We start from the raw sequence: 287,616 nt of genomic DNA, 5'->3' as shown, positions 1-287,616 counted from the left end.
GTTTTGGGGTCGCCCCCGGCCACCAGGGGGTGGTATTATCAGCTCCCTGCCATGAGGACCAAAGAGAAGCGCTTTCCTCGACCCATTGACAAACACAAGAAATCAACACACAAAATACTGAAACATAGAAATAAAAAGGAGAAGTGGCGTTCGATCCTAATGTATACTGGCAGTTAGCAATTCGGCTACTCCGGGAAAGTGTTTAAAGTCAGTTAGCCCACTAGCATTAGCCATCAAACATTACAAATGATAAATGATACAGATGTTTTCAGCTGTTGTCCACATAAGGTGAGGTCGAAGCCTCGTTAGAAATCCTTAATGAATGTACAGACCTTTGGAGATGTTACTTTAGATACAAATTAGCACAGAAAAGTGTCCTCTGAGCTAAATGCTAACTCTAATTCAGTCAAGTTTCCGCTTTCACATCTAGTGTATGATCAACTAAAGATGTTGATGATAAAGGAACCACAGAAATCATATAAATGCCATGCTATTCATTTGTATGGGGACAGAACATTCCATTCAAATGGGTCCGGGATTCGTCAGCTAACAAAATGTGCACATTTGGAACAGGCTTAAATAGCTAAAGGCATTTCTAGGAAAGCTATGAACTGAAACTCATACAAACATATTCATTTCTCTTTGGAAACGTAAGATATCGATGCCCAAAAGTATGCAGGATATATTCACTTTAAATGATGAAAACATTACGATACTTTTAGCACTCAAACTGCTTTCACAACAAAGTAAGAGTATCATGTTCCAAAAATGTTATCTTTTAAGTAATAAGATGTTTTTGTCGACACGGGTCACTCTCACTAATCCAAGTGTTCTGTTTGTACTGGAAGCTATAACAGATTCATATTCAAAAGTACTTCAAAAAGACATATCAAAGCACACAAATACAAAGGCATACACCTAAGCGGATCATTAAAAAGATGCCAAGTAGTTTTGTAACACTCGGTAGAATGAAATAGGAGACCTGAGAATTGACATTGTTTAATCAACACTAAGGGTGAGAGAGATGATGAAATGTGGAACAAAACAAATACAAGTATCAGAACATGTTAGTATGTGCTCGCTCCTGTCGGCTTTTCCAAACTGGGACTTTTCCCCGGCCACATTTGTGTCAAAACAACCTAAAGAAACGCAGGATGATCCCCTTTTTAACAGACAATTTCCCTTCCACGATTTCTTTTGTAACCCCGATCAAACTTTGACTTGATATTTGGACAGTCATTTCTCGGCCCATCAATTTTCTAAAATCAAGAACTTTCAGATTTACCTTGGGATTGAACTCTTTCGTACGAGTCCATCTGGTGCTTTCCCCCCGTCCAAAGCAACGGAAACCTCTCACGATGGATACGGGACGTGTTTACTTGATTTCCACAGAACCTTTTCACGGAGCTTCTCGACATGTTGGAAAAGTGACTTTCTGTAGCTCCTGACACCAATCAGTGCATGTGGAGCTTTAAATCCACCTCATGGATGACTTTCTATTTTTATGTGCGAACTTTCCTGTCGGACTTCTTGCGTACCAAAAACTCTCAGACACAAACTATACGGAGGGACTTTGGAGGCTATGTTTGGATGAGTGGACCACAATCTTTCTGAGCAAAGTGTCCTTGCGTCGCCCTTCCTAAAAGCGCTGGGACTGACCAGAAGGGGGCGATGACTCTTTCAGTTGATGCTTTTCTTTTGTATTTTTCCGTTGTATGTTTTTGCGTCTTGTACAATTGGAGCATTCCGGAGGAGCGGGGGAGCCATTCGGACACAGAGTACGCACTGTCCAAGCTTTCTGTCGTTGCGCTGCACATGAGAATATTGACAAAAGCATTTCGTGATGATCGACTGTACATGTGTCAGACACTGTTTTTTTTTAATGAGGCGTATGTTTGTAAAATAAAAACTTGAATTACATTTCACACGTTCGGCCTCATTTATTCAGGGATTCCACGGTTGGCGAGTGGTGTTAGCCAGTTAGCCTGTTTGGCTAGCCACCTGACTCACCCCATGTTCTACACAGGAGCACCGCTCTGGAGCTCTGGAGCTCTGGAGCTCTGGAGCTACCAGTCACTCTCCAACCAGTCACATCCAGCTTTGACAAAAAATAAGCTACACACAGGCTACAGCAGGGGGGCCCAAACTTTTTGTCTCCGAGCTCCAAAATGAAAAAGTGCCTGTGAGTCGCGGGCCAAACACGGCGATGTCAAGCACGAAAAACACATATAACTGCAAATTATAAAGATACTTTATTTTGTGTGTCAGTTCAGCATCAATTCTTTTATAAGTCAGTTTTTAACATACACTGTTGTTGACGTCAATAACCTTTGCAATAAAAGTTGGAAAACTGTGAAAGTTGATGCTACAACGCTCTGTAGTTAATAAATACCAAGACACCACAACAGTGTTTCCTTAAAGGGGGGGGGGTATTATGCAAAATCGACTTTTTCAAGTTTTACATCATGTTATTCTGTCACTCCCTCATTAAAAACATGGCTGAAGTGTTGCCTTGGCACATTCACGTATTTCTGAGTAATCTGTAAAAACTCTGATGGCGGCCATTTTAGGGATAGGTTTGCCTGAGTCCTCCTAGGAACGCCCCCACCTCCTGGAGACGCCTCCGAGCTTTCGTCACCAGCCGAGTAACCAACCACTGCTCCTCAGCAGAACCCCCTCCCCACTGATGCCACAGACAGCGTGTGGAGGGGGCGTGTCCGAAAGGCTCAGAGGTTCTTAAAGAGACAGAGGCCTATTTCAAGACATTCACTACAGCCATTTTGAGAGAGACATTTTATACAAGGCAGTTATTCTAATTTACTGCATTTACAGACCAACAGAAGGTTTGTCATCATTGTAGTGTGATATAGACTGGTGCTATGGGACTGAAAAAAGCAGAATAACTTTAACTTTGCAAAAGGAGTGAAACAGCGCCCCCAATTTGACGCTGGTGGTCAAAAAGTGTACTGCATCCATATTTACCATTGCGAATGAATGGAAGAGAGTTAGTATTAACCACACGCAGTGCAAAAGTAGGTCACTCTCTGGCGGGCCAACAGAATTGTTTCAGCGGGCTAAATTTGGCCCGCGGGCCCCACTTTGGGCACTCCTGTAGCCTTCTGACTACCAGGAGAAATATGATCCAATCACATATTTTTTTTAAATCCTCCAAACTGTATTAGAAGACTGAAATGTTAAATTTTAAGATGCTCACTGAAGTGGACATCGGACAAGTGAAACTGACCCTTGATGGCAAATCAATGATAAAACCAAAAGATCAAGAACGACTTTAACACAGTAGTGATGGCCAAAAAACTTGCGCGCTCCAGAGCCTGTATCGCTCTTCCTGAAGCAGATGCTTTGGAACACTGGTGGAACTTTGGAACACAACATCTGGTCACGTGACTGTCTCGAACACTGATTAATTCTGTGAGTGACGAATCTTGTCTTAAAGAGACGCAAGTTGGCCATTTTATACTCACTACTGCCACCGCCGTATAGTCCCTTTAAAGCGGGTCATCAGCTCAGAGCGTCTCACTGTGCTGCCTTTAGCGGCAAGGCGCTAAACAACAGATGTTTTCTCGCCCATATAGTGATGTCAATCATTAGTAAATGTGCTATATATTATCCATTTAACTGCGTTCATGTGGAGAAAGAGGCTGTGAGCCAGAATACATGTTATATGTTATGTATTTTCTTATTCGTTACAAAGTCCTGCTTTTGAACAGACACTAAAGCTGATCAGGCGAGGGAAACGAAGGAGCTCCATCTACAGCAAATAGTGCCAAAATGAGCTTTGACTGAATGAAGTGAAAAGATCACGCATTGATGTCCTGCCTTTAGCAGCAGAGCCGCAGGTGACTGAGGCCCCGCCCACTGGAGCTCCGCCCACAGACCCACGTTACAAAGACAATGACTCTTATCAGCCTATGATTGATTTGATCAAACCTCAATATCAGGCTGCAAATAATAAAACCGTGATAATAAAGTTTGTCCACAAGAGGTCAGTGTTCAAACAGAATGAAACAGCTCAGGCACTTTTTTGCAGGAAAGTGTTACAAGGCTTCACTCGCCCGTCACTAACAAACAGAACTGTCCATCATCACTTTTGTTTTTGTTTGTTTATTTGGAAAGACACTTCACAAAGCTTTTCCTCTTCATGGAAACACAAAATGTACTCTGTGCACTAAGTGTGTTTTGCTCTTGTAAAACCCTGATGCATGTGTGCCGTCCTCCATAGTGTCTCAGAGCGTCATTTGTCTGGGGTCTTTCACAATGGAGGAAATAACTACAAACGTCCACTACAGAAACACTGAAACACTGAAATACTGAAATACTATGCTAAAGTACAGCTAAAATACGTCATGTATTAATGCGTTTTTAAGAGAAAACATGCCATGTTGTTAAGTATCCGGGTTATTGCATATTTTAGTTTTCTAGTTTTGGGGATATTGTGTTTATATGTCACAGAGAAATGAGGGAACTCAAATCCCCTTTCCAGCGGAGGATTGTGGGTAATTCAGTCCCTTTACCAGGACCAGGGAGCACTGGAGGAAGGTTTGGAGCCCGGACTTGTAGAGTGGAGCTGATGGAGGGAAAGTTCCTTCAGACGGCTCTGTGTGGTGCGTCTGGAGGAAACCACCGCTCATAAATCCACATTACATAAATCCACATTACATAAATCCACATTACATAAATCCACATTACATAAATCCACATTACATAAATCCACATTACAATGCTTCTTTTCCTCCAAATAATCGTTCTTTCATGGTTAAAATTGTCCTTGTCTCCTTTTGAGCTCTTCGGACTCGCCACCATGTTTGTTCATGATCGATGCACCATAGACAATGACATCCCGGTTATAGACTCATAGTTCCTCAAGCACCTTCCATGAAGACACAGCTCTGGTCCAGCTTCATAGTGGAAGATTTTGTGTGTGAATAAGCATTTCATTCACACACCTCCTCCCAGGCTTTGTGATGGATGTAATTCCCAGCCTCTTTTCCTCCAAAGTGAATTATGTGGCTTTCTGGAAGGGGACCGCCGTAGTGGAGTATGCTGCATGTGGAAAGGTGTCCAAGTATTTATGTCATTAAATTTACCATCATTTCCAGATTATAAGCCGCTACTTTTTCCCCACGCTTTGAACCCTGCAGTTTATACAACGATCCGGCTAATTTATAGATTTTCTCGCACAAAGAGAAAAGACCTATATTTCCAGTGGCTGATGTCGCTTCAGCTGCGGCTTATACTATTACTATAATACTATTATTTTTTAGATATAAATTATTATTACGCTCCCATTTTCTAAACCATGAGCCAGAGGAACATAATATTCTATTGCCTGTAGAGTTCGGGAATGTGACGTCATATCGCTAAGCACTATGGGATTAGCAGCAATTATAAACTAATGGAGATTTTAGAAGTTAAAATACTGGAGTTATTGTTCACATTAAAACACTTGGACACCACAGTGAGTTAAAAGTTTTTTACCAGCAGTAACTCACTCACTCCACTTTATAAACTGTTTTTAGCTAATGTTAGTCAATGGAAATGTATGTCAACAGCTGCAAAGATGGCCGATCTCCATGGTAACTGTAGACTTTCCCGAACTCTATTTATTTATTTATTTCATTTTACATGAGGGCAAAGTCATAAAGGTAAAAGAAAACACATTTTTTTACACTATGTATTTAAGATGACCCCGCTTTCTTTAGTTTGACCATTTTCGTGATGTTTATAGTTTCACTTCCTTTTTGGACACGAACAGGAAGTGACATAGAGGGAAACAGAAACTGTTGCCGTGCCGTTATGCTTATACATTTGTGGTGACTTCACAGCTCTACTTCCGGGTCCCGAGATGTGCGAGAAACTAGAAAAAACTCTTTAATGCCACAATCAATATTTGTGAAACTCTACAGAGAGTTACTGAACATACTTATTTATCAGGCCCATCAGCCAAAAATGCTGAACCTACTGCAAAAAAAATTGTATGTACCAAAATACCTACATCCGGGTTAGCAGAGATAAGTGCTAACAGCGCAGCAGCTACGCTAATCCGCTAAGTAGTGACTTCTTAGCAGTAGGTGCGGCATTTTTGGCTGATGAGTCTGAGAAATACGTAAGTTCAGTAACTCTCTGTTGAGTTTCAGAAATATTAATGATTGTTTTTCAGAGTATTTTTTTCTTGCATATTTCTCAGTCTGATACCCAGAAACAGAAGTCGTGACGTCACACTTAACAAACGTGTAGCTTTGTTATACCATGGTGCGTTCATGTGCACTGGGGAGCTCGTTTTCCCAAGATGTGACCTCATTGTCCCAGTTGGTTTGTGTTCATGTGGTTTTTCTGTGGGAAAGTGGGGATTTGGATGTTGTCAAATATAAACGGTCTTTTATCATTGATTAGCGCTTCGCTGAGCTAGTCATTTAAATGTGTTGCTAGCATCTCAAAAGCTTAACGTTAGTTTGTTAGTTTTGAAAAATATCACGTAAATTCACTTTTTCCGAGCATTGATGTCGGGCATTTCACTCGCAGTTTTATGGATGACGAGGATGACGAGTATCAGTGTTAAAAAAAGCTCACATGAGACGATAAAAGAACAAACCAGCTGATTTTCCGCAGTCAGGTGTGGAAGTCGGGGAGCTCGTTTTGACCCGAGTTCCCCAGTTGAGCGAGCGTTCATTCCCCAACTGGGGAAGTCGGTCGCCCGAGTTCCCGAGGACCACATGAACGCACCACATGTGTACTTCCAGGTCTAAAGGCGAGAGCTCTGTAGACACAAACAGCAAACTGCTGAAATAAAAACAGATAAAACAAGGCCAAAAACAGTGTTCACCTCATTAGAAGAAGATAGCACTCCAGGAGATATGAGAAGATATGTTTTATATTAAAAAAAAAGCCGTCAGTGTGGATGGAAAAACTAATTGGATAAATAATGCCAGAAAAGCATTACTAAAGAAAATCCAGAGGAAAAGTAATATTTCTGTATGATGTTTACAAAGAGCCTGTAGTCGACACTACAGCAGGTTACAATAGGTGAAATCTCATTATAATGAATAGATCTAAAGCTCAGATGGACCCAGAGCGATGACATCATCACTGAACAAACCCATAGGAAATGAGTCAAACTGCTCTGGAACTTTACCTCTGTCTCTGTCTAAAGTAGCTAAATGAAGAAAAATAATAATCTTAATTTGCTGCTTCACTGAAATAAAATGATTATTCTAACTTACAACATCCATCTAAATAAGTCTTGAATGCACTTTAAGTAAAAGGGGAAATGTGCCTACATTTGTTGTTTCTGTTTCGTGAACATTTTGACCAGCGTTTCTCAACTGGTTTGGCCTCGACCCAAACACGACTTCCACTTGTAAAATATAATGTCAAGTATTGCGTTGATCAAGCATTAAATACGCCAAAAAATTCTGAAATTATGAGTAAAAACAACAAACCCGAAAACAGTCAGTAAACCTCTTACTCCCAGCTGAACCGAGAACATTTTCTCCAGCTCGGCTTTACCCAAATCTTAAAAGCTTAAAAAAGCATCAAAACAGTGATGAAAATGAGGCCGAAAACACAAATTGCAGCGCCAAAAACGTGCCGGAAAAGCAACAATAATACGACAAAAAAGTGACAAAGGCGAAACAAAAACACAACAAAGCAATGAGAAAAAAACGATGAAAAAGTCACAAAAAAGACAAAACCATCCATCCATCCATCCATTTTCTTCCGCTTTATCCGGGGCCGGGTCGCGGGGGCAGCAGTCTCAGCAGAGATGCCCAAACTTCCCGATCCACACACACTTCCTCCAGCTGTTCTGGGGGGACCCCGAGGCGACACCAGGCCAGCTCGGAGACATAGTCCCACCACCGTGTCCTGGGTCTTCCACGAGGCCTTGTCCCACTAGGACATGCCTGGAACACCTCCCGCGGGAGGCGACCAGGAGGCATCCGAAACAGATGCCCGAGCCACCTCAGCTGGCTCCTTTCGACGTGGAGGAGCAGCGACTCTACTCCGAGCTCCTCCCGGGTAGCTGAGCTCCTCACCCGATCTCGGAGGGTGCGCCCAGCCACCCTGCGAAGGAAACTCATTTCGGCCGCTTGTATTCGCGATCTTGTCCTTTCGGTCATTACCCAAATCTCATGACCATAGGTGAGGGTGGGAACGTAGATCGATCGGTAAATCGAGAGCTTTGCCCTCCGACTCAGCTCCCTCTTCACCACGACAGACCGATACAGCGACCGCATCACTGCTGACGCTGCACCGATCCGTCTGTCGATCTCACGCTCCATCCGTCCCTCACTCGTGAACAAGACCCCGAGATACTTGAACTCCTCCACTTGAGGTAAGGACTCCCCACCGACCTGGAGAGGGGAAACCACCTTTTTCCGGTGGAGGACCATGGCCTCGGATTTGGAGGTGCTGATCCTCATCCCGGCCGCTACACACTCGGCTGCAAACCGCCCCAGTGCGTGCTGAAGGTCCCGGTTTGTTGAAGCCAACAGAACAACATCATCTGCAAACAGCAGAGATGAGACTCTGAGGCTCCCAAACCGGACACCCTCCGGCCCCTGGCTGCGCCGAGAAATTCTGTCCATAAAAGTAATGAACAGAACCGGTGACAAAACCATTACAAAAAAAAACATAACAAAAAAGAGCAACAAAAACATGCTGGAAAAGCCTCAAAAACGCAGACAAAAACACAATAAAAATGTGGTGACGACGTGACAACAAAGCTACAATAACTTTTGTAGATCTTAGCTTTCAAATGAGGCTTTGTTGTGACCCACTGAAAACGGTTTCCTCACAATAATCGTGACTCAAAAACCTCCCTGGTCTCTCAGATCACATTAGTGTTTCAAGTGTTACGATCCTCTCCGTCACTCCGGCGTGTGCAGGGCGTGTCCGGTGTGTCATGTGACTCACAGGTACGCAGTGTGAGTGCGAGCAGGGCGCGGCCGTCGCCTCAGGGTGCTCTTTTACACCCCGTCATCCTGTCTGCGGTCTGGCTGAGGCGCGCTTCATCCTCCTCCTGAGCCAAGCCTGTAGCCCCGGGCTACACCTGGTTTAGACTCGCTCTGTTTGTGAGGCAACTTGGTTTGCTATGGTTTCATGTTCACACTTGGTTCAGACCTGGTATAACCTCAGTATAATCTCTGTATAATCTCACTATAATCTCAGTATAACCTCAGTATAACCTCAGTATAATCTCAGTATAACCTCAGTATAACCTCAGTATAACCTCAGTATAACCTCAGTATAATCTCAGTATAACCTCAGTATAACCTCAGTATAATCTCAGTATAATCTCAGTATAATCTCAGTATAACCTCAGTATAATCTCAGTATAATCTCAGTATAACCTCAGTATAATCTCAGTATAATCTCAGTATAACCTCAGTATAATCTCAGTATAACCTCAGTATAACCTCAGTATAATCTCAGTATAACCTCAGTATAATCTCAGAAAAACCTCAGTATAACCTCAGTATAATCTCAGTATAACCTCAGTATAATCTCAGAAAAACCTCAGTATAACCTCAGTATAATCTCAGTATAATCTCAGTATAACCTCAGTATAATCTCAGAAAAACCTCAGTATAACCTCAGTATAATCTCAGTATAATCTCAGTATAATCTCAGAAAAACCTCAGTATAACCTCAGTATAATCTCAGTATAATCTCAGTATAACCTCAGTATAATCTCAGTATAACCTCAGTATAATCTCAGTATAACCTCAGTATAATCTCAGTATAATCTCAGTATAACCTCAGTATAATCTCAGTATAATCTCAGTATAACCTCAGTATAATCTCAGTATAATCTCAGTATAACCTCAGTATAATCTCAGTATAATCTCAGTATAACCTCAGTATAACCTCAGTATAATCTCAGTATAACCTCAGTATAACCTCAGTATAATCTCAGTATAACCTCAGTATAATCTCAGTATAATCTCAGTATAACCTCAGTATAATCTCAGTATAATCTCAGTATAACCTCAGTATAATCTCAGTATAATCTCAGTATAACCTCAGTATAATCTCAGTATAATCTCAGTATAATCTCAGTAAAACCTCAGTATAATCCCAGTATAACCTCAGTATAATCCCAGTATAACCTCAGTATAATCTCAGTATAACCTCAGTATAATCTCAGTATAATCTCAGTATAACCTCAGTATAACCTCAGTATAATCCCAGTATAACCTCAGTATAATCCCAGTATAACCTCAGTATAATCTCAGTATAACCTCAGTATAGCCTCAGAATAATCTCAGTATAAAATCAGTATAATCTCAGTATAAAAGCAGTATAATCTCAGTATAAAATCAGTATAATCTCAGTATAACCTCAGAATAATCTCTGTATGATCTGTGGACACACATATATATGTAGTAATTACACATCAAAGATTGAGAACAGCTTTGGGAGTTCTAGTGTTATATAAGGAGTATAAATGAATGACTCAAGGGGACAAAAAGGTCCAGAACTGGTCTATGATTAAGGGGTGTACCTTAAAGGGAAGTCTAGGTATAACGTTTCCTCATTTCAAACAACATTCCCAATATTATGTGCATTCACATCTGTTTTGTTCAGAAAAGAGGTTTTCTGGTGAGAGGCTTCGTCAGCAGAGAAAACCTCCCAAACAGCTGATCCCGGAGTGTCCTAGAGACCACTGTGATGGAAAGTAAAGGCGCCATGCTGACCACTCATGCAGCCGCTGGGTCACAGAGAGGTCAAATACGCACAAATATAAACTTTCTTTCTGGATGAAAAGCTACATAATGCACCTTTAAAGTATGCGTGGTATTGTGGCAGAAATGAATCAATCAAATCACTCCGAAATGTATTTTTTTATGACACTTGGAAGACCAGAGTGCTGCACTGAAAGACAGAACAATTTAAAAACACAAAATCATGACATCATCAGGACGTGAAATGACAGGAAATGACACTGAAGCCACGTTTCTGACCTTTTAACCTCTAAACTGATGGAATTTTTTACCCAAACCTAAAAGCTTCTTGACTGGAGAGCAACAGCAACGCCTCATTGGAAAGCTGAGACCTACAAAACTGATCCTTTTTCAATGGCATTTTCGGGCTTTTTTTGTCAATCTTTTGTTGCTTCTTTGTCACTTATTCCTTTTCGTTGAGGACGTTTTTAGATTAGAGGTTAAAGGCATGTGGTCTTAAACGTTGGATCAGCTGCATCCGTTGAATTGTTTTTGTCTCACTCCCATTTCTTCTTGTTGCATATTGAAGCTCTACTTTGAACCTTGCTAAGATCCAACAAAGCGAAATGTGATTTTTTGATAGGGACTGTGTTTATGACTTTTCTGAGGGTAAGGGTTAACTGTGCGAGGTGTGACTCACTCTGCAGCCGCACAAACACTGGCTCCTGTCAGGACTCGCCTCGGGGAGCGGAGCCGCTCTTAAAGACAGCGATATCCCAGAGGAGGCTCATTTTGGATCTCTGTCCCGGAGACTTGACCTGATCTTCACCTGAACCATGAGAGTGTGTTTAGCCTCGCTCGCCGCAGTGCTGGCCCTGGTCTGCAGCGTACAGGCCACCTACTATAAATGTGAGTACTTTCATTTCACCGCCTTTCACTCAGACCACACTCTTCACTTTCCATGGAGATGCTGCTGTTTTTGCAGTAACAGCACCAGCTTTTTGGAGCTTTGGACGAGACATTGGGAGATTTTTTGCGTGTTAAATGAAACTGGAAGGCCTGTCTAATCGATTGTATTCATTTTTGTTTTGCCATCTGTTGTGCTCAGTAGAATGTGGTGATTGTGAAGCCAGTTCATTCATCATTTATAAACCATTTACCAAACGTTCCTTCTAATTTGTTAAACATTTATAAGACTGTACGTGTTGCCGCAGTAGTGGGGAATGATAAGAGTCAGGGAAATGGTTTGGCTTGTTGTCTAATAGGTCATGGTTTGAGTATTAATTTACAAATGTTTATAGAGCGTGTGCGCTTAAAGGAATAGGCCACCGTTTTTACATACTAAGATATGTTCTTACCTCACTTTAGTCGAGTTAATATATCCCCGTCTGGTCTTTGTCCGTGCGCTCACACATACGCAGCCTCTCCCACATGTTATATAGCTCCAAAAAAGCTCACGATAGAAGCTACCAAGCTCTTCCACGTGTTCCCTATTTAAATAAAGTTACGTGAAGTGTTTTCATGCCAAGTATATTTACACAGAAATGTAACATGTCGATTTTATAAGCAAATAAAAAGGGGGACTATATTGTGAGGCGTAATGATACGAGGAGCACAGCGTCCGCGTAGTAACTCCTAAAGACTTCCCCGCTCACTTCCGTCAATAACCTTTAGGAGTTACTGCGCGGACGTTTTACTCCTCGTATCAATACGCCTCACAATATAGTCCCCCTTTTTATCTGCTTATAAAATCGACATGCTACATTTCTGTGTAAATATACTTCGCATGAAAACACTTCACGTAACTTTATTTAAATAGGGAACACGTGGAAGAGCTTGGTAGCTTCTATCGTGAGCTTTTTCGGAGCTATGTGACATGTGGGAGAGGCTGCGTATGTGCTCCGTTTGCCTGGCAGAGCGCACGGACAAAGACCAGACGGGGATATATTAACACGTCTAAAGTGAGGTAAGAACATATCTCAGTATGTAAAAACGGTGGCCTATTCCTTTAAAGGAACAGGCCACGGTTTTTCCATACTGTGATATGTTCTTACCTGAGGTCAGGGGCGGACTGGCCATAGGTCCATTCTGGAGGAGCACAGAAGGGCTGCTGGCTGGAGGGCCATCAGCCTGTGAGGGGGTGCTGCTACATGGCCTTGCAATTGCACAGCGAAGCAGCAAAAAAATTAAAAAATCTCTATTCTATTTGTTTAACAGCTCTGTTGTTCATTGGTGACACAGCAATTGCGTAATAAAAATCAGGCCTATTATAAATTGATGTCATAATATGTCTTTGTGGACGCGTGTGTGTACTCTAACTTGGGCCGGGCTGGTCCGAGTCCAGGGCCGTTTTTTAGTCCCAGTCCGCCCCTGCCTGAGCTTAGACGAGTTGATATGTACCTGTCTGGTCTTTGTGCCTGTGGAAGAGCTTGGCCGCTTCTAACTTCACCCCTGTTTGGAGCTATAGGAATACATTGGGAGAGGCCAAATGCAAAAAACATCTTTGGTCTTTTTGCGTGACTGAGGGCACACAGTTCTTCCATACTGTGATATGTTCTTACCTGAGTTTAGACGAGTTGATACGTACCTGTCTGGTCTTTGTGCCCGTGGAAGAGCCTGGTCGCTTGTTACTTCATCCCATTTGGTGCCCTCAGTCATGCAAAACGACCAAAGATGTTGTTCGCATTTGGCCTCTCCCAGTATATTGCAATGGCTCCAAATGGGATGAAGTAAGAAGTGACCAAGCTCTTCCACGGGCACAAAGACCTGACAGGTACGTATCAACTCGTCTAAGCTCAGGTAAGAACAGATCACAGTATGTAAAACGGTGGCCTGTTCCTTTAAAAATATGCCATCTTTTATCACAGTGACAAAGTCTGTTATCCTGCTCTATTAACCCTTGTGTTCCATTGGGGAATTTCATGCCACTTTTTGTCAATTTTCACTTTTAAAACCTTAACCTTTTAAGATGAGAAACCTTGATTGATGGCTTACATTTCCATATAACGGTGTCAAAATCTTTGATTCGCCTTTGATTCACGCTCTGGAAAGGTACTGCCCTCATGTCCCATTAGCGGCTTTCCCACTGTTTTGAAATCGAAGTAGCCTTGAGCCTTGAACTCATCCCGCTCGCCCCGTTCAGAGATGCACTTGGAGGAGAAAGGCGTGTGTTCTGACCTGCGTGTTGAGCAAACCTGTCCCCTCACGCAGAGGCAGGACAATGACTGGAATACTGTGCCCTGGAGGCAGCATGAGCCAGAGCCACCGTCTCTGAGTAACTGTCTGCCTGATAATAATCACCAAAGTGTTTGCCCGCAACACATTCCTCCGGCCCCACCCCAAAACAGCCCCACCCAGCCTGCAGCCATCCACACCACGGCCCCCGCCTGCCTCTGCATGTCCTGCCACTCCCACCACAAACAGAACAGAGACGGACGAGCCAAGGGGAGAGAATGACATAACCATTGTCCATCTTAAATGCTTTCTTTATTAAGCTTGTATAGGGTTTGCAACGAAACTGAAATTTCACTGGGCCACATCGAACATTCAAATAAAGAGTATAACGTGGCACATTTGCAGGCTCAAGCAAACACACACTTGTAGGATGCTTGGAGGGATTTAGAAAAGGCAGTACAACTACAAAAAAAGAGTCGAGTCACTCAGTGGGTTACACGATGAAAGGAAAAATGAATTTCCCAAACTCATGTAAACTCGGGAAATTTGATTGAAGGGTGTGCGTGATCCCACTTTCCCCCTGAGTTGATCTGTGGCCTGCCTGGGCCGGATTGGAGCAGCATGTAACTGCAAAGCATTGGATTAGAACAAAGTAACTGTGCATGCTGTTCCTTCCCCCGGAAACTAACTGCCAGGCCGCCCAACGCAAAACAACAACACAACAACACAACAATAACATTGTGTTTGCTACTTCTCATGGACTCCTGCTGTTGACAGGATCATTTTAGTGGCTTTATCAGCGCTACCGTGAGACAGAAGACTCCCATCGGAGCTGCTACGTTAGCGCTGATCGATCATATGGAAAAAAGACTTGTTTTTGTGAAATAAATGACGATCAAAAAGTTGTGAAAAGTCACATCTGGACACTTCATATGTATTATTTAGTTTCTTTCGTAACCCGACACTTCTCTCCCGCTCTCTGTAGCGCGTTTGACAAATCAGAGTGGCTTTCCATGGAAAGATTGAAACATTTGAGATTTTAACATTTCTCTGAGTTTTTAAATGGTTAAAATCGGTCCCAGGACGGCTGAGAAACATCCTGTTAAAGTCTTCAATCCGAGAACCAGGCTGTTTAAATGCACACGCCATAAAAGGAGATCGACAATAAAACTGTCAACAATGTTGTTGTTGAAAATTTACTTGAAACAAATATATTTAGGCATTTTCCTCTTCACATAACGTTAGTGTCAGTCCAGAGAGGAGGAGAGGAGTTACCAGAAAGGAGAGAGTTAAACACCCCGTTATCTCCTAATCTAGAAAAAAAAAATCTGTGATTTTGATAGAAAATTTAGCCTCTGTTTAGCTTAGATTTCTCAGGATCTGAGGCACGTAGATTTAAACTGTTTTCACCTAAAGGGGTTAGAGTCTCGTCTTTCAAACGAGCCACAGCATGTGTCCATAGCTATAACATAGAATACGCTGTGGTGCTACAAATATCATGAAAAATGGTCTGGATTGTTGGCACTCTACAGCTAAATCCCTAAAACAGTCTGGCACTCAATGTGTTAATATATACCCTTAACAGAGACCCGTAGCACGTCGTAGCAGTATCATACTATGCTAGCCTTTAGCTAGCCGCTTGTTAGGACTGGATTGGGGACAGGCGCTAGGATTAGGTTACTAACTAACTCTTTCTACACTTTGTCAAGATCACTATAGACACTTTTTATGTATCGACTTTTCAACCCTATTTCTATTGTGTGATTTTCATTGAAGGCATTAAACTATGAACAGATACGCAAAGCAGTCATAAGAGCAAAAGGTGGTGATTTTGAAGAATCTATTTAAATGTCTTCTGTTTAAAACATACTTACATGTGTGTTCATCTACAATGTAAATAGTCTTGAAATGAAAGAAAAGCCAACACATAAAAAAGTGTTTGTTCTTTTGTGTGGTGTATGTAATGTGATGAGCCAATATGTATATGTATGTAACATGTATGTATATAATGCCTTTCTAATCTACCTCCATGCTGTTTCCGCCCCAGCCGCTCTCCGCTGTGAGTGTAACGGCCGTTCCCGTTACTGCCTGCACGACGCCTTGGGTCTGCGCTGCGTGGACTGTGAGGGCAATACCGAGGGCCGCCAGTGTGAGCGCTGTCGAGCAGGGTTTTACTTCCAGGACAACCAGAGGGCGTGTTCTCCCTGTCTGTGCCACCCCACAGGTGAGAGAAATACCCCCCAGGACCACAAGACATGTTTAAATATGGCTGTCACATTTTACAGTTGCATTAGTAGAGCAACTTTTTGAAGAAATTGTTTTTTTACAACAGCCTACCTAACTGCCATGCTAAACACCGAACAGCTCCACAGTGAAGAAGGCTTCATTCAGATTCATAAGAAAGTTCAATATTAATCTCAAAAAGTTAAAAAAGTTATGGCTAAACATTCATGCAGCATTACTACCGCATGTACACTACTAATTACACTGTTTTTCTCTTGTTTGAAGATGCCAATGCAAATCACAGCGGCTAATAGCTTGCTAGCATTTTGGTATAACACTTTATTATATCGACTTTGCCACGTTTTAAGTTGTTGTTATTTGTTGGGAAGTACACACTGAGGTAGTAGTGATCCCTGCTGCACCGTTTGACAGATATGAGGGAGAAAGTACTGGTTCCCTTTGGAGTTTGACATTTGTTTACATTAGCGAGTGCAATAGCTAGTCACATGACAGCTAATTCAATAGTAGCGAGTGAATCATGCAATGTAAAGCACTTTTGTGTGTCAATCATAGCGGGATATAAAACAGACTATTATATTTTGTCCAGAATTACTTCACTACAGAAATTGTTTGAGCGCTTAACTACTATTGTTGCAGAATTACTTTTATCATACTTGAATACTTTTTATTGTGGATTCAACTCAGTTGAGCATTTGAACCTTATGGTCAGAGTAAAACATTTACAGTAAAGAGTCTGAGCATTCGTCATCATAATATTGTTTGACTCTATGCGTGTCCTGAAGCCTTTTGTAATGCGTCCATTTCCCACAGGAGCCGTGAGCGCCCAGTGTAACAGCAGGGGGCGCTGTAGCTGTAAAGCGGGCTTCACTGGAGCGAAGTGTGACCTCTGTGAAGATGGACAGAAGATCGGACCGGAGGGATGTACTCGCAGGTGAGTGGACAAATGAACATCAACATAAAGAATTTAAAAAAACTTTAGTAGGGGTTCCTTGGTAGTTCCTATACAGGTTTTAGTAGGGGTTCTTTAGCAGTTTGTGTACAGATTCTAGAACCCAAAGAACCCCAACTGAAACCAGTACAGGAACTATCAAAGAACATCTTCTATGGTAGTTCCTGTACTGGTTTTAGTTGGGGTTCTTTGGTAGTTCGTGTACAGGTTGTAGAACCCCAACTAAACCAGAGAACCCCAGCTGAAACCAGTGCAAGAACTATCAAAGAACCCCTTCTATGGTAGTTCCTGTACTGGTTTTAGTTGGGGTTCTTTGGTAGTTCCTGTGTAAAATGTATCTATTCATTTAAGAGCCGTACACATCTTTTGTGTGTTTTTTCTTTGCAGTCGCCAGCTCAGACAGGATTCTGGGAGTTGGAGTACGCCTTGCTTCTGCTTCGGCCACAGCTCTGAATGTTCCGCACAGTCTAACTACTACGTCCACAACATCACCTCCACCTTCTCTAACGGTACTCACTCCACACTTCAGATGTAGTTTGTCCTGCTTCAGCCCGGTTCACAGCTGACTCTGCCGCTGCAGGTCCGGATGGGTGGAGAGCCGCCACTCTGGATGGAGAAACACCCCGGAACGTCCACTTTCGCTGGTCACCCACGTACAAGGACATAGAAGTCATCTCCTCCAACAGCCTCCCAGTCTATATGTACGCCCCAGGTGAGAACACAGGAAACCACGCAGACTCGGGTTTGGGCAGCATCTCACACATTCCAAATCTCAGTTTCGGCTTTGTTGCCTTTTCTGAAGTATTACACCAATTATACCAACGTACGACCTGGGCGTAATTCCCAATGTGGGCTAAAGTCACCTGTCTTTTGCCGCAGCCCGTTTCCTTGGCGACCAGCTGCACAGTTATGGGCAGAACTTGACCTTCTCTCTGCGTTTGGACCGAGGCGTGAGACAACCGTCAATCACAGACATCATCCTGGAGGGGGCGGGCCATAGGGTGTCCACTTCCTTAGGAGACCTGAGACACAGCGTCCCCTGTGGACAGAAGCGGTCCTACACCTTCAGGTAAGAGTCATCTGGACTAACACCTCACAGTTCTGTTATCAATCCCTTTTACTCTCTGGTTTTAACCGTGGGATCTGTGGGGCTCATTTTTCCTTCTGAATGAGAAAACGTAAATGCAGCATAGGTCGTGTTAAATGTGTAAATTTGTGAATGAATCAATGTTACTTGCTATCAACAAAATCCATTTTCTATTTTTGAACATGCTAAGTTAATGGGGAGAGCCTCCTGACTGGCCAATGCTTCCTGGAGTAATACAGTAGGGACAGCGCTGAAGCTCGGTCTAAAGTCTAAAGCTCTGACTGACTGTGGTGTGTTTGCAGACTGGACGAGAGCCAGTGGAGTCCTCAGCTCAGCTCCTTCACCTTCCAGAAACTACTGCAGAACCTGACGGCCATCAAGATCAGAGCCACCTTCGGACACAGCGGTACAGCATATGCTTTTACTCCTCAAACAAGCAAACAAAAATCGACTGTCTCACTCTTTTACACATTTATTGCTGCTGATTTGAGAGTTTAATAATATATTAGTTGATATGGTGTATTATGGAACTATTTATGAGGGGAAAAAAGATATTTGTACATAATTGACCTTTTTGTGACCCAATTGCATGTATGTTTGGTTAGCATAGTGCTTTTTATTTCCATCACAGAGGCCTCTATGACGCTCCAGGACCAATTGTTTTGTTGGTTTTCTGGTGAGAGGCTCTGTCAGCAGTGAAAACCTACCAGAAACTCTAAAACAAATAGAGCATCATAGAGGCCACTGTGATGGAAAGTAAAGACACCGTGGTAACCATGTTTACAGCCACTGGGTCACTAAAAGGTCAACAATGTATTAAAGGTTCCATGTTCCACTTTAAAGCATCACAGAATGCGTGGATTATGGAGTAACACTTACCAAAGCGTTTTAGTGACATTAAGCTGCACTTTTTTTTACAAACACTTTGTACACACAAAGTGCAGCTGTGCATTTCTTAAGTCCTTAATCGTGAACCACACTCATCCCGGTCATTTCAGACCTCAAAGTGCCTTCACTTCAAAGTCATCTGCTATATATATTTTTTTTAATCAATTCAACAAATTTCTTCTTGTGAATCATATGAAAAATGCCTTTGTGTGAATAGATTGATCATGGAAGCGATAATATAATTTTGAAATGTGACAGTGAATGATATAGAATTCCGTGTGATAATCGCTGTGCTGAGTTTACAGCGCTGAATAGGTTTTATTATTAAGTATCTGTATCCTGCAATTTTAGCCATACCAAAGTAAAGTATAGGCATTTATATTGTACCTCTACCACTATGGAGCACATTTTTTGGTGAGAAATAAAAGTATTTTCTGGGGGTATTTTGCAAACCCGGAAGACAAGACTCAGATTCAGTTAACTCCGCCCCCTCACTCTGAGCGGATCTGCCCATGTATTATTAGCAGTAAAATAAATATAAATATCACAGCAATAAGTGAAGTTACTTCACGATGCAGTTATAAGGAGTTGACACAGCTTCAGAAATGGCTAACACACACGCTAACACACACGCTAACACACACGCTAACACACACGCTAACACACACGCTAGCACACACGCTAACACACACGCTAACACACACGCTAACACACACGCTAACACACACGCTAACACACGCTAACACACACGCTAACACACACGCTAACACACACGCTAACACACACGCTAACACACACGCTAACACACACGCTAACACACACGCTAACACACACGCTAACACACAAGCAAACACGCGTTTTGACTCACCACTGCTCTGTCCCGGCCTCTCCATCACATTGGGGACTCGCGTTGGTTATAAAAGTTAATCCACTTTGAGAAGATTCACAAACATCCACCAGAGACAGTCACAGAAAAACAATATTTTGGTGAAAGTCGCTGAATCCTGGACGCGTTTTTCTCCATGACATTATCGCTAGGTAAGAAAAAAGAACAGGCGTGTCCAGAATAGTTTAGGACGAGCTCCTTCTTCACTGCTCTTCCTGTTTGAAACTATGACGTAAAAAACGTCAGAGTGTCACAACTCAGTGGTTTTCCAGCAGAGGGCGGAGCAGCTGCTCAGAGCAGGATTCAGGAGGATTGCTGAGAACTGTGTGAATGAAGCCACAAACCACTCTGGGGGTGTTTTTAATAAGGAAATAGCATAACAACATGGATAAAAGCCCTTTAAAAATGATAGGACAGCACCATCTGCTGGCCATAAGGCCTTACAGCCAGAGGTGGGTAGAGCAAAATATCTCTCTCAAGTGAAATAATTGTACTCATGCACAAGTTAAAAATAGAGACGTAACTAAATACAAAAAAGTACTTGGAGAAAATGCTACTTGAGTACCGTGAGTACTGATTAACTTGTTTGAGTCTTGTCCAGTCTGATTTATGTTTCAGTTGTGACATGAATCATAAGAAACAAAACATGTAATGATATGAAAATCCAATATTTCCCTCCACGAGACACAAAAAGATATTTTAGGTCGAAATTAAGTTTTAAATTTACTCACAGCGGCACATTCTTTTTACTGAAGTAAGAGTAAAGATACTTCATTACAATGTTGAGAGGAAGTTGCACCTCAGCTGAACCCGCCCTGAGTACTGTTTCTGTTGTATGAAGTCTGATCTGACCGTATCTCGCCCCTCAGGTCGTGGGTACCTGGATAACGTCTCCCTGGTGTCCGCTCGCCCTGATGTGGGCACAGTCCCGGCCGGGTGGGTCAGGAGCTGCCGGTGCCCCGCCGGTCTGGAGGGGCCCCAGTGTGAGCGCTGTGTCCATGGATACAGGCGCTCTGAGCCCGGCCGCGGGGCCTTCAGCCAGTGTGAGCCGTGCCAGTGTCCAAAGGGCAGCTGCGACGCCCTCACCGGAGAGTGCCTGTCCTCTGATGACGACAGCCAGGGCTGCCAACACGGATACTCAGGTACTGGGCTGACCTTGAACTCCCGCTGACCCGCTTTAGTCCTGGTCCAGCCCTGTAATGGCTCTATTGTTGGCCGCTCTCGTGTCTCTTATGGCGCTGATGTTTCTCCAGGTCCTAACTGCGCAGACTGTTCTGAAGGATTCTATCGTGAGACGGTTCGAGGAGACGGCTTCCTCGCTCCATGTGAACGTGAGTGTTATGGCAATCTTTGAGGGTCATTTGCCATAGTAAGCAGCCTGGGCTGTAGCCTTAGCTTGGCATGTGCTTTGTAGTAAAAACAAATGGAATGTCCAGACTTACAGGATAACGGAGAAGTTTTGGTTTAATCTGGTCCAAGTTCCACAAGTTCACATATAGACAGAGGTCCACAGTTCCACAGTTTTCACAGCAGTCAAAAAACTGTTGGGCCTAAAACCCAGGCCGGCTTCCACACCACAAGGGTTCCCCCACCTGTCCATTTAAAGAACTGCAAGGCTACCTGGCCCCACCCAAACACACAAAACATAAATATAGCTGTTGCCTACAAAACAAAATAACTTAGGAATAGCCATTTTAGCAATTTTAAAGGAAACTAAAACGGCCCTCACAGGAGAGCGCTTGTTAACAGCCTGATGTCGGTGTCTCCTCAGCGTGTGCCTGTGACAAACACGGCTCCGTCTCCGCCCAGTGCGATGCCTCTGGAACGTGTCGCTGTAAAACGGGCTTCGAGGGACAAAAGTGTGACCGGGGCACGTGCCCGTCCTGCTTCAGCCCGGTCACAGCTCAGGTACGTGCAGCACAGTGAGTGAGTGAACCTCGGAGAACTGTAGATGGTAACAGATGTGTCTGTGTCTGCCTCCCAGTTGGGCCTGTTCTCAGTGAGACTCTTGGAGCTGGAGCAGCTCCTCTTGCGTCCGGTCGACACCGGGGACATGGAGGCCGCTCTGAAGGCCGCGCAGAGGGAGCTGGACAACCTGCAGGAGCAACACCAGGACGCCACAGGTAACATTCAAATCAGAGAGGGCGTAAGGGAGGCGAAGGAAGAAGAGGGCAGGGAGAGGAGTGATTGTGAGGAGAGAGGGGGTCAGGGGCTGAATTATTCATTATGGGCCTGATTTAACAAGCGTGTGCACATGTGTAGTGTTTGATTTAAAATGGCATATGCTCACTTTAAGCCATATGTCTCACCTAGCCTTTGCAATTATCCAAACTTAAACTTGTCACTCAAAGTATATCCCCTTTGAGTTCTACACAAACTTCTATCTTCTATCTACGTATTTGCTCTAGAACTATCAGAAGTTTTTGGCTAATTTTCCAGACACAAACATTACACTGCGTTCCAAATTATTATGCAAATTGGATTTTTGTGTCAAAAAGGTAAAAAAAAAAGCAATAATAATGAAACTCATGGATGGTATCGTGTCTTGGGGCTCTATGAATCACTGACATAAATCTCAGAGACCTGGGATGATTAGTTTTCGGGTTAAGCCCAGTTAAGGAAAAACTACTGAAAAAGGGTGTTCCACTTTATTATGCAGATCATCATTTTCAAGCAATATGGTAAAGAAAAAGGGACTTTCTGCTGATGAAAAGCATGAAATAGTTGAATGCCTTGGTCTAGGTATGAAAACCTTCGATATTTCATGAAAGGTTAAGTGTAATCATCGTACTGATAAGAGATTTGTGGATGATTCAGAGCACACTCCGTTTTGTGCCGATAAAGGCACAATATGGACGGTTTCTGCCAGACAAACACATCAGATTAGGAGAACAGATGCTACAAAGCAGCATATAGGTATTTGAAGCTGCTGGTGCCTCTGGAGTCCCCCAAACATCAAGGTGTCGGACCCTCCAGAGGCTGCAGTTGTGCATAATCCTTCTATCCGGGCCTCCCCTAAACTGTTAATTGAAGCTGATGAACAGAAACGGCTGCAGTGGCTCAGAAATACATGAGGACTCATTTTCAAACAGTCTTGTTCACTGATGAGCGCCGTGTAGCCCTGGATGGTCAGATGGATGGAGTAGTGAATGGTTGGTGAATGACCACAATGTCCCAACAAGGCTGTGACGTCAGTAAGGAGGTGGCGGAGTCATGTTTTGGGCCAGAATCATGGTGAGAGAGCTGGTCGGCCCCATTAGGCCCTTTTAGGCTCCCTGAAGGTGTGAAAATGACCTTTGAAAAATATGTGGAGTTTCTGACTGACCACTGTCTTCTATGCTACAAAAAGAAGAGCCGTGTTTTCCCGAACAAAATCCTCTTCATGCATGACAACGCACCATGTCATACTGCAAAGAATACCTCTGCATCACTGGCTGCTATGGGCATAAAAGGAGAGAAACTCATGATGTGGACCCCCTCCTCCCCTGACCTCAACCCTGTTGAGAACATTTGGAGCCTCAACAAAAAAAAACTTCTATGAGGGTGGGAGGCAGTTTTCCTCCAAACGGCAGCTCTGGGAGGCTATTCTAACATCCTGCAAAGAAATCCAAGCAGAAACTGTCCAAAAACTTACAATTTTAATGGATTTAAGAATTTTGAAGCTGCTCTCACACAAGGGCTCCTTTGGTAAAATATAACTTGACCTGTTAATATTTTTTTGATTGAAATAGCTTTTGATTTCAGTAAATATGACCTCCTAATGCTACAAATACAACAAATGACAATTTTCAGTTAATTACAAGCTTTAAAATGTATTGAAACGATGAGTTGCATAATAACTTGGAACAGTGGATTTTGAGGTTTTTACTATATTTATTTTTGAAAAAAATACTGTTATCACTAGGACATTTTTTCCACCACATTTAAATGATCCTCTACCAGTTAAAGACTTAAAAATTATGCTGACTCTCATTTGAGTTGACAATTTAGAAAATCTTAGAAAAATGTCATTTGCATAATAATTTGGAACGCAGTGTACACTTAAACATACATCGTTTCAACTTCTGCTACTACATAAATGTACATCTATGGGGTCCTAAATGAGTTTACAAAGCGTTACAGTACAATGTTTGACACTTAAATAGCCGTTCACATGATAAGCCTGACAGCCTCGACCGAAATGCCTTTCCCGTAGATGCGGAGAGGCGTCTGCAGAAGCGACTGTCCCCTCTGGGCTCCGAGCAGCTGATTCTGGGTCAGGAGGTGGACGACACGGCCCAGGCCTGTAGCAAGGTCCACAGCTCCAAGGACAAGTACACAGAGAAGGTGGACGCCACAGACGACCTGATCCAGGACATGAGGAGGCTCCTGAAGCAGGCCCAGCGCAGCCTCCAGTCGGCGGTGAGGAGACACCACATACACATGCGTCATCTGGACCACGAAAAATATTGGTTGTGTTGTTAAGTTTTTAAAGTTCTGGCATCTTCGCCCCACTTTCTTTTGTCAGTTCCTGATCACCTACCATGTCATCAAACCTACTCATATTTTGCATACACATATTATACCCATAGACTTATTGTGGCCTACTTCTTCTTGAAACTGTGAGGCAGTTAAAGTGCTTGTTTTCCTCCACAGTATTTTGAAAAATAACCCATGACCCACATACTTGGGCGTATGAATGAATTGTAACTATCTTGTTCTGACCTCCAGGAGCTGCCCCAGGCTGACTCTCCCGCAGACGCACCCACAGACACCAGCCCCTTCTCCCCGCTGCTTCAGAAGGCCTTGGACCTGCTCCAGAAGTGAGTGCCTCGTCGTTTTGTTCTTCTTCCACTTTCGTTCTCTTTAGTCAGAAGTAACATCTTTGTCTGGTTTAGTCCGAGTTGTGATGAAAGCTTTTACGAACGGCCAGTTGAAAAGTCCTCATTCCCTCTCCAGGCACCAGTCGGACGCGGCCTCCGTAGACGCCCAGGCAGGTGAGGCTCTGAGGGACTCGGAGCTTAGCGCAACCCTGGCCCAGCCCATGGTGGAGCGAGAAAAACAGGTCCACAAGATCACGGATGACCTCGGGGACATGTGAGTACACAGATAGTGTGGGGACTAAGACACGGGCCTGAGGGTCGGCAGTTAAGACCCAATTCCTAGAGTGCAGAGTGTGACTGAGTGATTGACCTTGGTTTATGTAGCCAGTAAAGTCCCACTGAGAATCAGCCATGCAGAGCAGACTTCACACAGAAGCCTCGGACTGTCCTGCTGCAAGACGAGAGAGCACTGCTGACCGCTGTCGGTTAGGGTTTAATCAGGCCTTTTGTAATAGCCATAACAATGTCATAAAACGCCATCGAGTCCTTCCAAGAACCAGAAGGTACAACCAAGCTTCCTGCTGCTCGGAGAATAGACTTGAAGGGAGAAATGTAGGCTGTTTCACTTTATTCATGCAGGTTTTGAGTCATACTGCTCACTTTGGTCATTTTTTCTTGTGCAGCTGAAGTGCTCCGATCAGTTTCCTGGATTTTACTGCTGCAAACAGAGTGTCCTCTGCATTTCCAGAGCACACTGTCACCTATCACTACATGACAATAGTGGCTATGCCTTGTCATTGTCATTGGTAATTTCCTTTTCTGCCAACAGGGAGCGCTCCAAACTACATGAGATGCCTAAAAGAGTAGAGTTCAGTCCAACTTCCAATTATAGAATGCAAAAAATGAATTTTGATGTATAATTTGTATACATTTTTTTTCATTCAAAAGTGACATCCAAAACAAGCCAATTACAGTATGAATGAAACGGAGCAGAGGAGAACATCTTAATATCTGCCCCTTTTGTTACTTCTCATTTTACATGTTTTCAACTGTTTTAGAACATTTTTGCAATACAGAATCTGAAAGTGACATCCCATTTTTCTTTTGTCAATTTTCCACTAAATCAGATGCATTTTTATATTGGGGTTGCTTCATTTTTAGTAGCTTTTGTGAACCAAAATATCTGCACAAATGCAGCTGATGTTCCAACCAGTCCCAATCTGCCCCTAATAGAGGACAGACAGGCTGCAGGACCAAGACATTATGAAGACAATACCCTTCAATGGGTAAAAATCAGCTCACACCAAATGTGTTGTTTTCCAGTGTAATTCACATTCATTGATTTATTTCCCTCCTAAAATAAACTTGGTGGTTCTGAACTTGTACAGTTCTGTGACACACTTTTGGTTCCCACCGCTGTAACACATCCTTCTGGGGCCACAGCTGGTAGAGCGAGTCGTCCTATAACTGAGAGGCCCAGCATCTGTGTCTGCGTACATTGGTGTGTGAACGAGAGTGTGAATGAGTGAGTGGGTCCTTGATGTAAAGCGCCTTGAGCATAAATCGAGACCATTCACCTTTCTTTTGTTTTGCATAGTAATTGTGCTCTACAAATAAACGTTCCCATTGTGCCAGGCTGAAGCGGATATCTACCGAAGTGAAGGACATGGAGGCACAGGCGCCTCAGGTCACCTCCACCGCCAAAGACCAGAGCAAGATGGCCGCCCGCCTGCTGCAGGACATACTGACGGCAGAGAATGGCCTGCCCGCGCCTCTGAAGGTAGGCAGAATAGTCATTCTGAATTCGTCGCCCTGACTAGGGCTGAGTACCGTTAAACGAAACCAGCAGGGTATCGAAAAAAAATGAGCGAAAAGGTATTATTCGGGTATCAGCATTGAAAACCAAGTATCGTTCAAGTACTGGTACGCCGCCCTGGTCCTGACCATGTCCTGACCATTTCTCTGTGTCGTCTCTAGGCCGAGGCTGAAGGAATGTTGTCCAGGTTAAACGGTCTGAAAGCAGCAGCCGATGGAAACCTCAAGGAGCTGGATGATCTTAAAGCCGCGGTAGAACCGGAGCAGACCAGCGCGATGGGTTTGCTGGCCAAAGGGAAGACAGCGCAGGGGGTAAGAGGACTCCTCAAACCGCGGATCCGTCCGCCGTGTGCACTCATACTGACCGCTGCGTGATTACAGGCTTTTGACAAGCTGGTGGGCAGAGTGGACCAGGCCAAGTCCGACACTGAAGACGCTCTGAGGAGGATCGGGAGCAACACGGATGACTTAGAAGATGCCCTCAGTACACTGAAAGGTACGCAAGACCTTTCACAATCTTCACTTGACACAGCCTGCTAAAGCAACTCTTTGAGCTGCCTGGAGTAGAATCTTTCTCGCTCACGTAAACATTATCATTCAAAAGTTTAGGATCACTTTTTTTTTACTAGATTTGGGTAAAGCCGAACTAGAAAAAATGTCCTTGGTTAAGGCAGGTGGCAAGATGTTAAAATGTACTTTAAAAAAAAAAAAGAAAAGCACAGTTTTTTTCAACAAAGATAGCATTAAATGAATCAGAAATAAAGTCTAGACATGGTTAATGTTGTGAATGCCTGATTAGAGAAGCTATAGAACTGGCCTGGGTGACCCCAAACTTTGGAACAGTAGTGTACCTTCTTCTACTCCTGAGTCTGGAGGTGTCCCGAGCCACTTTTAAACACCCTAAACCACTGGACACGTACTGAGCAGTTCCGCGCTCCAATTCCATTACAGCGCCATCGATTTGTTAGCATGTTGTAGACTAAAATTCGAGGCTCGCACATAACAAAAGACTTTTTTTAATGTCTCAGCGGAGAAATCCCCTTGCACTATATGGCTGCTGATACAGTAGGCCTGCATAATAGACTAATCAATTCTTTCATAAATCAGTGCTTTGTAAACAAGCAGCAACCTCCCTCTCTCTTGGTACAGCAGCCTTTTTTTGTGTTTTTTGTAGTTTCTGTGTTCCACATTCTTATGCTAGATACTTTTATATCTTTGCTGTGTTTTTGTTGAGGTTCAGTGGATTTTTTTTACTGCAATGAGTCATCAAGGGCCAAGTTATTTAAAAGTAAATATCTTATGAGCTAAAGACATTTGAGACCTACAAAGTCTTCTTCTAAAACACTGAAGAGAGCAGTGGAGTCACAAGAGACGCTACAAGAAACAAAAAAGGGACAAAGGAGTCATGCAAAGTACTGTATGTACACTGCTCATATGTTAATATTATATTAATATACATGCGTTTCCAATGACATCACGCATAGTTCCGGAGGCCATTTTGAAGTAGCATTATGCAGGCTAAACTAACTCATCGAAGAGGAAACAGAAAACCTTTCTCTGTGATTTTTACAGTTTGTCATGTCAACAGAGTCTCAGTCTGAGTCAGTGTTTAAGCTGCTCAAGACGTTAGCATGCTACCGGTTAGCAACTGTTAACCATTGATTCAATCAACTGCAAATGGCTTCAACATGATGAACACATGTGTGGCTCACATCTGGAGAACAGCTCAGCTCTGAGCCCTGGCACAAGCTGTAGCAAGGTTTAGAGTGTGTTCAGGGTTTTCTCTTGGAGAGGTCGGAGCTGAGCTGTTGAAGCTAAATGCTAACCGGTAGAATGCTAGCATCTTAAATACTGACTCACTGGTTTCATCACATGAAAATGTTTTTACTGTTATCTTCTTGAGCAATGATTACGAGTTCATTAAAATGTCACTGTCTTTCATTTTCATAGTAGAGTAGAGATATTGTTACATGTGGTAGTACTAGATAATGCTACTTCGGTATTCAAAATGGCCGCCTTAACAACAAAGGTCACATGACTGAAAGGCATGAATAGGAGGGGTATAAACAGCACCAGATAGCATTAGTGGTGAGATTGTGTAACTGCAGCACCTTTGTCATTAGTAACACAGTATTAAATGTGTATAAATAATAAGACTTCACATATGTTGTCTTCTATCGGGGCACTGGGCACACACGCTCTCTAGATTGGTCTGTTTGGAGATTTCTCTCCCACATTGATGTTTGTCTCCCTTTCCACAGGGTTCGATGAGCAGATGGACCGGGCCAAGGCGCTGTCGGACGCCGCCATTCGTCGACTGCCTGCCATTAACGCCACCATCCGATCGGCGAACGGAGACAATGCGGCGGCCCGGGGTCTGGTGGGCGGCATCTCGGAGCAGCTGCGTCAGGCAGAGGACATGAGCGACCAGCTCCAGGACGCCGTGGGTGACCTGCAGGTGAGGCCACCTCACAACAGATCTAAGTGGCCGATTCTGGTTTCAGTAACCCGCTTTTGTCAGACAGCCTTATTCAGACATTCCTAAAGTCTGGAGCGTTGTGGCGCATTATCAGTCCGAAAAACACCTACTCACCTTATGGAAAATAATTGTTTTAAAGTTTAAAACAACATGAAAAAGAACTAACACCAAATTCTGCAAGATAAATACTTTAAAGCAGTTTTTAGCAAACACGTGTACATAGCCTGTCAAACTCTTTTTCCAAGATTCAATTCACCCGATGCAAAACTACTGCAGCCATTGTGATTTGCCAGTCACCACTTTTATTATTATTATTTGTTATTATTTCCAATATGTGACCTTCCATGAAGCCCTTCAGGAAAATATTTGACCTTCCAAGAATCATCAAACCGAGATCAAGATCCAGTCAGGGCTGAAATGGGTCAAAAGGGTCTTCTCCTAAGTGGTGCTAGGCTAGTGCTAGGCTAGTGCGGAGTGATCTGCTAGGTTAGCGGATCTACAGTACGTTTAATTAGCACCAATAGAATATTTTCAAGCCCAAGGACCCATTCTTCTGCCTTTTAGCTAAGCTTCATCAAACTGAACGCATGAACCCTGGTTCTATTTGGCTTTCACTTGGTTGTGATCAGAGCTGTGTGGCTGTTGTCTAGGGCTTATGGAGAACTGTCCCTCCCACCGATGGACTCCTGGACCGGGCCACCCTCCTCCGCTCCCAGGCTGAAAAGCTCCGTGATGGCTCCTCCTCCACGGCCGCAGAGGTGACCAGCGAGCTCGGCCAGGCCAAAGATCTGAAGCAACAGGCCACGCAGGTAACATGTCTAGAAGGTCCTTTAGAAGGATGTCTCATACAGAAAGTGGAAGGTCTAACTGATCGTGGCTGTCACAGGGGGCCAAGGACGCACAGGCTGCTCTGGACAACACCCAGAAGACCAGAGACGCCGTGAGGAACACGCTACGGGACGTCAACAACATGATCAACGGCCTCAGTGAGTACATGTGCTTGTGTTGAAGTGATTGTGGAAAGTGCGCTTCATGTCCTGTAGGGTCCTGGTCCAATGGGCTACATGCGACTGTGTGACTTCTGACTGGACACTGCCCTTCATCTTCTCAGACAGCCAGTTACTCGCAGGTTAAAAAACATTACGTAGGATGTAACCACTGCCCTGGATGGACCGACTGTGTTTGTTAGTCTGGGTTTTTGTCTTGAAGCTAACGCCTCCAGGGATGGGCGCAATCAATCGTGACGTGGCACCGCACCTCGCTCTGGTGAGATAGGCCCTTTAGAAATCACATCTAACGTAATCTTTTCACACGTCATCCAGTGACTGTCCATCAGTAACTCGCTGTCTGCCACGTTATGTTTAAAAGTGTATTCATTTCAGAATGATAATACGTTTCACTGACTGATTGTCAGTGCAATGTTTCACAAGTGAGGAATTTTCTTTGATGCAGTGGTGCAACGTTGGAGAACATGTGTGTGAGACCCTGATAATGCCTCAAAAAAAATAATGGCAAAAAAAAAAGGCAGATCTTTCTATCCAGGAAGAGTCATTTGGCAGTCAGTACGGTAACAAACAAACATAAGAGCTTGCCTATGTTCAGGAGCCCAGTCGTCCGTGTGTTGCTGTAAAGGTGCCTGTACTGATAAAAGTGACCTTTATTTTCTGTTTATTGTGGTTTAACTTATATTTACTTAAAGGAAATAGTGTTTAGTCATAGTAGGTTATGAGATGATACACTCGACATGAACCCTGGTGTCTTTGCTCAGATGGCTCGGAGCCCGTGGACACTTCCCGGCTGAAGGAGCTTGAGGACTCCCTGGAGGCCGCTCAGAAGAATGTCTACCTCAGCCTGAGGCCCCGGCTGGAGCAGCTGCAGGAGACGGAGAAGGCGCACAGACACTACCTGAGGAGACTGGACCAGGACGTGTCCACCATCCTGAGGGACATCCAGAACATTGAGGACATCCTGAGAACGGTGCCCCCGGGCTGTTACAACACTGCCCCGCTGGAGGAGGCCTGAAAAGCCTATTTCTATCTGAAAACACTAAATGGAAAAAAAAAACTTGCAATACATTTGTTCCTCATATTTATGTCGCTAATGCACTGGAAAAGTCACCTGCCACTCCCAGAGGCTTGGGGTTGCCAGATCCCATGGCTCAATAGGAGAAGACTGAAAGCCTATGTCTATGTTTAGTATTGTTATTGTGTCTAAAAGTGAAGTGTTAATGTTTATACAATGTTTTTACACATACCTTCCACTTATGTTATTACCTGAACCTCTGTGCAGCTCCCCGTGAGTGCAAACTGCTGCCCCCTAGAGGCTGTGCACTTTAAGTACATCCAACAGTTCTTCCCCCCCCTTGCCTTATTTATTCATCATGTTGTTGTTTTTTGACACATTTAACGGAGATTGTAATAAAAGTTATACTTTTCTACTCAAACTTCATTTTATTGAGACAATGCATGATTTACAACCAGTGCAAACAGAGCTTTCGTAAAGAGAATATGACAAAGACATTTATAAACAGGCTTTACGGAACTAGCCTGGAAATCTCATTCAGTTCAACGCATGAGCCATGACTCTTCTGTTCGGCACAAGCCTTCAAAAACTGCCCCGGGCAAGTCTCCAAAAACAATGAACTGACAACTCGTTTTTTCTTTATTGTGTGTGTGTGTGTATGAGTTATTTACATGACATTATTCTCTATAACCTCCATTACTGCATTTAAAGGTCCTATATCAAGCTATGCTAATTTTAGGACACCTTAGCCTTGGCATTTTCTAACTTAATATTTAACAGTACAGAAGAAGGTCATTCAGTGCTGTTTTTACAATCCGCAGCAAAAGACTTGACTTTGGCAACAGTGGGAAGAATGTGAAGCCAAGTATATTTTTATTAAGGTGATAAATATTAGAGAGGGAAAAAAGTATTTGCAAAATGTAAGACCTTTAAATGTTTTTCCCTCCAAACTACAACATTTTGAAGTTGGCTGATACAAAACACCTATAACTAACTCGTGTAAAAGCCGTAAATCTTCTCTGAACTTTCTCCCCCCCACACACAAAAAAAAAAGCGAAAACCCCCACAGACATTCATTCGTGTAGTTTACAATCTGGTGATCTGTACAGGAGTGGTCTTTACATGGATATGATGACGTTATATATCCGTAAAATAGCTTTGAGCACAATCACCATGCCAGAGGTGTCCGACTATGCATGCATCTACTGGGACGAGCACGGGAGGGGCGGGTGTCTGAGTGACGGGGGTTTGAGAGTACCACGGCCCAAGTCCGAGCGCTTTGGAGGCAGATGTTTAGTCCTACATTCATAAGGAGGAGACTGGAAGTACTACGGGGTGACCACCTGGCAATGAGCAAACACACTGTGGAGCATTGGTGGGGCTGGGATGAGGAAATAAAGCGGACGAAGGCGTGAAAAGGCCTGAAAACATTCGCTTGTGCATTGATATTTCAAGTCTGAAATTGATTGATTGATTTGAATTGAATTGGAATTACAGTCTTTGTAAAGGTAAGACAGTAAGGGGTGGAAGGGGATTTCGAATTGGCCTGGAGCACCCACTGCAGGCCGGAGTAGGACTGACACGTACAAAATACGAGCTTTCATTTTTAGCTGATGCCATGCTAGCAAATCAAGGGTAATGAACACACTTTGGGAGTTATTTATCAAAGACAGGTGTTAAATAGCGCCAGCTGGAAAAATAAAATATGCTTTTTTTGTGGGCACGCTGCACCTAATCAAACATTTGTATTACAGTAAAGGGGCCACAAATCCAATATATAAGTAACAAAATGCTGGGTGAGTAAAGAACGCACAAATGACTGTGCTGCCGCTCCACTTTTGCACATGCTACTCGTTTTGCACACGAGCAAACGCTTGGTAAATGACCCACAAGTCCTTTCTTTCTGCTACTGAAGAAACTTCCAAGTAAACGGGCTCATGCAAACTTTCGTGAATGAAGCGAAAAACTACTCTAGGTCTGTGTTTTGGTCAAGAGAACGACATTGTAACACATTTAAAAGCTCAGGAGAAAAATACATTTTGCGTGTGTCCCCTCTAAAGCTTTGATCGTTCATTTTGAACTTACCAGTAAGACCTGCAGGATATGAATCAAGGTAGCAATTTTAAAACTGTCCAAAGAAAATCTCCCGGTGTCTCCATGGTGTTTATTATATTGATGTTGTTCTATGTAAATTCATCATTTTTATTGAGCGTAGAGTGCCGGGGCAAAACCTTTTTCATTGCTTTTGGTAATTTTGTACTTAATGCATATGACAATAGACTTGAACCTTCATTTACAAGCCGTACACTGTAGCTTTGACACCTACAGACATGAAATGCAAATGATTCTTGAATTAGTTTCACAGTTAGGATCTTTTTTTTTTTTTAAATGTGCTGTGAACGGAATATCATGGTGGATGTACTGTTTCTATAATAGCCCCACCCCCATAAGAATGAGCAAAATATTACAATCCAATGTTGACTACTTCTTTATGCAGCATAAACCACTTCCTGTTCTAAGCAGTAGGAGGGAGAGAGGGGAAACGGCCAAAGTGGCTGCAGTAGCACCGGTGGTCACCCTCAGAGCAGCTCGGCGTACAATCGCAGTAACGCCGTGACAGACTTTTGAAACAGGACCTACTGTAGCTCCTATGCCCTTGCTGGATCAGTGCTACATGGAGGCAGTAAACCCCTCAAGTATTTTGGGTCGTTAAAGTAATGGAGAGGAGAGAGGGAGGGACTTCGTTGGGAGGAGCTGATTGGAAACGGGGCGGCAGAGTTGAGGGGTTGGGTGTCGTTGTGAGGTGGGCGGGGCTTGCGAGAACAGGGGGGTCTCATCCCGAGGCGTTGATGTACAGCTGGCTCTGCAGGATGTAGTCGATGACGGGCTGACACAGGTAGTCCACCACGTGCCCGTCCCCGTGCTGCAGGGCCAGTCTGGAAGCACAAACAATCACTCAATGTTAAGCTGACGTCAATCCCCTTCTTTCCAAATTAACAAAAAAACAACAACTAGCATAGTTTAGCATTATGACAGAAGTTTACCAAAGATCGTAAACTGACAAACTTCTGACCGACCTGCTCTGATGCAGCTGAAATCCTCATCAAATGTCCAATATCTAAACTGTCATGTCTTTTTCCGCCTTATGATTATAAAGGCGGCACCGGGAGACGTTCGAGGGTTGTGAGAAAAAAATCTGCACTGTAAAATTTGTTCTAAATGGTAGTATTATATTCAAACTGCAAAAAAACATAAACATAAACAAGTCTCAAAATGTTTGCCTTGCTACATATCTTATTTATGCTGAGAACATGTACATTTACAAGCACTCATGTCAAAATGATTATAGTTCATTTTTATGTCGTTTTTTTGTAATGTAAAGTTTTTTTTACAAGGACAAAGATGCAAATGTTAAAACAAAAGAGACATTAGTATGAACGAGTCATCTTTTCTTAAAAAAAATAGATTAAAAAAATCGGGAACTTAAAATCGGAAGTCGAATCAGAACTAGAGTGAATCGTTACAGCACTAAAATTGCATCTTTCTGACAGGGGAAAAAAAAATGTATAAACTCTCAGCCTTTATTTCTTGTTCTGCTGGAGTGCCACAAGACTTGATACTTGGACCGATCTTATTTGAAGGTAGAGCCGCATAATCTGTGAGTTTACTTCTTTTTTTACTCTTTCAGTCTTTTCTGCTGTTCTCTTGCACCAATATAAATGCCAAAATTATACCAAATAAATCAATGTTTTCAGGGATTCTATTACTATTACTGGCAAAGCCCCACTAGAATGCACCTGATCTATGGAAAGTCCCTATATTGAGCATCCCAATCTGTGTCCAGTGGTACCTGCTTTTGGTGGAGCTGACCACAGCCATGGGGTGAGTGCCTGCGTCGTTCACCACTATGATATTGTCCTGGACAGAGCATACAAGTCAACATTAAGTGAAAACATCCACTATAAAGAGTGTCTGAAGTCCAGGTGCCGTGAGACGGGACAGACCTTGTACTTGCGCAGGATGGACGAGTGGTTCATGATGCGTTCGGTGTCGGCTCCGTCTCGAGGAACCACCACGATGCCGAAATCTCCCACGATCACCTCCATCTGAAATGCACCGCACTCAGTCAGCATAGGTCACCCAACCCATGACTATCCGACATGTCGTTAAAAGACATTCCTTTAATAGGTGGGGATGAAGTATGAATATGTAGTGGTCTCCCATAGGCTGTGTACATGTATTTGTGTGTGTGGAAGGGTGTAAACAGGGGTGAAAGTAGCTTTTCTTTCTTCCTGTAACCAACCAACCAACCAACCAACCAACCAACCATCCATCCATCCATCCATCCAACCATCCATCCATCCATCCATCCATCCATCCATCCATCCATCCATCCAACCAACCAACCAACCATCCATCCATCCATCCATCCATCCATCCATCCATCCATCCATCCATCCATCCATCCATCCATCCAACCATCCAATCAACCATGGTTTGGATACTTTACTTTACTTATTTTACATTTTTCAAAAACCTGGATCAACATGCCATTTGTGAATGCGTTCCACAACTGAAGAAAGAGATCCAAGAGAGCAGGTGACGGCGGACACTGAGCAGATCTGTTTGTTTCTCCTTCTTCACCTTCAAGTGAACAGTGTTCCGCGAAAGAAAATGAGAAAAGTCAGCAGAGCCTGGTTTAGCGGAGTCTGATTCAAATGTGTCAACTGCCCGTCACCGTACAGCAGAAAGTTCAGGGATCAGAGCGCAGATCAGACCCAATCTGTCCTCTATACATTGCATTTAAATGGCTAAACTTCAAGGTGTTTGAGGACACAGTCTAATAATAGAATGGGGCTACAGTTTTGTGCTTAAGGGGAGAGAGAGCTCCTCTTCTCCCTCCCTGTCAGCTCACTTCACCCCTGGGTGTGAGTGTCCTTACGTCACTGTCCTCCCACTGGTCATTGATGTTGATGTATGTGCATGTATGTGAGTGTGGAAAAACAGTGGCATTTACAAAGGGCTCACGACAGGTGTCCTTAAGTCACTGTAATTTAGGTAGGAAGGGTTTAATGGATATGTAACAGAAAGTATCCTTACATCACTGTCCTTCCAAAGACCCGGGATGCAGAAGGACTCCAGCAGGTCACTCCCACATAGGAGCAGGATCCGCAGCTCTGTCACAAGATACAGGCCAAAAGCAGTGTATTAACAAACTACAGAAGCCCACTATATCAAAGATGAAAAGACAGAGTGTGGTTCGTTACATCTGCACAGTATCTAGGTTGATACTTAACTAACTAATAATCTAACTAAGCTTTTGGGCTAAAGAGTTTATTGTGGGTAATGTTATTCATATGTCCCTGCATAGTTATTAAAGGTATTATACTTTTCTTTGTTTTTCTAAACCTCTCAATCATCTCTTTTGCAGCCTTGCATAATAACATCATCTGACTGTGAAAAACAAAAAACAAAATTGGGTCCCGTCCACTCGTAGGCAGCAAAGAGAGCCACAGAGAGCACTTCTGCAGTGCTGGTTCTTATAAAACATACAATGTTTTTCACCTTCTTAAAGGAAATGGAAGTTGTCCTTTTTTTACTCGCTACTGCCACCTCAGGTCTTACATGTAACTGCAGTCTCTATATTAAGCTCATGCATGACGATGGAGACTTTTTAGTGACAGTGCAGGCTTATAGCGGAAGGGAATAGGTCTGGGCTCATTCTACACATTAGGACATGGCTGGCACAGTCACACCACTCCTTACACTGACTCCCAGTCCATGCAAGGGTTCATTTTAAACTCTTCATGTTTGTTTTTAAATCAATTCATGGACTTGCACCTTCCTATTTATGTGAACTGCACATCAGCCCAGTAGAGGCCGCAGGACACCTGCTGGTGTGAAGCGCTATACAAATAAAGGTTTGATGAAATGTGATTGATTGATTGATTGATTGATTGATTGATTGATTGATTGATTGATTGATTGATTGATTGATTGATTGATTGATTGATTGATTGATTGATTAGGGAGTGGAAAATACATAATTTTAACATTTTGTAATTCCATCTAGTCTTTGATTGATGCAATTTGACAATTAAATGTAAAAAAACATTGTTCATTTTTCTTACAATTAACACACAAAATTGAGTAGACTGAAGAGTCCTGATTGGTCACTGCTGAATGAAGGAGGGGGCAATTTTAGGTGGCCCTCAGGCTTCTTGCTAATTTGACACACATCAGTGTGAAGAAAATGTACATTTTACTGGAAGTTCATAATTCTACATAATTATACCCTCAAAAATAAACGTTTTATTATTGGAATGAGGTGGTTTTAAGTTCCCAAGCCTAAATATACTGTAGGTGTGGGGCATGAAACTCTGCTTATTACACCCAGTTGAAATGTTCACTGCATTGGCCACCACACATGCAAACTTCAATATGCGGCTCTCAGTGGACAAAGTTTGGGCACCTCTGGTCTAGACAGAGCCGTGTGTAGACACGTCCAATAAAGCAAACACTCACCGATCTCCTCATAGCGGACGGCAGTGCCCAGGTTGGCATTCTCATCTAAAAGGAAGAACATGATGCCAGTTTAAACTGAAGGTCCACCAGGGGGCAGTGGACACACAGAGAATACATGCACGGCACATACTCGTACATCCGTACTTACCTACGAAGGTGAAGCGATCCATCTGAGGACGCACGCAGCACATTTTGCCCAGATTTTCGCTGATTTTACCCCAGAGTTTGACTGCGCAGGACGGAAACATGTGTCAGAGACAGTTTGTAACACTCAGGCTTGTATCCATAGAAAACATTGATCATGCGTCAGTATGGTTAGATCTGAAATACTGTCAAATCAATATCTACTAAATGCCCACATAAGGTGCATAAATCACTGAGGTGCTGAGGGTTTGGGCTGATGGTTGAGGAAACACATCCAGACGAGGAAAGAACATGCCTCTTTCACACCAGGTGGGGGGGTTGGAACCTGGGACCTGATTGCCGGGATGTGGCAGTCGGCTGTACTCACTGGCTGTGGGCCTGTGGTTCATGTTGCCGTGGTTCTGGTAAATGGCCGTGGTCTGGCTCTGCGGCTGAGACAGCTGACTGATCACAGGAGTGGACGAGGGCGTGTTGATGTTGGACAGGATGCACCCGGTTACTCTCTGTTGAACACAGGGCGGTTATGGACAATGGAAGTCGATGTTATGTTATAGTAGTGCAGTATTCACAAGAGGTTCAGAAAGTACTCAGACATCTCCAGTCATTGCTGTTTTGTTATGCAGCATTCAGATACTGTCAGAATGTCCTCCCGAGCCCCTAACTCCGGATTTACTGTGCCACATTGTGTAGTACACAACAAGTGACGCTGGCACCTGTAGTCACGTGACCAGCGGTGAGGAGAAAGCTTGAGCTTAATGTCCAAAGCGTGTCCAAATTGCCAGCAGAGTGAGTGACAACATCTACTATAATGTTGGCTTCGGTAAAAGTTTTTTGGACAAATATTACTCAGAAAAGCTTTATTTAACAGTTAACAGCTTGGATTATAGCTTTTGTACCTGACAGGGAGCTATTAATTATCAAACAGCTCAAGCTAATGGTCAGTAGCCGTTAGCAACTTTTCATTATAGCAGGTTCCCTTTTCCACTGGTCAGGGCTGGACTGGCAGAAAAAAATGTCCCAGGACTTTTGGGTCAAGACTGGCCCTCTAAAAATGTCCTATTCAATGCAAGAGTTGACCATTAGCAATACCGGTCGTCAATGGAACTTGCAGTTTCTATTGTGGGCCGGTGTACAGGCCTGTTCACTCATCTGGTCTGACCGGACCAAAAGTACATTGGCCCATCAGGAAAATACCCGGTGCTCCCAATGGCCAGTCCAGCCCTGCCACTGATGGACTTTCATGAAGGCTCAAAATCAGTGCTGGCAATACTTAAGTCCCTTATGTCCGAGTCTGGGGTGTCCACATTCTCATCAAAGGAAGTGTTTTTTTCTTTCACTATTTTTCAGCCAAATGTCAGCATGAACGAGTGTCGGTTAGCCCATGCTGCTAGCTTAACGCTACAGGAGGAGCCACCCTCACTTAGTCCATCACTGTTCTACTAGGACTCTGACAGTACAGAGCCGCTGATGATGCTGTGTGTCTGACCTTCATGAGGTCACGGTGATGCTCCAGCACGCTGCAGGTGGTCTGCCATGTGTCCTGGTAACACTCCCACGGGTCCACCCTGACGCACAGGCACACAAACGTTTGCTCTGTTCAAATACTGAGGTCAACAATAACAAACAGAGTTACCGAAATGTTTCACTAACCATTAACTAAATTTACGTCCATACAGTGAAGTATAATGAATGATCATATCAGTAGCAATGAGGAGGCTATTAGCAATCCACTATGGACATGAAGCATCCACACTACCAATGGCTGATTGCCTTTTTCAATCTATTATCAATATTCAGAGACAAACAGGAGGTACCTGATCCAGTCTGAGGACTGCACAGCCATCTGACACATGGTCAGGCGATGTCTGCTGGTCACCAGGCCCTGCAACAACATTACACTTCAGACTCTGACTTCAGCACTGGCAGAAATCAGGGGATATAAGCTGAACCGTGTCTAAATGTTGAGAACAGCTATTTGAGAAGAGTGTAATACAAAGGGGAATAAAAGAGCTTGCATCATTTTGGAATGATGCAAACATATACTGACAGAAGCAAGGCTTTCAAAGTGCGTTATCGGCCTAAAATGTTAAACTTGACAGGATTGGATATTTTGATGATTGCAAAGGAAATGACAGAGCGTCAGATGAGCGAGTGAAAAAGCAATGCTGCTGCAGAGGTATAGCGCTGACGGTTTCCTGTGAGTTTGTATAATTGATGAAGAGCAGGAGAAAGTAGGACGAGAGGCGGCTCCACTGAACAGACAGTCCTCACTTTCATATAGTCTGCATGTTCTGTTCAAACTTATGCGTAGAGGCACATTTAGCTCATAGTACTAGACCTAAAGTACAGTAAAGCAGGGAAGCACAGTGGCAGAGTGGTTAGCACTATCACCACACAGCAATGGCCCTTTTACTGAGCTGACTGTCTAATGTAGCTTCAGTGAAGATCATTTCTCTCATTTTGTTTACAGTATTTTTCATTCACTCTCCGCACTTGTTTGTGTTAACGGTGGAGCCACAGCTGGACTAAACACGGTGAGAACTAGGGATGCACAGATTCGATGCTGGTATCGGATATCTGAGCCGATACCCGATTTCAGGTGCAAATATCCAACACTGAACTGATACCAGTGTTGGCTCTCTCTCTCTCTCTAAAACTCAACTTTCACCGACTAAATATGGGCATGCTGTCTGTCATTCTGAAGGGCAGAACCTGGAAAATTCAATCGCTTAGTTGGTTTTAACCTAAAGCTAGCATTTAGCATTTAAGCTAGTATTTTGGCAGATACTCAAACCCCCAGTATCGGTATCGGAAACTAAAAAGCTGGATCTCTAGTAAGAGGTCTCCTGCTGTTCCCAGAGTCCGGACTAAACACCTCAGGGAGATGTCTCCTGCTGATCCCATTGGTCACTTTGTTGCAGTAACTGTTGTTTTGTGTATATAGTGTTTGAAACGAAATGTGCCTTAAATTAATTTGCCAAAGTGTATAAAGTTTCTGTCTTTACGCTGTGGGGCTAAGATCCAGCTGCAGCTCGTCCTGATTATCACTCACATACTGTATCACTTTTGTAGATTCATTTCCTCTCTCTGTACACAGTGTAATACCCAGGGTTTACCCGGCGTTAGAAGTTGTAGAGAGTGTGGTACTCACTGGTTTGCCATAGGAGTCGTGCACTGGGGAGATGATTCCTCCGATCACGATGTAGCGCCCGGTTTTGTGCAGGTACTCTCTGGCCTTTTCTAAAACACACAAAGAAAACATTCAACAGGGACACAGATGATTCACTTCCAAAACAGCAACGTCTTTTCTGGATCATGCTTTATTCATGCCTTTCCTGATCGCATCATAGTATTATCTATGAAATAATGTGTACGGAAAACACAGAATCCCTTTTAAATATCACCAAAAAAAAAGAGTTGCCAGCAATTAGGGGAAAAGGGTTTGTGCTAGAGGCAATTTGAGTCCTGAAATGATCAAAGTCCAATTGCACCTGATGACATCAGCAGATTGAACAGAGCTTTTTGACTTTTAGCAGAATATTGACCCTTTGACTTGATTTGTTAAAGCGTTCTCCACTGGAGTATCCGCCTTTAACCAATCACGACACGCTGCAGCCTCAGACATATTTCAAATAATTATGAGTTATGCCCTATATTAGGCTTTCTCACAAATAATATAATGAATATGTTGATTTTCCCCTAAACTCAATTGGGTTGTTCAGTGTGACATCACACACGATACTGAAGCTACTTCCTGGTCCAAACTGTACAAGCTCCGTAGAGAAACAGCAGCTTTATCATGATCTCCTGCTGAAATAACAAAACATTAAAATAACATACAAATAAATGTAACTATTTCTCCAGTCAAATTGAATATTACATTTAAAATAAGCCTTCAATGTGTATGGGAAAAATAATCATTTGATAATGAATGTAATAAAAGAAAATCCAGAGTAAGTGTAATATTTCTGTGTGATCAGATTAAAAAAAAAAAAGCTAAAGGTAAAGGTAAAAATCTGAATGAGATTTCAGTTCCATTGTGATGCTGTGATGACATCATCACAGCATTCAGCTTCCTGCCTCCAATGTTTCTGTACCAGGTCCAGTATCTGCTTCTTCTCAGAGATCACACTTCATTATGATTGCTTTAATTCACTTGTCACAAGCTCAGAACAAGCTGAAGGCTGATCGATCAGAGCAGCGGGGGGAAAGATGGGGGTCGGTCTGGGTACCATTAAAGTAAGGTATTTATTTATTTCATTACAAACAATGAAAGAGGGAGCAAGTTAATTATGATATTGTTGTGGTCGAAAGTCCTTTTTAACTTTCCAAACACATTTCTAACATCCCAGTTCCTCACAGGGACACATGTACAGGCAAGTTTCACAACCTGCAGGGTCACAAGACACTAGAGGAGCAAAAGAAATCACTCTACCACTAGAAATAAAATCAGATATATGGCCATTAATGAGCACACGCTTATCGTTCCATACATGAAAGCTAAACAATATATTTTGAACTCAGTATTCATCATTTTTATAATTACTTTTCTTATATGTCTATGTAATACTGTCTCAACTTGTGTGTGATTTAAAATCTGACCTTATGGAATGCCGAATGTAACAAGTGAATTCCTCCGCTGTGAGATCAATAAAGGATTATCTTATCTGAAAATGTAGGTCCTCAATTATATAATAATAATAAACATAATGATAATTGATTAGATGTTTTTGTTTAAAAGAAAAAAACAATAAATGTGGTCTTTCCTGGACGAGTCTGTAAACAGACGCTGCGGTCAAAGTGAAAACTGCAGCGAACTCATCAGCAAAAACAAACTCCACACTTCCAGCCTCACAGGGCAAAATCCCCATGTCACCGCTCAAAACAAATCCACAGGGTCTAAATAGCGATCGATTTAAACTCCCCTTCCCCTGTGTGTGTCCTGGTCCTCGAGACTCGGGTGTTTCTGTTTTACCCTTTAGACCAGTTAACACAACTTTATATCTGATTTTACGTCTTTGTGCCGCATGCTGGCCTATCCTCCTGGATTAAAACGCACCATGCGATTATCGTGATCGATCTTTATTAAAATCTCGATTAGATAAAAATGTGATTCATTGCCCAGCCCTGGAAGCACGAGTGTGAACCGCTGTACCACCGTGCCGCCTTTCTTCTCCTTCACTTGAAAGCTTAATTATCCTTTAATTCAAAGCTCTGAAAAAAGACAAATCCTCATTTCAATGTTTTTTTTCAATGGACTCTGGAGGAGGTGAGGGACAGGAGGGTTTTAGCCAAGCTCACCTCCATCATGGACACCTCCCACCCACTGCACAGGACTGTCCCCACTGCTGTCAGATTGTACAATAAGACTAAAGTAACATGTGCAGAACATGCAATAATCCCAGTATTTAAATCACTTTTCTGCATCACTTTATCAACCACTTGCACTATGATGTAAACCTGCACTGCTAACACTGACTACAGTTTTTGTCATAGTCTGTTTACTTTATTATTTACGGTTTATACTTTTTGTCCCCACAAAGACACCACTAGTTACTATTTTAATTGCTTTTTTCTCACATTTCCTGCCTATTTGCACACCCTGGGTGTTTCTGAGAGCTGAATGTAACAAGTAAATTTCTCCATTGTGAGATCAATAAAGGCTATCGTATCTTATCTTTTGACTGGATGAAAACATGTCCCAGCAGGAGAATCAGAACGTTAAACTTGATGTTCAATAACAACATCAAGTCACCGCCCCGAGTATGACGAGCAGTCCCGGCCTCCTCTACACATCCACACAGCCACACAGCCACACAGTACTACCTTCTTCTCCACTGGCCTGTGCTGGTCCAGCTGTAACCCACTTCTCGCTGTGCATAGAGCATATATTTGTGGGTGCGTCACACGTCGGTGCACTGAGGTCTGTTTCAGTACTTAATGTTACCTTAATAGTCCTGGTTTGGCTGTCTGCACATGAAAAGCACCTTTAAAGGGATATCTCAGGATTTTTGACATAGGGCCTCATTTCCTCATGTTGTTGATTTATGGAGATATTTTTTTCTTAAATTCATGCAATTCTTATATTTGAAGAGGTTTGTGGCGCTAGGCTAGCGCATGTCTATGGTATCAGCTAGCCTGCATTAAAGACAGTGTGACCCGCTCCACAGAGCACCTGAGGCAAACACCAGACTAACCATATACATGTCTGTGTTAATAGAATCATTATAACTATTTTGCATTTAAAACACCTTATAGCTTCGTGGTTGTATAAGCTATGCAGCGGCGGAGTGATCTGCGAGAACATAGTCCCTCAAAATGCGGTCATTCATGTGATGCAGGTCAGTTATATTTCAAACATGATTCTATGGACACAGACATGTATACGGTTAGTCTGGTGTTATAGGTGATTTGCCTCAGGTGCTCTGTGGAGCGGCTCACACTGTTTTTAATGCAGGCTAGCTGATACCATAGAAATGCACTAGCCTAGCGCCACTAGCTCTTCAAATATAAGAACTGCATGAATTTAAGAAAAAAAATATCTCCAGAAATCAACAACACTTTGGATAACTAGGAAATGAGGCCCTATGTCAAAAATCCTGAAGTATCCCTTTAAGCTAAAAAAAAAATCCACAACATATAGTTTAGACTTGGCAGCGATCTTGCCTCACAGCATGAATGTATCGGGTTGGATTCCCCGTATGCCTAGCTCTGTATTTTGTCGATCTGCTTTACTTACTGTATTTATTCTTTCTTTCTTCTTTTTCTTTAGATCTTCCTGGTTTAGTCTTACATTAGTTACTGTATTAGTTACAGTGACACTGACCCCATATTGTTTATGATTTATTTGTTTAAGGCCTGGTCTAATCCTGCGTTTTCCCCTACAGTTATAGACAAATTTGATCACAAGTTAAACCGTTTTGTCGTGGCCTATTAGATCATTTCTGATGCAAGTGATGAAAGCCCTGGTAAGGAATCGGCTGCTGTCCCCACATGGATCATCCTACGCTGTTCCAAACATCTTAGGCCTGAAACCCTAACCCTTTTATGAAATCATTACATGTTGAAACATCTATCCAACAGCAGCCACATCACAGTGTCTTCTCCTGCGTTAGGCCTGTTCTGGTCCAGCTGTAACCCACTTCTAGTAGGGCGTAGAGCCTATATTTGTGGGTGCGTCACGCGTATACGCACCGAGGCCTATATAAAATCATATCCAAGACGTCTGATTGAACGTCACCATCGCATACGGTGCCTTTCGGTAACGTGTGACACACCTATGAGCCCCATCAAAGACGTGCGTCCCACTGAACGGCAAAATGAGGGCAGAGACTTCGCCTTTTATGCGTAAACACCGCCGCCCTTACCGACAGTGACAGAAAAGGCCGTGTAAAAAACGCAAACGCGCCTGTGTTCAGTGAAATGCGCCTAAAATATGTCTCTGAAACCAAAAGGCGTTGATGTGATGGACGGTCCTACCGAACATGTGGATGTGGCCTTTGGTGATGGGGTTGAAGCTGCCGCACGAGAGCAGGATGACGTGCGTCTTGGCGCTCTCCGTCATGGTTTTCGGTGGAGGGTTCGGTTCCGTGTTGTTGTTGGCGTCGTCGTTACCAGCTGCGCGTCCTGTTGTTGTTGTTGTTGTCGTTGTCCTCGTTGTCGGTGGTGCTGATGGGGCAGAGGCTGAGAGGAGACTGGACTGAGGAGGGGAGGCTGCAGTGGCGCTTTGGAGACGGAGGGGGCGCGGCGCACAGGCCTTAAAGACACAGCGCACCGCCACACTGGGGAAACATTAACCCCTTACCTTCAGTTCGCCTTTACCCAAATCTAGAAGCTTCTCCCTTGGACTTTGCAGCCTACAGGCCAGAGTATCGCCTCATTTGAAAGCTAAGACCTACAAAACGGATCTAAACTGATCTTTTCCCCAAGTGCATTGTTTGCCAATCATTGCGTATTTGTCACTTTTGTTGCATTTTCATCCTTGTTTTCTTCTCTTTTTTGTCACTTTCTTGTCATTCTTTTGTTGCATTTTCATCCTCGTTTTCTTCTCTTTTTTGTCACTTTCTTGTCATTCTTTTGTTGCATTTTCATCCTTGTTTTCTTCTCTTTTTTGTCACTTTCTTGTCATTCTTTTGTTGCATTTTCATCCTTGTTTTCCTCTCTTTTTTGTCACTTTCTTGTCATTCTTTTGTTGCATTTTCATCCTTGTTTTCTTCTCTTTTTTGTCACTTCCTTGTCATTCTTTTGTTGCATTTTCATCCTCGTTTTCTTCTCTTTTTTGTCACTTTCTTGTCATTCTTTTGTTGCATTTTCATCCTTGTTTTCTTCTCTTTTTTGTCACTTTCTTGTCATTCTTTTGTTGCATTTTCATCCTTGTTTTCCTCTCTTTTTTGTCACTTTCTTGTCATTCTTTTGTTGCATTTTCATCCTTGTTTTCCTCTCTTTTTTGTCACTTTCTTGTCATTCTTTTGTTGCATTTTCATCCTCGTTTTCTTCTCTTTTTTGTCACTTTCTTGTCATTCTTTTGTTGCATTTTCATCCTTGTTTTCTTCTCTTTTTTGTCACTTTCTTGTCATTCTTTTGTTGCATTTTCATCCTCGTTTTCTTCTCTTTTTTGTCACTTTCTTGTCATTCTTTTGTTGCATTTTCATCCTTGTTTTCCTCTCTTTTTTGTCACTTCCTTGTCATTCTTTTGTTGCATTTTCATCCTCGTTTTCTTCTCTTTTTTGTCACTTTCTTGTCATTCTTTTGTTGCATTTTCATCCTTGTTTTCTTCTCTTTTTTGTCACTTTCTTGTCATTCTTTTGTTGCATTTTCATCCTCGTTTTCTTCTCTTTTTTGTCACTTTCTTGTCATTCTTTTGTTGCATTTTCATCCTTGTTTTCTTCTCTTTTTTGTCACTTTCTTGTCATTCTTTTGTTGCATTTTCATCCTCGTTTTCTTCTCTTTTTTGTCACTTCCTTGTCATTCTTTTGTTGCATTTTCATCCTCGTTTTCTTCTCTTTTTTGTCACTTCCTTGTCATTCTTTTGTTGCATTTTCATCCTCGTTTTCTTCTCTTTTTTGTCACTTTCTTGTCATTCTTTTGTTGCATTTTCATCCTCGTTTTCTTCTCTTTTTTGTCACTTCCTTGTCATTCTTTTGTTGCATTTTCATCCTCGTTTTCTTCTCTTTTTTGTCACTTTCTTGTCATTCTTTTGTTGCATTTTCATCCTTGTTTTCTTCTCTTTTTTGTCACTTTCTTGTCATTCTTTTGTTGCATTTTCATCCTTGTTTTCTTCTCTTTTTTGTCACTTTCTTGTCATTCTTTTGTTGCATTTTCATCCTTGTTTTCTTCTCTTTTTTGTCACTTTCTTGTCATTCTTTTGTTGCATTTTCATCCTCGTTTTCTTCTCTTTTTTGTCACTTTCTTGTCATTCTTTTGTTGCATTTTCATCCTTGTTTTCGTCTCATTTTCGTTGCTTTTCTGTCACGTTTGGGGTCGCTATTTTGTTCCTCTTTTGTAGCTTTTTTGTCTTGTCTTTGTCGCTATTTTGACGCTTTTCTCAAGAAGCTTTTAGATTTGGGTAAAGTCAAACAATGTCGCCAAAACCTCCAAGTTCACATGACCCACACTCAGGTTGTACGGTGAGTGCTCTCCGCGTTGGGACAGTCACCCCTGCTTCCCCCATCAAGGACTCCAACACCGCCTCCTCCCCACTCCCTGCTGAGGCCACTTGATCAAAGGCCACCACAGATCCACCTGACCTCTCCATCCATAAGGAGGATGTGCACAGGCAATTTCTCAAACTAAACCCACGGAAATAAGCCGCCGGGCTGGATGGTGTCTCCCCTCCACCCTGAGACACCGCATGGAGCTGGCCACGTGCTGTCCTGCTTCAAAATGTCCACCATCATCCCTGTTCCCAAGAAACCAAGGGTCACAGGACTTAATGACTACAGACCAGTGGCGCTGATTCTGTGGTCATGAAGTCTTTTGAGCGCATGGTTCTGCCCCACCTCAAGGACATCACTGCCCCCCTCCTGGACCTGCGTCAGGTTGCCTACAGAGCCAACAGGTCTGTGGATGACAGTCAGTCTAGCCCTCCACTTCATCCTCAAGCACCTGGACTCCTCAGGAACCTACATCAGGATCCTGTTTGTGGACTTCAGCTCTGCCTTCAACAACATCCTCCTTGGACTACGAAACAAGCTCTACCAGCTCAGCGTGCCCGACTCCCTCTGCAGGTGGATCACTGACTTCCTGACGGACCAGAGACAGCATGTTTGGCTGGGGAAGATTGTCTCGTACATTCGGACTACAAACACTGGAAGTCCTCAGGGCTGTGTACTTTCCCCCGGCTCTTCTCCCTGTAACTGCTGCTCCTCCAGTCACCAGTCCGTTAAACTGATCAAGTTTGTGGACGACACCACCCTCATCAGGCTCACATCCCCAATTCCCTTGTGATGGGCAGAGAAGCTCAAAATTTGCACTTACAAAATAAGAGAAATACATTTAAAACATAATAATACAAACAAACAAACAAACAAACAAACAAAGGCCTGTTGACAGGTCTGAGGCCAGGGCCCCTACTCCTCAGCATGCACCCTTCGGTCTGAGGCCAGGGCCCCCACTCCTCAGAGCACACCCTTCGGTCACTGGCCAGTCTCCTGAAGGTTCCAGAGTCTCATTTTAAAACCTGAGATCTGGCATTACAAGCAGTGTAGCCCAGACTCTGTATTTGCCTCTCTCTGGACTCTTAAAACACAATTGAGGACTTTAATTTTCAGAAAACTTTTCAGTTGACAGATTTTTCTGTTTTGTTGGGCTATTTATTTTGTGTGTTTTCTTAGATTGTTTTTACTTCACCCATGTTATGTACAGCACTTTGTGATTTCTATCTGTGAAAAGCATTTCAGTAAACTTTACTTACTTTACTAACATACTACATTGATCTAAGAAATACTAAAACATTTTGAAGAAGAAGAAGTCTTGTCAGGTTTTTCATCTAGTCCATATTCACACATTTGCTTGCTTGAATTTGTTTTTGTAATACTTGGAAATGGTTCCCATATCAAACAAAAATCGTCTACCTTCCCTTTTAGTTCTTCTTAGTTTTTCCAATGGAACATGCTTCATTACATCATGTCACAAATTAATACAAGTTGGAGTTCTTTTTTTTCAATCCAGTTTAGTAGGATCAGTCTTATAGATAGCACTGAAACAAATTTAACAACAGTTTTCGGCTTGTTAATAAGATTAGCCGTTACTGGAACCAGGGGCGTCGGACTGGGGGGGTAAAGGGTACTGAGTACCCAGGGCCCAGAGCAGGGCAGGCCCTCAAAAATGCTGCAAAAAGTGTTCTGTATTGTACTTTCTAAGTTTCCTCATAATTGATACTATAAGAACTGAACAACCGGGTAAAATACAATGGTTGATACACAGAATTTTGCACAAGCAATAATGATGGATAATATCTCAGGGCCCTGACACCCTTTAAAAATGTGCCAAATGGTTCAGCCCACACACCGGTGTTCAGCACCAGCTTCAGCTCAGCAGTGACTTTGATGAGGTGGACTCTGTAATGTAATGACACAGAGCTATGAAAGACAGATGTTAGTCTGGCCTCGCTCTAATGTGCTTTTATTCAACACTAGCCTGTTCTAGCGGAGCTGAGAGGAAACTTTCTGTCATAAATGACACTTAAACATGAGGTGAGGCGAGTCGTGCCTCTGCCTGCGCTGAGTCAGAGACGGAGACAGAGCTCCTTCTCTTCTCGTTGTAGCCTCTGATGTTTCTCTTTCCTTATATGTATTGTAATTGTCTTCCATCAGGCCAATACAGTGACAAAAGCCACAGGTCACGCACGCCGTTTTCGCTGAATTAATGATGGTAATTAGCCGCTCACATTTGGATTCATGCATTACAAATGCGCTTTGGAGACGAGTCAGCCTGGTTCTAGTGAAAGGTGGAGCTCGTGCCATTTAGTTTATTCCAGCGTAACTTTATGCAACAACAACTTACTGACTATACACTTAAAGGCTTCAAATATGGTGAGACTAAATCAGACTGAGGCCCTTGAGTTTTTTGTTCAGGCCTGTGGCCACAGAGACATCATATAGCATCATATTTTTTTTGTAAAATAGCATTTTAATGCCTATTTTAAAGTCACACATGTGTTATTCTCAGCACAAATATCCTCTGTCCCTAGTGCAGTCCTCCTGTTTCATGAGGTCTGCTAATAATCATTATGCTCTACCTAAAACCAGCCATTTCAAGATTAAAGGTTATTCAATTTCTGTAACTGAAGCCAAATCAGATGCAATTACAAGTCAAACATTGACAAACAAACAAACAAACAAACAAACAAACCATGAACTAAGAACCCATTGTATAGGACAGTGGTTCTTAACCTTTTGGAGCCGCGACCCCCATTATAACAGTAAAAGGGGTTCGTGACCCCCCGCCCGGGTCACACCGTGAGAAATTGGAACATTAGCCGACATAATTCTTAAAAAACAAAGAAAAAAACAAATGGTTAAAATAAAACTCATCAAATTACAAACATATAATGGCACTCTGGTAAAATAGCACACACATGCGACAATAAAATATTATAATATACGCTTAAAAAAGTATGTATATTTTATCTACATGATCTGGCGACCCCCCAAATTTGTCTCGCGACCCCCTTGGGGGTCCCGACCCCCAGGTTGAGAACCACTGGTATAGGATATGTGTTTGTATATGAAGCACTTTTTTGGCCAACCCATTTTTTCCCTTAGTTAAGGTATATTTAATAAAGTTATAATAGTATATAAATGAACTGTACTGTCAAACCACTAAACCACTGTTTTGTGGTCAAAGAACATAGAATATGAAATGTGAATTTCATATGGGGGGTCCACCAAGATAGTTTGTACCCAGGGCCCACAATTTGGTGCTACGCCCCTGACTGGAAGTACTCCAAAAAGTGCAAGCACAGGGTCAGGGTGTAACTGTCTTCCACAAACATCAGACATCAATTAAAACATTTAAGTCCAGTAAGTTGTGATGTTAGGACAGTTCCAAAACGTGTGAGTGAGTGAAGCCAGTTGAGATAATGTTCTTAACTTAGCTTAGACGAGTTGATCCAATCCAACTTTATTGTACATTTCATAAACGGGGTTGAAGCTAGAAGCGACCAAGCTCTGCCACGTTTTCCCTATTTAAATACAAGTATGTGAGCGGTTACGAGATCCTAGTATAGTTACACAAAATTAAACATGTCAATTTTCTAAGCAGATAAAAAGGGGTTCTATATTTCAAGGCGTAATAATAGGCCGACCTTAGGAGCACTTGGACATCCGCGCAGTGAAGTCGAAGTGCTCCTAAGGTGTTATTACGGGGAAACGTGGACGAGCTTGGTCGCTTCTAACTTCACCTCCGCTTGGGTCCATATGGAGAGGAGGAGAGGCTAAATGCTAACAACATGTTCGGTGTTTTGGCGTGACTGAGCTAAACTAAGGTAAGAACATATCTCAGTATGTGTTAAGTGTAATCGGGGTGAACACTGGAATATCTTGCCATTTCAAAGGTTTTCTAATTTGATGCCAAATTTAACAGTATGAGAGACTACAAGACTTTTGACTTTGGGAGGAGTAGTCTTTAAGGATGAATACATCAAGGCTTGTAACAAGATAGTAGGACAACTCTATGATCCTTCATCTCAACCCAGTCAGCTCCCTCTGCGCTGCACCAGAAGGACAAAGATCGGATACTACACGAACAGTAGTAGAATCTGAAGAGAGGCAATCCCATTACAAGTTCCTTTGGTCTTTGTTAAAAAACGTTTGCTTTATCCTAGGAGTCTTTTTGTTCCAAATGAATTGTGAAATTAAACTGTCCAGTTTTGTCAAAAAGGTTTAGTAATAATAAAAACAAAAGGTTTACACTGAAATAAAAATAAAGAATTTGGTAGAACATTCATTCTTACTATGTTAATTCTTCCCGCTATGGAAGGGTACCCCATTTGTCCAATTTCTGTTTTGTTTGTTCGTACATTGTAGAGAAATTGTGTTTGAAAAGACTCTGTGTAAAGACAGTTAATCCCTAGATACTTAGAAAATAAGTTGATATAAGAAATGGATAAGAGCTAGATATGGTAGATTAGGTATCATATCTTAGATTGCTGGGCTGAATGGCTGATCAAAAAAAGAACACTTTTAGAGAAACGGACAAAATAACAGGAAATAAGAGTATTTTTTAGTGAGGAGGAGATGAGGTCAGTGGGTAACAGTTAAAACAACGGTGCTCTTCAGGATCAAGTGGAGTGAATCCATAAACTTGAGAAAAGAAAAAGAGGGGATCCGAGGCACTCCACTTAGTAAAAATCCTTCGGCAAGTCCCGGTACAATGCCTTGGATCCCCTCTTTTTCTTTTCTTAAGAGATAGATATAATTTTTACACAAAAAAGGACTGTAGGCTTACTCATGAAACTTTATTAGAAGTAGCCCACAATTTCTTCAATAAGATGATTATTAATATCTGCCCTGATAATTAATCTCTGCAGAGAACCACAAAGCAGTACAACGTTTGAGAGTCACAGCCTAGTCTATACTATCTTATAAATACTTGAATAGTTGTGACAAAGTAAGAGAATGATGTGCCCTGTGCCCGCCTCCTGCTGTTGTTGTGTCAGCTGTGCTCCCAGGCCCCGCCCCCTCCGCTCTCGCACAGACAGGAACAACATGGCGGCCACTGATGCTTTAGCGCCTCACCTCCATTAGCCTCCTCTACGGGCAATGCTCTAAAACCAGGCCCGGCGAGATGAACCTCTGCGCCCAGTACTTACGGTGAGCCTTCAACACGACCCGTTCTCCCGGATCAAAGCAGCGATAACCTCGGCAAAATGTTAGAAAACCACCGTGCGCCCGCGTTGTTTTGTTCCGATGCTAAAGCTAACGCTAAGTGCTAATATCAACAAATCATTGCTGCCGCGTCTCCGTATTCATTTTATATACGTGTTACCGGCATCCAGCTTTGTTATAATGCTCTCCCATTACCGGCACAACCCAGCATACGTGTTACACATCCATGATTGTGGTATTTTAGCACGAAGCAGCCTTTACTGTGTCACGCTTCAACACTGTCGACGACGGTCCTGCTACGTTAATTCATTGCTAAATGTCAAACACTTGTTTATTTGCCGTATTCTAGAAAAAGGCAAAACATCTTGTAGCGTATTTCATTGCAGCTGGGGATGGAGTACCTTCCATTCTGGTATTATGTGTGATGAAATGTCACTATCCCATTGAACCTGTAGTCTGTAGTCGTAGCCAGTTTCTCTTTCTTTTGCTATCAAATGGAAACCGCTGGACTCTTTATTTCACGGCTGTAACACATATATAGTGTGTTGAAGTTTAATGTTATGATGAAATGTCACCGTGTTGTCCCGTTGAACCTCTATGGAGACATTAATTGTGTGTTTTTGTGTCGCCCGGAGCAGACAGGCAGAGGCCCTGAAGGCTGACATGACAGGTGAGTGTCGTGACGCACGTCACATGACCGGACAGGTTCACGGAGTTACGAAAACTCTGAAATGTATGTGTTTTTAAATCTGAAATGTTCCATTTTAAGGAGTAGGCCGCCGGTTTTACATACTGAGATATGTTCTTGCCTGAGCTAAGTTTTTGTTGTACCTGTCTGGTCTTCACCTGTGCCTTCAATAACGTAAACACAGCGCAGACGGCGTTAGCATTTAGCCTCTCCTGCTCTCCACTATCGCTCCAAACCAGGTCAAGATAGAAGCTACGAAGCTCTTCCACGTTTTCCCTATTTAAATATGGAGGAACTATATTATAAGGCGCAATAATACCAGGAGTAGTTCGAAATCCACCCAGTAATATTTTCACTTTATAGTGCGGACGCCGAACTGCTCCTGGTATTATTATTACGCCTTACAATATAGTTCCTCTTTTTATCCGCTTAGAAAATCCACATTGTTTAATTTTGTGTAATTATACTTTATAGTGTGACACTTCACGTAACCATATTTAAATAGGGATTACATGGAAGAGCTTGGTAGCTTCTATCTTCACCTCGTTTGGAGCAATAGTGGAGAGCAGGAGAGGCTAAATGCTAACGCCGTCTGCGCTGTGTTTATGTGATAGAAGGCACGGGTGAAGACCAGACAGGTCCTAAAGAACCCGTCTAAGATAAGAACATATCTCAGTTTGTAAAAACAGTGGCCTTTTCCTTTAATAGGTTTTTACAACATGATAATGAAGGATTTTATGTTGGAACTAAATTATGTTGGAACTATTCACCCCTCTCCGCTCAGGCAGGAGGCTACGGTCCATTCAGACCCATACCTCCCGCCACAAGAATAGTTTTTAGTTCATAGTTCATACTCATGAATGATAACAAAACCCAATAACTAATAACCAATAGTATCAGACTCATGAACGAAATAACCTGTTCCAGCCGTTTGCACTGCTCTATAGTGTGTTTGCCCGTCACCCTTCGGACATGATGGCGATACTCACCCATATACTTATCTATCAAAACCAACAGTACGGCGAAGTTTGAAACAGCAAAATGGTTAATTAGTGTCGCGTTCTCGGCCGTCACAATAGATGAGACAGAGAAACTACTTTGCAGTGTTACGTTAAGCCAGAGAAGTGCAGAATAAGGGAGAGCAGACAGAACAATCATCTAAAAAAGGAGATTATGTGTTGTGAGCCTCAATTAGAATTTTGAAGGAAAAAGTCTGGATAACATCCTTATTTTATAGCTGGTTTGTGGATTTTACATTTAGTTTACAGGGTTAAGCCTATGTGTAAAAAGTTTACATCACATTTTCGATTAGCAAGGTTAATTCCAACATGACCTCTAGAGGTGGGAAATATAACGCAAAAAAACTACACACATTTCTAAGAGTGTTAATTGTTAAAAGAGCATGATATCAAATATTGATGAGAAAAGTGTGATTCACTTACGGGAGGCAAGATTGCAGATCGCCACTGAACAAACTGGCCTCCGTTTGGAACTTCAGTTTGTTAATAAAACGTTGGGGTTTTCTTCGCATTCAGTCTTTCGTTGTACGACTGGTCAACTGTGTGAGTTTTGGAGTCTGATCTCGAGTGTTTATCATGAAACCTTGCGTTTTTGTCCCAAATTGATATTCTGTCTCGTTAATTGGCGTGAGCTGTATCTCCAGCATGGCGGCACATCCGGGTCTGAACGGGTTTGTGACGTTTGTGAAAACGCCCTATTGCACTATGTGATCTACTGCTAACACTTAATGCACCTGCACATCTGTGAATACACTCATGCTGTTATTCTATGTCAAATTGTCGTCTTTATCATAGTTTAAATGTAATCTTCTTCATGCGTGCCCTTGTGTTATAGTTATTATTTATTTATCTAAGTTATGCCAGCCGTATTCCCCGGGAAAGGTGCTATATGCCAGCTGCATATAACAACAATTCACAACGGTAGCAGTAACAATAGCATTAGCTCGCGCACAGACATGCAGTATCACATACTGTTCAACATCATGAACCAGTAGACTACAGGCAAACATACTTTGGCAGCAGGCAGGTGTCCCAAAACCTGCAGGAGGATCAAAACTGTTATTAAGCTTGATCCTCGAGTTACCATTCGAGCTGGCAGGATTGTTTTTTGTCATGATGCTATGTGTACAATAAGCTGTTTTGTTTTATCTTTCTTGGATTTGAGTTACCTGCCTAAATAATTGAGAACGTTTTATTGTTTTAATGTGTATAATACAATAGGATTAATACTGTGATGCAGTAGTAGTCAGGATAAGATATGACATAGTGGTGAAATTCACTTGTCACAGCAGCTCTTAAAGGTCCAATCAGGCTTTTACAGCTACAGCCTGGAGCTTTGTTGTTGTATAAATCAAAATAATGTCTGTGGTATGACAAAGTTGTACTTGTTACCCAAAATTTCCTAATTCTACACAATTCTTTCTGACCTCCATAACAAACATGTTGGTGTGCTTTAAGCTGTGAAATGAAGCCCATGGAACAGGAAAAGTAAAGCCTCTCTCTCTGGTGCTCAGACTCTAAGCTGGGCGTGGCGGAGGTGTGGACGTCACGGCAGGCCTTGCAGGATGTGTATCAGAAGATGCTGGTCACGGACCTGGAGTACGCTCTGGACAAGAAGGTGGAGCAGGACCTGTGAGTTGAAACTCCTGTTGTTCCATGTGACCGTTCACTCAGCTGCGCCCTATTGGTGATGCTTTCTAATGCTGCATTTCAAGCCTTCCATCCAAAATATCAAACATGCATTGAAATAATGTTTCATTTGTGCAGTGATGTGCTCTCATTGTGTGGTACAGTTTGCGTCAGTAGCAACAGTGGCTTTGCTGTGGTGAGGCTCACATCAGCACCTGAACTCAAACCTCAGCGAAGGAATTGTTTTATTGCGACAGTTCCTTGTTAAGAGTCCGTAAATTAAGACTGCGTTGGAAATTGAGCCAACTATAGACTGCAGTGTGTTGGACTTGCAGTGTAGGATGTTAATGATGAAGGAAGGAATGCAGCGTGGCCAGAGCCAAATGGCCTGATATCTTTTAATATGCATCTTCAAAGAGTGCTGATAATCAGGCCCCATAAGTATAAGCTCAAATTGCATTGAATTTTCAGCTCCAGCTCACTGCCTTTCGCTTGGTGGCGGCGCCGCCCGGCTCCTCCTGCAGCCCGGAGCTGCTGCAGATTCATGACTGCACATTTACAGCAGCAGATATACGCTCTTCCCGGCCGACTTCTGCACTGTTTTAGCTGTAAAATACGAAGAGTGTAGAGGCGTAACCCCGCAACAGTACTCCAGCGAAACAACGCTGTGCAGGTGCTGTCCGAAGGAACAGTTTTTCAACTTCATCAAAGTCACTTCTACATTTTCACTGCAACAGAATGACGAAAAGACGAGGAAATGCGAAGCGCTGACCCCTAAAACAATGTATTATCTTTGTATTTCTGATAAAATAAAGACGATTGTAGCGCTATGAACAAGAGAGGTTTTACATTGATGAAATGAGCGACGCAGCTCATGTTTTTTTTACCACTGGACGCACAAAAGTTGAATCTGTCACTGACACGGATTTCTCTCATGTCAGAGACACGCCTCTGGACGGTCAATGCTCTAGATTCAGTGAAATATTCATGATGTCAAAAAAAAGAAAAATACTAAGGAAGCAGGGAGCAGAGACAGACCTGCTCAGATGATGAAACTGTAAAAACCCTGAGACCCAAACCCAAAGTGACTCAAACTCATTATTTGATTCATAATTATACACTTGTATATTTGTTGGTAGAGTTAATACATTTTGGGCAGAACTGTTGCATTGATTTCTTGTCACAAAATAAAGTGCAAATATATCTACATAATTATCCGTGTCATAATCGGTTATCAGTATCGGGACATGTGAAATGATCAGTTATCATTATCGTGCATCACTACATTAAAGCATCTCAAACGTTTAAAATGATTATGCAGTTTATTTATACTGTCAGTAAAATGAGTAAAACAATGTATTATTTGTGTATTCTATTTCACAGTGATGGCATTAAAAATGTATTAAACAAGTCTTGTGAACACAGCCTGACTCCATTACATAAAAACCGACATGACTAATGGATTGTTCTTTTTTTGTATGTTTGTAGGTGGAACCATGCTTTCAAGAACCAGATCACCACCTTACAGAGCCAGGCCAAGAACCGAGCCAACCCCAACCGCAGCGAGGTGCAGGCCAACCTGTCCCTGTTTCTAGAGGCGGCCAGCGGCTTCTACACACAGGTCGGTCCAACAGCCCCACCCTGCGGAGCCCGTCAGTCAGCCTTCAGCCTAACGCGTCTGTTTGCCTATGTCCAGTTGCTGCAGGAGTTGTGCACCGTGTTCCACGTGGACCTCCCCTGTCGCGTGCGCTCCTCTCAGCTGGGCATCCTCAGTGTGAAACAGAGCAGCAGCGCCATCGTGAAGCCTCAGCCCAGCTCCTGCTTCTACATCTGTCAGCACTGCCTCGTTCACCTGGGGGATATCGGTACGGACTGTGCTGGCTCACGCTGCATTCATCAACACGGCCCCCAGTACATTTATGATCAAAGTATATTCCCCACATAAAGGGGAAGAGCCGAGAACAGCTGACTTTATGAAACTGGTCGTCTCGCCCCTGCTACAAAATAGATAGATCTTTTTTACCTTTGTACAAAATACAACATTCTTTACCCATTCATACAATTAAGTGTCATCAATAATCAAATAAATATAAGTCAGTTTAAAGTAACTTCTTTTGCACAATAAATACAAATGAGAAACAACTCGAATAAAGTTTTAAGAGTTAGATATCAAGTAGCCTTAATAATTTATACTTACTTTTGTCATCATTATTATGGCCCATCTTTGGCATCTTTAACTTCCTAGGTCCTACAAGTTATAAAGAAAATCAGCAGCATCGAGCTTAAAAACTTTATCACAATGTTGATAAATGTTTGAATGCTCAATTATTAATACTAATCCAGATAAAAACAGCGCTTGTGCTGGCCTTGCCGACCTGAAAAGGTGTGAGCGCATGTGCTTAACAATCCAAGAAGCTGCTCAGACTTCAGCTCACGATGGTCGAGGACTGATGTGGTTCCTCGTAGGACATTTTGGGGCTTGTCAAGGATATCATACTACATAAATATGTAGTCTTGGCCTTTTCCTTTCAATAACGATTAATTGTGCTGTCCAAGTTACAGTATAAACAATTTGAGCTTTTATTAATTCATTTGTGTCTTAATTTTTTGGCCAATGTACTCTGTGTATAACGTTAGAATCAAGTGAACCGTAGCACCACAGCCAAGAATTGATTTCAGGTTCTTACCTCGTCGGCACTTGCTACAAGATATGAAGAATATGCTTTAATATGCACAGAAGTGTCAGTTTAATGCTAACAAGTCTTTTCAGAGCCACATGTATTTTATTTGTGGTTTCCGCTAGTTGCAGTGTAAGCAGATAAACTGAGCGGAGCACTTAAATAATTAGAAACATGCACGAATAATCAATTAGTGTAATGCAGCTTTAGGCATTTGAGCGAGCAGCTTGGCTAAGTTAGCATTTGATCTGTTCAAAAACAACATCCATCCATGAGGCAAAGGGACAAAACGGCTCAGAAACATTTCAAGACTTTTATCTTCACGGAAATTCCACCCCGGTCTCTGCTTCTGAGACGAGTCGGAAACGGTGCAAGTGTTTGAGCGAAGGAGAAGAGTGAGCAAGGACGGGCCAAGTCTCTCGAAATAAATAAATTCTGTTGAGAGATTAAATATGTGTTTTGTCTGTTAATAGTTGAATGAGATGAGCTGTGTCCATGCAGTGCTTTATTCAAGTGCTTTATTCCACTGCTTTGTTTCCAGCGCGTTACCGGAACCAGACGAGCCAGGCAGAGTCGTACTACAGACACGCCGCTCAGCTGGTGCCCTCCAATGGTGAGTCTAAATCTGCTCCCATACTTCAGAGGGTTCAGTAGGCAATGATCTTAACAGTAGCCAACTGTCTCTGTGTGTGCCTGTCTCTTTCAGGTCAGCCCTACAACCAGCTGGCCATCCTCGCCTCTTCTAAAGGAGACCACCTCACCACCATCTTCTACTACTGCCGCAGCATCGCAGTCAAGTTCCCCTTCCCCGCGGCCTCCACCAACCTGCAGAAAGCTCTGTCCAAGGCCCTGGAGAGGTCTTTTATTTACCGCGCTCTTTTACACTCACTTCCTGACACGTTTGCTAACCAGGTCTGCCTTGTGTCTCTGCAGTCGGGAGGAGGGGAAAACCAAATGGAGTCTGTCAGAATTCATCAAAACCTTCATCAAGTTTCACGGCCATGTTTATCTGAACAAAAGTGTGGACAAGCTGGACGCACTGAGGGAGCGGCTTGAGGAGCAGTTTCAGGTGTGATTGGACACTTTCAAATATACAGGATTTAAAACTTGGGGGGGAAAAATAGTGCATTGTAATTGAAGGAAAATTGCTTTTGGATATTTCAAATCTGATTAGGCTGTTTTCACTCCACATAATTCTCCTCTTGTGTTCCTGTTGGTTCAGCGGCTGATGCTGCAGAAGGCCTTTAACTCCCAGCAGCTGGTCCACCTGACAGTCATCAACCTGTTTGAGCTGCACCACCTCCAGGAACTGAGTGAGGGCGAGCCCAGCCCGGGCTCTGAGCAGCAGAGCGGCTGGACTCAACTGCTCAGCCTCTTCAGTAAGGACTATACACACACACTCCGCAAAGGGGACACACAGACACTTCCACAACTCACTGTAATTGGTGAATTATTTTTTGCGAGTGTTCTCCTTTAAGAACTTTGTGTTTCATTTCAGAGTAAAAAATAGACCAAACTCACCGTGTACGATGTTTATTTGATTACTTTTTGTCGACTTGCGTTTCAGATTTTGTCTTAAATCACTTCCAACATGGCCCCGCTCATTCCCGCTCTTATCCATTCACAAATGGTGCGTTCCAGGCAACTGGTAACTGTCAAATGTCCAGCCTCCCACCAAATGCCTTGAAACTGCGCTCGAAATGGTACATCACGTAAACTCGGAGATGTCCAAACTGCTCCGATTCAGATATGAGATGAAGACTGCAATGGCGACCCCTGGTGGAGGAGTAGGGCTAATGATAATACTGAAACAACATCACTGCACTAGTCAGTATAACCTTATGTAGCATGTTTTGAATTATATCTAGTGTGGAGAAACAGTCACGTAGCGCTCATGTCCTATTAGCTAACTGTTGTAGCATTAGCCGTATTGTTTACATCGGAGTTTAGTCTGCTTGACAGCTCTGAGGTTGTACGTCGTAATTTTCTTTTTTTTTTTTTTATTTGACAAATATGTAGGCTATACATATATAGCAAACAAATATATAAAGAAAAATGAAAAAGGAGAAAAAGTACATTTCAGGGAATCAACAATTAATAGTAATAGAAACAAGAATAGAGAGAAAAAAAAATTATAATAAAAATAATAATAATAATAAAAAATAAAATAAAATAAAAAATAATAAAAACACACGCAAAGACACATATTTTTTTAATATTTTTTTTAAGTGTGAGCAGTCCTCTCATCTAGAGAAATTTGGAGTCCATTAAAGTAGTTCAAAATAGGGGTCCAGGCCTCAAAAAATTGCTGGATGGTTCCTTTTAAGGTAAATCTTATTTTTTCGAGTTTCAAAAAATACATTGTCTCTCTAACCCATCTAGTAAAGCTTGGTGGAGATTGTTGTTTCCAGGAAAGCAGGATGCTTCGCCTTGCAATGAGAGTGGTAAAAGCAATAGCATCGCGTGCATTACTTGTTAGGGGGCAAGAAGATGGAGTAATTCCAAATATAGCACTCATAGGGTTAGGGCTTATGCTTTGCTTAAAGATTTTAGTGTATGCATCAAAAATGTTAGACCAAAAAACGGAAAGTGCAGGGCATGACCAAAACATGTGTATGTGATCTGCTGGTTGCCCTTTGCAGCGAGGACAGGAGGGGTCTGCATCAGGATATATGTCTGCCAGCTTGGCATTGGTGAGGTGAGCTCTTAAGACCACTTTTAACTGTATCAGACCATGGCGTGCACAAATTGAGGATTTATATATACGTCTAAGAATGGCGTCCCAAGTTGCATCATCAATTGTCAAACCCAGGTCGGTTTCCCAACGTTTTTTGACTTCTTCAAGAGAGGTGGGGCAGATGCCATGTATTAATCTGTACAGAGAGGAAATTAATTTCTTCTTTGCAGGTGAAAGTGAGAGAATATCGTCCAGAGTGTTGTTATCTGGTAAATTTGGGAAGGATGGGAATTTTTTTTGGACAAAGTTCTTAATTTGCAGATATCTGAAGAAATTAGATTTGGAAAGATCAAATGTCTCACTTAGTTCAGAGAATGAGGAAAATTTTCCCTCTGAGAACAGATAGAATACAGATTTAATGCCTTTTGTACGCCACAATTGGAAAGACGAATCCAAGGAGGCAGGTGGGAAATTATGGTTTCCCCAGATTGGAGCATGTATTGAAGTATTTTCCAGGCCAAAATGCCTCCTAAACTGAGTCCATATCTTGATAGTTTGATTGACAATTAGGTTTGGCTGTTTGGCTGGAGAGGCCAATGCAGCAGACACTATTGATCCTAGGTGCAGGTGGCTGGTTGTGTATTCTATGGTCACCCATGATTCGCATTGATCTTTGTCAAAATTAACCCAGTGAAGAACTTTTTGTATATTGCAGGCCCAATAATAATAAATAAAGTTTGGAAGTGCCAACCCTGCATTATTTTTGGGCCTCTGAAGAGCAGTTCTTTTTATTCTGTGTGACCCGCCTCTCCAAATAAAGGTGCCTATAAGCTTGTCAAGTAAATTAAAGAAAGATTTTTTTATAAAAATGGGGATATTTTGAAAAAGATAAGTAAACTTGGGTAATACGACCATTTTAATTGTACTGACTCTTCCTGCAACAGATAAGGGAAGGTCTTTCCATCGATCAAGGTCAGATTTACATTTCTCCATAAGGACAGTGAAATTTTTTGTAAAAAGTGAAGACAAATTACGTGTCACTTCCACACCGAGATATTTAAAAGAGGCTTGGGCAATTTTAAATGGAAATTTGTCAAAAGAGCATGCAGTCCCCTGTTTCAATGGGAATAGAAGACTCTTGCTAAAGTTAATCTTGTATCCCGAAAGCTTCCCAAATTGATTGAGTAAGCTGATAATAACAGGAAGAGAGAGTTGTGGGTCAGATACATAAAGCAGAAGATCGTCTGCGTACAGAGACAACTTATGATATAGCCCCCCCCGCTCTATGCCTCGGAAGTTATCGGCCTGTCTAAGGGCAATGGCTAGTGGCTCTATAGCAACTGCAAAAAGGAGTGGGGACAATGGACATCCCTGGCGTGTGCCTCTTCCAAGGGAGAAGTATTGAGATTGCTGTCCGTTGGTTATAACTGTTGCAACAGGGTTGGAGTAGAGTAGCTTTATCCATGAGATAAAGCCGTCTCCAAAGCCAAACTTCCGGAGTGTAAGAAATAAAAATTCCCACTCCACCCGGTCAAAAGCTTTCTCAGCATCGAGAGATAAGATTGATTCGGTGCTTGGACCGGGTGGAGTATAGACTATGTTAAGTAATCTTCTTACATTGGCTGTGGAACTTCTCCCCTTAACAAAGCCTGTCTGGTCAGCTGAGACAATTTGAGGCAAAACCTTTTCCAATCTACAGGCTAGAATTTTTGCCAAAATTTTATAATCCACATTTAGCAATGAGATTGGACGGTAGGAACTACAATGAAGTGGATTTTTATCTTTTTTTAGCAAGACTGTAATTGCAGCCTGGCATAATGTTGGAGGGAGAGTGCCCATTGATAATGATTCATTAAAAAGTGCCTGTAAAAGAGGAGAAAGTATATCCGCAAATTTCTTGTAAAATTCTGCTCCAAATCCATCAGGGCCTGGTGTTTTGTTTGTCTGCAGCAATTTAATTGCTTCTTTGATTTCAATTATGGAGATGTTAGAATCAAGTGCAGACAAGTTTTCATGAGGAACGTTGGGAAAAGTCAGTTCATCAAGAAAAATATTTTTTTGGGATGAATCACTTTGATTTTCAGATGTGTACAGTGTTGTGTAAAACTGTTTAAAAGCATTGTTTATTTCTTTGTGATTTATAACCGTTTCCCCAGCACTGTCTTGTATTTTAGTGATTAGACGAGAAGCTGAGTTTTGCCGAATTTGATGAGCTAGGAGTTTACTCGCCTTTTCCCCATATTCATAGCTGTTATGACGTGCTTTTAGTAGTAACTGTGTGGCTTGATCTGTAGACAGTAAATCATACTCTGTCTGCAGCCGCAATTTTTCTTTAAACAGAGATGGCAATGGAGAAGTTGAATATTGCTCATCAATTTCCGCAATTGAGCAAGTTAAATCGTGAAGCCTTGTGTTTTTGACCCTATTTAATTTTGAACAATATGCAATTATTTGTCCGCGCAAATATGCCTTGAGAGTTTCCCACAAAAGTGAATGACTGGTGTCTGGGGAGCTATTAGTGTCAAGAAAGAAGTCTATTTCTGTACCCAAAACTTTGTTAAAATCCTCATCTGCCAGAAGAAGAGTGTTAAATCTCCAGTTGCGTTTGGGTCTAGGGCAGTCCGGAAGTTCTAAAACAAAGGAGACAGCAGCATGGTCTGATACAGTTATACTGTGATATGTGCACGAGTGGGTATTTTCCAGTAATTTATTGTCCACCAAAAAGTAGTCTATGCGCGTATATGTGTGATGAACATTGGAAAAAAACGAGAATATTTTCTTTTTTTGGAAATGAAATCTCCATATGTCAGATAGCCCCGATTGGTTCATATAGTCTTTAACAGCTTTCGCACTTTTAAACGGGGCCTGTGGCTTATTGGAAGATCTATCAAGGTGGGGATCAAGAGCACAATTGAAGTCACCCCCTACTATAATGTTGTAATTGTTATAATTAGGCAAAATAGAGAAAAGCTTTGTAAAAAAGTCATTGTTATCCCAGTTTGGAGCATATAATGATAATAAAATAACAGGAGTATAAAATATGTGACCCCGAACAATTACATAGCGCCCTGCTGTATCCGATATTATTTCTTCCGACTGAAAGGGTACATCTTTATGCACCAATATTGCAGCACCTCTGGCTTTAGCATTGAAATTTGAATGGAACACCTGACCAACCCAGTGTCTTTTGAGTAGTTTTGACTGACCCTGTTTAAGATGCGTTTCCTGGAGAAAAGCGACATCCGTTTTTAAATGCCTAAGGTAGTTGTCTATTTTTTGCCTTTTAACTGTATTATTGACACCCTTCACATTTAGAGAGACAAAAGTGATATTATGATTATTGCTTTGTCTATTCATTCCAGCCATGTAGAGATTATGGGTAAGAACATATCAGAGGCTTGGAATCGTGGTTGTATTGAACTGGTAAAAGGGCGTGGAGGACTAAATATAGGGACGAGGACAAGTGTAAAAATGATAAAACATAAAAAATAAAAAATAAAAGCAACAAAAAACAACAACAAAAAAAAACATTAAAAAAACAAAAAAAAAACAAAAACAAAAACGTATTGACATGAAAAAGATTCAAAAAAACTCTTCTGTAGTGAAACCCACTAACAACTTAACTTCTTCTCAAACTCTGTTGTGAACATGAACAATAAAAATATATACTATAACAATCATCAAACAGGTAAAATAACCTTATAGATTTTCCTCGGTGCTTGGTGGAGATAAACTTAGTCCACACTAAAATCAGACGCAGAATAATTACCTTGGATACATCGACCAAGCGGTGCTTATTTGCGTGGGACAGGCGCTCTTTGAGTCTTTACAATAACAACATGCTTACCGGGCTACATCTGCGCCGAGGCGGGGCATTCTGCACGAGACACATCAGTACAGGACAGCCACACTGACAAAAGTTTATGATGGCTCCTCTTCAACGCCGGCAAGGAAGGACTTCGCTTCTTCTGGAGTGGAGAAAGTTGTTTTCTGTCCATGTCTGTCCGTGACTTGAAGCGAAGCAGGAAAATACATCCTGTACGTATATCCTGCGGCTCTGAGCTGGGACTTGACCACGGAGAACGCAGCCCTCTTTTTGGACACCTCTGGGCTGTAGTCGGGGAAAATATGGATCTCTGTTCCACGATAGATGAGTCGACCTTTCTCTCGGGCAAGCTTCAGGATAAGCTCCTTATTCTGGTAGTGATGAATCCGAGCGATGAACGGCCGGGGCGCGTCCGCGCTACGTCTACGAACATTGATGCGGTGAGCCCGGTCTATGGCCAACGGAGTGGGGAATGCGTCTGGACCGAATACTTCTTTAAGACACTCGGCAAGAAATGTGGATGGACGTGGACCTTCAGATTTCTCAGGTAAATTGGTTATGCGGATATTATTGCGTCTTGAGCGGTTTTCAAGGTCGTCGGTCTTAAGCTTGAGTTCTTCGTTGTCCCTTTTTAGCGAGGCGCACGTATACTCCAGCTCCATTAGTCGACCTTGCATATCATTCATGGACGTTTCAATCTCTTGAATTGTCTTGTCATGGCTGTCAATCCGCGCTCGATCAGCAGAAAACTGTGCCAGCAAAGTTGAGATGATCCGTTCTTCGGATTTGAGCAGCATTGCCTCCATGTCGGTTCGGGTCAATGGCGGCGGCTGCAGCTCCTGGTTGCTAGCAGCACATGTTGTCTTTTGGCTAAAAAGAGGATTTTCTTCTCCCTCCGTCTCCTCTGAGGTTTGGGGGCTCTTCGGTTTTGTTCTCCCCATGATAGCTAATTTGTTGGGTAAGGTTACACCACGTTTGGTAAATATTAGAGTGTATTTCTGAAGGATTTTAACAGAGCTCTCCCGGTTGCTGCTTACTCCGCCATTGCTCAGACCGGAAGTGAACGTCGTAATTTTCAAGTGGGAAAAATACTAGTTACCAGTTGGCTGGAATGCACCAAACTACCGACATGTTTGGTATCCACGTGATGCACAAGATCCCCCCGACGACATACAGAGATGGCCATTTCCTTCGCTCTCCAGAGATGTACATCAGATGTTTTTTTCCCTTGTCACCAGCAGTACCTTTGCTTAATTTTGTTGCAGGTGCCTCTAAATGTTTTGTTCCCTGCTAATTCCATGGATAGCGATGTTAAAACTGACTTTCTTCTCACTGAAATGAAACTATAAGTTCTCCTGTGTTGTTCACCAGTGTCCTTCCTTGGGGCCATGTGCAGCAGAGCCATCCTGAACCTGTCTGAGAGTGAGGAGCAGACGGGCGAGTGTCCGTTACCCGCCATCAAAGTATCCCTGGACTGGCTCCGACTGCGGCCCAGCGTCTTCCACGAGACCGCCGTCCATCAGCGCAAACAGTCAGTGCACTGCACACTTCACCATCTTTACAGGGATCTAGACTCCAGATGTTCCCCTTAGACTTTCCTCACAGGGTGCCAACGTGTAGGTGTAGTGTCATTTCTGTTCATGTGAAAAATGAAGCGCGGGGAAGATGAAAAGGCATGAGGTTACACATGAGACATTCCCATAACTCAGGTTTTATTTTCATCTTGCACATTTTTGGTGCCTTAACCTTCCATCCCGGTGGCCTCTATGATGCTTCAGAATCAAAATAATAACTGATCCTGATGCGAGGCCACTGAGGCCACCAGGATGGTAAGTAAAGGTGCAGTGCTGAGCACCCAAGCAGCCGCTGGGTCGCCGAAAGGTCAAATACACATTGATATTAGGGCTCATATCGTCTCATATCATTTTATTTAGCGCTACAATGTTCAATTTTGTTTTTTTACCTGGAATCCCAATTACAGTACCATTCTCTATGCTTTTGCTATCTGAGCAATCCGCATTATCCTCATGATACAAAGATGAGGCCACTCAAACATGCACTAATGGCTCATTACATAGCTCCCAAATATATTTGGATGAGGGAACGACATTGCAACATGGCAAAAATAAAAGTAACTTTTAACAAGAGAAAAATCTAGCATGGAGTCAGCTTCTGTTTCAGTTTCCCAGGATGACGAGCTGTCTCTGTTGTTGCAGTGTGTGGCCGTGGCTGGTGTCGTTGCTGAATGGCTTTCAACCCAAAGAAGATGATGTTTCTTGTTCCTCGGGTACGAACCTTTCAAACAAAAGCTTAACCTCAAGAGGAGTAGCTGGAGGTGCTCACCAGATATAGGGCGTAGCTGTAAATGTGCAAGAAAAGAAATCTGAGGCCTTATTTTAAGGTTTACTTAAAAATATAGCTCACAAAGCATTGTAACATTATAAGTTGACCTAAGATTGGGCAGAGATTTCTCCTTGGATGTACTGAATCCAGCGAAATGGATAAAAGACAGGACTATATATTGTTCTATATGACCGGAACTGCTCTATGAAATGCCCTTGAGCTGCCTGAAGGTCCTGAAATACTCTTGTGGTGTTCATGTCTAATATCCAAGTGTTTCTGTCATCTACAGCGGTGCCTCTGCCGGAGGAGTTTGAGCTGCAAGGCTTCCTGGCTCTGAGACCTGCTCTACGAACACTGGACTTCACTAAAGGCCATCAGGGGGCGCTCCGCACCAGACACCAGCGCCTGGTGTGCCTGGGCAAATGGGTTGCAGACACACAGCCTCTGTAAGATCAGTGGGGCTTTGCATAATAATGACTTTTCTTATCTTCTTTTAAACAGAGGTGCACGGAACAATCAGTCACTGGCCTGATCGACCTGATCAACTCACAAACTCAGGGAGGGATTTGATTGGCCAAAACAACATGCACCATTAAACTATAAACTACATAAAAAAAGGACTTAACACTAACTTTATGGAGCCACAACAGAAATTGCGTTGTCACAGTAGTAAAACAATATGCTGTAAAACAAAACTGCTTTGTATAAATATTATTAATATTTATATTATTGGTTGCAATAAAGCAGTACAATGTACAGATTTGTAGCCAGCATGTAATGTTCAAATCGTAATATAAATTTGGAAAAGCCAGGTTTTTTCTTAGCTAAATTATTTTATCATAATATTGAGTTAAAGCTATGTGATCCTGATTAGTGCACTTCTGCTTTTAAAATATGATGTGTTTGTCGCCTAACCCAGTGGTAACCAGGTGATTAAGATTGATTGATATACTATTGTATGTATTGTCCGTGCGTCCAGGCTGATGCAGTGTCGCGTGTCCGAAGACGGCCTGCTTACCTTCGTCACTGACCTCCCCGAGCTGCCCATCGATGAGCCGCAGGAGCGAGAGGTGCTCCAAGAGTCCTCCAACAGCGAACAGAGCCCCAACGACTCAGGCAGCGCTAAGTCTAACATCTCTGTGGCCAAGGGCCCCACCAGTGTGTCCATCAAAGAGAACCTGAAGCCCCGTGAGCCCAGCCGAGACTCCCCCCGCACCCCTCACCCCAAAGAGCCAGTGAAGGAGCGCTTCACCAAAGGGAGCGCCGCCACCACCAAAACCGACAGCAAGTGGGATGGCAAGAAGAAGAGCGAGGTCAAGAAGAGCTTACAGGAGAAGATTTCTGACATCAGCAAACCAGTAATGCTCTCTTTTGTTCTGGGAGTCATTGATAACATGACACAATATTCAATATGACCTTAAAAGTCTATCTACGTCAGGGGCCACCAACCTTTTTTCACCTGAGGGCTACTTCAGGAGCATTAAGTTGTTTGAAAAATCGTTCGAAATATCTTGATTTTAAGCTCGTACTAGTCACAAGAACAGAAATAAAAAATTAAGTGTTTTACACCTTAGAAAAAGTCTCAAGGGCTACTGGACATGCCCCAAAGGGCACCTGGGTGCCCACGGGCACCACGTTGGTGAACCCTGATCTACGTTTATCTCGTTATCTGCATCGTTGTTTAGGCCACAGGGTTCAAAGTGTGTGGGAAAAAGTCGAGGCTTCCAGTCCGGAAATGACAGTAATGTCAGTGACTGATTTGAAGTGGTCATCGTGCATATTTTCCAGTGTATGCCTGTATGTTTTGTGGACAAGCTTTGGGGCCCCCCTGGCATGGCTCTGAGGACCCCACAGCTGTCGCACATATATGTCCTCCGCGGTGTGGGTTTGAGTTTCAGCTCTGACACTTTGCTGAATGTCTCTAGTTCATTCTGGTTCAGCCACAGATTAAACCTCCTGTTCTTGTAGGTGACAGACATTCAGTTGCACTGTGGTGACGTCCTTGTGTAAAAACGCTTTCCAGTCTCTGCAGAGTTGTCATGGTAACACATTGTTGCGTCTTAGGTGAAAGTACAGACCGAGCTGAGGAAGACTCCGGTGTCTGAGGTGAAGAAGAGCCCAGCGACTCCCACACAGACCACCTCCACCTCTCAGTTTGTGCCCATCCACCACCCGGGGGCCTTCCCCCCGCTGGGCAGCTGCACAGGTATGTTTCAGCACTCACACACTCACACACGCTTTAATCACTATCAGGACTATAATGATGTGTTACCAATTATTCATTCACCTTATACTCTGGTAGTGAACTACTGTTGTAGCCACAGCTGCCCCAGGGCTAGACAGACAGAAGTGAGGCTGTCATCATCAGCAACCACTCAGACAACCACACTCTCATTCAATCTGGCCTATTGTACATGTTTTTAGTGGTAGGGGTAATCAGAGTACCCGGAGGAAACCTGCGCAGGCACGGGGAGAACATGCAAACTGCTCACAGAATCGAACCTGCAACCTTCTGGCTATGAAGCACAAGTGCTCACCGTTCCGTAGAGAAGCTAGTAGTACAGTCAGGTGTTTTTGAATGTGAGTGAATGTGAGTTGAGTGTAAAGTTACACTTTAAATATCCAAATCGCTCATTTCCCTCATTCCTTTGTTAGATGGATCTTCTGAAATGATCCTGATTGCGTTCTTAACAGCGCTGTATTTGGGCTTTCTAAATGTCTTCCTGCTCCGTGTTTAAAGCCTGTGCTGTACTGGTGTATTGACTCTAGTGTTCATCTTTGAAACATTTGTCATTGTAATGATTGTGTCTCCTCCAGGCTTCCCTCCCTCTGCCTACATGCTGACTCCTCCTGTGCCCTTCCACGGGCTGCAGGGGTTTGCCTTCTCCCCTGGGCCTGTGTCTGTCCCGGGACACTTCCTTCCTCAGGCCCCCCCTCAGCCCAGTAAGTCCTCTCACCCGCCCCACACCCAGCAGCGCTCTCCTCCTCAGGGCTCGCCAGCCTCAGCGGGTCAGCCCCAGGTGCCTGGAGCCCCGACTGTGAACCAGCAGCAGGCTCTGCAGCAGCAAGCTCTGCAGCAGCAGGCTCTGCAACAACAAGCTCTGCAGCAACAGGCTCAGCACCAGCAGGCTCAGCACCAAGCCCCCCAGCAGGTTGCCCTGGGTAAAAGCCCCCCTCATCAGCTGGGAATACCGCAGGTACGTCCGAACACTGCAGTGGTGTGTGTTTTTACTGGGAGCTTCACCTACTACCGAGCTCAGATTTTCTGCAGGAGCCCAACCTGAACACAACTTGAGTTTAGAGAATTCTCAAAATCTGCTGTAAACCATGTTCTAACTAGGTTACCTGGTCAACAAGAAACCTGGTAATAGTGTCTTTTATGACCTAAGAGCTAAGATGAAGCTTCTGTGACTAGAAGCAAAATTTCCCCAACTTTAGCAAAACCCAGTCCAGTTGATGATTCAACCTTTTCTTCTACAAACCAGGAATAGTATTTTGCTTAATTCGAGCAGGTTTGAGTGATCCTGTTTATTGACCTTTATTTAACCAGGATTGTCCCACTGAGATTAAGAATCTCTTTTTCTACTGCTGAAGTGCTCCCATCTGCATTTCCTAGATTGAGCTGTTTAACAGATGGGGCTGTGTTAATTATCCTGCCAGAAATCTATCGGCATACGTTTTGTGGTTACCACGGTAAATTCTTCCTGTTGCCAACAGAGGGCACGGCAAACAACACACAAGATTGTTAAAAACGTAGTCATTGTTCAGAAATGTCTTTTCCATATACACCTTAAAGCAGTACTAAGTAACTTGTTTACCTTAAAGGGGCTAGATGCAAGTTGGTCATTTTATACTCACTACTGCCACCTTAGGTCTTGCGCATAACTGCAGCTTCTATATTAAGCTCATGCATGACGGCACTTCAGACCCGAAGTAACAACTTTTTGAGTGTGGTCAGTGAGGAGAGGGCTGACCTCTCCTGGTGGACCCTGTGGTCAGTGAGGAGAGGGCTGACCTCTCCAGGTGGACCCTGTGGTCAGTGAGGAGAGGGCTGACCTCTCCAGGTGGACCCTGTGGTCAGTGAGGAGAGGGCTGACCTCTCCAGGTGGACCCTGTGGTCAGTGAGGAGAGGGCTGACCTCTCCAGGTGGACCCTGTGGTCAGTGAGGAGAGGGCTGACCTCTCCAGGTGGTTTCTGCTGATCAGAGATGTTAACGTTGGCAAATTTACTAAAATGAACGTGTCCAAAGAGACTTGCAACTATTCAATATTGCCAATCCATTTGTAAGCTTTTAGTCGCCCACTGAAGCCAGAACAAATCTGATACCATTTTGTTTTGTATGGTATAGGGTGGCATATTGTGTTTGCTATGTTTCTATAAATAGTCAATACAAGTTTAAAATCCATATTTATAAAATCGAAAATGCAATTTTATTTTGTCCTTTTTGAATATAATTCAAATAGAAGACAGTATCTTCTGATGAACAGAGCCTTTTGGAATTTCACATTATGTACAAATCCTTTACTTCTATGTCCACTCTGTGGTGAAACTGAAGCCATTAGGAGAACTACAGTTCTAAAACAAGATGAAAGTTTAGTGTTGAATTAATATAGTTGTCCATCAAATGCACTTCAAAAAAGTGGATTGTTTGGGTTCATTAATCATAGAATCTACTTGTTCTGTTAAAAAGTGCCCACAAACCACGCCTTCCATCATGGCCCCGTCACCTTTGTGTGTTTGCATGTTGCATGCACTGCTTTAATTACAAAACTGTGAAATATCAAGTGGTTAATGAGCCACAATTCTGGACGATATGTCCATGTAATCAAGCATTTTTCAGAGGGAATAAAAGATTCTTTAGAAATAATGACAATAAACAATACCTTGAGAACTGCTTTCAGTATTGTATGGTTTATAAATTGTGTAACGATTCCTTTCTCATTATTGTCCAGTTCTTGCAGGAGCAGCAGTCCCCTCTGTGGAGCCAGGGCTCGGGGCCTAAACTGCCTCTGCCCATGAAGCAGCCTCAGCAGCAGCCCCAGCCGCCGCAGCAGCAGTCCCTCTTCATGTCCCCAGACAACAGTCTCAAACAGTTCGACCCTCCGCAGCCCTCCATGCCCGGTTTAGACAAGAAGTTCCCCCCCAGCGTCAGCCTGCCTCCAGAGAGACTGTGGGAGTACTCCAACCCCGCTGTGATGGAGCGTCTTAGGAGGGAGAGGGAGCAGGAGGTGCCCACAGGGCGACCCCTCTTCCAGGTAGGCCTGTCACGATATTAGCGATGTACATCGTCATCGTCCTCATTCTGGTCAAATCTTTACTGACAAAAACTCTATGGTGTGTTAAATTAAGCCTGCTTAGAATTACATGTGTTCATTCAGAAAATACATGCAAAATGAGTTAAGTTATAGGGTACATTTGTCCTTTTCAAAATAGCCTCTCCTGTCCCTTTTGGATCTGTCTGTTTGTCAAACCGCTGCAGCACTTTTCTAACCACTGGTTTTTGAACAGTGCAGAATGGAAACCTGTCTGAACGAGGGCAGCATTAGATTATGATTTTGGCCAAAAAAACAAATTGCGATTATTATTTTTTTGACAAATATTGCAATTCGTTTTATCTGTTCCAGCTGAACCTGAGATCAGAGGCTCCACAATGCTGATCAATGATCTGATTAATGATCTATCACTCACATGCCAGAGACAGATACAAACAGATACACCCTCTTGAGGTTCGGTTATTTCAGCAGTCAAAACCTCGTCCTTACAGCTCTAGTCTGTACTGACTAATGTTTTCAGTCTGGGACGATCGCACTTCACTTTTGACTGATGGCTAAAGTCACAAACTGTTTTAGGGAGGGCTGTCCTCTCGCTAACATTAGTGCTGATACACTGACTGGGGCTGTGGTTTAGGTTTTTGCATCTCCAGGCTTTGTGGCAGTTCTCACACGCGCTGGACGAACCTCCTCACTTTCGTTGTTCTCTCAGCGGAGGTGCTGAGTGGGGGGTTTAAAATGTGGGCGTCGGGGAAGCCCTGTCGCCCTGTAGCACGCTGCTTTGTTTACACCCCGCCTCTCTCCGTAAGCAGCACAGATCAATAAATGATCTGGATACATGCGCCGATATGGCCAATGTGTTCAATGCTGCCTGCCCTTTAAGAAGGTGGGATTGTGGGTAATTAGTGTGACGATGTTTTTGTGAGGTCTGGTTTTACCCACAGGTTAACTCACCCAGCACTGTGATAGCGTTCATTCTTCTGCTCTTCTGACACTGGCCCGATCCACATGAGACAAAAAAACACCACAAACTTCACTGTCTTTTATGTCAGCAGAACTGTGTCCCCGCAAATCAGGTCGGGTCACAAAATCATCCTTAGATCGCGGGTCAGGGAGGGTCAAAAGATCCCGTGCACAATGCGCATGTATCAGTGTATGGTATTGTATATTGGCTTTTTCAAATGCTTCTTAGCTCCTTCCTGCTTTTCTTAGTCTTTGCTTGGCTTGTCTCTGCCTCACTTTTTTTTTTCCTCACTCTTGCTTTCTCTCTGTCCTCCCTGTCCCTGTCTGCTGTGTTTCCTGGCGGCCCCCGTGGGGCGTAGGACCCTAAGTCGTCTCCTCTGCTGCCTCCTGACCTGTTAAAGACTCTGGCAGACTTTGGGGAGGATGAGGGTTTGGGCTTCCCCAAAGCGCCGTCTCTCTTCCACGCCTTGGCCTCTCCTCTCAGCTCCGCTCCCGGATCAAACCTCTTCGTATGTAGCTCTCTCTTTTACCCCCGGTACAGCTGCCCGACTGTACGCACAGGCTCTGCTCTGTCAAACATGTGAAGAGTGAACCTACCATTCAAGTCCAGTTTCATTTTCTAATCAACATCAAAGGCCCTTAGTAGTGGAGCACAAATGACACGGCAGGTGAAAGTACTGATACTTCACGCAGTCGTCAAAGTGGAGACTTTTTAATAGTTACCCCGTATGATGCTTACTTTATGGCGTTTTTTCACTAGCGAGGCGGAGATAACCAGGAAGTAGCAAGTACAACGCTTCGCATTTATTCACAAATATTGACATATTTTGGTGCCCGAGATGATGCTATAATCCAAGTATGGTCTTGGAGAAATGTGTCACGCATGCACACACATTACTGAAGGTCTGATTTTTGTTCCACTCCTGAAACATAATAACCAGGAGTCCTTGAGACTCCAAGGTTTTTTTCAGAGGGATTTTTAAATATCTAATTCCCAGCCGGATTTATTCAGCTTTGAACCCCCCCAAAAAAACCAAGACAAAAGTTTTTCACTTCATGATTCGAAGACTAATCAAGATCCACAATCCCGGGTCTAGCCATTAATTTTGGCCATTTTAATGCACGAAATGTCAGGAAGTAGAAAGCACAAAATGACATATTTATATCAGTAATGTTCACCAAAAGTTTCTCTAAATTATTACTTTTTTCCCAATTCACCTGCAGCGTCTTGCCTTAAATGAATCAAACTTCTTTTTTATATGTCACGTGAAGCTTTTGTCACTTCCAGATTTATTCACAGTGAAAGAGTAACTAAATGTTTTACTCCAGGGTACTTTGACTTCAAAATAATATTAGTCAAGAACAAGTAAAAAGTACTGTAAGATAAGACGTCTCCAAAAAGTACTGTTCTCCTCTGCATATTGGCCTACTCCTGTTCACTCACGACAACCCTTGAGGGAAAAGCGAGTGTGTACAGACTGGAGTGAAGTCTAGGGATGAATGTAGAACGTGTCGCGTGAACATGAGCAGCAGGCTGATGGCTTTTTCTGTCTCGTCTTTGTGACCTTCAGAGTCGGACGGAGGCTGGAATGGAAAGCATGAACCAGGTTCCCTCTCTGCTGCAGAGCTTCCCCATGCAGGTCTGACCACGTCTGCTTTCTGATGTAGCACGAGCTAGTCACGCCGGGGTCAGCTTTCTGTCTGACATGTTGATCTCCAGTGTTATCAGTGTTACAAATGACCTTATCCAGAGTTTTCCACTGGCAACTCTTATCCAGCCCAGTGCCAGGTCAACCCGTGTAGATGAGTCCCTCCACTGGCCAGACCAGAGTCAAACAGGGTCAAAGCACTGAACTAATACTAACGCGACGTGATCTGACTGCTGCTCTCTTATACGTGCCTCTCAGTCATGTGACTTTTGTAGTTATGGCGGCGATTTTGAATACCAAAGTAGAATTATGTGGTACTACAACTTGTAACAATCTCTCTACTCGGGATGAAAATGAAAGACTACTGATTGACAGTGGCATTTTTATGTACTCGTAATCCTTGCTCATGAAGATAAACACGGCCCCAGAGACGCACGTTCATGTGAAGAAACCAGTGAGTCAGTAGTTAGCATGCATTCGTTTAGCATTTAGCTAACCGAATATATGCTATCAACCATTGACAGTTGATTGAAACAACTGTCAATTTGCTGCCAGTTGCTAACTGGTAGCATGCTAACGTCTTGAGCAGCTTAAACACTGACTCAGACTGAGACTCTGTTGACATGACAAACTGTAAAAATCACAGAGAAAGGTTTTCTTTTTCCTTTTTGATAATTTAGTCTGAGGAGTGAAGCAGATCCTTGTTAAAGCCTGCTGTAGCTTGACAGACAGCGCTGCTACATCACATTTGCTGGTTATATCACATAAACGTATGCACAGTGTTTTCTTCTTGAGCAATGATTATGAGTACATAAAAATGCCGCTGTCAATCAGTTGTCTTTCATTTTCATCCTGAGTAGAGATATTGTTGCAGGTTGTAGTACTGGATAATGCTACTTCGGTATTCAAAATGGCCGCCAGAGGAGAGAGGACCGCCCTCACCGAAACATGCAGGTTATTCACCTTATTCCGCACCGCCCACTTTTGACATTTTTTGCGTTGTCCAGACACTTCCGTTGTACAGACACTTCCGTTGTCCAGACACTTCCGTTGTACAGACACTTCTGGTCGAGCGCAAAGCCCGTTCATTCACGAGGGAAAATATTCTCCGCTCAAATCTGATGTTTAGTCGATTGATTTGTGTAAAATGGCCAATGTTCATTTGCACCAACATGTCAACACTGCACCGTTTCTCAGCGCGGCGGAAAAACGTCTTTGTTTTCGTGTAGTGACTGATATTATGTGGATCTCCAGCCCTATGTTAACAGATAGGAGAAAATGGGCGGGCACAATTCATGGCGGCGCAAACTTCCGGAATAAGGTGAAAACAGAGTTAATATTTCTCAACATCATACCGCTGTTGGAAAAGGTGAATTTGCCTTTATCCGCTGTTAGCATAACACTCTCGTCTCGGGGACTGCAGATGGAAATTAGCTCCAAGAGCTAAAGTCTGGTACAAAGCATCTTTTCAGATGCTGATTAATGCTCCTGTACATGTCCCTGTCAAATAAATAAAATAAAGTAACACTCGCATGTAGCTAACTTTCAAAGTTTGTCTTTTAGCTGCTTCTTTCCTCTAGTTTTTACCTTGGCACCTAAGAACAATTCCATAAGGCAGTATTTGTCCGGTGTTCTCATCACAAAACTTTTCCTAGCTGTTCTGTTGTTCCTTCCGTCAGTCGTAGTTGTGGCTCAGTAGAATCAAGGGATGTTAGGTGACTTAGGTCTAACTTGCCACCATGGCTGTGTAGATGTCGAGCCCTGATGGGCGGTCCTATGGAGGAACACGAATGTGCCTACACAATAAACAGCAATTAAAGTGGCTAAAATAAAAGCAGGAAAGTCGGGGGGCGTGGGGTGAACACCATGGACAATTACCATATTTTCCTAGCGTTAATGAAAACAGAAAAAACTAGAGGGAAGAAGCAGCTAAGACAAACTATAAAGGATAAGCTAATGGGGCTAATGTTATACTAACACAGCTAGTGCTATCACAGGGCAAAATTCCCTCTCAAGGCCTCAGAACGATGTGAAAACCCCCTTGCAAACGAGATGTCATCTCAAGGGGTTTTCCAATGATAATTTAAAATTGGAAACATGTTGAAATTTAAATTTGAAATAATTCAGAGGGCTGTCTTCTCTCTCTGACTCATCAAGGGCCTGAGGCTGACCATAAAAGCAAAAACAAAACAACGGTAGATGGACACTGTAAGATAGTCTGATGTCAGAATGCTTTCCAGGTCACAAGAATATCAATTCCATACTAAATGTACACTGTTTTTTCTTTTTTGAACAGCTGAACCAGAACAGCATGTTCAGCCAGTCCTGCGGGAAGAGCCTGCCTCCAAACTCCAAACCTGAAGCTCCACTCATGCCCCAGGAACATCCCATTTACTCCCTGTTTGAAACACCCTGGTCTCCTTCTCTTCCAGCCAGCTCGGGTAAGCGCTGAACTTATTACATCGAGATAACGGATTGTTAAATGAAAATAGAAGCAGATATGATGATCATTTTCATTGTTTTGCAGACCACTCGACTCCGGCCAGCCAGTCCCCTCACTCATCCAACCCCAGCAGCCTGCCCTCATCTCCCCCCACTCACAACCACAACAACCAGCCCTTCTCCAACTTCGGACCCATCGGCACCTTAGACAGCAGAGAGCGCCGCCTGGTGGACCGCTGGAAGACAGACAAAAAAGGTCAGGTACCAACAGTTAGGGGAAAAACTATTGTCAAAACTTATTAGAAATAAAATAGTATGGAATGTTGGAAGACAGAGTTGTAAATGTTTTCTCAAGTCTAAAGCTGGGTGTTTGATGGATTGTGTTCTTTGTTCTTAGGCCCTGGCAGTGGCTTTGGCCTGGACTACCTGCCCAGCGCCCCCTCTTCTGAGTCCAGTTGGCCTCAGAACAGCTGGACCAGCCAGGAGTCTCCCATGGAGGAGTCCACAGTGCTCCCAGACAGCCTGAAGGTAACGCCTCCCAGCTCGCTGTGCTTAGAGAGGACCTACAACTAGGGATGTGTGTTTTCTTTAACCAATAGTCGGAGCATCAGTTAACTGTTTCATCCCCACACTGAAATTGAGCCCTTTGCTAAAGTGAACTATCATCCAGGCGGCGGGTTTAAGGAAGGGCTGGTTGTGATCCATGCACAACCCACGGCACATTTCACTTCTGGTGCTTTCGACACTTTGTTTATGACTTACCGAAGTTATGTCCAAAAGCACGAGTTGACACTTTGCATGAGACCCCTTCTATTTAAAGTTAGGCCCCTAACATCAGTGACCGCAACATCATAAAATCTGACCATTTACATACAAGCCTGTTTTTTCCCGAGAAGTTCTACATACTGAATGGCTGCAACACCAACATTTCAACATAACTCAGTAAGAGGTGACATTGTATAGTTAGTATTTTTGGTCTTAGAAATCAACATCAACGACATCCTTCCTTTTAATTAACAGGAAGCACAGCAAAAGGATCAGCCAAAAATATTTATTTTGTAAAATGCACCAGAATGCAGAAAATCACATCTGAATCCATACAAATCTCTCTGGGGAGGACCCCCGATACCCCCTCTTCAGATTGTAGATTTCGTCATTGTACCCCGTACATCTAACTCTGTTCTACCATCACTTTCAGACCATTCTATGAATTGCTTTTTGATTGCTTGTAAAAACACTTATTAGACACATTGCTTGAACTGAAGAAGCTCATGATTGTGTATGCTCTGCTGGTGTTTGCAGTCTGTGTGTTTTCACTGGTGTGAATTGCATTGATATCAAATGTACTGTTTAAGTTTGTATTTGTAGTGACCGTTACCTGTTTGTTTGTGTCCAGTCGTTCTGGTCGAGCTCCATGATGCAGCCGGGCCCCTCCGCTCTGGAGCAGCTCCTCCTGCAGCAGCAGCAGCAGAAGCAGAAGCAGCAGCGTGCCCACGCCGCCATGGGCAGCATGGGTAACATGGGTAACATGGGCAGCATGGGCCACATGGGCCACATGGGTAACATGGGCCACATGGGCCACATGGGCTCTATGAACCCGCCACACTGAGCCCCCACGGCTGCAGCAGCGGCTCATCTACACCCATGTCCACAGGAGGAGACTCGGTGGATTGCTAACACCAGGCTGCTTTCAGAGCACACCCGCTCACGGCCCATTACAGGGAGACGTCCCTAGAAGCATCCTCGGAGGAGTTCCACAGCGGCAAGTCCTGGCCTCAGGCACACGCTACATGGAAGACGGAGGATTTTAACACAAGCGGGAAGGAATTCTGCAAGTTACCTTCAACCATGCAAACTTTTGAGCTTTGGAATAATTTTGGACTTGTATTCCGAAATTATTAGGCAAAAATAAAAAGAGGGTTATGGGTATATTACCATTAAGATTGTATCATACTTTTAGCCAAGTTTTTTCTCTTGTATCAAACTATTAAGTTCTCCAAGTATTGAACTAGAGCAGTAGAGCAGAAAAACTCCAGGCTTGTATCATTACAGCAGAAAAGGACTTCTGAGCTGACGGGTGAGGAGGGAGAAGATCCGACGAGGACCCAGCCGCCGCATTACAATAAGACGATTCAGCGCGGCTTCAGCAAAGACAGACATTTTTATGGAAGAATCAAACCGTACAATTTTATCCTGAAAAGTGATTGGACCCTTTGGGGGGATTGTGGGGAAGTGGTATCCCAGTGATGTTTTGTAAAATAGTTTCTAGTTTTGAAAAAGTAATTGTGTTGGCGCGGTAGGTTGATGCGTTGAGGTCTGGGCAGCGACGCCGGCTCCTGTGAAACATGAATGTAGCACATCGGTCAAAGTGAGAAGGAGACAGAGTCCGTAGCAGCGACGTGGACCTGTGACCTGCGCATACTGTGTTCTATCCAGCTTTACTCTGGCTTTTCAAAAGTACTTATCCACGCGTAATCACTTCTAATAATGTACATTTATGGAACAGGAGAAAATGCACTTCCGCCCCATTGTCCAAGAACACCATACGCCAAAAACATCACGGCCGCTGTCCAATTGCAAGACACGCTTTGTAGTACATGCAGTTTGAGTACTTTTAAAAAACACAAGAGGTGTGTGTGAGCGTCATCAGGCGGGGCAGGATCACACGTGTAAATGAAACAAAATGCTATTCCAGGGATGTTTTTTGACGAGGGAACAACTTTCTGACACGGTTAAGTCAAACGTTGATTTTTGCTGCATATGGGACCTTTAAAGTGGACATAACCTGCATAACTTCGGCTTAGGAGCCTGCGTTTTGGGCACTTCAGCGTTGATCACGTCACTTCAGATCATCTCCGTATGGAAAGGAGAGTTCTCCCCAGGGCTTTGATTAAACATGCTAAAAACAGTACGCGAGACTCCGTTTTGTTTTTTTCCAACCCAACGGCATGCTAGCAAATCACGGCGTGGTTTGAGTGCAGAACGGCTCCATCGGACACTTTCGGATTGGATCTAGGGCGCATCGGATGATCCGGGAAACGCAGAACGGAGCGTTTTGGCAAGTAGAAAAAGAAACGGCCAAGCTAGCCAGGTCGGTTTTGTTTTTTTATGAAGGAACAACATAACCGTTAGCTCCACTAGAGTCGACCTCACGCGTGATCTCGGGAGGCAATCTACTGCGTCGTCATTGGTTTCACGCTCTGCTGTGTCATTGTTTGGATCTACTATTTGTTTTATTTCTTCACACATGAGGGCAGGTATACTGAAATGTACACTACCGTAAGCACATTTAAAGACCTACGTTAAGTGGATCCTGGTCCAAACCATGGATCGCATCATCATTTAGGATCGGCGATCGTCGATACCTTTATTTATTTGTAAGTGTCTATGTATTGACGAGGGAGTTCCCTGAGCACATTTAACAGGCGAGCGGGGACTGGGGTACGAACACAAGAAACATATACACTCAGAGGACGTTTGCCGAGCTCTGAACTAAAAAGTGAGCGGTTTTTTTTTTTAAACCTAAAACCCCATGAAGTCGGAAGATTTTCCATTTCAGAGGACATGATTTCGCCCGGATAAAATCGCAAATATCAATTTCGTTGGTTGATCCTGCAGCCGCACTGTCATTCTTTTCTTCCTATTTGTAATGGATGATCTTTTTCTTGGATAGCATTAGAAAACCGCGCGGGGATGGGCACCACCAGTGATTTTTTTTATTTGCGATTTGACGGCGAGTACTATTCAAGCATCCAGTATCGTGATGTCGAGCTGATGCTACAGCGTTTGCCGAGGCCCACAATCGCGAAAGGAAAGACCGATCCTAAAAAGGAACAAAAGGAATCATTTACAGACATCAAGTCCAAAAGGGCCTGCAGTGAAAATAACCCATTTGGCCCTTGGATGTTGGACATTTGGACATACTTGTTTACATTTGATCTAGAGATTCCTCTTTTTTTAAAATCCCATATTGTTGATTCTTCGGCTTTTCCAAATACATTCGGATACTCTGGCATTTGATTTGATTTTTTTTTACATTTTCTAACAGGAGAAAGTAGTCTGACCATAGTTTCCGAGCACAAACTCAACTGCTGGCGGTTAGCGAGACGCCCAGTGGGATCGCAGCGAGTCTGTTGACAGGATTTCTCCAAATGGCCCCGTTTTCGTTGAGGGAACCACATTTAGTTTGGTAGAATATGGGCTCTTAACCGACGGCGTGAGGAGCGAACTATCATCTCAGCAGCAGAACCGTGACCAGTTCCTTTTTCCAAACGGAGTTGTCGTAGTGCGCTTGGAGAGCTTCTTTAGTCCTGCTTTAAATCGTCCACTGTGATAAAAAGATTTCTGAACTTTAAGTGGACTTAGCTTCCGCCCATCGTTGTGCTCGTGCTGTTCCTTGTGTGCATTGTGTTTGGATCTAATGCTTTTTTAAGGCGAAAGGAGGGAGGGGGGGGGTGGACCTGTCGGAGAAACGCACTTAGTTATTCTGTGTTTTGTGTTTGTCGCATCAGCCTTCAATAAAATCTCTCCTGACTTTCTCGTGATGCTTTTTTTCCCCCTTTCTTTATTAAACTGATGCCCAACAGTTTGTGATTGAGACTTAATAACCTCTTACCTCCCGCCTCAACTGAGTGAGTTTACCCAATTCTAAAAGCCTCTCGACTGGAGCTTACAGCCCACAGGCCAGTGTGACGCCTCATTTGAAAGCTAAGACCTACAAAGCTTTTTTTTTTGTCGTGTTGGTCACGTTTTTGTCTTTTTATTGTGTTTTTGTCGTTTTTGGTTGTTTTCTCTTTAATCTGGAACAGGGGCGTCAAACATACGGCCCAATCCCTGCCCTGTAGAGCATACATTCCAGAGTATGTAACAAAATAAAAGTTAGTCTCTAGCCCATTCCTGTGCGGAGATATGCATTTTTAAAGAATAACCAGAATGCTCATTCTCGCCACTAGGGGGCACTGAATTAAAAAAAAAGGAAAGAGTTCCACACGTGTCCAGCAGAGGGCACTGACATAAGAGCTCAGGATATGAACAACACATTATAGTCATGTGGTAAATGGACAGTCTGCCCCAGGGCGGCTGTGGCTTCAATAACAGCTGAACACCACTGAGTGTGGAGTGAATGAATAATGACTACTACTGTATGTAGTACTTTGAGGAACTTGTGACACAGGCTTGTAAAGTGCAATACAAGTGTGAGCTGCTGTTTTTAATGAAGCTACAGTAGAGCTGGGGCTTTAACCAAATCACAGTTCACAGTATCTGTGATATGATCATCTATTTGGAAAAATGTATCTATTATATGCGGCCCACGACCCACCATGGGAGCTGGATTTTGGCCCGTGACCCAAAATGAGTTTGACACCTCTGATCTAGAAGCTTTTAGATTTAGGTAATGCCTAACCAGGTGGGGGTTAAGAGGTTAACCAGAACGGCTTAGAGTTTATATGTCTTTGCAAACAGTTCCTGATGACACCAGCAGGGGGCGTCTGCTCTGGGCCTCGGGCAGTGCATAATCATTCTGAAGTTTCATAGAGGAACCCCATAGAGTAGGACAAGTACACAAATATACAGTTAAGGAAGTGATCACTTTATTACTGTAGTAAATTATTTTTTTAGCTCACATGCCCCAGGATGTTCTGACTTCATGAAGAGAAATGAAGGCCTTAAATGTCTGCGTCAAATCTAAATTCATTGGAAAAAAACAACATTGCTCGACTCAGGTTCATCAGAAACGCAGAAGTGATGGTGCAAAACACATGAAACAGTATTAATGCTACAATTATTTACTCAAAAGAATTTTCAAATTTCCCTTCATTTTAATTCATTTTACTAAATATTTGCTAATGTTGAGAAAACATATGCACACATGCTTTAATTACATTATTATATATCATATATTTATTTTAAAGCGACAAAAGCAAGACTAAAAAAGCTTTCAAATGAGGCGAGATTATGAACATTACATTTAACTTGCTGCTGTCTGTATAAACCCTGTAAATAAATACTTCACTTAAAAATATCTTGCATTTATAGGTGTAAGATTGTATAAACAGACATTTCAATCCAAAAATGAGGGATTAAATGTGGCCTCGAGACCAAAACATCTATAAATAATGATCTCATAGCACCAAGTTATTCTTTCTTTCTTTCTTTCTTTCTTTCTTTCTTTCTTTCTTTCTTTCTTTCTTTCTTTCTTTCTTTCTTTCTTTCTTTCTTTCTTTCTTTCTTTCTTTCTTTCTTTCTTTCTTTCTTTCTTTCTTTCTTTCTTTCTTTCTTTCTTTCTTTCTTTCTTTCTTTCTTTCTTTCTTTCTTTCTTTCTTTCTTTCTTTCTTTCTTTCTTTCTTTCTTTCTTTCTTTCTTTCTTTCTTTCTTTCTTTCTTTCTTTCTTTCTTTCTTTCTTTTAATCTATGTTTTAATGTAAAACTATGCATTTATTTGTGACAGATATTTTCCTCATTGAAAAATCCCTCATTAATGTTCAAACAAACATGAGCCTTTGCTGTGAGCGGCTCATCTCGCCTAAGACACGACTGTAACTTCACCAGGAGTGGGTGCGTCTCCAGCTCGTTTCCATGGAGACGTCAACTAAAATCTGCAGATTTGGAGATTTACAGTAAATATATAAATACATAGATCCAAATCCATTCTTTGATTAGCCACTGCAGAAATAACATTTCCTGTGTTGAGCTGGTCAGTAGGAGCATGTTTTGTGTTGATGGCGACAGTATTGTCCAAAAGTGTGCCTTTAATGCAGAACTTAAAGATGTACAGTACGGTTCCCTTCAGGGACAAGACTCCCCTGAAAAAGATTCTGAATCTCAGGGACTTTCCCAGTGAAATAAAGATGAAAAAAGGCAATAAAAAACTATAAGTCTCTTATTAAATCTATATCAAGAAAGAAAATAAAGGCAGAAATAAAGCTGAACTAATGAATACGAAGGTGCTTTTATTTTGGCGTGCTGGACCGAAACAGGAAGTCACTTCTTGGGCGGCATTGTTTTGATTTGAACTTATGCACAGTCGATTCCTGTCAGCAGCTTCAAAATTCAAATACAAATAACTTTTGTGCCCAACATTTCCTTCATTTATTTGCTGCTTCACTGAAATAAAATGAATAAAACTGATGTTGTGCTTCTAAACAAGTCATATTTTCAAAAGCTTTAAAACCTGTCATGCACTTAAAGGAACAGTTCACCGTGTGTCCATACTCAGATATGTTCTTACCTGAGCTTAGACGAGTTGATGTGTACCTGTCTGGTCTTTAAGTGTGCCCTCAGTCACGCAAAAAGACCAAAGATGTTGTTAGCATTTGGCCTCTCCCATAGCTCCACACAGGGGTGAAGTTAGAAGTGACCGCGCTCTTCCACGTATCCAACATCCTGCAAAGAAATCCAAGCAGAAACTGTCCAAAAACTCACAAGTTTAATGGATTTAAGAATTTTGAAGCTGCTCAAAGAAGGTCCTATGGTAAAATATAACTTGACCTGTTAAGATGTTTTTTTTAAAATTGAAATAGCTTTTGATTTCAGTAAATATGACCTCCTAATGCTGCAAATTCAACAAATGACCATTTTCAGTTAATTACAAGCTTTAAAATGTATTGAAACGATTGCATAATCATTTGGAACAGTGGATTTTGAGTTTTTTACTATATTTAGTAAAGACGCACACGTGTTTTGTCACACGCACACATGTTTGGATCATCGATATCCTGCCCCCCCTTGTGCTCGAACATGGTGTTCGTTATGGACAGACCGGGACCAGATAACATGTCTCACAACCTGAAGGAACCAGCTGTCACAGTAAACAGCTGCTTCATTAAAATGTGCATGTGTTGTTGTTTGCAAATACAAATACTATTGTGGCTCTTCTTTGGTTTAAAATCGATCCATTTGTAAAATTGTGATGAATTACATTTGTGAAATTAGATTAATCACAGATCGTTTTTTTCTCCTAGAACTATATTCATCATTAATACTTGGCCGACATAAAACACTCATTTAACTCATTCAGCAGATATTCACAGTTTGATCATTCTCGCTCGCCCAAGGCTTTAACATTTCTGCACATGCTCCATCAGTCACTTTTAACACACATCTGAACATGTAGAGAATCATAAAGTAGAGTATAAGGACAAAATAAAATGATTTTGTTGAAATAGAATCATTTATATAATACCTCTTTGATGCATACGTAGCTCTCTGTTGCTTTTGTTACATAAAAGTCGTTCATGTAAAGGGTTGGAGACCCCGGGCTCATATGTCAGTTTGGAGAAAGCCCTCATGCAAGGCTCCATGGGGCAAACGAGATGGCTGCACCCTGAGCTGGAATACTGGGAATGACTCTGAAGAAGTGTCTTGTTATGGCCTGAGACAGGACGAGCTGCAGACGCCGAGTGGATCCGGTCACCAGGGGTCAGAGTCCACCTGGTCTAAACATTTGAATCGTAATGAACTCATGATTAATGCACTAATTAAAGCTGGACATGATTTGTCCTGTTCAAACTGTGGCATTTTTAGTTTCTAGCTCTCACAATCCCGCCTGCACATCTGAATTGTTCAAGCACATGAATCATATGCATGTTTCACAGGTGTTTACAGCACCCTCTGGTGGCAAGAACACATTTACTCTACAACACCAAAAAGTCAGGTGCCCCCGCTTTTAAGGTGCATTATGAAACTTTTACATGAAAAAAAAAAAGAAGTTGTATGTTATGTGCGTATTTAACCTTGTAGTGACCCGTGCTGCTGTGTGAGTGGTCCGCATGGCGCTCACACACTGGTCTCTAGGACTCCAGGATCTGTTATGTGGAAGGTTTTCGCTGCTGACGGAGCCGCTCGTGAGAAAACCTACAAAACAACTGATCCTGGAGCGTCGTAGAGACCACCGTGATGGAAAGTGAAGGCACCGAAAAAGTTGCTCTGTGCATTTTCTCCAGTTCGGCTTGACCCAAATCTAAAAGCTTCTCGACTGGAGAGTAACAGTGTAATGCCTCATTTGAAAGCTAAGGCCTACAAACTGATCGTAACTTCTTTTGTGTCACTTTTGTCTTGTTTTTGTAGTTTTTTTTGTCATGTTTTTGTTACTTTTTCAGTTTTTGTGTTTCCGCAGCTTTTTTGTGTCGGTTTCGTCACATCTTTGTCGCTCTTTTGTTGCTTCTTTGTTGTGTTTTCATCCTTGTTTTCGTTGAAGAAGCTTTTAGATTTGGGTAAAGCCACAACTGGGGAACATGTGTTGTGTGCTACACCAAAGTGCCCCTGGTCCTGTTCACATGTAAATCCGCTCTTGATGGATGAGCCGAATCAAACTTTCCCCAAACTTCCGTGCGCGCTCCCGTGCGTGTGTGTCCTGCTGCTGCGCGCGCCTGACCAGTGTGGCACTTTCCCACGGACAGGAACACGAGTGTCGTCCGCTCTCCGGGCTAGCACTTTCCTCGGCTCCTTTTTCCACCTTTCCCCACACTTTCCCACCACAAACCCCCCCAGGAGAGCTCCGCCTCGCCGTGCCCGCTCCCGCCCCGACTTCCACCGCTTTCAAAGTTACAAAGAGCGGAATATGTGCGAGAGCGAGCCCGGTTAGCGACGCCGAAGCTCCGGGGCTACTTTTAGCTTCTTAAAGGGGCAGCCCCGCCGGCCCGAGGACCAGCGGACACTTTTCTTTTGTTTTTTGTCGCCGATTATGGACACGGACTCGGCGGCGGGGGACAGGGAGTCCCTCCGAGGGGACCCGTTAGTGGACCGGCTGCTGGAGGACACCGTCTGCCAGCAACAAGGGTGGCTCCGAGTGCACGGTGAGTCCCGGGTCGGTCAGGGGGAGCTCCTGTGCGCAGACCGGACACCGACGTTGGAGCGGGTTTGGCACGGGTCAGGGCCGAGTCTGGGTTAAGTCCGGCTTTAGCTCGTGTTTGGCCCTCGGCTGGACTGTGTGGACCTACTTTTGTTGTTTTGATGTAACTCCTGGTGTTGCCCAAAGCACTAACGACTACTATCTGTACTACTGCTCCTTTAAATGCTACAATTATACCTCCGACACTATTACTGCTGCTGCTACATAAACAACTACTACTGTTACTACTACTTAAACTACTACTACAACTGGTACACCAGGATTTATGGCTCTTCCCTGACTCTTTATGGCTCTTCACACTGACCTGTGCTCAATGGTGACCTGTCATATTTAAGTCCTTTCTGCTGACCAACATCACACACATGTTTGACTATTGTCTATTAGACCATAGTTCATATGAGCTGGAGGAGAGGACTTTGAACTTTGTAACAGTTTGTGTTTCATGTGAATTGGCCCAGGGATTACAGAGAAATTAGCAATAAACATGGGGGTAGAAACCGTTACCATAGTTACTGCCATGGAGTTTTCAGCTGCTCCGCCTCTATAGACTCTAGGATCTTAAGAATGTTGTGGTGTCACGTGAACAAGACCTAGATAAAGAATCACACAAGAATCATTCCTTGAGTTGTTCAAAAGATTCAGGCCTAAATAAATATGAAAATAAACGATTAATCCGTCCGTCCGCTTTATCCGGGGCCGGGTCGCGGGGGCAGCAGTCTCAGCAGAGATGCCCAAACTTCCCGATCCACACACACCTCCTCCAGCTGTTCTGGGGGGACCCCGAGGCCACACCAGGCCAGCTCGGAGACATAGTCCCACCAGCGTGTCCTGGGTCTTCCACGAGGCCTTGTCCCACTAGGACATGCCTGGAACACCTCCCGCGGGAGGCGACCAGGAGGCATCCGAAACAGATGCCCGAGCCACCTCAGCTGCTCCTTTCGACGTGAAGGAGCAGCGACTCTACTCCGAGCTCCTCCCGGGTAACTGAGCTCCTCACCCGATCTCGAAGGGTGCGCCCAGCCACCCTGCGAAGGAAACTCATTTCGGCTTAAGTGGCGCTAAAGGTCACGTGGTGAGGACTCGCTGATGGAGTAAACTTAAAGGGGCTGGAAGCAAGTTCGCCATTTTATACTCACTACTGCCACCTCAGGCCATATGTGTAACTGCACCTTCTATATTAAGCTCGTGCATGACGGCAATTCGGGCCGAAGTGACACATTTCTGAGCGACAGTGCAGGATTTTAGAGGCAGTTGTGGTGAACAGGTCTGAGCTCATTCTACACATTAGGACATGGCTGGAACATGTAGGGGGAGGAAAATACTTAATTTGAACATTTTTAAACTCCTTATAGTCCCTTTAAAGTTGCATTATGCGGCTTTTATACGGGACCCAGCTGCCTTTATTGTGCTGTTATTTTCCATCAGTGTTCTCTCTGATGCTCCACGATCACTTGTTTTCAGAGTTTCTGGTAGATTTTCTCACCAGGACACCAAAAGTATTGTTCCTGGAGCGCTGTAGAGTGTGATGGAACGTAGAGGCTAACCACTCATACAGCCATCGGGGTCACTGAAAGGTCAAAGGTCAGTTACGCACAAATATGAAGCTGTTTTTTTTTTTTTAAATGACTGTTCGTAGGACGCTTCAAAAAAGTCACTGCAATTGAACTTGCGTTTGCTCAAAGCTGCACAAGTTGGCGTGAACATTTGAAAGCTAAGAACCTCCAGGTTTCAGCCACTGAGCTGTAATGCCTGGAGGCTCTGATTGGTCGGGGACAGGAGCTGCGATCAGGGCTGAACGATTCATCGCATTTGCAATTTTATCGCGATATTACACAGCGCGATTTCCAAATGGCAGAGGCCCGAGCAGCTGAGGGCCGTGACTGTAGCAGAGGGAGCCCGGTGCTTTTGTTTACTCCTCAGCCTAGTGAAGGTGCGCCATAGATCTTGGATGTAAGGTGAAAATATCAGCGTTTATGATGCAGCCAAAGGAGTGTTGTTGTTTTTTCTCCATTAGCATTACGTTAGCCGCGGTGCTAGTCACTCCTGTCAGAGCACCGGCCGCACTGCTACAGGCTCTGATGCTCTGAGGCTCTGATGCTCTGAGGCTCTGATCACCATCATGTCTCTGCCTCCACACAGGTGAAGGTGAGCCGGGAGCTGCTGGTAAAGAGTAAAGAGTAAAGAGTAAAGAGTAAAGAGTAAAGAGTAAAGAGTCGTTTGCAGATCAGTTGGGACCTTTTAGAACGTAAAAGGAGGCTTATGTTTGGGAATGTTTTGGATAATAAACTGAAACACAATTAAGATGCAAATAGTACAAATAATAATAATAATAATAATAATACAATAATACAATCATGTAAATGTGGGCTGTTATGAGTTATATTTAAAGCAGTGCGAAGTAACGTGTTTACCTTAATAAATCCTCCCCGTAGTCCCTCTGGGGGTGATACAAGTGTTAATGGGATGGGGGTCTTTCATCTCCCCCTGGTGTCTCTGGCCAGAAAACCACAATTGCAACTTGACTGGCACTGGACCAGAGCCACCAATACACACTAATGGAATCACGAAGAAGAAGCTAACAGGCTAACGGGCAAAGCTAACTGCGGGCTAACGTCACTTTAAACAGTATTTACAGCCAATTCTGTGTGAGTGAAGAAAAAAATCTCCATCGTGTAATTGGATGAACAACATCCCTCTGTCTCTCACGGACAATTAATGAATAACAAATCGCAACATGCTACAACACCAGCAGTTGCGCTTATGGCCTCTCGGGGCATGAGTCTCTTAGTACTGCTTTAAAATGATTATTAAGGACTTTAAAGTAAGTAATACTTTGATAAGTCAGTTGTAAATATTTCATGAGCAATAACATAGTCTCAGTTTAGGCTGTGTCTGAGTTATATGTGACAAAAAGTTATTAAGGGGAGACACTACAGGCAAAACCCAATTTTTTCAGTTTTCAGGTTTTGGGCCAAATTGGTCTCTGAACATACACCCGGAAACAGAAAATATACCTAATCTTCGCAATAACATGTTTAAATATTGCGCTGATTCAATGTTCCCCCATAGACTTATATGGGAGAACACAATTTCAAGGGCCTTTTTCTCAAAACACATTTTTCTGTCATTGTGGCGACACTATGTCCATGTCAGTCGGACCTAAAGACTTCACATTTTCCAGCCTTGGACTGAACAATATTTGGAAGATTTTTTCAGAGGGATTTTTTATTATTTAATCCCTAAGCCCCATTTATTGAGTTTTGAAAGTCAAAAAATAAGGCGAAAATTACATTTTTACAATTTTTTCCACTAAAAAAACAGCTTATTTTAAAACTAAACAAGAAATCCAAAATCCCCTCTGAGAAAGTCTTGGTAACTCATTCATCAATAAAATGAAACCATACATTTGAATGTAGCTCTATCCATTATTCAGATTTCGTCGCCGAAAAGATGGGAAATTTTGGGCATTTTTAGGCATAAAACACCTTGTTCTTATATGAAAAGATAAAATGAGAGAAAACTTGCAATGTATTTTTTTCTTACATTTATGCCAGTGATCTGCAGCAAAAGTTTCAAATTGATATCTGTAAATATACATTTTTTCCCTATTCACCTGCAGTGTCTCGCCTTAAGGATAAATGGGGAAGAAAAACCGAAATGAAATTGAACTCACAATTTGGATTTTGGGCAAAACCGTTCAGCCCTAACTGGGATTGAGGAAGTTAATTTCCAAACTGGTTTAAACTGGTTTAAACTCTTATCTGGCGATAAGAGTGGAGCTCATTCTGCTTCCTGATTGGATAATTGATCTGTGGCACAGACATTTACTGAATGGATTAGTGGTGTCAGTGGATGAATGAGGAGTTGTTCACACGTTTTGATGCTGAAGTCCTGCTTTGGTTTGTGTGGGGCCGAGGCGGAGGTCAGGCTCCAGCTGCTGTGGGAAACCTGAGCCGCGTCCCGGATTGTCCGCTCATGTTGTCGCATGTGGACATGGGCGTGGCTCATTCTGACGTAGCTCTGATTCCGGGTTACAGCGAGAGTCCGATGCCTGGGGGAGACTTGAACGTAAGACATTCTCAGTGTGTGAGTGTGAACTCACTTGGAAATACAGCTCTTCATCATTTTTAAGGAATGATTTCAATCTGGTCCTGTGACATTTCCATGGTTATATGTGTTACATGTGGTGCTCAGGCTGGTTACATTTACAACGTCCACTGTAAAGCTGTTCATGGTCGGACTAATGGGTCAGTTTGTGTCTGACTTCAGAGATGTCGGACTAATGGGAGGGCCACAATTCTGTTACTATAGTAGTTGTTCATTGACAAAACAATGAGCCGTGATCCACACTGTCCACATTAAACACCACTGACGTATTCAGATTGATCAACACGCGAGAAAAGATCATCTTCAGCACTTACACTTTGTCCTCTCTTAATAACTGATTGTAGAAATGTAAAGTTTACTCTAGTTCCATATTCTGTGACACCTCATCAGTCACGGTTGGGCAGTTCCTCTTCCGTGGTTTTCCGTGAACGCAGCTGACTGACCGTAGAGTGTCCGAGCCGTGCGTCACACCTCAGGGGCCGGAGCATGTCTCACAGTCCTGTCCTGGGACCATGGACTCATCTTTTCCACTCCTACTGTCTGCCTCTATTCTCAGCATTGTGTCACCGCTGTTCCCATCGCTCCCATGGAGGGTCTGGTCAGTCTAACCCTCTGCTGGAAAAGGTTTTGAGTTTGTTTAAAGCTGTGGGAGCTTCTGTGCTGTGAACAGAATGAATGAGGATTATTATGATTAGGGCTGCTCGATTATAGAAAAAATAAATATCACGTTTATTTTAGTAATAATTGAAATCGCGATTATTCAAACGATTATTTGTCGCCTTAAAAAAATAAATAAATACAAATTATTCATTTTATTATTATTTTAAAAAACAACTATGGACTACATTTTCTTTGGACAATAAAAGCTTTTTTTTTATATGCTCACGTTTCTAAACTAATCCTATAGGGACACCTGCCCCCTGCTGGCCAGCCCTCACACCTGTCCAACAGAGCCGCGCGGCCTGATGACATCATCACTCAGCGCTAATGTTTTTATGTCAAACCAAAGCCTGAGCCTTTAGCTCGTGAAATACAAAGGGAACAGAAACAATCATCTCAGCAGCATGAAATACTACGAGTTTGCTTTGAGCTCCGTTGATCTGCTCCTGAAGAAGAGTTTTAGACTTTTCTACTAAACAAAACCAAACAGCTGTTCTCCTTTCAGCACAAGGTGAGCTCTTAACAGTGGCGTTATCTCAAGAGTTTGGTATAAATAATATGAGTACGATATTATTAACAGTTCTGTCAGGCTACGCCGGTGTTTCAGCTGATCAGACGCGTCGCACAAACCGCGCAGGACGGGCGAGCGGGAGGGCATCCTTAATAATCGTTTGTTCTCGATTATGCTATTTTTGTGATCGTTTAGTGTAGTAATCGAAATCGTAGTCGAATTTCGATTAATTGCACAGCCCTAATTATGATCGTCCTTCAGGAATGTAAAAGCAGAGATTTGTGAGAAGACCATGCCTGTCTCTCCACCTTGTGCAATGGCATTTTGCAACCTGCTGCAGTTTGTGGTCGTCCGAGGCCTAAAGCTGGATTAGAGTCAGAGGAAACGCCCGCAAGTCACACAGCCAACAGTTGACCTGTGCTCAGCAGGGTTTCTGTCTGGGACCACACTATTCATCTGAAGCAAACTGAAAATACACAAGTACTGTCACTCCTGTAGCTCTTCTGAGTCTGCTCCAGATTGCACCATGTGGTTTGATTTGATCCATTTATTTATTATGCTTTATATTGGAAATGTGTGCGATATTCCTACACCTCATTCCTACTGGTATCAGATATCGGAGCCGATACTGAGTTTAGCCGACAACAAAGCAGAGGTACGTTGGTATCGGACGCACGTTTCTTTTACACCACAGCGCACATGGTATGGCCTGACACCAGGCCTCACTCTGGAGGAGGGAGATCCATGTCTCATGTGAGCAGGAGAGGACGAGCACTCATGTCACGGCCCAGTCTAAGCACTGATGGGCCAAACTAAAAATCTATTTATATTGAATCAAATAACGGTCTGTAAATACTTTGTAATGACTTACTTTAACTTTAGAAAGATCCAGAGTCACCCTAAAAAGCCACAACCTAAAAAAGAAGCAGAAAGTGATGAACTGTCTTCCTCTGTGATGATGATCAGTGTGTGAGCACTTTGTGTGGTTTTAGCTTTAGATCCTGCTGTGTTTTCCTGAAGGCCATTGCTGTGTAAACGCCGCCTGAAATATACCGTTTTATATGTTGATTCCAAATAGCTGATACGTGTTGGCTTTCTGGTTTAAAACATGACTTTCTTAAAGTAAATCTGAGTGAATACATACTGTTCCTCATTCTGAAGGTCTCAACCTGGAGAATTCAATCACTGAGTTACTTTTAACCTCTGCTCGTACTTTTGATCACCTGCAAAATGCTGCTGCTAGCAGCTGACTATAACATCTTCAAATAATGGAATCATGTCATTGAGGTGTGAGATGGTGGGAAAGAATAATGGATATAACATTTGTAAAGCACACGTTGTAATGATTAGTATGTGAGTTGTTTATATGAATGTAACTGAACAGCATGAGTCATGGAGCCGTGGATATTTAGTTTAAAAAAGTCTGATGTTTCCGTTACCGTTCATTATGAGAAAACCTCTTCACATGTAACATCTGATTTGAAGAAAAGAGACTTTTCACTCAAAGCAGCCACATTTAAGATAAGGGATCTCTGTTTGAAATGATGCAGAATGAGCTCAATAGAGTTTAACCTAGTCTCATTTTAATGGTCACCATGAACAAATCATAAAGCACCACCACAGCAGCATTATTTCAGCAGTGCATGAGCTTTGCTAGTGAAACAGTGAAAATGTCCCAGTGTCCAGGGCTCTTACTTTGTGTCAAACTCCCCAACTTTGTCGCTCAGACGTCTACAATCAAACATGTGATTCCTGGATTAGTTTCACAGTTCTGTGTTCTGCGAACTGAACCTTAAAACCGTTCATCTCTGATCTAACCACAACCTCTGAAAAATGCCAACTGGCTATTTTTCCATCTGCGAAGTGCAGTTTGGGCTGGTCCTTCTGTTTGTTCTGCAGGAAATCCTGAGGAGCTGTCCTCTTCCTGCATCTGTCCTATTGTCCTTCAAAGACGCACAGACAGCGCTCCCTTTACATCTCATCACGTCTGTTTTTCAAGCTCCAGATGATGCCAGCTCACCCCGGCTTGTTTTATTGAGAACACGACACACGTCAGTGCAAAAAAGTATTCCGACATGTTTACTTTGTACTGGAGCTCACGTGGGTAGAAAATGTCCATAAACACAGAACATGGGTCCGTAACATGGGGTCATAAGACTTCACTATCGGCCCATCTGAGTGAGGAATGAATTGGACACTCCTGGTGAGAGTGTGAGTGGGCCAACAGGAGAACAGCCCATGCTCACTGGGATTTAGATATGAAAATTGACGGTCATCCCCCCAGTGGAGATAGTCGGGCTGAAACAACCAATCAATTATTGAAATACAACTATTTCAAAAGTCAAATAGCAGACTCACAAAGAGCAACATTTATTTGAAAGTTTAGTATTTTTTGATGAAAAACGACTTGTTGTTAAGTGTGTCTCAGCCAGGACAATTCTCCAATTAGAAAGCAAAACATTCGCACAATGTTCACTCCATCAGCATGTCCTCAAGAGGTGTCACTTTAGTTTATGTGGTAAAAAGTTTAAAAAAGTACAAATTCATGCGCAGACTCTGCAGACTACAATCGATGACCAAAATAATTGTTAACTGCAGCATTTTAAACACCTAACCATTCGAATTGCGCTACCACTTCTGTTTTGTCGCCTCTGCATTCTGGAACAAACCTCTGGAGCTGTTCTTCGTTGCTAAGCACTAAGATGTGAATGATAATTGTTTCCTGATTCTTTGCTTGTGCTTTGGTGACAATGGAATAGTTTTACTCTGACACTTGACACTGAACACAAGCCTCACCGCCGTCGTTCGCCCTCCTGCCTCTCCCGGATATCATTTTAATATGTGTGGCTTTGGAGCGTGCAGTACCTCGTCACGTCGTGATATAATCCCCTTTAAACATGTTTGTAATGCAGTGCCTTCTTTATTGCTTTCATTGAAGCACATCATTCCTCTGATCCGAACGCCTGGGCTCAGGAAAGGCATTTCAAAGCACAGCTGCTGCGTTGTCATAAAGCTTTTCCCCCTCTTTTCAGACGCTGTCTCAGTTTCACCTGTGTCTTTATGATGTAGTAGAGATGGTTATGTTGCTCCACATTCAGAAGGATCATCTGTGTCCTTTTCCTGAATGTGTGCTTTGGACTCCCGTAGTTGAAGTAAAAGTAAACAGGATTTACTCCAAACTGTGCGAACAACATTGTAATAACCTGAGGGGAAATGGCTCCAAAATGTTTGCTTCTGCCCCTTTTAATAAACAAACGTCAAAAAGTAAAGTTGAAATGAAAAGTCAGTTGTGAGACAGCTTGGAAACTGTGTCCAGAAGCATGTGTGAAATGTGTGTGTGTGAGGTTATTTTTGGCCGGTGCAGAGGAAGCCTGGCCCTGTGTCCTCTTGTTGTAGTGTTCCGCGGGGCTCCTGTCTGGGACCGCGGTGAGGAAATGGACCGAATTCCTCCACCGGTGACGTCCACACCTCAGGCCGACCTGACCTCCGCCTCAGGGCGCTCCGAGCTGCGCCTCAGGCTGTTAGGGAGCCTTGTGTGCGAGAGCCGAGGATGTTTGCCTCTGACTTTCCTATCCTCGTGTGAAGAGTTGTGGATAGTGAGGACTGAGGAGGCCAGTATTCACATACGCCTGGACCTGACAAAGATAAAGGCCAGAACGCCCCACAAGTCACGCTCACAGTGGGTTGAAAAAGTATCCGTACCCCTTTAGCTTTTTGACAATTTGACACGCTATGGTACACAAACATAAATACTGTATATATACAGTATTTACGTGAAAGACACACACTAAGTGACACACAACCGTGAAGTGAATTACAGCTGCAGGTCTGTTGGGGTTTGTCTCTACCAGTGCTGCACATCTTGAGATTTTTTACCCATTCTTCTTTGCAAAACATCTCAATTCAAGATTCAAAAGATTCAAAGATTTTATTTGTCAGTTCATTTCAGGCCAGATTTATGCCGTGTACGACTAATAGTTGTTCCGTGGACAGTTTCCCCCACCTGAGCTGTGTCTCTCTGCCGTTCATCCAGGGTCATCATAGGCTTCTTGGTAACAGCTGTGGTCAGTGCTGTCCTTGTTCGGTCAGTAAGTTTAAGAGGACGGCCGGGTCTTGGTAAGTTTGCAGTGATGTCAGACTCTTTCCATTCCTGGATGGTTTATTTAACTGTACTTTGAGAGATGTTCAAAGCTTTGGAAAGCTTTTTATAACCTAACCCAGCTTTATCCTTCTCAGTAACTTTATCCTGGACCTGTCTGGTTTGTTCTTGGACTTCATGATGCTTCTGCTCCACAATAGTCTCTAACAGACCTGAGACTATCACAGAGCAGCTGTATTTGAACTGACATTAGATCACACACAGGTAGATTTAGGGCTGGCCGATATAAAAAAAAAAAAAAAATCACAATAATTTTCCCCATATTGATCAATCTCGATTTTTGATTTGATTCTTTTAGTTTTAAAGAAAATAAATAAATAAATGTGGTCTTTCCTGGACTTACATGTAAACAGATGCTGCGGCCAAACTGAAAACTGCAGCGAACTCGTCAGCAAAAACAAGCTCCACACTTCTAGCCTCACAGGACAACATCCCCTCACCTGCCCCGTGCCCACGCAGCACACCCAACATCTGCAACGGAAACGTGTGAAGAATGTCAGAAGCCATACTTGGCCCATGGCTTCAGAGCCTCACAAAGCCCCGACTCACAGAGAGAAGCCTAGCAACTTACTTTGTACATAATACATAGAAATACTCATCGTAAAGAGCACATTTATAAGTATAAAAGAAGATCAAACTTACAATTCACTGTCCAGCTAATCCACGGCTACAGCCTCAAAAATAGTCCACATGGTCCAATATTTCACTGTATAACTGTCAAATCAAATGTTTATGCTTCAGTTTATATCCCTGTGTAAAGAAGCAACCATCAGTTGTGTTAATTTCTCATGTTGATTTTGCAACCCTAATCATAAGGCTTTCAGTAATATAATTTATCGCAATAGTTTCCTGCCCCAATATATTGAACTTAGCAGGATGGGGCCTTTCTGTGTGGCGTTTGCAAGTTCTCCTTGTGTCTGCGTTGGTTTCCTCTGGGTACTCCGGTGTCCCTACCACTAAAAACATGTACAATAGGTTTCCCTCTGGGGCCAGGACTCCCTTGAAAATTAGATTCCTAATCTCAGTGGAACTTCCCTGGTTAAATAAAGGTCAAATGAAATCTGGAAATGGATCCCCGTGAAGAATGGGTTAAAATCAGTAAAGTACAGCTGATGATAAAGTTCTGTGCACTGTTTCACCGTAATGTTGAGCCATGGATTGTTGCCTAATGCTGCAGGACCCATTCCTCTCATTCATTCTGGCCTATTGTACATGTTTTTAGTGGTAGGGGAAACCGGAGTACCTGGAGGAAACCTACACAGACACGGGGAGACATGCAAACTCCACTCAGAAAGGCCCCGTCCGAGGTGGGAATCGAACCCAGGACCTGCTGTACTACTGTACTACTGTGCAGTTTTACTCTGTCCAATTGTAGCAGAAAACACTGCTCTGGTCTGAACTGAGGAAAGCCGTCAACAGATTTGAAATATGACGTTGCCTCATGCAGCCGCTCGGTCTGAAGGAAACCACAGCCTGTGACTGTGCTCAACTGTGATTGGACCATTCGGCTCAACAGCACTTCCTACATAACCAAGTGCTCACAACGAAACCGGAACATCGTCTAAACCCGGTCTAGCTTTCTGACAAAACAATCCACCCCTCGGCGAGCTCTTCCACCTCTTCTTATCGAAAGGACCAATAGGACTAAACATGGCTGCGTCTGGGGGAAAAGATCCCCTGTACGTACGAGTGTTGGGGCTGTCCAAGGAGCGCAGAGTGGGTAGACCCGGGTTCTTCAGGTCCACGTCTGAGCCAGCAGGAGACTGTGCCGAGGAGCAACCCCAACACTCCGCCTCCCGCTTCAGAACGCTGCAGACTCACGCCACACGCTCCGGTATGACCTTTGTAAACCCCAACACTCCGCCTCCCGCTTCAGAACGCTGCAGACTCACCCCACACGCTCCGGTACGACCTTTGTAAACCCCAACACTCCGCCTCCCGCTTCAGAACGCTGCAGACTCACACCACACGCTCCGGTACGACCTTTGTAAACCCCAACACTCCGCCTCCCGCTTCAGAACGCTGCAGACTCACCCCACACACTCCGGTACGACCTTTGTAAACCCCAACACTCCGCCTAACGCTTCAGAACGCTGCAGACTCACACCACACGCTCCTGTACGACCTTTGTAAACCCCAACACTCCGCCTAATGCTTCAGAACGCTGCAGACTCACCCCACACGCTCCTGTACGACCTTTGTAAACCCCAACACTCCGCCTAATGCTTCAGAACGCTGCAGACTCACACCACACGCTCCTGTACGACCTTTGTAAACCCCAACACTCCGCCTAACGCTTCAGAACGCTGCAGACTCACCCCACACGCTCCGGTACGACCTTTGTAAACCCCAACACTCCGCCTCCCGCTTCAGAACGCTGCAGACTCACACCACACGCTCCGGTACGACCTTTGTAAACCCCAACACTCCGCCTCCCGCTTCAGAACGCTGCAGACTCACACCACACGCTCCGGTACGACCTTTGTAAACCCCAACACTCCGCCTCCCGCTTCAGAACGCTGCAGACTCACCCCACACGCTCCGGTACGACCTTTGTAAACCCCAACACTCCACCTCCCGCTTCAGAACGCTACAGACTCATCCCACACGCTCCGGTACGACCTTTGTAAACCCCAACACTCCGCCTAATGCTTCAGAACGCTGCAGACTCACCCCACACGCTCCGGTACGACCTTTGTAAACCCCAACACTCCGCCTCCCGCTTCAGAACGCTGCAGACTCACCCCACACGCTCCGGTACGACCTTTGTAAACCCCAACACTCCACCTAATGCTTCAGAACGCTACAGACTCACACCACACGCTCCGGTACGACCTTTGTAAACCCCAACACTCCACCTAATGCTTCAGAACGCTGCAGACTCACCCCACACGCTCCGGTACGACCTTTGTAAACCCCAACACTCCGCCTCCCGCTTCAGAACGCTGCAGACTCACACCACACGCTCCGGTACGACCTTTGTAAACCCCAACACTCCACCTAACGCTTCAGAACGCTGCAGACTCACACCACACGCTCCGGTACGACCTTTGTAAACCCCAACACTCCACCTCCCGCTTCAGAACGCTACAGACTCACCCCACACGCTCCGGTACGACCTTTGTAAACCCCAACACTCCAACTAACGCTTCAGAACGCTGCAGACTCACACCACACGCTCCGGTACGACCTTTGTAAACCCCAACACTCCGCCTCCCGCTTCAGAACGCTGCAGACTCACCCCACACGCTCCGGTACGACCTTTGTAAACCCCAACACTCCAACTAACGCTTCAGAACGCTGCAGACTCCCACCACACGCTCCGGTACGACCTTTGTAAACCCCAACACTCCGCCTAATGCTTCAGAACGCTGCAGACTCCCACCACACGCTCCGGTACGACCTTTGTAAACCCCACCACTCCACCTAATGCTTCAGAACGCTGCAGACTCACCCCACACGCTCCGGTACGACCTTTGTAAACCCCAACACTCCACCTAACGCTTCAGAACACTGCAGACTCCCACCACACGCTCCGGTACGACCTTTGTAAACCCCAACACTCCGCCTAACTCTTCAGAACGCTGCAGACTCACCCCACACGCTCCGGTACGACCTTTGTAAACCCCAACACTCCGCCTCCCGCTTCAGAACGCTGCAGACTCACCCCACACGCTCCGGTACGACCTTTGTAAACCCCAACACTCCGCCTCCCGCTTCAGAACGCTGCAGACTCACACCACACGCTCCGGTACGACCTTTGTAAACCCCAACACTCCACCTAATGCTTCAGAACACTGCAGACTCACCCCACACGCTCCGGTACGACCTTTGTAAACCCCACCACTCCACCTAATGCTTCAGAACGCTGCAGACTCACCCCACACGCTCCGGTACGACCTTTGTAAACCCCAACACTCCACCTAACGCTTCAGAACACTGCAGACTCCCACCACACGCTCCGGTACGACCTTTGTAAACCCCAACACTCCGCCTAACTCTTCAGAACGCTGCAGACTCACCCCACACGCTCCGGTACGACCTTTGTAAACCCCAACACTCCGCCTCCCGCTTCAGAACGCTGCAGACTCACCCCACACGCTCCGGTACGACCTTTGTAAACCCCAACACTCCGCCTCCCGCTTCAGAACGCTGCAGACTCACACCACACGCTCCGGTACGACCTTTGTAAACCCCAACACTCCGCCTCCCGCTTCAGAACGCTGCAGACTCACCCCACACGCTCCGGTACGACCTTTGTAAACCCCAACACTCCAACTAACGCTTCAGAACGCTGCAGACTCACACCACACGCTCCGGTACGACCTTTGTAAACCCCAACACTCCGCCTCCCGCTTCAGAACGCTGCAGACTCACCCCACACGCTCCGGTACGACCTTTGTAAACCCCAACACTCCGCCTCCCGCTTCAGAACACTGCAGACTCACACCACACGCTCCGGTACGACCTTTGTGAACCCCAACACTCCGCCTAATGCTTCAGAACGCTGCAGACTCCCACCACACGCTCCGGTACGACCTTTGTAAACCCCACCACTCCACCTAATGCTTCAGAACGCTGCAGACTCACCCCACACGCTCCGGTACGACCTTTGTAAACCCCAACACTCCACCTAACGCTTCAGAACACTGCAGACTCCCACCACACGCTCCGGTACGACCTTTGTAAACCCCAACACTCCGCCTAACTCTTCAGAACGCTGCAGACTCACCCCACACGCTCCGGTACGACCTTTGTAAACCCCAACACTCCGCCTCCCGCTTCAGAACGCTGCAGACTCACCCCACACGCTCCGGTACGACCTTTGTAAACCCCAACACTCCGCCTCCCGCTTCAGAACGCTGCAGACTCACACCACACGCTCCGGTACGACCTTTGTAAACCCCAACACTCCACCTAATGCTTCAGAACACTGCAGACTCACCCCACACGCTCCGGTACGACCTTTGTAAACCCCACCACTCCACCTAATGCTTCAGAACGCTGCAGACTCACCCCACACGCTCCGGTACGACCTTTGTAAACCCCAACACTCCACCTAACGCTTCAGAACACTGCAGACTCCCACCACACGCTCCGGTACGACCTTTGTAAACCCCAACACTCCGCCTAACTCTTCAGAACGCTGCAGACTCACCCCACACGCTCCGGTACGACCTTTGTAAACCCCAACACTCCGCCTCCCGCTTCAGAACGCTGCAGACTCACCCCACACGCTCCGGTACGACCTTTGTAAACCCCAACACTCCGCCTCCCGCTTCAGAACGCTGCAGACTCACACCACACGCTCCGGTACGACCTTTGTAAACCCCAACACTCCGCCTCCCGCTTCAGAACGCTGCAGACTCACCCCACACGCTCCGGTACGACCTTTGTAAACCCCAACACTCCGCCTCCCGCTTCAGAACGCTGCAGACTCACACCACACGCTCCGGTACGACCTTTGTAAACCCCAACACTCCGCCTCCCGCTTCAGAACGCTGCAGACTCACACCACACGCTCCGGTACGACCTTTGTAAACCCCAACACTCCGCCTAATGCTTCAGAACGCTGCAGACTCACACCACACGCTCCGGTACGACCTTTGTAAACCCAACACTCCACCTAACGCTTCAGAACGCTGCAGACTCACCCCACACGCTCCGGTACGACCTTTGTAAACCCCAACACTCCACCTAAGGGTTAGGGTTAGGGTTGGCTTCTAAACACTGCTGAACCCGGCATCAGAAACTGGACTGGCCAGATACGCCGTGCTTCGATACGGGGCCTGACTTCACCGTTCGTTTGTATTTAAGGAGAGAATCTGGATCGAACGTCCAATGCTGATGTTGTATGTGTTGTGTTGCAGATGTGAGGGGCCCCCCTGCTCACCGTTTCTCCTGCGGCCAGAGCCCTCACTCGGACTGCGTGTGGGAGCGCAGGTTTTGTGTCCTCACCGACTGCCAACTGCTGCTCCTGACCCGGGACCAAGAGGTACGGCCTCTCCACTATACGAACTAACACCCCCCTCAGCACTGGAATGCATAATGTCATCTTTTACAGATATAGATGGGATATATAGATGGGATATTGCTGTGAGAAAGTGGGATTTACATTTGCCGACAATATGCCGATATGAACATATTGTCCATATCGATATCTGACATTTGCCTTGCTGCTGTGGCCGATATCCGATATTTGCTGATGTTCATTTTGACGTTTAAAATCAATAGGAATAAGAAGGCAGCCAGCTAGGTTTCCCCTACCGTCATAAACACGCTGGTCAGGTTGGCCCACAATGGCGGCTCAGGACTATCCCTAACATCTGATCTACACAATTATACAAAGACAAATAAAGCACAATATGCTTTTGTCTGGGACACACTGTCTCACACAGACTTCTTTACAGACTATGATGAACAAACAATCCTTGTTTAAAAAGATGAAAAAGATCTAATGCAATTTTGGCACAGATCTACTTAGTATTATTAGATTTTCTCCCATTTTATTAATGAAGCATAAAGTATATTGTCACACAAGTTTAGTATTCAGCATGTTTCAGACTCGGGAGGGGCTCCAGAGTCTCCTCTATAAGGAGAAACGCTGAGGATATGCTTCTATTTGTTGTATTTTTAGTTAATTTTGCTGAAGGTGATAGTTTAAACATGCAGCTGATGGGCTTCTCGTCCCGTATATTCCCGTAATTCATTTGCCTGAACTTGACATTGTCTTGTTTCTGTGAGGCAGCTCCTGTTGTGATATTGGGCTATAGATGGGAGCAGCATCAGGGAGCTGTTGCTGACCCACGCCCCCAAACAAAGAGTTAGAAATTGCATTGGTGTGTATGTGGGAAAAGGATCAAATATTGCAAACAGGTGATCAGTACCACAGGAGCGACTGTACTCATACCTACTATCTGCTACTATCTGTCAAGGCCATGTCAGGGCTCTTTTTGGGAAATGGCTCCACAGTGTGGCCGTGTATTATGCACTTTGTGACATCCTTAATCAGTAAATATTCAGACGCTCGCAGTGTTTTTGGCCTAATGAATGATTCTCTGGGTTTTAAACGCACATTAACGTTAGGTTAGCTGCTCAATGAGCCATGAACAATCTGCTCATAAGCTACAAAACTACATCATAGGCTGTAAGATTTTAATTTAATGATCATATAAAAGGGACAGACTAAAAGCTGAAGCTGTGATGAAATTAAAGCAACCAAATGTCACTGACGTCATGATCACAGAGGGTTCAGCTCAGTTTAAAAACATTAACCGTCTTCTCTGTGAATTATGTGAAGCAACAGGTCACTTCTGTGGCCTCCTTTTCACATTCGATAAGGAAATAAAACAAATCAAACTTTTTTTCATGCAAATTAAAAGTTCTCAGACGATCTTTCCTCAGTCATTCCAATGGATGAGAGCTCCTGTTATCCCCATAAAAGGGGCGGTCCGCTTTTGGCGCCACTGATGTCACGTAGACGTCGCTCCCGTCGATACAAAACCAGTGATTGATTGTCTTCAATGAAGGTTTTCGAGTCGTCTTCTGTGCTCTGTGGTTGGAGTCTCCAACGTTTCGCCTCTCATCCAAAAGGCTTCGTCAAAGAACTAAGGTTCTGTTCAGCCCGCAGCCTAGATAAAGACCTAAAGGGAGGAGTTGGGGTAGGCCCGGCTCCTCCCCAGAAACTACCTTTGCTCTCACCTGTGAGTAAACACCTTTGAAGTAGAGCGTCTCTAAAGACCTGCTCACTCCCGAGTCTCGATGTGTCCTGACCTCAAAGCTGATCACTGTAGATCACCTGCCTATTGCTCTGTTGCTGCTGATGTGCCGTCTCATTGGACTGGCAGAAACCGGCTGTCGCCGAAGGAGATTGATAGCTTCTTTTACTCGTTCAAACCAACGTTCTTCTTTTGCTAACATTTTGAGCTCCGTCCTCAAAGGAGTGGTTGGAGGCTTTGAGGTGGAGATGCTGGTGCTTTCTCTTCGGGGTTGATAAAGTATCTTCTGTAATACTTGTTTGGTTTCTCCAATATAATGTTCTTTGCACTCTTCTTCTTTGCATCTAATAGAATAAACCAAATAGCTTTGTTTGTGGCTCGGCGTTTTGTCTTTGGGATGAACTAGTTTTTGTCTCAGTGTGTTCACAGGTTTGTGGTAAACTGGAATCCTGTGCTGTCTAAAGACTCTCTGAAGCTTCTCTGAGACCCCGGATACATACGGCACCGCTACTCCCTTTCTTCTGGGCTCTGTGGTGTGTCTGTCCTGTTCTTTGGGTCTTCTTGCCCTCTGTGCTTTAGTGAAAGACCAGTTAGGATATCCACAGCCTGAGAGAGCTCTCTGGACGTGTTGCCAGTCCAATGAGACGGCTCAGCAGCAGCAACAGAACAACAGGCAGGTTATCAGCAGTGATCAGCCATGAAGAGGCAGGTGTTTACTCACAGGTGAGAGCAAAGGGACCGGGCCTATCCCAACTCCTCCCTTTTGGTCTTTATCTAGGCTGAATGGAACCTTTGTTCGCTGACGAAGCCTTTTGGATGAGAGGCGAAACGTTCGAGACTCCAACCACTGAGTACAGAAGATGACTCGAATACCTCCATTGAAGATGGACAACTCCTGTACGACTGAGAGCTTACACAGACACATTGATTGATTGATAATGAAGAAGCAGAGCTCCACTGCTTTCAGTCAATACAGGCCAATAACAGCCAAGAATTCAGTTGACAGGACTACAATTAAACACTGTCACACAGATTCACTTTTAATGACCGTTTTTATAATTATGAATAATATTAATTTGGGGATTAATTTTATTATATTGCCACTGATCAATAGACCCAACTTCAGTGTGTACGTCAGGGATTATTTTTTCTTATTCACTTATTTTTTTTCTTTTAACTGGGAATCCCCATGCTGCGGCTGTGGGCGTTTGAATGATTTGGAACTGCACAGCAGCCGGAGGACCATGGCTGAAATCTTCACATGGGTTTGGGGTTTATTCACAGATCCAACATGACAGCAGCAGACGCCGCTCCATCTTTGGATCAGGCTTTAGACCGTGTTCTAAATAGTTTAGCTCGAAAGTTCACAGCGGGAGAGAAAATGAATGAGTTTTTGGCAAAATATAACTTTTCTTTTCAATCTGAAATAGTTCCAAGTGCTCGGTCTCCGCACCCCTGGGTGGGAAACACTGATTTAAAGTGTAGTCACAGCTGAGGAACATTGTCCTAAAATAATGTGTTTTGTGGTCACAGCTGGCCGGCGATGTGCGGGACACAGATTCAGCCAAGGGGCGGAGCTTACGGCGCACGGTCAGTGTCCCGTCGGAGGGAAACTTCCCTGAGCTGCAGGCAGAGGGCGCACTGGGTAAGAATGCACTCATATCAAGGGATGATTTAAAAAAGCATCTCTGAACAGAACAGTAGCTGACTCTCTGCTCATGCAGCCTGTGCTGCGCCACAGTCACCACCAGAGGGAGCTGTCGAGAAAGCAATCATTTACTTCAAAAAGTACACAAATGACTGACTTGGAGGGAAGGGGAACACTCTATTTTTAAAGTAGCAAATGGTGGAAAGTAAGAGAGATGTGACTTTTGCAGGGTATAGATAACTGTATATAATGAAGTTAGAGATGTAGTGTCTCATGTACTAATACCTTTTCAAGCAGCTGGGTGTCAGAGCAATGTATCGTCCAAATGGAAGATGGAAGATCTGCAAATTTACATTATTCAGTTTATCTCCAATGTCAAGAAATGTGGAGCAAATGTAATAATGGGGGTTAATGGGGGAAAGCAAAAACATTGGGAAAAATAGGGAGAAATGGTAAAAAAAAAAAATATATATATAATAATAATAATAGGGGATTTACGGAGGATAAATTTGAGAAAAATTGGGGAATTATGGAAGGCAACAACATTGAAAATAGGAGGAAAATATAGGGGAAAACTGGAAAAAAATTGAATTTTTTCCACTTTTTTCCCATATTTATTAAACATTTACTCCTCTATTTTTATTTCCAAGTGTTTGCAGCACATTTCTGGTTTGCAGAAATATCGCTGCATCATCGTCGTCGAGAAGTCTGTATCTCTGTCTTTATGTCGTCCACGTATTGAACATTGGGTGGTTGAAAAGTCTGTTTGTGTTGGTTTTGATATTTGAATGTAGTTTGGTCAAGATTTGGTCAAACAGTTCCCTCACAAACTGCTCTCATGTACTCGTCGTCTGTAAACTGACAGTTGTTGTGATCCGTGTGACACACTGTACTGTGGTGACCTGTGGGCGGAGTCTGGCTGCGTTAAGAATGGCTCTTTGTTCCCGCCCGCGCTCTGATCCTTACGCACTCTCTTCACGGCGCTCGTTATGACGCTGTGAAGTGGAAGCGCAGGTTTGGTGAAGTCTAGACAGTGTAGCCATGCGTGGGAGCGGGAGTGTCTGCTGCTGACCCAGGACATGTCCCGGCGGCAGCAGCAGAGACGACGGGGGACACATGGACTTCACAGGTGAGTGGGGCTCCCCAGTCACCTCCTGTAGAGTCAGTCCAGTCGACTATCTGCTTCACATCCTACACCAAGTTTACTCACTTACACTTGAGCAGTATTATTGTGAAGTACTCTTACTTCAGTCACTTTCTCTACTGCAAGTTCATCTATGTCTTTCCTTAACCTCTGAACCCCCGCCTTCACCAAGTGTGTTTTCTCCAGCGCTTACAGCCTGTAGGCCAGTGTAAGGCCTTATTTGAAAGCTAAGACCTACAAAACTCATCTAATCAGATCTTTTTCTTCATGTTGTTGTCACTGTTTTGCTTTTTTGTTGCTTTTTGTCACAGTTTCGTCACATATTTGGCCACGTTTTTCTTTCAGTTTTATACTTGTTTTCAACTCATTTTTGTTGCTATTTGGACACTTTTTAGATTAGGGTAAAGCCATACTGGAGAAAGTGTGCTCGGTTCAGGTGAGGGTTTAGAGGTTAAATGACTCTGATGATGGCATTCACAACATGAACAATGACTGTATTTCTGATTACTTAAATGTTAATATACTTGTTAGTGTGTAAGTGTAAGTAGTGAAAGTACCTAAGCAGTTATTTTTGCAACTTATGCATATTGGCTTCTACTTGAGTATGAGCATCCTAAGTAGGGCTGGTACTGTTAAATGATACCAGTATGATAGCAGGGGAAAAGTTTAGGTAATACCAAACCCTTTTACAGCTTCACTACAGCGTAAAGCTCCAGCAAACAAGTTTACCATCTGCAAGATGAGGACAAAAACATTTGTATCCATTAGTTACAAAGTAGATATACAATAATCAATTATATTGTAAAGACAATACTGTACACAGGAGAGTTTAGATGTGATTTAGTTCTAGTTGATGGATGTTGAGTTTTTTAAGGTGTCATTCAGATTATCCTCTGACTGAGACACATCTGGATTTGGTGTTTGTTCCAAATATACTTTTCTGATAAATCTGAGCTCATGGTTATGAACCTTATAACAACAGCTGTGCTGAGATCAACTAAATCGTTTAATTTGAGTATTTTTGATTTAATGATCAGGGGATTTGTTGGGGCATAATAATCTGCATAGCTGACTATTCGGACTGCTTTTTTTTTCGCAGTATAATTGGATTGTACTTTTATAATTATTCCCCCAAAGTTCCACACCATTTAATTTACGTATGAAAGAATGAGAGCATTGTATAATAAATCTCATGGCCTCATGATCGGGAGGTCGGGGTTTGAATCCTGAGGTTGCACACTGCCGTTGTGTCTCTGGCCAATACACTTTGGCCACCTTGCCTAGTGACTGGTTCTTTGCTGTGAAGCACTTTGGGCCTAATGAAGGTAGAAAAGCACTAATAAGATGAGAGCATTTACCATTTATACACTGACGTTCAAGCGTTGGGGGTCACTTCAAATGTCCTTATTTCTGAAAGAAAGGATAACAATAAATGTATCAGAGTGTGGATGTTGTTAATGTGTAAACTGGTGATTTTGAATGGAATACCTCCATAGGTGACAGAGGCCAGTGTTCTAATGGTACATGAGACTAAAGGCTCATTGAGGATTAGAAAACCCTTGTGCAGTGATGTTAGCACAACTGAAAACTGTCCTTCCTTTAAGCGACTGAAGGACCTTGAGCATCAGCATTTGTTCCATTCTTCTCTGAAAACAGCCAGAAAAAGGAAACTTTCTTCTGAAACTCCACAGTTTCTTCCATTCCATTCGTGACTTCATGGAAAGCACATTCTGACATTGCTTGTAATCGACTGCATCGGGCCTCTCTGCGTGGCCTTGCCCCAGCGATCTAAAACATGCACAGTAGGCTAACTGTCCAGCGACCGCACATGCCTGTGACCAAATGTAGAATATCTGAGACTTTCATCTTCTCATGTGTCTGACCTTGAATCCAATCTGTGCCAGTGCTATTTATACTCTCCTCTGTCCCAAATTCTCTCTCAAGTCGAGCGCAGCGTGGATCAGGGAGGGGAACGGATATGTTTTCCTCCATATCAATGCCGTCATTTCTCTTATCGATCTGGTTCTTTATCGATTCCAAATGCGATGGTAAAATGATCTTTAAATGAACAGGACTTAAAGCTGAAATGTTTTTTTCAGTGTTGACAGTGACGTACAGAGGAAGCATCACAGAAGAACACATAAACAGGTTGTTAGTGATTTTTGTTTCCGATCTTCCTCCTCAGCATCGCACTTTCTGCCCTGAATGATGCCGAGCAGCGCGAGCAGAAGCACATGTTTCAGCATGTGCTCATTGTTTTGGTTCTTCAGTGAGTTGCAGGAACACGGTGGTAAGCGAATAGAGAGGGCAGACGAGTCCACCTTACGAGGCTTTAGTTTGTGATGAAGTGAAAGTGGTGCACGGATCTGCAGGTTTATATTACACAGAGGCTGCGGCGCTGAGCTGCATCCATAAGAGGAATTGTTAATGAAGGAGACGTACGATTCCGATGGATTGCTCAAGTAGAAGCGGTTTTCGATTCCCATCCCGAAGGAAAGCCACTGTAGACCACACTGTAGACCACACTGACCAGACCAGAGGGCCGAGAGACGCAGGGAGGACAGTAGGGCTGGGTACCGTCGCATTATTTCCGATACCGATTCCTGAACGGTCCTTTTTTTCAATGCCCATCCGTCCATCCATTTTCTTTATCCGGGGTCGGGTCGCGGGGGCAGCAGTCTCAGCAGAGATGCCCAGACTTCCCGATCCACACACACCTCCTCCAGCTGTTCTGGGGGGACCCCGAGGCGACACCAGGCCGGAGACATAGTCCCACCAGCGTGCCCTGGGTCTTCCACGAGGCCTTGTCCCACTAGGACATGCCTGGAACACCTCCCGCGGGAGGCGACCAGGAGGCATCCGGAACAGATGTCCTAGCCACCTCAGCTGCTCCTTTCAACGTGAAGGAGCAGCAACTCTACTCCGAGCTCCTCCCGGGTAACTGAGCTCCTCACCCAATCTCAGAGGGTGCGCCCAGCCACCCTGCGAAGGAAACTCATTTCGGCCGCTTGTATTTGCGATCTTGTCCTTTCAGTCATGACCCAAATCTCATGACCATAGGTGAGGGTGGGAACCTATACCTATATACAGATTCCATACCTATAGTAAAATATTTGTCATCTAGTGATCTGCAAATTTGCAATATCAGGTTCATCTCCAATGTCAGGAAATGTTTGAAAAGTGGGGAAGTTGTAGCAAAAATAAGAAAAAAAAGAAAGAAATGGTGTGAAAAATGGGAATAAATTGGGTAAAGCATGGGGGGAAGCAATGAAAAATGGGCTAAAATTGGGGGAAAATCATTTATTTGAGCTGAAACAACCAAGTCACTTCCTTTAATGCTGTCCCTGCACCAGCAGCATCAAAACTTAGATCTAGAAGATTTGTTTCTGTACCTGCTTTTGATGCTTTTCTGTTGTTGATATCAGTAGGACACTCCGATACCGGACTGGTTTGGTTTAACGGTACCCAGCCCTAGCGGACACGTCTGAGGCGTGTCCCACAGGCACATTCCTCCTCCATGACGGGGCACATTCCGGTCATACCTGTCCAGTCTGAGGGCAGGTGCAGCAGCTCCTGTCTGCTCCGTCACACTCCGATACTCGCAGTGTGTCATGGATCAGCTTCCATTGTCCCGGGGTCACTTCCTGCGCGTGGGAACCTCTTACCGCTTCTTTTACACTCCAGACAGTAACAGTTTGTTTGGATGTAACTCGTGGAGCTTGAGAACTTTCTCTATCACCACTGCTTGCATTTTTAATGGCACAAAGTATCTGGACTTTGAGAGAATTGCTGATCCTTGGTAAGTGCATGTTGGTGTATTGGCTGGAAGTAATGAACAGGACTACGATTGTTCATATGCTGATGGTTCCAGGTATCGGCAGAAGCTCCCCAGACATGATGGTAGTGGAGAAATCCAGCTTGAAAACTGCGTGGTTGTGCAGGTTGACTCTGACCCAGAGGCTGCTGGACAGGGCCAGTGCAGAAAGCATTACATCGGATTCCAACCGACTTTAAATCTCAAATCACGTGGAAAAGAATGAAATTGCACAACTTCAAGTTTGTCAAAAAATACAAAAAACACGTGGTCCATGACGCATTCCGCTGTAGGTTTGGCTGGAATTGTTCCCATTGTTTTTGCTCAATAGTTGCCCGTTGTGGCGAATTTGTGTTTTGAATTGGAAAATGTCTCACTTCTTTGGAATGTTTGCAAATCTTCAGTGAAACATGCACAGATTTTCTGCATTAAATTCGACCAGCGGCTCCAGGGCTGGGTACAGGGTTGGTTACAGGGTTCATGCCTGTAACCAAGTTGGTTATAGGCATGAACCCTGTAAACCAACTTGTGACAAAGAGGTAAAGGCTAAAGCATTCCCCAAAGGCCGGAACAGTTCTTACCTGAGCTTAGACGAGTTGATCCGTACCTGTCTGGTCTTTGTGCCTGTGGAAGAGCGTGGTCGCTTCTAACTTCACCCAGGAATATGTTGGGAGAGGCTAAATGCTAACAACATCTTTGGTCTTTGTGCGTGACTGAGCGCACGCACAAAGACCAGACAGTTATGCATCAACTCGTCTAAGCTCAGGTAAGAACATATCTCAGTATGTAAAAACGGTGGCCTGTTCCTTTAAGACTTTACTCACTTCATTTTGACAACTGCTGTTCACACAGTGTCCTCTTTCCTGTTTGCTGTATTTATCCTCATGCATTTGTTGATATTGTATGGTGTGTTCGCTCTAATCTGGTGGTTTGTTGTTGTTTTTCTAATGTTAATTATTATGGTGGGTCCAATGGGCTCCTCCTCAGAAAGTCCACACATCCACTTTTTAACTTTAGGTTATCGGAGCGCCTTGGAGTTTTTTCGTCTGCCTTTATCCATCTGGCACGAATCATCCACCTGTCTCCAATGAGCACCTGACTGATCTGCTTCACCTTTTATTGACACCAAAAGGATGGATAAAGATGCACCTTTTCATTTTTACTAGCACTTTACGTTTGTTTATGAGGGAGCATTGTTGCATAAGTTGTGTAGATGTAGCACAATATGGGCCCTTTGCGGCTCAGCTCGGTGCGGCGGGTTTAAAGTGATGCTGGCAGCCTGCGCCGCGCTCTGCTGAGGAGAGAAGAAGAGCAGACCAGGAAGAGGGAGAGAGAGAGGCGCTGCTGCAGACTCGCACTGCGGACAACGGAGCAGCGCACCGCAGCTCCCATGGCCCGGCTGCTCTCGCACAGACGGGCCAGGAGAGCTCCCGACCGCGGGAACAGCACCCAGGAGACGCGCACGGGGCCGCGGGGCAGCCCGAGCCGGGATGCGCCATGGGAAACAGCTGTGATCGAGGTAAAAAGTGCCCCGTCATGTGACCTGCTGCCATCATGGCCGCACAAACTTTATCTCATGCAGAGGAGGGAGGGAGGGAGGGAGGAAGAGTCCATCCCCCACCCCCGATCTGAGCATCTGCGGAGGGGTCGCTGTGTGACTTTCATTTGGAGTTTGGGAATGTCATGTTTTAAAGGAGACTGTGCTGTAACGTCACACACTCTGTGGTGTTTCACTTCATTCATGCAGTTCTGAGTAATCCTCTTTACTTTGGCTGTTTGTTCTTCTCCTGCTGAAGCGTTTCAATCTGTGTTCCCTGGATTTTGTTGCGTCACAGATTGAACACAAAACTGTCCCTCACAGTTTTACAGTCAGTAAAGAGCGAGGGGGTAGATTTTGCAATTTTTGTTTTCTTTTGTATTTGTGTATTTTGTATATTGTGCATAAGCCTTACGCTTCTGGGGATTCTCTTTTTACAAAACGGACTCTAATATCAACAAAAATGAACGATATAATATGGTCACATTTTGTAAATAAATAAACCAGCAGTCGAGGACTGAAATGTCATTTCATCAGTAAAGACTGACCTGAAATAGTTTAATTGACGCATCTTATTATGAAAATAGATCTAAACGAAAACACGACGGTGGTGCAGGTGGTAGAACAGGTTGTTTAGTGATCGGAAGGCCATGGGTTCGAATCCCAGCTCCCGCAAATGCACACTGTTGTTGTGTCCTTGGGCAGGACACTTCACCCTCCTTGCCTCCAGTGAATGAGAGTGTGAATGGGCAACTGGTTCCTTCCTGTGAAGCGCTTTGGGCTTGATAAAGGTAGAAAAGTGTTATATAAGTTGAGTCCATTTATCATTTACTAAAACATGAGGAGATGTTTATGAGTTTTAGTTGATGAGACGAGACAAAAGTGTGGAGAACAGATCCTCTACACGTGACAGAGGCGCCGTCAGGTCCCCCAAAAAAGCTTTTGACTTTTCATCGTCTAAAACCACTAAAAGTTTTCCATTTTTGGTTTGAATGCACATTTTGTGTTTAAACAGAGTTGTCACCGTGCTGGACTGAGTGTCAAAGTTTAGGACGTCGCCTCTCATCACTCCCCTGCCGGACGGGCCCTTTCGCTCCTGTCAGTCTATCCCAGGGACAAATATACAAGTACATTTCCATTCCCTTCCAACCTTTGCTGTTGCTCTCAGCTGAGCACTTCATTACCTGCCTTTTGATGTGTCCTGGGCTGTGTCTCCGCCTCACTAGCATTAGCATGACAGACCCTCTTGGCCTGGGACACAGCAGGCTGCTGGACACAGGGGACAGATGACATCTCAGACCTGCTTCTTTGACTTCAAACCAATGTTTTCTTTAGCTACAATTTTGACCTCACTGACTCAAGCACAATCATCAAAGATGGAAAACACCTGCACGACTGAGAGAGAGACAGACACACGCTCATCTGCATAACCTCTGTTGGGAAGAGCTTTTTGTTATCGCAACATGAGGTGACACAATAGCAGTATCTCAGCCTCGCCCTAGTTTTACAGACTTGAGAGGAGGAGGAAATGTCCTCGTCATTTGCTAATGGACTTATTGTGTTGTGTGTGCAGATGTTGCCGACCACTCTCCACGGAGGAGAAGCATCTCTGGGCTCAGTTCAGACCGAAGCCCCAGCCCAGCGGAGCCCCCCAGCAGCTCCCCGTTCAAGGTCCCGGTCAGTATTCCACAAATACTCAGGCTTTCAAAGTACAAGCGTGTGCTTCATTTTTCAATCAGCGCTTGCAAATTTAAGGCGACAAAACAAAGGCAGGCAAAAACAGAGATTATTATGCATTGGTAAATTTTGAGACTTTTGGCTTTTCAAAAAAATTGTATTTAACCTTAATTTAACCAGAAAAGTCCCACTGAGATTAAAAACCTCTTTTTCAAGGGAGTCCTGGCCAAGAGGCAGCAAAAGATACAGTTACAGAATTACATACACGTTCTGAAAAACAATTTTACAATGTAAAAAGTGCTCTCAATCTAGACTTAAAAGCGTTCAATAAAATAAGTTGAGTTCTTTTCCAGTCTTTTTACAACATGTTCCATGTCGGAGCAGAGTGAACTAAAGCCCTTTTTCCCAGTTCTGTGCGGGCAGATGAACAGTGAGCACCAAATGATCGTACACAATAAGAGCCAACACTTCTCTGTGTGATTAAGTTCCAGATGTAGGAGGGCAGTAGACCAGGCATGGCCTTATAAATAAAAGTATAGCAATGGGTCTAAAGTGGCTCTCTCTGGAGGCTCTCTCTTAACATATTAGCTTTAATGTCAAAGTTAAAAAAATAGACTCTCTTTTCCGTGTTTCCCATGTGTATTCACGATAACACTCTGTAATCCAAATATGGTCATGTCTTTTGTGAAAGACACCAGCCGGCTAAGTCCGCAGGGATATACTGGTGTAGGCACATATGTTCAAACTTTAGCCGTTTTCATTCCTCTCTCAAACCACATGTAAAGTTCACCCCTCAATTCTGCCCTATTGCAGTTATGTTTTTGAGTGAGGGATTGTTGTTTATTGAACCCTTACTTTGGCACCTGCTTTGTGTGCACCAACACGTACTGAGAGAATCGGACACTATGGGGGCTAACTTCACACAGGTAACCACATCTCCACTAATATGGGACAACTTAGGTCTAAAAATGTGGTTCTTGTGTTACTTGAGGATTTATTATTGTTAATTGGCATTTTTTCAGTTCTGTAAAGGTTTATTATGTGCCACACAGAAACCTCAGCTCTAACCAATGTCTGAAGTCCCCTGAGCCGTGGAGATCACATGTGCCTGTGCTTCCCAATGGTTTTCATTTGTATCTTCTGTGTTGCTTCAGGGCTTCTTCAGCAGACGTCTGAAGAGCTCCATCAAGAGGACCAAGAGTCAGACCAAACTGGACCGCAACACTAGTTTCAGACTGCCCACTGCGCCCCCTGCTGATTTAGACAAGTAAGGACACTTTATCCCTAGCAAACTAAAATCCAAGTTCTCCTTCTGCACTTGCACTGTTTCTCATAGAGGGAAGACTGGTCCAACTGAAGCTAAAAGTGCATGACAGAACCGCACTATAGCTCAGAGGCTCTCACGTGCAGATTATGATTGTGTTTAAGGATGCACCGATCCGATACTGGTGTCGGATATAAGAGTTGATATTGTAGAATAAATAAGATTTCAGTCATCGATTCCAAATATCTATCGCTTTTACCAACTAAACCTGAGTGAATATGGACATGCTGTATGTCAATACAATTATGTGCATTTGTATTTTAGCTTATGAAATAACTGCTCTAACAAATTGTAAAGATCATTTTCTGTGAGTCGTTCGTATTAATATAACCTAAAGTCTGAGGATATCTAGTTTAGTAAAGTCCAGTCATTCTTTTATAATACTTAGTTTATTAATAATTATACCATGGTCTGGCTGGATTAGTAAAGTCAAAAATAAAAGTTTGAGTTGGGGGGGCCCAGGTGTGAGCGACTCCACCGCAGCTGTTTCCATAAACAGTTGAGCTGGTTGAGCTAGCTAGCTTCAGGTTAAACGTTGTAAAAGGTAAATAACTCCTGCCCACGAGTGCCGCATATCGGTGTTTCCTTCCAGGGAAAAGTGTTTCCGGGTTAGTCCTGTTGTGTTGTGATTCTGTGCTGATGTTGTGTCGTTGAGCCTGACTGAGATCCTCGTAATAGCTGCGGAGAATGACTCGCTCTGAGACCAGCCTTCAGTGACCGGCTAATAACACACACAAAATAGTCCCGTAGTCTGGCAGATTTAGTGAGTTTAGTCAATGAAAAACACATTTATTATAAATGTTAGGTTTGTGGGACCCTGGTATAAGCGGATTAAACAACGAGGAGCCGCATTAGACGTTATAATGCAGGAGGAACAACACTGTGTCGGGTTGTTCTTGACTCCGCGTCGTGCATTATAACCGTCTAATGCGGCTCCTCGTTGTTTAATCCTTACATATAACTTGATAGTTGATCTGACACATCTTGTTCACTCACAGCAGCCACTTTAAAGAGAATCTCTTGGATCGGTGCATCCAGACTTGTGTCCTTGGGTGAGCCTCTCCTCAGTCAGTCTACCCCAGGGCATCTGTGGCTACAATAGTGAGTGTATGGAGTGAGTGAATGAAGCTTGTGACACAGGCCTGTTATAAGCCATCATTCATGATATTTTAAATAATAAATAAACAATCGAGTTGGTAAGTCAAATCGATTCATATTTTCAGAACATCTGTTTTTTTCTTTTAGTCTTAATAATTTGGATGTTTAAAAATCAGTGACTTCAGTTTTTTACAGTGATTGCCCTCGATATTTTTCAAGGTTTGTCGATGCACTTCAACTAAAAACAATGAATATATATATATTTAACATATATTTACAGTTGGCTGTTATTTTGCTTCAAATGGTCAAAAAAAATTGAATTTGGAAATCATGTTTTGTATTCGGGGAGGAATTGGCCGAGCTCTACACTGTAGCCATGTTTTGATCCTGATTTAGTGTTTATTCTTGTTTTTACACAATGTGATGAAACCAAGCCCATGCTTTACGCCTTTGAATTGCAAATGAATGTAATGTTTATTGGATTTTGTGAAAATGTCCTATCGTGTTGTAATCATGTCGTAATTGTGGCGTTACTGTAATATATATATTTATATATGTTTGACTGTTTTCAAATAAACTTGATTAGATCTTGTTCTCACTCTCTTGTTCTCTGCCGTGTGCTCAGATGCGGAGCTCTGGTGCGCGTGAAGGAGGAGAGCGTGAGTCCGGCCGGGGCAGTGGAGTCTCTGGACCTGGGCCCGGAGCAGGACGTGACGGTCAAACCCCTCCACAGCAGCCTCCTGGGACACGACTTCTGCTTCGAGGTCAGGCCCCCCCACTGCAGCGGTTTATTTTTACAAATGTCCAAAACAGTTGCGGCTCGTTTTCCTGCAGGGCATCCCTTTTGGAGAGGATTGTGTGGATAAATCTGTGCTGTGATCTGTGTGCTTCCCAGGTGACGTACTCCGGAGGCAGTAAGTGCTTCAGCTGCAGCTCGGCCTCAGAGAGAGACAAGTGGATGGAGAACCTCCGGCGGACCATCCAGCCCAACAAGGTCTGACCCACTTCTGTGCACTCAAGTACCAGGCTTTAGGTCCACGAACCGTTTGTACAATAGACCTGAAAGACCGATTCTGAATGTTAGTTCAGTTAAATAAATAAAGTACGTCTGCTGAGGCAAAGCAGCTTTAGCTACACTAAAGTAGGCCTCACAGTTTGAAAACCAGCGCTCAGAGGTGATGGAGCAAAACGCTTCACACAGTTGTGCTGATAAGTTTACACACCCTGGGGTTTTTCAGTTCTCAAAGAACATGAATGAAAACACAGAAGCTTTATTTCACTCATGGTCAGTGATGTTGTGAAGACATTTATTGTGAAAAAAATGTCTGAACTCATTTCAAATTACCATAACAAAATAAAATACCAAAATGACCCTGTTGAAAAGTTTTCACACCCCAGTTCCCCTTTCGCATCAGTGACAGCTTAGAGTCTTTTGTGGTAGTTGTGGAGACGGTTCTGTATATAATCTAATGGTAAAGGACCATTCTGACTCCAGTTCCTGTAAATTCCTTGTTGTGAACAAGGCCAATGAGGAAAAGTGCCCCATACCTGTGAAATATGGAGATGGTTCGCTGATGTGCAAGACAGCCCACGAACTCACAGGAACTGGAGGCAGAATGGCCCTTTACCATTAGATTATATACAGAACCGTCTCCATGACTACAAAAGACTCTAAGCTGTCACTGATGCTAAAGGGGAAATACACAGTATTAGGAACTGGGGTGTGTAAACTTTTCAACAGGGTCATTTTGGTATTTTATTTTGTTATGGTGATTTGAAATGAGTTCATACATTGAACGCCGACTGTAACAAGTGAATTTCTCCTTTGTGAGATCAATAAAGGACTGTCTTATCTTATCTTATCTTATACATTTTTTTCACAATAAATGTCTTCACAACATCACTGACCATGAGTGAAAATAAGGTTTTTGTGTTTTCATTCATATTCTTTGAGAATAGGGCCAAGAGAGGCCAATAGAGGCCAAAAAATAATAAAAAAAACACCAGGGTGCACCTTATCTGTGCTTGGATGATCAGAAGCCCAGATTTGTATCAAGAAGTTTCCTCTTGTGTCCAGTTTGCTTTTGATAATTCAGATTTCCTCCCTGTCCTCTGTTTGATGTCTGCGATTGTTAAGTGAATCTTTTGTGTTTGCGGCATTACAATGGCATTACAATGGCATTATAAAGCATGTGATCTGCTGCTTGTATAAACCCCCCCCCCATATGGTCATGTTCTCTGGTTGTCTGTCCAGGACAACTGCCGGCGGGAGGACACCATGCTGCGCCTGTGGATCATCGAGGCCAAAGACCTGGCTCCAAAGAAGCGCTACTTCTGCGAGCTGTGCCTGGACGACGTGCTGTACGCGCGCACCACCACCAAGCCCCGCACGGACAGCCTGTTCTGGGGGGAGTACTTCGAGTTCAGCGGCCTGCCCGCCGTGCGCAGCATCACCGTGCACGTGTACCGCGACCTGTCCGACGCGCAGAAGAAGAAGAAGAAGGACAAGAACAACTACGTGGGGCTGGTCAATATCTCAGTCAACGGCAGCACCGGGAGGCAGTTCACCGAGAGGTACGGCCGGGGGGTGTACTCGTCACTGGCCTCTTGTCAAAAGCCTGTGTGTCTGAGCAGAGCAAAGTGTGTTCAATATAAACATCCTTACAGGTGAATGTGTCCAAACTGTGTGTCCAGGTGGTACAGTCTGAGCACGCCCAGCCTGGTGAAGGGGAAAGGCCCCGCGCCCTCTGTGAGGATCAAGTGGCGCCTGCAGACCATCTCCATCCTGCCCATGGAGCAGTACAAGGAGTTTGCCGAGTTCGTCACCAACAACTACTCGTCCCTGTGCTCGGTGCTGGAGCCCGTCATCAGCGTGCGCAACAAGGAGGAGATGGCCTGTGCGCTGGTGCACATCCTGCAGAGCACGGCGCGAGCCCGGGTGGGTACACGGAACACAAAACAGTTCTCTGTTTTTGCTATTGCGTTTGTCTTCACATTCATCAAGTTATTTGTAGAGATGCACCGATCCGAACTGTAATGCAAAAATAACTGGACTTTCCACACTAATATATGATTGGCTATTTAGGTTCATTAATGTGAACAACTCGCATAAATTGATCTGATAATTGCAACTTGTGCATAAGCATAACTCAGATATATTATTCTTTAACAGCATTTCATAAACTAAAATACAAACACTTGGCCAGTGACTGATTTTACTTTATTAGACTAACCCTCTTCCATTCATGCTCAAAGGTAAAATATGGATGTAGTACACTTTTTGACCACCAGCGTCAAATTGGGGGCGCTGTTTCACTCCTTTCTCAAAGTTAAGGAAACACTGTTCGACTACAAAGTGTTGTAGTAGTAGTAGTAACTTTCACAGTTTTCCAACTTTTATTGCAAAGGTTGTTAACATCAACAACAGTATATGTAAAAATGGACTTATAAAAGAATTGATGCTGAACTGACACTTTCAAAATAATCTAATGTGGCATTTTCTTTGAGTGAACGAATGAGGTAAAGTTACTGTAGGTGCTGTAGATACAGGTGTTTTTATTTTTTGCACTAAACTGCTACAAGTGTTGATTTTGTTCTATTAAAATTAGGCTTTTGCCATAATTACCATTTGTTTTAATAGAGCATGTAATTTGCGTAGATAGAATCAAATGCAAATGTGGGCTATCGTAAAAATAAAAAGTAAATAAAATAAAAGTAACTTTATAATTTGCAGTTATATGTGTTTTTCGTGCTTGACATCGCCGTGTTTGGCCGCGACTCACAGGCACTTTTTCATTTTGGCCCTCGGAGACAAAAAGTTTGGGCCCCCCTGACTTAAGGTGATCCAATCATAGTTTCTGTCCAAGCCTTGAGTAGTTGACCTTAGCATTAGCATACTGCCGCTAGCTTTAGCATGCTATTGCTAGCCACGGCATTTAGTGCAGCTAAACAATCAACAGTCACAGCAACAATCACAAAAAATGCCGGTGAAATCCTGGAGCGACTGGATATTAAGATTTTCATTTGGCTGGAATTGAACCTGCAGCCGCAGAGGATGTCGATCATATTAGATCTCATGTTTGAAGTGTGTGTGTGTGTGTGTGTGTGTGTGTGATGTAGGACTTCTTGACGGACCTGGTCATGTCGGAGGTGGACCGCTGTGCTGACCACGACGTGCTGATCTTCAGAGAGAACACCCTGGCCACTAAAGCTATTGAAGAGTACCTGAAGCTGGTGGGACAGAAGTACCTCCATGATTCACTCGGTGAGGTTGGCTCTGCGTGGTAAACATCTTTTTTAATTGTACTCTCGGGAGACACAGTCATCGGGCAGGGGCGGAGTGGGGAGTTGTAGCACTACGAGTTCTCGACTGCTCCAAACTGCTCACTGTGTTTGACCATGACGCCTTAGTCAGTTTTTAAAGGAGCCGATAAACCACCCGCTGATAAAAAGTCATATTAAACACGTTAGAGGTTTATTTCCCATAAGCCCCAGGGAAGCGGTATCATCTATGACGCAGCCTCTAGCTCTTCCTCCAGCGCTGTAGCCGTGTTAAACAAACTGTCAACAGAGGGAAGAGAGGACACAGCTCTTTGACGGGGCTCGCGGCTTTTATTTTATCAAAGAAATAGACAAAGGGCCAGAGGACGTAGAGAGCAGAAGCTTCTGAACTGGTAAAGTTTACAAAAAGCGTCAGGTAGTAAGAATATATGAATCCATCTCCCACAGCGTCATAAAGCGCTCATTTGCTCACAACATGGAGCGCAGCGTGTTTTGTTTGGAACAGACGGGACACGGTTACTGCACATGGGACTCATTCATGTAAACACAACACGCCGGATTGTAGCCTTGGTAATTTCCATCTACCGTCCCAAACTTTCACTCTCAAACACACTGTCATTCCTGCTGGCCTATTGTACATGTTTTTAGTGGTAGGGGAATCCGGACTATCTGGAGGAAACCTACACAGACACGGGGAGAACCAATGGCCGCTGGCTGCTCTGCTTTATGCCCACCACACTAGAGGGCTGTAGTACCTCCATATCGCCGCTAGTCTCCCATTGAAAAGCATTGGAGTTTAGACACGTTAAAAACAACTTTAACGCCTGGTTTCAATGTTTTCAACACTAGACTAAGCTCGATCTTCCTTCTGAGATAATGTTAGTCACAATTAATGAAACTAGGCTGGTTTTCGTAAGAAGAATTTTAGAAATCTGGTACTTAATAAGGGTCGGACTGTTAGCATTGGAGCAGCGCGAGCTACACGTCACGCATGGGCCGAGTCTACGGTGAAGATCCCGCCCTTATGCCCTTTTTAGGAACATGCTTCGTCAGAGCTGGGGAGGAGGAGTCTGTAAATCCGCCATGACTTCCCCCTCGAGTGAGCAGAAGCTGTCCATTTATATCCAGTCTATGGGGAGAACATGCAAACTCCACACAGAAAGGCCCCGCCCGGCTGGTGATGGAACCCGGGACCTTGTAGCTGTGAAGCACGAGCGCTAACCACTACATTTCTATTAGCCATCATCAGTAACAGCTGAGACATACTGTAGCTGATGAAGGCCTCACCTCTGCAGCGCCCCCTGTGTGTGCAGTTGCTCTCTTCTTGCCCCGCCCTAAGAACCATGTTGTGTTGCTTTGTTTGCTCAGGGGAGTTCATCAAGGCGCTGTATGAGTCGGATGAGAACTGTGAGGTGGACCCCAGCCGCTGTCCCAACAGCCAACTGTCTGAGCACCGCAGTAACCTGAAGATGTGCTGCGAGCTGGCCTTCTGCAAGATCATCAACTCATACTGGTAACAGCCTCCGAGCACATGAACCACTGGATCACTGTCAGAACACCCGTGAATCACGCGCTCACAATCCAGACCTTTAGCCTAGCATGGTGTGCACTGGTTTTCTTCCTCAACATCTTAGTTTTAATGTCAGAGTAAAACCAGCCGCTAAAGTCCGGGGGGATATACGTGCAGACGTTGCAAAACTTTAGGGCAGGGGTGTCAAACTCATTTTGGGTCGTGGGCCGAAATTCAGCTCCTAAGGCGGGTCGCGGGCCACATAGAATAGAGAAATGTTTCCAATAAATGAATAATAATGAGCTGTGATTTGGTCAAAGCCCCAACTCGCCTGTAGCTTCATTAATAACAACGGCTTATACTTGTATTGCACTTTACAAGCCTGTGTCACAAGGTCCTGAAAGTGCTGTAGTCATTATTCATTCACTTGGTGGTGGTAAACTGTTATTGAAGCCACAGCCGCCCTGGGGCAGACTGTCCATTTACCACATGGCTATATAATGTGTTGTTCATATCCTGAGCTCTTATTATGTCAGTGCCCTCTGCTGGACACGTGTTGAACTCTAGCCTTTTTTTTAATGTAATGCCCCCTAGTGGCTAGAATGAGCATTCTGGTTATTCTTTAAAAAATCATCACTCCGCACCGGAATGGGCGAGAGAGTTACTTTTTTTTTGACATACGCTGGAATTTATGGGCAGGGCAGGGGCCGGATTAAATCATCTCGCGGGCCGGATCATCGTATGTTTGACACCTCTGCTTTAGAGCGTTTAGATCATGTTTTTATTCCACTCTTGCAAAGCATCTCCAGTTTAGTAGCTCCTACTGAAGGACTGTCTTGGAATTTCAGAAGGATTATTCAATATCTAATTCCTGGCTCCAAAAAGGAACTAGTTTATTCAAAAACTCAGAATAAAACCATACATTTAACTTTGCTACATCCATTATTTGATTTTAGTCGTTGAAAAGATCTGTTTGTATGTGAGAGCAAAAAAGACTTGTACATTTACATTCATATAGTGATGTGAGTAATCTACAGCAAAGGTGTCTCTAAATGTACATGTTTTCCCTTGTGGCCTGCCATGTGTGGCCTTAACCCTGCTCTTGTCCCTCTCCCCTGCCAGCGTGTTCCCCCGCGAGCTGAAGGAGGTCTTTGCTTCGTGGAGACAGCAGTGCCTCGCCCGGGGTCACTCTCCGGACATCAGCAAGCGCCTGGTCAGCGCCTCCCTGTTCCTGCGCTTCCTCTGCCCCGCCATCATGTCCCCCTCACTGTTCAGCCTGACGCAGGAGTATCCCGACGACCGCACGGCCCGCACGCTCACGCTCATCGCCAAAGTCATCCAGAACCTCGCCAACTTCACCAAGTAAAGCAGCTCTCTCTCGATGACCAAGCCAAACACAGTCCAAACTGAAAACACCTGGGAGCTTCAGCGTTTAGTTTCCCTGTAGCCTGTGTTGGTTTAAGTTTGGACACAATCGGATGAAAAAACAAATCCACCTTCAATTACAGTTTGGCTTAAATTGAATGAAACATCTGGTTTTAAAATGGGTTTGTAAAATAGTTCAGTAATAACGCTTGGGGCGGGGCAGCGCTCAATTTTTTTTCCGATACCGGTAATTACGATACTTGGTTTTCAATACCGATACCTGAACATACGATACCTATGCTAAATTATTTGTCGTCTACTACCAGAAAACGGAACAATGTTTGGAAGATCTGCACATTTACAATGTCAGGTTCATCTCCAATAAAAGAAATGTTTGAAAAATTGGGAGTAATTTGGGAAAAATTGGAAAAAATTGGGAATAAACTGGGTGAAATTTGGGGAAAATATTAGTAAATTGGGGGGAAAATCATTTATTTGAGCTGAAACATCCAAGATACCTGTAGTACCTAAACTATTTCCCGATACCATACCGATATCGGTTAACGGTCCCCAGCCCTAATAAATAATAGTAGGTTTTGTGCCTCAATACTACTACCTTAGACTATGCTGAAAATATTTGATTGCTAGGTACTTGGTATGGATGAATATCTCAATATTTTTGGGCACTTTGTCAATAATGAGGATGAAGCGATATTTTTTAGAAGCCGTCAGAAACAGGCAAAAATGTGCTGGCAAACATCTACATTTAGATTGATGTTTGTCTTGAACAAGCTACAAATTTGTTGGAAAAAAAACACTGTTTTCTAACACATTAAGTGTTTTTGGTTTCTTAAACAGTGCAAATACACTCGATATTGTAAATTACCATCCAAACTGCAATCTCGGTATTATCTTGTAGACCAGTGGTTCTCAGCAGGTGGGTCACAGAAGCATTACCATTGGGGTGCGAGCCTTTCCCAGGGAGCAGTTCTTTCAATACTTTCCCTCTGAAAAAGTATAGAAACAATACAATGACTGTTATCAACTTGTTTTGATCATTTTCATCTTTAAAAGCTCATCTAATACTTATTCAGTTACAATTTGTGAGGAAATTACTGCATTTTTTCTTTATATATAACAAATCAAATAGTTATTTGGGTCATGGCTTGTCCTACTAGGCTGATGGTGGCTCCCAAAGACGTACCAGTTGAGAATTGCTGCAGTACCAGGACTGTTCTGCTGTTTTTTGGTTGATTTTCAAAGCATCGTCAGCATTTGTCCTCTTACTTTAAAGCCCTTTAGAGCTTTAGTTCAGAAACCTTTGTCCGATTTGGATAATAAAGCTGAGAGTCTGCACTTTCTAGTGGGCCTGTATGAGCTTCACTCTCAGTATGTGTATGTTTGAAAATGTAAGTCCATATCTGTATAACTTTAGCTTGAATACATTGTGGTAGACAAATAAACTGAGAACGTTTCTGTGACTGTCCAAGGCTGTGCTCCTTTTAGTTCTGAGTCCCCAGTATTTGTAAGTGATGGTGAACAGAACGCTCCTTTAACACATGGCCCGTGTTTTCTTCAGGTTTGGGAATAAAGAGGAATACATGGCCTTCATGAATGACTTCCTGGAGCACGAGTGGGCGGGGATGATGCGCTTCCTGTCGGAGATCTCCAACCCGGAGTCTCTGTCCTCCACGCCCGGCTTCGAGGGCTACATCGACCTGGGCCGCGAGCTGTCCGTGCTGCACGCGCTGCTCTGGGAGGTGGTCTCACAGCTGGACAAGGTACTGCAGGGGACAAGTGTCAAACAATCAATTAGAACAGATTTGAACTGGGAAAAGTATTAAAAAAGCAGTCTACAAGCAGTATACTAAAACAAAATAGAAACATGGGAAAATGCAGATCACTATAAAGTACATATGTGCAATTAGGAGACACATTTTGTTCTGAACAGGTGAGTTTTCAATCTAGCTTTAGACAGGGCCCAGTGATGACTCGTGACTAAACAGGGAGAGAAAAAAGAAAACTGAAATAACCTGCAAATGAGACACTGATCGTCCTAAAAGTCCTTTTCCCACCTATTTTTGATTTTCCCAGTTTTGTTGGACCTTTACAGATGTTTGCACTCAAACCTCCTCACTCTTGTAAAACCTCTTGCAGCATGGTCACATCCTTCTTGTTCAGACTACAGTATTAAGCCCCACCCTCACCAGTCCTTTTGCATGTTCTGATATGAGTCCTGTCGACGCATGATGGACTTTGAAGGAGAAGTTCGATAGTTCCTTCTTCTCCTTCAGCATGGTCTGCATTGGATGTTCTCGCTAATTTGTGTCCTTTTTCTTTTTCTTGTTTCTGCCTGGCTGTACCCCGACACTTCCCACATTCCCCCTCTTTTTTCCCCCCCTCCATTTATTGAAACCTAAAACGCCGACCCAGGGTGAAAATTCCTTCCTGCAGGCCACGGTAGCCAAGCTGGGCCCGCTGCCGAGGATCCTGGGGGACATAACCAGGAGCCTGTCGGCGCCCACTCCCGCCACACAGCCGCTGCACCGCTTCCAGGCCCTGAGCTCGGCCAACATCAGCGGCAGCCAGTCGTCAGGCCTCCACAGCATCCTGCAGAACTCCAACAGGTGACTGCCCGCCCAGGAGACCCTGCGGATCCCCGGTTATGTAGCTGCAGGCTGATGTTGAAAATCAGGGCTGCAAGAGTTGAGAGAGAAAAACATTTTTACATGAAATTCATTTCATTTCATTTTTCATCAAATTGTGTGGGAACAAAACATACAAATCTGACATCTGGACCAAAGGCCAAAACTTCCTACATTTCATGTGAATATGCCAGAACTAGCTAATTAGAATCGAAATGGAATAGAAAAAAAATAATTCACACATACTACACATAGACATAACACCAACAATGTGAAATTACGGTAAACTGAGGCCCCAAGAAACGTGAAAAGAGGACACGCTGCAAAAAGTGGATTCTAAGCAAGTAAAAAATGTCTTACTTTAAGAAATAAGTTGTTATTTTTTCCCTAAAAAGTAATAATGTCTTGCCGAGCAAAGTTTTCTTGAGAAAAAAAATCTTATTTTAGGAAATAAAATCTAGCCATTTCTTGCCATTTGTTAGAAAGAAAGAAAGAAAGAAAGAAAGAAAGAAAGAAAGAAAGAAAGAAAGAAAGAAAGAAAGAAAGAAAGAAAGAAAGATTTTGGAATCTTCTTCAGCTTTAGACAAAGAACATTTTTTCTTATTTTAAGAAAAAATAAGATCACAACAACTCTTAATTTAAGAGAACAGATAGATAATACATTCCATTCTTTAAAGTGGAAGAATGGAATGCCCTTTCTGTGTGGAGTTTGCATGTTCTCCCTGTGTCTGCGGAGGTTTCCCCTACCACTAAAAACATGTGCAATAGGTGAATCCTCCAGCCAGGTTTAAGTAAAATACCCACATTTTGTCACTAAATAAGAATGTTTTCCTTAAATTATTCCATTTTCTGAGGACATTTTGCTTAATTCTAGTTATTTATTTGCTTAAATTTACTGTTTCTTTCTTGTTTTATAATAAGAAAAATATTCTAGAAACAAGAATTCTTAGCAAGAAAAAAATGCTGACCCCATTGGCAGAATTTTTTCCTTAAAACAAGACCAAATGTCTTATTTTAAGATTATTAAATTATTTTAAGTTTTTAGTAGGGTACTTTTTGCACTTTTTGTGTAATCTTCCTGCGAGTGCAAGTGTTTGACGCCTTTATGTAGTCTTTAGAGTGAACTGAATGGAGGAGCATGCTTTGTTCCCCATGCATAATGAGCTGTGAGTTCTGTCTTTGAGGTTTCGCTTCAGGTCTGGCTGTTGTTTCTGGAGCTGCACTGAGCTCGTGTCTGGGATCAGCCCTGACTGTCCTGTTTCTGAATTCCCAGTGACGTGCACAGCGTATTGTCCAGCGCCGAGTTGATGGAGGGCGTGGTCCCACTGCCCAACGGTCGCAGCGTCTCATTGGTGGATCTCCAGGAAGCACAGCACGGGCCCCGCCTCCACAGAGCGCCCTCTCAGACGTCGATGGGAGCAGCTCCGCCCACTGTCTGCTACACCAATCCCCTGAACCCACAGCACAGCAGAGCCACGCCCCCACGGGACTGCCAGCCTCAGAGCGCCCCACAGGTGAGCGCCCCACAGGTGACACGAACACTACAACTACAACTGAACTGGGCTCGCCTTCAGCATAATGCACTTGCTCTTCCTTATTTGAAAGCCAAGTACATTCAGAGTTCAGTCACTGAGCTAACTATGGGAGGCTGCACGGTACTAACATTTCAAACTCTTGTTTCGATACTAAAAAAAAACGTCAGTACTCGATACCGATTTCAATCCCACGAGGGGAAAAAAATAATCCAATATCTTTGCTATAGTCAACTTTTGTCTCTTTTTCCAGCTGCACTGCATTATCTACATTGCAGAACATTATATTATTTTATTTTAATATGTTTTCCTGAATTTTCAGCTGCAATATTCATATTCACATGCTACAACTGTGCTAGTCTATAACATACAATATAAAGTTACAGACTGGATTTGGTCCTTGTCCATCACAGTGGCTGATGTCACATGTAAGTGCATTACAGTACATTCATTAAAAACACCAAACAATGCTTAATATGCCTCCAAACATATTCATGACGAGTACAAATAGTAAAGATGTACATTTGGCATCAATATCAATTCATTATGTTTTGAATTTTTAGTGATAAATGCTTTTGTACGTCTTTGTCGTGTTTTTGTGGAGGTTCTGTGGATTTTTTTTTTACTGCAAAGACTCCACAATGGTCCTGAAGAAAGCAACTTTTTAAAAGTAAACAAACAGCTAGCTTATGAGCGAAACTTGCAGCCCCCTGCACCTGCAACACAGTGGAGCCACATACAAGGACTCATTAGGGCTCTACTGGAAACGGGGGCTGGTTTTAGCTGTAGAATCTGAGCTCATTCTACTTTCTTATTGCTGACCATCTTGAACCAAAATATTTGGAAAATGCAGTGTGCTTTCCTTATTATTATTATTAGCTTAACTCTGAATATATACAGGTGCTCGTCATGTAATTAGAATATCATGAAAAAGTTCAGTTATTTCTGTGATTCAAACTAAAATGTGAAACCAATATAGTAATGAAAATTATAACAAATAAAGGCCATACATATCTCACTTTGCATGTATTGAGTCTATCATGTATAGGTTTGACAGTTTAAGTTGAATAACAGAAGTGAATGCACTTGTTCATGATATTCTAATTATCTGACGAGCGTCTGTTTGCTACTCATGTCCTGACAAACAACTGCTGGAGTCAGTTTGCTGGCATGGATATAGGTCTTAAAGTTATACAAGCATCTTGCCTTTAAAAAGCATTGCATTTGTCTTGCTGCTGCCTGTATAGACCCTGTTGTGTGTTGTGTAGGCGCGGCGCCCCCTACAGCCCTCCTTGAGCCAGCAGCGCAGCCTCCAGGCCCTGTCCTTCCAGAACCCAGTGTACCACCTGTCTAACCTGCCGCCCTGCACCAGCCCCCCACACTCCAGCTCCGACAACCTAAGCACCCAGAGCTCCCAGCACAGCCCCTGGGACGACGGCGGCAGCCAGGCGGGGGCCCCCAGCCAGGGCTCCACACCCCGAGGAGACACCCCCCTGTCTACTGCTGTGGCTATACCCCGACAGAGCACCACCGCCGGCACCGCACACATCATCAAGGTGATTTGATCATCTTCTACTTGTTTTCTGGAACTCCTGCTTTTCACAGTCAGGAGGGTGTTCCCCAAGGCTCTGTACTCAGCCCAGTCTTGTTCCCTTTTTACATGCCATGTGCAGTGCTATTTTGACTTGTTCACGTCCTGTGTGCTGTTGTTTTAAAGGTGGAGCAGCAGAGCAGAGCAGGCTCCCGCACGCCCAAGTCCCTCCCTCACAGTGCCTCTTTAAGGAGCAGCAGCAGCGCTAACACCGAGCCCCCCGCCCCCACTCCTGCCCTGCGCCAGTCCCCGCCCGCCGGCCCCTGTGACGGCTCGGCCACACCCCGGAGCAAAGCACAACAGGTCAGCCGCAGACAGGGAGGGGCTTAGACCTCAGAACACACCATGTTGTCAGGTTAATAGATTGTATACACTCACAGAATCTGATCACGGTAGAAAAGACCATTACATGTACTGTAACACATGTACTGTAACACATGTACTGTAACACATGTACTGTAACACATGTACTGTAACACATGTACTGTGACACATGTACTGTAACACATGTACTGTAACACATGTACTGTAACACATGTACTGTAACACATGTACTGTAACACATGTACTGTGACACATGTACTGTAACACATGTACTGTAACACATGTACTGTAACACATGTACTGTAACACATGTACTGTGACACATGTACTGTAACACATGTACTGTGACACATGTACTGTAACACATGTACTGTGACACATGTACTGTAACACATGTACTGTGACACATGTACTGTAACACATGTACTGTAACACATGTACTGTAACACATGTACTGTGACACATGTACTGTAACACACGTACTGAAACACATGTACTGTAACACACGTACTGTAACACATGTACTGTAACACATGTACTGTATACATCTACCACAAAGGCGTAACACTGAATACAAAAAGTTGTGACAGCGTGAACAGAAGATTCTTTATAATGGCTTTGTTAAAACATGCATCATGTCCTTCAACACAATAAAACATATATTTTGTGCTGCAGGACGGTTTGGGGTCGCACCATAATCAGCAATAAAGTGACTCCACTCACATTATATAATCAGTGCACAGTTGGTTACTCATTTCTTCTCCCAGCAGAGGCAGATCCGTTATTATATTTAATTAACCACTCTCAAGACAATCGGAAAACGGATTTTGTACTAGAGATACAAGGATTGTACAAGGATTTATGATTACAGCAAAGTCTTGGATCATCAGCTTGTTTATTAGATACACAGACCCATGCTTGTGTGGGCAGCGTTTAGTTTGTTTTTTCCAAAGCAGCGACTATACCATCTTAAAATGTCTATTTAGTGACTCAACTGTCAAGAGTTGTGCAGGTGGATGCGTGAAAAAGAGTTTTTTCTCCACATTGTTGTTGTTTTTGGTTCTTCTTAATCTGAAAGCTTCTGAAGTAACTATTGAGATTGGGAGTCTGGCTTTACTGTAGCTCAAACCCGTCTGAGGAGGAGTGATGTGAACTCCTGCGTTGTGTCCAGGTGTCCCCCGTGGAGCCGGTTGCCGCGGCGCTGTCCCCCGTGGAGCCGGTTGCCGTGGCGATGTCCCCGGTGGAGCGCACTGCCGCCTGGGTCCTGAACAACGGTCAGTACGAGGAGACGGAGGAGGAGGAGCCCGGGAGGAGCCCCGAGCACAGCGGCTCAGAGAAGGTAAACGTTATATTCAAGGTGTCACGAAACAAACCCATCCAAACCCACCACTGTTCTTCTGGACGTCAAAGTAAACACAACGTTGGCTATGTGTGAATGCAGAGACAGTAGTTTTATATTTGAGCAAGGTTGTGTTCTGACTAAACTTCGTCTTGCAATTGTAATCATTAATAACTTAACAGTTTAAAGCTTAAAAGCCGACCTCTGGTAGATCTTTGTCTCAATCTAAATCTGTGTCTCCTGCTCCAAACACTCTTTTAACTTAACTTAGCATCAGCCTGTCAGACACTGACACACAGAACGGGCTACATGCTGTAATTATCCCTTGTTCATGCTCTTCTGCCCTTCCCACGATGCACGTGTATAATGGCAAAAACAAAAACAGATCCACTCAGACCCGGCGTGCAGCGCCATAGGTCGATTCCAACTGCAGAGACTCCAGACTCCAGCCTGCAGCTTTACCTACAGTAACAATTTGCAGTTAAAACTGAAAAAATATTTGTCACGCAAATGTTGTTAGCATTTAGCCTCTCCCAGCAAAGCTATAGCTCCAAACTGGGGTGAAATTAGAAGCTACCAAGCTCTACCACGTTTTCCCTATTTATACAAATACGTGATGTGGATTTTCTAAGCGGATAAAAAGGGGTACTATATTGTAAGGCACAATAATACTTTAGGAGCACTTTGACGTCCGCGCAGTCAAGTGAGACATGACTGCTCCTATGTTATTAACTGTATTTATTAACAGCTTGGTAGCTTCTACCTTCAACCCAGTTTGGAGCTATACCTATGCTAGGAGAGGCTAAAAGCTAACAACATTTGCGTGACTGAGCCCGTGCACAAAGACCAGACAGTTATGCATCAACTCGTCTAAGCTCAGGTGAGAACATATCTCACTATGTAAAAACGGTGTCCTGTTCCTTTATAAGCACTTTGTTGGATAACGATAGCAGTCGACAGTAAGGAGGTATTTCTTAATTTGAATTAGGACAGTGCACATTAATCAACAGCAGAAAGATTGATTTGTTTTTAGGACCTTTTTAAGTGTGGTAATTGTCCCAGTTCCTGATATGAGCAGCGAGTTCCGTGACTGCGAGCCTCTGATAGACTCCACCATTTGATTTAGTCCTGCGTCGTTGCACACGACTGTCTCCTCTGGTCAAAGCTCTGGTATTTACTCCACTGTTGCTTATTTAATATAAAATCCATTCATGGTGGAGGGACGAGACCATTTAAAACTCTAAAACTGAAACAGGCATCCAACAACTTCTGATAAATATCAAAATGTTCTTAATATGCAGCTTCTAGTGTAAATTTGAATCAAAGAGCACTCTTAAATACTTCAGTAGTTTCTAATCTCTGGCCGTTTACTATGGCAGATGGTTGTGCTCCCCCTACTGGCTGTCGAGAGAAAAACAAGCTATATCTATAATGTAGCCTATACACAAATAATTCAGCAGATTTGAGGCATTTTGAACTTGGCTTTACCCACTATTCGGATGTGGAAATGTTGCATGAAAGAACCCTTGTGTCCCAGTATGAGCAGGAGATCTCGGCCCTGAAGGAGCGCCTGCGTCTGTCGGGCCGCCGCCTGGAGGAGTACGAGCGCAGACTCCTGGCACAGGAGCAGCACATGCACACGGTCCTGGGCGAGTACCAGAGCCGCCTGGAGGAGAGCCAGGAGCAGCTGAGGAGGCAGAGCCAGGAGAAGGAGGGCCAGATGAAGAGCGTCATGTGCAGGTGAGGACCAGGAGAAGATCCCACTCACCACGCGCCCATTAGAAAGCATTATATTGGATTCAAAGTGGAATTCTAAATGTACTGGACAACGAATGGCAGTGCTCGACTAACTTGAACGTCTGCGTGGAATAGCTTCCTTCTGCGTGCAGCCCCTGATGAGGTGAATGTGTGATGTTTGTGCAGGCTGATGGCGGTGGAGGAGGAGCTGCGGAGGGACCACGCCGAGATGCAGGCCGTCATCGAAGCCAAGCAGAAGATCATCGACGCACAGGTACAAGTCTCACAGGAAATTCACCAAACAAAAAAAGTGGCAGGTTTGAACTAGTCAAAAATACACTGCCATCAGACAAAAAAAAATCCTATTTTTAATCCTCTTTTGACTTGACCAAACCCGCTCAAATGTTAAATCAATAGTTTTATTTTTACGATGGTAATGAGCCCCGCCCTCAGTCTGCAGTTAGGACAATTCTATGGTTAAGGTTATGACGCCTTTATTCAGGGTTTCCACGGACATTAAAAGTCATTAAAAAGCATAAAGTCAAATTCAAACTGGGTTTAAATCTAATTTTCGGTTATTTTTCCTCAGAGAACGAACCTCCTCAATGACATTGCTCAACTATTTTTACAGAATACATTAGTCTAAAACTATAGTCTAAAATGAATGAGGCTGCAGACTGAATTGAACTGTTGTGTTCAATTTGGTTTTGAATATAACAACGTCACCTCATTCCACAAATGAAATCCGGCAAGAATTACCTTTGCCTTGCTGTCACCTGTAGACATTAGGTATCGGATCAAATCCACAATGACTGGTATCGCCCATCCCAAGTATTACCTGGGGCAAAAAATGTTGATATCGATCCTACAGCTGAACAAAGCAGTCTTCTATACACAGGCTTACATGATCAGCAACAGGGCGCATTCATCAAGGCAGGTGTGAAGTAAATATGCTATTGTGTGGGTATTGCAGTTTAAGTAAATGCAAGAGTGTTACGTTAGAAATGAACAAATATCAACTCTTACACACTACAGTCAATATTAGATTTTAACTTTAAAAACAGTAGTACCTGTGTTTATTTTAGCTGATGGCTTAAAGTAACACCTGCGAATCAGACCTTTTTTTTGGTCTACTTTTTGTGTTTGAAGAAAGAGGCACTTAGCATAAGCGTTGTCTTCATCGTGCTCCTTTTCAATCATGTACAAAAAAAAAATCATGTATAGTTGTTGAAATGTGAAAACATGTAACTAACATGACTGAAATAAAAAAATAAAATAAAAATGCACAACTGACTCTGCTGCGACTGTGGGACTTGTCTTGCACACTTGGTAAATGACTCCCATAATCGAGAGCCTTAAAAAAAAGGAACTGCCTGGATCGAAATATCGATATTCCGGTATCGATCCGCCAATCCCTAGTATTCACATTACGCAGATGGTAGAGCAGGTCCTTTCATGATCAGAAGGTTGAGGGTTCGAGCCCCGGCTCCTGCAGATGCACACCTTGTGTCTTTGAGCAAGACGCTTGATCCACCCGGACCACGTGAGTGCTCTGGAGTGGCCACAGGTGAAAAGTGCGTTACATGTCGAGACCATTTCCTTTGGCGATAGAGCGGAGTCTGAAATGTTTTTCACGTCGTCGTCTCTCCCTCTGACCAGGAGAAGCGCATCCTCTCCCTGGACGCGGCCAACTCGCGGCTGATCGCCGCCCTGACCCAGGTGAAGGAGCGCTACACGGCGGCGAACCTCCGCAACGGCCTGTCTCCCAGCAGCCCCAGCAAACTGTCCATCACCGAGAGCGGGGAGTTCAAGAGCAGCGGCTGAACCAAAACACATTTCGAAAGACTCTTCCAGATTCACTTTTTTTTTAAGTTTATCATGTTAATTTATTGTTTTATTTGCTGTTGCAGAACTACTGACCTTTGTGCTGTTGTGTTAATAAAAGCTGCTTGTGAACATTACACCACAGGGCCGGTTGTAGATTTGTGTAGAAGATTCATCTCATACATTAATGTCCATGTGATTGACCTCAGTCTAAGCCCCGACATTTTTACATGGATGTGAAAAATGTGGTCTAATATATCAGTGGCGCATATGGTCATCTGCCTTAGAAAAAACACCTATTAGATACACTTACGATAATAAAGGTTCAACAAAAAAAATACTTCAAATACCTGGTGGCCAGGGGCGACTCAAAGAGACACTTGGGACATTTGAAGTCCCATTAGAATCAATGCTCCCAAGAATGGCTTTAAAGCCTGGCTCCAAAGAGTTTTTCTATTTCTAAAAGTCGCTATGACCCATGTGACCACACTGGGGTAGGCCAAATATTTTTAACCACGCTAGTTTTTGTTTATCAGGCCAAAATTCGGAAGCCTTTTCAGAACATTGACTGGCTCCAGAGCCTGTCAATCAAGCTCTGGAGCTCTGTGGAGGCTCCGCCCGCTCCTGGAGTGCAGGACTTCCCGCCTTTTTGCCCTTTTAAGGAACAGGCTGCGTAGGAGGAGATAGAGCGGCCATTAAGATTCACACAGGACTCGGGAACCTTTACAATGAATGAGACCCACTCATCTTTATTATATTCTCTCTATGTGGAAAACTGACGAAAACACGACTTCAAAACGCTTAAATGAGTAAAAACAGCAACAATGTGACATAAAAAGTCACAGTTTTGCTTTAAAATGAGGCGAAGCTTTCCAGTCGAGAAGCTTTAAGATTTGGATAAAGCTGAACAGGAGAAAATGCACTCGGTTAAGGCGGGGGTTAAGAGGATAAATGTGTGACATATTGATTCGTCCACTGCACATGACGCTTCAGTCTGGAGGACGTCCTCGCGCTGGTGTTTCACCAAAAACACTCACACACACTTTCCTGTTATGATACACACTCTTCTTACTGGACCGAGCAAACATTAGCTTTTGCGAAAAGTCAGTTGTAGATTTTCTTTTTGTCAACATTATTTCAGATGGAAGAAATAACCAAACACCCAAGAAAACTCAGGAGCCAAACACTTGATTTTACTGTTAACTTTTATTTATGCATAAAAAAAGAAAATTAGAGACAGAGGAGGTGGCGCTTGAAGAAAAAATATATATTCATATTTCAATATCTGTATACTTCTCTATATCAGGATTACGAGGAAAAGCAGAAAATAAGTTCCATCGTAGAGGCGCTCGGCCGCTTCAATATAGACTTTATAACAAAATAGGCAGTTTTACAGGTTAATATGTCCCATCTGATCGTCAGGCAGCGCCGCGCGAAGGCTGCACTGTTCGTAAGACACTGAGGAGCCGAGGAGGACGTTAGCAGCGCTGCCAGTCACACACACACGCACACACACATACATACACGCACACACGCACACACGCACTCGCACAGGGACGGGCGCCATTTTGATTCCTACTCTGAATCATTTCAATATTTACAAATTCTGTCATTTTTCTCATGGACACGCGTGACGATCTGGGGGAAACTGAAACGTAATCACGCTCAGATTTGCTCGTGAAGGGAGAGCGAAGAAATGTCTCAAAGGTTCGGAGCTTCAGATCTGCTTCATTCTGTTTGAACAGTTTATGACGCTTCAGTCACATGACCAGCCTCAGAGCCAGGTTCGGGATTCAGGAATAATCTCAACGATGTCTCCGTTTGGTGAAAGTTACAAAAGGATCGGTCGCCAAATCCGCCACTTCACAGCGGCCTCTCGAAATGAGCAGGACTATATGGAGTAAACAGAAAACTATTGTGCAGGCTCTCAGTCGTCCAGCCATCAGTCTGTGTGTGACGTTTTCTATGAGAACCTCGGCTTTGGGACTGGCCCACTTTCAGCCACTCATTGGCGTTGTTGGTTTAGCTCCACATCATCTCCCTGTGCCCGAGGACCGTTTATCCTCCCCCCTCAGTGCCTCAGTCATTCTGTGGGCTTTCATTTAAACAACAAATACTACTGGGGCTGGGCAATTAATCCATTTTTCCATCCTTTTTTTTTTCTATCTTAATCTCAGTGCCAATTCTTAAGCAGAAAGTTTGGCCGAGACAAAGGAAGATTTTTGTGTTAAATGAAACTAGAGGAAAGTTTTTGTGTTTGAGCTGACGTCTGTATAAAAGATGTGTCTAAGTTCATGACTCAGCTGCATGTCTTTATTTTAATAATAAACAAAACACATGTCTTTGAAAATCGAGTTTCAGCAATGCCTCGCCGAGTGGGGGGGGGGGGGGTAAAACTGTCGTGGGAATGACAATTTTTCACTCTTAGCCGTTTTCAAACGGGCAACAAACATCTATATGGACCCGATTTTGGGTGTGATAACTATGTTTTTTTCAGCAGATTGTTCAGTAGAAGCAAAAACCAGCTCTTGTTGCTAACGTTAGCATATGTAGCATGAAGCTAACCATAGCTTCCTGGCAAGAATAGTCAGCTTTACCACGTCTCTATATCGTTATTTAGTAGAAAAATATATTCATCATTCAGCGCTTGTTACAGTAATGGTGGCGTAATGGGAGACAGGTTTCTTCTAGGTTGTTTCTCCACTTTGTTATCCCTCCGGCTGCTTCGAACACGTCCATATATGGGCGATTCCAGCACCGATGCCGCCCGTTTCTGTATCGTCCAGCCCCATGTGCAAAATCATTAACGTCTGTGCACGTGCAACTTCAGAATGGACAAAGCTAAACCTGGTACAAATGACTGTTTGTTCCATCGCCCACCCACGTGCACCTACACACACACACACACACGCACACACACACACACACACACACTGCAGAAACCACTGGCCAATGAGGTCAAATGACTTTGGAAAGTAAACATTTGTCAGTTCTTTTCACTCAGAGTGGCTTTTAAATGGGCGTCAAATATATCAGTGAATTACTCCATTGGGAGATTATTTAGCCTTGAGACCAGCCTAAATATGTTTTCAAAAATATGGACTTCAAAGCCAAATCTCCTCGACAACAGGTCCGTTTTGATACTTCCTTCCATTTGAGCTCATGTGGCGAAGGGTTTGGGCAGCGCAGCGCACTGGTCAGCTGAAAGAACCGGTTCGTATAAAAATGATCTTAAATAATCTGGAAGTCTGCAGAATACTCGTGGACACAGTCACTTTGTGCAAAACCCATTCTGTGGTAAAAGATGAAATGCTAACTCTTTTATATTATTATTTCTCTAGAACATAAATAAATAGGCTGAATGTGGTTTCCTAGCGTTAGCGCTGCGCACAAGAGCCGCATCGTGTTAACGTCCTCAGTCAGCGGGAAAAACATCGGAAGGAAACGCTGAGAATCCAACACGAGAAGAGTTCAGATGAAATGTAGAAAAAGAAAAAAAAAGGGGGGGGGGGGGGGTTGAAATGAAAGTGGCGGCAGACGGAGGACAACGACGGACATGCTCTTTTAAAGCTCAAACGTGCAAAATGTTGCTTTTTCTGAATCTCGGGACAAAAAAATCTCCCTCCGAACGCTGCCTGAGACTGAACCAAAGAGTCTGCAGAGTCTGGGGGTCCGAGGAGTCTGGGCGGGGGCCGCGGGCCGCGGGCTGGGATAACGCCGCATCGTATGAGAGACACAGTTCAAAACAGTTTGGCTTCATTGTGTCATTGATCCACATTTTGCAACTACACGCTCCATCATCATCATCATCATCATCGTAGTAACAGAGCTCATCATCCTCTGACCATCTGGTTTCAACCCAATGGAAATCGAGTGGGAAATCTGGTCACCCTTTGTCTAAAACTAGGCCTTTGACTTTTCCCCCACGTTGTTTGGTGTCAATAATTTGTTGAATCTGTGTAACTGTCCCACCACAGTCATGTGCTGGAAGTAAAAATGGTCATTTTGCATTGGCTTATAAAAAAAATGCAAATATCAAAGGGACTAGATGCAAGTTGGTCATTTTAATGCTCACTACTGCCACCTCAGGTCTGAAGCATAACTGCATATATTAAGCTCAGGCATGACGGCACTTCAGACCCGAATTAACACCTTTTTGAGTGACAGAACCTTTTTAAACTCCGTATAGTCCCTTTAAGGGTCTAAATCAGCTGTGTGCCAACTACCAGCAAACGCACAGACATTTCACAAGAAAGAAAACACTAAATACTTGAAAATACGGCAACAATTCTTTATAAACCGAAATGTTCTTTAGGTTTTACCTGCATCGTACTGTTAAACTTAATATTTGCATTTTTTAAAAACGCCAATGGATAAAACGAATGGGATGATTATATACTCCAAACATTTGCAATGTGTCTAATGATGGAATAAGTTGAATAAAATCATACATTGTCCATCGGGCTTTGAAACACTCGCTGCTTAAGGTTCCTAGTTCTGTCTCTTAGTGTCTGGACCTACAGAACCACGGTCTGAGCAATAAAGCTACTCACTATTTCGGGGCCCATGAACAGCATGATGAGGAGAGCTTTGTAAATGTTTTAGAAAATGACCATTCCCAAACTTCAGAGTGTGCAGTAAAGACACACATTATATCTGAAACTTCTCACATAATGTGTTTTTATGCCACAATGAAGTGCAGATGTCCTAATGCGGAGTTATCCCAACGTGCGGCTCCACCGGGGGATGGACCAGGGGCTGAGGAGACGTGGTCACGCAGGTGTGGCCGGAGGAGGAGCCGGAGGAGGAGCCGGAGGAGGAGCCGGAGGAGGAGCCGGAGGAGGAGCCGGAGGAGGAGCCGGACGAGGCTGCTCAGAGCTTGTCCTTGGCCTGGACCCAGATGAAGGGGCCCGACTGCTCCTCGATGATCTGCTTCACCTGCTCGTAGATCTCCTCCAGAGTGTCGCCCTGCACGATGGCTGAGCACAGAGACGGGGGTCAGTGCATCAGCCGTGTCAGTGTGTCCAGTTAACCATGTGAGCTACAAGGGCTGGGACCATGTGCTCGATACAATACACATCACAATACGATCCAGTGTAGAAGCATTTCATTCGGGATTTTTCATTATTAAAAACTGCTAAACTTTATCCTCAATTATAAAATAAGAAAGTGCAAGCTGAGTTTCCGAAGGGTCTGAATTAAACATGAGCCTGGACCTGACGTGGTTTTGTTTGTACCTGTGAAGTGCTCGGTGAACTCCTGCTCCAGTTTGGTGGCTCGGTCGAACGTCTTCCTGCCCTGCTCCTCGCTCAGACGCTTGTTCATGTCCCTGAGGAGACAGAAGGTTGACATGAAACTATTTACATGGTTGATGTTTTTAATATTATGATATATTAAATACTTTCAATTATAGACAGTGTGAAGTGTAACCTGGAGTTTTTAAGTATCTAAATACAATCATGGAAACGTATTAACTCACTGGCTGCCAGACAATTTCAGAACAGCCAACTCACATTGCCAGGCGTTTTAGATGATTCTCACTGATTTTTCAAGACCCACAGAATATTGTGTACTATGATTATGTAAAATCTGAAGATTCTGAAAGAATAGACTTACTACTTTCATCAGTAAAACATTTGTGTTTCTAGCTTGTTTCATTCTTCCGTAATCACCAGCTGAATGTAGGTAAGTTTCACTGAAAAGGCCAGTTTCTGACCAAAAAGCTGAGAAAACAAGAAACACTTGATCTGCTTGATGTGTGACTTTGTGACAGTGAGGTGGCACTGAAGCAAAAGATATTAGGGTCAAAGTCAAACATCTGAACAATGGTTTCCTTCTATTAAACAGCAAAAAACTGCTTCTCTCTCGTGTGATATGTGATGAAAGGCGCCAGCAGCGGCGCTATGTCTGGGCTAGCATCCTTAGCATGCTTGTCAGTGGCTTTTTTTAGGTCGAACCATAGACGTAACACCCGTCTGCTTCCTTGATCCTCCTCCTCCAACACTCTTACACTTGACAGGTTTTTGTTACCGGTGGTTCTCGTAGTTAGTTGCCTGTATTTTTCCCTCACGTTTCGCCATTCTCCCTCAATCTTCTCGTCTGAGATCATGCTCAGATTAAAAGTAGTAGCTGTGGTTTCTACTTCTACCTGTGGGCATCCAAAGAGCACTGTTGCCACCTGCTGACTCAATTAAATAATGTCTACAAGTAAGACGTTTCCATGGAAGTTGCATAAGGCTTGACTGTACCGTTCCCACTGAAAAACATAATGGACGTCTATAGACGTCAATGGCAGTCAGTGAGTTAAGTGTATTCCATGTTTTCATACAAAGGATGCAAAGTCTATGAAATGAAACGTATCAAATTGACAAAATTGCCCTACGCTCCATTTTCAGAACACTTACAAACTGACCATTAGAAAGTGTGCTACTCAATGAGTGCTTTTTGTATTTTATTGACCGAGTTGGAAAAGTTTCAAGAACACCACCAAGTTAAATGTGGAAAGTGGAGCTCAGTTTGGTTCTCTAAAACTAAAGGACACGGCGGTACGTACAGGATGTTCTCCACAGACTTGGGTTTGATGAAGACGGCGATGGGGTGGAGCTGGGCCAGCTGCAGCCTCTTTATGGCGTTTCCAGAGACGTCCAGGATGCAGTGCTTACCCTGGAACAGAAGGCACACACACACACACACACACACACACACACACACACGTTTAAATGGATCATATGGACAGGCCGGCTCAAGGGAACCCTCTCATTACATCATACATGCAGGTCTGAAAGACTGTGGATCCGCAAACCAAAAGCGAGTTGACCTGTTAGTCAGCGGTGAGCGGACCACAGAGGGTCACGTACAGGTGGGTGTTAAATTGACCATTATACCTGTAATTTGGTGGAGAGGGATGTTTGATGCTAGTGGTGAGTGTGGGCAGTAGTACCTTCTTAGCAACCAGGCGCACTGACCCCACACTGGTCACGTCCAGGTGGTAATTGTGCTGATTGTTACACCTGAGATATAATGGAGAAGGGTTTGTGGGCAGTGGTGAGTGTGGGCAGTAGTACCTTTTCAGCGACCTGGCGCACTGAGCCCACACTGGTCCCGTACAGATGGTTATTGTACTGTCCCGCCTCAATGAAGCGGTGCTCCTGGATGTCCCTCTCCATCTGCTCCCGGGACAGAACAAAGTGATAATCTCTGCCGTCCACCTCGTAGTCACGCTTCGGCCGTGTCGTGTCTGTGGAAACATACGTGACCGTGAGATTTTACAACTTCATGTCATCATGTCATTCTCATTTCAAAATAGGTAGTGTCAGTCATGTTGTAGTGAGTCAGGGGTAAGTGTAGGTCATGTAGTGAGTCAGGGGTAAAGTGTAGGTCATGTAGTGAGTCAGGGGTAAAGTGTAGGTCATGTAGTGAGTCAGGGGTAAAGTGTAGGTCATGTAGTGAGTCGGGGTAAGTGTAGGTCATGTAGTGAGTAGGGGTGAAGTGTAGGTCATGTAGTGAGTAGGGGGTAAAGTGTAGGTCATGTAGTGAGTAGGGGTAAAGTGTATGTCATGTAGTGAGTAGGGGTGAAGTGTAGGTCATGTAGTGAGTAGGGGTAAAGTGTAGGTCATGTAGTGAGTAGGGGGTAAAGTGTAGGTCATGTAGTGAGTAGGGGTAAAGTGTAGGTCATGTAGTGAGTAGGGGGTAAAGTGTAGGTCATGTAGTGAGTCGGGGTAAAGTGTAGGTCATGTAGTGAGTAGGGGTGAAGTGTAGGTCATGTAGTGAGTCAGGGGGTAAGTGTAGGTCATGTAGTGAGTAGGGGTGAAGTGTAGGTCATGTAGTGAGTAGGGGTGAAGTGTAGGTCATGTAGTGAGTAGGGGTGAAGTGTAGGTCATGTAGTGAGTCAGGGGGTAAGTGTAGGTCATGTAGTGAGTAGGGGTGAAGTGTAGGTCATGTAGTGAGTAGGGGTGAAGTGTAGGTCATGTAGTGAGTAGGGGTGCAGTGTAGGTCATGTAGTGAGTCGGGGTAAAGTGTAGGTCATGTAGTGAGTAGGGGTGAAGTGTAGGTCATGTAGTGAGTCAGGGGTAAGTGTAGGTCATGTAGTGAGTCAGGGGTAAGTGTAGGTCATGTAGTGAGTAGGGGTGAAGTGTAGGTCATGTAGTGAGTCAGGGGTAAGTGTAGATCATGTAGTGAGTAGGGGGTAAGTGTAGGTCATGTAGTGAGTAGGGGGTAAGTGTAGGTCATGTAGTGAGTCAGGGGTAAAGTGTAGGTCATGTAGTGAGTCAGGGGTAAGTGTAGGTCATGTAGTGAGTCAGGGGTAAGTGTAGGTCATGTAGTGAGTAGGGGTGAAGTGTAGGTCATGTAGTGAGTCAGGGGTAAGTGTAGATCATGTAGTGAGTAGGGGGTAAGTGTAGGTCATGTAGTGAGTAGGGGGTAAGTGTAGGTCATGTAGTGAGTCAGGGGTAAGTGTAGGTCATGTAGTGAGTCAGGGGTAAGTGTAGGTCATGTAGTGAGTCAGGGGTAAGTGTAGGTCATGTAGTGAGTAGGGGTAAGTGTAGGTCATGTAGTGAGTCAGGGGTAAAGTGTAGGTCATGTAGTGAGTCAGGGGTAAGTGTAGGTCATGTAGTGAGTCAGGGGGTAAGTGTAGGTCATGTAGTGAGTCAGGGGTAAAGTGTAGGTCATGTAGTGAGTAGGGGGTAAGTGTAGGTCATGTAGTGAGTCGGGGTAAAGTGTAGGTCATGTAGTGAGTAGGGGGTAAGTGTAGGTCATGTAGTGAGTCAGGGGTAAGTGTAGGTCATGTAGTGAGTCGGGGGTAAGTGTAGGTCATGTAGTGAGTAGGGGTAAGTGTAGGTCATGTAGTGAGTAGGGGGTAAAGTGTAGGTCATGTAGTGAGTAGGGGTAAGTGTAGGTCATGTAGTGAGTAGGGGTAAGTGTAGGTCATGTAGTGAGTCAGGGGTAAGTGTAGGTCATGTAGTGAGTAGGGGGTAAAGTGTAGGTCATGTAGTGAGTCAGGGGTAAGTGTAGGTCATGTAGTGAGTCAGGGGTAAGTGTAGGTCATGTAGTGAGTCAGGGGTAAGTGTAGGTCATGTAGTGAGTCAGGGGTAAGTGTAGGTCATGTAGTGAGTAGGGGGTAAGTGTAGGTCATGTAGTGAGTCAGGGGTAAGTGTAGGTCATGTAGTGAGTAGGGGGTAAGTGTAGGTCATGTAGTGAGTCAGGGGTAAGTGTAGGTCATGTAGTGAGTAGGGGGTAAGTGTAGGTCATGTAGTGAGTAGGGGGTAAGTGTAGGTCATGTAGTGAGTAGGGGTAAGTGTAGGGCAGGTTGTAGTGAGTCGGGGTAAGTGTAGGTCATGTAGTGAGTCAGGGGTAAGTGTAGGGCAGGTAGTGAGTAGGGGGTAAGTGTAGGTCAGTTTGTAGTGAGTAGGGGGTAAGTGTAGGGCAGGTAGTGAGTAGGGGGTAAGTGTAGGTCATGTTGTAGTGAGTAGGGGTAAAGTGTAGGGCAGGTAGTGAGTAAGGGGTAAAGTGTAGGTCATTTAGGGAGTCGGGTAAAGTGTAGGTCAGGTTGTAGTGAGTAGGGGGTAAGTGTAGGGCAGGTAGTGAGTAGGGGGTAAAGTGTAGGTCATTTAGGGAGTTGGGTAAAGTGTAGGGCAGGTCGTAGTGAGTCGGGGGTGGGGCTAGGACCTACGTGGCACACAGGAGCCGAACTTCTCGGGGAACTCGGAGATGAGGTCGTCGTTGATGCGGTCCTTCATGGGCCCCAGGATGATGACCGGACGGGTGTAGTTCACTGTCGATGGCACACACTGGTCAGTATCAGTCACAGTCGTGGGGCTTTTTCAGCAGCAGCTCAGTTTGTAGTTTGGAAAACTATTAACTGGTGCTGGAGTGAACAACATTTGAAAACCATGAACACTGCTTAGATTTAAAAGACATTAACAATAACATAAACTTTTTAATAGCTTGTAACAAAAATACTCGGCAGGTGGAAAAGGTCTGCACACTGACTCCCACACACTGTTTGTATTCAGACGTTTTGATCTCAACAGATGTTTCTGAGTTACACTTTGCCCGATTGGCCGGCTCCAATACTTTATGTACTGATAAAAGTTCATTCAATTTAGAATTAACTATATACTTGTATTATACTTAAAATGACTGAAGTTCCAGTAGTTTGGAATGTGTAAATATGGAAGCTCCGCCTTGTAAGAGCAATTTGTTTATGTCCCACAATGGTATGTCTACATTTATGTTTTATATCTTATCTCTTATTGTGGCAGAGGCATATTCAGTCAAAGGATGACCTGAGGGGGGTCCATTGGTCTGAGCTTTTCTCACTTCTTGACCTCCATTTTGTTCATGAAGCTTTAAATGCCTAACTATAGAAAATGTGCTTGGCTCAGGGGGGGTTAGAGGTGAAGTCACTGTAGCACCTGTGATGTGAACATATCCTCACTGATCCAGTTAGCACAGACTCCAGAAGAGCACAATGAGATTTCCATTCCACACTTCTAAGTAAAACATACAACCTGCCCCTTTGCCTGCTTGACATTTCCAAAGAAAAAAGTTTGTGTCCCTTTACTGGGTACTTTAGAGCGCGTCCTCCTTTTTACCTTTGAAGATTTATTAATCATGGAACAACTTATACATTTACATGAGCTATGAAAAAATAACAATCTGAAATCATTATTACTGACCTTCCTGCTGGATGACGGCCTCATACGACAGGACATACTCATCTGGTCCACCTGAGGACACGGGACAGGTCAGTGGTGGACAGGGGACAGGTCAGGGGTGGACAGGTCAGTGGTGGACAGGGGACAGGTCAGGGGTGGACAGGTCAGGGGTGGACAGGGGACAGGTCAGTGGTGGACAGGGGACAGGTCAGGGGTGGACAGGGGACAGGTCAGGGGTGGACAGGTCAGGGGTGGACAGGGGACAGGTCAGGGGTGGACAGGGGTGGACAGGGGACAGGTCAGGGGTGGACAGGGGTGGACAGGGGACAGGTCAGGGGTGGGGAGGGGACAGCGGAGTGACAGACTCCACACTGAGGCCTCTGCATCAGCCTTTGCCCTGTGTCTGGATGTCAAGACTCATTTTATATTCAACTCAATAAATTGTCCTGAGAAACGCTTCTGTGCCTGGCGACCCTCTGGTTAAAGGCCGTGTTGACCTGGGCTGCTCCATTATTGAACAATTATCACGATTTGTTGCCTTTAAAAACAAAAGTATCTTCCTTTTATTTATTTATGAATCAAAAAACTCTGCTGAATACACTGAACACTGTGCTCTTCTCTGCCTGTAGCCTTCCTAATCAATGTTTAGACCCTTTAGGACGAGTGCGGGGGCACCGTTACATTAATTCCCCGAGATTGCTACTTTAAAGGTGCATTATGCAACTTTTTATGTGAGGAAAACATTCATGTTAATGTGTAATTGCCCTTTCATTGGTCTCTAGAACGGTCCAGGATCAATTTTATTTCAGTATTATTTAGGGGTTTTCTGGATGGAATATCTACTCAACCATGGAGACAGATCCATCAGCAGTGAAAACCTACCAGAAACCCCCAAAAAAACAATTGATCCTGGAGCAGGGTGGAAAGTAAAGCCACCCATCCGGCCGCTGGGTCACCGAGAGGTCAAATACGAACTAACATCTACTTTTGATTTTTACACATATAAAAGTTCACACGCACAATACAAAAACATGAATGATACTTTGATACTTTTACTAAAAAGGTATCGATAAATATTTGTTGTCTCGAGCCAGAAAACAGAACAATAAGGTTAATTTATTCCATTTAAGACAATTTCTTTAAGTTTGTATCATTTATTTGAGCTGTTGGGTCCACTCCATTGACCTGACAGCAGTTAAACTTGGTCCCTAAAGATTTGTTTTCCAGAACCTGCTTTCGATATTTTTATTTTTTCAATACCGCTAGTACCTAAACTTCGTACTTGATACTATCCTGTTCTCGTTTAACAGTACTCAGCCCTTTTCCTTAAGCTGGAGGTGAGCATTACCAGGCGAGACGTGACACTACATCTCTACAACTGTCCTTTGGGAGCGACACTGGCGCACACAGGCTGGGCCGACGCAGAGCTCCGAGTGTGGACGGGGCAGAGCTCAGAGTGTGGACGGGGCAGAGCTCCGAGCGTGGACGGGGCAGAGCTCCGAGTGTGGACGGGGCAGAGCTCCGAGCGTGGACGGGGCAGAGCTCCGAGTGTGGACGGGGCAGAGCTCCGAGCGTGGACGGGGCAGAGCTCCGAGCGTGGACGGGGCAGAGCTCCGAGCGTGGACGGGACACAGATGGCACACACACACTGGGACTTACGGTAACTACTTTCACTATCACTGGCATTGGACGTCACATGCTCTGAAACCACAGCAAAACAAGGTCAGCTTCCACCAGGGGGCACTGGACGCGCAGAGGTGGGCAGTAACGAGGACACTTTTACGCAAACGTGTAATCCAAAAGTCTGGGTCTGCCTGGTCCGGAAACATGGTGCTTTCATTTGGTCGGGAATCATAGTTGCAAACGGCGCACCTGTTTTTTTGTATTTGTTTCGGCAGCCATTTAATTTACATTTATTTGAATATACCGACACAGCTCGACTTGGAATACTTTGACATGTTCGGTCCATTTATCTTTGGGTTTCATCCCCCACAGTCCTGTTTGGTGGAAGGTTACAAATATTGAAATATGAGAAATGCATAGATCTTGAGTCTCTGGGGAACTCTTCTTTACATATCTACTAAAAAAGTCTGAAAAACATGGGGTTATGGATTTATTTCCAAATATGACTTGTGAGGGAATGACCCAATCTGCAAAGAGGTTGCAGATTGGTTAGCTTTAGCTTTAGCGTAGTAGAACTGTTCCAACTGAATATTACAGACTGGCAGCAGTGTATTCCACCCACTTTAGGCAACTTTTCCTACTTTCTACACTTCGACAAACTTTTCCAATTTGAGGACTGTCTCACAAGAACTCACGTATCAAGACACGTTCATAGCGACCCGTGTTTGTGGTATATCCAATACGGACTTAAAGGAACAGGCCACTGTTTTTCCACACTGAGATATGTTCTTACCTGAGCTTAGACGAGTTGATGCGTACCTGTCTGGTCTTTGGTGTTTTGCGTGACTGAGGGCACGCACAAACATGTTGTTAGCATTTGGCCTCTCCCAGTGCATTCCTATAGCTCCAAACGGGGGTGAAGTGAGAAGCGACCACGCTCTTCCACGGGTACGCACAAAGACCAGACAGGTACGCATCAACTCGTCTAAGCTCAGGTAAGAACATGTCTCAGTGTGGAAAAACGGTGGCCTGTTCCTTTAAAGAGGGGCAAAAAAGTTTCAATGGAAAAGCCCATAGGAGCCAGGAAAGCTCCGGAGCCAGCCGCCATTTCCTCATGCTTTCAGGAAGAGGCTGGCCATTAGTCCACTCTTAATTTCACAGTCTTTATTTGACATGCTGGACCTTTTGTCTCACTCAATTCCTGTCCAATACAAATACCCAACATGAAATCTCATCAGCAAATGCATTTCGCACAGCAACCGTTTTTGGGGCAACAATAAAGTAGCGGTAATCTTTCGTGAGCGCATATCCTATATTTAAAGTCATTTTTATACAGAATGTTTTTTCTTGTGTCATGTAAAGCACTTTGGTTTGCCAAGTGTTGTTTAAACATGCTATAGAAATAAACTTTGATTGACTGTATTGGACTCTGCCCACCTCTGCTCGACTGAAGCACAAGGGAAAAGGTTTCTGACTGAGCGTCTTCACAACATTTTGAAATCAGAAAACAACAACAACAACAACACCATTATGAATAGAAAAGGTCATGGAGTAAAATAAATGGTTTTAAAGGCAGGGTATGTACGATTGATTATTTGTCTTCAGATCTGATGTAAATATGTTCAAAGGAAAAATATGAATTCCGGTTAGTATAATGAATCAATAATGAATCAATACTGTTTTTTTTGCAGTGTTGCCAATTATCCAATCAAAAGGCCCGCAGATCCCCATGGCTTTGAGCTAAGGTTTCTGTAATGCCACATAGCCCACCTTTAAATCATGTGTCAGACACGTCACAAACCACCAGCAGAGGGCAGCACGGGACAGGGATGGGCTGAGATGAGGAGGGAGAGGGAGAGGAAAGGGGCCCATGTCTCCACCAAAACTAAAAGACTCCACATTTGGTTTGTGTTGTACTCATCCATCTGCCCCGGCTGTCAATAGGGGGACGTTTTTGGATCACAATACTTTTTATGAGTTTATACATTTGCATTTTCTTGCCTGAGCTTCGTACATAGTGCTAACCATACCAAAGGTTCTGGTGTTTCTGGACATGGGAAGCTTCAACCCCCCCAACAAAATTCTCTTAAGGCGAGACGCTGCAGGTGAATAGGGATTTTGGATCTTGTTTAATTTTTTAATAAAAGAATAAATCAGGCTGGGAATTAGACATTTAATTTAAAATACCATTTAAAAAACCTCTGAAAAAAAACAACTCAAAAATATTGTTCATTTCAAGACTGGACAGTTTGGAGTCTGTAGGACAGGGATCTCCCACCAGTAACTTGGGAGCTACCAGAGGCTCAACGATTTCCTACATTACTACACGACACGCACTTAAGTCACTTTTCAGATGTTTTAAACCAGATGTGTCAAGCTGGCGGGCCGAGATGACTTCATCTGCCCCCTGACTTGTAGAGCACAAATTCCTGAGAATGTCAAAAAAAAAAAAGAGTAAGTCTCTAGCCCATTCCTGCGAGGAGTAATAAATAACCCGTATGCTCATTCCAGCCACTAGGGGGCAGCTTAAATTAAAAAAGGAAAGAATTCCACACGTGTCCAGCAGAGGGCACTGACATATTAAGAGATCAGGATATAAACAATATAGCCACGTGGTAAAAACGTCTCGCCTTAAGACGTCTTTTGCTTCTGTAAAGTCTGCATTTACACATTTCTCATGTTCCCAAGTTGAGCTCTGCGCATAAAATAAAACTCTTGTCCGTTCTCCATAAAAATCTAAATGAAATCAGCTTGGTGCTGCTCCCACAAGGTCAGGAGTGAGACCCAATCCAATGGCAGTAAGCAGCAGAAGCCCTGATCCGAATGGGCCGTCCCGCTGATGGTTTGGGCTGCTGGTGGAGACAGAGGCGAGGGACAGAGGGAAGGGAACTTACTGTTTCCTTTGGGAAGCACGTCTTCGCAGAGGTCCTGAGGCCAGTGTGTGGACAGAGAACAGCAGTTAAACATGGAGAGAGCGACCAGTGTGGGGGAGTGCAGGGTGGGGCCGGACACGCCCGAGGTTCATGTTAGCGTTAGCGCCTCGCCGTCCGGCCTCCTGCATCTCCCCGTGACCTCACTTCCTGCTGCTTCAGTCAGACCGCGTTCGGGGGTGGGGGTGGGGGTGGGGTTCCGCGGGCGGGTGGTACTTACGCTCCACGTCGCTGCTCTCCTGTTCGCTCGCCTCTTTGCTCTTGTAGAAGGAGAACTTTCGGGCAAACAGGTTCTTTTTACGCTTGTCATTGACAGACTGCTGAGGGGGGAGGAGGAGGGGGAGGGGGGTGATGGACAAAAGGGAGAGAGGGAACAAACACAAATGTGGACACACTGGTCACATGGCGATGGACTGCCCTGTGCTACACTGCGCTGACCTATTTGTTTCTATAGAAACATTCGGACCAACATCACGGCTCTATCATGAACACCGACCACAGGCTGGGTGCAAGCAAGGCTTTGAGGCTAACGTCCTGTTGGCCAGAGCAGGGTAACTACCTCTTCCTGTCCACATTGGCAGTGCCAATTAGAGGTGAAACAGGATCACAAAATAGGAGACAATTTGAATTAAACACGTGCTCATGAGAATGTGCTCAGATGGTGGCGCTGTTAAGACATTCGTCAACGTCAAATTTAGCATTTAGGCTAAAACATAGACACAAACTATTGTGCACAGAGCCTAGTGACCAGCTTACATAAAAGCTGACAGCTGACTACGGTTTGTAATTTATGTAAAAGTAGCTTCTCGACATGGTCCACAAAACCACCAACTCTGCAGAGTTCGAACTGGACACAGGAGGACTGACCACAAACAGCAAATGTAAGATATGGAACTTCTACTGTTGGTCACTGTGGTGAGGTCTGACTGTCCTGGTCACATGTACGTCCAGAGAGAGACTCTTGAGAGAAAGCTCCCAGACCAAAGGGATAATAATAATAATTTACTTTACATTGCATTATTCATTCACTCCATACATGGTGGTAAGCTACAATTGTAGCCACAGCTGCTCTGGGGCAGACTGACAGCGAGGCAAGGCGAGTCTGCGCCATCGGCCCCTTCGACCACCACCACTCACTAGGCTTTCTGGTGTTACCAAACGGTCTCCCCTGCTTAGCCCCCCAGGTCTGACGGGACCGGGCAGAGCAAAGGCGTCTGACCGTGGTCTGGGTCTGAAGGACTGCATCTCTACAGCGTCCACATACGCAGTAGAGGAGCTGGTGTTACAGACGTGGATGTAAATGCTGCGTCGTGTATCTGGACAGGGCTTTCAGGGGCAGAAACTTTGAGTTGACTTTTAGGACACTCTAAGATGCAAATCTAATGTTAATTTGAATCTAAAACAAAATCCCCAATGGTGGGAACATTCATGAATGATTTCCATAAGAGGCTGAAAACATGATTGATGACTGATGGCTAATGCTTACGGCTATAGGAAAATACATTGCGCAGGCTAATGGACTCTAAGTTTTTCGAACTAGCCGACTAGCTAACGGTCCTGATATGTTAGGATCAGTGGTGGTGATCATGAGTGCGTGTGGTGATTCCTTTCTGCCCTCGTCCACTTCTAACACAGAATGAATGACATACGAAGTGACCATGACCAACGGTCTGACAGGTTTAGGGTCACTCATGGAGGCTTGTTGTTCAAACAGTCATGAGATCATGGATTTGGGTCACTTTGGCTCTTCAGTTTGACTGTAGCTGATGTTGACCTGAACTTCCAAGTCAACCAACCCGTCCCACACTAAACCGAGTGAATCCACTGGTGAGGAGGGTTAGTGAAGCAGCACACATGCAGGCTTAGGACATGCAACTGCATTGGCCTAATAACAAAAGGGCTAATCCACTGATGGTCAAACTTATGAACATACACTCTCGCCAACTATTGCTATTCACGAAGGCCGGCCCATCAAAGACTCCAAACATGTTCAACAGAGAGAGCCCTCCTCAGCTCTGACGCCTGACCTCCTCTCACACAGTCACTGACTAACCACGGAACAAAGACCTGCCTGATGAAAGGACAGAAGAGTGAGTGGTACATGCTGGTGAGAGAGGGGCAAGCGAGGGGGTGAAAGGGGCGAGCCAAGGGTCAAAAGGGGGGGGTGAGGGAGCAGTTATCAATGCCAAGCGTCAGAACACGGTTGGGAGACATAGACTGTATGTTGAGAATAGAATAAGAGATGCACCGATCTAGATATTTTGTTTCCGATACCGTCACTGGGGGTTCGAGTACTACAGATATCCGATACCAAGAGACTTCCTTAAGAGTGGCTGCTGTGAGTGAAAAAGTGTCTTGCTACAACAGAGGACCCTCTATTGTAGCAAGTTATATTATTCTCAATTTGTGAGCATTAAACAAGGATCAACAGACTTTTTTACACTAAATATCCTCAGACATGACACAGGCTGTTGGTTTATATTAACGTGACCCAACACTACATTAACCTGATCATTACAACATGTTACACATGTGATAGATTACAAACACTGAGACCTTCAAACAGGGGCCAATAGTATTTGATTGGGTGAATCAGTCATAGTTTGTCCCAGTCTTGATTAGTTGCCGCTAGCATTAGCATGCTGCTGCTAGCATTAGCATGCTGCTGCTAGCGACGGTAATTTGCATTAAAGTTGTGCTTGTGGAATGGTAAACTAACTCAGCGACTGAACTCTCCAGGTTCAGAACTTCAAAATAAGGTACCCTATGCCCATATTCACTGAGATTTATTTGATGAAAGATGTGTTTTTAAAATTGTGAAAGCCAAAACAGGCATCGAAGTCTCGAAGATATATATTTGGAGTCCATACCAAATACCGTATTTCCCCCAGTATCGGCTCCGTTGACCCATACAAGCATCGGTTCGGTGCATCCCTGATCATGTATAATATTTAACTGAAGGGTAGTGCACAGAAAATGTCTTCCGTGTAAAAGCTGCTGTCCCTGTAGTTCAGAGCTCTACATGTTGCTCAGTCAGCTCTCAAATATTAAAGGGATTTCGATAATCTCAAAATGTCAAGGTTTTTATCAAGAAGCTGTAACGATTGGTCAAACCAGGGGAGTATGGACGTGGTGAAAGGTGTTTTGAGTGACTAATGTGGGTGATAGGGCTGCATGATTAACCTTTATTCACTCGATATTGAGGTTTGAGCTGCTGCGCTGGTTTCTTGTTGCTGATGAAGCTGAAAACTGAGTACCGTGATGTAGGGGGGGCCATATCGTAATCGCGATATCATTTTTTGATATTGTTGTCATTTTTATATTGTTGTGGACACGATATAATTGAAGCTACGCTCAGCTTCATCAGAGCAGCATAAACACTGACTGTAGGACACGGGGCGGGGCTTAAAAAGTGAAACGAAAAGAAGGATGTCAACTGCATGAGTTACATTGCGAAGAAATTGCTCTGCCGTACGAGTGATCGCTGTTATTGTTTACTTCTGCAATTTTCGCCTGAGGTTTTGGTAAATTGTAACAGCTGATGCATCCAGGCCTCTAACACGGTTTTATAAAATGATCGATCTGGTACAACGCAAGAGAAGCAATGCCCTGTTTATGACATCGCGATCTCTCGTATTAAAAAAAGAAGAAAATATCACTGAATTAATCTTCCCACGGCTGGGATTTATCCATTATCAATTATATCGTCAAATATATCGCTATCGTGATATTTCTTTTATATATCGTGATATGGATTTTAGGCCGTGATGTTAACAGCAGTTTGATATGCAGCTCAATGCTCAATTGCATGACAACATCCTATATGCAAATGATGAAAATTGCTAATCCAATTGCAATATCGGTCAGAAAAATGGCAATTAGGTTTTTTTTGTCAAAATGGTGCAGCCCTAACAGGTGGAGAAGCACAGATTTCTAGCATTTGTGAAAAAAGACCATTGTGTTGCGTCTCTTTCTAAACGTGCAGCTAGTTGTTGTTTACATTTCAGAAAGTGGTGAAATGTAATGTAATGAAATGTACTTATAAATTTCATCAGGGAATGCGTGGGGGAGGTCCAGACTCTGAAACGAGTCTGAACCAGATCTAACCATTTCCACTTGAGGAGTTCCCTCTTTATGAAACCCACACGTGGACCTGAGTCTCGACACTGGTCTGGAGACGTGTTCACAGACAGACATCAGTGGTTTGTCCCTCACGTGTACAATGTACATACAATCTATGCTTGGCGAGGTGCGCAGGTTGAGGGGAGATCCGAAAGGGGGGTGGGGCACCATGCAGACCCCGCCCGTCCTGTTTGAGAGTTAAGCTCTTTATTCGGGTGTTGAGTGACGCGGGTTACAGCCAAACGGTTTAAAAAAAAAAGGAGCAGGCCTGTCATGGCAAAAGTCCAGAGATCAGAGACTTTATTTTACACCTTCGCCGAGTTTTCCCAATCCCATAAACCATCACCATCAAGTGTGTTTCCGAGGAAATCAATTTATAAAACGTGAAAAAGCCTGCCGTGACAAGCCTGCTCCTCCGGCGCGGCGTGACTGAAGGGGCACAACTCAAACACATCAGCATGCTGTTAATCTGCATGCATTTAATACTAGCATAACATTAGCTGAACATTAGTAGCTCGGGTTTAACTGAGCGCTCCCATCATGCAAGCTAACAGGGACTATATCTACACGTGTGCACAGAGGGATATGTCCAGACCGGAGGGGAGACACTGCAGGTCTTTAGGCTATTTTTCTACATACATTCTATTACACATTTACACAATCATCTTTAATGATTCCACTTTGCAGCATAGATTTATGTGGAAACTTGTACATTCAAAGGCCATTTTCTCAAAAAGCCGAAACGCCTTTTTCCTCACATAAAAGTAGCACCTTTTTCTGGGAATGTTGAATGTTTGATACACAAACGCTTGGTCAATTAAGCTAAAAACTAAAAGAGGTTAGTAGGGAAAGATAAAAGCATTTCTAAATATAAATATGGAACAAAATCGTACATCTAGATCAGAAATCTTCAAAATTTTGTTCATGTTTACCTGCAGCGTCTCACCTCAAGTTAGGCCCAGTTTTATTTATTTCCCGTGAAATGAATTGGGAACATTCTTGGGTTCTGCTTATTATTCTGCTATTATGAGTGATCTAAATTTACAGTGCAACAGCTCTCATCCAGAACTGTGCCAATGGATCTAGACTTACCCCTCGATCTCGAGATTTGGCGTTGAACTTGACCGTTTTTAACCGCGCTCGCTCCTTCTTCTCCACTCTGTGGGAAACCAGAACAACTGTGATCCTTTCTGTTCACATAAACCAGGTCTAAACCAGGACTAAGCCCGGACTAAAGCCCTGCTCACCGTCTCTTGCTGGGGATGACTCCCACCTCCTCGGCCTCTCCCTGGGCGCGCAGGTGTCTGGCCTGCCACCACTCGTCGTCAGAGGCGTTGACCACATGGAGGATGTCACCGAAGCTGAAGTCCAGCCCCTGACTGGGCAGCCCCGAGTCCCGGGACTTGTCATAATCGAACAGAGCCCTGAGGAGGAGCAGGGGACAGTCACGACACACACAGTCAAATGAACGACACATCCGACCCCCGTGTTTTTTCCGTAGTTTGACGGGGGTGTGTCTTACACTCCGGAGCGACATGTATGTGATTTTTCCTTCCTTTTTTAAATTCAAATATATCATTTCACATGCCACCAGAGGGCACTGCGGGCTAATTGAGCAGCCGAAAGAAAGAGTGAGTAAGAAGCGGAGGTTACTACAATGAAGTATTAAATTCAATGAATGAAGTAAACAAAAAAAGCTAATCACGGGCTGAAAGCTGGATGGCCACAGCTAGAGGAACGAGTTTACAAATGGGTGCTTAAACAACGTGCTGTTGGGAGAGGCTTGTAAACGGTGCAGTTACACCGTGTCGAGGTCAAGGTTCAGAAGTGACACCAAGGATGAAGATTTCAATGGATTAGTGATGTGGAGAGTTTGGTATGTTCTTTATGCTATAGTTATCTGAACTGTTTATGTGACGTTAACATACCAGACACCTATTTAGTTTGTTGTTCATGCTTCATGTAGCTAACCATCAATGTGTTACGTTACCATACCGTACGCCTATTCAGCCGGTTTGTTTTTTTCATTAGACAATGTTTGACTAGTACATCTAGTGATGTATAGTCTGGAAAATTCGGTCGATAACAGAACAGCACTGGACAGCAGGTGGCGGTATGGAACAGCAGACGTTAAGAGGAGCCCAAACTGTCGGTTCAGCACTGACCACCTGAAGAGGTGAGGCACTTCTCTTCTCCAAGGTTGGATCATGCAGGCATTCCCAAACCTTTCAGGCTGTAATTTGTATATTTTAGTTTTCAATATATGATATCAAAACAGTGTTTTCAATCAAATTCTATCAAATTGAAACAACTATTTTCTTGAAATCATCTCACGACCCCAACTCAACGTCCAGCGACCTCTTGAGGGGTCCCGACCTCCACTTTAGGTTCATTATAGGATGGCGTAGTCTGCGATTTGATAAATTACTGTAGTGTCTTTACGATGACTTTAATGCTAAACACTGACAATGCAAGCTTTATGGAAGCGAATATGGGGAGGATTTGTCCAGTCCAGTGAGGTTTTTGTGGGGTTCAGCTGACTTTCTTTACTGCCATAATGTCCATAATGTTGAAGAAAGCAGCTATTTTAAAGTAAACAAACAGCAGCTTATGAGCTCAAGACATTTGAGACCTACAAACTTCTTCTACTGAAACACTGAAGAGGCATCAAGAGCCCCCACAGCTGCAGCACAGTGGAGGCGTCACAAGAGGAGCTACAGGAAACAAGGAAGGGGCAAACGTGGAGGTATCCGGGCGAGACTCACAGCTAAGCCACACATGCCTTCTGTTGTTCTGGCTAATGGACGTTCACTGGAGAATAAAACAGATGAACTGCTAAGCTCTTCCCAGAAGACGGTGAAAGACTGCTGTGGAGCAGAGGGAGCTGCGCAGGAGGAAGAAGTGGAGATGACCAGTGCAGGACACCACGCTCTGAAACAGGGACAAACCCAGGAAGCGCTGCACCGTTTCAGAGGATCACTGATGCACATGTTACTCCTTTGGCGCATGACGTGAGCAAACGCTCGGTAAATGAGCTGAACGTTGTAGTGTACATGTTCCTGATTGAGAAGCCTTCTTTTGGTCCTTATTAAGTATGTTTTGTTTTGGTACAACCCACAGACCTGACGTAGAGCGACCTCTTCTGGCTGGTGCGCAGAGAGCCGGAGCCCGAGCTGATGCTGCTGTTCATCATCTGCTCCCTCAGGTCGTGGATCTTAGCCTCGAAGCGACTGTATTCTGAAACACAACAGGTGAGAGTTCAGATCCGACTCAAAAGAAAAATCCAGCCCGTTCCTCATCTGCCGAAACCCGAGCCATTACATTTCAAATCTTTAAAGCACATTCTCTCAAAATGAAGTCTCCAATACTTTAACTATTTATTTATTTATTACTTTTGTACTATTTGTTTTTGTCCCATTGTTATCCCTAATAACGAACTGGCTTATTCAAAAACAAGATCTTCAAAATCCCTTCTGCATTTTTTACCTCAACAAAATAAAAGCATAACATTTAAAACCTGGCACAATCCATTAATATTATAAGATTCTGTGTCAAAAATATCAGCCATTCACATGAAAAAACATATTTACAGACATTACTTGGGCCTCAGCGTCAACATTTTCCATTTTGTAACTGTCCCGTACCCTCAGGTCTGTACTGGGCCATGATGGTGACCGTCTGCCCGGCGTTCTTCAGAGCCGCTGCCGCCTGCTCGTGTGTGGCCCCGCGGAGGTCCACCCCGTTCACCTGTGCACCACAAAACCCAACGTCAACCATTGTCCCTGAGAGATTTAGACGGACGGGTTTCTCTGTGTCAGATTTGAAACATTATGTGAATGTAAACAGTGGAATAGTTTCAATGTTATTACTGTATATGTGGGAAATATTGATGTATCTCCTCTGCAAACTGCAAAATCTTCCATCAGAGCTTAAGCACATTTTCTACAGTTCAGCTTTACCCGACCAATCTGGATTTTGAAAACCAACCGCAGGGTCCACGATGTCGGATGTCGGTAAAACACGACGCCGCCCCCAGAGCGGGTACGTACCGACACGAGGCGGTCTCCCTTGCGCAGCTCTCCGCACAGATCGGCCGGTCCTCCCGCCAGGATGAAGGAGATGAAGATGCCCTCCCCGTCCTCTCCCCCCACGATGTTGAAGCCCAGCCCCGTGGTGCCCCGCTGCAGGATCACCCCCCGCGGCTCCCTGTGGACAGCAGCATTTATTACAACAGGCATAAGATGAGCGACACTCCACAGACATCTCGGGACATTTTCATTCTGAAATGATTGGCTTATTTAATCAGAAGCTTATCACTCTGGATTAAAGATTAACCAGTTTTTGTCCCATTTTCAAACAAAAACAAGAAAATGTAGCTGAAATGGTTAGTTGTGTTCCAAACTTATACCTAACTTTTTGACATGCCAAAGGATAAAACTTGTCTTATTCCACTTCTAGAAAGGTCTAGCTGTTTGTGCCAGCTCTCTGTCACACAGGAGTTGTCCATGCTAGATCTACTCTGTGCTCTGTAGTTGAAGTGTTGGGAGCTTCGTCAGCATCACTAAAGATTCCTGGTCGCAGGTGGACTTTATGAAGACCAGTGGGAGGGTTTAGCTTGTCGTAGTCCCGCCCCTCTTTCTTCAAAGCCTTCTCTCATTCCATCGATAAACCAACCTTTGTCGTTGAGCGAGTTTCAGCTCTCACTTCATATCCCACTCGTCTATGATCTGCCCTGGGCTCTGTCTCTGCCTGATTAGCTTCAGCGTTAGCAGGACAGTGTTTGGAGCGGAGGAGCCTTTTTTTTAACATTTTCAACATTTATTATCATGATCGGGAATAAAAATGACATTCTCCAAGATCCGCCCAAGAATCCATGGATTGTTTTAAGCATCCAAGAGCTTTGAGAATGCTCTTAAAGGACATACATGACATGAGACGCATGCATGTAAACACGCCACGACAAACTGTAACCCTCAATTCCAACCACCAACCGTCTTAAATGAGATAAATGACAAAACTAATTTGAGATGAGATACAAACGCCAATGGAACGAGCAGAAATCCCACTTTTGCATTTAAAAATATTTATTTTTCATTTGAAATGATACGAAATAATCTGAATAAAGAAAAACTGTGCTTGATCCACTGGCGATGAGATGTTTTATTTCATCTAAGACCAGACCAATCTACTCAAACTTTAGATTCAGTCTCTTAATTCAAGTAGACTTTTGCCATTTCTTCCTTAATAGTGTATAATAGTGTATAATAGTGTATAATAGTGTAAAATAGTGTATAATAAAAGAGTTTTATTATGAACCTGTGGAAAAAGACCAAAGCCCTCACCTGATGACGTCATTGTCTCCCACGATGCCTTTGGGCGTGGGGGAGAAGCGTCCCGAAGGGGCGGGAGGGGGCGGGGGCTGGCTCAGGAAGTTCTGCCCGATATGGTTTTCTGTGTTGTGCTGCTGCTGCTGCTGCTGCTGCTGCTGCTGCTGCTGCTGCTGCTGCTGCTGCTGCTGCTGGGAGAAGGCTGACAGGACACAGACAGGCTCAGGTTAGATGATGAACACCACACAGCAAAGACTCAGGACGAGTCTCTTGTTTCTCTTTGGTGTCATTGTGTTTTCTCTGTTCATAAACACGTTCAAACACCAGGACCCGGCACTAGGTTAAGAATATGTAAATGATAAACGATAGATGGCTGTTCATCACTTATCCCCGTTTAACATGAAGTTGAGAGAGAATCCATGATGCTAATCTGACTCTCCCTAAAGTAGAGCTGTACCTTTAAACTATACCAAGTTTGGCATCAAAAAAATAAAAGCATTTAAGGAAGCTCCTACGATCCTCCTACGATCCTCCTACGATCCTCCTACGATCTCTTACGATCTCCTATGATCTCCTACGATCTCCTACGATCCTCTTGCGATCTCTTACGATCTCTTACGATCCTCCTACGATCTCTTACGATCTCTTACGATCCTCCTACGATCCTCCTACGATCCTCTTACGATCTATCTCTTACGATCTATCTCTTACGATCTCTTACGATCTATCTCTTACGATCTCTTACGATCTATCTCTTACGATCGATCTCTTACGATCCTCCTACGATCCTCCTACGATCGCTTACGATCCTCCTACGATCGCTTACGATCCTCCTACGATCCTCCTACGATCTCTTACGATCTCTTACGATCCTCCTACGATCCTCTTACGATCGCTTACGATCCTCCTACGATCTCTTACGATCTCTTACGATCCTCCTACGATCCTCTTACGATCGCTTACGATCCTCCTACGATCCTCTTACGATCGCTTACGATCCTCCTACGATCGCTTACGATCCTCCTACGATCCTCCTACGATCTCTTACGATCTCTTACGATCCTCTTACGATCTCTTACGATCGCTTACGATCCTCCTACGATCTCTTACGATCTCCTACGATCCTCCTACGATCTCTTACGATCTCTTACGATCTCTTACGATCTCTTACGATCTCTTACGATCTCCTACGATCCTCCTACGATCCTCCTACGATCCTCCTACGATCCTCCTACGATCTCTTACGATCTCTTACGATCCTCCTACGATCGCTTACGATCCTCCTACGATCGCTTACGATCCTCCTACGATCCTCCTACGATCTCTTACGATCTCTTACGATCCTCCTACGATCCTCTTACGATCTCTTACGATCCTCCTACGATCCTCTTACGATCGCTTACGATCCTCTTACGATCTCCTACGATCCTCCTACGATCTCTTACGATCCTCCTACGATCCTCCTACAATCCTCCTACGATCTCTTACGATCTCCTACGATCCTCCTACGATCCTCCTACGATCCTCCTACGATCCTCCTACGATCCTCCTACGATCCTCCTACGATCCTCCTACGATCCTCTTACGATCCTCTTACGATCCTCTTACGATCCTCCTACGATCCTCCTACGATCCTCCTACGATCCTCCTACGATCCTCCTACGATCTCTTACGATCTCTTACGATCTCTTACGATCTCTTACGATCTCTTACGATCTCTTACGATCTCTTACGATCTCTTACGATCTCTTACGATCTCTTACGATCTCTTACGATCTCTTACGATCTCTTACGATCTCTTACGATCTCTTACGATCTCTTACGATCTCTTACGATCTCTTACGATCTCTTACGATCTCCTACGATCTCCTACGATCTCCTACGATCTCCTACGATCTCCTACGATCTCCTACGATCTCCTACGATCTCCTACGATCTCCTACGATCTCTTACGATCTCTTACGATCTCTTACGATCTCTTACGATCTCCTACGATCCTCCTACGATCCTCCTACGATCTCTTACGATCTCTTACGATCTCTTACGATCTCTTACGATCTCTTACGATCCTCCCACGATCCTCCCACGATCCTCCTACGATCCTCCTACGATCCTCCTACGATCCTCCTACGATCCTCCTACGATCTCCCTACGATCTCCCTACGATCTCCCTATGATCTCCCTACGATCTCCCTACGATCTCCCTATGGCGCCACCCACGGTGTTTTTTTAACACCACACGTTCTGAAGAATCGTAAAAAAAATGAGGGAATACAGTGGTGGTTTTGTTTGCAAATGGTTCAAATCACTTTTGAGAAGTTTAGCCTAACTTTCTGCTTCACCTGTTGAGCTGTGCGCAGTAGTGTCCCCAGTGGTGAGCTCATGTACTGTTAGGCTGCTACGACTCTGGACAATCAAAGCAACTGACGGAGCATGGACAGAATCATGCAGGAGACAGACAGAAAGCTACATGTGCATCCGTACATGTTTCAAACTGAAATAAATGAGTCCTAATGGTCAACAAAACTCATGTCCAGCCGTCTGCAGACACCAGCCCGAGCTCCAGACAGGAGATAGTGAGTTTGGTGTAAAAAAGCCTTGAAAGGCAGGGTCCGGACGCGAGGACAGGCTTACAGTTGGTGAGGTCTGGCGGTGCGAAGCTGTCGTTGATGAAGACACTGTTGGGTTTGGCCACTTTCAGATAAACCACGTCTGGAGTGTTCTTCAGGGCAGTGACGGCGTGTTCGTGGCTCACCTCCTCCAGACACGAGCTGTTCACCTGCAGGGACACCACATTCAGTAACCGTCGCCAGCGCTGCCATAACAACACCATTCAGATATTGCTTTTCAGTAAACTGCTTCAACACCGTGCATGTATACATAAACATAAACTAAAGCCAAAGTCGTCAGGAAGGCTAAAATGGAACTCAAATCTCTAATGACTATTTCCTCCGTGAGAATGACGTTCCCGTTACTTTATAAAAAACGTCTCTAAGAAAACCAGCGGCTTTTGCTTCAGGAAGTGAGAAAGAGCATGACCAGAGCAACAGTGACATGGATTGGCTGATGAGTGATTGACGGCACAAGGGACCAATCAGGACAATCTGGAGAAGTACTTTGTCCAGTAACAAGCTACTTTCAAAACATTGTACCACAGTTACTTTTGTGGAGAAGTAACGAGTAACTAGGGCCAACAATCCAGATCGTTTTTCATGATATTTGCAGCGCCACAGCATATTCTATGTTACAGCTCTGGACACATGCTGTGGCTCGTTTGAAAGGTGAGACTAACCTCTCCGTAGGTAGTCTAATTCTATGTGCCGAAGCTAGTTTCTCTGCCATCTCTATTGCATCTCTAAAAGTTTAGTAAGTTATTGCTTACAGCCTCCATTTGCGCTGAAGCGGCTCATTATCTGCGCACACGTTCATGTTGCTATTTTTAGACTCACTGCGGGTCATATACTGACATCTGGAGAGATACAGAACCGAAACTTGGCATCGAAAGAATTTTAGTTTTTCAATACCGCCCCAGACCAAGTAGGTACCATTCAACGGTACCCATTCCCTACTCCAGGAGAAAGGATGGGTCCGTAGTTAGTCCCAGCTAACCAGGAGCCTCCCTGGCATGCGTACTCACCGCGAGCAGCTTGTCTCCGATCTGCAGGCGTCCGTCCTTGTGCGCGGCCCCGCCCTCGATGATCTTGGTGACGTAGATGCTGTTGTCTCCAGGAATGTGCTGGTTCCCCACTCCCCCCGCAATACTGAAGCCCAGACCTGGACACCACACACGGGTTAGACCGCACAATGCCCTCTGCTGGAATTTTGTAGAATCATGTGCTAGGTGTATTTTTATTACACCTAGTCCAAATTGACCACAGCATGAAAAGTAAACGCTTTCCCCGGTCATGTCTCGACAGAGCAACCCCGCTCTCACCTTTGGGCCCTTTGACCAGCTTGATCTCCATGAGCTTCTCGCCGGCAGCCTTCCTGCGGCGCACGTACAGCCGCACCAGAGAGCCCGCCTCCTTCAGGGCCTCCACGGCGCGGGAGTGAGACACGTCCCGCACGTCCGCCTCGTTCACTCGCAGGATCACGTCGTTCACTCTGTGGGGGAACAGTACGAGGAAGGAACTTACATCACTCTGCACATTTTACACATGTTCATAACCAGGTGAAGAACCTCCTTCTCAAACTCTAGTCCATGTCGCACTGCTGGGACCTGCGCTTCATTTATGCTTCAGCAACCATTTTTCACTGTCAAAATGTTTAGGACAACACGATTTCCCCCCACTTTTTAAGAAGGTAAATGGTGACATTCTTTCATCTCAGGTCCCTGACCCACAGTTTGGGAACCGCTGATTGAAAACTAACTGAAACATGCACCTGACAGTTATTTCTATCTTACTGCTGAGCCAGATGACTTCTAATTTTAAACCATTTTACACCACTGATTCACAGAACTAGTTAGTGTAAGTAACTTGTTGCACTCATGAGAGCCGTGTGGATTAAACTCCTCTTTGAGTGAAATACACCAGCTTTGCTCTCTTCTATTTGCCAAACTACTGTCCTGATACGAGTGTCCTCTGCCAGAGACCATTTAAGTAAGTGTGTGGCCGATGCAGCCCTGTTTAAAAGCATCACAGAGACACGAGGTGGGAAACAGCCGAGCAGAAGAGTGACGGGGAAGACAGAGGATCTCTCCTGCTCCATTCTGGTGTTATATGTGGCAAAGCAGGCGGGGAGTGAGCGCTGTCAGAGAGCCTGTTGCCGTAACAACACATCAATTAACAAGTGAAACAACACTGTAATATGACTGAAATACGAGGCCATTGACATATAGTGACCTTGTGTTTTGGTAAGGCTGTGCGGCCCTACCAACTTACGTAGTGTGCAAGAACCGGCACTGCCCTCATGACTCACCACAGTCACCAGGATCAATCGTTTTTTAGGGTTTATGGTAGGTTTAGTGAATAGAATGTATTTGTAGCCACAAACCATGGAGATGGTTCCATCAACAGTGAAAACCTACCAGAAACTCTAAAGATGATTGGTCCTAGAGGGAAGGAGGAAGAGGAAGGCACCATGCTAACCACCCAAACTGTCACCAACTGCCCAGTACATTTATTTTGTTTGCCCAGTTTGTGTAAATCTTCTGGGCTGGAAGTAGCCAAGGTCCAGTGAGAGAAAGTGACAGTAAACAGCACAGGTCATGTTTCAGAGAGAGACACCTGATCAGAAGTTATGTTTTATTCATGACGGCCCTGTCCCAGAGACTGACCCGAGGCCCCAAGCCCCGCCCTCTCTGTGAGACTGACCCGAGGCCTAAAGCCCCACCCTCTCTGTGAGACTGACCCGAGGCCTCAAGCCCCGCCCCCTTTCTGTGTGACTGACCTGAGACCCCGCCTCTCTCTGTGTGACTGACCTGAGACCCCGCCCCTCTCTGTGTGACTGACCTGAGACCCCGCCTCTCTCTGTGTGACTGACCTGAGACCCCGCCCCTCTCGGTGTGACTGACCTGAGACCCCGCCCCTCTCGGTGTGACATACCTGAGGCGTCCGTCCTGCGCGGCGGCTCCTCCGGGGATGACTTTAGTGATGAAGATGCTGGGGTCGTCTCCGATGTGGGGGTTGTCTGTGCCGCCTGCGATGCTGAACCCCAGACCGGAGTTCCCCTGAGGACAGGCGGAAACACAAACAACAAGGCTATTTCAGATTACAAGCAGACTTCAAGCTTCAGATCTTTTTTGGAGAGGTGGGGGGGATCCAATTTGAAGAGCAAACAGGTAAGACTCTCCCACTGGATAAATAAAATGTTTCTATTTAATTCCAGTCAAATACAAGACTAGAATTGTTGTGAAATAAGAGCTTCTACAATAAAGGGTGTGAAAGTGGGTGAAGAGCAGGGAGAGATATTCAGCAACAGTGTTGTGTCACATGTGCAGCAGCCTTATACTGGGACGGTTTGTGCCATGTTGAAGTTTTCATGTTTTGTTGCAGGCTGTTAAAAGCATACAGATCTCTTTTTTGCCAAATGGATGCTTCAGCTAACGTTGTGATAACATGATGATTTGACAATTAACTGTACAATGTAATGGGTCTGTTATATGAAACAATAAACAAAAATGTACTCTACAACAACAAGTCAGCTACTCCTGCTTTAATAAACTCATGGAAAAACATTAACAAGGATTGGATTTTCCACATTATCGTTGGGAAAGGGCTATTTTAAATTAATATAGACAGCTAACATAAAATGATCTGATCATTACAACTTTATTGCATTACAAATACAGTATCAGTTATTCTTTAATTTCATTTGATCTACTTTACATAGCATGCTCCTGCTAGCATTAGCCTGCTGTTGCTAGCAGCGGCACTTTGCGCAGCGACTGAAAATACATCGTCAGAGGTTAAAACTAACTTAGCGATTGAATTCTCTGGGTTCTTAGCATCAAAATGACATTCCCTTAGATCTACTTGGTTAAAGTTGAGTTTTCAAAGTGGTGAGAGCCAAAACATGTAGGCTATCTGTTCAGTATCGGATATTTGTAGCCAATAGTGTTAGTGTTGCTGACAAAGCCTTTGGGATGAGAGGCATATTCGCACAGCCCTCATGCGTTTGCCTTTTAAAAATGCTTCCAAACATGACGACTGCACTGGTGGACTTACCCGCTCCAGAGAGATCTCCTCGTACTCGTAGTCTGCCTCTGTACCGTTCACCTAGAACACAGGAGAGAAACTCTTGAGTCAGGCTTCAGAGGCTGCATCAGATAAAAGTGCAAAGTGAACTCACGTAAGGTGGCGTGTCCAGGCTGTCTGTGTTCACCACCATCGGAGGAGGGTTGGCCTGGTGACAGAGAGACAGACAGTCAAACAACCACACAGGAGCAAGGACCGGACTGTCACCACAGATATGATCATCCACACAAGGGTGGTGGAGTGGTTAGCGCTCCTGCCTCACAGCAAGAAGGCCCTTGTTTCGATTCCCAGAGCGCGACAGGTCTTTCCGTACAGAGCTTGTTTTTCACAGAGGTCACTGTGTAAGTGTTTAAACCACTTTTCAAGAATGTTCAATCCATCATAGTGAAGCTTTAAATTGTCAAATAAATTCTGATGCTCGATTGAATAAGCGTCTTGAGACAAAATGTTATAATACGGGAAATGTGTGACATGGTTCTAAGTAAATAGGGGAAAGGTTTGGGGACTGGTCTGGGGACTTTTCTGGGGTACAGACCTGGGGACACAGATAGACAAGAAGAGGAACAGATTGTGATATTTGAGAATTGTATGTAGAACTTTATAATTGCAATATTTTATGAAACCATTTCAGCATTGTGCTAAAGTTCAGTTCAGCCCCAAGTCCAGATAAAGACCTGCAGTGACCAGTGGAGATTAGGACCGTTCAGACTGTTAATGGTGCAGCAAACTAATCGCAGGACAGAACAAAAGGCAGGTAAATTAGCAGGGAACGGGTCTGGGGACCGGTCTGGGGACTGGTCTGGGGACTGGTCTGGGGACTGGTCTGGGACTGGTCTGGGGACTGGTCTGGGGACTGGTCTGGGGACTGGTCTGGGGACTGGTCTGGGGACTGGTCTGGGGACTGGTCTGGGGACTGGTCTGGGGACTGGTCTGGGGACTAGTCTGGGGACTGGTCTGGGGACTGGTCTGGGGACCGGTCTGGGGACTGGTCTGGGGACTGGCAGTGGCCGGTGATAGGTAGGTTGTTAGGACTTACACCTACAAAGACTTAAAACTAGAAAGATTTAGAACATAGATGTTAACCCACAGGTGAGAGTAGCTGTTAATAGAGGGGAGGGACTGAGCCAAGCTCCACTCCTCTGTATGGTCTTTATCTGACTGAACTGACCTTTAGTGTGCTAACGAAGCCTTTTGGATGAGAGGCGAAACGTTCAACACTTCAACTACAGAGAACAGAAGAGAACTCAAGAACCTTCATTGAAGATGGACAACACCTGCACGACTGAGAGCCTACACAGACATCAGCCAACAATGCGATAATATAGTAATCAAGTGTACAGCCCAATGGGTCTGTTACTGTAAATGAAACAAACAAAACCCAAACTTTTAATCTGGCCTGTTAAATTGCCAAGACAGTGCCAGTGTTAGCACATCGCAGCGAACACATGCACACACACACACACACACGCTCACGCACACGCACACACACACACACACGCACACGCACACACACACACACACACACACGCGCGCACGTGCACACGCCGTTTAGCCTGGTCAGTCAAAGACATTGATCCACAGACCTACATTCAGCCAGCTCTACAGAGACTTTAATCAACACGTGAGCCACAGACCAATGGGACCATTCGAAAACAGTGATCAGGTAATTACACATTTAGGTAGATCTGAACAGTTACTGATCAGTACGGACATGTTTGTAGAGCTCTAAACTCGAGGACATTGTAGCACCAAAATGACAGAAGGATGAGGAAGCCCAGAAGTAAACTACGGACTAGGCCAGGACTGAAGCTGGGACACACTGGAGGTGTTTTAGACCCGATATCTAACCTGAGTGTTTCTTCCCAGAGATAATATATCACGGCGCTCCTCATGTGATGACTATTTGCTTTATCGGTAACGATCATGTTTGATATTCACGTGACTGGCCAGTTGAGGGGGCGCCCCTGACGTACTTTTGCCCCGTCTGTTCAGATGTGTAAAAGCAGTTGCATAATGTTACTTCCACACTTCAGTCACGCTCCAGCGCCTCATCATGATAAACTGTCCCAGACTTCCTATAGCAGTGGTTCTCAACTCGTGGGTCGCGGAACCATTTTTAGTGGGTCGCGACAATTTCCCAAAAAACAGGGAGTTAATGTTATTTCAGGTTCAGGTTGAGGAATTCTCTGGATTTGTTTTTTTTTTCAGGTTAAAAAGGCGCAGTATTTTATGATATGGAATCATTTGTTTTGGGGGTTTTAAACTCCCCCAGTGTGTCCCGGCCTGGAGGCATGTACCTGTCTGGGCACCCGCGGGACCCAGCGCAGCGGCGGCCACCCCCGGCGGAGGTTGCCCACTTTGGCCGTGCTCTTGGTGGGGCTCTTTTTCACCGAGTCGCGCAGGGTGAGGAAGCGGCCCCGGGCGCGGCTGGGCGCGGTGCACGCCGTGAGCGTGCGCAAAGAGGCGTGTGCATGGGGGGGCACGTGGGGGGGCTCGGGGCGGCCCTGTGCGGGAGGGAAGTCCAGGTCTAGGGTCCGGGGTCGGGGATAAGGGAGGGTGAGATCCGAGTGGGGCAGATAGGGACCCGCCATGTTGGGTCTCAGGACTTCATAACGGGGTTCTTAGAGCCAAGATTGTATCAGGTCTAAACCAGGACTAAACCAGGACTAAACCAGAAACTAAACCAGGACTAAACCAGGACTAAACCAGGACTAAACCAGGACTAAACCAGGACTAAACCAGGACTAAACCAGGACTAAACCAGGGATAAACCAAAACTAAACCAGGACTAAACCAGGACTAAACCAGGACTAAACTATGAATAAACCAGGACTAAACCAGGACTAAACTATGAATAAACCAGGACTAAACCAGGACTAAACTATGAATAAACCAGGTCTAAACCAGGACTAAACTATGAATAAACCAAAACTAAACCAGGACTAAACCAGGACTAAACTATGAATAAACCAAAACTAAACCAGGTCTAAACCAGGACTAAACCAGGACTAAACCAGGTCTAAACCAGGACTAAACTATGAATAAACCAAAACTAAACCAGGACTAAACCAGGACTAAACTAGGACTAAATTCGGTCAAACCAAGAATAAACTAGGATAACACCTAAACTAAACCAGGACTAGACCAGGACTAAACCAAAACTAAACCAGGACTAAACCAGGACTAAACCAGGACTAAACCAGGACTAAACTATGAATAAACCAAAACTAAACCAGGACTAAACCAGGACTAAACTAGGACTAAATTCGGTCAAACCAAGAATAAACCAGGATAACACCTAAACTAAACCAGGACTAGACCAGGATTAGGCAAAGGCAAAGCAAGAACTAAACTAAGACTAAACCAAGACTAAACCCAATTGAAAGAGAACTAAGGCGGGACTAAAAGAGTAGTAAACCCTGGACTGGGCTCATTTGAGTGGACAGTGAGTCCGGTCTGCGGGAGGTTTCCAATGTGCTGAGGAAAAGTCGTAATCCAAATGTCCAAGTGTCCAAGTGTCCAACAGTCCCAGAGGAACAGGTCCTGGTCCGTGCCTGATCCCGGCCAAGTCTGAGGGCACCAGCGTATCAGAGGGAGAGGGAGGACGGGGGGCGCTGAGGGGGGTCCGGCCGGCTGCTACAGGGGGAGGGGCATCGACAAACTGTGCACATCAATAATGCAGTGGCAGACTGTGACACAGAGCGAACCAGGAGTCGGGACAAACCCACAGAGCTTCCATCAACACATACAACTGGGGACGGGACATGTAGAGCGACGCCCTACAAGACAAGACGTGACACTTTTGGGATGATCAGAAGGCACTATAAACTTTGTGCCAGTTTATGTTTCACGTGAACAGGGCCAGCAAATACACTGGTGTGCATCACAACCAATTAGTCAAACCTAAGTGTCAAAACAATAGCTTTAGATAAAATGTTTTGAATATGTTACCATATTTATAACTTTATCATTTCCTACTTACCTGGAACACAGCATTAGCTAAAAATGACTTTTTAAATAAATAAATAAAAAGAGCGATGAGACAACTCTGTTAGCTGCTGGTCACTACTGGTCAATACATTAACTCACTGTGGTCTCTAGATGTTTTCAGGAGAACAATATCTCCAATATTATACTTTTTAAGATCAGAAGTAGTTTATAATCATAGAATGTAGCTCATCTGTGCCGTTTCTTATGTTGATCTCTGACCTCATGGGGCATCGTCAGCAATTACTTATCTATTAGCAGCAAGCTACAATACAAAGAGACTGATCTGGTCATTTAGAGAGGGGTGTTATTAATATTAGCCAAGGACGGTGTAAAAAGTAGAGCAAAGAGACGAGAAAGAACTCCCGATGGGGGCCCAGTCAAATGACAAAGCTACCAAAAACAAAAATAGAAGAGCATCAAGCGATCCAACAACCTCCTGCCTGAACGTCGGGTGACGCTCATTTTCGAGCTAAACTAGTGGTAAGACTGCGCTGCCGCCTCGGGTGCAAGAGGAGCAGAAAAGAGACGGACCTTGTGATGTACGTGTTATATTTATTGAATCCTTTTGTGATCGGGGCGAGTTAGCCTGGTGCCCAAAGACTTGAAAAGGTGGGATCAGCGCCTGAGCTACAGGTAAATCCCTCTAACTCACGGTGGTTAGTTGCCAGATGAGACCCTCCACTTTTACTACTGTACTCTAGGTAATGTTAGGCTATGATGTAACCAATGCACAACTATTATACTTTTAATGCCACTAATGCAAAAAAAGAAAAAGAAATCGGTGCATATTCATTTCTTCAACATTAGTAAACATTATGTCAAATCAATGAATGGAGGAAATTTCCAAAGCAAAAGGAAACAAGTTAATAATTGTTACAATTTCAGCCAAGTCTGCAGATGAAAGTGTTCTGGACCATCATTTCTTATGCAGCAAAATTAGTCGAGCAATGTGGTTATTTTCCAAGAGATTTCAATTCAATGCCAGTTTGAATCCAATTCAATGCTTTTTAATGACCTTTTTAAAGGCTTTAATTTTGGTCAAAGTAATTGAATGACTTTTAATGCTTTTTAATGCCCCACAGAAACCCTGATTTATAACATTTGATCTCGAACTCTAAGGTATAGCCCTCCTCACTGGACTGGTGTATATCCATCCTGCTGCTAAAAGGAGGAGAAAAACAAAACAAAAACAGCCCAGTCCAGATGACTGCTAAACCGCCCGTGTAATCCCAGAATAGATTTTGGACGACACGATCCAGCGTGACTTTACGACGCGCAGACCGCTCCGGGCCGGCGGTATGTTTTGCTGCATGTGTACGTTCAGATCGGCGGCGTTAGCCTGTGGCAGATCCGCGCAGAGCCGGCTGTTGCTAGGCAACCGCAGACAGGCATGCTACTGCAGGGCTCCCACATCTGCCCAGTTTATGTACCGCATCACGTTTCACTACGAACTCCCCGCACACATGCACTGTCCTCAGCGCAAGGTTACGGGCTCAACCCTGACAGTGTGTCCTCCGGCAAGGCACTTTGTGCTCGGGAAATCCGGAACACCATCGTGGGATTTCAAGAAGACATATCAAGACATATCAAGATCCACTCTTTTTTTTTTTTAAGCTTTTAACTGTGTTATGACGTTGCTCAATGTCAAAGAAGATCTGGTGTAGCTTTTTACTTTTTATTCTGTTGACTTTGGCCGTTTCCTATGGTGTTGCAAGCCTGGGTCATTCCCTCTTCTGCCACGTGTCCACGGCTAAGTTTGTGAGCCTCAGTTAAGCACGATATGTTCATTTACAGTGTGTGCTTTCAAGAGCTTTGACTGCAGTTCAGAACATGTTGAGGTGTTCCCTACAGCAGCGTTTTCCACAATAAATCCTCATGGAGACAGATCGTTTGGGAAGAGATTATGCATCGAATGACACGGATATGCACAGTTTGAAATGGTTTGTCCAATGCACCAACACATTTGTGTGCTACTCCAGGAAATGCATCCAATCTTCAGAGAGTTGGTAAATATCTGGCTTAGTGGACGTACACATAATGATGTCCATGCTACGAAAAGACAGACGGGGCTGGTGGGGATTTAAAATTCACCTGGAGCACCCCCTGCAGGCAGCAGTGAGAATGACGGTGAAAGCAAGCATGGACTTTACGTGAACAACACATGAGCAAAACACTGACGAGTCCATCGATTCCATGTTAAAAAGAACATCCAGGTCATTAGAGATTGGAGCAGATTCAGCAGTAGAAGAAGAAGAAGAAGCAACCAAAGCGCCAAAATTGCACCAAACTGTGTGAACGTAGTGAAATACTAGTGTTTTTACACTAGGGGCCGCTTTCAGTCATTTCTATTCTCTACGTTTCCTACGGGCTTTTCAATAAATCTCTGCATCTTGACTTAACTTGATGAAAACAGGACTTAAAAGTGCATAAGACTCAATTTTTGCAACAACAAAGTCCTGATTTTGCCAAAACTTTTACCCAGCCTTTCATTAGTTGTGTGTTGAGTGAGTATTGTCTGGAACTTTCCCTCCATTAATGTCACTAACTTAACTTTTCCTCATCCTGTGATCCATCACAATCACCAAAAGACTCAAACCCGTCACATGCTCTTTAACCAAACGAGTATTTCAAAAAGTGTCAAGCACATATTTCAATCTTTGCATTCTGCTTACAATTCCGAACGCTGAATTTCCAGACTGACGAGCCCCCTCCGGATCGCAGTGGGAGCAGGACGCGGGTTTTGTCGGCGCCACCGAGCGTCCCCCCCATGTGCGCGCCGAGAAGCGGCCGCCGCGCTCCGACACCCAGCGCATGACACAAACTCCGCGTCTGTGGGGGTGACAGACGTGATGGTTTTGGAGTTGACGGGCAGCAGACGGAGCGGGATGCGGGCGTGATGGCACCGGAGAAGCAGCCATGTGGCGGCGGCGGTGTGTGTGTGTGTGTGTGTGTGTGTGTGTGGGGAGGTGAGGGTAGGCGGGGGGGGGGAATCTGTCGGGAATGACGCGAGAAGAGAGAGACCGGTCTATGAGAGGGGAGACCTTACCAGAAGGCGTCTGTGGAGCCTCTTGGTTCTCCTCAGGGTGCCCATGATGCGGCGGCCCACCTTTTTAGCGTACCACACCGAGTTGAGCATGCTGCGTGTGGCTGCGAGGAGGGCTGCAGCAGCACTGACGCGGGGGAAGGAGGGAGGGGAGGGGAAGGAGGGGAGACGAGCCCCCCCCCCTTTCACATCCACCCCCCCCCCCTTTCCCTCCGACACAACAACAAGCAATCCGAGCGCTTTACGGGCGGCGGGGAGACGGGGTGGTGCGTTCAGGGGCGGTGGGGAGAGACGGCGCTGCACCGGTGGAACATCTGGAGGCGGCGGCGGACGCAGTCTGTCCGCGGCGCGTTTAGAGACAGTGGCAGACAGGAGACGGTAAATTCTCCAAGTGCTGCGTTCAGAGGCAGTAGGAGATTCCAGTGTTTACAACCAGCAGAGAAAAACAGTGCTGCATTAAGAAGCAGTGGGCAACAACAGGTTCTCAAAGTGGTGCGTTCAGAGAAAGTAGGGGAAGCGGCCGTCTACTTGTGGTGCATTAAGAGGCAGAGAGTAGACAGAGTGGCTTTACTTTAGCTGCCTCCATTATTGTGTGTATTAGAGGGTTTTCCTCCATAGGACCGCCCTCTACTACAGAGTGCCACATGTAGAGGAAACACTACAAGTGCAGATATGCTTGTGTGACACTATGAGACAGAAGTCAGTCCATCCTAAAGAGAAGACCAGCTACAGAGTAACGTAGTTTACACCGTCCAGTGTCAGGAAGCGTGCACATGTACATGTGTACATGGGGGAAACTATGGGTACAGAAACCCCGTATCCTAACCACTGTAAACAACTTCAACAGGTGGGTGTGGTCAGTTTTGTTTCCCTCCTTGTGGGAAGACCACTCTGGATTGGGTACAGGGTCACATTATGACCACAAGAGCTAAGAAGAAGCTTCTGTGAATAGAACCGAAAAGTCCTCAACTCAATGTGACCCAGTCCAGACGACGGTTAAGTTTCACTAAAACTATAAGTACGGAGTGAAGTGCGGGAAACGACGCAAACATGGCCGCCTTTTTGGGTCGTTGGAGTATGTAAATGCAACACTACCGTAAGAGGAGCCACATTTACAGTTTACACATCTGCCTCGAAATTCTATTTTTTTTTTTTGCTTTAAACATAAAAGGAATTGTTAATCAAACGTTTAGCGTCTCTTTTTATCATAAAAATACTTTTCTAACGATAACTGTCTGCAGCCTATTATCATTGTGGCATCTGTATGTTCAGTGAACCAAAGCAATGCTAATATTTTTAACAATACCACAAAAACAAGAGACACGACTGGTCCACAAACCTGTGCTGGCTGCATTAGGGAGCGATCAGGAGGTTTCTCGGATTTCACTTGAGACTTGTATGCTTTAGTCTCAATAGTTGTCCTTTACCCTTGGCTAGATAGTTTCATATCTTGAATATATCCCCTTTTGCCTCGATCTGGAGGATATCGCGCAGGTATTGCTCCAGTCAGAGAGTCACTAACATGAGCCACTCCAGCATCGGCATCAGGAAGTTTGTCGGGCCTAGAAACAGTAACTAAGGGAAGTGCTCATTGGTGCACGTTGAAATGAATGATTTTAATACAGCGCTGATATGGTCAAATCCCGACAGGGCTGTAATAAATAATAACTAATAAAAATAATAATAATAATAACACTGTAGTCATTATTCATTCACTTCAAACTTGGTGGTAGTAAGCTACTATAGTAGCCACAGCTGCCTTGGGGCAGACTGACCATTTACCACGTGGCTATAATGTCTTCTTTATATCCTGATCTCATGTGGAATTCTTTCCTTTTTTATTTGGGCTGCCCCCTTGTGGCTGGTGTGAGAATTCCGCTTATTTCTTCAAAAATTCATGACTACACAGAGGACTGGGCATCCTCAGGAATGTATGCTCTATAAGTTGCAGGCTGGATTATATGTTGTGTTTGACACATGTATTACAACCTTCACAAACACGCCTGGTTCCGTGTGTAATGGAAAGGCCAGAGAGACCACGCTCAGCAAAGACCGTGTCCGAACCAAGGGAGACAATTACAACAAAGTACATGATCATTTTAGTCACAGTAGCTGATGTGTAGAGAGACCTACAAATAAAACAGCATGCAGTGGCTCTCATTGTTTATTCCATAGCACTTGAGAGCACCAAAAGCGCCCCTGCTGACCGAGGAGAGGCGGGGGAGGTGGGGTTTACCTGTATGGGGGGGTATGGGTTGGAGGAGCAGGAGGGCAGGGGGCTGTCGTCTGGCTGGGGGGACAGGGTGGAGGTGGGGGAGGGAGGGTCAGCCGCCCCCGACGCCGCACCCTCCTCATACGAGACGTCCAGAGCCGAGACCACCTACAGCAGAGCACACCCAGAAAGCTTCAGCGCCCGGCTTCCACGGGGAGTCCCGGGATAACACACAGAGCTACAGACGGCCCAACATGCACGGGTCGGGCGCAGAATGACATGAGCCGAGAGTCATGAGAGCACATGCAGATGGCCTTATACAGAACATTACACAACACACTGGTTTAGTTGGAACAGCCATGCAAAGTGTTAAGGTGAGGCACACAGGAACATGCGCCTTCACCTGGACACAGTCTACACAGGAAGCGGCCCATAGGATTTACAACGAGTTTTGCAGAAGCGGCAACAGCCGGCTCCCTGCCCAGACCGATACAGAGGGGATCATTCTGGATGGACCACAAGAGTGTGTCTGGGAGTCCAGCTCTTTCCTAAAGCCGAAAACATAACTGGAGCGCTGCCTACAATGGATCAAACAATGTGGAAGGCCTATGCCCAGCTAATTGTCTAAAATAAACAAACATATGCTCTAAGGTAAGGCTAGGCTAACACCTTAGCTAACAGTCACAGAACATTACACACACTGGAGCTGTTTGGCGTAACTTTAACTGTGCTGGTGAACGTTTACAAGCCTCAGTCTAAAGTCTAACAATGGTTAGACATCCGGCTCTACAGTCTACGTTTTTTTGCTTTAAACATAAAAGGAATTGTTGATCAAACGTTTAGCTGTCTCTTTTTAGATCTTAAAAATACTGTGCATTTTGTCAAGGTTCTAGCGATAACTGTCTGCAGCCCATTATTGTGGCACCTGTATGTTTAGCTAGCATTAGCTCACTTTAGCGAACTGAAGCAATGCTAATATTTTTAACAATACTACAAAAATAAGAGACTGCTTACACGGCAGTGCAAGACACGACTGAACCCCGGGAATTCTTACATTAAATTAAGTATTTCTCCCAGCGACTGAAATATTTCATCATAAGGTTAGTCAAAGTATTTTTTTGCTGACTAAAATTAGACTAAAACTAAATCAAAAATTGTTTAAGAGACTAAAACGGACTAAAATGATCAGATTTTGTCGACTAAAATCTGACTAAATAAAAATAAAAAGAAGAGAAAATCATCCAAACTTCCAATGACAGTCTGAAAGAGCCTCATGTCATTTAAATCCACAGCTGAGCTTTGTTCATGTGGGAGCAGCTCCATGAGGCAGAGGACCACGATTAAATATGATAAGAATAAAGATTATAAATGCAAAGTTGACGAAACTGATCGCAGATTTAGTCTAAAACCAGACTAAAATTGAAGAGAATTATTTGACTCCATCTATATCTATATCTATATATATCTATCTATATATATATATATATATATATATATATATATCTATATAGAGTCTTGACTAAAATCAAAAGACATTTCACGTCAAAAGATTAAGACTAAAACTAAATTAGAATATGTTGTCAAAATGAACACTTAATTCCACAAAAACAGCAGAGGGAGTTTTACACCCTCAACATTGTGGATGATTAACTTTGTTACAAACAAACGATGCTCGTCTAAACTCACCTGTGGCAAGTAACAGGTGTGGACAATGCTTAAAATTAAATAAAAATCACACCTGTAATTAGACAAAAAGGAGAGAAGTTGACTCACTCTTTGCATTGTGCTGTACAGAGTCTGACCTACAGTGCTGCCCTCTGCTGGCCTGGCAGACTTCAAAAAAACGTTTAATCCTTCTGGATTAAACGTAAAATTGGCCCAACATAACGGACAACCAAGACATCGCCTCGCTACTCTGGAGTTCAAACTCAACATCGTCACCGACGAGTCCAAACAACTGTTGACACCTACTCCTCTCCCGAAGCGGACAGACCCTTAAATCAAGTGTTCTCTGGCGCAGACTCACCAAATATTCCAAGTATAAGCAGAGGAGTCCAAAAGCATGATGTCAGATGTTAATATTCTCCATGTTGTTAGAAGATGCATGCGTTTCAATACAAGCATCATGTCAGTATGTTAGTGCTGTTGTGATAAAGCACAGGCTCTGGGCCAGGACAGGACTGAGACGGGATCGATGGACAAAAACAACGGCAGCCATGATGGTCAGCACGCCAAAGGTTCACTTAACATTTCAATCAACATATATCACACATATCCTGTAAAGTCACAGTGTGGTAGATGCATGGGATGGGATAGTTTAAAGTGACAGTCTGGAAGATTCCTTTTTTTTCTAGCATTTTTATTTGTAACTTTTGACATACATTTTTTTTCTTCATTTATGTCCATAATGTTCAGCAAAAGTTTCAAATTGATATCCCAAATTTTTTTTTTACCCATTGGCCTGCAGTGTGGCCGTAACATCCCTTTTATCTAACAGATCTCTGTTATGTTTAGTTAACGGCCAAAGCAGGGCAAACACTGTGGAGCTGCTCAAACATACAGAGTAAGATTGTTGCGAGGGTTTTTTAGTGACCGTCCCATCCCTTGCATCCAGCCCAAGCGACGGTATGACAAGCAGTACCTTGATAGGGGAGATGTGAGCGTGGGACACATATCCGTGCACCGTCTCCACTTGGGACAGGCTCTTCTGGGACACCTGCACCAGCTCGGGACTGTCCTCCGAGAGCGGCGGGGAGCTCTGGTCCTGCGCCGTGTCCTCGTCCTGCTGACCGTACTTCTGCAGAGACAAGGAGAGAGGCGGCGCGTGAGCACGTCAGGAGGGTCAGTGACGGGGCCGTGAAGGGGTGGTGGACATGGACGTCTCAAACCTCACACTCATCCAAAAAGAACAAAGAAAACAAAACATGTGTTGCCACTGGAGACGTCTCTGAACAGTGCACACGATCTGGACAGTCCACAGGGAAAAACAACAGAGCGGAGTGCTGGTTACTGCTGTTATTATTTTCTTTTCATTTTATTCTATTTGATCAATATATACTCATTTATTTATTTACACTACCGCACCGTGCATGATGTTGAAGTAACTTGCAATATGCGATACCCCTGTGCAATAACGATATCATTGCGATGTTTCACTAAACCATTTCAACGCAATATTTTCCATTCTAATTAAAAGGATAATTCAGGATTTTTGACATAGTTATCCAGAGTGTTGCTGATTTCTGGAGATATTTTTTTTTAAATTCAAACAGTTGTTATATTTGAAGTTACGTGGCGCTAGGCTTGTGCTAGGCTAGCGCATTTCTACGGTATCAGCTAGCCTGCATTAAAAACAGTCTGACCCGCTCCACAGAGCACCTGAGGCAAATACCATATAGATATACAGTAGCTGATACCATTGAAATGCGCTAGCCTTGCATTAGCCTAGCGCCACGAAACTCTTCAAATATAAGAACTGCATGAATTACAAAAAAAAATATCTCCAGAAATCAGCAACACTCTGGATAACTAGGAAATGAGGCCCTATGTCAAAAATCCTGAAATATCCCTTTAAACACAGATCGTAAGTACCTAGTTTTTCAGCAAACTTCTGTTAAACGCCTCATTTGTACCGAGTGCGCTACGTCCATGTTCCGAAGTCTGCCATGACAATAAGAAATGAAATTCATCTGGCGGTTTAGACGTGTCCGTCATGTGTCCGTCACGCGTCTTCATCTCTACGGGAACACGCAGCGATTCCATTTTTGGCGAATGTCTGAGCGTCATCAATGGCTTTATTCTACAGTGCAGTAGCTTGTTTAGCCATGTGCCCGACAAAAGGGAAAAACACCAGATAATTGTCTTGTTTAACATTTTTAACAAGGTGGAACTGCTTTTCCGTGTTTCAGTGGGGCGATAATCAGTGTAACACCAACTCCTGGAAACAAACAAACTTGACTTTATCAGTGTGTATCTGACCTTTCAGTGACAGTGACTGTATGGGCGCCTTTGCACTCCATCAGAGTGCCCTCTGGGACGCTCTCGGGTCCATTGCTTTTTAGGGTTTCTGGTAGGTTTTCTGGATGGAATGTATGCGTAACCATGGAGACAGATCCCTCAGCAGTGAAAACCCATAGAAATCACGGAAATGCCCGATTTGAAATGAAACGTTCAATCCCCATACAAATGAATAGGGAAGCCAGGCGCAATGCTAACGTACGGGGACGTAAGCTTTGTCTTTTTTATGCCATTTATTTCTTTTCTGTGGTTTCTTTATCATTAACATTTTACAAGATGATGTTTAGTGGCAATCAGAGGTTTATCCAACCTACAATTATGAGTTAGCATGAATTAGAGTTAGCATTTAGCTCATAGGACACTTTTAGACGAGAATTTGTACCTAAAGTAAAATCTCAAAAGGTCTGTGCATTCATTAATGATTTCTAACCAGGATTTGACCTAAATGTGGCTGAAAAATAGCTGAAAACATCTCGTTCATAATTTGCTATGCTAACGGCTATAGGAAAAATACATTGAGAAGTCTCCCGGACTGCGTATGCTAGGATCGAACGGTGCCACTTTTTATTTCTATGTGAAAACCCACCAGAAACCCTGAACAACAGAGCGTCCTAGAGACCACCGTGATGGAAAGCAAAGGTGCCATGCTAACCGCCCACACAGCCGCGCTCTTTTGTTAAAAAAGCAGCTTAAAAACTTTCCTCAATGAGAGAGAATGACCTACATGTCTGTGAGAAGCTAAACAAACTCCTTTTGCTCACTGGAAATGATGGAAAATGATTGTATAAAGCTAGAGGATGAATAGTTCATTAAATAAAGAGTCATTGATGTCCCCGAAGTAAACATGTCCATCAAATCAGATTTTACAGCTCTGAAGTTGATTTATTCACAACAACAAACACCTTTTCTATCAGAGCCGGACCATCCGCTTTGCCTCGATACAGTTGGCATAGCGTTAAAATCCAGAATTTTCCACGGTGAGCAGATCGGAATAAAAGGCGTAAGCCTCTGACAGCTCGGCGCTGAGCTCCTGGGACTGGAGAGCGGCGGTGTGGGAGGATGCTTCGCTCCGTCTGAAGCTGCCTCCTGCTGCTATAAATAGAAGGGGAGCGTGAGGAGATCCAGCACACGCTCAGAGGACGCGGAGGACGCATGAATCAACGGACGCTCAGGCCACGCCACTGACCGGGGCTCCATGACCGTCACGGGCTCTCCCATGGGCAGGTCTGGGGGAGGACTGGAGATGTGCGGGGGTAAAACCAGTCCAAGTGAAAGCACTTATCTTTGTTTTAATCAGAGTAAGCCTGTCACGAGCAACAAAATCTGAAGTTTGACATATTGAGGCAAGAAACTATCTGTGTTCGAAAAGTACTTCCTAAAATATCCCACAATGGAACACGAAATACAATGAGACACAACTTACTTTGGCTGAAAAAGTAAAATAAATGTATTTTACGATAAATACTGAGCCCAAAATGTTACTGTTTATCTGTCATTGAACGATAAGTGGATATAGTCATCGTGACAGCCCTAGATTTAAAGGCTCATTTAACACAAGGGGATTCATTCACTGTTTATTCCCATTCATTCCAATAACATTGCTGTTAATCCCCTTGGAAATGTTCTAACAGTGAAAACACTGCTAGCGTACAAGTCTCTTCATGGTCGGGCAAAGTACATAGCTAACATGTTAAGCCATATGAACCACCTTGAGAACCTCAGGGAGGGGTCTCCCAGAGTCACGACTAAACACGGTGAGGCTGTGTTTCAGCTTCATGCAGTGAAAGTCTGGAGCCTCTGAGGACGCGAGACAGGCCTCAACCCTGACTATGTTTAAGTCCAGGCTGAAAACATGCTTATTTACGTATTTTAACTAATAATACAGTACATATATGCAGATACTGGCATCTGAAGGCCGTCCCAGTTCTATTGTATTACTTTATTACTTTGTAGGGCTGAGCCACACATAGCTACTTAATAAGCGTAAACAAAAGGATGTAGCACAGCTGATTCTCCCAGAGTCTGACTCTAAAGGCGACATGTTTGCACTGCAAAGGTCATTCTCTCCTTACAATAATAAGCATAGCGTCCTCATTGACAGTATTCATAAGCTGCTGTGGACGTTAGCACAAGCCGCATTGGCATTAGCCAGTGTGTTGCGATGATCCTTTTTATTCAAATCAAACCAAGGTTAAGGCTGTACTACAGCGATGGTTTGGCCATACAGTACAGGTTGTATAATTGTACTTTGCGATGCTTTTAGACCGTGATTGTCCTGTACTGCAGATATTTCTACAGTTCTGGCTCATTTACACTGATAGACTGATGTTTATTCCAACCTCTGACTCTCTCTCGTGTTTGCACAGCTCGCCCCTGCAGTGACCTCGCACACATTTCGGAAGTGAGGAATTGAGCAAGAAATACAGCGTGCACGCCACCAAAGAGTCCGACTGGAAACCACCCCCAGAGCAGGAGCAGAAACAGCCCCTCTAAAGACGGCCCCAGTTCTCTCCCGTCTGAAAGCCATCAGCAAATCTCAAAGGCAGCCATTACTTATGTAATGTGTCCTCTCCTTCTTTAAACGCTGCCCACACTGTAGTTTAGAGCTCTACAAACATGTCCTCTGAGTAGCTTATTCCAGTCCTCTCTCCCATGTTAACAGTTCTGGATGAGGGCAAAGCAAGAAGAGGAAAAACAAAACAAAACGGCAACATTTGAGAAAGGTCTTGAATTTAGAAATAAATATGTTTGCCATATTCTGCTAAACCATTTCACAACAGTATGTTCCATAAAATGTGCCCTACGGATCAGAAATATTACGTCAAAACATGACTTTGAACCAAAACAAGGTAAAATGGAACGGAAACGGAAAAATCATGACTGAAAACAAACTTTAATTCTGGAATACAGGGCCAGTCGCTTTGCAAAATCGAATTTAGTTGGTGACGGTGGTATTTTGAAAATGTAGAGAGCCAACACAGGTATGGGTTCAGGATCAGATGTTTGGAATTCATACCAGATATATAAATATACTTCCAATGTCAGTTGTAAAGAGCCTCATGTGTGCTTTGAATGTGTGGGAGAAGCTCTATGAAGCTGTGCCTCTTGATTAAATGTGATTATATTCAATAAAAGAACACGGGTCCACCACAAAGCCCTGTGCAAAGCCTGGACATGTACTGTTTGGAGATGGTCAAACCAAAGACCAAAGAACCAAGGGTCAAGAGAGCCATGAACACGCCACCCTCTGCTGCCCACACAGACGTGGTCTACAGGACGGCTGGGGAAGCGATGCGACGAGTGGGGTCAGTTTCTAACCCTGACCTTACCCACGGTGCCTCCTACACCGTCCAGAAGGGACAAAGTTCGCCCCCGCGCCGCGTGCCCCGGGACACCCACCTTACATCCGAACATGAGCGAGATGGTGCTGTTGGTGCAGGCCAGTTTGCAGTGACAGAGCAGTGGGCACATGCATGTGAGCGGCCGCGCGCCGGACTGGGGCTGCTGCTGCGCCTCCGACTCCCGGTGGGGGCTCCTTTTGGGGGGGTTGCTTTTGGACGAGCGCCTCTTCCCCCCGGCCGCCCCCCCATCTCTGCCTCCTCCTCTGCCGCCTCTCAACATCCGCCCTCATTCCCGAAGCCGCTCCATCCAGGACGTCAGCTCGCGGCCCGCCACAAGTCCTCGCTCCGACCGCCCCCCTCGGGAAGCAGCCCGCTGGTCAGTCGTGCACCGTCTTCTGCTCGCGGAAACCTCCTTCTTACTCCTCTGCGTGTATTTATAGACTTCGCCCCTGCCTCCCTCCCCCCCCAAAAAAATGAGCTCCGCCTCGCCTTGAAAGCTCTTCCGGTTTGTTTTTTTCCCGGTCTGGTTAACTGAGAGGCTGTGGTGACGCGTGCGTGGGAGCGGGGGCGCGTGGGTGGGTGGGTGCGCTGGCTGGCCCCCCGGGAGGACACGGCAGGGAGGAGGGGGGAGAAGGGAGTAGGAGGGCCGGGAGCTTTGTCATCCACAAGAGCAGCTGATGAAGTGAACAGTCTTGGGATGACAGATTACTGTCAGTTCAAAAATACAGATGGCGTGAGGAGGCGCTGACAAACTTCAGAAAAAAACAATCACCGCACTGGACCGTTTTCCAGCCTTTTGAGAATGAAACAGATTAACTGCTAAGCTCTTCGGAAGATGGTGGAAGACTGTTGTGGAGCGGAGGGAGCTGCGCAGGAGGAAGAAGGAGGAGGATGTGGAGCTGAACAGTGCAGGACGCCACGCTCTGCAACAGGGTCAAACCCAGGAGGCTGCACTGTGGGGGGTGCTTTGGTTTCCTCCAGGTGCGGCTCAGGACTAACACTTGAACATTATTCTGTTGTACGTTTGCACAATGATAAATAAAGCACTTATTTTGCAGAACTAGTGTCAAGCCAGGGGTTCGCAAACTTTTCAGGCCGTGACCCCCAAAATCACTCAACCAACAACTTGGGACCCTCCTCTGTAAAATGTAATTAGCTTTTAAAATAATAATTTAGAATCTGGCTTAATGATGTCAGTTTGGCTTCTGTATTCTGATATTTGGCTTAATTTCCCTCAAAGATTTCATTTTAGATCTAAAACACATCAAATGAAATGTCAGAAATGTAAAACATCGTCTCAAAATCATTTTGCAGTCAAAATACACTGCTCAACCAAGACAAAACGGTGTCCTTTACCTGGATGTAACCAACGGTTCTGATCGTGCTGCAGTTGGTCGGGTCCATTTTTGGCCACCCCATGAGCCCAAAGAATGAGCCCCTGAACGACCAGGTTATTCATCGATGCATTTCTTCTTCACTGACGGCACAGGCTTATTCCCAGATGACGCCAGGACTGATGGCGCTCAGTAGACCGGGGATCTTTCATCATCCATTCAAGATCTTGGTCCAATATCAATGCAACACTTAGGACTGTCACAATAATCACGATAACGACCTATCGTTCAATAAATAACAGATTAACAATACTGTTTTGAGCTTAATATTTATCGTCTGTACGTTTATTAGCATTTTTCTTCTGGAGTTACACTATATTTCATGTTTATTGTTGCTGATGTGGTATTTTGGAATATAATTACACACTTTTGGGATATGCTTCAGAGTTGAAAGTATCTTTGAAGTCAATAATATTCTTTATCGCAATTATTCTTGCCTCAGCATATCGAACTTCAAAATTTGCCATCATTACAGGCTTAGAAACACTGGATCTTTGGACATTGCAGAAGGTTATTGAAACAGTAGCACATTTATCTTTGGCTGAAGATTAAGCAGTTAAGGTATTTAATTTGATTTGGTCTGCAAACGTCCAAGCTGAGTTTTCCAGTGAGAGATTCAAGTTCATCTTGAAGTCCAGCATCAGAATAATCAGAGCAGCTGTAAAAATGCTGAAAAGATGCTGCAGCTCTGAAGATGTGCAGGCAGCTCCATCTGCTGGACTCTCAAAGCAACAGCAGGATAGAACATGGCATCAGAACGGTAACAATCGCTGAAATACTAAGATGATGAATTATGAAGGAAGTCAAACGTCCAGAAGACTAAATAAATGTCTGTTCCCCACTTCATATTGAGGTCTTCCCTCAAATGTGAACACTTCTAGACCGTTTTATACGCAGGTTCATTTCTACATCCAGGTCAAGATAAATATGTGAAGGAGGATTCTCTGTCCCCTCTTCTTTCTTCATGTTTCTGCGCTCTATAACAGTGGACACAAGGATGCACATAGTTTTGATAGTCTGCCACTTTCCTTGACACCATTCATTTGACATTTTGATTTAGTTTTACTCGCATATCCACAGGTTTGGGGCGAGTACTATGAATTAAAGAAAAAAGACAAAAAAAACTTAAACTGAACATAAAACATGAGAAACGTCATTAAAAAGTACAGATGGGTGCGAAGGTTTAGGCACCCCAGATCAAAATTTCCTGTGATGTAAATAAGGAAGCATGGGTCAGATGAAACGATCTCCAAAACACTCTGGCCTGTTCTACATTGATGTCATTTTGAAAATGTAACTGATGGAAATAAAACCAGATTTCTTTTCTTGTAGATCGTTTCATCTTCCCCTTCAGCGTCATTATTCACAGGATTCGAAATGTTGATCCAGGGTGCCTAAACTTTCGCACCCCACTGTCCACAACCACCACTGCCATGTCCACCTCAACCCCACACAACCATCTCCATCCCCGAACTGCAGAACATCTTCAAACCCATCTCCACCAGGACCATTTCCACCACGGTTTAGTAAAAAGCTGGACATTCCGCTGAGAATTTGTTGCTGATGCAATCAAGCATACCTCGTAACAACATGTAGCTGAACAAAGCTTTATGATGGTAAAGTTCAATATTTATCTTTTTGTGTTCATAAGTACGGCAAGTCTTTGTGTTGTGATAAAGTAGCAATACGAATGTTTGTTGTTGTCGGCAGTGCTGCCACTCGTGGATTCAAGGCTCATTTCTCAGCATTTTTTAGCCTTTTGACATGGATTTCTGAAAGATTGAAAAATTTAAATCTTGCCACATCATTGTCAACGAATGCCAACTCTAAAACAAGAAACCCCTTCGTCACAGAACCATCTCCTCCACCACCCCCACCAGCACAAACACCCGTTCCTGATTAAAAGTCACATGTCACAACAAAAGGTTTCAAAGAAGCAGCCATCTGGACTGGTGAAGATGAATCTTAGGCGAGAGGTCAAGTCCACACGACCGCTTATTGAAACCATTTTGTTTGATTTGCTCGGATGCTCTTCGTAGACGGTAAATGTGGGAGCATACATGGCGGGACGCTCATTGACTGCTCCCTCCCAACGAAGAGCTGAACAAAAGCCCTTTTCCACAAGTGCCATGGCCCGACAAAGCTCTACCCTGACCATGGTTGGTTCCAATATTTCGATGGCTTATGCTAACAACCAACTACACAAGTCAGTTGGTGCCAGACAGTACCATGAAAGTACCAGGTCTGAGATGTTAGCACCAAGTGGAGATGTTCAAACGTCAGATAGAGCCAAGTGGAGCCATGTGGGCACTAGTGGAAGACTTCTGTTTCGATCAGTGAAGTATGGCACTGTACTTCGCAGTAATTCAGGGGTTACAGCACAGATGTATTGACCATAAACATGAATTCACTGCAGCGAATGATGCAAGCTCCGTTCCAAAACGCACACGTGGCAGATGAGCGGCCGCTGTGCGCGTTGCGGAACAGAACTCTTCCCACGAGTTCCTGTGTACCATGACCAGCTCGGACAAAACCAAATGGACAGAAGTGAATGGAGCGGCACCCTGACATGCGGCACTGTAGACCATCTCTGAAGAGGCGTCTTTCAATGGGAGCAAGAGCGCTTCACTCTGCTCCACTGCACTAAACTTTAACAACTGACTGCGCTGTGATGGATTTAACTAGTGTCAAGCTAGCTTTGCTCAACATTAACTTCCCATCTCAGAAGAACAGCTGCCCTGGGGAAGACTGATGGAAGCACCAACCACTCACTAGCACACTGCATTCACCCAGGCTTCCTCGTGTTCCCAAACGGTCTCCCATCCAAGTACTGACCAGGCCCTTCCTGCTTAGGTTCTGAGATCTGATGGGATCAGGCAGAGGAAAGGCGGTATGGCCCTTTTTTGTAATAAAAGATATGTCTAAGTCCATGAATCCTCTACATAGATTCATTCTTACGAAATAATATAATCTAATCGGAAAATTGAGATTGATCAATATGAGAAAAAAACAGATTATGATCAAATGTTTAGCTGTTCCATCCAGCCCTGGTTAAATTGGACAAATCTATGTCAATTTCTGGTTTATGGCTGGTTGTCTCATCTCCCTCAATCAATCAAAGCTTTGGAACACACAGCTCCTCTTTTACGAAGCGCTCCAGAACCAACCATAGAGGCGGCCTTAGGTTGAGTTCAGGGAATGGATCTGGAAACTGCTCCATCCCGTGCTGTTCCTAACAGAAGACCTCATCAATCCATGAGCACTGGCTTCACTTACAAAATAAGTACACGATTGATTTTTGATTTTGCAGACGGCAAACACTGCCACTGACTCCAGGGAGTTACACAAAGTCCTAGACCATTTAATTGCGTTATTATGAAGTTATATTTAAAGTCCTTTATGAAAAGCCCACTCAGGAGACGGCCAGTGTCAGAGCAGCAGGTCAGGGTGCCATTGATCCATTGAGCACAAGCCCCCTCCTCACCGCCGCCACATGATGACGGTCCATGCGCAGTACTCACCAGCGTGTGCAGGATCTCGTGGAGGAGCGAGCAGTTCTGGGACCGCGGCGCGTTCAGGGACAAGGGGAAAACACACAGTCAAGCCAACAGCAAAGAACAGCTTAAGACCATGAGCTTTAGAAGAGGCAACGTGGTTTTCCCTCATCCGGAGAAATTCATCAAGAGGTCCAGTTCCCTGATGTAGAGCAGCCGACAGTCGACAGCTCTGGGGTCCACTTTTAGCTTTCAGCTTAACCTTGAATCAACAGAACTACTGCTGGATTCTGGATAGTCTGAAGTCACAATTCCACATAGCGCAGCATTTTTATCGGTATCAGCTTAGAACCACTGCCCTTCAGCAATTTAAACAAAGCCAAAAAACGGTAAGTCTCCATCTCTCTTATGGTTTCGAAATGATACACAAAAAATCTGCAACATAAAACATATAAAATAGGTGTACAAACTTGTGACCGATATCCAGCATGATGTTTCTCAGCTCCTCTGGGAGTTTGGTTCTGGAGATGGACCTTTTAATCGGCCAATAGCCGAAATTGTAAAATACCCAAATAACAGCCTGATATATTACATATGTCAAACAGAAATAGAATGACGACTATTACTCACAGCAGATGGTAGAGGTGCAACGGATCAAAAAAGTCACAGTTCCTCATCGTTCCTCGGATCAGCAAAAGGCATATTATCTCCTTCTTTTAAACACGGACCAATGACCATTAATAAAAAAAACTCTACTATCAATAATATTAAATGTATCAGACACAATTAAATAGCTTATAAACCTAAACTGTGTAGTCAATGTTATTTCAATAACAAGAATATGCCTAAAGGATTGTACCTGTATTCACAGGTTGTTGCTAAATGAGGCCTCCTCAACCCCACACACTCTGATCAAATCAGCTGATGTGTCGAGCGCCTGCACCCCCCACATGCACACCCCCATGCACGCTGCTTCGTGGAGAAGGACTTGTTTTTAGAAAATGTTTTGAACAAAGGGGAGCGGCTCCGTCAGCGCTGTGGGCGGGGCTTACCCACTTTACAATCTCTGTCAATCCTTCAGTGACAGCTCCAGTGTCTGAGTGTAAAACGTAAAACGCACATTTCCAACAGTCTACTCGCCGTCTTTCCCGCAGACTTTAGCGCTTTGATGTAAAACACAGACTGGCCCACACCTGTCACTGCCTCGTGAGAGCCTCCATCCGCATAGATGGCCCGACATGGAGCACTCTCAGAGCGGGGATGAACAGGGTCGGTGGCGCTGACAGGGGAGACGCTGAGCTGATGAGGATGCTTAATAAGCCTCTCTCATTATCAGCTGTTCTCAGGGTTTTGTTTTGTGCCCAGACAACACGGGACCCCTGCGCTCTCTCTCCAACCTCTTTCCTTCATCATTCAATTTGACAGAGAAGCCAAAATGTTCCCATTTACTTGACGTGTTCAAGCTCCTCCGTTCCTCCGCTCGCCATGACCACGCTGTGTGTGGACTGAACCTGCGCACAACTTTTTTTTCCCGTTAATTAATCCGCGGATCACGTGAGTGCCGCCCCGAAGATATTGATCCAAACGGATTACAGATCAATGATGATCCGTTGCACCACTAACCACCAAGTCAAAATTCCAAAAGGATTCAAACCTGTCATCACCGGTCATCTACATAAAATAGCCTTAATGTCAATGTGTGAGAACACAAGCACTAGTTTCACAATAAGTGAAAATACTATTCTTCATTTGAAAGCTTCGAATCTCCAGAGCCCCTGAGCTTTACTGGAGGGCAGGACGAGCAGGACTCGATTGTGAACAGACGCTGGGATTGTGGATTTCCAAACTGGTCTGAGCCTTAGACTCTGACAACCACCCGTGTGGGGCTCATTCTGATTGGATCATTTTAAAAACAAAAACAGAAAACCCTAGCCTTGACTGGAACTGTCACGCACTAGACAAACGTGTACATTAGTGTTGAACTTGTGCAGTGACCTGAGCCATAATCTAAACTGTCCCGGCTTCGTGGATCTCATGCTAACATCTGACACAGACCACTTTGCTTTTGCTTCTGTGAACTGTATAAAATAACTGGAACTGATTCTACAGTCTACAATCAAGCCCTGAACCAATGTGTCGGCCTCACCCCTCACAGTAGCCCCGCCCCTCGCAGTGGCCCTGCACACAGCCTGGTCAGCCTCAGACTGGGATCGAGTCTGAAGGAGCAGCAGCAGCAGAAGAAGGAGGCAGCTCTGATCTATTTTAATGCTCCCTATATTTAGCTCAATGAGTGACTGCACGGAGATGAAGAAAGACAAGTGCACACCTTCCCAGTTCAGATCAGGGAGGGAAAAAAACTTAGTGTAGTAATGGAATTGTGTTGCAGGCTAATGGTTAAGTTCTAGTCTGACATTTCCTGTAATTGAAAGACTACAATGAAGGAATAAATAATAAATCTATGCAGGGCGAGACTGGACGTGGTCAGACCTATAATAATGTGCCTGAAAGTGGTGAAGCCAGGAGGTCGGAAGAAAAGGGTGCAACTGGGGCCAACACGACGGGCTCGCAAAAACAAAAGGTCTACACGGAGCATAAGCCTGTAAGGTCGTTCCAATACTGATGCCTGTGTCGGATTATAGGCCATTACCGCATTTTACAGATGTCGGCGAGTATTTAATCCAAATTCACTGATCTGATACCATACGTTTTCTTAATAAGGACCCGTGTACTAGCCCAGCTGTTTACTGCGATTGATGAAAAGGTAGTATTGGAACAACGATAAATCATCAACCTGCCACGATAAATCCTCAACCTGCCACGATAAATCAACCTGCCACGATAAATCCTCAACCTGCCACGATAAATCCTCAACCTGCCACGATAAATCAACTTGCCACGATAAATCCTCAACTTGCCACCATAAATCAACCTGCCACGATAAATCAACCTGCCACTATAAATCAACTTGCCACGATAAATCCTCAACTTGCCATGATAAATCCTCAACCTGCCACGATAAATCCTCAACCTGCCACGATAAATCCTCAACCTGCCACGATAAATCCTCAACTTGCCATGATAAATCAACCTGCCACGATAAATCAACATGCCACGATAAATCATCAACCTGCCACGATAAATCAACATGCCACGATAAATCATCAACCTGCCACGATAAATCATCAACCTGCCACGATAAATCAACATGCCACGATAAATCAACATGCCACGATAAATCATCAACCTGCCACGATAAATCATCAACCTGCCACGATAAATCAACATGCCACGATAAATCAACATGCCACGATAAATCCTCAACCTGCCACGATAAATCCTCAACTTGCCATGATAAATCAACATGCCACGATAAATCAACATGCCACGATAAATCAACCTGCCACGATAAATCAACATGCCATGATAAATCAACTTGCCACGATAAATCATCAACCTGCCACAATAAATCAACTTGCCATGATAAATCCTCAACCTGCCACGATAAATCATCAACCTGCCACGATAAATCAACATGCCACGATAAATCATCAACCTGCCACGATAAATCAACATGCCACGATAAATCAACATGCCACGATAAATCCTCAACCTGCCACGATAAATCCTCAACTTGCCATGATAAATCAACATGCCACGATAAATCAACAGGCCACGATAAATCATCAACCTGCCACGATAAATCAACATGCCATGATAAATCAACTTGCCACGATAAATCATCAACCTGCCACAATAAATCAACTTGCCATGATAAATCCTCAACTTGCCACGATAAATCATCAACCTGCCACGATAAATCAACTTGCCACGATAAATCCTCAACTTGCCACGATAAATCAACCTGCCATGATAAATCAACTTGCCACGATAAATCATCAACCTGCCACGATAAATCAACATGCCACGATAAATCAACTTGCCATGATAAATCAACCTGCCACGATAAATCAACTTGCCATGATAAATCCTCAACCTGCCATGATAAATCAACCTGCCACGATAAATCAACTTGCCACAATAAATCATCAACCTGCCACGATAAATCAACTTGCCATGATAAATCAACTTGCCATGATAAATCATCAACTTGCCACGATAAATCAACCTGCCATGATAAATCAACCTGCCACGATAAATCAACATGCCACAATAAATCATCAACCTGCCACGATAAATCAACCTGCCACGATAAATCATCAACCTGCCACGATAAATCCTCAACCTGCCACGATAAATCCTCAACTTGCCACGATAAATTAATGAATTTACCATCTGCTACAGAAATAAAAAGTGTTAATACTGAAGGGTAAGTTGGGCCGGCAAGATTAGCCCTCACAACATTAGGAACTGCAGTGTAAAAGCAGTCGTGCAGTCCGATGCCACCCATGGTTGGTAGTACCTGTAGGCTGGTGCTCAAGGCCAGGGTGTCCGAGGCGACGCTGGGGCTGTCCCAAAGGGTGACCGGAGACACAGGCCCCGCCTCTTTCCCAGGGTCTGTCCAACGCTGGCTGTCTAATAAGGTCACTTCGTAGAACTCCTGGATATCTGTGGATAAGGGGAACAAGAATCTTACACTTTATCGGACCATCATAGGGAACTCGCTGATCCCACAGCAAATCATGTTTGGTTAAATGCCAAAACTGTGAACTTGGGTTCTGCTTTGGGCCCCAAGGCCACCAGGGGCCTTCATTTTATTGCAAATAATCTTCACAATCAGTAGAGACAGGCTGAATATGCAGGATTGCTCAAAAGTGCTTTTCTCAAGGGAACATTATAACACAAAAAGGTCATAAGCGTAAATCATGAACCATTTTTATTAAGCTGATGTGAATCTTAAAAGGAACCGCTTTTACAAACTGAGATATGTTCTTACCTGAGCATAGACGAGTTGATTCCTACCTGTCTGGTCTTTGTGCGTGCCCTCAGTCACGCAAATGTTGTTAAGCCTCCACTAGCAAAGGTATAACTCTAAACTGCGGTGAAGTTAGGAGCTACCAAGCAGTTCCACATTTTCCCTACTTAAATACGGTTACAGGAGCCTTTACACGATCCAAGTCTAGTCACACAAAATGAAACATGTCAATTTACTATATTATATTAGGGCTGCTCGATTATTGAAAAAATAATATTATTTTTGTCATAATTGAAATCACGATTATTCAAACAATTATTTGTTGCCTTTAAAAAAATCCATCAAAAAAGTGACAAAAATCCATCAAAAAAATTACAAAAATCCATCAAAAAAGTGACAAAAATCCAGCAGAAAAAAGAAAAAAATCCATCAAAAAAGTGACAAAAATCCAGCAAAAAAAAGACAAAAATCCATCAAAAAAGTGACAAAAATCCAGCAGAAAAAAGACAAAAATCCATCAAAAAAGTGACAAAAATCCAGCAGAAAAAAGACAAAAATCCAGCAGAAAAAGACAAAAATCCAGCAGAAAAAAGACAAAAATCCAGCAAAAAAGTGACAAAAATCCAGCAGAAAAAAGACAAAAATCCATCAAAAAAGTGACAAAAATCCAGCAGAAAAAAGACAAAAATCCAGCAGAAAAAGACAAAAATCCAGCAGAAAAAAGACAAAAATCCATCAAAAAAGTGACAAAAATCCAGCAGAAAAAAGACAAAAATCCAGCAGAAAAAGACAAAAATCCAGCAGAAAAAAGACAAAAATCCAGCAAAAAAAAGACAAAAATCCAGCAAAAACGTGACAAAAATCCAAAATCCAAAATTTTGGAAAAAAAATGTGAAAAAAAATTGTGAAAAATTTTTTTTTGGAAAAAAAATAAAAATATATATAATAGTTTTTTTGCGATTATGCTTATTTTGTAATCGTTTACTGTTGTAATCGAAATCGTAATCGGATTTCGATTAATTGCACAGCCCTATATTATATTGTAAGACGTAGTAATACCTTACGAGCACTTCGACGTCCGCGCAGTAAAGTCGAAGTGCTCCTAATATTAAAACGCCTTACGACATAGTTCCCCTTTTTATCCGCTTAGAAAATCGACATGTTTAATTTTGTGTAAAGCAAATTGGATCGTGCAACATTTCAGGTAACTGTATTTAAATAGGGAAAATGTGGAACAGCTTGGTAGTTCCTAACTTCACGCAGTTTGGAGATATAGCTATGCTAGGAGAAGCTAAATGCTAACAACATTTGCGTGACTGAACACACGCACAAAGACCAGACAGGTACGCATCAAGTCGTCTAACAAAAGGTAAGAACATATGTCAGTATGTAATAACAGTGGCCTATGGCTTTACCAGGACATTAGATTATATTCATTTAAGAAAGAAGCCTCAAGTCTGAGCTAACAAAATGATTCAGAAAATGTATTGCATTTTCCCATGAGTAGAAGTGATAGTGTCAGTGTCTCTGGGGAAAGATCAAACTTTTTATTTTCTGATCAATAACCTTTGACCAGAATAAGATAGAGGACATAAGTCAGTTGATGCGTTTCCTGAGACTTTGAGCTTCAGTCTGACACACACAGAAAGGCAGCAAAACAGCTATGAGGAAACGGAAAACATGTGACGACTAAACAAAACACCTCTGACTGAGATTGACTCTTATTTTACACATGCAACCGAACAAGTAAAAAACACATGGTAAGGTTTGCTTTAATCATGACTTTCCAAATCTAGTCTAGTTTTGGCTTTGATTTCGTGCCATTTAACTCGTGCTTTGACAGTTTGATTTAAAACAGTTCTTTTAGATTTTGTTTGAATTTAAAACAGGGGTATTAAGCTTTTTAGAGCTTTTTACCATGTTACAAATGTTCTCTCATGGAAAACATTTCTGGAGTTTTGTTTTGAGTCACTTGCGCATCTTTGTGTAATCTTTGAATCTTCTCCAGTGGCTGTTTTTAGCAGCGGCGGCTGATCCCAAAAAGCTCCACCTGACACCCAGCTCACAGGTTCACTACAGCCACACGAGTCGCACAGACTTTCTGACCCTTTATTGAAACAGCTGCACAGTGAAGGGGAGCAAGAGGAAAGGGTGTGGGAGGGGCTTATGTGAATATCAGGAAGTGAAAGTGATATTTTGTTTTTTGCATTTTCTAATCAACAAAGTATAAAGGCCAAAGCACACGAGACGCTTTGATGAAAAGCCTGCGGTGACGCACGGTAACACAAAACCCCACGTCACAAGAAAAACACCTTTGTACTGTTCTGTGAAGGACGGGGAGACGCTGTAGACGCTGTTTGGAGGGATGAAGAGAAAGAATCGACAGAACTCCTGCAACAGTCTGAGCAGGTCAACTCCTGTGTCGCCAACTCGCCATTAACCTCCAAACAAGAGCCACATTTGCTCCGGCTCTGGCAACACTGACATACATGTCTCATTTTATTCATGATGAGTGGCAGAATCCCATGTTTCAAGCACTGCACAGTTTCAGTGCGTGTGACACGGCACATGCACACGTCAGATACCTGTGTTCTTAAGACAGTGATAAACATGTGTTTGAGATTATTGCATCTGCAAAAAAAACATAATACCTGCTCTTTAATGGGATGTATAGTTACGTTATGATATGCAATGAATTGGTTTTGGCAATAGGTTGCATTCACGGAAGGTTACAATACGACTTTAAAGGAGGGGCAGACTGATCGACTGTCTCAAGAAAATCAGATACAGATAGTACAGATACAGAGAGTATTTATATTTTGTTTGGCTTTAGTTTGTCTCAAGCAACTACATTTATACAACATCTCCTTTAACTTAGCAGCTTTTTTTTTTTTTAAGGATCTGAATTATGCCATTTTAGCCATTCGAAAGTTAACTATAGGTATATACATTGTACCTCTACCACTATGAAGTACTCATTTTTGTGAGAAATATCAGTATTTTCTGGAGGTATTTTCTAAACGCGGAAGACAAGACACTTGGATTCAGTTAACTCCGCCCCCTCTCTCTGCCCATGCAACTTTAGCAGTAGTAGAAATATAAATACACAGCAAAAAGTGAAGTTACTTCACAATGCAGTTATAAGGAGTTGACATATGAAACGCAGCTTCATAAATGATTAACACGTGTTTGGATTGACTCACCGTCGGGCGTTTTATTGTGGGAATTGCGCCGGTTATACCAGTTTAATCCACTTTGGTTCTGGCCAAGGTTCACCAAGCATCCATCAGTGAAGTGACAGTCACAGACAAACACTGTTTTAACTAAGAGTCACTGAATCCCGGAGAGAAAGTCCAACTTCTGGAGAGTGGCCTCTTCTTTAGGAAGGTTTAATAAAGTCCTGAACCTCTCGTAGCCAAACGCGCATTTTCTCCGTGACATTATTGATAGGTAAGAATAAAGAACAGGTGTGTCTGTCCATAAGTTAGAAAGAGCTCCTTGGAAAAGTGGAAAGGAGATCTGCACAACTGTAAATGCTCACCGGTGTTTATTGTTCACACCGGCAGAGTGACGTTTCTTAGCCCTTCATCAGACAGGTTAGAAAGAGCTCCTTCTCACAACTTTCGGTGCAAACATGACATCTGTTCAGACACTTATTATTTAATAAGTATTATTTTTATTTTTTTTATTTTTTTTGCTTTCTTTCTTACAACAGAAATAATGAAAAAGCTGATTTATAAATTAAAATCAGGCCGTAAGGCATTACATTACAGACGCCTGGAACTTCCTTGTTCCAATCTGACGTCAGATGGGAACAGGTCAGTGGTTTTCCAGCAGGATTCCGGAGGATCGCTCAGAACTGTGTGAATGAAGCCAAAAACACTCTGGGGGGTTAAGGATAAGGAAATAACACAACAGCATGGTTAAAAGCTCCAAAAAGTCCATTTTGCATGATATAGGCCCTTATAATATTTATCCTTTTCAAAGCGATGCAGCAAACAGTTATTGAAAACCGCCCACAAGATGCAGCCCTGTGAAGTAATGAAATGTCCACATTTCCACGCGGTGTCAAAGGGTCAGCGTGGTCCATTCATGAGGACGCAGCGCTGGAGTGTGTGGAGATGGATCAAACTGGAATAGGGTAGGAGCCGGTGCCCATCTGTTGGTTTGGTAAAGACCTCGCGTGGGGCTGCACTGACTGGATTACATAGACGGATTACAACATGGGACTGGAGCGGCCAGATTGGAAAGTGTGTGGAACAAATCTACAATAAGGTCATCTGCAATATTCCACGCTAAAGGAGGACCGCGGCCAAACGCAGCTGACGTAGCACTGTCGTGGCACATCAGAGACAGCACCGGTCACTGTTGGCTTTACTCTCAGGTGAGCTGCCGTCTCTGGAAAACTATTCTGTCTCACTCCTGCCTCTCTGAACTGGCTATTACAGCGTTGAGTCTAGCGCTGACCCCTGTTGGTCATTTAGTCAACTAACTGGTCTCAGTCCACCTCACTGTACAGTGCAGTGTAGTGGTGAGTGCAAGAAATGAAACAGCCTGAGAGGAAGTCTGACACAGAACCACCTGTGCAGAGCATTTCACAATAAAGCTTTACGTCCATGAGTTAGCACAGAGCCGTTTAGCCGACATCGTGCTTTTAAAAACTCTGGTAACGCTTCATGTTACAGTACCCTTGATTAGGGCTGGGTACCGATCGTTTTTTTTATATACCACTACTTTAATGATACCTGCTTTTCAGTACTGGTGCCTTAACGGTACTTCTTCCGATGTCTATGCTATTTGTATTGAAATAAAATATTGTGTATTAAAAAGTATCATTCAGGAGATTTTCCTAAAACAGCACAACAGAAAGAACACAGGTCGCAGCAGCGTCGCCTGTAACTTTATGTTTTTATAGCAGAATTCCCACTAAAGCAGCGATAAAAGAAAGAAAGGACATTATTACCTCCTGAGCTGCAGAGACAGATCCACATCAGGCACCGTTTACTGAAGATAAACTTTTCTAAACTCACTGAGCTGTTCCACAAAGTGAAAGCTCCACATGTCAGAGATCTGTTACATAGTGAGAGCGCTCACTCTGTCACTAAATGTTCCAAAAATGGCTAAGGCAGAGCGAGTGCTCCCTTTTTTTTAACAAACAATCTCCTGGAGTTGGAGTTTAGTAACAATAACTTCAGGCTCTGCGGGGCTAAAGCTAAAGGTAAAGCTAGTTTCTTATGCAGTCCTGGTTTAGTCCTGGTTTTTAACCAGTTTACTGGTTTGGTCCTGGCTCAGACCGCGGCTCTGCCATCTCTGATAACGACTAAAGTGTTAGTAAGTTATAGCTTTGCTTCGCTCTAAGAAAACATCTGTATTTGAGCTGAAGCTGCTCATGAGTTCAGGCTTTTTTAGACTCACTGCTGATCCTGGAGAGAAAAAGCACTGAAAAAACAACAAAAAAAAGTTTTTTGATACCGCCCCCTACCAGAGCTTTTCGGTCAGTACAGTTTAATGTACCCTGCCCTACTCTTGATACATTGTACTTAGCTAAATTTAGTACTATGTAATGTGCACTGTAACAATGTGTAATAACTTGTGCCTATAGGTTAGATACACAATGGTATAATATGTATTTGTAGTTTGTAGGTACATAATGTAATAAGACATAACCTAACAAACCTAACCTTAAAGGAATAGGCCACCGTTTTTACATATTAAGATATTTCTTAGCTCACTTTAGTCGAGTTAATATATCCCCGTCTGGTCTTTGTCCGTGCGCTCTGTCACGCAAACGGAGCACATACGCAGCCTCTCCCACATGTCACATAGCTCCAAAAAAGCTCACGATAGAAGCTACCAAGCTCTTCCACGTGTTCCCTATTTAAATAAAGTTACGTGAAGTGTTTTCATGTGAAGTATATTTACCCAGAAATGTAGCATGTCGATTTTATAAGCAAATAAAAAGGGGGACTATATTGTGAGGCGTAATGATACGAGGAGCACAGCGTCCGCGCAGTAACTCCTAAAGACTTCCCCCGCTCACTTCCGTCAATAACCTTTAGGAGTTACTGCGCGGACGTTTTACTCCTCGTATCATTACGCCTCACAATATAGTCCCCCTTTTTATTTGCTTATAAAATCGACATGCTACATTTCTGGGTAAATATACTTCGCATGAAAACACTTCACGTAACTTTATTTAAATAGGGAACACGTGGAAGAGCTTGGTAGCTTCTATCGTGAGCTTTTTTGGAGCTATATGACATGTGGGAGAGGCTGCGTATGTGCTCCGTTTGCCTGGCAGAGCGCACGGACAAAGACCAGACGGGGATATATTAACTCGACTAAAGTGAGGTAAGAACATATCTTAGCATGTAAAAACGGTGGCCTATTCCTTTAAGCCATAACCCTAAGGGTCTTGTATCCTATTACATTATGCACCTACAAAGTACTAATACAAGTTATCAGATCCAAAATATCCATATGGGTTGGGCCCTAGTTTACACAGACTTAAAAAGAGTAAAAATCACAGGAGAATGTAGTATTTTTGATGTGATAGTGTTTTGTACTTTGTGAATGTCATTAATATGATTTGTGTCTCAGGACAATTATCCAATCAGAAAGCAGCATGAGCTCCAGATCCTGGAGTTTAAACCAGTTTGGAAATAAACTTCCTCAGTCCCAGATCCGGTCCCGGTGACGTCACTACAGCTCAGTAGCAGAACACTGGAGGTTCTTAGCGTTCAAAATTAGGAATGGCCTGTGCTTGTGTTCATGAAGCAGCTCTGAGCAAACTAAGTTCAGCTGTAGCCCCAGTCAGGACATGCAGAGGACGAGATCATCGCTGTCCACTACTTTTCGGGATGCACTGTGGGAAATTTTGGGCACCACCAGGAAATGGTGTGACCAGAAATGATGTAAACAGAAGACAATAAGAAGTAATAAGAACGGGCTCCTGAACATTTCCCGAGGCCACTGTACAAAGGTTAAACAGACCATATGTTGAAAACCCATTGGCAGTGGAAGTGGTACCTATGAGAGCCTGGAAGAGGTTGCTCTGGAAGATGTCGATGACCCGCTGGATGGACAGGCGCAGGGCTCGCTCCTCCGTGTGCTGCAGCCTGGTGCGGTACTCCTGCAGCAGCACCAGCGCCCTCTGAGCATCTGCAGACCACACACAGCACATTGGTCAGCATCAGGAGCTCTGACAGCACATTCTACATGCACGACTGGAGACTCAAGTGTGTTATGTGGGTCCACTCGTGTTGTAGAGACCTCAGCGTCAGGGTTTTACGTGACAAGACCCCACGCAGACTTTGCTCTGATAACATAACATCAATCAAAAATATTAGACATTTAAAATAACACCGTCTTCCTCTTTCATTTCCGTGTCTTTGGGGGGAGCCTTTGGGGGAGCCTGACTGTCACTTTAGGAACCATTGCACTGTACAACACACCAGCCTTCTTCAGGAGGATCTGATTGAGTCCCCGTTTAAAGAAGGAGCGTATTGTTCCCATCCTGCAAGCCGGTCTTTCTTACTTTCTGCTCTAAACCAGGAGTGTCTGGGAACAATCCCGAAAACACATTCGTAACACGTCACACAAATGTAGAAGACTCTCTCAAATCATGTATCGTAAGCACTTGTGCGAAGGTCCCATGTTTGAACATCCCAGGCCGGACGTGGCCTTCATGTTCTCCCCGGGTCTGCATAGGTTTCCCCACCACTAAAAACATGAACAAAGAGCTGCCAGGTTTATCGATATCCAATTACAATCGAGGCTTTGACTACTGCTAACTTAACCTCAAGAGTCTGAGCTTAGTCTCTGGCATTTGAGCGATAAAAGTCACCGATCAGAATTGCAGAGCCTCTGATCTCAGGTTCAGCTGCAACAAATAATAAATAACAAATAACAAACAAGGACTGAATAGACTACTGTTGTCACAATATGGTTTATTTCGGTTTGGTCATTTACAAATGATTCAAAACATTCAAAACATACAAGTCAAACAATGAACACAACAAATGACCAGGCGCAGGCAGAAGCTAAAGCTTATTGTGCCTGCCCTTCACTTTTAAATCATGAATGCAGCACGTTAATGGTAATAACCATACGTTCACTGAATTAACACAGGTGGACCATTGTCCGCTCCAGAAGCATATTTAATAAATTTTCATTCTGCCAAATATTTTTCCATTATTATTCTCTTGTAAGTATTTTTGAACTGAAACAGAGACGTAGCTTGTTTTAATTCATTGCAGCAGCTATTCCATAATTTAACTCCTTTGCTTGATAGACAGTGTTTTCTTAATGTAGAATGTACTTGCGGTTGATTAAATATATATGTTCCTCTGAGATTATAGTTACTTTCTCGCTGGGTAAACAATATTTGCAAGCATTTAGGGATTTTATTTTGCTTAACTTGGTAAATGAACTTTGCCGTGTACAAATCGACTAAGTCATAGAACTTCAGGATTTTTGATTGGATAAACAGTGAATGACTTGGTGAATTGTAAGGTGCATAATTGATTAATCTGATGATCTTCTTTTGTAATAGGAAAATTGGATTGGTTCCAGTTTTATAAGTATTTCCCCAAATCTCTATGCCATACGTTAGGTACGGTGTGACAAGAGAATCATAAAGTAAATGTAATGCTTTTTTGTTCAAAATATATTGCAATTTATACAAAATTGCAACAGTTTTGGATACTTTCTTTTGCGTGTTTAAAATATGTGGTTTCCATGTCATTTTACAATCAATAATCACTCCAAGACATTTTATATGATTTACTCTTTCTATCTCATTTTCATTAATATTGATCTTGATCTCATCATTTATCTCCTTGTTACTAAATACCATAAATTTTGTTTTATCTAAATTAAGTGACAATTTATTCACGTCAAACCAATTTTTTAGTTTATATAATTCTCTTTCTACCACCAACACAAGCTCCTTAAGATTTGGGCCAGAGCAATATATCGTTGTGTCGTCCGCGAAGAGAATAAAATTAAGAACATCCGATACTTTACAAACATCATTTATAGATAACAGAAATAGCTTGGGGCCCAAAACCGACCCTTGCGGAACCCCACAATTAATTCTCTGTAAGCGGGACACAACTCCACTTAAATTAACGTATTGGAAACGATCCGTTAAATAATGTTCTAACCACGAAAGTGCATTTCCCCTGAATCCATATTTTTCCAATTTATGTAATAATATTCTGTGATCGATGGTATCAAAAGCTTTCTGTAAATCTAAAAATACTCCTAATGTATGTAATTTTTCATCTAAAGATTGTGATATGTTTTCAACCATTTTAACAACTGCCATTGTTGTCGACCTTTGAGCTCTGAAACCAAACTGATAATCATTCATTATATTGTTAACTTCAACATAACTATCTAATCTTTTAACAAATAATTTCTCCAATATTTTTGAAAATTGTGACAACAAGGAAATAGGTCGATAGTTACAAAACAAATGTTTGTCACCACCTTTGTACAACGGGAGAACTTTTGATATTTTCATTTGATTTGGAAAAATACCAGTTTTAAAGGATTGATTACAAATATATGTAAATGGGTGAATTACATTTCCAATAATATTTTTAACTATAAACATATCAAACCCATCATTATCCACTGACTTCTTATTTTTGCAGTCTTTCACAATTTTCAATATTTCATCTTTATTAGTTGGATTTAGAAAGAATGAATTTGATCTTTCATATGTAACCCCAATTTCAATTCCATTATTTGGAATGGGTACAATTTTCTTTGCTAAATTATAGCCTATATTTACGAAATAATCATTAAACTCTTTAACTATTTCTTCCGTGCGACGTATTGTGTGGTTGTCTTTATTAAAGTAATTAACACTATCATTATTGCTTTGTTTTTTGTGTATTAAATCATTTAACACTTTCCATGTTCCCTGAATGTTTTGTCTATGTCGTATCAACAATTGTGTGTAGTAATCTTTCTTACTATTTCTGATTACATTGACTAGTTTATTCTTGTATATTTTGTATTTACTTTCAGCATCTCGTGTTCTGGACTGTAGAAATTTCCTGTATAGCAAATTTTTCTTCTTGCAAGACTTTATAATTCCTTTAGTAAACCATGGTTTCTGCCTATTGCATTTGAATGTGATCGTTTTCAATGGGCAGCATTTGTTGTAGATTTCTAGTAATCTTTCTAAAAAAATACCATAAGCTTCATTTGGATTTTCATAGCCATAAATCTCATCCCAGTTGCACTTGTTTAATTCCATTTGCAGTGTTTCAATTGCATCAGGTGTTCTATGTCTCACTGTTCTTGAGTAGGTAGTTGGACCTGATGGTGGTTTAAACACATGTTGAAAACATGCAAAAACAGGCAGGTGGTCACTAATATCTGTCATTAAAATACCTCCGTCAATTCTACCTATTTCATTTGTAAATATATTATCAATTAATGTTGCTGACGTGGTTGTTATTCTTGTTGGCTTTACTATCACTGGGAATAATGTACTATTATAAAAGGTATTAATAAAGTCTGTGGTCTTCTTATGTCCACCTGGATTAAGCAGGTCAACATTAAAGTCACCACAGACAATGTTTGTCTTATTTCCATTAGAATCTAACGTATTACTTACAAACTCATTAAAAATATCCAATGGTGATCCAGGTGTTCTATATATACAGCAAACGGTTATATTCTTTTGTTTTTCCATGTGGATCTCAACAGTGACACACTCTAATATATTTTCAATAGTTGTTGACATACTAGCTATTATATTGCATTGCAAACCAGAGTCCACGTAAAGAGCGACTCCACCTCCTCTCCTATCTTTTCTATTCATTGCAAACATTTGATATCCCATTAGTTCTACATTTGCTAATTTGTCTTCGTCCAACCATGTTTCCGAAACAGCTACAACACTAAATTTTGGAAGTGAGTTCAAAAAATCTTGAATTTTTGAAAAATTACTCCACAGACTTCTACTATTTAGATGTACTACAGAAAAAGCATGTTTCATATTCACTCGACTCTTAAACTGTTCTTCAGTATAATAGTGACAGTTAGGCTGATAACACAAATATTTTTCTGGATCTATATCTCTTTCAATGTCATACTTGCTATAATTTGCATCACCTATCTCGTCACCAAGATGCAGTATTGTATTATCTTCATATACTGCCATTTTTGGAGTATAGACTAATGTGACAAAAGAAAAAGTAGGGCACGTATAATAAACTAAATGCTCTACAAGTCCAAACGATAGGCCTCATGTCCATAAAAGAAAATATATCTTCATGAAGTTCATAGACGATTTTTGCAGAGAGAATACTGATGTTCTTATCATGAAAAGTCATGTCGCAGTAATTGGTCTGATCGACGGTATGGAATAGTATCTCATACAGTCTGTAATTAGAGTTACTTGAACTGTTCCAAATCTTGTGTTTCCCTTACCGTGATCACCTTTGATTCTTCTGGCGTCCCATTTGTTCGCACAAGAACACGGCCACTTCTGGTCCATGTCGCCTGTATCTTCTTTTGTTTCCACAAACTCCTCGCTTGCCTCGCAATATTTGCATTCTTTTTGGTAAGGTGTTCGTTAATGTACACGCCGCTTCCCTTTAGCCTGCGCGCCTGCCGTAGTAGTTCATCTTTGCGTTTTCTATTCGCAAAGCGAACTACGATAGCTGGTGTGGCACTCTTTTGCTTATTGGGAAGCAGGTGACAAGCCGATATATCCTTCGTGTCAATGGTGATATCCTTTGTTGCGAGAAAAGTTTCCACTTGTCGCTCCAATGTTTGTAGCTCCTCTGCCGGTGCGTTTTCCCCCTCCATAGCGCGACCGGTGCCAGCTGCAGCTACTCGGGCGTAACTTCGGTGCTTTGTTTCCAAACCCTTGATAATTACTTCGTCAACTCGCGTATACTGTTCCAAGTCATCAATTCTTCTCTCTAGCCCACATATGACCTCGTTCTTCTCCGAAAGAAGTACTTTTAGGCTCTTCACCTCATCCAACAGCGTCACTATCTTAGCTTGCTGCTGCGTCAGGGTGAAGATGTCCTTTGACATAGAGTTTAGCGATCTCTTGATTTCTTCCAACTCATGGTTTACTTCCACTTGTGGATCTGCTCTCTTGGGCGGCATATTTGGATTAGATTAACATCAATAAATGACCATTTTAGATCAGTTTGCTCCTCCAGCGTGCCTTGGCGTGCTGCACTCACTCACTGCTGCACTCCCACGACTCGAGAGGACATCCAGGGAGAGAGACAATACGGAGGACATCCAGGGAGAGAGACAATACGGAGAGACAATACGGAAATTTCAAACTCGATTTCGATGCTGAAAATAAAACTCAATTCTCGATACCAGATTTACCATGTTCTTGAGACATTAAAGAGACTAGATGCAAGTTGTCCATTTTGTGCTCACTACTGCCATCTCAGGTCATACGTGTAACTGCACCTTCTGTATTGTGCATGATGGCACTTCACACTCGAAGTAACACCGTTTTGAGTGACAGTGCAGGATTTTAGAGGCAGTTGTGGTGAACAGGTCTGAGCTTATTCTACACATTAGGACATGTAGGGGGAGGAAAATACATCATTTTAACATTTTTAAACTACATATAGTCCCTTTAAGTATTAAAGAGTCTAATTTGATATCTCTGATTAACTGTTTTTGCACAAAGTCATGTTTATACTGTATTTGGATTTGGCCCATGACATGAAAAAACTCTAACGATCAACAAAAAACTCTGTGTTTCTGCCTTCATGAACAGTAACAGTCACAGCTGTCACATTTAGGAGCAGAACAGTGCATTCATTCAAAGCACAGTCAAAACTGGCCTTTAAAATGCCTCTAAATGTATTCATGAGTTACAGACAGTAAGTACAGACAGGTAACATGTAACTATATTGGTAAAATGTCATTTTGTTGAGATTTTTTATGAGAAAAAAACGGCTTAGCCAATGCTAACTGATACATGTAAACCAATGGACGCCGCTAAGCTAACATTAGCCACATCTACAGTTTCTATAAAAACTACTCCTTTCAACCTGGTACTGCACCAGCAGTCAGATTGTACACTTCGACAGTGGATACATTTTTTTTTTGATGCAGTACTTTTTAGCTCTAATTAAATTTTTAGCTCTAATTGATATCATCGCACACAGGTTCCTGCGAGCGAGGGGGAGGGGCTGTTCTGTGCGCAGCTCAGAAGAAACACAGAAAGTATCGATACCTGCTCAAATGAATATATTTTTGATTTTTTTGACAATCCCAGTTTAGACGCACTGATTCCAGGCTGTTGTGCAGTTTGAAATGATTCCAGCGCACACAGCAGCATGGTGTTCCCAGGCTACTAACGTGGGGCAATGTGAGCAAGAATATGTTGTTTGAAAAGTCCAAAAGTAACATGACTTCCTTCACTTGTCATTTTAGCAGTTCATGCATTTAAATGTACAAAATATAAAAATTGCTCATCTAATCACAAACGGAATATTTGTCCGAAAAAATAGTTTTTTGTCAAAATCGTGTAGCAACAGATGAGATGAGAGTGTGTTTGTGAGACAATGGCTGCAAAATGAAGGCATGGCTACAAACCAGCATGGCATGTTTCCATGCGCCAGGCTCATGTGAGTTCATTAACATGCACTGTCCTGACCAAATAAACCAATAAATACAAATAAATAAATAAAACAAATAGGTCCTAGGATCCTCCCAGGGCCGAGGAACAGACATTCAGCCGCCGCCACAGCCACAGCGGCTGCCATCTTTAACGTGGGTGAGGCTGTTTGAACAGTTCTTATACAGCAAACACAGGTTAAACCATAGACACTGCAGATAATGAGTCTGTTCATACAAATACGCACTTCTGTCCAGGACCAGTTTGGATTGAGCGTTCGAATGGTGAAGCTAGTCCCTATATGGTGAGGTATGACATGTAATATAGATCATTTCTGTGGTTTCTCCATCATTAACACATGATAAGAGGAGGTTGAGAGGCCACTGGACTTGCAAAAAGCAGAATGTGATTCCTCATTTGGATCAGGGGCCACTTTTTTGAAGCTCTGATTTGGCAATGCCACATCCGTGCGACTCCTCAGCACCGATAAGAGACCGTTCAGGCCGACCCAAGTGCGTCGCCTGCAGTTCTGGATCCAGGTGGACACTGGGTTCTGCTGCCCATCCCTACTCGCCTGTAAAGGCCCTTTCACTCCAGCGCAAACTAATCACCAGTCTGGTAGGGCAGGTTTTGGCGTCGTCGGGACACTTGTGTTTGGTGTAGACAGCACTGTCGGTCGTAGACTGCAGTCTGTAGAGGTCTGTGAAGCCAGTTTTGGCCCCTTGCGTTTGTAAAATCGGTGTCTCTCGTCGCCGCACTAGGAGTGCTGTGATTGGCCGAGTGACGGCTGGACATCGAATCAACTGGATATTAGAAAAAAAGCTTTTCTACTGGGTTATTAAAAGAGACTATACAGAGTTTAAAATTGTTCAAATGATGTATTTTCCTCCCCCTACATGTTCCAGCCATGTCCTAATGTGCAGAATGAGCTCAGACCTGTTCACCACAACTGCCTCTAAAATCCTGCACTGTCACTCAGAAAGGTGTTACTTCGGGTCTGAAGTGCCGTCATGCATGAGCTTAATATAGAAGCTGCAGTTACACGTATGACCTGAGGTGGCAGTAGTGAGTATAAAAATAACCAACTTGCGTCCTGCCACTTTAAGCTCTCTAAATGTGGCTTCCTCATGCTAACTTTCGCACTGTTTTATCAGCTTGCCGGAAAAACATTCAAACTTCTTAGTGACATAAACAGAAATAAAAAGGCTACGGGACTCTGTGAGAAAACGATTCACTCGCCAGAGACAATGGGCCCGAGGCATTTTGTTTATAATTAACTACCAAATGCACGCTTCATACATCACGCACATGCGCATGTGCAGCTGTCGGGCTCCATCTGGGGTTCAGGTCGCTTCAGTGTAGAGGTTTCTCAGAGCAGGTGAGGCGAGGGGAGACAAGAGGAGACCTGAGCAGACAAACAGTCGTCCTCCAAACAGCGACAGAGCGTTGGCTGGAGTGAGTCCTCTTTAAGGAACCGTTCAGCAGGACTAGAGTTTTATTTATGCAAACATGTTGCACCAAATCACCTGGAATGTTCTGCAGTGTTGCTTTAAATTCTCAAACAGGAAATCCACAAATGGTGAAGCTCATCCTTCATATTATGAGACTAAGCTGACAAATATCCAATGCCGTATTACGGTTGTGTCTGAAAGTCCTTTTAGCAGATATAAACCCCATCACCACCTGTAAGTGAATAGATTTTAGTTGACCAACATGACGGTTAATCATCTTGATTCTTCGCATGAATTTATGTGCACTTTTAATCTTTTCAGGGGGCGGAGTTTATCCTCACAGAAATAACACACATTCCTGCACATAAGAAAGTACAGGTGCATCAAAGATGGGGTAAAACTCATTACCTACTTGAATCCTTAGATATTAAGTAAACATTCTGAAATCTGTCTGTTAAGAGACTATTGTGGAGCAGAAGCATCATGAAGTCCAAGAACACCAGACAGGTCCGGGATAAAGTTACTGAGAAATATAAAGCTGGGTTAGGTTATAAACATATTTCCAAAGCTTTGAACATCTCTCAAAGTACAGTTAAATAAACCATCCAGGAATGGAAAGAGTCTGACATCACTGCAAACTTACCAAGACCCGGCCGTCCTCCTAAACTTACTGACCGAACAAGGACAGCACTGACCACAGCTGTTACCAAGAAGCCTATGATGACCCTGGATGAACTGCAGAGAGACACAGCTCAGGTGGGGGAAACTGTCCACAGAACAACTGTTAGTCTATACCTGTATATAAATACGATCTTTATGGAAGAGTGGCTTGAAGAAGCCATTTTTAAAAGAAAACCATTAGAGTTACAGTAAACATGTGAAGAAGGTGCTTTGGTCAGATGAGACCAAACCTTTACAGACTAAATGCAAAACGCTATGTTTGGCGTGAAAGCAGGGATGTGCACAGACAGAGCCCAGGTGCCCCATTGCTCTGTGCCCTTGAAGTGCCCTTCTCACAACTACCGTATATTTTTCTCCCAAGAAATAACTAGTAATATATTTTATTGTTCTTTGATATTTGCCCTACTCAGCCGACATGTGCTGAAAATACAGTTTTAAAGCTCAACATTTTCAAATGGCGCTTCATTTCTCCTCCTCTGCCTCTGGAGCCGCGACGGCGCTGACGCTCCTGATCACAGAGGGCTGTGCTGTCCCTGTGTTTGCCCCGTGTGAGGAGATGCTACAGCCCAAAGCCCAACATAAGGGTGAGGAGGAGCCAGAGGGGTGAGGAGGAGACAGAGGGGTGAGGAGGAGAGAGAGGAGGAGACAGAGGGGTGAGGAGGAGACAGAGGAGGAAACAGAAGGGTGAGGAGGAGACAGAAGGGTGAGGAGGAGACAGAAGGGTGAGGAGGAGAGAGAAGGGTGAGGAGGAGAGAGAAGGGTGAGGAGGAGAGAGAGGAGGAGACAGAGGGGTGAGGAGGAGAGAGAAGGGTGAGGAGGAGAGAGAAGGGTGAGGAGGAGAGAGATGGGTGAGGAGAGAGATGGGTGAGGAGGAGACAGAAGGGTGAGGAGGAGACAGAAGGGTGAGGAGGAGAGAGATGGGTGAGGAGAGAGATGGGTGAGGAGGAGACAGAAGGGTGAGGAGGAGACAGAAGGGTGAGGAGGAGAGAGAAGGGTGAGGAGAGAGATGGGTGAGGAGGAGACAGAAGGGTGAGGAGGAGACAGAAGGGTGAGGAGGAGAGAGAAGGGTGAGGAGGAGAGAGAGGAGGAGACAGAGGGGTGAGGAGGAGAGAGGAGGAGAGAGAAGGGTGAGGAGGAGAGAGATGGGTGAGGAGGAGAGAGATGGGTGAGGAGAGAGAAGGGTGCAGAGGAGAGAGAAGGGTGAGGAGGAGAGAGAGGAGGAGAGAGAAGGGTGAGGAGGAGACAGAGGGGTGAGGAGAGAGAGAGAAGGGTGAGGAGGAGACAGAGGGGTGAGGAGAGAGAGAGAGAAGGGTGAGGAGGAGAGAGAGGGGTGAGGAGGAGAGAGAAGGGTGAGGAGAGAGAGGAGGAGAGAGAAGGGTGAGGAGGAGACAGAGGGGTGAGGAGGAGACAGAGGGGTGAGGAGGAGAGAGAAGGGTGAGGAGGAGAGAGAAGGGTGAGGAGAGAGAGGAGGAGAGAGAAGGGTGAGGAGGAAACAGAAGGGTGAGGAGGAGAGAGAAGGGTGAGGAGGAGAGAGATGGGTGAGGAGAAGCGCTGCCAGGGCTCTGGACACTGTGCCTCTGTGGGAGTAGGCCTGTCACGATAATTACTATTTATCGTTCAATAACAGACAATAATTATCGAGCCCAAAAACATATAGTTTGACATTCATGAGCACGTTGAGCTCAACACAAGGCCTTTGTTACGAGCTTTTCCATAACAAAGGCCAGGGCCAAACAAGTCTGACCAGGCTCTAGCCGTGTCTAATGTGACGTGAACAGAGCTAAAATACTGAGACATGTTCTTCCTGAGACGCATCAACTCGTCTAAGCTCAGGTAAGAACATATCTCAGTATGTAAAAATGGTGGCCTGTTCCTTTAATAACATATTCCGTTACTTTGTCTAGTCCGAGTACTGTATTCTAAATACTTTCACGTTGATTTGCAGAATATTATTATGAGCATTGAGTTGCCTTGTGTGAGAAATGCATGTCATAAATAATAGGGCTGGGACGATCCACTTTTGTCACGATCCGATACGTATCACGATACTCATGGGCCGAGCCGATACGTATTGCGATACAATAAGTAATTATGATTTGCAAGTTTACTTTAAGATGTATAAAAAGAAAACAGTCATGTGTCGAAAGTTTATAAACCCAATTCCATTTGATATTTATTGAAGTGTTAAGATCGAAAAGTGAATTAACACAAAATGTAACAAAGTGCTGCAAGTATTGCGATACTTGAAAAAGTATCACAATACTTGGTATTTCAGCACAAAGTTCAGGCTATTTATCTACTCCATACTCACACATTTGCTTGCTTGCATTTGTCAGAACTTTAGAAATGGATCCCATATCAAACGAAAATCGTCTACCTTCCCCAAAAGTGCAAGCTTTATTCTTAAAGAGACTAGATTCAAGTTGGCCATTTTATACTCACTATTGCCACCTCAGGTCATTTGGACCCGAAGTAACACCTTTCTGAGTGACAGTGCAGGATTTTACAGGCAGTTGTGGTGAATAAGTCTGAGCCCATTCTACACATTAGGACATTTCGGGAACATGTAGGGGGAGGAAAACACTTAGTTTTAACATTTTTAAACTGTAATGTATAAATCATGCGTTTAAAGCACATGGTTTGAGGAGTGCCGTGCCGAGGTGCGCTCCGGTGTGTGAGGACATGTGCGTCAGAGGACATGCCGTGACACACTGCTTTCTGCTGTGCGTTGGCCTTTAGGGGGTTCTGGGGACTATTTCTGATTTAAAAATAAAGGAAAAGCTACATTTTGTAAGAAAATGTATAGTTTTGGGGGTATTTTAGGTTTAGTTTGAACAGAACATGTCTCTTTACTTAGAAATACTTGGTCCTTTTAAGAGACTGCTGTGTAAATAACCTGCAACAATTTGTGAGGGAGGGGGTACACAGAGAACCACAAAAGCTGCTATATAACAGAGCGCGACACGATCTACGTGCACGTATTGACACAGCACGACATGGCTTTTGTTCCCACAACACACCCGCACTTGTTGTGGGCGCGCCCCCACAGAGGAGCACGCTGTACAGATCGTCATTAAAGTTTATAGAGCCGCGATGAGAACAAATGTGGACAAAGGCTGTCTTCTGGTGAAGTTATGGAATCATTCAGAGGAGCCAAGGCTAATAAAACAGAAAAACTGCTAAATACAAACCATGGAGGTAAGCACTAAGCAACTTGCAAATGTTATGCTAATGGTTGGGCTAATGTTTCAACAGATATATCAAAGTTTTACACACAGAGTGACGTTTGAATTGTTCGTGTGAAAACCGAAAGTAGCTATCACGTCAGGCTTTCTTTCGTGTCTTTTTTCCGAGGTAAATAAGACGAGGAGCTCCGTGTAACGTGAACCGATTCCTCACTACACCGTGCAGCGCAGAAGTCGAAGAAATGCAACAGCCTGAGAGGACGTCACACGGAACCACACGGGTGGAGCATTTCACAATGAAGCTCATGGCTCGTGTTTACATTACGGCGGAACAGAGACCAGTGTCACTCGGAGATGTTACCCGGAGGACATTTGAGAACAGGGACGACGACAGAAGAACAACTACTGCTTTATTTGGATTATATGGATGTATGGACAGCAGCAGGAGGGAGGGAGCTGGAGTCTGAGATTAAAGGCAAAGGTGAAGTTAATGTGACTTTTTACACATAAATGCTCTGTTTACGTTGCTTCTATGTATAAACAGTAGTTACAGCACGAGCTCCCAAAGTTTTATGTCTTATGAGTGCAGTTTGGGATAGAATTCTATGAGTTTGAGTCAGAAAAGTTGTAGTTTTGTCAGCGCCATGCCACGCCCCCTTTTAGTCGACTAATCGTTGGTCAGAGCATGTTATTGGTTGACCAGAATAATCTTGGTTGTTGACAGCTCTAGGAAACGCTGGTCTAAAACCGAAAAAAAGAACAATAAAACAATAATGTACTCCAACTATTTCTTTTAACTTTGCACCATTTATTTGAGCTGAAACAGCCGTCGCTTCCTTTAATGCCGTCCCTGGACCAACAGCATCAAAACTTGGATCTTAAGATGTATTTTTTTCAGTACCAGCAGCACCTAAACTTTTTTTTCCAGACACAATACTGACACCGTTTAATAGTACCCAGCCTATACATGCTGTACTTAAGCCGTGATGTCCCATACAGTGGAAATAACAAATCCACAGCTGAAATATCAAAGCGACTACACGCTAAATGTGCAGATATTCCAGCGGCAGAAACAGCTTTTTAGTGACGATGTCCAGCAACGACATCTCATGAGCTCTTGGCCAGTGACCAGGCGGACGGTAACGGGCATTAGCTTGGCTTTTGAAAGCTGCCGGTGGTTTTGACTTTGGTTTGGCTGTTGAGACAATTAACAAAGCGGAAGCTGAATGAGCCCCACACCAAGGCTTGCAAAACCAGTTTGGAAACAAACATAACGGACTGTCAAAGTGAGCCTTTGGCATGTGGTTAGGGCCACAAAACACTTGTTACAAAAGGACCAGGGGGTGTGGGGGCACAGAGAAACGGGCGACTTCATAGGGAACATGGTCAAGGGAATGTGGGACAAAACAGCTTCAGGTTTACAGTGTTAGTGATTTTCTTTCTTTCATGCATAATAGACGTGATTCTGTAAAGAAGAACAGAATCAAATCTCTTGTTTTGTTCAAAGCCCAGGACAGAGACAGGTCATATTTATGAAATCATCAAAACTGGCCTAATCCTACACTTACAGGGGTTCTTTTAACTGACTGCCCTGTGCCTGATCCTTGACACGTCCCTGATTAAAGAAAGGTCTGCAACACAGTAAGTTATGTTAGTCCTATGAGGCGGTAAAGGTGTAGGGATAGAAACGTTTGCTGCTCCTGAACCTCCTCTCTGACCCCTCTGTGTGTGCGTGAGTGACTCTGCGGTGTTGCTGTGAGTGACACAGATGTGCACAGGCCACCAGTCCGCTGCAAACACGTAAGTTGTGCAGTGAAGTTTGTTTGAGAGCACGCTGGGCAGGAGCTGTCTGAGCAGCGCAGCTGACGGATGTCGCTGTAAATATTTCATTCATATTAGAGAGTATTTTTAGATGGGCCGCTCTGCAGACGATCTGCCCCATATCCAAGTTTTTAGCAGTGGAGGCTAGCCGGCTAGCGCCACTTTAACTCACTTTACCTGACTGCCACGAGACGCCTGCGGGAGCCAAAGGGCGTGTTGTGGGGCTGGGACATGTGTCGTGCGCGTGAGAAAGCGGGCTGTTGATCTGAGCCCAGGAGCGGCTAGCAGGGCTGCTAATTAAGTGAAAGCTTTACGGCTTACCTTTCTTTCTGACTGGCATGGCTCGGTCTGGCGATCCTGTGTCGGCCACATAAACTCTCCAGCGAGTGTTTCCCTGCGCGGTGACAACTGCCCCCGAGTCCAGAGCTCTTCACACCGCGACAGGCGAACGATCAAGTGCAGCCACAGGAGAGTCCAGGCTCCGGAGGGGACCCAGCGCACACAGACGCTCCCTGTCCGGGAACAGCGCGCAGAGGGACCGCAGAGGCAGTGCGTAAAAAGTGCACAACTCCCCGCACCGACTCCGAGCGTGTCCAAGTGAGAGCGCGGAGCTCGCGGCACCAGGGAGGAAATGTCCAGACCGCCGCGCCGCCGCTTTCCCTAAAAATAAAAACTTACAAGTTGAGCCCCGTGGCACTGACTCCCTGCCGTGCCAATCCCGCTGTCCTGATCCCAGCCGTGTGCGTCCTCCCCCCGCTTAGGCGCAGGCTCGGTGCGTTCGTGTCCAACTTCCGCCGCGGAAAAGAAAAGCGTCCTTTCCTCGCGACAGTAGTTTTCCTGCTCCCTCCTCCTCCTCAGGTTTACAAATTCCAAACTTTCCAGCAAAATGGCGTCTCCAGTCACTCACCGAGCTCGAGACGTCGTACCATGTGACCCCCCCAAAAGCCTTCCCCCTTCCAACCTGGCGCCCAATCACCGGCTCACCTACCAGAGCAAGGAAGAGCTCCGGAGCAGGGGGGGGGGGGGGGGGGGGGGGAGGAGAGGGACCGGGGAGAGAGAGGGGGAGAGAGGGGAGGAGGAGGAGGGGGAGAGAGGGGAGGAGGAGGAGGGGGAGAGAGGGGAGGAGGAGGGGGAGGAGGGGGAGGAGAGGGACCGGGGAGAGAGGGGAGGAGGAGGAGGAGGAGGAGGAGGAGGAGAGGGACCGGGGAGAGAGAGGGGGAGAGAGGGGAGGAGGAGGAGGAGGAGGAGGAGAGGGACCGGGGAGAGAGTTGGGGGAGGAGAAGAGGGACGGAGAGAGAGAGGTGGAGAGAGGGGAGGAGGAGGAGGAGGAGGAGGAGAGGGACCGGGGAGAGAGAGGGGGAGAGAGGGGAGGAGGAGGGGGAGGAGGAGGAGAGGGACCGGGGAGAGAGTTGGGGGAGGAGAAGAGGGACGGAGAGAGAGAGGTGGAGAGAGGGGAGGAGGAGGAGGAGGAGGAGGAGAGGGACCGGGGAGAGAGAGGGGGAGAGAGGGGAGGAGGAGGGGGAGGAGAGAGGGGGGAGGAGGAGGAGAGAGGGGGAGAGAGGGGAGGAGGAGGAGAGGGACCGGGGAGAGAGAGGGGGAGAGAGGGGATGAGGAGGGGGAGGAGAGAGGGGGGAGAAGGAGGAGAGGGACCGGGGAGAGAGGGGAGGAGGAGGAGAGAGGAGAGAGGGGGAGAGAGGGGAGGAGGAGAAGAGGGACCGGGGAGAGAGAGGGGGAGAGAGGGGAGGAGGAGGAGAGAGGAGAGAGGGGATGAGGAGGGGGAGGAGAGAGGGGGGAGAAGGAGGAGAGGGACCGGGGAGAGAGGGGAGGAGGAGGAGGAGGAGAGGGACCGGGGCTCTCCCCGGGGAGGGAGGAGCAGGAGAGGGACGGAGAAAGAGGGGAGGTGTAGAGGGATATGGGAGAGAGGAGGAAAGGGACCGGGGAGAGAGAGGGGGGAGGAGGAGGAGGAAAGGGACCGGGGAGTGAAGGGAAAAGGTAGACCGAGGAGGAGAAAGCAAAGTTTGAATAGAGGTCACACACAAGTCAACAGCTCCAAGACCAAAAGTCTTTCTTTCTTTCTTTCTTTCTTTCTTTCTTTCTTTCTTTCTTTCTTTCTTTCTTTCTTTCTTTCTTTCTCTCTCTCTCTCTCTCTCTCTCTCTCTCTCTCTTATCCTATAATGAATATGCCAGTGCAAGTGGCGCAAAGCACAGGTTGCGCCTCGGAGAACAGTCCTCATTTGGATGCGGGACCGCAAGGATTGGTCAAACTGGGCCCCATAAACCAGATCCTGAGGGGCCCGGGTAGTGAGGGCTCCGTGTCCGGGCTCCTAAACATTTGGACAGAGGCAATAATAGACACTATAGGGGTCTTAGGCAATGACGGATAATAGGGGACCCCACATGTGCGCTCAAAGGTAAGCATGGATAAAGACATGTGTGGGAGAACATTGCCGTTCATGTCATGTGACCACATCAGTACCTTTAACTATATTGGTCAACAATCTCAGGACACTGGTCATGTGCATGTTGAAGAACACGTGGCTCATGTAAATACGCCACACCAGGTTCCATGGGCTGATTTGCATCCATCGTCCAACCATTTCACTCACAAACATTCTGATACACCAGCTCTGAAGGCCAGTGGAATCCAACTGCCATTCCAGTCTGATGTTTGCTGTGAATTCTGCTAAATCCCCTGTAATGACCATAACATTGCTGGAAATGACCCAATGCAGTAAAGTAAATGATTAAAGGCGCATTATGCAATTTTTTATGGGAAAGAAAAGTTGATATTAATCTGTATCTGACCTTTCAGTGACCCAGCTGGTGCATGGGTGATCTCTTTTTAGGGGTTTCTGGTTGGTTTTCACTATTGATGTATCTATCTCCATAGTTACGTATACCTTCCATCCAGAAAACCTACCAGAAACATCCAAGAAACCTTAAAGCAATACTAAGTAACTTGTTTACCTTAATAAATCAAGTGTTTATGGGATGATTGCAACTTGACTGCCACCGGACCGGAGCAACCAATACACACTAACAGAATCACGAAGAAAGAAGCTAACAGGCTAACGGGCAAAGCTAACTGCGGGCTAGCGCCACTTAAACAGTATTTACAGCCAAGTTTGAGTGAAAAAAAAAAATCCATTGTGTAAGTGGATGAACAATATCCCTCTGTCCCTTTGTCTTTTCTGTCAGTGTAGGATTTACTCTCACGGACAATTCATGAGTGAAACAAATCGCAAATTCCTAAGACACCTGCAGTTGCGCTCATGGCCTCTAGGTGCAAGAGTTACTGCTTTAAATACAATTGGTCCTGGAGCGTCCTAGAGGCCACCGCGATGGGAAGCTAACAGCACCCATACAGCCACTGGGTCACTGAAAGGTCAAATATGCGCTAACGTATTTTTATTGCATAAAAAATTGCATAATGTACCTTTGTATGGACATAAAAACATTGAGACAAAAAAAAAAAATTTCTTCACCATTTAAACCCCGTGTGACAACCAGCCCCTGAGCCCCCTGACGACGAGTTTGAACTGGCTCTCACACGTTTTGCTTGAACTCTCAATTATCGTTCGATTTGTGTTTTTCACCATCACAGTTGGAAAAACTCAACTGATCAATAACATGAATACCACGTCACAGCGCCCCCTAATGCAGCTATAAAAAGCAACGTGACAACAAGCCCCAGTGACAACCATGGTCTCGGAATAGGGGGAAACGTGTGCATGTTTATTGTACATGTATGTTAAGGCAGTCCTTAAAGGGGCTAGATGCAAGTTAGCCATTTTATACTCACTACTGCCACCTCAGGTCATACGTGTAACTGCAGCTTCTATATTAAGCTCGTGCATGACGGCACTTCGGACCTGAATGAACACCTTTCTGAGCGACAGTGCAGGATTTTAGAGGCATTAGGACATGGCTGGAACATGTGGGGTACTTCATTTTAACATTTTTAAACTCTGTATAGTCCCTTTAAGGTTGGAAAGTCCACGTCCAAACCCCAGGACAGTGCCCGGACTGGACCTCCAGTAGAAAGAAAGGAGCCTGTGTGTTTGTGTCTGAGCGTCTGACTCGCTGGGATTTGGGGCCTGTGATTATGCCTCCTTTATCCCACTCTGGACAACATGCTGAAAATTAATCTTTGCATAAATCTGGACTTTGGCACAGTGATCCGCAGCATGCACATACACAGGAGGTTTGGACTGGCCATGCAGAGAGCAGCTAAAGCACTCAGACAGAGCTGGTTTCAGATGACATCACAGCCTCTCACTGAGACACAGGCAGGTAAAGGGCTGTTGTAGATCTGCACAGTCTGTCACGGGGTCCACACACCTTCTATAACGTGGAAATAAACCATCTCAAAACACAATGATTGAAACAAAAACACGTCCGCTGTGTCAGTGGTCTATCTGACCGAGCTGAAGACAACGGCCTGTTGTCTGAGGTCAGCTGCAGCCACGCACAGATGCTGCTTTGTGTGTTGTCCTCAACTGTCCAGCACATCTGTCCAACACACACCTGTAGAGACCACCCAACACCAGGTCAACAGGGACCCGGGCTGGGTGCCATAAAACAAATTAAGTTAAAACAAATTCAATTCGAGACCTGAACGATAAACCTGAACAATGGTAATCTAGAACCAGAAAACAGAACATTATTGATATTAAATTGGTATCGTATACCAATTTAAATTGGTATTGGTATATTTGAGCTGAAACAACCAAGTCACTTCCTTTAATGCTGTCCCTGGACCAACAGCATCAAAACATGGATACTTTATTCAGTATCATTTCAATCAATCAATCAATCAATCAATCAATCAATCAATCAATCAATCAATCAATCAATCAATCAATCAATCAATCAATCAATCAATCAATCAATCAATCAATCAATCAATCAATCAATCAATCTTTCTTTATTAAGCGCTTTTCATACCGAAAGGTATCACAAAGTGCTTTACAGATTACAACATTTAAAACAATACGCCTGGCACAACCTCCCATATATATATTTTATATATTAGGATTAAATAAATAGATTAGTCAGTTAAAAGCTAAGCTAAAAAGATGGGTCTTGAGCTGCTCTTAAAAACATTCTCGTTCTCCTCAGCCCTGAGCTCCTCCTCAGCCCTGAGCTCCTCCTCAGGTGGTTCCAGAGGCGAGGGCCGTAATATTGGAAAGACGCCTCACCATGAGTCTTTTTGTTGACTTTAGGAATAACTAGGAGGCTCCTGCCGGAGGAGCGAAGGGGCCGTGAAGGTTCATAAGGTAAAAGCAGTTCTGAAAGATAAGAAGGACCAAGACCATAAAGACATTTAAAAACCATTAAAAGAACTTTAAAATCGATCCTGAAACACACGGGGCCAATGCAGCGATTCTAAAACCGGTGTAATGTGGTCCCGCCTCCTGGTCTTCATCAGGTGTAATGTGGTCCCGCCTCCTGGTCTTCATCAGGTGTAATGTGGTCCCGCCTCCTGGTCTTCATCAGGACTCGAGCTGCTGTAAACCTGAGATCCTCTTTTTGGGAAGAGCAGAGAGCAGGGCATTACAGTAGTGGATACGACTGGTGATAAAAGCATGCATGAGCGTCTCCGTGTTGGCCCGAGAGAGAATGGGGCGACTCTGGCTATGTTCTTTAGATGTAAAAACCTATCTTTATGATATTCTTAATGTGTGGAATAAACGCCAGCTCAGAGTCAAAGATCACACCAGGTTCTTCACCTGTGAGGAAGGATTAAAGGACAGTGACTGTAGTTTGGGTAAAAGTCTCTCTCTCAGGGCCGATGATTAACACTTCAGTTTTGTCCTGGTTAAGCTGGAGAAAGTTTTCTGCCATCCAGGATTTGATTCTAAAATGCAGTTAAAAAGAGCATCTATTGGCCTGGTGTCATCAGGAGACATGGAGATGTATAACTGTGTATCATCAGCATCACTGTGAACGTGACCCCATGTCTCCTGATGATGTCACCAAAAGAGCATATTCAGGTTAAAAAGCACTGGGCCTGAGAGCGACCCCTGGGGCACACCACATGTAATTCCATGGACCTCAGAGGAGCAGGTATCCACACTCACCATGAACGTCCTGTCTGTGAGGTAGGAAGTAAACCATTTGTGTACAGCACCAGAGAGGCCCATGTGTTTTAAACGAGTTAAAAGAAAGTGTGGTCGACTGAATCAAAGGCAGCGCTCAGATCCAGAAGAACCAACACTGTGACCTTCTGTGAGTCATAATCTAATCTCAAGTCATTTAAAATCTTTAAGAGGGCGGTCTCGGTGCTGTGGTTTACCCTAAAGCCAGACTGGAATTTCTCAAGGACATTTTGTGCAGTGATAAAATCCTGAAGTTGGGTTCACACACGTGTGCGTGATGGCAGGTGTGTCAGAGCGGTGTCAATCAGCGGCAGCGCACACCAGCTGTCGGAGCGGCGTGTACGCACGGGGAGGAGGAGGAGGAGTAAAAACACACATTCAGGAATCATTTATAGATTTTCTGAATTTGGAGCAACATAACCACCTCTTCACTTGTGTCATAAAGACACAAATGAAACAGAGACAAATATTCATGACGATCGATCAGCAGCTGCGGTTTGAAATGCCCTTCCCGAGCCCAGGCATTCGGATCAAAGGACTCATACCCTTCAATAAACTTGTAAGATCAGGAACGCTGGAGCTTTTAACAGGGCACTGGATCACACATGCTTAAAAAGGGGATTTCATCGTGACATGATCGCTGGACAGACAGGTACACACTCAAACCCACACATGATATCCAGCAGAGGGAGCGAGGACAGAGGCGAGATTTGCCTCAAGTGTCAGAGAAACTATTCCACGGTCAAGTACTGCCCCGTTCATATTAACTGCTATGTTCCCATCTCTCCCTCTTCATGACCTGCAAGTGTCCAGGACCAGGGGGCGTTCAGGTCCGATCACAGGTGACCCTCCCCACCCTGAACACAGACAGACATGAACAGTATATAACCGGTTACTTGTTATATTTGGAGTATGGAGTATTATTCACCTCACATCTGCTGCTGTTTGTACATTTGTAAATCCTCCGTTTACGCCGCTGTTCATTCAGACATGTATATTATATATTTTGTATATTCAGAGTTAAAATGATTTTTTTATATTACGTGTTTGCATGCCTTGCATTGCCATACCATTGCAATGAAAAAACAATCCTTGTTATTGAATGAACTTTGTGAATCACTGACAATGGTAATAAAGCCCATTGTGATTCTGCAGGGCAGGTTTACATGGAGCGCCATAACCAAGTGTACAGGAACATCTGTGCAGAGTATGGGCTGGAAACCCCACGGTCAAAGTGGGAAACACCTCCAAAGGTGGTAGAGAATGACCGAGCCGAGATCCTGTGGGACTTCCAGAAACGGAATTTATTTGTATTTTTTATTTATTGATTTGGTTGGGACAGTGCATGTTATTGAACACATGGGACTCATGCTTGTAAACCACACTCGCACTCTCAAACACACTCTCATTCATCCTGGCCTATTGTACATGTTTTTAGTGGTAGGGGAACCCGGAGTACTCGGAGGAAACCTACGCAGACACGGGGAGAACATGCAAACTCCACACAGAAAGACATTCGACATTCAAAAAATAGGATTTTGAATGTCGAATGTCTTTTTCAGATGAGTTCTGGCCCCATTTATTATTTTACATTTCGTAGAGCAGTTTCATATGTGCAACTTTGGCCTGACTTCAGCCTCTGTTAAAGGTGCTTGTGTCTGTCTGCAGTTTTAGTCAGTGGGCAAAAAGTCCCACAGTGTTGATCCATCAAAGGAAAAGCTGGACTGTCCACCACATAATCTTTAAAATACATATTCGACCCTGCTAATCCCCAGAGGAAATGAATGGGAGGCACTGGTGTTTGTAAGTATAGGGTAGTGTGAATAAATCTTGGTTTAATCCTGAAATAGTCCTGGCTCACATATTCCCTACTTTGCCTGGAAGCCTTGAGGCAGATTACCAACAGGCAGTGAAGAGAATACAGTTATATACATGAAAAAGCATTTCCAACGTTTGACCAGTACTGTGTGCAATGTTAACGTAGTCCCTCAGAAATAGAAAAGAGCTTTTTTTTTTTAAATTTGCTCTACTTGACTCAAACCTGCTGCAGCTTTCCTACGTCCAACCAAAGCAAACATCTGCTGCTTTCCTCATCCCTTAGCTCAACCACTTTATCGAATCTGCCTATCACTACCATTCGGTTCAAGTTTGTAATACACAAAATATCCAGTTTGGACTAGAATAGGTTGGGGTTGGACTAGTTCGGACTGGTTTATGCTGGTTGAGAGCAGGTTTGGGCCTGTTCCGACCTAGTTTGGACCGGTTTAGACCAGGTTGATGCTGCTTTTGACAGGTTTAGAGCTGTTTTAGACTAGTTTAGACCTGGTTTTGACAGGTTTAGAGCAGTTTTAGACTGGTTTATACCTGGTTTGGACCAGTTAAGACCAGGTTGATGCTGGTTTTGACAGGTTTAGAGCAGTTTTAGACTGGTTTAGACCTGGTTTGGACCAGTGTAGACCAGGTTTATGCTGGTTTTGACAGGTTTAGAGCTTTTTTAAACTGGTTTAGACCTGGTTTGGACCAGTGTAGACCAGGTTGATGCTGGTTTTGACAGGTTTAGAGCTTTTTTAAACTGGTTTAGACCTGGTTTGGACCAGTGTAGACCAGGTTGATGCTGGTTTTGACAGGTCTAGAGCTTTTTTCACTGCTTTAGAGGAGGTTTCGATTGGTTTCGACCCTGGTTTAGATCAGGTCTGGCTGGACTGGTGTGTGCTGGTTTAGACCTGGTTTGGACTGGTTTAGACCAGGTTGATGCTGGTTTTGACAGGTTTAGAGCTGTATACGTGAAAAGCCAATCCACCGTGCGCCCTCTGCTGGCAAAGACGGATATACGACGGTATTTAGCTCATGTTTTACAGTTGTATTGTTGGGATTATTTTGTGTAATTAGTGTTGACATGTAACTTAGTTTACATGTACTATTATTTGGGTTATTTTATGAAATTAAAACTGTATGTTTTACTCCAATATTTCAGTGTATTTTGTAGGACTGTGCCTTCATTTGTTCAATAAGGAACAGAGACAATATTTGCAATAATTTGCCACAGAAAGTAAAAGGTACCCTTAATACATCATTATGAATAAATTATATATTTACTTTACAGCAATTGCATTTTTTGGGTAGCATGTAATTGGGATTATGTATTGTTTTTACTAATTTATCAAAATCAATCTTCCCAAGACCTAACACCGTCGTGTATCCGTCTGTACCAGGAGAGGGCGCACTATCACGGTGGATTCGCTTCACGGTATTTCTGTCTCGGCTCCGGGTCTGCAGCTTCCCCTTCTGTCAGTCCTCTCACGCTCCACTCTGCCGCCCTCTAGTGGTGATGCCCACAGATACAATCACAAAGTGCTTCACAAAGAACAAGAGAATCACAAAAACAACAAAGTAAAACAAAACAATTAAAATAGAAACAACACAGCCTTGTCCACAAAAAGCTGGTCTGAACAGCTGTGTCTTCACCAGAGTCGGTCACACTTTGCAACAGAGGAAGGTCATTCCACAATTTGGGAGCAACAGCTTCAAAGGACAAGTCTCCTGTGGTTTTAAAGCGGGTCACCGGGACAGAGAGGAGGTTTTGGCCTGAGGATCTAAGGGTGCGACCGGAGGAGTAGACCTGACCTTGCAACGCTGACTAAAAATGTTTTATTCATTTCGAAATTTGATGGGGAGCCAGTGCAGAGAGGATAAATCACCAATTCAAGATCAGAGTTGGATCAAATTGGCCTTTACTCTGCGATATTTCTCAAGTTGTAAAAACTGTATGTCTAATGTCTAGAATGACCATCAAGCGATGAAGATTGGTCAAACCAAACGCCAGGATTTCTAATGCTGGACTGAACCGAGGAGCCCAGAGAACCAAGGTGCTTCACAATGGAGGAGATTTTCAGCTCTGGAGCAGTTCTAACAGTTTCAGTCTTTTTAGAATTCAGCTGAAGGCAGTGTCCACAGAGCCACGACTTTACACCGGAAAGACTCAGTTTGTGCATAAACAAAAAGTACAATTGAATATCATCTGCATAGAGATTATAAATACATTTTTAAAGCAGGTAATGATTTTTCCAAGAGGGCTGATGTAGCCTACAACAACAAAACATTGGCCCCAAGACTGATCCCTGAGGAACACCATGCAGCAAACCAGTGGCTTCAGACATTTAGTCCAGTTCAGGGCTGTTTTGATCTGGGATATACCCACTTTGGGAGGACAGATATTTCATGAGGTACTTGGTGTGCAAAGTTTGAGAACCGCTGCTCTAAATCCTGGTCACGTGTCGGACAATGTATTATTATGTATTAGTAGCATTGCCTTTTCGAAAAGTCAACTATTAAGAGTTTAACATCAACTCACGGACATGAAACATACAAGGTCAAATTGAAGATTTGTCTAAAACGTTATAAACTGCAAACCTTTAAATGTAATTTCATGGTAGTTTCAAGTATTGTTTGTTTCTTTCTTGTAAAATACCTGCACAAGTGTTGGTAGTTAGCACATAGCTGATTAGCCGGGGTCGGGCCTTTAATCTCTTAAAGAGGGGGTATTATGTTTTTTTCAGTCACATAGCACCAGTCTATATCACACTACAATGATGACAAACCTTCTGTTGGTCTGTAAATGCAGTAAATTAAAATAACTGCCTTGTATAAAATTGCTCTCTCAAAATGGCTGTAGTGAATGTCTTGAAATAGGCCTCTGTCTCTCTCCTGTGTAGAGGTGTCTCCCAGTCACGTGACTAGAAATGTAAGCGCGCGACATTTTGAAGGGAAACAAAAATGGCGAATGCAACAGAAAACACACACAATTATGCAGTTTTTTTACCTACAAGGAAATGCGGCACTTTGATATGCAAAACAATTTGAACAAACCGTCGTTGTTGGATATTACAGACCCAGACACGCCTCCGGCCGAGGTATTTACTGACGTGAAGTTCTCGGTCATACACTCGAGTTTGGCGATGTTTACATAGTACATAGTTTCTTGATAGACTTTCCGTCTTCATACACAGGAAAATCATTAAAAGCATAAAAGCCTTTCTGCAGACAGATATTTTGAGTCAGGATGGACATCGAATACATCTGTATGGCAACCAAAAAGAAAGGATATTCTCATTGTCATGAGTCAGGTAAGATACTTGACACTTCGCTAAACCAGCAGGATAATAATACTGTAAAACACACCCAGCCTGTTGTATAGATCGCTCTTTCACAGATTAACCAACAGTAAATCTCACATTGACAGTAAATCCTTCTATGCTACAGCAGTTTTCAATAGGCTAATCATTTGATATCCGATTGAAAGGTACAATGAGACGCCATTAAAAGAGTAAAAACATGAGAAATTCTGACACCACTGATTTGCATCAAACTGCACAACAAGTTTCAGGCATTTCAGCGGTTTTGAAATGTAGATTTGAAATGAAACGTGTGAGTTTATCTGGAGGTCATTAGCATGGATCCCGTCAAGATGGAGGAACGTAGTTGGCGTGACGTCATGCGGAAGGCACCTATTGTCAGTGTAAGTGCACACATGTGCGGGTGATTCCTGTACAAGTGCAACGAAAACACCGTCTGAAAGAGGAGGAAAAGCCACAGCAGCTGCGGTTTGAAATGCCTTTCCTAAGCCCAGGCAATCGGATCAGAGTAATCATACGCTTCAGTAAACTTGTGAATATACGGACGTGGGCGTATTTTACAAAGCACTGGATTACAAACATGCTTTAAATGGGATTTTATCGTGACATGATCGGGGGTAATGTAGGCTGGTTAAACTATTCAACTGTCACTAAAGCACAAACAAAGAATCAGGAAACCGTTTTTATTCATATCTTAATGTTTAGCAGAGTTTCTCCCCCTATAGAATCACACAGCAGTGGCTCCACCTGAGGGGAACACATACAAGCCTTTCAAGCGTCCAAATAGAAGCAACAGCGCAGTCCGTGCAGATAGGTGGGCCTGCACCTTCACAGCTCTTTCACTCTTACAGCTCTTTCACTCTTAGAGCTCTTTCTCTCTTAAAGCTCTTTCACTCTTAGAGCTCTTTCACTCTTAGAGCTCTTTCACTCTTTCGCTCTTAGAGCTCTTTCACTCTTTCACTCTTACAGCTCTTTCGCTCTTACAGCTCTTTCACTCTTACAGCTCTTTCACTCTTACAGCTCTTTCGCTCTTTCGCTTTAAGAGCTCTTTCACTCTTTCACTCTTACAGCTCTTTCTCTCTTACAGCTCTTTCGTTCTTTCACTCGAACATATAAACTGTAGCTTTAGGATGACACTGTGTTCCAAATGATTATGCAAATTGTATTTCAGTGCCATAAATGTAAAGAAAAGAAAGTTTTTTCAATGAAACTCATGGATGGTTTTGTGCCTCAGGGCTCTTTGAATCACTGACATGAATCTCAGACGCCTGTGATGAGTAGTTGTCAGGTTAAGCCCAGTTAAAGGGACTATACGGAGTATAAAAATGTTAAAACTAAGTATTATCATCCCCTGGCCCCTTCATGTTGTGGTCATACCGCCTATGCTCTGCCCAATCCCATCAGACCTTGGAAGCTAAGCAGGGAAGGGCCTGGTCGGTACTTGGATGGGAGACCGTTTGGTGACACCAGGAAGCCTAGCGAATGTATTGCGTGAGTGAGTGAGTGGTGGTGGTCGGAGGGGCCGATGGCGCAGACTGGTTGCCTCGCTTCCGTCAGTCTACCCCAGGGCAGCTGTGGCTACAATAGTAGCTTACCACCACCGAGTATGGCGTGAATGAATAATGCAATGTAAAGCGTCTTTGAGTGTCCAGAAAAGCGCTATATAAAACTAATGCATCATCATCATGTTCCAGCCATGTCCTAGCTAGAGACGTACTTTTTGTTTTGTTTTTTGACATGCTTATGAATTTATGCAATACAAGTTGTGGGCCGGACTGAATCATGGTGCATGAGCGCAGTGTAACCCTGGAGGGTCAAATCAATGGAGTAGTGGATGGAGGTGAATGGCCACAATGTCCCAACAAGGCTGTGACGTCAGTAAGGAGTGGGCGGAGTCATGTTTTGGGCCAGAATCATGGGGAGAGAGCTGGTCGGCCCCTTTAGGCCCTTTTAGGCTCCCTGAAGGTGTGAAAATGACCTCTGAAAAATATGTGGAGTTTCTGACTGACCACTGTCTTCTATGCTACAAAATGAAGAGCAGTGCTTTCCCGAACAAATCATCTTCATCATGACAACGAGAGAAACTCATGATGTGGACCCCCTCCTCCCCTGACCTCAACCCTATTGAAAACCTTTGGAGCATCAACAAAAAAAACATCTATGAGGGTGGGAGGCAGTTTTCATCCAAACAGCAGCTCTGGGAGGCTGGTCTGACATCCTGCAAACAAATCCAAGCAGAAACTGTCCAAAAACTCACAAGTTTAATGGATTTATTTTTGTTTTTTATATACTTTATTGTGTCAGTCGCTCCAGCTTATTCTCAACTCACACAGGTTTCCACCTTTTTCCCTAGCGACAAACATATAATCAAAAAAAATAAACATTAAAAAACATATATATATATATATATATATATATATATATATATATATATATATACACTGCTCACAAAAAACACAATGTAACTCCAAGTCAATCACATTTCTGGGATATCAGACTGTCCAGTTATGAAGCCACGCTTATTGTGAATCAGTTTCACTTGGTGTTGTGGAAATGAAACAGGCACAGGTGGAAATGAGAGGCAATTAGCAAGATCACTCCAAAAGAGGAATGGTTTTGCAGGTGGTGACCACAGACCATTTCCCTGTCTTCATCCTTTGGACCGTATTTTTGGAACACTTTTGCATTTGTCCAGTGTTCTCACCACTAGAGGCATCATGAGGAGCATCTACAACCCACAGAAGCTGCTCAGGGAGTGATGCTCATCCAAAATGGCACGTCCATTCGTGAAGGTTTGCTGTGTCTCCCAGCGCAGTGTCCAGAGCATGGAGGAGATACCAGGAGACCGGCCAGTACACCAGGACACCTGGGGGGGGCAACCGAGGTCAACAACCCAGCAGCAGGACCGCTATCTGCTCATTTGTGCACGGAGAAACAGGAGAAGCACTGCCCGAGCCCTACAAAATGACCTCCAGAGGGCCACAAATGTGCATGTTGGTCCTCAAACGGTCAGAAACCGACTCCATGAGGGGGGTATGAGGGCGTTGGGCCGGTGCTTACTGCCCAACACCGTGCAGCCCAATGGGCATTTGCCCGAGAACACAGCGATTGGCAAATTGGCCAATGGTGCCCTGTGCTCTTCACGGATGAGAGCAGGTTCACCCTGAGCACATGTGACAGACGTGACAGAGTCTGGAGACGCCCTGGAGAACGTTCTGCTGCTGCAACATCATCCAGCATGACCGGTTCGGTGGTGGGTCAGTGATGGTCTGGGGAGGCATTTCATTGGAGGGCCGCACAGCCCTCCATGTGCGAGCCAGAGGTTCCCTGACTGGCATTGGGGACCGGGATGAGATCCTCAGACCTATTGTAAGACCATATGCTGGTGCTGTGGGCCCTGGGTTCCTTCTGATGCCTGATAATGCCAGGCAACATGTGGCAAGAGTGTGTCAGCAGGTCCTGCATGATGAAGGTATTGATGTTCTGGACTGGCCTGCCCGTTCCCCAGACTTAAATCCAATAGAGCACATCTGGGACATCATGTCTCGGTCCATCCATCAACGCCACGTGGCACCACAGACTGTCCAGGAGCTGACTGATGCTCTAATCCAGGTCTGGGAGGAGATCCCTCAGGAGGACATCCGTGGTCTCATCAGGAGCATGCCCAGGCGTTGTAGGGAGTGCATTCAGGCACGTGGAGGCCACACACACGACTGAGGATGATACAGACTCGTTTGGAGGAATTTCTACAGAATTTGGATCAACCAGTGACCTGATTAGTCACTTTGATTTTGACTATAATTTTGGATCCAGACCTCCAGGGGCTGAGAATTTGATTTCCATTTATCATTCTTATGTTATTTTGTTCTCAACACATTGCCCTACACTATGAATAAAGATTTTCATCCGAAAAATCGAATTGATTGACATCTAGGATGTGTTTTTTGAGTGTGCCCTAAGTTTTTGTGAGCAGTGTATATATATAATATATATATATGCAACAAGGTTGTACCTTAAAAAGCACATACATGTACAGATCATAACAGAGAGCTCAGTGACACTTTTTTCATTGATGCCTTACTCGATGGTGATAAGCAACTATTGTAGCCACAGCTGCCTCGCGGTAGACTGACAGAAGGCTCCCAGTCTGTGCAATTGGCCCCTCCGTCCACCACCAACCACTCACTGGAACAATCTTTCCTGTATACACACTGTAAAGAACATGCCCAGGTGCAGGTTTGGCTGAAATTGACCACATTTCTTCCTCAAAAGTTTCCCATTTTGTCCAGTTCTCTTTCCTCTGTCTTAAGAAATGAAACATGCACAGATTTTTCCTGCGTTTGTGGTGTTAAAATATTGTACTAGGGTATTAAAAAGTATTCATCAGTTTGACTCGCTTCTGCCTGTGTAAAGGAGGAAGTGCGCACTCTGCTGGCCTAAAGCGTAGCTGCACCTTATCATAGTAGATTTAAAAACACACACATACAAGTACATTATTTTAGATGATTAAAACAATATATATTAACCGCTTACCCCCGCCTGTTCTGAGGGTGTTTTAACCAGTTCAGCTTTACCCAAATCTAAAACCCTTTTTGTCGTTTTGTTTTCACTGCTTTGTGTAATTTGGTCACATTTTTGTTTCGTTTTCATTCTCGTTTTTTTTCTCTCGCCATTTTGATGCTTTTTTAAGCTTTTAGATTTGGGTAAACCTAACTGGAGAAAATGTGCTCGGTTAAGGTGGGGGAGGTTAAGTACTTTGTCTACCCATCGATGATAATAAGACTGAAGTCAAGAATAATGCAGTCAGAGTAGTGTCGGGTGACGTAGGTGGATAGTTGGAGTCGCTGTTGTTGAGGTGGTGGTGGGGGGGGGGGGGGGGGTAAGGGTATGCTGGGGAATAGAGGGGTGTTGTATACAGCAGCTGGTGCCCGAGTTGCCGTGGCGATGTATAGAGACCCCTGATGGTCTGAATGGCTCTGAGGAGGCGGGGCTTTGGCACATCTGTCCCCCGCTTCATCTGCCCCCCCTCCTCATGAAGTGAGGCTTTACACTGGAAACCCACTCCATTGATTTACCTTAGATTCTTTATTGTCCACAGCCCACACAATAATTCCTCGACTTATTGAGCTTTTAAAGTGATCGTCTGTAAGATTGCAAAGTGAGGTGAGAGGGACATTTGAAAGTAACAAATAAGTTCTTCCCCTCCTGATTGGACCTGAAAGCTATTCCTAATTTGCAAAATGAAGACAACAAGAACAAACATTCAAAATGTAAACGATTAAGCTCCGCCCCCTTCTCTCCTGATTGGACCTGACAGGCCGGTTCACAGGAAAAGCTCGCCTCACTGGTCAGTGATGGCATCGGGGATTCGGAAAAAATATTATCATTGAAGATTACTTACGTTATCTCAAGTTTCAGACACAGGCGGTTCTTTTTTACTTTTCTTTTTCTCTGTAAAAAACTCTAGGACAACGTTAGCTCTCTAAAGGCCGCTATGGATGATTTATTTGTTCCAAATATATGATATATAAAATATATACCATAATTTATATAATATAAATATATGTGATAGAAAAAACCTGGCTCTTTCCCAAAACATCTGTCCTCTTACCTGTTTGCAACGTTGGTTATGTTTAGTATAAAAGGCTTTATTTCCAAAGAGGATTAAAAAACAAACCAAGTTCACAACACAAAACATTTACAATAGGCAAAACATGATCCAGCAGAAATGATCCAAAACAGGAAACACTTCTGCAGAGAATCAAGTTTTAAGGAGTCACCTAAAAACAGGCGGTTCCTTAGGCCAGGGGCGGGTCGCGGGCCAAAATTCAGCTCCCACGGCGGGTCGCAGGTCGCGTATAATAGAGAAAATGTTTCTAATAAATCAGGGGTGTCCAAACTTTTCTTATAATAATAATAATACATTTTATTTGTATAGCGCTTTATAGTAATAATATTAATTAAAGCCATGCGCAGCAATAAAGGCCCTCGCCCCTGGCGCACTCCCCCCTTGCGACCGTCCCCGCTCTCTCTCTCCCAGCCTGGCCTCACTCTTGCGCCGTCAAGAAAAGTGAAAGTATTGTGAAAGTGTCAAAGCCATATTTGAACTGGCAACCTCCTCCACCAAAGACCAGCACACTATCACTGAGCTGTAAGTCCATGTTAATGTGGGCATGATGTGGGCTACTCTTTTTCAAATTACTGGTTAGAAATTCGTTCCCAGTACACCCAGGGCCGTAGCCAGGATGTAAAAAACAGTGAGGTCCGGATAAGTCTTTAAACGGGGGGATCTGGGGGTCCTCCCCCAGGAATTTTATAAAGATTCAGATGTAATTTCCTGTATTTTAAGTGATCAAAAACACTTTTGTCTCATCCTTAAGCTGTTTTCAAAAATTGCTTTTTGTTGCACCGTTTGGGACCAGGAGCCTGAGTGAATGTGTGAGTGAGTGGATGGTGTCGGACATGCAGATGGTGCAGACTGGCCTCAGTTCCATCAGTCGACCCATGGGCAGGGGGTGCAGCCGTGCACCCCCTGAAGTTTTAGGTGACGAGTCACGTACCCCCCACTTTGGCATGATGAATATCACAAAATAAAATATCTATTTAACATCTATTTCATCCATTATTACTGTGAAGCAGGTTTTCCAAACAGTTTTGCTCGCCTGAGTGAGAGGCAATAAGAATGTCTGGTCCTAAATAAATACTAAAATATTAAATGAAAATGTCAGTTTTTAATAGTTTTGAAAACGAGGCTGTGGGTGTGAACGGGTAAAGCTGAGGGTTTTGCTTTGGCTCATTCTGAACATTACACTCTGGTTTGGACACTGCGCTCTGGCCCCGCCCCCTCTGCGTCACCCTCACTGTCAAACCACTGGTAGTTACAAAGGTGAATGCGCTGGTTTAAGCTCTCATTAAAGCGAAGATCATTTATTCGCAGGACAATCTCTGCCTGAGACAGAAACAAAGTGAGCAGCAGAGGAGGAGGCAATGATGAGGCACAGACGCTTCTCCTCTCGCTCCTCGGATCAGAATAAGGAAAACTCCTGTTAGAAATGAAGTCACCGTCAGTCTGAGGCACTGGCTCCTCCCTCTTTATGACAGAAAGCAAAGAAAGTGCATCTGGATCAAACTTTGGCACGGTTCGTGCTAAAGGCGCTGCTGTTGTAGTGAGGCTGACGCACAGCCGCGCCCCCGCCTCCGCAGAGTTTTACGCACTCGGGTCCAAAGCAGCTCATGAGGTTCGGTTTTAGAGTGGACACATTTAGGTTCATAACAAGCTCATCCACGTCTGAATTAGAGACTCTTCCGCCTGTAGAAGCGCGTGTTTACAACATTCATTTGCGCAGGATTCAATGTGTAAAAAAAAAAAAAAAAAGCTCAAATTTGATGATAATCTCAATGGTAGATACGGCCATGAGTACACCACTGGAGGAGAGTGGTCAATTCAGGTCATGTGTCCCCCCCATACATTTTTTTCAATTGTTTTCGACATCCCCAGTGTTGCCTCAGTTGTTTCCCTACTATCACACAATTTCGTTGTCTTTAGTTCCGCATATTCTGGAAGCGTTCTTTCCTCGTTTTTCAAGAGGGTGGGAACATAAGTGTTGATTCATGTTATATCCATTTGGTGGTGAGTCCAAAAAAAAGAAAAAAGAAAAAGTCAAGGTCAGAATTGATCCAGCAGTCTCACGGTTGGGAAACCAACACTGTAGCTATGATGCTACACAGAGACAGCAATTGCTAGTTGACCTGAAAAAATATCTTATGAAATGCCCCACGCTCATGTGTTTTGAACTTGGACAGGTGTGCAGCGGCCCATGTAAAAGGTGAAAGCATTAAAAAAGTGTCAAGGCTGAGACGACCACACTATCACTGAGCTATAAGTCCATATAAATGAGGGCGAGGATTCTCGAAATTCACGGGCCGAAATTAGGTCCCAGCACCCCAGAGAAGGAGAGGGGTTATTTCCCTGTTTTTATTGAGGGTGGAACCATGGGCGATGATTCATGTTCTTCTCAGTAGGTGCAGAGTCCAAAAGAAAAAAAAGAAAATGTGTCAAGGCTGGGATCGATCAAGCAACCTTATGGATGGGAACCCTGCACTCTATCAACGGAGCTGCACTGGCTGAGTGAACAACATAGCCGCTATTTTGACTCACAGAGGGTTAGTATAAGTCCGTACGAGTCTAGAACTGTGGCTTTTGTGATTAAAGGGGAAAATTTGGAAAATTAACGAATTTCAGGAGAAACTGTGACTGAGTCCAACATGCTGCCAGGCAAAGAACTTTGGCTATGTTCACAGAGGATGGGCGGGCCACTTACAAGCCACTTAAAAGACAATTTAAAGTCATTTTTGGCGATAGCGGCTGCGTTTGCACTCCATTAGGTCCAGCTGGGGAATGTGCACGCGCGCCGGATTGGGTCCGTTCCAATCCGGCCAAGTGTGTGAAAGATATGAGGCTTTGAAATTTGCTGAAAATAGCCTCTCAGTTGCGGCCTTGTCATGACCACGCCCAATAGTTTAAAAAAAATGTAGTTGATTTTGAAAGCCATATGGGTTTGGGACATGTTGGCCAAAATTGGAGGCTTTCCATTGAAGACTCGGGGATCAGGGGCCAGAAGTTCAAAAGGTACGATTTTGAAGGTTTGAGGTTCGGGCCAAGATGGCCGACTTCCTGTAGCATTTAGGGCGGGGTCATAATATCATTTTTGACATGTCCTGACGTGGTCTATGTCCTTGGCCAATGTCACTTTTGTACGATGATTTTTTTTTGCGAACGGTCGTCCATTGACTCAATGTAAACTGCCTGTTTGAGGGGGCGCCACAGAGCCAACTTTTATTATTTTCTCTCGCGAACCCCACCCAAAATTAGAGCTTGCGGAGCACTACATTTTGACCCCTGTTACTTGCGAATCGTTCACGTTTGCTACGTGAATTCTTGCGTTTTCGTCCTCCGTTAACGATATTAATTAGTCCCTCTGCGTGTCCGTTGCTCGGGCCTAATAACAATAAAACAGTAGTCATTTTCACATACAGAAAGTTATACAAACAACTGGGCCGCACTCGGTAGAGGTCAGATATAACTTCACCTCTATTGTATTAAAGTTAGCAAATTCAATAAAATGTTAACCAAAAAAAAGCAGCCTTCATCACAGCTTTCTATTAATGGAATTTCATTTATTTCATATTCTATTAAAGCAAAAAAATAAATAATCAATTGGCCCGTGGGCCGTAGTTTGGACACCCCAACAATAAATGAATAAAAATAATAAGCTGTGCTTTAACTGTTGCTTCATTAATACACTCACACTTACACTTGTATTGCACTTTACAAGCCTGTGTCACAAGTTCCTCAAAGTACTACATAGTAGTCATTATTCATTCACTCCACACTCGGTGGTGGTAACCTGTTATTGAAGCCACAACCGCCCTGGGGCAGACTGTCCATTTACCACATGACTATAATGTGTTGTTCATATCCTGTGCAGTGGCCCCTGCTGGACACGTGTGAAAATGTTTCCTTTTTTTTAATTTAATGCCCTCTAGTGGCTGGAATGAGCATTCTGGTTATCATATTTTTCATTTTCATAACTCTGCACAGAAATGGGTTAGAGACTTACTTTTTTTTTTTACATAGCCTAGTCTGGAAACAGAAAACGCAACACAAATACACACAACAAAGCAAAACAAAACAAAAGCGATGATGGACAGTTCTGTTTATGTTAACCTCTTGACCTCCACTTTGACCAAGCACATTTTCTCCAGTTCAGCGTTACCAAATTTTAAAAGCTTCTCGATGCCTATAGTGTAACGCCTCAATTGAAAGCTGAGACCTGCATAACTGATCATAACTTTTTTGTCTCAGTGTCGCTGCGTTTTTATCACATTTTTGAAGCGTTATATTATTGTTGTGTTACTTCGGGTTCGAAGTGCCGTCATGCAGGAGCTTAATATAGAGACTGCAGTTACGCATAAGACCTGAGGTGGCAGTAGTGAGTATAAAATGACCAACTTGCATCTAGTCTCTCTTAGGATAGTGGAGTTTGACAAACTAACCCTAACCTTACCATAGCCCTAACCTTAACTCATTGACTGCCAGCCATTTTCAAATCAGAGAGCTCCCCACAGCCAGAGGTCTTTCAGGATTTTGACTGTTTTTTCAAGACCCACAGAAAACTTAGGTCTAGGTCTAAGTCAACACGAAACCCACCAAAAGAAAGATTAGACATTGTTTGTACCTCTTTCCAGTCTTTAGTAATCGTCCGCAGAAAACAGGTGAAATCACCCAAAATCCTGTTTTCTGACCAAAAAGCTGAGAACAATGCTGCCACCTAGTGACTTATTAACAGATCTTTTAGTTCTTTTATTGAGTCACAAGGTGGCAGCATTAGGCAGCAATACATGGAGGACGCGTAAAAAACAAACAAACAAAAAAACACGGAGGTTTAGCCTCATTGTGAACCGGAGCTACTGCAGCTCTGGGACTTTTACACCGACACACTTCAGTGTTTCTTTACCTAAACACCCAGGATTAAAAACGGTGACAAGAAAACTTATTTCAGTGGCTGAATCTGCGCTGGGAATGTGTTTGGGCCTCGAGGATGCCTGTTGTAGCTACGAACACACGCTGACGTGCAGCCAGAGCGTCAGTGTGACAAGCGTCTGACTTCAGGTAAGCACAAGCGTCTAATTACAGGCTTTAGGCGCGTTTTTGACGCCCGAAAAGGTGTGTACGCACCTTTAGATTTTAACATCAGACTCAAGGCTTTGCTGCAGCTGTTCCCATTGAAAAACCCAATTGACGTCTATAGACGCCATTGGCAGTCAATGAGTTAAGGATAGTGGAGTTTGGAGGTGTCTTTCAATCTGACCAATCAATCAGTCCATAGTCCCGTGCATTTCCCATCCTGACAGTGCAGGAGGCTTGAGAGTGGAGCCTGCGGCGGAGGGACCTCACAGTGCCGGCCTGCAGGCAGGACCTCTTGTTTTATGTTGCTTTTTCATCAATCTAGTCGTGTTTTTGCCACACTTTTGTCACTTTTTTAAATTTTCATCCTAGTTTTTGTCTCCATTTTGACACTTTTTTCAAGAAGCTTTTAGATCTGGGTAAATCCGAACTGGTGAAAATGTGCTCGGTTCAGGTGGGGGTTAAGAGGTTAAACTTGTTCTGATGGTCTGATGGGCCTTTTGGTATTTTCTTTGAAATCAAGGTTCAGTTTCAGCTCTGTTCTCTTTCTCTCAGGACACGGCCCGTGTTGAACTCACAGGGGATGAAGTTTGAAGTACTTTTAGCCTGTCCCTGTGAGTGCAGTACCCTTTTAGACCACTAGAGCGCAGGCTGCTCACACAATAATGTCATCAACTTGGCCACTTTCAAAATGTAATAAGAGATAACTAATAATGATTTAATAATGTAAAAAGTCATAATGAATTACTTATTATTACATTACTGGCCTGGTCTTACTGTGATAAAACATCAGTCTGACTTTATTTTCTGAAACACATTAAACTAAATATTGATGACCTGTGATTGTGTATGTTTTGTATTGTTTAACCCCTTTAAAGGGCACTCATTGAAATACTTTGAACTGAATAATTGCAACTTAAGAGTGTTATTTTGGATGGAACACAAGCTTATTTTTGTTGTAACATTTTTCAAATGTTTTCATTATCACGCAGAAAATCAATGTGAGTGAAGTTACTTGGTTCATTGTCCTTTTAAGGGGTAACAAAAATACAAAGGTTTATGTATAAAATATACAAAAAGTACTTTTAGGTCTCGGGGGTGCTGGTACTTTGAATGATCACACCTGCCATTGGCCAGAGTTTTTGTCATGTGAATGAGCTTCATGAGCAGTGGGCGGGGTCAGTCACCTCCAGTATTATTTGACAAAAAATGTTGGTAACGCTTTATATTAAGGTGTGCTCATTAATAAACATTAATAATATACATACTTAACATACTAAGAGGCCATTAATGATAATATGCTTATTCATAGCCAACCCATACAACAACCCTAAAATGATTAGTAATGCTTATTAATACTCATTAATACTTAATGAGCGCACCTTAATCTAAAGCAGGGGTGCCCAAAGTGGGGCCCGCGGGCCAAATTTGGCAACAATCAGGTTGGCCCGCCAGAGAGTGACCTACTTTGGCGCTGCATCTGATTAATACTAACTCTCTCCCATTCATTCTCAATGGCACATATAGATGCAGTACACTTTTTGGCCACCAGGGTCAAATTGGGGGCGCTGTTTCACTCCTTTCGCAAAGTTAAAGGGGCTGGATGCAAGTTCGCCATTTTATACTCACTACTGCCACCTCAGGTCATATGTGTAACTGCACCTTCTATATTAAAGGAATAGGCCACCGTTTTTATATACTGAGATATGCTCTTACCTCACTTTAGCCGGGTTAATATATCCCCGTCTGGTCTTTGTCCGTGCGCTCTGTCACGCAAACGGAGCACGTACGCAGCCTCTCCCACATGTCACATAGCTCCAAAAAAGCTCACGATAGAAGCTACCAAGCTCTTCCACGTGTTCCCTATTTAAATAAAGTTACGTGAAGTGTTTTCATGCGAAGTATATTTACACAGAAATGTAACGTGTCGATTTTATAAGCAGATAAAAAGGGGGACTATATTGTGAGGCGTAATGATACGAGGAGCAAAACGTCCGCGCAGTAACTCCTAAAGGTTATTCACGGAAGTGAGCGGGGGAAGTCTTTAGGAGTTACTGCGCGGACGTTTTACTCCTCGTATCATTACGCCTCAGAATATAGTCCCCCTTTTTATCTGCTTATAAAATCGACACGTTACATTTCTGTGTAAATATACTTCGCATGAAAACACTTCACGTAACTTTATTTAAATAGGGAACACGTGGAAGAGCTTGGTAGCTTCTATCGTGAGCTTTTTTGGAGCTATATGACATGTGGGAGAGGCTGCGTATGTGCTCCGTTTGCCTGGCAGAGCGCACGGACAAAGACCAGACGGGGATATATTAACTTGGCTAAAGTGAGGTAAGAGCATATCTCAGTATGTAAAAACGGTGGCCTATTCCTTTAAGCTCGTGCATGACGGCAATTCGGGCTGAAGTGACACATTTTTGAGTGACCGTACAGGATTTTAGAGGCAGTTGTGGTGAACAGGTCTGAGCTCATTCTACACATTAGGACATGGCTGGAACATGTAGGGGGGGGAGGGGGGAATACGTAAGGATTAAACAACGAGGAGCCGTGCATTAGACGGTTATAATGCACGACGCGGAGTCAAGAACACCACGACGCGCAGCGGAGTGCATTATAACCGTCAAATGCACGGCTCCTCGTTGTTTAATCCGCTTATACCATGGTCCCACAAACGTAACATTTATAATAAGTATTTGTTTCATTTACTAAACTCACTAAATATGCCAGACTACGGGACTATTTTGTGTGGGTTATTAGCCGGTCACTGAAGGCTGGTCTCAGAGCGAGTCATTCTCCGCAGCTATTACGAGGATCTCAGTCAGGCTCAACGACACAACATCAGCACAGAATCACAACACAACAGGACTAACCCGGAAACACTTTTCCCTGGAAGGAAACACCGATATGCGGCACTCGTGGGCAGGAGTTATTACACTTTTACAAGGTTTAACCTGAAGCTAGCTAGCTAGCTCAACCAGCTCAACTGTTTATGGAAACAGCTGCGGTGGAGTCGCTCACACCTGGGCCCCCCCAACTTTTATGATTGACTTTACTAATCCAGACAAAGATGCTTCAATGCAGGATCATTTTATGTACGCCTGAAAATGATGAATAGCCTTAACCGTTTCCAATAGAAATGTAAAGCTCATATGTTATTAACAGTAGCTAACCTAGCTGCTCACTCTCCTCTACAAACATTTAGCAAACATTTTGTTTTGGCCAAAAACGTTGAAATTAAACAAAATCCATCTCATACGTTCCTGTCAGTCACTAATTACGTGTTTATCTGATTCAGCTGTGTCATGCGTTGCTATGGCGACGCCACAGCGGAGTGATATCCCAGTGATTTAACTACCGGACTACGTGTGCGGTTATACGAAAATAATGCACCAGCCAATCAGAATCCAGTATTCACCCAGACCATGGTATAAATAATTTTAACATTTTTAAACTCCCTATAGTCCCTTTAAGGAAACACTGTTCTGGTGTCTTGGTATTTGTCAGTCAGAGAACTTTGTAGCATCAACTTCACAACTTTTTCCAAATTTCATTGCAAAGGTCGTTGACATATATGACTTATTAACGGAAATGTCCAAATATGAACAAAGCTAATGTGAACTTTAGGTTTAAGTGAATGATCAAATATGGTCCTGCCTTTTTTATAATGTAATTTCACTCATTTCATGCGTCCTCCAAAACCAACACATATGTCATCACTTATTCACCAATAAAATGTGTGACTTTCATCAACTTACCAGGGTTAGTTTTCAAGTTATGTAAAGAAATGTACCATGAGTTTAGCCAGACTTTCAGACTTCAGAGAAAACAGGAAGTTGAGAGCGACAGGTCTCTGCTGATTGGTCAAATGCCACAGTAGTGGGATCTGTGGTGTAGGGTGATCTCCTCTGATTGGCTGAGTGAGGACCACATGCTTCTTTGCATTATTTGCTGGAGCATCTAAAGGGTTAATGTGCTTTAGACTTGAATAAGGTCAGAGGGATGTGTCGTGACATTATTGGCAGCAGATCATTCGAACGACATCAGCTCCTACAGGCCGTGCTCTGCAGTAACTCCTCCGAAAGCGGAGAGTTGCTCGTCAGGTTTGGTGCCTGTGAGGTGTCGGCTCACAGCAGGAGGAGCCCCGGGACACAGAGGGGGGCAGGAGATGCTCAGGTTCCTGTCTCCGCAGACACAATGGGAGCGCATGCTTTTCACACGGCTGTCTTTAGCATCACAGAAGAGAAATGTACCCAGGGAACAGCAATGCAGCTTTGATGTTATTTACTCGAGTACAAAGTAGTGACTCAAATATAAGTATTGCTGCAAACAAAAGGAACTTGTTGAAAATATCAGTCTGACATAGGGCTGCTCGATTATTGAAAAAATAATAATCATGATTATTTTTGTCATAATTGAAATCATGATTATTCAAACGATTATTTGTTGCCTTTAAAAAAATTCATCAAAAAAGTGACAAAAATCCATCAAAAAAGTGACAAAAATCCATCAAAAAAGTGACAAAAATCCATCAAAAAAAGGACAAAAATCCATCAAAAAAAGGACAAAAATCCATCAAAAAAATGACAAAAATCCATCAAAAAAGTGACAAAAATCCAGCAAAAAAGTGACAAAAATCCAGTAAAAAAGTGACAAAAATCCAGCAAAAAAGTGACAAAAATCCAGCAAAAAAGTGACAAAAATCCAGCAAAAAAGTGACAAAAATCCAGCAAAAAAGTGACAAAAATCCCTCAAAAAAATGACAAAAATCCATCAAAAAAAATGACAAAAATCCAGCAAAAAAGTGACAAAAATCCAGCAAAAAAATGACAAAAATCCAGCAAAAAAGTGACAAAAATCCAGCAAAAAAATGACAAAAATCCAGCAAAAAAGTGACAAAAATCCAGCAAAAAAGTGACAAAAATCCAGCAAAAAAATGACAAAAATCCAGCAAAAAAGTGACAAAAATCCAGCAAAAAAGTGACAAAAATCCAGCAAAAAAATGACAAAAATCCAGCAAAAAAATGACAAAAATCCATCAAAAAAAAAAGACAAAATCCAGCAAAAAAGTGACAAAAATCCATAAAAAAAAGACAAAAATCCAGCAAAAAAAATTGAAAAAAAATGTGGGGAAAAAATTGAAAAAAAAAAACATTTGAAAAAAATTTGAAAAAAAAAATTATAAGCGATTTTTTGCAATTATGCTAATTTTGTAATCGTTTACTGTTGTAATCGAAATCGTAATCCAATTTCGATTAATTGCACAGCCCTAGTCTGACATGTAAAAGGACACACACAAAACAAGCATGACGTTGGTCCAGTTTGTGCTTTTTAATGTACAGGCTGGTTAGTAAGTGTAACTTTACTTTTACTCAAGTAGAAGTACCAGGGGAAATGCTACTTTAGTATTGTGAGTAACCGAGGATCTGTTTGAGAGTACAGTGTTTAATAAGGCAGAAGCAAGTCAAATGTAATGGTTACAGGGGAAAGAGACAGAACAGGAAACTTGTAAGCAAAATAAAAGTGCTCCATTTCAGGCCAAACCACAGCTGAACATGTCAGACCCTCATGTTGGTCTTTTTTATAAACCTATTCAGTTAATATTCGATACATTTAGATTTAATGCCAGTTTGAATCCAATTTAATGCTTTTTTAATTATATTTTGACAAAATTCACTAAATGACTTCTAATGCTTTTTAATGCCCTGCGGAAACCTTGGACTAAAAGTCTGATTTACGATTCAGTCGTGACATGATGAGAAATAAGAGATAAGATAATACTTCATCGATCTCACAGTGGAGAAATTCACTCGTTCCATCAGTTCTCAAGAAACACTCAGGGTGTGCAAATAGGCAGGAAATGTGTAATTAAATAGGAAGTGGAGGTCTCTTATATACAATGAATAATAAGTATAAAAAAAAGCTTTAAGGGGCATAAAAAATAAAACGACAACAGACTATAAAATGACATCATTGGCAGTGCCGGTTTACAGTCCTAGGCCCCTTCCGAAACCAGAACATTGTGTTAGGGGTTAGGTTTGGGGTTAGGGTTCGGCTTCTTATCATGTGCGTCAGCGTCCGCCATGATAAGAAGCGTCCGAATTGGTCTGTCAGTTAGGAAGGAGTTAGGGAAAGAAGACTCAATGCTAACTATCTTAGCTACTTTAGCATAGGGACCTCTGGTGCTAACCGGTGATTAGGCTTATGTGCCAATCCCCCCCACCCCCCTCGGCCCCACCCTCGAGTGATTTATGCGCAACCACTGTTGACTGACAGGTGCACATTTAAGAAAAAAAGAATAGTAAAAAATGATTCTGCACAAGCCAAACTTTATAAAAGTGATAAATCCATGTTGTCGTCTCCACAGCTCGGTCACATGTCAGGGTTAAAGAGTAAACTCAGGAAACGGATTAAATGCTTTTGTTTTCATTTAGTAGAAACTTAAGCCACATGGATCATTTGCTGCTGTAGCTGCTGTAGCTGTTGAAATAAAAAAGGCTAAAGGGAAATGTGATGGGTCATTTGGATTTTTTTCTCCTGTTTGTCCCTATGTTGTTGGACACTGTTGGTGATGTCACAGCTGTCGGTGATGTCACTTCCCCTTCCCCTGGGTGAGGACGGTCAAATTGTACAAATGCTGCTGAAGCTCCAGTTCACTAACTGCACAGATCTAACAGTCGACCCATGAAAGGTTCAGGGTTAGTTGCTCGTGTTTGTGCTTAGAGGCGACAATGTGATGGTTTCGGGCAAGTGGTTGATAAAGTGATACAGAGATTATTGCACGTAGTTTGCATAGTGATTATTGCACATGTTCCTTCACAGTCTTGTACAGTCTGACAGCAGTGGGGATGAAGGACCTGCTCCTTCTTGCACTGAGGGTGTCTCAGTCTGCCACTGAAAGAGCTGCTCAGCTCCTCTACAGTCCAGTGCAGTGGGTGGGAGGTGTTGTCCATGATGGAGGTGAGGTAACACCCTCCTGTCCCTCACCTCCTCCACAGAGTCCAGAGCTGACCCTCCTGACCAGCTCAGTCTGTTCTTGTCCCGCTCTGTGCGGCCCGGGGCCCAGCACACGGCAGCGTACAGACGACAGAGGGCCAGGGACAGGTTTCTTCCAAGTGCTACAGTTTCCCCGACCTCCAAGGCCATGCGGGTCAGGTTGACACACTGTGGCACCTCAGGATTGATACACTTGTACAATGACAATAAAGCACTTACTTACATACTTACGTACTTACTTCTTCTTCTACGGCGTCAGCGCTCCGTTCTGTACTTCCTGGATACAATTACAACATTGCTCAAAGCTGAAACTGCCCTCAAAGCTCATAATCCAATATTACATTGGTCAAAGTGTGTTTCTCAGGTCATGCTGAAGCTGCTAACCGACGGTAGCTTTTTAAAATGTTATTCCTACAGCTACCAGCAGGAGGAGCCCCAGCCAAGGTCTTCACCAGCTCTAGCCTGTATTTCATTACTATTTAAAGGAACTAGATGCAAGTTGGTCGTGTGATACTCACTACTGCAGGTTCTATATTCAGCTCGTGTATGACGGCACTTCGGACCCGAATAAACACCTTTCTGAGTGACAGTGCAGGATTTTAGAGGCAGTTGTGGTGAATCGGTTTGTGCTCATTCTATTTCCCTCCCTTACTTGCTCCAGCAACGTCCTAATGTGTAGAATGAGCTCAAACCGATTCACCACAACTGCCTCTAAAAAAGTGACTGCAGTTACGCAGTTACTTCCATCTAGTCCCTTTAAAAACAGAGACATCCTTTCAAGTTATAAAATGTTAAATATTAATTAAGACGCTCCACCTATTTTTTCACTTTTGTATCTAATCATATTTCAAAGGTTTCTCTGTATTGTATTGTATTCTGATGTATTGAGGTTTGGTTCCAAATATATAGTATAATAAATATTCCTTGAGCTTTGATGTAGAGATATCAGTAATGCTTAATATTAAGGTGTTCTCGTTAATAAGGTATTAATAAGCCTTTATAATTAATAGGCCATGAATAATATGCTTGTAAAGATATTAATAAGGTGCTTATTATATGATTATCTATAAACATACGGCCGCTCCTAACCTTAACCTTACACATATTAATAATGCTTATTAATACCTTATTATAAAGGGATGCCATGATATCCAATTATATGCAATATACCCCTGTCTTTGTAACTAATGTCAACATAATAAATACATAAATATTAACCCAGCTCTATCTATTATCATCATCATCATAATAAAATGCCTTATTTTAGCTTAAAAGAAATTACATCTAAACATTCATCAGTTTTGTTGTCACATGGCAGTAATAATAATCTGTAATGTGAAGAATGTAATGGATCATAATGTGGTGAATTGTTATTACAAACCTGAACAGGAGACTGTTGTGGCGAGTATCAGTTTAGTAAGAAGTGGAGGAAAAATAGGATATTTAATATTCCATTAGGATGACGTCAAATTTAAGAACCAGACTCAATTATACACAGTCTATATTAGATTTGTAAAACATTTAAATTTAGAGACTATGTTTTTTCAAGCGCTTTCAGTTATTTCATTATATGTGATGTCATGTTGTATTGTTTCCTCCCTCTGATGTCAAAAGGCTGGTTTGCACTTGTCTCCTGTTTGTGCCGAGACTTCAGGGGGCGCCAGAGTCCTCTATACTGAGGTAAACTACTCTGACCGCCATAGTTTCTGTCATTGTGTCCTTGGGCAACACGCTTCACATACACAGGTGAACATGGCACAATTTACTAACGGGCCCATGCTCTGATTAACGTTTGGAATAAAGCTGCTCCCTGGTCAAAACATACCTGCATCTTCCGTCTGTCTCCTTTGCAAAAGCTGAAAACACGCAGCCACACCTGATGATGTCATGAGGTGAAGTTCCTCTGCGTTTTTTTCCTTCTATATCTCTTTTTCCAGCCTGCATTCCTGCTATGAAACTTTAACCTAAAACAACGTTTGTGCCCCCATGTCCTTATGTCGTGTCCATCCATCCATCCTTTCTTCTGGCTGGGGCCGGGTCGCGGGGGCAGCAGTCTCAGCAGAGATGCCCAGACTTCCTGATCGACACACACCTCCTCCAGCTGTTCTGGGGGGACCCCGAGGCGACACCAGGCCAGCTCGGAGACATAGTCCCACCAGCGTGCCCTGGGTCTTCCACGAGGCCCAATAGGAGATGGAACACTTCCCGAGGGAGGCGGTCAAGAGGCATCCAGAACAGATGCCTGAGCCACCTACTCCGAGCTCCTCTCAGGTAACTAAGCTCCTCACCCGATCTCAATGGGTGTGCCCAGCTAACCTCTCACTCGGCTGCAAACCGCCCCAGTGCAGCTGAAGGTCCTGATTTGGTGAAGCCAACAGAAAAACATCATCTGCAAACAGCAAAGATGAGATCCTGAGGCTGCCAAACCGGACGCCCTCCGGCCCCTGGCTGCGCCTAGAAATTCTGTCCATATGAGGCCGGCAATGAACCAAGCTCCTGCTGCTCATACAGGGAACGGACAGCCCTTAGCAGAGGGCCCCGGACCCCATACTCCCGGAGCACCCCCCACAGGACACCACGAGGGACACGGTCGAACGCTTTCTCCAGATCCACAAAACACATGTGGACTGGTTGGGCGAACTCCCACAAACCCTCAAGCACCCGACGGAGGGTATAGAGCTGGTCCAGTGTGCCACGACCAGGATTGTTCCTCCTGGATCCAAGGTTCACCTATCGGCCGGATCCTCCTCTCCAGCACCCTGGAGTAGACCTTACCGGGGAGGCTGAGGAGTGTGATCCCTCTGTAGTTGGAACACACCCTCCGGTCCCCCTTCTTAAAGAGAGGGACCACCACCCCGGTCTGCCAATCCAGGGGCACTGTCCCCGACCGCCACGCGATGTTGCAGAGACGTGTCAGCCAAGACAGTCCTACAACATCCAGAGACTTAAGGTACTCAGGGTGAATCTCATCCACCCCCCGAGGAGCTTTTCTAACCACCTCAGTGACTTCAGCCTGGGTGATGGGTGAGCGACTGTAAACAGTGTTGGCAGCAGGATGCCCTTCCGCGCTATAGCTAACGTTTCTTCAGCAGCAAAATAAATGCATTTAATTCTCTCACTGCTGAAATATTTTGGCGGGTCCAGCAACGCGCAGGTATCAAAAGCCTTGAACACCTGGAAACTCCCAAGCCCCCGAGGCTGTGCTCGCTAACATGCTGAGGAGGACAGCTCTAAACACAGCCACACTCCCGAGGGGGGGTCGCTGTGCGGGCAGTGCTCTGGCTTCACTGAACATGCACGTTTATATGATTGAAGTTCTTAACACATTGTAATCAAGTAAATGTACCTGTAGGCCACCGTTCCATTGGCAAATTTGAAGAATAGTCCTGTGTTTCCAGTGGCTGATGGAACAGACCAGTGTGGCCTACATCAATAATATGTCATCAAATTATACTTTTAAAATTTTGTCGGTGTGGCTTATATTCAGGTGCGCTTAATAGTCCGGCAATTACGGCATTTATTTATTTGTTATGTCATGTCATTACACCATACTTTTCTTTTCCATACATGAACAAAAAGGAACAGAGGGAAGATCAATCTTGTATTATCTGTTCCTAATATCAACTTAAAAATCAAATCTTTCTTTTTTGTCAATGAAAACAGCAGCAGTTTTCACATTTGTCAGCCCGCGCACGTCAGGCTTGTTTTAGCGGCCGGACTGAAGCTATAGATGGGCCGCATTTGGTCCCCAGGCCGTAGTTTCCGTGACATCGCACTGTGACATGAACCAGAATGTGGGCTCGCGTTTTGAGCATCGAAGAGGACAGAGATAAATCCCCCCCGTTTGGCTGATATCGATTGTAACTTGTGACTCCAGAGTGTGTTGTTCTCACGCGAGGTCCCCCTGTATCTGCAGGAGGCTCTGACAGATCTGATCCATCTGCTATGTTTCCTGTAGATCTGTATCAAGAGACCAACACTACGGTTTACTGCTTTTGGTTTTCTCTGTGAAGGACCTATTTCATGTCTCAATATTGTCACTTTCACCAAAGATATCATCATGTCATCGAGGAATGTCCGTCAACCCTTCAGTTGGATCAAATCATCGTAAACATTCAAATTGGCATTTGACATTTGAATATTAAAGCCTCATTGTTCTGAAGAGTGTGCAGACTCTTATGTGGAGACACTGCAGGCAAAAGTTGGTCTCTGAACATATAAACTTTCACCCGGAAACAAAACAATACCTCATCTTCACAATAACATGTTTAATTATTGCAATGATCCAATGTTTCTCCTTAGATTGATTAGATTTAAAATGTCAATTTCAAGAGTCATTTTCTCAAAATGCATTTTTCTCACATTGTGACACAACAATATTGTGAACGTTTTTTCAGAGGGACTTCTATTTCTTAACCTGATTTATTGAGTTTTCAATTAAAAAAAACAGATGAAAATATAAATAAAATAAAAATCACTATTAAACAACTAATTGAAACATGGTTCGACCTATTATTCAGATTTTGTTGCCAAAATTTGGGACATTTTGGGCATTTTTATAGCCTGGCTAACACCAGACTAAAATCACAAGTGATATTTAGTCTGGGGACCACCAATTCATTTTCTCGTAGGAGAGGTGTGGTTTACGATCGTCCATAGTCGTTTATTGGGCGATACGAAAAAAAAAAAAAAAAAGTCTATCATGCGTCTGCACGTAGCCCCAGCCAATCATATCATCGTATGAGATGACGTATGACGTACCCGCTGTAAACTTTTGAGCTAAATTATTTAGAACAAGGTCTAAAGCTTGATCCAAAAATACCATCGTGTCTGCTGCTGTCATGTTGGATCCGTAAATAAACTTTTTTTTAAATTATCCGTAAATAAACTACAAGCTTCCGTATATCGAATAGCGCGTCATCGTCTTGCCGTCCCTCCTCGCTCTGTGATTGGTTCCCAAATCCACCGGAGATTTGGCCATGGTCCCCAGGCTGTTGTGCAGTTCGAAATAATTCGAGCGCACACAGCAGCCTGGTGTTAGCCAGGTTAGCATTTTTAGGCATAACAGCCCTAATTTCTATATGAAAACATAAAATGACAGAAAACTTGCAATACATTTTTAATAATAATAATAATAATAATAATAATAATAGTATAATAATAATAATGCCTTACACCAATGCACTTTACAAGCCTGTATTACCAAGGTTGTCAAAGCGCTACACTGTCATCATTATTCATTCACTCCATATTCGGTGATGGTAAGCTACTGTTGTAGTCACAACTGCCCTGGGGTAGACTGACGGAAGTGAGGCAACCAGTCTGTGCCATCGGCCCCTCCGACCACCACCAACCACTCACTACATTCACCCCAGACTTCCTGGTGTTCCCAAACGGTCTCCCAACACCGACCCGGTTCTTCCCTGCTCAGCTCTGACGGGGGCAGAGCGAAGGCGGCGTGGCCTTTTCTCAGATTCATGTCAGTCTCTACAGCAGAAGTGTCAAAATGATATCTCTAAATGTAAAAGGTTTCCCTATTCACAGCGACCCAACCCTCCCCACTCTCCCCTGATCTGCCACAACAATAATTAATAATACAACCTGCCAATAATTTGAAGGAGCGAAATGAAGCCAAACAGAGTATCCAAACAAACAAACAAACAAACGATATTTTAAATGTTTCGCAGCTGAAATGATCCTAAACACAAGAAACATTTCCCCTGTAGTGGAATGAAATGCTGGCGTGTGACACGTGGAACACGTTATAATCAGGTTACAATCTCAAAACAAGTGAATATGGCACGCAACGTCCTGGAGCTGCACAATATTGACAAAAATATTATTGCGATATTTGACTAAACCGTTTCACAGCATTCAAATAAAACACGGATCGTCATCATTTGGTTTTCAATGAATTCAAACACTCTACATCAAACTGATGCACCAGAACGAGGCTGAAATGGAGCTAAATTAGAAAAAATAGAACGAAAATAGAACTTTTAAGAATGTTTAACTTCAGTGAATTGTTCTGTTTAAGTTGTTTGCAAACACGTGTGTCCATCTCAGATGGAGCCTCAGTGATTTCGCGATATGTTGAACAGCCTTAATGTGTCCTCATTAAAAAGCTCAATCAGACTTTGGGCCGAGTCCGGCTCCGGCTCCACACTCCTCTCCGGGTTTTCCTCGCGCGCGGTCCCGTCCCCCCCACTTTGACTGACAGCCCTCTCGGCCAATCGGCGCGTGTCTTGTGGCGGGTCCCTGCTGGTGTGCGCTCTCGCCCAATCAGCCGCGCGCTCGGGCCGCGTGCGTCAGCAGAAGTGTTGAAGGTGGGCAGCCCGTGCGCTCCCATCCCCCCCTTTGTCCTCATTGTCTCCGCGGCCAGACCCAGAGAAAGACCCAAACCTTTAAAGAGCCAACTGTTGACCCTGCAGGACAGCGGTAAGACCCGAAGGCATCCCCAAACAAATCAACAACCAAAAAAAGAGAAAGGCACGAGAGCACGGTTCTGTTGGTGTTGGCACCCCCTCACGCGCACTGCCCCCTTTTTGTTGTTGTATATAGCGCAACGTCTCACACCCTCAAAGAACGAGGTCATGGCGCACTGCTCCTGTCTGCACTTTTATTTCACATTTCATCCATCTGCACTCACTTTCCCGCGGTGTGCATGTTCATTGCGAGCCCCACCGCTCTCCCCGCGCATTCTGGCCGACCTTGTCGTTACATAAAGGCCGACAAACACCGGCGCGCAACATGGCGCCCGGCCGTGTTCTTCCATCTCTCCGGCTGCGCGTGAACGCCTCGTAATCGTCTCTAATCCATGGCCGTGCGCGTGCGCGACGCTCCTCGGCGCGCGCCCTCGTCCCCACCACCACCGCCGCCGCCATGCGCGCGCGCGGAGGAGGAGGAGCCAACATCCATCATACGGGCTGCAGCTCGGCGCGCTCGGGGGATCTTCGGCAGGCGTCGGCAGTTTCCGGGAAGAGGGCCCGTCCCGCAGGCAGACATTTAAATAGGTTTGGGAGCGTAATTAGGCCTGAATAATTTACGATCTCGTAATGCATTCACATATCATGTTGGTATGTCTTTTTAGGTTTGTTTTCTTTTAGGTTATTCATCTTTTGACGCAACTTATAATATTTAGTTTGTTCATGGACTGTGATCTCAGCGAGTCTCAAACCTTTCACACCAGGTCCCACCTCAGAACATGTGGCTTTCCAAGCGCCACCAGAGCGCGGCCACAACAAGAATCCAGAGCAAAACTGAACTGAAATTGGCCAGAAGTAAATCAGAAAAAAACATGGTATGAACATTTCCTCAGTAAATGTGGAAACGCTCCACTTAATTAAATATTTTGTATTCATTTATTTTAGGCAACAGCACAAACAACCTTCCACATGCAACATAATGAACACATGACGGGACTCATGCCTGTAAATGCTAAATGGTCTCCACTTGTACAGCACTTTTACCCACTTCACTCTCTCTTTCACACACCAGTGTACGCACACACTGGAGGCAGACCGGGGGAGTGTCTTGCCCAAGGGCACAATGGCAGCGTGCACCTGCAGGAGCCGGGATTCGAACCCATGACCTTCCGATCACCCTCTCAACCATCTGTGCCACACTGAACACTTCCAGCCTGCCCTCTTAGAGCCCATTGTACATGTTTTCCGTGGCTCAGATGCAGGGAGAACATGCGAACTCCACGTGGAAAGACCCGGGGGATTGAACCGCTAACCGCTGCGTCGCACACATGCAAAAGAAAGGCCTAAAGTAGTGGTTCCCAACTGTTGGGTCAGGCCCAGAGAGTGGGTCTCGGGGCCTGGCAAATAAATAGTATAAATAGTTTTGAGTAACTGTCAGCCTTATGAAGCAGTCAGAACTATAAAAAGACCTACTGCCGTATATTTAGTGTTTGTTTAATAACAAAAATCAAACTGCCTGGGCCAAGTTAATATATATTAATATTGTATTAAAGGAACAGGCCACCGTTTTTCCATACTGTGATATGTTCTTACCTAAGCTTAGACGAGTTGATGCGTACCTGTCTGGTCTTTGTGCGTGCCCTCAGTCACGCAAAACGACCAAAGATGTTGTTAGCATTTGGCTAGTATATTCCCATAGCTCCAAATGTGGTGAAGTAAGAAGCACCACGCTCCTCCATGCAGGTACGTATCAAATCGTCTAAGCTCAGGTAAGAACATATCTCAGTGTGGAAAAACCGTGGCCTGTTCCTTTAATATAGTCTCTTCTTTTGTTTTGGCCTAAACAAAAGTATACAACTTCAAGATGCATAACCCACATGACAGCAGAAGGCTTTGAAGCAGTTTGAGGATGGCTTTTATTCTTTGCCTTACATGTAGCATGTATATGTAAGTATGTATATGTTTATTATACATTACACACGATGACTGTAAAAAACACAGATTTCCAGCAGTTACAGAACGCCTCAAAGCGGTGAAAGTGGGACCAGCCCATGATATGGCGGCACATATATTAGTAGCCGGTGCCATTGACACCAATAGTTCTTCAAATGTACAGCTAAAGCATAGTAGAAGATTAAATCTCTATATTCTTCAAGCTAACACACGCACATTTTCAAAACCATGTCGGAGCTCTAACGAGGTGCGGGGAATTAACTAAATTGAGGATAAAGGGCTAAGTGGCTTTGCAGTGCAGCCCAAACAGCCCCCCTCCCTCCCCCTTTCCCTATCACATACTAAAGTACTCCAAAGTGCAGTAGTACTCGGAGGAGCGCAGGAGTTTGTGCCGCGCCCGGGGCTCTGGCTCCTGCCGGCTCTGTCCTAACCTGCAGGACGGCACTTTTACGCACGGCACTCTGAGCGGCGCAGCAGCCAGTGGATCAAAGGCCGCGTCTGACTCCCGTCTGTACAACCAACATACTTCGGATGTGTGTTTTTTTTTTTTTAAACCAGCATCTTGCGTGGCCCATATCAGGCGCAGAGCCCGTCTGTCGGCCCCTGGTGATGGGTCTTATCCGGGGGAAGTGGGAGCGCTTGAGGGCTCACTGTACTGGCAGAGTGCCCCCCCCCCTCCCCAATCCCACTATGGGAGGGGGGAATGGGGGGGGAGTAAGGATCAGGACGAGGGATACGGTTTAGGGTTATGAGTTAAGTGATTGATCGCTGTTCATCATAATACTCCCTTCCATCCTGTGAGGAAAAAAAAGCAGCACATTCTCGAGCTGGGCCGTCCTTAAGTGTAACTCTATCCATTGTTCCTCTCCGTGCGTGCGCCGTCATCGCGTCGTCTCCTCTTCGTCCCCGCCCCTCTTGGCCCGTGTGCGCGCGCCCACCTCTGGCAGGTCACGCCCCCCTCGCCTATATAAGCCACCGGCCGCGCTCGCAGCCGCCACTGGCACTGCCTCCCCCTCCGTGCGAGCTCCGCGGCTAAAAAAAAGGACTTATCTCCCCAACCTTTTCCCTCCGTTTGTTTGCGCCTCTTTATTTGAACAATGGCCGACACTAAGGTGGACTCTGGCTCCGACATCTCCGCCAAGGTAAGAGCCCGGGTACTCCCGCATCCTCTCTTCCGCCGCCTTTTTACGCGCGCCTCCTTCGTGCGTAATGGCACCCCCGGACCTGCCTCTGCCCGAGCTCCCCGCGGGTCGCTTCTCTTACAATGAAAGGGGTTTTTTGATTGACGCCGAGCCGCCTCCATCACCCGCTTTAGAATAATGCTTTGATATCGCTTTGTGTTCCGCGAGTGCCGCGCGCGTGAGCGGTGTTGGTGGGGGGATAACAAGCTTCAGCACTCGCCGTAACTGGATGTGGAGACGTGCCGTTGTAATAGACGCACGGCAAACGGTGCCAAACGCGTACCACTCCGTCCCTGCGCTCCTCATTAGCCGCGTATTAACAACTTGTACGGCTCGCTTCCTCCCCCCCTCCGTGTCCCTGCGCGCACGGACCCACGCACTTTTGCAGAAGCCAGTGCATCACGGAAACAGGGCTCATTGTCCGTGCCCGGAGCCTCGGCGGGCTCTTTGTTTGCTTGCCGTGCTCCGTATCTCCAAAGCGCCGTCCCCGGTTTTGGCGTCCCCGGCGCAGCGCACGGAGCGAGCCGCTTAAGTCCTCATTAATTCGAAGCTAAATCCCCGCGTGCATTGCGCTTTTGTGGGGGGGATTTATCGAACAGAGCGCAGTAGGGATTGCTCGAGCCCGCTGGGTTTGTGGTGAAAGCAGCGAAGGCGCGTTTGGATATACCCAAAAAGAGTCCGCGCGTAAAAATGCTCTTGTGGCGCTTTCCTCTTTCCTCCGCCTCTCTCTCTCTCTCTCTCGGGGAGCGGGGCCGTGTCCGGTTTGTTTACCGAGGCACCGCCGGGGCAGCAGCGGCAGGCTTCGCTCAGCTCACGGGTCCCTCCCCCCTCAGCGCTATTCAAAACCTCTTCGCCTCCGGGGCCAGTGCCCGGGTCGTGGACAGGCCGGTTCCTGTTCCATCTGTGCCGCGGGGTCCACAGCGCTGCGTCTCTGGGGGGAAAGTTTTTATCTTTTGTGAAAACGGACCACCTCTTCTCTGCCCACGAACCGCCTTCTCGACCCCCAAAACAAGCCCCCCCTTTCAACCAAAATTCGTCTCGTTACGCGCGGTTTCGTTTCTTCTTCTTCTTTTTTTTTTTTAATTGTTGCTGCGTTTTTTTCACCCTCTGCGCATGAATCAACGTTGCATTTCTCGCTTTGGTTACATTTTTGGATTCCGTCGCTGCGCGTGCACGTGGCCTGCCCGTGTGTGTGTTGTCTGTGTGCGTGCGCGTGTCCGGGCCGTGGAGGTGTGATGTGACGCCGTCTTTGTGTTGGGTTCGCGCATCCCTCCTCCTCGGCGGTGTGTGGGGCGCTTTTTTTTTCACTTGACGCGCGCGGTGGACTTTGACGCGCTCCGGGTAAAACTTTAATCCTCGCGGCCTCTTTTCGCCGGTCCGTCTTCCCCGCGCGGCGCGACCGTGTGCGCGCAGATGAACGGAGGAGAGAGAGGGAGGGAGGGAGAGAGAGAGAGAGAGCGCGAGGGCCTCCGTTAATCCAAGCCGCTCTATTTTTAGCGTTTCAGTTTTTATACGCGCGGCATTTCTTTCCGGGGAATCAAAACGGCTTTAACCAGGCGGCGGCGCGCACGAAACCCATTTATTTGTATTTCATCAGAAGAGCGCATTACGTTCACTAATGGAGATTATTTATTATGTGCGTGTGTTCGTGCGCACCGGCCATGTGTCGTCTTCTATTGTCCTCACAACAAGCGGCAGCGGCGTACGTTGCCTCCGCCCCCCCCTTAACTCCCTCCCTCCCTCCCCTCGGCCTTTCTCCCTTCTCCTCTCTCGCTCTCTCTCGCTGGCTTCTGTTATTTTAAACGTCGCAGTGCATTGTGGGACTTGCAGTGCATTGGCCGGGCGTGTCTCGTGACATATGGCAGCAGGAACTACCCGCGCCAGAACTACAATACCCACAGTGCCCCCGGGGCCACATCAAAGTATCAGATTACAGCGCGTTAGGAGAAGAAAAGCGCGAGGGAGGGGGGGGGGGAGGATCTGCAGAGGCTCCCACAATGCACCGGGCTGAACTAGGCCATTAGAGCAGGTACATCCCCGCACAGTTTGGGAGAGGAACAAGAGTTTAACCCGAGCCGAGGCAGTCAGTCTGAGTGGTACGAAGGGCATCACCTGTAACGCCGTCCTCTCTGCTCCACAGGATCTGAAGGAGAAGAAGCTCTTGGAGGACAAGGAGAACGGCAAAGACGCCGCCACCAACGGAAAGGTAAAGGCCCCGCCTCCTGTCACCCTGGTAACCGCGGTGCAACAATGGCAACAGCGTCCAGGGCTGTATCTAGCATGTTTCTGATTCGGGTTAATGGGGGGAGACTGGGGGTCCTCGTTCAAACAGAATATTTTAAAAATAATATTACACATTTGTGCTTGTATTTTAGTTTTATTTTGCCATGGCAGTTCTCAAAGTCATTGAATTGGAAATATATATCTTTCAGAATCCGACAAAGGGACACACTCCAGTTTATGAGTAACTTCATGGGGGAAAGAACACGCCTTGGGTGCCCCCTAGTGGATACTGTACCCCACTGTTCGTTTGCTGATGAAATTTGATCCGGTGTGTGTGCGCAGGAGAACGAAGAGAACGGCGAGCCCGACGTAGACGAAGAAGAGGAGGAGGAGGTGGACGAGGAGGACGAGGAGGACGACGGAGAAGGTCAGTGTGGGCTCCCCTCCCGGGACGCGCCGGACTCTGGGCGTTTTTTTGGACGAGTGGGCAGGTTTTTTTAGCCGCTCGATTCTGGCCGTGCTGTTCGAGTGGGCCGGTTTGGCCACGGGGGGCTTAGCGAGGGAGGTTGCCATGGATACCCCGGTGTACCTTGGTACATTTTTTTGGGTAATACTTTTTGTGGTTGTGATTTTCGTAAACACCTTGCTGATTTGATTGGTAAATTGGTGAAGGCTGGGGTTTGGAACAGGGAGCAAAAAGCTTCATATGACACAAAAAACAATCCAAGGACCACTTCATCAAATGTTTCACCTTTCAAGCACCACCAGGCCTAGATCAAGAGCAAACCTGGACTAAACAGGGTCTAAACAAGCATTAGTTAGTCTGCTTTATTATGATCTAGATCTTTAAGCAACTGCGGGGAGACTTAGAGCGTGGTATGAAATGCCAAGCAAAACTAACGGACGTGACTTGTGTGGTGTCCTCCAGGTGACGAAGAAGACGAGGAGGATGATGACGATGATGTAGAGGGCGGAACAAAACGGGCGGCTGATGATGACGACGACGACGACGAGGTGAGGAGGGCGGCCAATCATGACGACCCTGGTTTCAAAGTGTTCCTATATCATGAAAACAATGGGGAAGGTTCTCGTTCCTACAGAACCAGTTAGAACGAAACCAGCCAATGACGGAGCAGAACGGCCATCTGGCTATTTTCCAAATGGTCAAATAAGAGCCAGGAGTAAAATATGAATAGAACACTTCTATTATCAATAAGGAACAATCTGCAGGTATCTAGGATCCTGCAGGAGGCACATTCCGTAAACTGGATCAAAAATGAGTGCAATGGGGGAAAAATGTACAAAAATCGATCGACTTATCGAAACTCTCCAAGCGTCAAAATGAAACCAATCCAAATGTCCCCAACACTGACATAATGTCAAATGATATGTCCAAAAAAGGACAAAGTAATCCGTTCTGTAAAAGGCGAAAACAACATAACATTTAAAAAAAGCTTAAATCATTTACAAATCAGGTGAACTTTGGAGTTGACGCTCATTTCTCCTTTTTCTTCTTCCTCTCTCAGGACGACGTGGAAACCAAGAAGCAGAAAACCGACGACGACGATTGATGCGTTTACCCCCATGCGCCCACTTCCTGCTGAACCACTTCCTGAATCCTTCACCTTTGACCGTTTTTTTTCTTGACGACGTCACAGGTGAAGGAGGCTGGAGGAACTCGACGATAATAAAGATCTAAACATTTTAAAAAGTGAAAAATACAACAAAAAAAACACATAAACGATACACAAAAACAACATGGTCATTAGCGAGTAGAGTTCAACATCCGACGACATTCTCCCTCCCGATTTCCTATATATATATACATATATATATAACACGGCCACCGATTTTTCTATAGAGGAGCCCATTGGCGCAGCAGCAGCAGCAGCAGCAAATCCCGGCGTTCAACAACTACTTTACTAACGGAGAATTTGTTTGTATTTTTATTTACATTTTATATTTTTGTACATATTGTTTTGGAGAAAGGGTGGACCCACGGCATTTCTCTGTCTCTCCGACTCGCAATAGGCAGCGATCTCAGCTAAAAAAAAACAAAAAACAGACAAATAACTTATCGGTGCTTAGAACTGAACCTTTTTACTTGGTTGACCATGTTACAGTACTTTTTTGACGGATAACGTGTCAAGAGAAAATAAAAAAAACACCTCTTAAATAAAGCCGTTGAACTCAAGAGCATTCCAGTAAAAAATTTAATGTATGTACTTAGCTGTACCATAACTAGTTTTGTTTGTATGGGAGGGTAAAGGCCAAAGAAAGAGCCTGATTTTTGTTTTCTTTTCCTGTTCTTTACTTTGTTTTTTTTGTTTTTTTTTGTTTTGTTGTCAGCGACTTTACGTTATGACGGCCTGTTTTGATGTATGTGCGAAGTTTGTTGTTTGACAATAAACCGGACTTTTATTTTGTGAGTTGTACCTCTTTGTATCTGGCTTTATTCTAAAAAAAAGATATAGATATAGTGTTCCTGCGGCAGCCAGGAGGGGGAGACAGAGAGGGATTATGGTCTTTATTTCATTTCTGCTCCACAAGCAAACATAAATATGGAGGTTACTTGATGGATGTAGTTCTTGTGATAACAATCCTATAAATCGGGCCATCCTTAAGTGCAGAGTGGTGTGGCCCCCTTCTGGAACGAAACAGGGCTGCCCCCTCACACACAGGTCATTCATGTTTTAATGCTTAGAATGACCTGTAATAACAAATAGCTATGGCTATATGAGCAAAAGGCAGATTTAAAGCAGTACATTTAAACAAATACATGTACACTTCCTTTCAAAATCAGGTTTTCATAAATCATTATGAACTTGGACCCCACTTTGAAAACCACTGCTTTAAAGCAGGCAAGTTAATTTGTAGAGCACAATTCATGCACAAGGCAATTCAGAGAGCTTCACATTTGCATCAAAGTACAAGAAAGTAGAACAAATCAATCCATAAAACATCAACGTAAAATAATTAATTACAGTAAAAAGCGAGAGTGCAGACGAAATACTGTCAGTGTCATAAGAACAACTGTTTTCAGCCTGGATTTAAACACTGTCAGAGCTGAGGCCAGTCTCACATCCTCATGAGACTGTTGCAGATTTTAGCTTTAGCCTCAGAGTGTTTAGTCCTGACTCTGGGAACCACCTGGAGAGCCCTCCCTGAAGTTCTCACTGTGTTTAGTCCTGACTCTGGGAACCACCTGGAGACCCCTCCCTGAAGTTCTCACTGTGTTTAGTCCTGACTCTGGGACCCACCAGGAGACCCCTCCCTGAAGTTCTCACTGTGTTTAGTCCTGACTCTGGGACCCACCAGGAGACCCCTCCCTGAAGTTCTCACTGTGTTTAGTCCTGACTCTGGGAACCACCTGGAGACCCCTCCCTGAAGTTCTCACTGTGTTTAGTCCTGACTATTTCCCCCCTGCCCACAACAAGAAGGTCCCGGTTTCAAATCCCAGACTGTCATTGTCTGGGTGGAGTTTCCTCTCACTGCTCTGGTTTCTCCAATCAACCCAAAACATGCACTATAGGATAACTATCCACCTGGGATGAGAGAAGATGGGACTTTATTGGTCTCACAATGAAGAAATTCACTGTTACGGCTCTCGAGAAACACTCAGGGGAGAGCGAATAGACAATAAATATGCAATCAAAAAAAGAATAGGATAATGCACAAGTAATGGTAATTACGGGTACTTGGTACAAAATAGTAAAACATTGACAGAAACAGAAAATACATATAAAAATATCAATGCATCAGGATTCATTTGAAATGCTTATTGTTAAGTTACATTTGTGCACAATAGCATGAAAAAAAAAAAGATCAGGTTGGACCCGTTCACGTCAAAAAGCCGCTCAATCACAAATATCAGGACATCTATGGTGGTCAGCTTCTATATCACGACAATCCCTTACAGAAGCTTTGCCAAGATTAGAACTAACAACCTTCTGGTCATGAGGAGACCCGCTCTGCCCTCTGAGCGACTCACACATGACGGACAGACCTTCTCACTTCATTTACACCTTCACCTTTACAGCATTATTGAGTTTGGAGTCAGGGTTTGTACAGGCAGCAGCAGGTCAGATTGAATGTTTCTTAAAGCCATTTTAAACGAGTCACAATAGCATATTTTATTTCTTAAGATTTGCAAACATTCCACTGAACAGAGGAATGAGGGGAAATGTTGAGCAAACTGGACAACACAACAAGAAATTTTCGAGCAAAACTGAAACTTTGTGTTTGAAACTTTTGGATTTTCAACAAACTTATGGAATAATAATAGTTTAGCAATGGCATTATTTTATCCCCAAAAAACTGATTTAATGCCAGGTTGATTTCAATGTAATGACTTTTAATGCTTTTAAGGCCCGCAGAACCCAGTTTGAGGTTTGAGGATACCCTTATACACACAAAATACTCATTACCATTACCATTACCCGTCACACAGTAGAGGTCAGTGTTCTTTGTGTACAGGCAGAGGCGGGGCTACTCATTTACATAGATTCAAGTACTTGTGAAGAAACTGTACTTAGCAGAGTAGTTATATCACTCAGTAGGTTTTACTTCTACTTGAGTGATATTGTAATGAAGTATAAAAAAAGAAAAGTTTTAAAGTTAAAAAATAATCAAGGACCGTGACGTCGCCCAGAATGACGCAACCGGGGCCCCACCCTGGAGCCAGGCCTGGTTTTGGGGCTCGAATGCGAGTGTCTGGTGGTTGGGCCCCTGCCCACGGGGCCTGGCCGGGCACAGCCTGAAAGGACGACGTGGGCCCGGGCTCCTGTGGACCCACCACCCGCAGAGGGGTCGGGTGCAGAGAGGACTGGGTGGCTAGTACCTTAAGTCTCTGGATGTTGTAGGACTGTCTTGGCTGACACGTCTCTGCAACATCGTGTGGCGGTCGGGGACAGTGCCCCTGGATTGGCAGACCGGGGGGGTGGTCCCTCTCTTTAAGAAGGGGGATCGGAGGGTGTGCACCAATTGCAGAGGGATCTACTCCAGGGTGCTGGAGAGGAGGATCCGTGGCACACTGGACCAGCTCTATACCCTCCGTCGGGTGCTTGAGAGTTCGTGGGAGTTCGCCCAACCAGTCCACATGTGTTTTGTGGATCTGGAGAAAGCGTTCGACCGCGTCCCTCGTGGTGCCCTGTGGGGGGTGCTCCGGGAGTATGGGGTCCGGGGCCCTCTGCTAAGGGCTGTCCGTTCCCTGTATGAGCAACAGGAGCTTGGTTCGCATTGCCGGCAGTAAGTCAGACCTGTTCCCGGTGTGTGTTGGTCTCCGCCAGGGCTGCCCTTTGTCACCGGTTCTGTTCATTACCTTTATGGACAGAATTTCTAGGCGCAGCCAGGGGCCGGAGGGGGTCCTGTTTGGGAACCTCAAGAACCTTCATCAAATCAGGACCTTCAGCTGCTCTGGGGCGGTTTGCAGCCGAGAGTGTAGCGGCCGGGATGAGGATCAGCACCTCCAAATCTGAGGCCATGGTTCTCCACCGGAAAAAGGTGGCTTCCCCTCTTCAGGTCGGTGGGGAGTCCTTGTCTCAAGTGGAGGAGTTCAAGTATCTCGGGGTCTGTATCGGTCTGTCATGGTGAAGAGGGAGCTGAGTCGGGGGCAAAGCTCTAGAGGTGTTCCAGGCATGTCCTAGTGGGACAAGGCCTCGTGGAAGACCCAGGACACGCTGGTGGGACTATGTCTCCGAGCTGGCCTGGTGTCGCCTCGGGGTCCCCCCAGAACAGCTGGAGGAGGTGTGTGTGGATCGGGAAGTCTGGGCATCTCTGCTGAGACTGCTGCCCCCACGACCCGAAGAAAATGGATGAAAGTTAAAAAAGCTTCATGTTGACCTAAAATAAACAGTATGAGGTTTCATATTGTTTCGTGCTCTTTTTACCTAAGAAATTAATATGTCTGATTCATTTTCATGGTATTTTTTTGTTTCTCATGATTTATGTTAAAACTGAAAAAGTTACTTAGTACTCACAGTACTCAAATAACATTTTCTCCAAGTGCATTTTTACTTTAGTATTTATTTGGGTCTCTATTTTTTACTTGTTCTTGAGTATAATTATTTCAAAGTAATGTTACTCTTACTTGAGTAAACATTTTGGCTACTCTACCCTAGCCTGGTGAGACCAGATATCACTCTGGGACCCACGCCCTTGTTAGTGGCAATACAAAACTCAAACGAGCCCGTACAAGCAGATTTGTTTATTTGTGGTCAAGTGGTCACTCATGGGACGTGGAAGTCCCTCAATAACAATCTACAGAGGGAGCACGGGGTTGATCTAATCGGTGGTAAATGACCAAAATACACGGTGATTGGTGATTCATAATCCTGTGTGAATGTTAATGCAGAACCACTATATAATAACTGCATCGACGGCAGACGCCCGCCCGTCGCTGGCTTACTGTTCTCCAGTTCCATGTTCAGGTTTGGAAATGGTGTTGATGTTGCAGGTCACCAGACTCGTGAGTCTGGTTTCCAGGCAAACTCCAAAGTCGATCTTTGTGTCGTCAGGCCAATATAATGACCACATTAGGATAAGACAGGAAAACACCAAAATAGTAAAAATTGTGTAAAGCAGTGGTCAGGACACACCGTAATCTGAGGATGGAATGCCGTCACACAAATATACATTTTATTTCTCTTACGTCATTTCAAAAACTGTATTTTCACACAAATTATGTTGAACATAAAATAAATGAGGACAAAAACAACATTTAGTTTTATAGATTTGGATGATCAATCTCAAAAATCACTAATTATCAGTCATTTACTGCAAAATTACATAAAATAACCATTGGTAATTACTGCAAGCTTTGAAAGTAGCAGATTTGATCAAATACATATATTTAAAGGAATATTGCAGTTTTTTTGACATAGGGCCTCATTTCCTAGTTGTCCAGAGTGTTGTTGATTTCTGGAAATGTATATACAGTATATTTTAGTTCATACAGTCCTTATATTTGAAGAGGTTAGTGGTGCTAGGCTAGGCTAGTGCATGTCTATGGTAACTAGTAGCCTGCATTAAAAACAGTCTGACCCAGTGCACCTGAGGCAAATCACTTATAACACCATGTCTGGTTTGACAGAATATTTTTTGAAATATAACTATTTTGCATTTAAAATAACTTATATTTGAGCAGCATCAGCTTCCTGGTTGTAGTTCCGCAGCGGCGGAGTGATCTCCTCGGTTACCGGATCTACAGTAGTTTGTCTACCTGCGGCCGCATTACTACGCGTGGAATTCACAAAGGAGCTTTCTACAAATCAGATAAGGCAACGTTTGTAGGACGACCCCAGATTTTGAAGAGGTTTTTAATGCAGGCTACTAGTTACCATAGACATGCACTAGCCTAGCACTAGCCTAGCACTAGCCTAGCACTAGCCTAGCACTAGCCTAGCACTAGCCTAGCACTAGCCTAGCACTAGCCTAGCACCGCTAACCTCTTCAAATATAAGGACTGCACATTAATTAATATATACATCTACAGAAATGAACAACACTAACTAGGCCCTATGTAAAAAATCATGAAATATCCCTTTAAACTTTCAAATCAGTTGTGTTCAATGTACTTGTTTTATAGATACGTTTTGAGGGTCCAAGGGTGGTAGTTTGAGGGGGCAGTAGAGTATTTAGGAGGTGAGGGTGGTAGTTTGAGGGGGCAGTAGAGTATTTAGGAGGTGAAGGTGGTAGTTTGAGGGGGCAGTAGAGTATTTAGGAGGTGAGGGTGGTAGTTTGAGGGGGCAGTAGAGTATTTAGGAGGTGAAGGTGGTAGTTTGAGGGGACAGTAGAGTATTTAGGAGCTGAGGGTGGTAGTTTGAGGGGGCAGTAGAGTATTTAGGAGGTGAGGGTGGTAGTTTGAGAGGGCAGTAGAGTATTTAGGAGGTGAGGGTGGTAGTTTGAGGGGGCAGTAGAGTATTTAGGAAGTGAGGGTGGTAGTTTGAGGGGACAGTAGAGTATTTAGGAGGTGAGGGTGGTAGTTTGAGGGGGCAGTAGAGTATTTAGGAGGTGAGGGTGGTAGTTTGAGGGGGCAGTAGAGTATTTAGGAGGTGAGGGTGGTAGTTTGAGGGGGCAGTAGAGTATTTAGGAGGTGAGGGTGGTACTTTGAGGGGGCAGTAGAGTATTTAGGAGGTGAGGGTGGTAGTTTGAGGGGGCAGTAGAGTATTTAGGAGGTGAGGGTGGTAGTTTGAGGGGGCAGTAGAGTATTTAGGAGGTGAGGGTGGTAGTTTGAGGGGGCAGTAGAGTATTTAGGAGGTGAGGGTGGTAGTTTGAGGGGGCAGTAGAGTATTTAGGAGGTGAGGGTGGTAGTTTGAGGGGGCAGTAGAGTATTTAGGAGGTGAGGGTGGTAGTTTGAGGGGGCAGTAGAGTATTTAGGAGCTGAGGGTGGTAGTTTGAGGGGGCAGTAGAGTATTTAGGAGCTGAGGGTGGTAGTTTGAGGGGGCAGTAGAGTATTTAGGAGCTGAGGGTGGTAGTTTGAGGGGGCAGTAGAGTATTTAGGAGGTGAGGGTGGTAGTTTGAGGGGGCAGTAGAGTATTTAGGAGGTGAGGGTGGTAGTTTGAGGGGCAGTAGAGTATTTAGGAGGTGAGGGTGGTAGTTTGAGGGGGCAGTAGAGTATTTAGGAGGTGAGGGTGGTAGTTTGAGGGGGCACTAGAGTATTTAGGAGGTGGGGGTGGTAGTTTGAGGGGGGCAGTAGAGTATTTAGGAGGTGAGGGTGGTAGTTTGAGGGGGGCAGTAGAGTATTTAGGAGGTGAGGGTGGTAGTTTGAGGGGGCAGTAGAGTATTTAGGAGCTGAGGGTGGTAGTTTGAGGGGGGCAGTAGAGTATTTAGGAGGTGAGGGTGGTAGTTTGAGGGGGCAGTAGAGTATTTAGGAGGTGAGAGTGGTAGTTTGAGGGGGCAGTAGAGTATTTAGGAGGTGGGGGTGGTAGTTTGAGGGGCAGTAGAGTATTTAGGAGGTGAGAGTGGTAGTTTGAGGGGGCAGTAGAGTAGGAGGTGAGGGTGGTAGTTTGAGGGGGCAGTAGAGTATTTAGGAGGTGAGGGTGGTAGTTTGAGGGGGCAGTAGAGTATTTAGGAGCTGAGGGTGGTAGTTTGAGGGGGGCAGTAGAGTATTTAGGAGCTGAGGGTGGTAGTTTGAGGGGGCAGTAGAGTATTTAGGAGCTGAGGGTGGTAGTTTGAGGGGCAGTAGAGTATTTAGGAGGTGAGGGTGGTAGTTTGAGGGGGCAGTAGAGTATTTAGGAGGTGAGGGTGGTAGTTTGAGGGGGGCAGTAGAGTATTTAGGAGGTGGGGGTGGTAGTTTGAGGGGGGCAGTAGAGTATTTAGGAGGTGAGGGTGGTAGTTTGAGGGGGGCAGTAGAGTATTTAGGAGGTGAGGGTGGTAGTTTGAGGGGGCAGTAGAGTATTTAGGAGCTGAGGGTGGTAGTTTGAGGGGGGCAGTAGAGTATTTAGGAGGTGAGGGTGGTAGTTTGAGGGGGCAGTAGAGTATTTAGGAGGTGAGGGTGGTAATTTGAGAGGGCAGTAGAGTATTTAGGAGGTGAGGGTGGTAGTTTGAGAGGGCAGTAGAGTATTTAGGAGGTGAGGGTGGTAGTTTGAGGGGGCAGTAGAGTATTTAGGAGGTGAGAGTGGTAGTTTGAGGGGGCAGTAGAGTATTTAGGAGGTGGGGGTGGTAGTTTGAGGGGGCAGTAGAGTATTTAGGAGGTGAGGGTGGTAGTTTGAGGGGGCAGTAGAGTATTTAGGAGCTGAGGGTGGTAGTTTGAGGGGGGCAGTAGAGTATTTAGGAGCTGAGGGTGGTAGTTTGAGGGGGCAGTAGAGTATTTAGGAGCTGAGGGTGGTAGTTTGAGGGGGCAGTAGAGTATTTAGGAGGTGAGGGTGGTAGTTTGAGGGGCAGTAGAGTATTTAGGAGGTGAGGGTGGTAGTTTGAGGGGGCAGTAGAGTATTTAGGAGGTGAGGGTGGTAGTTTGAGGGGGGCAGTAGAGTATTTAGGAGGTGGGGGTGGTAGTTTGAGGGGACAGTAGAGTATTTAGGGGGTGAGGGTGGTAGTTTGACGGGGCAGTAGAGTATTTAGGAGGTGAGGGTGGTAGTTTGAGGGGGCAGTAGAGTATTTAGGAGGTGGGGTGGTAGTTTGAGGGGACAGTAGAGTATTTAGGAGGTGAGGGTGGTAGTTTGAGGGGGCAGTAGAGTATTTAGGAGCTGGGGGTGGTAGTTTGAGGGGGCATCTGTGGGGTGGCAGGAGGCAGAAGTGTGTCTGGGGTGGTAGTTGGAGGTGTGTTTTTCACTAGAACAGAGCCCCTCACTGTCCCGGCTGGTGCTCCCTATGAATTCCTGCAGTAAAGGCCCAGCCTCAGGCAAAAGGCACAAACACTCGTAAAACAGCACCGAGCCGCTCTGGGCCCCTCAGACCAGAGCTACTGGAGCCCAAACCAGAACAAGACTCACGGGCAGCTCAGTTCTGACAAGTTTCAGCCCTGAACCAAGCTCTATTCACCTTCAAACTATAGCTTTCATAACTCAGCAGTGCCACTCCAAGAATCTTCACCACTCACTGCGGAACGTTATGACATCACATGCATACCCTATATGATTAGCATTCAAGTGGCAACTTTCTAAAAGAATTTTTTTTTTCTGGTTAAATAAAGGGTTGAATGAATTCAATAGACTTCATCAATGCATGATGAGAACCACAGCCACAGCAGATACGAGTTAAAACAAAAAATCCTAAAACAAAAAATAAAAAAAAGAAGGTAGTGACTACAACAGGAAAAGTTCTGACTGAAGCCCATGTACAGAACTGGAGGCCGTTGCCACAATGTTGAACTGCAAGAAACATATTTTTCTTCCCCCAAATGTCGCAAATCGACAACCGGAAAAAAGGCATTTGGTAGTTGAAATTTTAAACTGTTTTCTATTTAATTTGACAGCAAACGTCACAAGAGAACCCGATGCAGACTTGAAATTAAGAAAAACTTGGGTAGGGTTCACATAAAGCCTTTGGCCTTTTTAACCCCAGCATTTTATATTGTCTTTAGCTTATGTTCCTGGACTAGATTTTAAACAGAGGATAGTTCATCACATTATAGATACATTTGAAATGGAAACTTGAAATTACAGCAGCTTTAATCATGGCGACGAGAAAACAGGAAGTGACCTCCCTCTCTCCTGGTGCAGCTGGATTGTTTTCCTTTTTCAGCGAGCTGCATTTGTGATTTCTGCTCCGCTTTGTTTTTCTGGATACTTTTGTACGTCTATACCGTGTTTTTGTGGAGGTTTGGTGGATTTTTTTACTTTGAGAGTCCAAATTGGTCCTGAAGAAAGCAGCCTTTGAAGGTAAACAAACTGCTAGCTTATCAGCTAAACCCATTTGAGACACTGAAGAGGCACCGAGAGCCCCCATACTTGAAGCACAGAGGAGGCGTCACAAGAGGAGCCACAGGAAACAAAAAAGGGACAAACGAGGAGATGGTGAAAGACTGTTGTGGAGCGGAGGGAGCTGTGCAGGAGGAGGTGGAGCTGACCAGTGCAGGACACCATGCTCTGAGACGGGGACAAGCCCAGGAGGCGGTGCACCATTTCGGAGGATCAAGGGAGACAGAGGGCAGCCAGGTTTCTCCGTCCTCCAAAGTCATGCGGGTCAGGTTGACACACAGTGGCAGCGCGGCTCAGTCGCAGCAGCTCAGGACTAACACCTGAACACTGTTTCATTGTACAACAAAGCACTTACTTTCTTACTGACAAAAGCCAGATGGGTTGAGTAGCCAAAATATTTACTCATGTAGAAATTACATTACTTTCAAATATCTTTATGAAAATGAAAAACCCACATATTTACTCACGTTGATGATTCAGTCGTGACATACATGATGAGAAACAAAACATGAAATAATGTGGAAAAATACGCAAGTAGGAGTTCAGATAGGCAACTTAATTTCATTATTAGAAGAAAATAAAGAGTACTCAATGAAAAAAAACGACTTCCAAAAGTGACTTAAGTACATATACTTGAGTAAATAGTACTACTCGCCTCTGATAATAGCAATGGACCAACTTTTACAGCACTTGAACCCATAGGAAAGTGCGGCTGAAGGATGCCTCCGGTGAAAATTAAGTATATTTCAATATATTATTAGTATACTTACTTTTCTCTAATACATTTAAAATGTATTTCAATAACGTGTACTTTTCACAAGTAAATTAAAATGAAACAAAACATATTTTTTAAAGGTAAACTTAAGCACCATTTCTTTTGAATTACACTTACAATACACTTGTGAAAAATATACTTAGCACCAACTTAAATTAACTTTTAGTGTGCTATTTTAGAACAACTTTTTGTATTTTGTATTTAATCTATTTGAGTTGAATTGAAATTGTAATAAAATTGTAATAAAATTCAATTCCAAGTGCATTTAGTGTACTTTTGCATGTTAAAGTAGACCTATTTTACGCATACTTAATCTATTTATAGCATAATGGATTTTATGTATTTTTTTTTACATAAAGCTAACTTTAAATATATTAAAAGAATATTTCTGACATATTTACATGTTTTTATATATATATTCTACTACATATTCATATCATATTTGATAAAGAATACTTGAGAATATTTGATCATATTTTATTGGTTTATTTGGTTGGGACAGTGCATGTTAATGAACAAGCCGCACTACATTGTAGCTTTGGGTTAATTTCCATCCACTGTATAAGACATCATTAATGTATGTAGTTGACAGTATTTAAAAAAATAATAATAATTTTAATATATTTTGAAGGATTTATTTAAAGTATGTATTTGAATTGAATATTTGAAAATAAATACTTTTAAGGTATACTACATCAATTCTGTACACTATGATATGATCAAAATTGAATTCATAAAATCCAATATATACACAAAGTTAGGCAAGTCCATTCAATAAAGGACTTTTAACTAAGTCCGAGTGTCTCAGATCACTTTTTTGCATATACACAAAGTTAATTTAAGTTGGATACTGAAAATGTATTTATTATATCCATCCATCCATTTTCTTCCACTTGTCCGTTTCCGGGTCGTGGGGTCAGCTGTTGGAGCTGCCCAAATCACATTGCACCAGCCCCTTGTGGCTCCTCCTGCAGGTGGGGGGTCCACGGAAGGACGGCCTCATGATTTGAACCGGGCCTGTTGGTGTGGGATGTGGGGCAGGAGAGGAGTGTTGTTGTAATCTGGCCTTGTGTTACAGCTGTGGATTCAGAGGGAGCTCCTCATACGCTCCTGTCTGAAGATTGAGGCATTTCAGCCAGATGCCCTTCCTGTTTCTTAACTTCCTGTTCTACAACATGATTCCAGCATGCTTCACTCCCTTTTGTTAAAAAGTGGACAGATCCTGGATAATAGTGGCTTTCAAACATGAAACCTCAGGACTGAGGACTCAGCACTTTTTATCAGCTTAAATAAAGTCCACGTATGCGAAAAGACACTTCATGATTAAGGACGGCTGTTTAGAATCTTGTTTCCCGCTCTGGGTGCCCTTCACGAGAAATATGAGGAATTCACCTTGGTAAAAAACAAAACTCAAGCCATCATTCTTCGGCATGCTAACAAATACATGGCACCCTATTAAATGCACTTTGACAGCAGCACGGCTCAACAATGTACTTCAAAACTGCTGAAGTCACTTCCCAATTCCAGCAACATCCAGAATTTCAATTTCAGAGCGCTTCAGCAGTTAACCCTGGAAACAACCAAAGTTAACGTAACGACTCCAAACAAGTTTTTTATCAAGGGAAGATCATTAAAACATGGTTAGAAGTTCAGAAAAGTCGATGTTGCGTGAGATTTCATTGTCCTGAAGAATTGTTTATGTTTTTGCTCTGAAACATTTCTTACAATTTCCAAGTGATTACTTTTCTAAACCTTCATAACCTCCCATTTTGTAGGAGTCTGAACGAACATACACATGCAGTGTGATGAGCTCAGAGTTCTCCTCCACCGACGGGCCTTGAGGGCTGTGTGATGCAGGACATGTCCACTGGGGGGCGGTAAGGTTCATGTCAGATCAGGAGACAGAAACCCGTGCGTGTGGAATAGACAAATAACCCTCTGGTGCAGGTCCTGGTCGGGCCTTTCTACACCACACTAAAGTTATCATTGTAGTACATTTTCAAATATGTTTTTCTATGCAGTATACACATAATTCATTCACACAAACTCAGTGCTCTTTAAGAATGGTTGCTATTTAGCCAAGACTTTTACAGGAGAATATATTAAGTGAATAGAGTTGTTAGGATGGAGCCTCTGGTGACTTTGGTGCTGTTTTGTTTCTGGATAAATGAAGTGAGCGGCTCAGGTGCAGATTATTGATACATCTGAATGATAGTTTTGGCCTGAGTTCAGGAGACCCACCGAAATGGGAGGAATGAGTTCTTTCTTACCTGTTTAGGTTTCTCTTTTCATGGAGCAGCTCATACTGGCAGGACATGGGACGGCTCTGAGATCATTTTCCTGAACACTTTCAATGACGCATAAACTACAGTCTTTGTCCGAATAATTCCAAAGAAATGCCCCCTCAAATATATACATGCCTTTCCGTCACGTGACCTTTATTGTTATGGCGGCCATTTTGAATACCTGAGTAGAATTATGCAGTACAACATGTAACAATATCTCGACTCAGGATGAACATGAAAACGACTGACTGACAGTGACTTTTTATGTACTCGTAATCATTGCTCAAGAAGATAACAGTTAAAACACGGCCCCAGAGATGCGCGTTTTGTGAAGAAGCCAGTCAAGAAGTTAGCATGCTACGGGTTAGCATTTAGCTTCAACAGCTCAACTCTGACCTCTCCAAACCTTGGCATGTGACAGAGGTAGTATTTCCTCAGCGGGCATATATGTGAGCCACACGTGTTTATCGTGTTGAAGCCATTGACAGTTGATTGATGACAGTTGCTAACTGGTAGCATGCTAGCGTCTTGACTGGCTTCTTCACATAAACGTGCTTCTCTGGGGCCGTGTTTTTACTGTTATCTTCTTAAGCAACGATTACGAGTACATAAAAATGTCACTGTCAATCAGTCGTTTTCATTTTGATCCTGAGTAGAGATATCGTTACATGTTGTAGTACCGCATAGTTCTACTCAGGTATTCAAAATGGCCGCCGGAACTATGCGTGATGTCATTGGAAACGCATGTATAATTTCTGAAGATAAAGGGGCACGAAACATATTACAAATATTTAAGGTTGACATGAAGCTTTTGTAACTTTTGCCACACATTACTTTTTTTTCACTCAAGTACTCATTACAATATTACTCAAGTACTAGTAAAAAGTACTGAATGATATAACTACTTTTTAATAGAAATACACATTTATACAGCTTTAATTAAATTCCGCACCAAATGAATTTAATAACAATAATGGCTTGCACTTGCATTGCGCTTTACAAGCCTGTGTTACCAAGTTTCTCAAAGCGCCGCACTGTCGACATTATTCATTCACCCCGTACTCCACCACCACACTCTCATTCATCCTGACCTATTGTACATGTTTTAGTGGTATGGGAAACTGGAGTACCCGGAGCAAACCTACGCAGACACGGGGAGAACATGCAAACCCCACACCGAAAGTCCCTGTTCGCCCGGGGATCGAAACCTGTGGCCTACTTACTGTGAGGCATGAGCGCTAACCACTGTGCCACCGGTTTTGAATGAGCCTTTGACTCACCTCAGCCTCCTGCAAACAAAACATGCTCCGGTGACTCGGTGGGTGCAAAAAAACTGTCAGTAACTGCCACCGGGACAGATCAGTGGTCAATCATTTATAAAGACTAAACAGCAAAGGTCCCAGTACAGAGCCCTGTGGTGCACCCTTGGAATATGTAAAAGCGTTAACTTATCTTGTACGACTTTAACACACTGACCTTTTTTAAATCTATAAATAAATACAGCTCCTACACCTGCCCCCGGTCCAGGAATGTGTTCACACTTTCAACTAAACAGCAGTTTGTAACTTCAAACGAATACCTGGGAAAAGAAACACATAAATATAAACTTCACTTTTCGTCACCGCGGATATTTTGTGTAATGGGTAATGGATAAAACTCTTGTTTACATATGAGAACACAGTTTTTCCTCCTAACATTTATGTCAGTAATCTAAAGGTTCAAGTTGAAAACCCTTTTTGACCCTACGGACCTGCAGTAAGTTCCTCTCTTTGACCCAGCCGTGTTACAGTATTACTGCAGCCGTGTGTTTCCTGCTGTGACCTGCCTGTGAGACCATATTTAGACACAGGTTTGTTCAATGTTTGATCAGACAGAGTTCAGCCCAGGTCTGAGTGCGTTTATCCAGCTCTCTGTAAACTTTTTACACGTGCCTTATGATAACACTGACTGCTCCAGTGAACTCTACTTTAGGTTAGGTTTGTTTGTGTAAGTTTAGCTTTGGCGACAAAAGCCGTTCCCGTATATATATAGCTTGAAAACACATGTAGACGGATGGTAAAGACATTTTGAATAGACGTCATTGATTTATAGAGTACGGAGTTTGCTGATTATTTAGCTAATACTCCTTTACCGTCCGTCTTGTCGTTGGCCGAGAGTTTCATGAGTTGGACATTGCCACAGAAAGCTGTTTCAGTCGCTGGAATATCTGCATGTTTACTTACGTCCTACAGGAAGTGTTTAGTTGCTCTGAGCAGAGCCTTGATGTTGGCGTTGTGGTGATAAACTTTTGCAATCTCCCAGGATTCATTGATTGATTTCCATCCAGCGCTGCGTTGTGTTTTGTCCTTCTCAGAACATCCCGAAGAGTCTCTGGTCTTTTGCTTTGGCTTTGTCATCCTGGAATATACCTGTTTAGTTTAGTTTATTTATATGAGGACAATATGCAGCTACATTAAAATGATGGCTGCATCAGATTAACACTATGCTAGTTTCCATCTGTAGTCCGACAGTTAAAATGACATAACAAAAAGGCAGTTTACAAATACAAGTGCGATCTACAATATACAGTGCAAATGTGTGAAATTTCAACAAGTTGCAATGTGGTAAAGTGCAGAAACAGTTTTTTTTTCCCAATCCAGTCTTTGAGAAGTTGTGAAAATCTGTGTTGTTCTTTAGATTGTCTGGGAGCCCATTCCATTCTTTGAAGAGAGGACTCCCGGGTTGGATTCCCACCTGGACGGGGTCTCCCTGTGTGGAGTTTGCATGTTCTCCCCGTGTCTGCATAGGTTTCCTCCAGGTACTCCTGTTTACCCTGCCACTAAACACATGTACAATAGGCCAGGGTGAATGATGTGTGTGAGTGAATGTATGCTGGTGTCAGAGGGACCGGTGAGTGTGGAGTGAATGTACAATTGTAAAGCGCTTTGTGACCATGTCTGTGAAAGGCGCTATATAAATAAAGATCTTCTTCTCGATGGCTTTGTAGGAAAAGGCTGATAGAGAGGGCAGACTTTAGGAACACTGCAGTCACCCCACTGTAGCTGAGAGCGTAGCGGTGCATTTGTTTGTAAGAGGGTGGGGCAGCATCATAAAGGATTTAATCTCTGTTCCAAGAGAATAACCGATAAAACAACTTTGTAGCTTGGATGTTTTAGATTTTAAGGGGAGAAACCACAGTCCTTTCACTTCATCCCCCAATAATCTCTCCGTAGATTCATATGTGAACGCCCACGTCCAGGGGCCGGTTTCTCTTAATCTCACACTGTGCGGTTAAGCTTCTACAGACTCCACATTGACAGTTTCAAAAAAAATATTTCAACTTCTACATCCTTCTACATCCTGCCTGTTGTTGGGCTTTGAACGCCGCCCAAAAACAAGGCAAAAATCAGACTAGCTTTTGCACAAACTGAAATGTCTTTGCAACCAATGTGTCAAAACCCGTACACTTCATTGTCGTAACCAGAAATATAGATATGGAGGCAAGTTAAAGTAGAAGTTAAAGTTTGATTCAGAATGGCCTCTGTTTTGTTTTAGATCCGCTCGTCTTCCACACTAAAACATCGACTTTTACGCTCGAACACTCAATATCTACGCAGTATTACCACCAAATCCTTTCCTGCTCTTATAGTTGACTGCCCCATACCTCTGCTTTAAAGTCATGTTACTCTGCCTTCAGAAATGTTGTGGCCCACTGCGATCTTCCTGTGGCAGCGTGTGTCAGTCTGTGGCGCCCTCTGCTGGACCGCTCCAGTCAGTCACGCGTTGGGTGCATCATGAAACAAGAATAAAGGGACTGAAGTGAGACAAAGGGACCCACAAAGGGACGAGCACGAATATGTATATAAAAAAACAACATCTTTTTTCTTTCACCAGAGCAATGACTGTATTTGGGTCACTCCTCTTTACACTTGAGTAAATATTGGGACTACTCCTCTGTCTATGGGACTCTTCCTCCTCCACTCTGACGACGCAGTCACACTCAGGGAGAAGGTGCAGGACTTTTGGTGACGGTGGTTCAGATGATAGAGCAGGGCGTCCCATGACCGGGGAGGTTGACGGTTTGAATCCCAGCTCCTGCAGGTGCAGACCAACACTGGGTTCTTGGGAAAGACACTTCACCTTCCATGCCTGTGTGAATGCGGTCTCATGTCTGTCAGTCTGCCCCAGGGCAAACAAATGTAGCGTAGCCTACCACCAGCGAGCATGGAGGGCATGAATAATGGGTGCGGTGTGGCGTTTTGAGAAACTTGCAAACACAGGCTTGTAAAGCGCAATATAAGCGTAAGCTGTTACACAAGTATCCGCCCCCTTTAACTTTTCGACATTTTGCCATGCTATGGACCGCAAACATAAATAATTGACATTTGATGTGAAAGATACACACTGAGTGACACACAGTCGTGAAGCGAAACGGAATTTATACATGATTTTGTCCTTCTTTTTAAAAATAAAAAACTGAAAAGTGGGGTTTGCAAAAGTATCTATACCCCCTGAGATAATACTTTGTGGAACTGTCTTTTGCTGCAGTTACAGTTGGGGGAGTGTCTTTACCAGTCCTGCACATCTTTAAACTGGATTTTTTTTTACTCATTCTTCTTTGCAAAACAGCTCAAGCTCAACTGCTTGTGAACAGCAGTTTTCAGATCTTTCCACAGATTTTTGATTGGATTTAGGTCTGGACTTTGACATATCCATGTGTTAGAAAAGCCCGGGCTTTATGTTTAGGGTCGTTGTTTTGCTGGAAGGTGAACCTCCGCCCAGTTTCAAGTCTTTTGCTGACAACATGTTTTCGTCCAAGTTTACCCTGTATTTGGCCCCATCCATCTTCCCATGACTCCAACCATCTTCCCTGTCCCGGCTGAAGAAAAGCCCCCCAGAGCCTGATGCTCCACCACCATGTTTGACGGTGGGGATGGGAACATAGCGTTTTGCATTTAGACCATAAAGCTCCATTTTGGTCTCATCTGACCAAAGCACCTTCTTCACATGTTTGCTGTGTCCCCCACGTGGCTTCTGGCAAACAGAGAACGGGACTTCACATGGTTTCCTTTAAAAATAGCTTCTTCGAGCCACTTTTCCATGAAGGCCAGATTTGTACGACTAATAATAATAATGCATTGCTTTTATATAGCGCTTTTCTGGACACACAAAGACGCTTTACATTGCACTATTCATTCCCTCCATACTCGGCGGTGGCAAGCTACTACTGTAGCCACAGCTGCCCTGGGGTAGACTGACGGAAGCGAGGCAACCAGTCTGCGCCATCGGCCCCTCCGACCACCACCAACCACTCACTCCATTTTTTCTACAGTTTTTCAACCCACTGTAACACAAGAGCCTCTCTCACTGGTTTGTACAGTCACTTCTTATGTTTTAGATTTTCTTCTTCTTTTTCTACACTATTTATATTGTATGATTGAAGACCTTAAAGGAACAGGCCACAGTTCTTCCATTCTGAGATATGTTCTTACCTGAGCTTAGACGAGTTGATGTGTACCTGTCTGGTCTTTGTGCCCGTGGAAGAGCGTGGTCGCTTCCAACTTCACCCCCGTTTGGAGCTTTTGGAATATGCTGTGAGAGGTCAAATGCTAACAACATCTTTGGTTGTTTTGCGTGACTGAGGGCACGCATAAAGACCAGACAGGTACGTATCAACTCGTCTAAGCTCAGGAAAGAACATATATCAGTAGACCTTTAAAGGGGGGGTATTATGCAAAATGGACTTTTTCAAGCTTTACATCATGTTATTAAGTCATTCCCTCATTAAAAACATGCCTGAAGTGTTGCCTTAGCACATTCACGTATTTTCGAGTAATCTGTAGAAACTCTGATGGCGGCCATTTTAGGGATAAAACGCCTGATTCCTTCAGGAAACGCCCTCGACCTCCAGGATACGCCTCCGACCTTTCGTCAACCAGCCGAGTAACCAACCCCTGCTCCTCAGCAGAACCCCCTCCCCGCAGTGTCCAGCCCTAAGATGTAAACAGAGTCATCATGGAGGATTAGCTTCGTGTGTTGTGAACCGGAGCCACAGCAGACTTTTACAAAGACACACATCAGTGTTTCTGTTACCTAAACACCCAGGATTAAAACCGGTGACAAGAACACTTATTTCAGTGTCTGGTTCTGCGCTGGGCCTTGATGATGCACAGAGCCTCCGGAGAAAGCTAATGCTAAGCTAAACCTCGAGTCATCACGTGAAAACGAGAAATATGCACACATAAAGTCAATAAAACCACCACACACATAAAGAACCGTTTAACAATGATCACACACGGAGCCTGGCTTGTTGATTTGAAAGTTTATAGCCGAGTGGTTTCCTCCCGGAGCTAACAAGCTAGCCGCGACAAGCTAACGGGGAAATTCACTGAATACAAGCAGCATATTATGCATTGAAAACGTCACTAAAACAGGCAACTGCTTGAAGCAGCCTTTATGATGATCACACACGGAGCCTGGCTTGTTGATTGTGTAGTTTATTGCTCACATTTCATCTACAGTGAGTCGTAGCCGAGTGGTTTTCTCCCGGAGCTAAGGCACTATTAGCCGCGACAAGCTAACAACCTTCACCTTCACAACATTCATTGAACACAGGCAGCATATTATGCACAAATAACGTCAATAAAGCAGCAACTACTCGAAGCAGCCTTTACGATGATCACACAATGAGCCTGGCTTTACACATTTGTGGTTTATTACAGACTTTTCATCAACAATGAGCTGTAGTCGATTATAACAAGCTAACGGGGTAACCTCGAAAAACCACTGTCCACCTGCACAGATAATGTCCGTCTTTGAATCGTATGGGCTCCTGCAGATCCTGGTGTCGTCCATGGGGGTATAGTTAGAGATCCATAGGGCATGGCAGATGCAAAGAGAAGCCTCCAAACAGCAGTTATTTTTCAGGCAAGAGCCCCTTCCAAGCGTCCGGTGTGGAAGGTTCGTCTCCAAATAATATCCTGTGTGGCCATTGTTCACAAAGTGATAAACAGTAGCTCCTTTCCAACAATAAAAATTAAAATGCACCGATCGTAGTTTCAATACTGTTGAGACGACGAGCGCAGTGTTGTTGTGATGCCACAGACAGCGTGTGGAGGGGGCGTGTCGGAAAGGGTCAGAGGTTCTTAAAGAGACAGAGGCCTATTTCAAGTCATTTGCAACCGCCATTTTGAAAGAGCAATTTTATACAAGGCAGTTATTCTAATTTACTGCATTTACAGACCAACAGAAGGTTTGGTCATCATTGTAGTGTGCTATAGACTGGTGCTATGTGGCTGAAAAAAGCATAATACCCCCTCTTTAAGATTAAGCTTACGGTGAACTTCATTCATTTGACCGCTTCGATGCCACTGGGGCGACCCATAAGGAGCAATGGGCGAAGGCATTGCCTGCACCAGGCTGGAGGATTCACCTATTGTACATGTTTTTAGTGGTAGGGGAAACTAGAGTACCCAGAGGAGACCTACGCAGACACGGGGAGAACATGCAAACCTCTTCCTGTGAAGCACAAGCGCTAACCTCTGCGCCACCGTGCCGCCCTATGACTGAGCACATGGCATCATGTTCTCCAACAAAAAAGGATGAAATAACTGTGAATATGTGTTATATTTTTAATTCCTTTTCTCCATGAGCTCATAAGGGCCTTGTCCCTGAAATGGTTGAACAGTCTGAAGTCCAAAACATGTCTGTGACCACATCGTGAAGCGCTGAGAAAATGTGCAAAGTGCAAAGCAGTAATCAAATCAAAAGGTGGACATTTGGAAGAAATTATTTTATTTAAAACATGGTTCCATTTGTTTTCATTCATAAATTAACACCTTCAGCCAGAATCTACAATGTAAATCCTCCCACATGTGACCAGTCCCTGCTGTGATGAAGGGTGCTAACGTTAGAGTAGAGTGGAGGGTCAAGTGCACATTGTCATTGTGTCCTTGGGCAAGACACTTCACCCACCTCGCCTCCGCTTTCTCACAGTGGTGTTTGAATGGGGGTGTAGTTCCTGGATGGAAGTGCTCTGAGGTATATACATTTTTATAAAGCACTTTCCACCTACATTAAGCTCAAAGTGCTTTACATCAAGACACCACTCACTCACATTAACATCTCAAGTCTGTTCATCACAATTCACCTGGTGTCCCCGTCCTGCTCCCTCAGAGTGCCTCTGGTTCAGTCGCTGAGTTGGTGAGAAACCCCATCTACAGGGATTGGACAAGAAGAACTGGACGTTCTCTGGTCTTGGCCTGTCTACTGAGGGACCCATTCACACTGGGTCTCTCAAGCCTGTCCGTCCATGGGAGTGGATCTCTCCTATGGTTCTCCCTAAGGTTTCTCTTTTGTCCTATTGGGTTTTTAAGTTCATCCTCGCCGTGTCGGAGGGTCTTAGGACGGGTCTATTGGTGACAAACCGGCTCTTTGGATTCAAACGGGTGCAAATGTAGGAAAATCCCAATTCCAGATCCACAGAACGTGCAAACTCCACAGAAAGGCCTGGACCGGTGTTACAGGAAATTCTGAGCCCCCTCAGTAAAAAACAACCAAAAATGCAGCATCAGCTTTAATTTACTACACACGCACTGGCATTCTGTGGGATAATGTTCTTTTCATTCTTATTGCCAAATAAAAGTATGTTGTAAAAGTATGTGGGAAAAAACACAAGTCTGATGTGTGAAGTTTGCATTGGTTCATGATATTAACCAAATAGCCAAAATGTTTTGACTCCAAAGAGAGTGAGAAAAAGAGGTCTAGTGTCTTTACATAAAGGTGTGGGGCTTGGGGTAAAACTCGGCCGTATACACTTCAATAACAAACGTTTGGACAGTCCTGGGTGAGTCTGGTTCAGGTCAGGGAGATGTTGGAAATGGTTCAGTTTAGGAAAATGATTTGGGCAAGTTGTATAGTGACTCTAAACTTATTCACTGACTGAACAATAAAGTCATCACTATTTTGCAGCTTTTATAGTGCACAGTCATCAGAATGATGACAAAACTCAGATATTTTTTTTTAATGACCTCCTTTTGACACTTGACAATCGTAACTATGCTGCCCTGGTATTTTTAGATATGTCCTCCACCTTTGACACAGCAGATCACCAAACATCTGCTGGTGTTAGAGGTTCAGCCTTAGATTGGTTCCAGTCTCATGCATCAGATAGAAGGTTCTTTGTTCACACTGGCCTCAGTCTAAATCTGCCCTCTTATTGACTGCCCTTGGGATCCATCTTTGAAAAGTACAATATTGCATGTCATTGTTTTGTGGACGACATATTTGTGCCACTCAAGTCAAATACATCATCCTTGGATCCTCTGTTGAACTGTCTTAAAGATGTCAAAGGCACAGGATTTCCCATGAGGAAAGAAAATGTTGGTGATCCAGGCTTTTTAGAGGGTGCAAACTGTGTTTGAACCTTTGTCTTTTTGTCTTTTTTTATTGGCCTTTTGTGAAGATCTTGGTTTGTTTTTGGACTCTTTCAAACACACAGATAAATGCTGTCGTGAGAAATATCTTTTTTCAGCCCTAAACGACTGCTGGGAGTTCATATGCAGCTGTGCACCTGTTGACACTTTCAACACATAACTCCTGTCCTGCATCACTGCACGAGCTTCCAGTCCCATAAAGCATTCAGTACGAAACACTGCTGATGCTTTTAAATGTCTTCATGAGCTGGCTCCCTTTTATTTGACTGAACTACTGTGTGTTCATGTTCCTGTAAGAACCACAAGGTCCTCTTCCTCTCTGATGTTCCCAGGTCCAGTTTGAAGAGTAGAGGGGACAGACCCTCTGCCTCTGTGAGTTATTGGGTCAACTGCTCTACTCCCCATCCTCTCTCTAACATCACTTTACCTCATCATTAATGATGCAGCAGCCCACACGGTGTCCAGCAGATGGCGCCGTCTGACTGCTGTACAAAGGCAACAGTGGGCAGTAGCATTGGTGATGTACAGTAAGTGTTGTAGTCATTTATATATATATATATATATATATATATATATATATATATATATATATATATATATATATATATATATATATATACATACATACATATACATATACATATACATATATATATATATATATATATATATATATATATATATATATAATTTTTTTTAAACTCTTCCTCACCCTCCGCGGGCGGTCTCTTTCTCCTCCTGCTCGGGTCCTCTACCAGAGGCCTGGGAGCCTGAGGGTTCAGTATCTTTTTAGTTCCTAGAACTGCACTTTTCTGGACCGAGATGTCTGATGTATTTCCTGGGATCTGCTGGAGCCACTCCTCCAGTTTGGGGGTCACTGCCCCTAGTGCCCCAACGACCACGGGCACCACTGATGCCTTCACCCTCCAGGTTTTCTCCAGCTCTTCTCTGAGCCCCTGGTATTTCTCTAGTGTCTCGTGTTCCTTTTTCCTGATGTTGAAGTCTTGGTATTGCTATGTCGACTATGTCGGACAAAATCAAACTTTTTCCTTTATACAATTTGGTTGTAAATCCTTGGCAGTCAATGACTCTCGAGGCACAGACGTAACAGACGCTGGGTTTCATCCCTGGTGATGCTCTCCAGGCCTCTGCTGTAAATGTCGTCAGTTCCTGCTTGTTCTTGGGAGATTTTCCCTTCAGTTTGGTCTTCAGCAAGTGAAATGCTGCTCAGTTGGATTCATGTCAGGTGATTGACTTGGCCACTGAAAAACCTTCCACTTACAAAGCTCTTTGGTGGCTTTGGCAGTAGCTTCGGGTCATTGTCCATCTGCACTGTGAAGAGGTGTCCGAGCGTCCGAGGCTGAATATGAGCTCATAATATTGTCCCAAACACTTCAGAATTCATCCTGCTGCTTTTGTCGACAGTCACATCTGTAATAAACACAAGGGAACAGTTCCATTGGCCCAAACAAGCCCAGGCCGTGATGCTGCACCACCATGTTTCACTGATGAGGTCGATGTTTTCAATCATCAGCAGATCCTTTATTTCTCCATATTTTTCTCTTCCCGTCACTCTGGTACAACTTTGTCTCGTCTGTCCTAGGATGTAGTTTCAGAACTGTAAAGGTTTTCTTAGATGCTTTTTGCCTCCTGTTTTTGAGGCTCACCAGTGGTTTCCACCTTGTGGTGAATGGTCTGTATTCTCTCTGGTGAATCTTCTCTTGATTGTTGACTTTGACTCACACACACCACCTCCTGGAGAGGGTTTTTGATCTGACCTATTGTTGTGAAGGGGTTTTCTTCACCAGGGAAACAATTCTTCAATCATCCACCGCATTTGTCATCCAGGTCTTGGTGTTTTTCAGCTCACCGGTGTGTCTTTCTTTTTAATAATGTTCCAAACTGTGGATTTGGCCACGCATAATATGTTTGCTATCTCTCTGATGGGTTTGTTTTGATTTTTCAGCCTAATAATGGCTTCCTTCACTGATAGTGATCTCATATTGAAAATAACAGCAACAGTATCCAAAATGCAAATCTCACACTTGAAATGAACTCTGGACGTCTCATCTGTTCCTTACAATTGTGATAATGTGGGAGGAGCAAACACCTGACCATGGAGCAGCTGAGCAGACACTTGTCCCATTACTTTTGGTCTCTTGAAAAGTGGGAGACTCACATAAAAACACTTGTAATTCCTACACCGTTCATCTGATGTGGATGTAAATACTCTCAAATGAAAGCTGAAAGTCTGCAGATTATGAACATCTGTGGTGTGTTTCAAAAAGCCAGACCCAACATTGCACTGTAGTAATCATTCTCATCGTGTCTGGATGTTTTGAAGCAAATGTCATAATAGGTGCTGTATTTGTGTGACAGTCTTTCAAATGAAGCAGAGGTTTGTGGGACTGAACGAGGACAAGTGAATAATCCTGTAATGGACTGAGGTCAACTCTAACCAAAAACACAACATTATGAGGGTCTGACACCTGCGCACGGAATTATTGACAGGAATCATTGGAAATCCGATCAAAACAATGTTATGACAAACAACTGCTGTTACAAAACAGTAAAAAAACAATAACAGCACTAAAACGAACACTTACACATCACAGAGGTGATATAAAGTCAGATTGTGTCTGAGAGGGAGAGTCTGAGCGGATCCATGATGTAGGAACCAGGAAAATGAGAAAGGGATTATTAATTCCATTCCACTGCACACAAATGTGAATGTAAAGGTACATTTTTTTACAAGGAGCAAAATAAAAAATAAAAATAAAATAAAAATAAATTAAAACCCCAGCTCATGGTGACTATCCCCCACAACAACCCCCCTCTTTTGGATATCCACAGGTGGACAAATCATACCTTGACCTTCTTTCCCTTTCCTTTAATATATGTATATATACATAAGTACGTACCTACACATACATCTTTCCAATCTAGAATAAAAAATAAATAAAAAAATAATAATAATATATATATATATATATATATATATATATATATTTATATACTGTATGTATGTATATATATATATAACAACAATCATTATTATTATTATTATTTTCTTTTCCCTCTTTTTTTCCTTTGTTTGCCCGTCCTTCATCTTTTTTGTGTCAACACATAGAAACAAAAAACGTTTCATTTCAAGCCATGACATCTCGACGATAATTGAAGGAGGAAATAATTGATTTCCTCCGTCAAAAAAACAAAAAAAATATTATAGTCGAAATATCAAGTTGAAAAGTTAACAGAGTATGCTATACATAATACACATACATATCCGTTAACATTTCTGATAACTTTTTGCATTTAGTCAATAACAACAATAGATGGATGGATGAGAACCTCAGAGAGAGGTCTGTCCCAGAGTCAGGACTAAACACAGAGAACCTCAGAGAGAGGTCTGTCCCAGAGTCAGGACTAAACACAGAGAGAACCTCAGAGAGAGGTCTGTCCCAGAGTCAGGACTAAACACAGAGAACCTCAGAGAGAGGTCTGTCTCAGAGTCAGGACTAAACACAGAGAACCTCAGAGAGAGGTCTGTCTCAGAGTCAGGACTAAACACAGAGAACCTCAGAGAGAGGTCTGTCCCAGAGTCAGGACTAAACACACAGAGAACCTAAGAGAGAGGTCTGTCCCAGAGTCAGGACTAAACACAGTGAACCTCAGAGAGAGGTCTGTCCCAGAGTCAGGACTAAACACAGAGAACCTCAGAGAGAGGTCTGTCCCAGAGTCAGGACTAAACACAGAGAGAACCTCAGAGAGAGGTCTGTCCCAGAGTCAGGACTAAACACAGAGAACCTCAGAGAGAGGACTGTCCCAGAGTCAGGACTAAACACAGAGAACCTCAGAGAGAGGTCTGTCCCAGAGTCAGGACTAAACACAGAGAACCTCAGAGAGAGGTCTGTCCCAGAGTCAGGACTAAACACAGAGAACCTCAGAGAGAGGTCTGTCCCAGAGTCAGGACTAAACACAGAGAACCTCAGAGAGAGGTCTGTCCCAGAGTCAGGACTAAACACAGTGAACCTCAGAGAGAGGTCTGTCCCAGAGTCAGGACTAAACACAGAGAACCTCAGAGAGAGGTCTGTCCCAGAGTCAGGACTAAACACAGAGAACCTCAGAGAGAGGTCTGTCCCAGAGTCAGGACTAAACACAGAGAACCTCAGAGAGAGGTCTGTCCCAGAGTCAGGACTAAACACAGAGAACCTCAGAGAGAGGACTGTCCCAGAGTCAGGACTAAACACAGAGAGAACCTCAGAGAGAGGTCTGTCCCAGAGTCAGGACTAAACACAGAGAACCTCAGAGAGAGGTCTGTCCCAGAGTCAGGACTAAACACAGAGAACCTCAGAGAGAGAGGTCTGTCTCAGAGTCAGGACTAAACACAGTGAGAACCTCAGAGAGAGGTCTGTCCCAGAGTCAGGACTAAACACAGTGAGAACCTCAGAGAGAGGTCTGTCCCAGAGTCAGGACTAAACACAGAGAACCTCAGAGAGAGAGGTCTGGCCCAGAGTCAGGACTAAACACAGAGAGAACCTCAGAGAGAGGTCTGTCCCAGAGTCAGGACTAAACACACAGAGAACCTCAGAGAGAGGTCTGTCCCAGAGTCAGGACTAAACACAGAGAACCTCAGAGAGAGGACTGTCCCAGAGTCAGGACTAAACACAGAGAACCTCAGAGAGAGGTCTGTCCCAGAGTCAGGACTAAACACAGAGAACCTCAGAGAGAGGACTGTCCCAGAGTCAGGACTAAACACAGAGAACCTCAGAGAGAGGACTGTCCCAGAGTCAGGACTAAACACAGAGAACCTCAGAGAGAGGTCTGTCCCAGAGTCAGGACTAAACACAGAGAACCTCAGAGAGAGGTCTGTCCCAGAGTCAGGACTAAACACAGAGAACCTCAGAGAGAGGACTGTCCCAGAGTCAGGACTAAACACAGAGACAACCTCAGAGAGAGGTCTGTCCCAGAGTCAGGACTAAACACAGCATGTTTGGAAGTAGAAGCATATGTAGCATGAATCTACTGTTAGCATCATGATTAGCCTTCTCTCATTATTGCTGTGTTCATGTATTCTGGGAGTCTGGGGACCATGGATTTGGGACCAATCACAGAACGAGGATGGACGGCAAGACGATGACGCACTGTTCCACATACAGAAGCTTGTTGTTTGTTTATGGATAAAACCTAAAAAAAAAGTTTAGCTCGAAAGTTTACAGCGGGTACGTCATACTTCATCTGATACTGTTGGAGCCATTTCAGCCCCGTGTGATCCTCCTGCCACCGTGTGGCGCTGTGTGTGTGTTTACGTAATTACCTGCCCTATATAGGGGGCGAGGAAGGCGCACTCAGGTGTTGCAGTATGGAGGCATACATCTTTTTAAACGTGTCATGTGTCTATGGAGTCGGAAATCTGTGTACTTGGCTGGCTGTGAGGTATGCCAAATAAACCTTTGAAAACACAGTATTTTGTGACGATTTGTTTTGAAATCCTGGCCGCTACAGATACGATGATACGATTGGCTACGGCTATGTGCAGACACATATGATAATTTAGTAGAAAAATATATTCAGTATTCAGCATTTGTTGTGCTGTAGTAATGAGTAAGAGTAGTTTTCCCCACTTTATTTTCCCTGTGGCTGCTTCAATCATGACCATTCATGCACAATTCCAGAGATGTCGTCTATATCTATGAGCGAGTCCCAGTTCTGTCCTTGGAATATGGAACTCTCCTCCCTCTAGATTACCAGAATAAACTTTCGGAACAAAAGTACAGTCAATTCCTTGGTTCAGAAATACATTCTTGGTCAACATTGAGTTGTGCATGTACAAACAAGAGTGAGTGACAACTAGTTAGGACATAAACCTGAATTGTTTCCCAGCACAGGCTATTTAAGTCCATCGGTGTATAAAGGCCTTCCCAGTTTGATTGGATTAATCCGAAAGGCTGAGATGCACCCGAGCACATGGCTACTTAGTAAACAAAAGGACTTTCACACCTCCACCATTTGGTCCGCTTAAAGTGGACTGGAATCCAGAACAGCTGCAAGTGTGGTTAAGAACCGCACTGAGACCAAAGTCTGCAGAAGCTTCCATAGCAAAGTGGGCGGAGTCATTTGGGAAGTGCAAACTTCACTTCTCCACACGAGTTTGTTTTGGAGCCAACACAAGAGATTAATTAGGGACAAACATGGTCAAAAGAGAAATATGGTCAGAGGATGGTCAACTGTCCATTTCCATTAGTTTACCTTTGTGAATGGGAAACATTCCCTTAATGCTATATGATATGTGAAACAAAAGCTTAGAAAAGAGAGAGATTTCTGAAATGCAAGTTAGTTCAGATTTAGGAGCGTAGTCCGTTTTCTGCAATAATGTCTGGCACATTTTCTCTGTACCAAAAACAAAGCAATGATAAAAATATATTGCCACAAAAACAAGCATTGTTTAGGAATAAAAGCACAAATCAGCCTGATGTTTTCTTCTGGGATGTTCCCCTCTTCACATCAGCTTTCAACAAAACACAGTATTTAGTGAACAGCGGTGTCTCATCAGTGAAGCGATATATAACATCCAAAGTGGTTGTTTCGTTTGCACAAACACTGGTGTGAATATGAACTGAACTAGGTGAGAATTACAACATTGTAACATCATTTGGGCCCAGTTGAACCACTCTACTGGACTGAGGTGTAAAGCTCCTCATTACAGCTGTTTGACTGGATTGTCCCACAGTCTGACTCTGCTCTACAGGCGACATGTTTGACCTGCAGGTACAGACTCTCCTCGGTGAGAGGAATTATAAACTACAGTGGGCGTTAGCACTAACCCTGTTAGCATTAACAAATGCTTTGTGATTAGTCAGGGGCGGATCTAGAGGGGTGGCACAGGGTGGCAGCTGCCACCCATATTAAAGGTCTTGCCACCCCAGCTGCCACCCCATTGTGTTATGTGAGGTCTCACATATGTTCTAGAAACTCCTTAGGTGCTTCAGAGGCTCACTCTCAGTTTGTACTTTTTTGACAGGACAAAGAATTATAACAACTTCACAGTTAAATAAGTTAGAAACCCCCTACTTATACTATGGACAATGCTATTTGTAAATCATTTTGAGAGGTTCAGTCTGCATCTTATTGGAAAAATTGCCTTGCGCTCAAGCAAAACAAGTGTACCACCATTTTAAACATTTGACATTGTAAAACGTGTTGCCACCCCAGAAACTGTCCCTGACCCTGCTTGCCCCCCCGTGATTTTTTTTCTCGATCCGCCCCTGTGATGAGTCCAGTTATTGTTTGTGGAACCATGACAGTACAGAGGTGTAATGTCCTCCCAGCACATCATACATTCAGATGCTTTAAGACTGTGATTCTGCTGTCACGCAAACAATCCTCCAGTTTTTATCATTTACAAAGATGTTTGACTGACGTTTGTCCCAGCCTGCATATTTTGGGAATTCCCATCCAATAAAACATTGGTAACGAAAACCTGCACTGCAGAGTGAAGTTTCCCTTTGACTTCTTGCACTCTTTCCTTGACCCTGACAGATGTCTGCTCTAGGACCTATGTGCACAAGCTTGTGTGGAATCTGGATTTCTACAGCCGTGATAAGACAGTGAGCAAACTCTGAAAAGAGTCTGAGTGTGTCTGTGGAATGCAGCACATTTAGCCATTCTCAGGGCGCCGCTGTGGATCTCTGCTCCAGATACAGCCCCATGTTTCCAGACTAACCGGAAACTCAGACACTTTACTGAAGCAGAAAGAAAATGGTGGAAGTCTAAAACCCTGCACCAGTTTGAGGATGCTGGTCCAATTTCTCTAGTAAATGATTATAGTAAAGCCAAGAGCAGGTGAACAGGGAAAAACTATAGAGACATCAATTTCAATCTTTTTCTGAACATTACAGAGATAAATATTAGAAAAAATGTATTGCAAGTTTTCTTTCATTTTATGTTTTCATACAAAAATAAGACATTTTATGCATAAAATGGCCAAAATTGCTGATATTTTCAGTGACAAAATCTGAATCAAAGACAGAGCCAGGTTTGAATGCACATGTATGGATTTATTTTGTTGACATGTTGGTTACAAAGACCTTTTCAGAGAGGTTTTGGATCTTGCTTAGTTTAAAAAATCATTTATTATAATAATATAATCGGTAATAGTAAAAAAAATCTAAACAAATCAAGCAAGGAATTACTTTGTATTGTTTAGTCAAAGACCAGAAAGTCCAGAACGGTCTGTATAGGAGCAGCTAAAGTGCTGCTGTCGCCACAGTGTGAGAGAAATGGCCCTTGAGAAACAGTGAATCTGTGCAAAAAAACCTTTGCGTTTCAGTGAATGTATTTTGTCACTCTCAGTGCAGTCGCTGTTGAAGTGGCCAAGGTCCAGACCAAAAACCAGAGGAGACCAGGCCTTGGCAGTTCCTGTCCCTAAACTTTGGACCTCTCTCTCCCTCTGATCGTCAGAGCTTTACAAAATTTCTGGTCACGGCTAAAAACACACTTTTTATTTTATTCGAGCTGACCTAGACATGTTTGATTATGCTACAGGTTTATCTTAACTCTGTCTTCACTTTTTTGTGTAGCTTTATTTGCTTTCTATCAGATTTCCATATTTATTGTGTCACTATTTGTTATTTCTATGCTGTTGGAATTGAAAGTTGAAAGTAATTTGAGGGGGTTAACCTTGACCTCATGTCTTTGAGGATTCGAAAGACTCCATTTTCCAGATTCCAGAGCTTTTTTCCATGTTACAACAGCTTTGGTGTCATTATTGGTAGGAACACATAGCACAATGTGAAGATCTCCACATCAAGTTAATGGGGACAACTCGACCTTCATGTCCACAGCCCCCACACGAACTTACGCCCGTGTTGTTCCCTCATCACAAACATACCTGGAGCCATGGTTTAGGTCATCTTTGCACATGTTGGAACAGGAAGAAAGGCCAATGGAAAGTCTGACTAAGCCGTCTATAGCCGCCATCGCCAGGTCAGTGGAGTCCAGGGAAGACCAAGAACACGCTGAAGGGACGCTGACCCCTCGACCTGGCCCCAGAAAAAAATGGATGGATGAAAACAGAAGACTGAGAAGAAGATATGTGAATGAGCTTGGGGCGTTTTTATTGTTGACATTTTCATCTGTACATGTTTGCATTTCAGGTTGAACAGACTGTTTGGAGAGTTACGTGTGAACCATAACTTCACTATGGGGACAACACATCAGAGGAGCTGAAGAAAATGTTTCTTTTCCAGGATTTGTTCATATCTAGTTTGAAACCTGATAGATTGATCTTTTGAAACCCCAAGCATGGCGAAATGTGAAGCATCTTTGGTGGTAAGAGAGTTGCTTCCTCAGGCTTCTCTGCAGGTAGTCAGACAGTTTCCTTCATTCCCATGTCCTCTTATGGTTGAATTCATTTGAAGGTACCTCTGGTTTACCCCATTGGACCTTGCTGATCATAGGACCATCCATCCGTCCATCCGTCCATCCGTCCATCCG

At 44.1% G+C, this 287,616-nt stretch overlaps 6 protein-coding genes across 28 annotated transcripts; 4 read left to right on the top strand and 2 right to left on the bottom strand.

Annotated features, from left to right (window-relative positions):
• Nucleotides 1-11,461: 11,461 nt before the first annotated feature.
• On the top strand, nt 11,462-31,223 carry lamc2 (laminin, gamma 2). Its single transcript, XM_079569271.1, has 21 exons — nt 11,462-11,591; nt 15,904-16,080; nt 16,911-17,031; nt 17,437-17,558; nt 17,630-17,761; nt 17,929-18,118; nt 18,439-18,542; nt 20,780-21,052; nt 21,164-21,241; nt 21,682-21,818; nt 21,895-22,033; nt 24,106-24,311; nt 24,621-24,712; nt 24,849-24,986; nt 26,348-26,492; nt 26,690-26,839; nt 26,909-27,023; nt 28,789-28,985; nt 29,657-29,815; nt 29,893-29,992; nt 30,775-31,223. Exons 1-21 carry the CDS (start codon nt 11,519-11,521, stop codon nt 31,026-31,028), a joined length of 3,102 nt encoding a protein of 1,033 aa, XP_079425397.1. The 5' UTR covers nt 11,462-11,518; the 3' UTR covers nt 31,029-31,223.
• A 1,312-nt stretch (nt 31,224-32,535) lies between these two features.
• Nucleotides 32,536-45,434, bottom strand: nmnat2 (nicotinamide nucleotide adenylyltransferase 2). Its single transcript, XM_079570173.1, has 11 exons — nt 45,177-45,434; nt 40,849-40,937; nt 39,512-39,579; nt 39,184-39,262; nt 38,065-38,200; nt 37,702-37,782; nt 37,554-37,598; nt 36,129-36,205; nt 35,033-35,134; nt 34,879-34,946; nt 32,536-33,964 (listed from the first exon to the last, which is right to left on the bottom strand). Exons 1-11 carry the CDS (start codon nt 45,259-45,261, stop codon nt 33,862-33,864), a joined length of 933 nt encoding a protein of 310 aa, XP_079426299.1. The 5' UTR covers nt 45,262-45,434; the 3' UTR covers nt 32,536-33,861.
• Nucleotides 45,435-52,377: 6,943 nt separating this feature from the next.
• smg7 (SMG7 nonsense mediated mRNA decay factor) lies at nt 52,378-80,831 on the top strand. 4 transcript variants are annotated; one of them, XM_079570080.1, is made up of 22 exons: nt 52,378-52,510; nt 53,164-53,195; nt 55,747-55,864; nt 57,350-57,482; nt 57,558-57,726; nt 59,081-59,152; nt 59,246-59,396; nt 59,473-59,608; nt 59,762-59,918; nt 66,414-66,573; nt 67,259-67,329; nt 67,675-67,831; nt 68,365-68,743; nt 69,450-69,591; nt 70,203-70,582; nt 72,338-72,640; nt 73,978-74,127; nt 75,190-75,258; nt 77,564-77,708; nt 77,795-77,965; nt 78,107-78,237; nt 79,106-80,831. In XM_079570080.1, exons 1-22 carry the CDS (start codon nt 52,485-52,487, stop codon nt 79,316-79,318), a joined length of 3,465 nt encoding a protein of 1,154 aa, XP_079426206.1. In that variant the 5' UTR covers nt 52,378-52,484; the 3' UTR covers nt 79,319-80,831. The 4 variants fall into 4 exon arrangements, with proteins under 4 accessions (XP_079426206.1, XP_079426208.1, XP_079426207.1 ...); XM_079570082.1 differs by lacking the exon at nt 73,978-74,127; XM_079570081.1 differs by lacking the exon at nt 75,190-75,258.
• Nucleotides 80,832-87,268: 6,437 nt separating this feature from the next.
• rasal2 (RAS protein activator like 2) lies at nt 87,269-135,244 on the top strand. 2 transcript variants are annotated; one of them, XM_079570078.1, is made up of 21 exons: nt 87,269-87,502; nt 102,866-102,990; nt 106,247-106,358; nt 114,430-114,533; nt 115,688-115,800; nt 117,581-117,719; nt 117,851-117,949; nt 119,210-119,529; nt 119,650-119,893; nt 121,075-121,219; nt 122,605-122,749; nt 123,869-124,108; nt 125,691-125,892; nt 126,545-126,738; nt 128,030-128,270; nt 129,557-129,844; nt 130,006-130,182; nt 131,375-131,542; nt 133,080-133,282; nt 133,466-133,553; nt 134,939-135,244. In XM_079570078.1, the coding sequence occupies exons 1-21, from the start codon at nt 87,391-87,393 to the stop codon at nt 135,101-135,103; spliced, it is 3,624 nt and encodes a 1,207-aa protein (XP_079426204.1). In that variant the 5' UTR covers nt 87,269-87,390; the 3' UTR covers nt 135,104-135,244. The 2 variants fall into 2 exon arrangements, with proteins under 2 accessions (XP_079426204.1, XP_079426203.1); XM_079570077.1 differs by lacking the exon at nt 87,269-87,502 and adding an exon at nt 98,631-98,829.
• Nucleotides 135,245-139,882: 4,638 nt separating this feature from the next.
• On the bottom strand, nt 139,883-214,523 carry dlg1b (discs large MAGUK scaffold protein 1b). Of its 19 annotated transcripts, none has more exons than XM_079570105.1 (26): nt 213,909-214,523; nt 199,852-199,983; nt 192,370-192,515; nt 178,345-178,500; nt 175,728-175,871; nt 166,553-166,606; nt 166,429-166,479; nt 165,307-165,431; nt 163,695-163,864; nt 163,398-163,534; nt 162,395-162,539; nt 159,776-159,962; nt 158,483-158,639; nt 158,078-158,180; nt 157,556-157,670; nt 155,681-155,857; nt 155,526-155,592; nt 150,532-150,631; nt 147,418-147,459; nt 145,780-145,830; nt 144,771-144,872; nt 142,168-142,340; nt 141,657-141,766; nt 140,341-140,432; nt 139,968-140,082; nt 139,883-139,901 (listed from the first exon to the last, which is right to left on the bottom strand). In XM_079570105.1, the coding sequence occupies exons 1-25, from the start codon at nt 213,925-213,927 to the stop codon at nt 139,976-139,978; spliced, it is 2,862 nt and encodes a 953-aa protein (XP_079426231.1). In that variant the 5' UTR covers nt 213,928-214,523; the 3' UTR covers nt 139,883-139,901; nt 139,968-139,975. The 19 variants fall into 19 exon arrangements, with proteins under 19 accessions (XP_079426231.1, XP_079426232.1, XP_079426235.1 ...); XM_079570106.1 differs by lacking the exon at nt 139,883-139,901 and adding an exon at nt 139,926-139,937; XM_079570109.1 differs by lacking the exon at nt 139,883-139,901 and having other exon boundaries at nt 139,949-140,082; nt 159,776-159,924; nt 159,955-159,962.
• Nucleotides 214,524-251,867: 37,344 nt separating this feature from the next.
• On the top strand, nt 251,868-256,726 carry ptmab (prothymosin alpha b). The gene is made up of 5 exons (XM_079570185.1): nt 251,868-252,029; nt 254,209-254,274; nt 254,634-254,718; nt 255,220-255,305; nt 255,818-256,726. Exons 1-5 carry the CDS (start codon nt 251,985-251,987, stop codon nt 255,860-255,862), a joined length of 327 nt encoding a protein of 108 aa, XP_079426311.1. The 5' UTR covers nt 251,868-251,984; the 3' UTR covers nt 255,863-256,726.
• Nucleotides 256,727-287,616: the final 30,890 nt, after the last annotated feature.

This window comes from Gobius niger (assembly GCF_951799975.1).
Source record: "Gobius niger genome assembly, chromosome: 13".
Taxonomy (NCBI): domain Eukaryota; kingdom Metazoa; phylum Chordata; class Actinopteri; order Gobiiformes; family Gobiidae; genus Gobius; species Gobius niger.
This window is presented reverse-complemented; position numbering and strand designations above follow the sequence as displayed.

Excerpts from the sequence above, each read along its gene's own strand:
- smg7 (XM_079570080.1), top strand. The coding sequence starts at position 52,485 with ATGAACCTCTGCGCCCAGTACTTACG. Across the intron at positions 75,259-77,563 it reads TGCAGAGCTTCCCCATGCAG|CTGAACCAGAACAGCATGTT; the intron begins GTCTGACCACGT and ends TTTTTTGAACAG. Across the intron at positions 78,238-79,105 it reads TGCTCCCAGACAGCCTGAAG|TCGTTCTGGTCGAGCTCCAT; the intron begins GTAACGCCTCCC and ends GTTTGTGTCCAG.
- ptmab (XM_079570185.1), top strand. The coding sequence starts at position 251,985 with ATGGCCGACACTAAGGTGGACTCTGGCTCCGACATCTCCGCCAAG. Across the intron at positions 252,030-254,208 it reads GCTCCGACATCTCCGCCAAG|GATCTGAAGGAGAAGAAGCT; the intron begins GTAAGAGCCCGG and ends TCTGCTCCACAG. Across the intron at positions 255,306-255,817 it reads ATGACGACGACGACGACGAG|GACGACGTGGAAACCAAGAA; the intron begins GTGAGGAGGGCG and ends TTCCTCTCTCAG.
- lamc2 (XM_079569271.1), top strand. The coding sequence starts at position 11,519 with ATGAGAGTGTGTTTAGCCTCGCTCGCCGCAGTGCTGGCCCTGGTCTGC. Across the intron at positions 17,032-17,436 it reads CCGGAGGGATGTACTCGCAG|TCGCCAGCTCAGACAGGATT; the intron begins GTGAGTGGACAA and ends TTTTCTTTGCAG. Across the intron at positions 26,493-26,689 it reads GCCTGCCCGCGCCTCTGAAG|GCCGAGGCTGAAGGAATGTT; the intron begins GTAGGCAGAATA and ends TGTCGTCTCTAG.
- nmnat2 (XM_079570173.1), bottom strand. The coding sequence starts at position 45,261 with ATGACGGAGAGCGCCAAGACGCACGTCATCCTGCTCTCGTGCGGCAGC. Across the intron at positions 39,263-39,511 it reads CAGTCCTCAGACTGGATCAG|GGTGGACCCGTGGGAGTGTT; the intron begins GTACCTCCTGTT and ends CCTGTGCGTCAG. Across the intron at positions 35,135-36,128 it reads GTCTTTGGAAGGACAGTGAT|ATGGAGGTGATCGTGGGAGA; the intron begins GTAAGGATACTT and ends GGTGCATTTCAG.
- rasal2 (XM_079570077.1), top strand. The coding sequence starts at position 98,646 with ATGGCTGCGTCTGGGGGAAAAGATCCCCTGTACGTACGAGTGTTGGGG. Across the intron at positions 122,750-123,868 it reads AAGATCATCAACTCATACTG|CGTGTTCCCCCGCGAGCTGA; the intron begins GTAACAGCCTCC and ends CTCCCCTGCCAG. Across the intron at positions 126,739-128,029 it reads ATCCTGCAGAACTCCAACAG|TGACGTGCACAGCGTATTGT; the intron begins GTGACTGCCCGC and ends CTGAATTCCCAG.
- dlg1b (XM_079570105.1), bottom strand. Across the intron at positions 162,540-163,397 it reads TCGGAGACAAGCTGCTCGCG|GTGAACAGCTCGTGTCTGGA; the intron begins GTGAGTACGCAT and ends GTGTCCCTGCAG. Across the intron at positions 150,632-155,525 it reads CCAAATCTCGAGATCGAGGG|CAGTCTGTCAATGACAAGCG; the intron begins GTAAGTCTAGAT and ends CTCCCCCCTCAG.